The 288,358-nt window shown below is 49.5% G+C and overlaps 1 protein-coding gene and 1 pseudogene across 1 annotated transcript; one reads left to right on the forward strand and one right to left on the reverse strand.

Annotated features, from left to right (window-relative positions):
- Positions 1-8,415: 8,415 nt before the first annotated feature.
- On the reverse strand, positions 8,416-144,322 carry SHB (SH2 domain containing adaptor protein B). The gene is made up of 6 exons (XM_043890832.1): positions 142,958-144,322; positions 94,996-95,116; positions 57,661-57,876; positions 39,153-39,324; positions 32,305-32,424; positions 8,416-12,296 (listed from the first exon to the last, which is right to left on the reverse strand). The coding sequence occupies exons 1-6, from the start codon at positions 143,666-143,668 to the stop codon at positions 12,113-12,115; spliced, it is 1,524 nt and encodes a 507-aa protein (XP_043746767.1). The 5' UTR covers positions 143,669-144,322; the 3' UTR covers positions 8,416-12,112.
- A 42,497-nt stretch (positions 144,323-186,819) lies between these two features.
- Positions 186,820-188,589, forward strand: LOC122686170 (annotated as a pseudogene).
- Positions 188,590-288,358: the final 99,769 nt, after the last annotated feature.

Genomic DNA, 288,358 nt, shown 5'->3' on the forward strand with positions numbered 1-288,358 from the left:
GCTCTGTCCCTAGCAAGGGGTCAGTGACTTTTCTTTCCCTTTCTGGCCACTCCCCGACACATCCCCAGGCTCCAGCCACGGGCCAGCCACTTCTGGGTCCCTTCCCTGAAGTCTCACTTCCCTGCATTCTTTGACGCGTCCTAGAACCATGTCCAATTTGTCCTCTCCTCTTTGAAGGCTCTGCCTGCTTCATGACAAAGTTGTATTCACCCTTCACTGCTCAGCTTATGCAGAGGCTTCTTGATGCTCTTCCTGACCTCACGGCCTGACACAGAGCTCCCTCACAGGGCTGTCCTCTGTGCCTCGTATGCATGTTACAGATCAAAAAGTTGGATCCTGGCAGATGCGCTGTGAAGCCAGAATTTCCAGGGGAGAGTCATGTTGGCCTCTCTAGCTCAAACACAAGCCTCACGTGGTTCCTTGTAGACACGTTAGGGGAACAACAGCTCTAAACTGATATCCTGACCCATAACAGTAACCTAAAGTTTGAATTCTTCAATGGCAGGGCTCAGGAATGCAGCCCAGAGAGGAAACTGGGGTTTAGTCTTAACCAGAAATGAGCAGGGCTTGAAACAGACATATACCATGCACTGTGAATGCCAATAGAAGAATGAAAATGCCCTAGCTGCAATCAGGGAAGGCTACCTGGAAGAGTTGATCCACAAAACATAACTAGGACTTAAAACAGGGCCCAGTTCAGTTCAGTTCAGTCGCTCAGTCGTGTCCGACTCTTTGCGACCCCATGAACGGCAGCACACCAGGCCTCCCTGTCCATCACCAACTCCCAGAGTCCACCCAAATCCACGTCCATCGAGTTGATGATGCCATCCAACCATCTCATCCTCTGTCGTCCCCTTCTCCTCCTGCCATCAGTCTTTCCCAGCATCAGGGTCTTTTCAAATGAGTCAGCTCTCAGCATCAGGTGACCAAAGTATTGGAACTTCAGCTTCAGCATGAGTCCTTCCAATGAACACCCAGGACTGATCTCATTTAGGATGGACTGGTTGGATCTCCTTACAGTCCAAAGGACTCTCAAGACTCTTCTCCAACACCACAGTTCAAAAGTATCAGTTCTTCGGCGCTCAGCTTTCTTTATAGTCCAACTCTCACATCCATACATGACCACTGGAAAAACCATACCCTTGACTAGACAGACCTTTGTTGGCAAAGTAATGTCTCTTCTTTTTAATATGCTGTCTAGGTTGGTCATAACTTTCCTTCCGAGGAGCAAGCGTCTTTTAATTTCATGGCTGCAATCACCATCCGCAGTGATTTTGGAGCCCAGAAAAATTAAGTCAGCCACTGTATCCACTGTTTCCCCATCTATTTGCCATGAAGTGATGGGACCGGAGGCCATGATCTTAGTTTTCTGAATGTTGAGTTTTTAGCCAACTTTCTCACTCTCCTCTTTCACTTTCATCAAGAGGTTCTTTAGTTCTTCTTCACTTTCTGCCATAAGGGTGGTGTCATCTGCATATCTGAGGTTATTGATATTTCTCCTGGCAATCTTGATTCCAGCTTGTGCTTCCTCCAGCCCAGCGTTTCTCATGATGTACTCTGCATGTAAGTTAAATAAGCAGGGTGACAATATACAGCCTTGACGTACTCCTTTTCCTATTTGGATCCAGTCTGTTGTTCCATGTTCAGTTCTAACTGTTGCTTCCTGACCTGTATACAGGTTTCTCAAGAGGCAGGTCAGGTGGTCTGGTGTTCCCAGCTCTTTCAGAATTTTCCACAGTTTATTGTGATCCACACAGTCAAAGGCTTTGCAACAGTCAATAAAGCAGAAATAGATGTTTTTCTGGAACTCTCTTGCTTTTTCAATCATCCAGCAGGTGTTGGCAATTTGATCTGTGGTTCCTCTGCCTTTTCTAAAACCAGCTAGGACATCTGGAAGTTCACGGTTCACATATTGCTGAAGCCTGGCTTGGAGAATTTTGAGCATTACTTTACTAGCGTGTGAGATGAGTGCAATTGTGCGGTAGTTTGAGCATTCTTTGGCATTGCCTTTCTTTGCAATTGGAATGAAAACTGACCTTTTCCAGTCCAGTGGCCACTGCTGAGTTTTCCAAATTTGCTAATATATTGAGTGCAGCACTTTCACAGCATCATCTTTCAGGATTTGAAATAGCTCAACTGGAATTCCATCACCTCCACTAGCTTTGTTCGTTGTGATGCTTTCTAAGGCCCACCTGACTTCACATTCCAGGATGTTTGGCTCTAGGTGAGTGTGAGTGATCACACCTTTGTGATTATCTGGGTCATGAAGATCTTTTTTGTACACTTTTTCTGTGTATTCTTGCCATCTCTTCTTAATATCTTCTGCTTCTGTTAGGTCCATACCATTTCTGTCCTTTATTGAGCCCATCTTTGCATGAAATGTTCCCTTGGTGTCTCTTATTTTCTTGAAGAGATCTCTAGTCTTTCCCATTCTATTGTTTTCCTCTATTTCTTTGCATTGATCGTTGAGGAAGTGTTTCTTCTCTCTTCTTGCTATTCTTTGGGACTCTGCATTCAAATGGGAATATCTTTCCTTTTCTCCTTTGCCTTTTGTTTCTCTTCTTTTCACAGCTATTTGTAAGGCCTCCTCAGACAGCCATTTTGCTTTTTTGCATTTCTTTTTCTTGGGGATGGTCTTGATCCCTGTCTCCTGGACAATGTCACGAACCTCCATCCATAGTTCATCAAGCACTCTATCAGATCTAGTCCCTTAAATCTATTTCTCACTTCCACTGTACAGTCATAAGGGATTTGATTTAGGTTATACCTGAATGGTCTAGTGGTTTTCCCCACTTTCTTCAATTTAAGTCTAAATTTGGCAATAAGGATTTCATGATCTGAGCCACAGTCCGTGCTGACTGTATAGAGCTTCTCCATCTTCGGCTGCCAAGAATATAATCAATCTGATTTCGGTGTTGACCATCTGGTGATGTCCATGTGTAGAGTCTTCTCTTATGTTGTTGGAACAGGGTGTTTGCTATGACCACTGCGTTCTCTTGAGAACTCTGTTAGCCTTTGCCCTGCTTCACTCCGTACTCCAAGGCCAAATTTGCCTGTTACTCCAGGTGTTTCTTGACTTCCTACTTTTGCATTCCAGTCCCCTATAATGAAAGGGACATCTTTTTTGGGTTTTAGTTTTAGAAGGTCTTGTAGGTCTTCATAGAACTATTCAACTTCAGCTTCAGCGTTACTGGCCAGGGCATAGACTTGGATTACCATGATATTGAGTGGTTTGCCTTGGAAACGAACAGAGATCATTCTGTCATTTTTGAGATTGCATCCAAGTACTGCATTTTGGACTCTTTTGTTGACTGTGATGGCTACTTCATTTCTTCTAAGGGATTCCTGCCCACAGTAGTAGATATGATGGTCATCTGAGTTAAATTCACCCATTCCAGTCCATTTTAGTTCGCTGATTCCTAGAATGCCAATGTTCACTCTTGCCATCTCCTTTTGAACACTTCCAATTTGCCTTCATTCATGGACCTAACATTCCAGGTTCCTATGCAATATTGCTCTTTGCAGCATCGAATCTTGCTTCTAAAACAAGGTGGGCTCCAGAAAAAGCACGGGACAGGAAGGAGTGTGTAGGGAAGGAGACAGCAGGCTTCTCATTCTCCTTGATCTCATCCCTGTCCCCCAGCTTTGCTTTTCTCCCAGTCACATCTCTGAGCAGAGCCTATGCCCCCTGGTAGCCTTCAGGGCTCAGAACATTGTTGACCTTGGGGTGGGATCCTGGGACACCTTGCTTTGTATCTAAGTGACACATACTTGTGAAATACAAACACATTTCTATCTGGCAAGGGCCAAGTCAATAGAACAACATCAAACATTTGCACAACAGTCTTTGAATTTTCCAAGCAGTGACGCAATAGCTATCCCCTCTGGTTTTTGTGTAATTTGTGTGCGCAGGGAAGTCCTGTGACCTGCTTAAGTTTAGCAGGCATCCAGAGGTGGGGCTGGGCAGCCCCGCCTCCCACCGTCTCTGAGAACAGAAGCACTGTTGAGTAGCTGGTGCCTGGCACTTGGGGAAGACTCTATGGGTGGTGAGCTGCAGAGCAGCGAGGAGACTGGCCCTTCACCCAGGACGCGCTAATCATAAGGCACCCGAGTAGCTTGTTGCCAACACAGGCTCCTGGTGCCCGTCAAGACCTACTGGCTCAAACTCTCCCAGAAGAAGGGCTTAGGAATTTGTAATTTACAAGAGGCCTGAGTGAACCATATGATGAGGCTAAGGTGGGACCGTAGATGTGGCACGTTGCGAGATCAGCAGACCCGGGTCTGAGTCCTAGACCTACCACTTCCCGGCCGCGTATCTGGGGCAGAGCTTGCTCTGTCTCAGCGCCTCGACATCCCCGCTTTAGAAGGGGGCTCCTTCCTGAGCCCACCTTCTCCTTCCCCGAAGGGGACTTCCCCAACGGCAGACCCAGCAAGACGGAGGCTCACTCTCCTTCACGTGAGGTATGGAGCAGGCAGAGGAGGCCCAGGGACTGTGTCACCTGATGCTGCAAATGTCACCCTCTCTCCTGATCCTGGGAAGAAGGGACAGTGCTTCCGTCTGCGTGTGTGCAAAGTTGCTTTAGTCGTGTCTGACTCCTTGCAACACTGTGGGTTGTAGCCCGCCAGGCTCCTTTGTCCATGGGGATTCTCCAAGCAAGACCACTGGAGTGGATTGCCATGCCCTCCTCCAGGGGATCTTCCCAACCCAGGGATTGAACCGTATCTCTTAAGTCTCCCGTGTCAGCAGGCTGGTTCTTTACCACTAGCCCCACCTGGGAAGCCCCGTACTTCCCTCTAGACCCTGCTAACCTCTGGGCTATGACTCTGCTCTGGGGTGTGAAGTACAGAGGAACATAGGGCCCTCACCACTAAATCTGACTTCTGCTTTTCCTCGCAGCCACTTCACCTCCTAAACCTCCTGCTCTCACACACACAGACCGGTGTGTGCACAGCGTGTGGGGCACACACAGCAAGCCCCCCGTATGTGGGAACTTCTATCATCATTATGTCATTTAACAAATACTTATTAAGCACCTACGATGTGTCAGGAGCTCTCCCAGACCTCTGCTTGTGTGGCATGCACATGCTGGTGGGTGGAGACAGACAAATAATGAACATGATATGTGTTTAATAAACAGTCAAGACACTGCATGGATTTGATGCTTAAACAGTAAAGACAATAAATAGGTTTAATATTGAAATAAACAGCTGTGATAATTATTTAAATGGTAAACACAACAGCTGCTTATTATTTAAGTAATATAGTATGTGAGCATTAATTTAAATGCATAAAGATGAGACAGCGGGAGAGGCAGAGGTAGGGGGATGAAGAGAGCAATTCTGGACTTCAATCTGGACAGAAAAATGATCTTGAGGCCTGATCCTTCATGATGTTCAGTAGTGCTGGGGCACTTCTGATTTGTAAAGTGGACTCCTCTGTCACCTCCTACAGGAAGCCTTCCTGGAAACCCAGATCCTCGCCTTTGAAATTGTGTGGCTGTAATGACCCCTGCCTTTGCAGAAAGCACACCTTGTTCTCATCCTAGCTGATGCTGTCTGTAGGTTGAAAAAAGCTAAGACGTGTGAGCGGTGTTTATCCAACACTGCGTGTAATCTTTGCAATAACCCCGTGAGCTCTCTTCTGACGCCACTTTACAGCGGGGAAAATGGAAGCTTTTTACACCTTGCTCAGGCCACTCAGCTGGAAAGCAGGAGCCTGGGCTTCAGTTTCTGTCTAACAGGCCCATGGACTTGCAGCTGCCTTCCCTTCCCGCTGAGACCGGCTGCGATGCTGAAGAGAACCACACGAGGGCGCCAAAACCACACTGGTGACGTCCTGCCGCCCAGTCGGCTCCCGGTCCCTTCACATTCGTCCCCCAAAGCCAGAGATGATCCTAGTCACTGCGAGCTGGAACGCTCCCACTCAGGACGGAGCGAGAGGGGAGGAGCTGGCTCACAAACTCTCCTAGAAAAACCCCCACTCCTACCCCAGCCTTGCCAGAGCGGCGGCCCCACACCCACGGCATGTGGAGACGGACTCGCGGCGTGGCGCTGAGCGGCCCCCTGCCCTCTGAACCTCAGCCTCGGGCCCTCGATGCTGGGCCCGGTGCAGAGATGCAGGGCGGCGGGCGGCAGGTCGCCCACCACTTCCTGTCGGCTAGTTAGGGAACGTGTTACCTGGTCTCACCTTCCTGCTCCTCGTCACCAGCTCTTCCCAGGCCCTGTTTAAGCCTCACTGTTTGTTAAACCGAACCAAAATAGAAATTGGAAAACTCCCCCAAACATGAAATAGGCAGGTAGAAGTGACCACCAGAGACATTTGCTCCTCTCTTCAGGAAATATCCCTGGTTTCAGAGCACTGGTGTTTGCCAGTGTTGGGCCCAGGAACATGCCAGGGCTTTGCCCTCCCTTGAACGTGGGCCTCCCACAGCAAGCCGTGTGTGTGCGTGTAAGCCGTGTGTGTGTGTAAGCTGTGTGTGTGTAAGCCGTGCGTGTGTGTAAGCTGTGTGTGTGTGAGCCGTGTGTGTGTGTAAGCTGTGTGTGTGTAAGCCGTGTGTGTGTGTAAGCCGTGTGTGTGTGTAAGCCGTGTGTGTAAGCCGTGCGTGTGTGTGTAAGCTGTGTGTGTAAGCCATGTGTGTGTGTAAGCCGTGTGTGTAAGCTGTGCGTGTGTGTAAGCTGTGTGTGTGAGCCGTGTGTGTGTGTAAGCCATGTGTGTGCGTAAACCGTGTGTGTGTACGCCGTGCATGTGTGTGTGTAAGCCGTGTGTGTGTAAGCCGTGTGTGTGTGTGTAAGCTGTGTGTGTAAGCCATGTGTGTGTGTGTAAGCCGTGTGTGTAAGCTGTGCGTGTGTGTAAGCTGTGTGTGTGAGCCGTGTGTGTGTAAGCCATGTGTGTGCGTGTGTGTGCATAAACCGTGTGTGTGTACGCCGTGCATGTGTGTGTGTAAGCCGTGTGTGTGTAAGCCGTGTGTGTGCGTGCGTGTAAGCTGTGTGTGTGTAAGCCGTGTGTGTGTGTAACCCGTGTGTGTGCGTGTGTGTGTAAGCCGTGTGTAAGCCGCGTGTGTGAGCCGTGTGTGTGCGTGTGTGTGTGTAAGCCGTGTGTGTGTGAGCCGTGTGTGTGTGTAAGCCATGCGTGTGCGTGTGTGTGTGTACGCCGTGTGTGTGTGTGTAAGCCGTGTGTGTGCGTGCGTGTGTGTGTGTGTGGTGGGGAGGGGTGTGCTCTGACGGGCTCAGGAGTTGGCCCTGTGGATGGAATGTGGAATCAAGGCCTGAGACCTGGGGGCGGTGGTGCAGGAAGCGGCCTGCTGGGGGCAGAGGGCCGCACCCGCGGGAGGGCGGGAGAGACGGGAGTCCCCGCGGCCCGGCGGGCTGGGCTCCACAGCAGCGCAGGCTTCCAGGCGAGCTGGGGTGGGCGGTGTGCGGCGGGGAGGGCCTGCGCCTCCTCAGGTGCTGACGTGTGAGGGGGGAGGAGCTGGGGCTGCAGACCCCCGGCCTCCCTGTCTCAGGCTGCATAAGGACATCATCGTGATCGTGACTCGGGAACAGACAAGGGAGACTGTATGCCTGTCTGTCCGACCTGCCTCTCCCCAGAAAGCAAAAAGTGAAAGTGTGAGTCGCCCAGTTGTGTCTGACTCTGTGACCCCATGGACTGTAGCCCGCCAGGCTCCTCTATCCATGAAATCCTCTAAGCGAGCATACTGGAGTGGGCTGCTATTCCCTTCTCCAGGGGATCTTCCTGACCCGTAGATCAAACCCAGGTCTCCCGCATTGCGGGCAGATTCTTTACTGGCCGAGCCACCGGGGAAGCCCTCAGCGGGCCAGCATCTCTCCGCCTTCAGGAAGACCAAGAATGGCTTCCTGCCACAAGCGATGAATGCCCCTCTCCCTGTCTCCAAGGGATGAAGCCCTCAGAGGCCCAGAGACCTCGCCACCTCCTACTCTGCAGGCTCTGCTACACCGTGACCCCCCACCTGCTACCTCTGCTGGGAATATCAGGCTTTCAGGCTCCTGACTCATCCTCCAAGGCCCAACTTTTCCTGACTGCTGCAAAAAAAATTCAATCCCCCCTCATCTGCCCCCGACCCCTGGCCTGCCTCTATTGCATCACATGTAGTTGCCCGTTTCCCCTCCACACTGGAAACTTCCTGAGGGCAAGGGCTGGGTTCTGTTCTCTGTATCCACCAGGCCTGAGGACTCAACAAATGTTTGCTGAACAAATTAATTTGTTTTCACTTAACAAGCTCATTAGGGCTCTAGCTTCCTCCTAATCATGAAGCAGGAAGTTTCCTTTTTTTCCTTAACGATCCATCTTTGGGGAATGACAGCAGAACTTCAACTTCCGCAAGAAGAAGGCAATCAAACTAGACCCCGGGCACACGTTTGCATTTGAAAGAAAGAAGACATGCAGGCTCAGTGAGGTACAGTTTAAACAAAACACGTGTATATTAAGAGCTTCACATTAAAAATGCATTATCATACAGCTCATCACACAGAGTTAGATCTTTACAGGACACTTTGAGCAGGAGGCGGTGGTCACAGGCTCCTGGCAGTAACACAACAGCCCGAGAAGGGGAGAGGCTGGGGGCTGCCGCGCCCAGGGGGGCCTGAGGGGGTCTCTGTGGGGTTCTGAAAGGTGCTCCTGCATCTGGGCTCTGGGTTGTGCTGGTTCCACTGGACAACTTGCCCCATTTGTCTCTGCCGGCAATCGCTGGGGGCAGGTAAAAGGACAGACGTGGCAGCTTGCTGGATGACCATCTGAGCCCGCCAGGACGCTTCACGGGCAGCGATGGGCCAACTCCAGACGCCAGCCTGCCCTATCTGCCCGTTTCTGCAGGCACTGTCCTTGGGGTCTGTGCGAACACAGGGTAGGCCTGGCTGGCTGTCCCTGCTGGGCCCTTAATCAGTGACATCAACCGCTTCCCTGAGCGTGTACTGGAGAGCTGGTCGGAGCTCAGTGCTCTGAATCTTTAGAAAGGCAAGCTCCGGGGCCTGTGACCGCAGAAGCGTACCACCTGCCAGGGGCCCCACCTGTTGGTTCCCAGGCCCCCGCCGGAAGCTACATCAAGATGGCCCTCTGCCTGCCCGCCAGAGCCGCTCTGGGAGGGGAGGCGCAGCTCAGCTGGGATTGGCCCGGCCTTCTGAAGAGGGGCCTTTTCACCTCCTTCTTTAGAAGGGCTGCTCTGTGAGCCTGTCTCCTGACGGCAGGTGGGCCCTCTCTCCCCACAAAGCCTCCTTTCTTTCTGGGCCGCCATCTTGTTCTGGAGGGGCTGCCCAAAAGGCCTTGACTCCTCGGTGCTCAAGGACATCACTGCTGAAGTGGCTGGGGCATTATGGTCAATAATGAAGCCAGCAATGGAGGGAAAGAAAAGGGGAAAAAAAAACACAACAGTCCTGTGGCTCTGAGCAACACAGCCTGTTAGGGGTTGGAGGCTGTGCTCTGAGACAAGATGCTGAGGCGGGATATTGTGTGGCAGGGAGCTTTTTTTTTCCCCCCTCTAAGAAATCCAGCTCATTTTCCCCCTCATTAATTGGCAGCAGATGAAGGAAAAAAAAAAAAAGCCAAAACAAAACCCAAACCAACGCCAATAACCTGAATGTGAGTGTTTCTGAAAGGGAAAAGCTGTTTCAATTGTTAGATGTCCAAGAAAACATGAATACACGCCGCCAGAGGAAACGGTCACAATTAGAGGAAGAAGAGGGAGAGGTTCATAAAATTAAGGAAAAAAATTCCTTTTAGCGGCTCCCATCCTGTAAGCTGGCTCCTCTGCCGACCTCAGTCCCCAAGGGGAGCTGGAGGTTGGGCCTCCCAGGGAGACTTCAGGAAGATGGAGGCAGGGCCCAGGAATCCCTTAAAAGAGTAAAGGCAAGAACAGAGGGTGAAGCATTCTTGTTTTCCCTCAGACCACGGGGCGGAGCCTTTTCTGAGGAGAAGTCTGTTCTGAAGTCTGTTCATTGAGGATGGTCCTGGGCTCCTGCACTGCCTGACCTGCGGTTCTTAGGAAGGGCCCTGGGGAAATCTGGATTTGCTGGTGAAGGAGGGGCAACCGGAAGGTTCATGCCAACGCCCTGCTCCGCGGGCTACCTCCCCCGTCTCCAATCTCTAACTGGGTCCTAGGGATCCACTCTCCTTTGGCACCTCTGTTTGGACAAGTGCCAACACTTCACTCATTTTCTCACTCACTAGGGAAAAAAGAAGAGGAAAACATGAGGTACTGTAGCCTCAAAGGATGTTTTGGAAACAGCAAAGGAAAGGTCAGGATTGAGGTGTTGGAGACTAGGCCCAGGTCACAGGCAATGAGGCAACCATGAGGTGGGTGGGCCTGCGGGATTCACGGATGGGAGGGGCTGGGGCTGCCGGGACTGAGACAAGGACTCGGGAGACTGACCTGATTGGTTGAACTGGGCAGGAAGCAGATGCTGAGGGAACAGCTTTGGCCATAGCCTGCTAAAATCCACCAGACACCTAAAGAGACACGGCTTCTAGTCCTGCTTTGCACTGGCTTAATGGGCGGCCAGGGCAAGTCCTCTCCTCTCATGAGGCCTCCATCTCCCACCTGGACAGTGAGTCGGGAGCATCTCGAAGGCCTGGCAGTGCTGGTGATGGTCAGACTGGACTCAGCCCCCTCCTACTGGGGACGATGGTGACCAGACTTCCATTCCTCTTGGCCCGCTGGCAGGCAGGATGACATGTGCTTGGTGAAGGTGCTGAAACTCGCGACGCATCTGGACCCCTCACACCTCCTTCAGTAGGTGAAAGCCGTGCCTTTCATGCTATTCCATGAGATTCTTTTGTTTCTTCCATCGCATTTAACTGTGGTATGGTGGTGGGTGGGTCGGAGGAGAAGGAAAGGCAGCAACCTCGCTGAATGTCTGCTCTGTATGAGAAGGATCTGCCCCCTGTGAAGGGCAGGGGCAAGACGGGGGTGGAGTGTGCAGATGTTCCCATCTGTGTGGAGGCAGCGCAGATGACCAAGAGGACTCCATGTCCCCCGAGAGGTCAGGATTTGCCTTCCTCCAGGGGCAGGGTGACAGCCAGAGACAAAGAACTGGCTCAAGAGTCTCCTCTGCTTGTGGACCGGGTGAACTTGGACAAATCACCCTCCTTCTCTGAGCCTCCCTCTCCCCACACGTGAAGTGCCTCCTGGGGTGGCACTGACCCCAGTTAATGGGGAGAGCGCGTTATGGACTGCTGGGTGCCGTGCGCCTGTGGGGTTAACACAGACTCGCCATCACGGGGTGGTGGTATGCAGAAGAGGGAGCGTGGATGCTGGATCAACACTGGAGCCTGAATGCCCCTTCCTGTAGGTTGACTCTCGAGGGGGCAAAGAAAAGCCCTCTGCCCTGAGCTGGGGGCTCTGCCTCCTTTCCACGTGCCCAGGAGTTGCACCTTGCTCTGGGAACGAAACTCACAGGTAATCACTTGACCCCGTCAGAGACCCACTGCAGTATATTAAAAAAAAAAAAAAAAGGGATAAGAATATATATTAAACGACTATTTTATTTACACACCCTATTCATAAATAATTGAATCCTTTTTTGACTGCACAACGACCCCTCTGAGATCTCCTAGTGATTACACTGAGTGACTGGAAGTGGATTAGTGGGCTTACATCTGTGTGTGGTCGTGTTCTCCCACCAATGTGCTCACGCGCGCACACACACACACACACACCAGAAGGGAGGTGGGACTCCGGGGCCTTCTGGGCTCTCAAAACACCAGCACTCGGCTCCCAGCGCCAGGGGGGCCCCCGGTGGGAAACACTGCGCCCGGGACACAGGTGTGAATTCCTGACGGCTGGAGAACAAAGCGCCGCGACCCGGGAGCTGCCGCCCCCGCCCCTCGGAGCTGCTCTCCTTTGTTCATCCTGGAAGGCATCTCTTTGGATTTGCAAATATTTTAATTCACAGAAACTCGAGGAGGGGGTGGGGGTGGGGGCTGGGGCGGCGCGCTGGCTGTCCTTCAGTCTCTCTCCAGGCCTTCTCCAGCCCCCCGCGAGGGGCGACAGCATTCTAAGACATGCAGTGGTGTGCTAGTACCATACACACGACACGAACTGGACACGCCGGCGGCGGCGGCGGCTCCTCCCCGCCCAGGCCCGGCGGGGCGGCGCGGGGCTCACAGGGTCCGCACCGCCACCGGATAGAGCAGGGACAGGTGCTCGGCGCCTTTGATGGGCAGCTTCCTGGTGGTGTAGTAGTGGATGACCTCCGGGACACTGTCGAACGGGGGGCTGTTCTGGCCCAGGACGTATTTCTCTTTGGTTTTGGCCAGTTTCATGTGCATGAAGCCCTGGTTGCTCCTGTGAACAAAGCGCAGAGGTCGGTTAGGATCCGCAGAACGAGGACGGCAGAGGCCGCCACGCGCTCGGGAGGAGGGAGGCGGTGGGAGGGCCGAGGGTCCCTCAGGGAAGCAGTTCCCAGGGAGCCTCTGGCTTCTGCTCTGAACCAGCTTGTCACGAACTCACACTCGTTACCGAGAGAGCTCTCCCTCTGGCCGCCCTCCTGTGGAGGCGCGGAAGACTCCTTGCTGCCTGGGACAGACGAGAAACAGCCCTGAGCTGCCCCTCTCCCAGCCAGGAGTGGGGCCCAGGCCCAGCTGAATCGGGGCCTCACCCGAAAGCCCCTCAATCCTAGCAGCAGACACGGCTGCAGGAGAGTCGTCAAAACTCAGGGGACTTGAGGGACTTCCTCAGGAAATCAAGCGACCCCCCAAACGTGGCTCCCCTCCCTATTACTGATGCAGAGGAGAATTGAAGCCTGGCCTGGCAGGCACCATGCTTACATCCCCAGCGCCCTGACAAGTGGGCGGGCAGGGGTTACACCTCCAGTTTACCGACGAGGAAACAAAGTGTGGCAGGATGACGGGTGAACTGTTTCCAAAAAGCTGATGCTCTCCCTTCAGTAACATGGAACTGTCAGCAGGAAGGGGCTGCCCAGCCTGAAACTACATTTCCCAGCCTCCCTTGCACCCACTGTTGTCACGTGACTAGCTGTAGCCAATGGAACGTGGGGAGACCGTGTGCTCCCCAGCTTTGCCCCAACGCTGGCAGCCTTCTCTAAGTGCGCTTCCTCTCTCTGCTCAGTAAACCCTGCCTGCCTCCTCCAAGGCCCAGCCTGGATGTCTCCTCTGCCAGGAAGTCTTCCAGGTTCCCACGGGCAGAGCTCCTTCCTTCCTCCAACGGCACCAGGGATGTGATGCCTCCATCGGCACTTGCCCTCCTGAACTGTGATTACTTATCCATCTTCTCGATTCCCCTGGGAGCTCCAGAGCAGGGTGCAGGCTCTGCGCCCACCATGCTTGGCATCTGCTGAGACGGGCAGTGGGTGGTTCCTCGGAGATCAAAGCAGAGCCCTGAGCTCGTGACATGTGTGCTGGGTGGGGCGCCGCGTCCGCCTGGCCCACGTGGACCTTCCCACGTCCCACCGAGGACTCTGACCACATCCGTCACTAACCCCCAGCCAACCCCTCTTTGCTCAGGCTGCCCGTCCCCTGCTCACTCAGCTCCAAGCCTGGCCTGGCCGCCACACCTGTGGATGCCTGGTTTCCAAAACACCGTCCAGATTTACTGTGTCAGTGAGAAACCTGGGGCTCTGACCTGCGCCTTCTCCAGAGCCCATCTCTTGTGAGCAGCCCTAGGGGCCGGCTTCCAGACCAAGCCCATCCCAGGCGAGGCCGAGAGCGCTGCGTGGACGCGGGCGTGCAGCCTACAGCCCTCCTGAGCTTTGCTTCTTGTTTCAGCTGCTCCCACATCTCTTCCATCCAGGACTGGGTTCTCCTCCCTTACCGGTGCCCGCTCTATTAATGCATCAGTTTGGACTCCAGGACCATTTTCAAATGGGCAGAGTAAATGCTTAATGAAGTGCAGGCACTGAGTAATACATCTGCTCATAATAATGTATTTAGAGATGTCACCCTCAGCTTAAAGGAAATCGTTCAGAGAGCAATTATGTTTCAAGAGAGAATAATTCCTGTAAAGAACTGAAATTTAAATCAAGATTTTTTAAGGCTGACAATGTTCTAATTACAGAGCCTGTGGCAAGCTCTGCTCCTCAGTGAAGGGTCATTTCACTGGAGAATTGCCTCATCTGAGAAGCAGGAGGCGCACTTGCTTAAGCCGGTGTGTGCATTAAAATACGAGCAACTCCCTCTGAGCCCGACTCAGCTACCTGCTACCCACCTCCGTGGAGAGATGGCAAATCTGTGCTGGCCTAGAAGAGTCTGTAACTGCTTGAATGCAGGGCTGAAATTGTATGGCTAATAAAACCGGGGACAGTTAAGAAGCCTTGCAGCCTTGGAGGCCATGTGCTCAGTTTTACCTGGAGAAGGGGTGGGTGGGTATGGGGGCAACAGAGCTGGAGCAGAGGTGAGTGACCTGGGTGGGTGGGTGTGGCCTCGGACATGTCATGCCCTCTGCCTGGGTGATATTTTGGGCTCTACGGCTGGTGATGCAAAGCACAGGATGTGTTAGGTCTCAACAACTAGCTGTGAGCTGGCCTGAACGCCAAAGCTTTCATGGCATTGCAGGTATGAAGTCGCTAGGGGAACCGATTTAGTATCTAAGGAGGTTAAAGAAAATAACTCATGTGGGTTAATGGGATATTTTCACACCAGTTGTTCTGAAAACATTCAGTGAGGGAAGTGGGCAGGGGTGCTGACAACAGGACAGAGCCAGAGAAGGAAGCTGAAGCTCCTCTGTGCCCAGATCGAAGGCTCTCGAGGTCACCACATACTCGGAACTCCACACCAATGTCTCCATCTCAACACACGTGGGCAGGCACTGGGACCTCCCTGCAGTCCTTCCTGACTCTCCAGGCCCACTGGATTTTCCTCTGATGCAGGTATTTCAGTACATACTAGTTTATAACCCTGAGCTGGGCTATGCTGAGGGGGCAGGCGGTCATCAAGTTCAGAGCTCAAGGCAGAGAACTCAGGCCTGTGACTGTCCCCGGCAGAGGGAGAAGGCCCACGAGCTAGCCCTCAGGCTGCAGTCCCTGCAGGACGGCCCTTCCCCTTGGGCTCATGCACTGCACTCTGGTTCTCTGGACTCAGGCGCTCCTTGGGCCCTACTGGGCTCCGCTCTACCCACACTGGACCTGGGAAGGCTAACTGCATGGCTTCTGAGGGCGCTTCTAGGCCTAAGGTCCTAGATTCCACGTCTATGAGCATAATCTGCTGCCCATGAGGTGAGGGCTTCCTGCAGGAAGGGATCAAGTCAGCCTCATGCCCCCTCCTCTGCTGCACTTGGCCTCCAGTCCCGCTCTCTCAGGGCGTTGGCCTGGATGGCTCTCAGGGCTGATGTGTCCTGGGCACCTCCTGTGAGCCAGGCCACGTGCCCAGCACTGAAGCTCAGGATGGGAGGTAGCTGACTGGGGGTCACGCAGCCATCAGCTGCTGCTGCTTCCCCCGCTGGGGGCCTTTCCCAGAACCCATGCTCCTGACCTCAGCACCGTGAGCTCCAGGAGAGGGCCCAACCTAGCCCCCAACACTCCCCGTGAGGCCAGCCGGGGGCAGGAGGGCGGGTGAGAGGCATCAGACCCTGAGCAGGTGACTTCTTGACTGTCAGCTTCAGTTCCCATGGCACCCACCCTGCCGGTAACAGTGGCTCAGAGCAGCACAGGGGCTGGCAGTGAATGGCCGTCCCGGGGACCAGGGATGGTGTGTCCCGACTGGTGGAGTCCTCAGCCACGGAGGGACCGTCATACAGAGTTGGTGGGCCTCGAGAGGTGAGCGGGGCTTTCTTTCTGAGACAATCTGTCAAACCCCGACTTAATGCAAACGTTGGGCAGAGCCTTGTCAACACACACCCAGGGGGTGTGCTGCAGTGATATATCCTGATCGGTCACAAGGTCCCCACGAGTGAGATGCCACCTAACGACAGCTGAAGATTTAAAAACAGCTGCCAGGGATGATTTTAATAACTGCCAACTCAGAGGAGGAAATCCAGCACAAGATTAAAATTCTCAGGGAGAAGGGAGGGTACATCGGATACTCAGCAAGCACAGGGGTGTGTGGGGCTTTAGGAGCAAGAAGTAGCCTGGGGACCATGCATCCAGGGCCGGGTTCCTGGCCTGGCCACCTCCCCATCATGGCTTCTGAGAAGGCATGGGTCCCTGGGGAGCTCAGACAGGCTGCCACCTCCTGCCAAGCTCCTGCACCAGCCCTGTCTCCTTTGATAGGGCATCCTGAGAGAGCTAAGTCACAATTAGGGGTGTCTCCAGCGGGTGACCTGTCTAATGAGTCTTGTAAGGCTGGTGGAGGCTGGGGATGCTGGGGCTGTCAGGGCCTTCAGATCGCTCATTACCATCACAAAAAGCACCTCCTTGTATAACCGGGATTATCAAACGTGCCTGGCGCGTCAGGCCTAATAACAGGCCCCACCTCGTCTCATAATCACGGGCTTTAATAAAACATCACTCAGCCCGCAGCTGCCGGCCCGAGCAGGGTGCGAGGCCTCACCTCACGCTTTTAGACCTAATTGCTTGATGCATATTTCATGAAGAATCTTGGGTAATAGTTATGTTAAATCGCTTCTTTTCATGATGAAATGACTTAAAAAAATACTTGATATAATATTTATGTGGGAGAAGTCGAGGAAATTGTCCTTTGGGATTCGTGTGTAGTACCTGGTTATAGGAGTCCAGGCTCAGAGGTATTGACTCAGGTTTACCTCTTTTGAAAGGTGGTTGGGGAGCTGCTCTCTTCACGGAGATGCCCCAGCACATTGTCCCTCAGCTCAAGACCACCCAGGGGTGTCCTTGGGGCCCTGCAGAATAAAGGCTCAGCCCCACCATGCACCAAGCTGCTGCCACATGCTATCTCATTTAGGCCTGTGGCAAGGCTGACACGTTGCTTGGTGTAACTACCGTTGTTGACAGATGGGGAAACCGAGGCTGAAGCAGGCTGTGTGCCTCCATGGGCACCTCGGGGCCCACACGACAGGTACGTCCTGCGGCAACGCTGCCTCTGCAAGCAGATGGCTCTGATTCAGCACATCTGCTCTTTGACCTCCAGGGAGATGTCTACAGAGAAGACACTTTTCCTCCTCATCACACCTGTGAGCAAGCCTCTCCAGAAACATTCATGTCTGCAGAGAAGCATGCTCCAAGGAGAGCCCTGGGGCTGCTGTGGAAGAAACCGCCCAGACCTCCAGTGATGGGGGCCTTCAGGGGAAAGGCACTGGGGTGACATCTCCTGAGGACGCTCCGCGTGCAGGCTGGCCCTGCACCAGCTATGAACTTCCCGCTTGGGGCCTGGGAACCTGGCAGAACAAATGTGCGCCATGTGATCACCACTGCTGCCCTTGGTCGGTGACTGGACCAACCTGTGGCTTCACAAAGAAGCTGGCAGGGCTGACATTATCTGCAAGAGCACCAAGGGGCAGAGGGAGAAGCAGCCTGCCTGGATCGCAGTGAGAGGACAGCAGGGCTTTCTGAGTCCTGACAGCCGTGTGGTGGGGTTCCCCAACTGTGCCATGCACGGGGCGGGGGGCACGAAGGCCCCTTCCAGCTGAGACGTTCTAGGGGCCGAGGGAGCTGGGGGAAGGGGTTTATGTGGTCACACGCCTTTTGAAACCGCCTTCAGGGGGACAAGCCAAAGACACACGCAGCAGGTTATAGAGCACAAACATCTAGATGTGAACACTGCTGAGCCAAATGACTTGATTTAGAACCAAATAATCAGACTTTCAATAAGTGCATTGGCAGCGACTAGCCTCCCCAAGAAGCCCAGGCATTTCTCAAGCTCTAAGTTGGCGGCTCAGGGTGAGCTCTTCAGTAAATCATGGGGAAAAGCCATCTCCGGGGGGAAGGAGGGCGGCCGATGCCTTCTGCAGCAAGGTTGGTTTGTGCTGCACAATGCAGCGGGTGGGTCAGAACGAACCCATCGGGGGCAATTTTCTCAGGAGTAGACTAACAAAGTGTCAGACAGGAGGACTGCAATGATCCAGACAGCTGAGGACGTGAGCCTCCAGTCGCTGGAGGTGTGTGACTAGGAGGGTAATGATGCTTGGAAGACTTTTGTAATTCCTCTGGTCGGTGTCCCTACATAGGCTTCAGCAAGAGCACATGAAAACTACAAGGCGAGATGTGGATGCAGAACAAAGGGTGACATGTGAAATGGTTCAGAGCTTTAGGAAGAGGAAAGAGGACTTTTCTAGGAACATGAAGACCCTTCTGTGTTTGAAGCACGTGGGGCTGATGGTGATGGCTGGACTGAAGTCAGATGCCTGGGTTCAAACTCTGATCCCACTACGTCCAGTGGCTGGGCAGGTCCCCTCTCCCTGGGCCTCAGCATTCTTGTCTGGAAAAGATAGAGGGGGTTCCTCCAGCGCTGAAGTTCTCAAGCCGGTGAGAGGCATCACGGGGCGTGGGAGCAGCACCAGTAGTGCCAGCAGGACTCACACAGGCATGGAGCATCTCCGGGCTTGGGGACGGCACAGTGCCAAAAGCAGGCTTAACATCTGTGCCAATGGGATGGACAGAAAGCATTCAGGCCTGGGGGGTGGGGTGGGGGTGTCTCCTTCTACAGGACAAGCCCCTCTCTACCCATACTCTCCTTGGGGCACGGGTTTACCTCCTTCCTGGGGGCACTTGGCAACGTCTGGAGACGGGAGCCGCTGGCATTTCTAGGTGGAGGTCAAGGATGCTGCAGAGAAGACAGATCCACAGCACAGAATAACCCGGCCCAAACTCACAGGTCACCAGTGCCTCAAATCCTTCATCTGTGAAGTGTGGCTAACATGAATAGATGTGAGGGAGAAGCGAGAATGTGCATGTGAAGGAAGGAAGGACACCTATAAAGGTTAGTTGTCCGGCTTCTCATTCAAGGGCTGAAGACACGGCACAGAATTTGCCAAAGGGATGCAGAGGTTCCAGGCTGTTTCCAAGGACCAGCGCCCCACCGTGACTCGAGCCAGCAGGTGCAGGGGGAACCTGAAGGCAGGTCCAGGACAGGGGTCGGGCAGATGCTGCACAAAGGCAGCTGCCGAGGCAAGCACCAGCTGCCACGGAGAGGACTTGGAGGGGCACAGCGGTTTCCATAGGCAAAAGGGGAGCCGGAAACCTGAGGCTGAGCCAGGTGATGCTGAGAGGGAGATGAGGGGAGCACTCCGGGGTGAGGAAGGTCAGACAAGGGCAAAGGGATCACTGCCTGCAGATCCAGAGGGACCCAGACCTGGGCTGAGTCTCCCAGGTCTGAGAGTCTCCCAGACTGCCACTTCTGAGCAGCGCCTCTCTCGGAGCCTCAGTTTCCTCACTGGCGCTTCCACTGCCCACCCGTGAGGACGGTCCCGAGTCCCAGCTGGGTGGGGCATGAGCACATTTGGCAGGTGCTCAGGCCTGGGCTTCTTGGCTTCGTTCCCACCCGCGCGCTGCAGGTGCCCTCATAGAAGGTGCTGCCCGGGCTGGGCACTGAGGTGCCTCCCCCCGCCTGGTCTGCCGTTCGTGGCCATGCTGGCGGCAGGCCCACCTCCTCCAGGCAGCCTGCCTGGCTGAAGTGGGAGGGCCGGGTTCTGGCCCCAGCTCTGTTACCAGATGACAATGGGCATGGTGTGTGCATCCCCAAGATCAATTTTCCTAAACATTGAGTGGTATTTCTCAACACTCTCAAAAGCACACTGTTATACACCGGGGTCCACGTGAGAACAGAATGGGGATGATGAGGAAAGAGCCTTCTCTGCTTAAAAAATCCTGGTCTAAGGCGGTCCTGCGGGTACTGCTTTGCAGTCAACATTTCTGTGGGACACGAGACGCCAAGCAGAGGCTTTTGAGGCCATGTGTTTCCCTGACCTTATTTTACCTATGACGTGAGGCCCAGAAAGGGGTGGAGGCTTGCTCCCCTTCTCCAGCGAACCCGGTACGACCCCCACCTTGTGCCATCAGCCACAGGGCACTACCCATAGCCTCCGTATGCTCTGAGAAGGCAGGGATGCCGCACCGGGTGGAGAGTGGAGGTGGGCGTGCAGGGAGGGGCAGGGAGACAGCAACCCACCTGCACCCCAGTTCTCATCTCCTAGGACCCAACTCCTTTCCTGGTGGGGCTGTCCTCCATACCTGAACAATGGATTCATTAGCACAGCAAAGAAGGGGACTCGCCCACAAAGCATCTGACCCAACTCACAGTTTTACTTAAAAAAACAAAAACAAGTAAAGAAGGAAAATCCAGAAAGGTCTTTAAAAACTGCAAACTAAAACAGATCTGTTCGCTCAGCGGCCCTGCCTCTAACCTGAGGATCCATTCTTCCTTCCTGGAATTTCAAAGGCACACACTTGACTCTAAGCCAAAGTGGCCCTGGCCAAAGGCCTTTTGCAAATCATGTGAAAGACAGTGACCGGTGGTTTTCAGTGGAAAAGCTCCCAATAAGCCTTGGGGATCTGGGCCACAGTCTCCTCATCTGTGAAATGGGGAGATCTTTATGATGTTCCCTAAACTCACTGAAAGCAAGGGAAAAGAGCCCTGAGCAGGAAGTCGAGACCTGGCCCACCCCTGGCTCTTGCCCTCTTGGGCCTTGGTTCTCCCATCTACACAACAAAGGGAGGGGACGAGGTGACCACTGAGGCCCCACAAACTTCTAAACCTTTGAAACTCAGCACATAGAAGATGCTCACACCATGCGATGAGGAAAGAATGACTTCAGATATTAAACAGAACGATTGACCTTCACTGCAGATGCCCCAGAGTTCCAGGGCTGGAAGAGAAGTGCAGGTTTCTCAAACACAGAGTTTCTTCAAATGTGCCCTGGAACGCCTACATCAAGGTCCCCGGGGATTTGCTAAGCCTGTGGCTTCCTGGGCTTCTCTGGAACTAGAATCAGCCTTTGACACGCTCTTCAAGAGATTCTGATGCACATTCAAGTTTGAGAACCACCATTCTAGCTCTTATCTGGTGATGCAAAGTCCACATTCACATCTCACATCCAGCGTTTGCTTTTTGCTCACCCACAGCACTGGGCAGCTCACTCCTTACAGGGATGACCTTTTCCAACCTTTGATGGCTCTCCCCATGAGAAAGTCCTTCTATGTTCTGAGCTGAATTGTGACTTCGCACGGTCCTGCAGGCCACAGCTGCTCCGCCTGCCCTGAGAAGGCCTGCCTGAAGAGCGGGGCCCAGAGCAGGTACAGACCCGAGGCTGCTCCTCTCTCCAGCTGTCCTCAGAGGGCAGAAGCTCCTAGCCCTTCCCATCCTGGCCCCCCTGCTGCTCACGATCTCTCATATGCCAGGGGCTGCAATTGGACATTGCTCCCGTGGGTCTACCCCACTTGGCCATTAGTCCAGCTGTCTGGACATGACTGCACCATGTTACACCCCAAGCCTCCACTGAACTCCTCTCTGGTGTCTGCTGACCTCCAGAGTCCACTGTCTTCCTCCTCCTCCTGATCCCAAAGGACAGGATCTCACTGGCTTGAGAGTGTCAGTGGGTCAGGCAACATGCACCTCTTGACCCAAACCCCAAAGGGCACCAGCCCAAGAACATGAAGAAGCAAATGCCCATGGGCTGTGGCCACACTTGGAAGGTTTGCAAATGTAATTTTGAAAGGTCACTGTCAGCCCTTCGTAATCTGGGCTCTGGAGGGTGAATCCTCTCACGTTGGGCATCCATTCTGGCAGCTTCTTGACAACCTCCGTCCACAGGGTAGAGCGTTCTCTCAAAATTAAATCGCTGGCTCTTTGCTCCCTAATGAAATTGATTTCTGCCTTGATACACAACAAAGCTTCCATTTTATTATTTGGCTAGGGTTTGACCACATTAATTACAGTTTTTTTTCAGCATGGCTGCAAGTAATTGAGTTCCAAAAAGTTACTGACTATTGGAACTGATGGCTTTTTAAAAGCATAACTACCACAGAAGTGAAATGGTCAACTTTCATTTTGTCACAGAAGATTTCTGGGGGGTAAGACTGGAACAATTCAGGACAAGAAGAAGCATTTCTCTAGTTTGAAAATCTGAACTCAAAATGGGATTATGCTCACATTTGGAGACTGTTTTTGAAATGCGGGTGCGCCCGGCACATACGACCTCACGCATTTGCTGCCTCAGTGGTCTGATCATCACTTGTGTCAGAACTCATAAACTGCCCCAAGTTTTTAATCGTTGTTATTGGCACAAGTCTACCTGCCTTAGAGGATACGCTGTGGAAGCCTCTTCAAATCAGTTTCTGACACCAGGTACCAGGGACTGCAAAGCGCCTACCTGGCACCGTGTAAATGCATTTTCCCCCAGGAGGCTGTGTTCAGCCAGGGTGGGCTGTACACCTTAGTGTCAGCTGGAAACGATGGGCACACAACTGCTCTGAGCAAGCTGGGGGGTGGGAAAGGATTGTGGGTGAGAGAAAGGGCCAGAAATGCAGAAAGCTGTGGGGAGAGAGAGAGAGCTGACCAGGACTTCAGAGTTTATGAGGCACATCTTTGTCCACCCGGGCCAAATGTCTAGTCGCCTTGGCCAAGGGGGGCTGACATGGAGGGGACAGCTGGAAACTCAAGTTGGCACCACAGGCAGAGGGGACACTGCAGAGACCTCTCCCCTAATGCCAAACCCAACTGCCCTTCGGCCTTGCTGTTACTTCCCAATACATTATTATCCTCCTAGGCCTGCTCACACACCACCTCCTCCAGGAAGCCTTCCAAGATGCCGCCAGTCGGACTCACTTTCTTCTTATTTATTCCCGGCCACGCTTCCCTCCACACAGCCCTCACCTACTCTTGTCCTTCTGTCTCCCTGTCCGGCTGGAGGCCTGGTGCCCGGCGGGAATGCAGCAGGGACACCTCGGCTGCTGACCTGTCACCTGCCCTCAAAGTCTGCACTGAGAATGGGACAGGCTGATCCCCAAGCCGCCTGGAGCCGTGAGCAGCGTGTGGATTTTCAAAAGGAAAATAGCAAAAAAAAAAAAAAAAAGTTCTAATTAAAGCATTTCTAATAAGCCAGCTTTGCCAAAGCCAATTGTTTCTTATATTCCTCCTGGGTGAAGCAATTTTTTTTTTTTTTTTTAAAAGGCATTAAAAGTGGCAGAAAGCACCCTCGGCTGGAAGGAGGTTGGCGGCTGCTCACTGTGGGGGGGTGGGGCGCGCCCAGCAAAGGACGGGTTTGAGGCACAAAATGTGTGCGTGTGTGTGACACACACTCAAACACAGCAAAACATCATTTTTATAGCTTAGAATTTGAACTGTGGGAGCAAAGACGAGAGCTATAAAATCTGACATCCGATTTTATAAACCTGCCGCAAATACCAAGAACGTTTATGGAGAAAATGAGAGAAGAAAACATAGTGCTACGGGGCTTCAGAAGGGTAATAACCCTGGGTTGGGAGTCGAGCCATCAGGGCTCCGCCAGCAACTCGCTGCGGGACCTTGGGAAGGTCTTCTTCCCTTCCTGTGCCTGTTTCTCTCATCCGAAAGCCAGGGTCTTGACCTGGATGATCCAAGACTCTTCTGGTTGCTAGGGCCTGAGGGTGTGGGGAACAGGAAACCTTGAGATTTTACTGAATGAAGCTGGGTGCTTCAAGCCCCACCAAATGCCTCAAGGAGGGGGCTGGTTATATTTCCTCTGGGGAACATCTAGTTATTTACCTAGCTACTAGCAAAATAAGACCCCCAATACTTCCCTGGGGAAGGCACAAGTCTCTGTAAATAACACCACCTGCATTTATACAGCCACTCGGGGTTTACAAAGAGATCTCCCTTCCGCTGTGTCCCTGGACCTCGGGGGTGAGGCTCAGAGACGTGAACTAATTCACTGGGTGACCCCCACAGCCGGCAGAAGCAGAGGGATTCAGGCCCTGGTCCTCCGGCCCCTGACTGCGTCCTTCACGTTTCTGCCCTGTCCCTGATGGCAGCGATGAGGTCTGTGTCCGTCACCACGGCCTGGACCTGCGGTGCCCTCCCAAGTTCCCAAACAAGCCTTTCCCAGATGGCTTTTGCAAAAACATTGTTAAATAAATCCTATTAACAAGATGTTAGAAATGTGACTGGAAAGAAATGTTTTTCACATTTGGAGAGACCAGTGCCTCAGAAAGGAAGCTGTCCCCGGGCACGGGAGGCTTCCTGGCCATGGATGGGCAGTTGGAACCGCCCCCCAATTGCCACCCGGCAGGCGAGCCTCGCAGGCAGATTTATGTGGGCTGATATAAGACAATTAAAAACCAGCTGGAATTGTAATCGGGGTGGTTCAGACGCTGTCGAGGACTAGGGAGCTCTCGGGGGAGTACAGGGCGGTGCGGTGTGCCTGGCTGGGAGGGGCACGCGGCAGGTCAGGAGGGGAAACCCCAGCCCGTCAGCGGGCACCCGGGGCGCTGCCAGGCCGGCTGGTGCTCTGGACAACGGGCGGGCAGTGAATGCAGGCGCCTCTTGCCTCTGGGTTTGGGGCAGCGACTGGGGCAGGGATGAAAACGCGTCCCTGAGTTAGGATGAGTCTCCTAGGTTTTTCAAAACTGACAGGTCCAGGTCCATGTTGCAGCTGGCGGAGTCACCACTCACCCGGCCGTTCAGAAATCTGAACGAGGCCCCAGGCTCCCTGCTCTTTCTCACCCTCTTCAGTTCGACCAAGACACGACCTCTGTTTACTCCCACTGCCCGAGTCCTTCGCTGAACTGTTGCAGCCTCCTCGGCAGCCAGCCATCCACCCCGACCTGCCTTCCAGATTCAGCCACCGTCAGATGCGGCTTCTGAAAACCTCTGTCTCTAGAGTTCACTGTTTTCATTTCGTCTCCTGCACAGAACGTTTGAGGAGCCTCTTGTTTTGCCTATAGCAGTAGCTCCTAATTGCACCATTTCCTTTAAACCTTTTAGAGAAGGCGAAAACATGCTGTCCACTAATTGAGCAGAAAGTTCATTTTCCCTCCATCAGCCCTGAAAGGATGTGAAACCCTCTGTGTAGCAAGAGCAAAGACACAGACACCCCCCTCCCCTGCTTGCCCTTTGTCTCAGGCTGACGCAAATGCTGCCAAAACACGGGGCCTGGCTGAGAAGCTAGGAGGCAGACAAGCTTCTTCCTCTCTCTGGCCTTAGTTCTGCCTGCCTGTTGAAGTGGTCATCATCTTCAGGAGCTGATGAGGAACCGGCAGATCAGAGAGGTTAAGTGACTTACTCAAGGTCACACGGTCATCAAGAGGGCAGGCAGCCTGGATTTAACATGAGCCCTGTGATTTGTCTCAGTCATAGCATGCAGGATTTTCTCCAGAGGCAGTCTGCATGGACTCTGAGATCCTATCACCATAAAGGGCAGTGGATGTGGGCACAGACACTCAGGTAGTTCTCAAGGTACTGAGCCACACCGAGCTATTTTCTCAATGACCCATGGCAGTAACCAAGTCTGTAACAAAGACAGTGAGCTACCACTAACTTACTGCCTGCTGGGCACAGGCCAAGCACTTCGCAGACATCATCTCTTCATGAATACCTCTGTAAAACCCATTTTATAGATGAGGAAACCGAGGCTCAGAGATGTTAAGTCCCTTTGTCCAAGACCGTCCTGCTAGTAAGTGGCAGAGCTGGGGTTCAAAAGCCCACGCCAGACCGATCCAGAGCTCATTTCTTCTGCTACCCCGAGCTGCCTCCATTCTGGGGAGATGGGGGAGGATGCTAGTGACTGGATCTACTGAAAACTGGGCTGGGAAATAGGCAGCTTCTCTCCTCCTGCTCTGCTGTTTCCCCAGCATGGGCAGCTCCTTACCCTGCCCATTCCCAACTGTCTCAACCCTCCTCATTCCTCAAGGCCCAGGTCAAAACCCTTCCTTATCGCATCCTCTCCTGCCATCACTGTCTGCCTGGAGTCAGCCAGCTACCTCTGGGCCAGTCTGCCTGACCCCCGCCTCTCTTTCTTTGGCACCCCCCCACCCCCAGCCCTCACACCCACCTGGAAGCGCAGAGAGTCAGGGGGTCATGGGGGCAAACAGCCAGGAAACTAGGGCCCCGGTCATCAGAGCCGGGCAGTGCCCCGGGCGGTACATCCCCGCCTTCCTTGAAGCCCTCAGGGGCAGCCTGGGGAGGAGGGCAAGTGGGGACAGAGCCCCACATTCTGGGGCAGGAGGTCATGCTGGGCAGGGAAGCCCACAATGGCTGGAAAGCCTCCACTGTGGTCTGGGAGACCACCCAGGGGGCTCGCCCATGGGAGCAGCCACTGTGGAGCTAAGAGGACGAAGCCTCAGATGTCCACTCAACAAGGGAAAGCTCAGACGGCGGAAGGAGGTGAAGTCCGTGCTCCCTCTGATGATCGAAGGGCGAACAGTCTTCGCATTCCCTCACCTCTCCCCACCCCACAAACTGTTATTATTTCTTGCTCCTGGCTGTCAGCAGCAACAAACTAAGATTAATCACTCGCCCGCCTGCCTAGACCCAGACATGCCTACTGTTTGAAAACTCTCTCCTTTACCATATAAATCAATGAGGGGAGAGAAGAAAGAAAAACAACCCTAACAGAAACGCGCCCCCAGCGCCCCTGGAACACAGCCCATCATCTCCTCTGGCCCTGCCACACACACCACCCTCCCAGGAAGCATATGCTGGGTGAAGACTGGCTGCCCAACGGTCAGCACACCCTCCCAGCTCCAGGCGGGAACCTGAAGGGCCTCGTTTGGCAGTCAGACCAGGAGGCATTTTCTCGATAAATTGTCCCGCCCCCTCCTCCCCGCCTGAAGAAGGAGGTGGGGCCTTCCCACTGTCCTTAGGACGGAGCAGAGAGAAAAGCTGGTCCTGACCGTGGAGACCGTGACCGGGAAGCAGATCTATGAATCAAACGCTGGACCCTCTTTCTACGGCACTGGGGGTGGGGACAGACACCGGCGCAAGTCACCCGGAGGCAGCCAGAGCCCAGACACACGCCCAGCGAGTGTGACCCGGGGCAGCCTTGCCCCACGCTGGCTCCGCGGCAATGTCTACAGGCTCTGGGGAAGCTGGGAGGAGCGGGGACGGGCACACACCGAGGACTTGCTGTGGCCGGACCTGCCGGGCTGCGTTAATTGTTATAAGAACTTCATGGGGGTGGCCTACACAGCTTTCCCAGTGATGGTCAGGGAGGTGAACCCATGTGGCCAGAACCGCACAGCAGCTGAGCGGGCAGCAAGGATTCGAACCCCTGTATCGCTGGCTGCAGAGCCCATGCTTTTCTACATCTTCACTTTTTTTTAAAAACAAATTTTGGCCACACCACGCAGCATGTGGGATCTTAAGTTTCCCGACCAGGGGTTGAACCTGAGCCCAGACTCTTGACCACTGGACTGCTAGGGAAGTCCCTCCCTCTGTATCTTTAAAAGTGGTCTCCTCCGGGACTCCCGCCCGCTTCCTGGACTGTGCCAGCTTCAGTGGCATGTCTGTGACATGCGAGGGCACGGGCAGGCAGAGTGAGGCTCCACTTGACACCTGGTTCACGAATGGTTCTGGAGCACAGCTCTGGGGTCCTGACTGCAGCCCTGCTCAAACCCCCAGGAATGCTCCCTGACGTACAGGATAGAGCCCCAACCCCTCGGCTGGATGACCAGCCGCCCGTCTCCTTGGCTCCGGCCAGTGCTACTTGTTATTCTTACACAAGCTCTGCATTTTCCTGTCTCTGTGCCACCTTCTCTGCCTGGCTGTCCTCTCTGCCCTGTCCACGGTCTAAGACCTGCCCAGCCTTCCAACACCCGCTCTTCTGGTTCCTTCCCTCTTTCACGGACCTGAGCGCTTTCTGCCTTGAAAAGTGAAAAAGTGAAAGTGTTAGTCGCTCAGTCGTGTCTGACTCTTTGCAACCTTATGGACTGCAGCCCGCCAGGCTCCTCTGCCCATGGGATTCTCCAGGCGAGAAAACTGGAGTGGGTAGCCATTCCCTTCTCCAGGGGGTCTTCCCAACCCAGGGACTGAACCCAGGTCTCCTACAACGTAGGCAGATTCTTTACCGTCTGAGCCACCAGTGAAGCCCATTTTCTGCCTTAGGTAGCCCTAAACATGTTCTGTGCGTATCTGAGTCACCGGTGTAAATACCGCTTCTTCCCCACTTGGGCTATGAGCTCCTGGAGACTGGAGCCCAGTAACTGACAAGAAATGAAGGGACAGAGCTTATGAGCCGAGGAAGACTCTTGAGAGACCTGGGCTGAGCTGCAATCTGATGGAAAGGTCAGAAATGTCTCTTGAGGTCGGAATCTGGGCCACATTTGCAAGGTTGTTGCGCAGTTTGCCTGTGGGGATTTGAAAGCTGAAGGCACCTTTCGAGGCCTCCCTGGGGCTGTGTACCCTCAGGGCCTAAAGAGAGCTGGGCTGGGCCCAGGTCAAAGCAGCAGGGGCACCTCTGCTGCGGCCAGGAGGGTCGCTCTGTCTGTCCCCTTCCCAAGCATACGAGGAGGCCCTGGTTCTCCCTGCCTCCCAGCTGTAAACCCTCCAGCCTTTGAAGTCCTGTTTCCCTCATCTTGTCCTGATTCCTTTGCAAAAACTCATGAAACTAGAACTTGCAAAGAGTCATTCATACTCTGAAGTGCCTAAAGAACTCTTTTAATGAGGGTTTTTTTTTTAAATCCCTTTCTCCCACTGCTTGCCTTTCCAGACAGGAAACTGTGTAAGAGGGTGATGTTTTCTTGCCAGCTTCTAAAAGCTCGACCTTTTGCTTTCCCGAGGCTAGAGTGAGTGTGGCAGGGGTCACTGGTGTGTGCTGGCGGCCGATGGCCCAGTGCCCTGCTGGGTCAGGCTGGAGATGGGAAGACGGAGTGTTCTGCAGGAGGGGTTGAGGACAGTGTTGAAAAATGACGAGGCAGGACCTCTGTGCGACTGCTTCATGGTGGGGGCGGCTGCCATGGAGGGACGTGGGAAACTGAGGCAGGCAGGCACCGTGTGGATTACCGCGGGCGCAGGGAAACGTTTCTGGGGAAGGGGCACATGGGGGGCTGCTCGGCCTGGTCCAGGGATCCGACTGGTCCCCACAGTGGGACGCAGACACCATCTCTGTTGTCTGTGAGGTCACTTGCCGCTAGGTGGCTGGGTTGGTCATGAGTCTCCTCTGGGTCTTGGCCTCCCTGGCCACAAAGCCAAGGAACTGGACCAGCTGGGCGTCTAAGGTCACTAGAGGTTCGACACTGATGATGAGGGTGGTGATGCCTGCCCCGACCACCCCGTGGGGCTGTCCCGACACCAAGGTGCAGGATTTCTAAATTGTGAAGCACTGTGAGTACTCAGGGTGAGGTGGGCTTTAGGCATACTGATGGAAGCCTGAGGGTGGCCCCGTCACTAAGAACTGAGTCTCAGCTCCTCTGTGGGGCCTGAGCCCTGCCTAGGCTCTTCTGCATCTCCAGGGCTTTGCCTGGCGTGTCCCCTCCACCTGAGATGCCTACCAACTGTCCCATTCTAGGGAATACCTACCCTCTCCGTAAGGTTCAATGTACCTCTGCCCTGCGGCTTCTCCAGACCTTCTCATCCTTATGCCAGCTCCGGCCCCCAAACCCTCTGCAAGTAACAAGGCCCAGACTGGGAGCTCTGCTGCCTGGGCGAGACTGTCTTCACCTCTGCTCCCAACTCTGCCAAGGGATGGATGGATGAACTCTGTCCTCTGGGCTGGAGGGGTGGAGAGCCCTGTCCCCTGGGGCCACGCTCCCCCAAACTCTCTCTCTTCCCCAGAACACCCTCGCAGCAGGGCCCAAGGCTCACATGATAACATAGCTAGAATTCCAATGTCACTATGCCCTGCAATCCTGATAATGCCACTCCCCACCCCACCCCTGCCAGGAAGCCTTCAGCATCAGAGAGACCCCAAACCTCCATGGTGGCTGGCAAAGCTGGCACCTGCCCCAAGCAGCTGGGACGTTCAGTAACAAGGCAGTTCCACTTGGGGTTGAGATGATGAATGCCAGGTGTCTCTCCCTGGTTGGCAGCCTGGCTGGCTACTGGGGCTGCTCTGGAAAACAAGCCCAACTCCCCTTAGTAGATTGCCCTGGCCAGCCATGGACCGTCCAACCCTCCTCCCCACTTCTGGCCTCCTCTGAGGGAAAGCTGATCCGGTAAGACCACCCCTCTGGCGTTTGGGATCTAATGGCTCTAGACAGGCATGCAAAACTAAACCCTCTACTCGGCATCCGCGGGCAGAGAGCAGCCACCCAGACTGCACTTCCCGATAATGAGAGCAGACAGGACGGTGCAGGAAGACAAACCCGGGCTTGATGGCAGAGTGCTCTGACCCAGGTTCCAGCACAGGCCCCCCGAGCTGTGCCCGCGGTCTCCCCCACCTTCTCCTCTTGCCCGGGAGGTGCAGGGGATCTGGCCGCAGCAAGCCAGGGGAAATCCGGAGAGCCAGGGACACTGATGGGCCTCTCTGTCTACGCGGAGAACAGCACTGCCTCTCGTGTACAGGTGAGGACACTGAGGCTCAGAGAGGTGATGTGGCTGCCGAGGCCACGAGGTCGGGGAGTGGGAAAACCCGGCTCCCGGGCTGTATGCCTGTGACAGAGCAGGAGGGTCCGGGGAAGGGAGCAGTCCAGGGACGCAAAGGGAACTACGCCCTTAGAACCGCGACACACACTCTTCTGAAGACCACCTGTGAGCCAGCATTTGCGTCTGTCTGCAGGACGGATGGCGCTGGCTCAGGGTGCTGGGGAGCGGACCTTGCTGGTGTGAGCAGTTCCCACCCCCGGTTCCAGACTCCTCGTGTGCTCCCAGTGAATAAACAGAGGCGCCGGGTCCCTGCCACTCACAGCAGTGACTGGGCTGGAGTGGGGCGCCCCACCCCCTCCTCTGTGCCTTCAATCAGCCCTCCCGGGAAGACGCTTCCGGCCTGGTCCCAGATGACGGGATTCCAGGAAGAATGAAATACACTGAGGAGCTCAGAGACGGCCAGTGTGACGAGTGTGAGGAAGACCAGGGAGTGGGCAGTCTGTCCGGGTCAACAAGGAAGGATGGATGGTGACACGGAAGCCCATCTCTGATGTCACTCACCTCTCTCACCTCTTGCAGCCCAGAAAGGCACAGTTCACCTTGAGGTAGGAAGGTGAAGATCTGGAAGCATCACTCATGGACCTGGGTTGCTAGGTTACCTCGAACAGTGGGGGCGGGAAGAGGCAGCATGGAGCAGCGGGGAGTTCAACGCCCCCGGCCCTAGCAGCGGGGTGCACCCCTCCCCGGTTGCCCTCTCCCCGGGGCAGGGACAGCCCTTTGACTGTGGCTGCCACCAGCCCAGCTACAGGTTAGTGCACTGAATTCTCCTCGGCTGCAATAAAACCGGCCTGATTCTAAGCTGTCAGGCCTGATGGTGGAGAATGAAGTACCCATGTGCCGCTTGCCCTGAGTGCCCTCCCAGAGACTCAGAAATCCCCTTGACGTCCTCCCGGACAAGGCAGTTGTCCAGCTCCTGGTTGCACACCCCCAGTGATGAGACACTCACTACCTTCTGAGGCGGCTCTGATTCCTGATAGGCTTGAAGGGTTAGAGAACTGCGCCTCTCACTGACCTGGAATTCACCTGCCCATAACACCCCATCTACCACTTCTGCCCTGATGTCCTTGAGCGATGTGTGGCAGTCTGTGCTGGCTGAAGGACCTAGGTTTATATCTCAGTTCTGTCACTTAACTCTAAATCCTGCCTCTCTCCCAGCCTCACTTTTCCTATCTGTAAAATGGGTTTTAGTCAATCGGTCGAGTTCCATCCAGCAACAGCACTGAAGGATGAAACCCTCAATCAAAAAACCCTTTTCTTATTTCAGGGCCACCTACCCTGAAAGCAGCATCTTGTGGATCACAAAGACCCAACAGCTGACAAAGCAGCTGCAGGTGATCATGTCAGCAAGATTCTTCCTGGCTCTCCGTGGGGTTCCTTACAACCTTCGTGTGACACATAAAAGGGAGACTTTCCCAGACAGTAGCCAAGGACATAAGGAAAGGGTGGTTCTCACGGGGGCAGCAGGAGCAGAGGGGTGTCAAACACCCGGCCTTGAGTACTGACCCAGCCCCTGCGGGGCAGCCCTGGCCCGCCTCTGAGCCTCAGTTTCCTCATCTGCTCAAGAGGACAAGATGTTTCCCCTCAAAGGGCTGTTGTGAGGCTTGAAGGAGGGACGGGACACGCTAAGTGCTTCTACAGTCCCTGGCTCATGGCAGATGTGGAAGCTATTCTTGGATATTTAATGTAAATCCTAGGAAAATGCCCCTCCTCTTCAAGGGAGACAGAATTGGAGAATAAAAAAAAAAAAAAAAACAAAAAAAAAACCTCCTTTGTGTCCCAGGAGAATTAAATCAAATTGGAAAAGCAAGGCTTGAAATCACTCATGCTGGCAAGTTTCCCCGGGGGGACACCGGCGGGTCTTTCTGCCCGACAGCCGGGCCGGGTCGCACGTCGCGGGAGGCGGCCCTCGGCCGGGGGCGGCCGAGGTTACTCACTTCAGGGAGAGGGAGTAGTCGTGCCTGCTGGTCTGGCTGTTCCGGACAAGGTAGCTGCATTCCTTGCAGAGGCGCAGCAGGTTCTCAGCGTCGCCCCTGCTGATGGCCCCGTGATACCATCTGCGGAGGAGAGATGGGGTCAGAGCTCAGAAGGGATAGACCCCCCGGAACCCCTCTGCCCCGAGCAGGCTCAGCCCCGCTGGAGGGCAGCTGTGGGCGTCCTGGCCTCCTCGTCACTAGGCGGCGTCCCCGTCCTTGCCGACGTCCCGTGTGCGCTCGCTCACTAGACATCGGCAGAGTGCCGGCCGCGTGCAGGCCTCGGGGACAGGACGGTGAGCACACCCGGCCTCCACGCCGTGCATCACAGTCTAGTGTGGCTGCCACGAAGGACACGGAGCAGGGTGGCCTGGCTTGGAGCTGGCGGGAGGGACTGCTGTCTCAAGCAGCAGCGAGGGAAACCTTCTGCAGGGGTGACATTTCAGTATGGACCCGAAGGAGCTGAGGGAAGATGCCACAGAGGAGGAAGCTGGAATACAGCCTAGGTGGCAGAAGAAGGGCAGCGAGAGCAGGATGCCCGGCATGTTTTGGAAACAACAAGAAGGCCAGTGACAGCTAGAGTGAGGCAAGGGGGCGGTGTGGGTGCTGGGGCCCAAGAGGCCCCGTGGCAGGGCCGGGTTGGGGGCCTGGTGCATGAGGTGATGCGAGGACTCTGGTTTCTCTGAGAGACACGGGAGCCGTCAGAGGGCGCCGACAGGAGGGATGCGTGCCGGCTCTGCGACATCTGCGGGACCGAGGGCGGTGCTCGTCACTCAGGAGAGCAGGCGGTGGGGTGGGGTGGCCAAGCCAGTGCTCCCGCCAAGTGCATCTGGCATCGGCCGGGCACGTGGGGATCCCAGCGGTTCTGCTTCCAGGCAGCACGTGGTGAGCGGCAGAATCACATGGGAGGGGTGCCGTGGCAGACGCCTGGCTAAGGCCCCGAGTGCAGGACAAAAGGGGGACGTGGGTTTTCAAGATTGGAAGAGTTGAAGGTAAAATTTCAGCGGCAGAGTGAAGATCCTAGGACGCTGGTCAGCAGGTGTACTCAGAACAGGTCTCCGCTTACTTACATGACGGTCTCTGAGGGATCGGATCAGTGGGAAGGCCAGATGTGGTTAGGGAGGGAACCAGAGGTACCAGTGGTCAAGGACAGATCATGCTTTAGCCGTGGAGGCGCAGACCTGGCTCTGCCACTGAATGGCCGGGAGTCTGGGGCAAGAGGCTAAATCTGGGTGCACCTCAGTTTCCTAAGTTAAGTCACTCTATTGCTGTTTTGGGGTTGGGAAGATTAAACAGAATGATGCATTGAAGGGCTGATGGAAAGCCTGCAGTGGGGTGGGTTTCAGCAACTGGCAGCTACCAGCATCAGCCAAAAGAGAAGTGAACTTGTAGACAGCCAAAGGTCACTTCCCCAACTACCAGTATTTCAGGCTGCCGCTGTGTAGACTGCATTTTAATTTCGTACCTCCCCCAGGGGTACGGAGGAGCCTGCCTCCGGGACCTGGCCCAGGACTGCCCTGGGAACAGTACCCGTGAGAGTTCTGGGACAGACATCCTGCGTGGAGAAAAGCATCACACTGCCTTTCTCTGCACGTTCTGCCATTTATAAGGCAGTGTTCTAAACAGTTAGCAGCAGTGAAGATGACATAATTATAACCTAAAAAAAAAAAACCCCAACTCAACCAGCTCTAGGAAAGCAAGGACTGCAGAGTGAGACGTGAGTATCCCCGTCCAGGGAGCTTGTGACAGAGTCACTGATGGCCCCAGAGGTGACAGCTCACAGGTCAGACCCGAGGCTGGACATCTGGAGGGGGATTTGCCGAGGGAAAAGGCAAGGGGAAGTGTACACTGCAGACCCGCCTTCCTGTCTACACTTACACACAAATTAACAGGATGTGACGCTGGGAATTGCACGGGTTGCCATAATTAAAACATTCCCAGAGATGTGAAGGGCCAGTGTGTGTTTAAGAAAAGATACGTGAGTGTAACTGGGAGACGTGGTTAGACAAGGATGGAGCTGACTTTAGAGATGAGAGTCAACAGTTTTGCCAAGGTTGTTTTCCAGGAAGTTTCACCTGTGTAACACAGCCCCAGTGAGCTGACAAAATGCTGTTTTATTAGCCACGCAAGTTTCAGCTATTTGCAGCAGAGCCGTCCTCAGGGAAGGCCAAGAAGCGGTCTCCAGGGAGGCGCTGCCTGAGCCTGGCTCCCGGAGCACAGGCCACGTGGCGGTAAGGGAGGCAGTGGCAGATGGGCCTTGGGGGGCTCTGGATCCTCGTTAAGGGTGATCCCTGGTGGGTAAACAGAGTAAGTTGCTGGTTCCTTCCCCAGCTGCTCCAGCCATTCCACACGTAGAGAAAGGCAGGGAACTCGGGGTCGAGGATCAAAAGAGAAACAGGAGGAGTTGGGGAGAGAAGAGGCAAAGGACACTCAACTGGGGGATGGGGAGAGGGCAGCCTGTCAGGATGAGGATAATTACCAGGAGACAGGATGGGCCTGGCTGGTCCTCGGGGCTGGGGGGCAACCCCTGGGCCCAAGGAGGACCTGCCTGAACTGAAAAGAGAATCCAGGCAGGAGGCCATCTTGGGGACGCCTTGGACTTTGTAGAGCTGGCCACTCAGGCCTGAACCATGGGAATTAAGAAGACTCAACGATCGCCACCCAGTCCATCCAACACCCATGAGATCATCCAATTATTTACTCACCACTTACTATACCCTTGTTCTCAAAGGGCTGATGCAGGCAGATAGAGAGTCAACCAACAGATTCAGGAAACAATTTCAGATAGTGACAACTGCTATGTAGGAATACTGGGTTTGTGATAAGGCAGTGACTGGGGTCCGGGAGGTGCCGACTATGGAATGAATGGACGGGGGGCAACCCCGAGGAGGTGACATTTGACCTGAGAATCTGCACTGAGAAGAAGCCAATCATGTGAAGAGCCAAAGAAAACACATTCACTGCAGAGGCAGCAGCAAGTGCAGAGGTCCAGAAGTAGGAATGAGCTTGGGGTGTTCACGGAGCAAAAAGGCAGCCAGAATGGTCCAGTGCTGGACTGTGGGAAGTGGGACAGGATGAGGGTGAATGGGGGTGGGGGTGGAGGGGTGGGGGGGTGGTGGGGGCAGGGCCCAGTTCCCCGAGGCCGTGTGAGCCGCTGGAAGAAGTCTGATTTCATTGTAAGCAAAAGAAAATGCAATGAGAGTTTTAAATAGAGATGTTAAGAGATACTTGCTCTGGATGATTTTACAAAAGGTTAGCCAGGCTACCCTGAAGAATGGCCAGAGAGGAAGTGCAGCAGGAGACAGGCGAGGAGGCTCCTGCAGTGGTCCAGATGGGAGGACCCGAGATGACGGGAACGGATGGATTCGGGGTGTGTCTTGGATGGAAAACGGGCAGAGCTTCGTAACGCACTAGATGCTGGTGTGACGCCAACAAAGGCATCAAGATGACGTCAGGACTGTGGCTTGAGCAACATGGTAGATGTGATGCTGCTGGGGCGGGATGGGGAAGGTGGACAAGCTGGGGAGGAGCAGGTGTCCAGGAGATCAGGAGTCTGGTTTTGAACGTGTTAAATTTAAGACGCCCGTGCGTCAGCCAAGTGGAGATGCCAAGGAGGCAGCTGGCCGTAGGAGTTAGGAGTTCTGGGAGAGGTGTGGGCTGGGGATGACTCACCACCAGCATCCTGAGAGACTACCCAGGGAGAGCACGGAGCCCTGGACAGTCTAACCTCCAGGTCAGCTTGAGGTGAGGAGCCGGCGGGGAGGGCAGAGGAAAACTGGGAGCAGAGCGCGTCTTAGCAGGAGTGAGCCATTTACGGTGCTGGCTGCCACAGGGGCCAGAAGAGGTCAGCTGGTTACCCAGGCAGAAAAGGGAAGCAGATTGGGGTGGATGAGAGAACGGGAGGTGATGGAAGGCAGAGAGAACACGCTGACGGCTCTTTGGGGACTTCGTTCACCGAGGGGACAGCTGCCTATTCACTGAGCACCTATTACATGCCGGGCACCCATCTAGGCTCTGGGCACACAATGGTGACCTAGACAAGTTCCCGCCCTCATGGAGGTTACGTTCCCAACAGGGGCTGGAGCCAGATGGGGGTGTCTAGTCGAGATTTATTTATTTATTTGTTTTAAGAAGTTCATAAAGAAGGTGAGCGCCCAAGAATTGATGTTTTAGAACTGTGGTGCTGGAGAAGACTCTTGAAAGTCCCTTGGAGAGCAAGGAGATCAAACCAGTCCATCCTAAAGGAAATCAAGACTGAATATTTACGGAAGGACTGATGCTGAAACCGAAGCTCCAATACTTTAGCCACTTGATGCAAAGAGCTGACTCGTTGGAAAAAACCCTGCTGCTGGGAAAGATTGAGGGCAGGAGAAGGGGGTGACAGAGGATGAGATGGTTGGATGGCATCACTGATACAATGGACATGAGTTTGAGCAAGCTCCGGGAAATGGTGAAGAGAACAGCGAAGCCTGGTGTGCTGCAGGCCATGGGGTCGCAAAGAGTCGGACATGATGGAGCGACTGAACAATACTAAGAAGTTCATGACTAGGACACGTTTATGGTAATAATAATGCAGAACGGAGTGGGTGGTGGGCTGCCTCCAGGAGGCCGGGGAGGAGTCGCCTCTGAGTACCTGAGCAGCCTTTCCACTGTCCCAGGAGGGCCAGCGAGTAGTTTGGGTGCCTGGGCAGAAGCGTGACTACCCACCCCTGACAACCCTCTAAGACGGGGTGCATGCTCAGCATGCCCACCTTCCCTCTGCCCTGCACTAGGGTGGGGAGAAGTCGGGATTTGGAAGTGCCTACTAAATTCCGAGGTAGTATCAGCCCGGGTGGGATACAGTGAACTTCTCGGCCTGGGTCCTGGGTCCTCAGGCTCTGCTGGAAGTGGGATCTTACCTAAGCCCACCACCCTACTTCTTGGGTGATGAGGCAGGCCTCTAGCAGGCTGGAATAATCCCAGGGAGATGAGACGATGGGGAGGAAAAGCCAGCCACAGCTCTGGATTTGGCCGAGGGCCTTTTGGGTGGGAACGGGAAAGGAAAGGCAGACCTGCCCTCACGGGGCTCACGAAGTTCCGTCCGGGTGTGGGCAGAGAGGGGGCTGGGCCGCTGACCCCAGGCAGACCTGGGTCAGGATGCCTGCTGAATAGCTCCCAGGCGTCTCTGGATTATATTTTGTTTGTTGATTAAAAAGCACACAGTCTGATCAGAAATAAGCAAAACCTGCCACCCAATCTGTGTGGCTGGGAGACATAAGAGATTAACACAACACCTGCTGGGCGCCTCCCCCTCCCCCTCCACCCATGTGCGCGGTACAGTAGGCGCAGGGCTGCCACAAAGGAGGCTGCAGCGCATGCTTAAAAAGGGCACACAGGCTCATGACATCATTCGGGCATCCTGCTCAGCGAGGGAGCATTTCCTGTGAGGGATGCACTGCCGGCTACGGGAGCCCAGAATCCCCTGGGTGGAGACGAATATAGTACGTGATGCACTCGACGCGGTCTCACAAGGAACCCGCTGAGTGTCCGCTAATCTCCTGGCCTTCCTGAGTGCCTACTCTGTGCTGGCCATGTGCTCAGGGCGAGGGAAAATTGCATACAGGAGGGAAGTGAGAGGAAGGTGTGGGGTCGAGTCACAGAATTTGAATCCTGCCTCGGCACTCTGAGCCAGGAGATCCTGGCCGAGGCCCCACATCTCTTGGGGTCCCGGTTTTCTCACTTTGCAGGAAGATGACAACCCCACTTATCCCACTTTCACTTGTGAAGGGGGCGATACACCTGATGGCAGGAGCATGGGATCCAGGACGCACTCTGTTAAGTTTCTGGAGAAACTTACTTTAGGGCAGGTATGTGGAATGACGAGAAACTGAGAAAGCAGTCTGGGGGGCAATTCACAGAGCGAATTTGGCAGTTTGGGGAGGTGGGATTTTATCCTGGAGGCAATGGGGAGCCATGGAAGGTTTCAGAGCAGAGCAGGGACCCGAGACCAGAGCAGAGCAGGGACCCGAGACCCCAGCAGAGAAAGGAGACGACCACCTCGGTCAAGGGGATGGAGACAACACTGACCAGAGTATCACGGAGAAGCAGGGGGCAAGGGGCAGCAGGGGTGGGACTCGGACGCTGATTAAAGCTGGGAACTCTCTGGGGGAAACCCAAATCAAGAGTGCCAAGGTCTTGTCCAACTAAGATCAAGCAGATGTGGGGCAAAAAGATCACTCTTGCTATAAAATATAGCTAATAGGAAGCAGGATTTAGCATGTGTTATGTATGTGTTGGTCGTGTCCGACTCTTTCCAACCCCACGGACTGTAGCCTGCCAGGCTCCTCTGTCCATGGGATTCTCCAGTCCAGAGTACTGGAGTGGGTAGCTATTCTCTTCTCCAGGGGACCTTCCCAATCTAGGGATCGAACCCGGGTCCTATATGGCAGGCAGATTCTTTACCATCTGAGCTTCCAGGCATGTAGGGCAAAAACATCACTCCTGCTATATAATAAAGTTAATATGCAATCAGGCAGGAGGGTTTAATATACATTTAGCTTTTTAAAAGCTCACTTGCTGCATGATGAAACTAGAAAGGAGGATACGAAAGTAAGGAGAACACCATGTGGATGATCTCACTGTCCTTCCTACTAGCCATCCAAAGGCAGGCAGGTGATACAGAGGAGAAAGAGGAAGCACAGGGCCAGGAATCAGGAGAGGTGCGCTTTAACCCTGACCAGACAGACTTGACAGTGGCCTCGGCCTTCTATGAGCGTCGACAGGGACTCCGTGAACTGGCCCCCGAGACTGAGCTTCGCTCCCTGCGGACTTACATTTGCTTCTCCAGTGGCACGGCGGGATCCACTCTCTCTCCCAGGATCCCACAGAACTCAGGGCTCCCATGTTTGATGGGCTTGAAGCCGCCTCCGGGAGCCCGAAGCTGGCGCCGCCGGTCCCGGGAAGGCGAGGGGGATGACTGCCGCTTCTCACTGCCATTAAACTGGGCTGTGGGGGAGAGAGAAAGAGCATGGTTACCCAGTTACCCAGAGCTCAGCCCCACAAGTTACGGGCGGCACACAGTGGGGCCAGGAAATCAGCACAGCTGGTTGATGATTTACAGTTTGCAGGCAGAAGAGTTCTCGGCAACGAACAAACACGGCTCAAAGGCTGTGGGCTTCCTAGACCAGGATGTGAGGTGCCGTCCCAGTCAGATGGTGCAATCGAGGGGCTGGCTCAATCGACAGAGGCCACTGAGCTCAGGCTTATCCCCAAAGGAACCCTCCCGCAGCCCCTGTCCAAGGGGACACCGTACCCCCAGAGGGGCTCTGCTCCCTAGACAGTTGTCAGGGGCAAAGTTTTTCTTTATTTTGTGCCAAAAACCTGCCTCCAAGTGGCTCCTCTCCTCCTCCATTCTCCCATCCTCCCCCCAACCCAGGGCTGCACTGGCCACATCTGCCCCCTTTCTCCTGGGACAACCAGAGAGTTCCAATCGAGGGGTGTGTTGCATCACAGCCGTCTGCTCCTCTACACTCACCCCACTGCATGGGCCCTCCGCACAGCCAGCCCCTGGCGCAGAAGGTAAGGGGAGAGGCATGGAGCAAGGAACACGATCCAGGTGAGGCTGGAGCAGTGCCCAGCACGGTGGGATGGGCCCTCCAATGTGCCTTCCTTCCAGCCCTGGACCTGCAGGAGCATCCTTCACCCCATGGGCTGGGGAGGTACCTTTGGAGGGAAGGACCCTGGAGACACCCCACAAAGAGTGGAAAATACTGAGCTAAAACTGGAATTCCCAGGACACCCCTGGTGGTCCAGTGGCTAAGAATTCACCTTCCAATGCAGGGGATGCAGGTTTGATCCCTGGTCAGGGAACTAAGTTTCCCACATTCCTAGGGGCAACTAAGCCCGCATTCTGCAACTACTGAGCCCACGTGCTCGGGAGCCCCCGTGCCACAGTGAAAGAGCCTGCATACCGCAACTACATAAATAAGTATTTTAAAAACAAACAAACAAAATTGGAGTTGCCAGAAGTGTTGGTAGAGACCAGTAGTCCACCTTGCAAGTCATGACTCTGGGCTTCGGTTGCCTCTTCTGAAAACGAGGGATGACAACCGTACCCAACGCGTGGGGCAGTTGTGCGGAGTCTGCCAGGGGATGAATAGCCATCTCAGCAGAGCGCCTGGCGTGTGGTTAGTCTGTGTTCGGTCAATGCTATCACAAAGGCTTGCTTTCATTACTCTTATCATGCCTACTCAATGTGGACATGTACTACGTACTTCACAGAAGCTTCCGAACTGCCCTGAGTCCCCCTCTGAAGTTGGCCATGACCAGCTGTGTGCCTTGGCTAAGCCACTCCACTTCTCCGAAGCCCTATTTCCTACCGTACCGACTGCGTGGGAATCAGGTGAGGGACCACCTTTGATTGGCGCAGCATATACTAAGCGCCTAGTAAACCGGGCCAGGGCCTGCGGAACCGCGTACCCAGGGCCACGTCCAGCTACAGGCCCACAGACGCACAACGGTGGAAATCTCCCCAGCCCCAGCCAGCAAGCAAGGACGTGGCGAGCCGGCCTCCGACCCCAGCCACACAGCGATCAACCTCATGTTCACGGAAGGTGGTGGGAAGCTCCTGCCCTGACAGTGGTGATGTGCGGTCTACGGACCACCGAGGATGGTGAATGAACTTGTGGCGCGTCTCTGCCACGGAGCCAGATTACCCATCAGGGCGGCGAAGCATTTCCATCCCTCTGAGACAGGCTTCTCTATTAATCAGTACAGAAAACAGTGGGGAGGGAGGGCGGTTCCCGCCAACGGAAGGCTCAGGACAGGCTGGACCCACGTGCTTGGTCACTGTCATGACTGCCGCGGGGTCTGGCAGGCTGTCCCTTCCAGACTCATGTTCGCGTGGGCCAGGCGTGGTCCACAGTTGGGGAACAGCACTGAGCAGAACAGAAAGCCCCACTTCTGGAGTTCAGGGTCTGAGAGACAAGTAAAGTCAATCAGACCCACAGCACACCAGCTGGAGCTAAGTGCTCTGGAGGAGAGGCCAGCAGGACAAGGCAGGCCTCTCAGAGGACAGCATCTGAATAAACGCCTGCAGGAAGGGGGCCGAGCAGCGTGGACGGCTGGGGGAAGGACACTCTGGAGAGAAGGAAGAACAGATTCCAGGCCCTTGACTTCAGGCATGGGCTGAGAGTGACAGAGAAACAACACAGCCCAGGGGAACGGGAGCGGATTGCACTGGGTGGGATTTGAGGCCCAGGGGAGTGGGAGGGAGCAGGGCTGTGTGGTTGGGGGTTTTGTGGACCCTGGGAAGGACTTCGGTTTTATTTTGAGAGAAATGAAGAGCCATTCTGACTTTTGATTCTGAAGTCAGAAAGCTGAAAGCTTCTGGGAAAGCGTTTGACCTGGTACTCTTTAACAGGACTGCTGGGCTGAAAAGGGACGGAGGGTGTGGGTCTAGGGGAACTCTCCATAATTTCATCTCAATTTTGCTGTGAACCTAAGACGACTCTTAAAAAAACAAAAGTGTTAATTAAAAAGAGAGAGAGTGAGATGGACAAGGAGCAAGGCCGAGCAGTGAGGAAGCTCCTGGAGCACATGCTGGCATTGGAGAGGTGGGTGGAAGTGACTGAGAATCGGACTTGTGTATGTCTTCAGATGGAGGGAGAGAGAGACAGAGGGTCAATCACTACCGGCTTTCGGCCTGAGCGCTGGAGGATGAGGCTGGCCAGTCCAGGTGAAGAAGGCCAAGCCCCAACCTCCAGACGCCCACAGCCTATGATGCCAGGGCTGGGGGCAGAGTGGGGGCCCGCCTGGGGGCTCCCTGCCCTCGTCTCTGGCTACAGTTCTGTCCTGTGTCCAACCACGGGGACAGGCAGCCAGGTGGCAATGATCTCAAGGCCCTTCTAGGGGACAGGTCCTGGGGTTGGATGTCTGAGAAACAAACATCCTCCTCCATCCGGCTGATGAGCTGAGCTTTCAGTGGTGATAAAGGGGTGATGTTCAGAGCTGGGGCCCCCACACCCATGTCATCACGGGCCTTCCCCCAGCTTCGCAGCAGCCCAGCTCCCCAGTCAGAACTCGCAGGGAACCCACCAGCCCTCGGGGCAGCCGGTAAAATGGGGTGCATGTCCTGGGAGGGGGTGTGAGGGAGAGGTGAAGCAGGTTCTGACCTGAGGCACCTAACTTGCAGAGCCCTGGATGGGTGACCTTGGGTAGGGGCAAGCGCTGGGATCAGGTAGACAGGTGAGGGCCTGGTCACCTTTCTAAGGAGCTGGGACTTGACCCTATGCGTGGGTTGAATCAAGGAATGCCATCCTTCAGACTGGGCTTTAAAGACCTCTCTGACTGCTGACGGAGAGAGGGTTTAGGGGTGACTCTGGAGGCAGAGAGGTAGGGAAGGTGATGGAGGCTGAATCCCTCAGTGATGACAGGGATGAGGGAGGGAGGTGACCCCAACAGGACTTGACTACTCGCGGGGCAAGTCCGGGAAGACCCCTGTGCAGCACCGCACTGCGATGGAGACGGGGGCGCAGCGGGAGGCGGGGTCGGGGAGAACGGCGCCAGTGTGCACTTCCCCATGAAGCCTCCCGTCGGCTACCTTTCTGGTTTTGGGGAATGGAGAGAATGGAGACAGGACAGCGCAGCAGGCCTCTGGCCCCAGGCGGTGAACGGTGCCCCCGGGGGCAGCACGGTGGGGGTGTGGGAAGGGGTAGGTGGGAGACGAGGTTCTGGGCTCAGTTCTGCCCCAGGCAGATAAGAGGGAGAGACCAGATGAACTGTAAGGCACTTTCGCCTCGGTCAATCTGGGTGCTCGAAATCTGGGAATTTCTGCCAGCATAAAATCCTACTACACACCCCCTGGCGCAGAAGGTAAGGGGAGAGGCATGGAGCAAGGAACACGATCACGGAAGGAACGCAGGTTCTCAAGACCAACGACCCGGCAACCTGTCTAGTCTCAGGTCTCGCCACGCCGCCTCCCAGGCTCTGTTCTTTGTGTGAATCATCAGGACTTTTGCCTTTCTCCTCGTCCACCTGCCTGACTCCACGTGTTCTTTAGGAGTCATCTCTTCCAGGAAGCCGTCCCTGGCTCCACCCCTTTCTCAGACTCACCCTGATCTCAGCCTCAGTTCAGTTCAGTTCAGTCGCTCAGTCACGTCTGACTCTGCGATTCCACGAACCGCAGCACGCCAGGCCTCCCTGTCCATCACCAACTCCCAGAGTTTACTCAAACTCATGTCCATTGAGTCGGTGATGCCATCCAGCCATCTCATCCTCTGCCGTCCCCTTCTCCTCCTGCCCTCCTGCCCTCAATCCCTCCAAGCATCAGGGTCTTTTCAAATAAGTCAGTTCTTCGCATCAGGTGGCCAAAGTATTGGAGTTTCAGCTTTAACATCAGTCCTTCCAATGAACACCCAGGACTGATCTCCTTTAGGATGGACTGCTTGGATCTCCTTGCAGTACAAGAGACTCTCAAGACTCTTCTCCAACACCACAATTCAAAAGCATCAATTCTTTGGTGCTCAGCTTTCTTTGTAATCCAACTCTCACATCCATACATGACTACTGGAAAAACCATAGCTTTGACTAGATGGACCTTTGTTGGCAAAGTAACGTCTCTGCTTTTTAATATGCTGTCTAGGTTGGTCATAGCTTTTCTTCCAAGGAGTAAGTGTCTTTTAATTTCATGGCTGCAGTCACTATCTGCAGTGATTTTGGAGCCCAAGAAAATAAAGTCTGTCACTGTTTCCATTGTTTCCCCATCTATTTGCCATAAAGTGATGGGACTGAATGCCATGATCTTAGTTTTCTGATCTCAGCCTATGGTACCCTAATGGCCAGTTTCTTTGTTTGGCTCCCCATGAGCCCCTCAAGAGCAGGGGCTACACCATATTTGCCCCCATCCCCCCATCCTTAATGCATGACCACAACATAATAGGTGCTCAAAGAATGACTGAATGAAGAAACCTAATGAGCTGCTGTTTCATTTTTCTGGGGAAAAATATCGGTTTTCATACCAGATAAATTGGATAAAACCTAATAACGTCCCAGTCAACACTGCAATTCCCCACTGAATTAATTTATACATTCGCTTGCAAGCTTAATAATATAGCCATATATTTTAGAGGGAACAGGTGGTGATGAATGACAGGCTTAATTAGGCAAATCATTTCACCTAAAATAAAAATATACAAACTCCAAGTGCAGTGATTCAGCAGCACAAGGGAAAAAAAAAAGTTAAGAACAAAAGCTCCAAACACAACTGCTTTCATTCCTTCTAATTAAGTTTCTCTTTAATCTGCAATTTTAAAAGGCAATTCTTTTAATTTAGTGATTTTCTGTAAAAGATAAAGGAAGACACAGCCCTCAAAAGAATATCTGCATTTAGAGAAAAAATATACCACCCCTGTGAGTTGTTAGAATGACAGTATCTAATTAATTCCACCTATAGGCAATTACAAACAGAAGTCAGGGTTCTGCTGGAGGGAGGGGAGACTCAGGAGGGCAGGGCCAGGCCTCTGGAGCTCTTTGGCCTGATGACGGGACCAGAGCCCTGGTGGCAGCGATCCAGTTAATGGCTCCACCAGCCTCTGTCTCCAAGGCAGGTGAGGTGGCCCTTCGCGATGCCCTAAATGTCCTTCCAAAGCTCTCATCTGATGAGATCTTTAAGACCCAGCTCAGGTCTCCTGGGAGGCCTTTCCTCCATCCAGGTTAGCCTTTGCTGTTGGTGGTCCCCTTCCTACTTGTGTTATACATTTCACATCAATCAGTCTTGACGCTGGGTCAGTGTCAACAAGCACCCATGCTAGCCCTAACCCTCACGACAACCCTGCCACCCTGTGAGTGAAGAGAGGGGGTTACCATCTGGGCCTCAGAGCTAAGTGACAGGGCCGGCCAGGCAGGCATTGCATCTCCCTCATTTAGTCTTTGAAATGACCACCAACTGTATGACGTCTGGAAGCTTCCAAGGTCTGGCACAAAAGCCTGCCTTCCACAAAACCTCCCCATCCCGCCTTCTGAGAGCTCCCCTCCTCCAGGACAGCTCTCAGCTCTCCACCCTTCTCTTGTAGCTCAGCGAGCCCCCAGCCACCCCGCCCCGGGCAGCCCATGGGGTTCTCTGGGGGACAGTACCTAGGACTTAATTTCCTCTCCAATATCTTGTCGGTCTCTAAACCGCCTGCAGTGCTTGGCATAGAGCTGGTGCTTAGTAAATGTTTGCTTAGATGAAACAAATGTGTTCCTTCTAGATCTGCTCCTTCCTGTTTATCATTCAGGGCTAGCCAAAGAGATCAGGTTCCCAAATTCCCATAAGCCTCTAAAGCACAGCTCTCTGGGTCCAGAAACCCTTGCTAGCTCCTCGGTCCCCAGGACTGGAAAGGACAGAGAACTCACTCTGGTGCTTGAGGCCCTCAGTGCCTTGGTGATAACCCTTCTGGGTTCCACACCCACCCCTCGGGTCCAGTCACAAAGAATAGCTGGTCCCCCATTCCACATCATCCTGCTTCCAGGCCTCTGCTCTGCTCTGTCTGCCCTGGAGAATCCCTTTCTTCACTATCTCTGGGTGCAAAAATCCTAGCCATTTTTCCAAGTTCAGCTTTAATGCTGACTCCTGGGGGCAACTTTTGTCAAGACCACCCAAGGTGGAAGGCTTCCCAGGTGGCGCTAGTGGTAAAGAACCTGCCTGCCAACGAAGGAGAAAAAAGTGACATGGGTTCGATCCCTGGGTGGGGAAGATAGCCTGGAGGAGGGCATGGCAACCCACTCCAGCATTCTTGCCTGGAGAGAGGAGCCTGGAGGGCTACAGTCCATGGGGTTGCAAAGAGTCAGACACGACTGAAGCAACTTACATATCCGCAGGCCCCAGGAGAAAGGGATTCCTTTCTCCTTTCCGGAACCCAGCCTCCGCTGTCTAAGGCACTGTCTGACCCCACCCCAGTCCACGTCACACTGCAGGGCACAAAGGTGTCTTCTCAGAACCAGACGGAGATGAGGCCTCACGCCTTAGCCTCTTCTGAAGTTCTCTGTGCCTGACACACAGTCCCCGGGATGCAACAAGGCCGGAGAACAGAGGAACTGCAGCTCAGCTTCATGGAGAGGGTGTGGACTCTGGAGTTAGGAAGAACCAGGTTTGAATCTTGCCTCTGCTACTACTGTGTGGCTTTGGGTAAGTTTCTAAGCCTCTCTGAGCCTTAGCTGCCACTTCTATAAAACAGGGCTGACAATGCCTATACCATAAAGGATTATGGAGGTGATTAATAAGAGAGGACATACCAAAGCCCAGGACCACTGTACACAGTGGTCCCTTCTCCCCATGGTCACATCCATGCTCAGAGCAGCTCCTTTTCATGTACTCAGGAGGAGTAAGTGCCTTGTAGCAGAATCCACCTTCTTCTTCAGCCTGTGCTGAAATTCCTAAGGTGGAGGCTCCAAGAAGACAAGACAGATTCTGTTTTTTTCAAAGCTGAATTCCCAGTGCCTAGGATGGTGCCTGATGTTGATGTTTAGACTCTATTGAGTGAATGAATCTCCACCCAGATTTATAGTCAGCAGGTCCAAAAAACACCTCATTCATCAATCAAGAAAGGAAACTTAGGAGCTGGACTCCCCCCTCAAATCATTTTAAAATAGTTTTGAAAATGACTTGAGCTTTACTGAGTGCTTTCTGTTCACAAGCAGGCATGTGAGGACCCGATGTGACATTCTCTGACCCTCACAACAAACTGAGGAGGTTGGTGGGACTTTATGTTTTTATGAACGGGGCCTGGACCAGGCAAGTAGACTGCCCATCAGAGAGGAGCAGGCCATCAGGCCAGGCAGGGGCCCCAGCCCCCAGCCCCTGACCCTCTGCTTTGGGATGAGAGCCTGGGCAGCCTCCCCTCACCTAGGGGTGCTCTAGGAGCGCCTTTCTCTGGGCCAGGCCGGGAGAGAAGACTTCACAGTCTGCCAAACATCCCTGAGTCCTCCGGGCTGATCATGAATGTGGATGTTGGCCCCTGAGAATGGTTCACAGGGAATTGGAAGGAAGGGAAGGGGACCCAGGGCCTTGGGTCCCCAGGTGGGGCCTGTGGATGGGTGGCTGCATCTTTCTGGCTGGCCTCCGGCCTCCCCAGCCCTCCAGCATAGGACAGAGTCCCTTACGCGGGGGCAACAAGGATTAGAGAACTGAGAACAGAACCATTGTACAGAGCTCTCAGGTGCTGAGAGGCCTTTTAAGGCCCCATGTGGGTGAGGCGGGAGCAAATATGGGGCTGACGAGGGGGCCTGCACAGTGTTCCAGGTCTGGTGTTTGTTTACCGATATCCTATTACTTTGAAAACACAAGGGCAGAGAGACCAGAACGAAGGTGCCCACAGAGCCCTTTCCACACGGTCCAGGGTGCTGATTCCTGCACACTGCTGGCCTTGGCTCTGGCTGGTTTTTGGTAGAGGGGGCGGTGTGGAGTGGGGAGGGCAGGGGTGGACAGGCATATAAGGGGCTGCAGCCCAGGCAGTCATGAGCCCCCGAGAGGGGGCAAGGAGGGAGACTGTGCATTGATCTGGGGAGGTGGGGGCCCCCATGACCCAGAGTCTATGGACCTTTCACGACGATGCGCAAACACTCCTACTTGACGAAAACTCTGTTCCCGACAATGGTCCTTTGCTGCTTCAACTTTCTAAACACACGTTCTGCATCATCTCGCTTGTTTCTCAGAGACAAGCATTAGAATTTCCATTTTACAGGCGGAGAAACTAAGGCCTGGGGAGATGAAGCCCCCTTCTCCCCTGCAGTTCAAGAGCAGGCCTCACTCTCCTCTCCCCAGGGAGTGAAGGCTGTACCCGCAGACAGGCTGTCAGACAATGTCTGGCTGGCTCCTTTAGGATCACCAAACAGGCCTCTGTGTTCCCCTCACAGGCACACGCAGGCCCCAGGACACCATGCTGCCACACCTCAAGGGCAGTGCCTGAGAAGAGAAGCTCCTGATTATACGAGGGGGTAGGGGTGACTCCCCCAAAGCAGGGCATGGGGAAGCCCGTGAGGCAGGCGCCTGGAAGCCGCCTGGGCTCCAGGAATGCCATCTGGGTTCCAGGAATGCTGTCCATGCATGTACACCCAAGCCTGGACTGGGGAAGGAGGGCCTGGCTCCAGTGAGCATGCCTTTATCCTCCTAGTCTGCACCCCAAGAGGGAAACATGGATGTGGCTGCCTGGTGCAAAGACCCCACCCTGAGGGCTGCTGCTTGGCTGCAGGAAAAGTAGGGATAAATCCTGATGAAAATGATAAAATGACCTAAACAAAGGCCTTTACAGCTGCTGAAGCAAGCCATCTCCACCAGCATAACTCATTTTAGAAATGAAAAATGACCAGCTGTGAAAGGGACTGACTTGTCCCATGTCAACAGCTAGACTTGAACTTGTACTTGAACCCATATCTTCTGAATCCCAGGGGCCTCTAACAAGTTCAGCAGAAATCCTGTCTACGGTGCAACAGGTTCTCAAAAACAGTAGTGATGATAAAGATACCAAAAGCCAGAACACTCACTGTGCCCCGGACTCCTGGCACCGATTCCAATTACCACCTGGTTTTACAGATGAGGAAACAAGCCGTTTGCCCCAGGTCACCCTGCTAGCAAGTGGCAGCCCAGGGGTTTAGATCTAGACCCGGCAGCTCTGCTCGCTCTGGGCTGGGCTCCCTGTCAGATGGAGAATGCCCGCTCAGAGCTAATGCAGTGTGTCTCCTAACGCTTTCACCTGCAGACACCCACAGACACTTAGAATCAGCCCTAGGGCCTGGGAAAGGGACTTCCCCCATCCACAAGCCTCAGAGGATGTGCAGGAAGCAGGCTGGGCGTTTGTAGAAATGAGTCTTCCCTCCGAGGAGCCCCCAAACCTCAACCAGCTGCTCATGTGTTTCTGCTGCTGCCCATCCATAGATGGAATTACAGGAGAGGGGTGGCAGGAGGGGACAGGTGCCCGGCTCTCAGGGCCCTGCTTGCCACCTACAGGCACACCAGCCTCCCCACCCACAACATGGCAGGTGGATTCACGGGCCAGTCCTCAAACATCCAGGGACACACTCTCGGCTTCGAGATCAGACCGACGGCAGCAACCAGAGCCGTCACCAGCCGCTCACGAACGCCCCTCTTCCTCATTTGAAGAGAGACAGGCGTACAGCTTGAAAGAGTGATGTGAAAACATAACCATCTCTGTGTGAGCAGGCTGTGTGATACCCCTCAAGAGAACTTGGGGTTGGTTTTCCTGAGACCTAATTTACTCAATAATTTAATAAATGTGTGTTCGTTACGTGCCAGGCACTGATCTAAATTGGGAACCTAGGTGTCAACAAGGCCGGCCGAGTCTCTGACCTCACAGAATTTAAAAACCTCTATCTACAGGAAGACCTCTGTCTTGCCAAGCAGAAGAGCAAAGACATTCTACTAAACCTTTGGGTTTTCTTCCACACAGGAGACAAAGGCACTTGAAGAAGAAACATTTCTATCAACATAATTAGCAGGCAAGCCAAAGCTATGAAACACCAGTGTTTTCTTTTCTTTTCTTTTTTTTTAGGTTACTAAATGAATTCATTCATATGTCAAACAGAAAAACCAACTGGAAAAACCTGTCCCTCAGTAACATATCAGCCAAAGGAAGCGAGTGATCCCAGTTCTCTCGTTTAAACCCTCCCCCTCCTCTCTGCAGAGACCTGCTGTTCACACGTGTTAAACATTAATTACAACTGTTACTCATTACATAGCAAAAAGCTTGGTGTACCAACACAATTGTTAATTTCCTCCCCGGCCCAAGGCATTCTGGGAGGCGGAGCAGGGGCGGGGGGGAAGCACTGCTGGAGCCCCTCTGGGGCCAACGGGGAGGAGGCGGCACGCGCAGGGGGTGCCAGGCGATGGTGGCAGAGGCCCCGCGGACTCCTCTGCCGAGGCCGAGGCTGTTTACTCTCAGCACTCGGGCATGAGTCACGGGCTTGGTGGGAGCAGCGGGCCTGGAGCGCGCTGACACACTCAGCGGCAGGGCCGCCGCCTTCGGGGCTCTCGCGTTTCCAGTGACGACAGGTCACCAGCGCGGTGTGGAGTGGGCGCAGCGGCTTCTGCCCCAAGAAAAGCCAGCTCGCCCCCGCGCAGGTGACGGGAAGGGTCAGACCTCCCGTGACACGCTCAGTGTCCAGGCGGCAGTGCGGACAGCGCCTGACTCCACTGGCTGTGTGGCTGTGGCCAGGCCGCTCACCGTCTCTGGGCCCGAGTGGGCCATCTGTGCGAGGACCGTGAGGCCACACCCTCCCTGGCAGGACCTCACAGGGCTAACCCACGCCAGCCTCCTTAACCGGGGCTCACTGTCTGTTAACTTCCTGCCCCTCCGCCAGCACCCCCTTACCTTCATGGGCTTATCTTAAATTAGCCAACTGAGCCGGCTCAGGGATGACTCACAGATGTTTAGGAAATAGACATACCTGGAACCTTACTTTCCCCTTCCCCTGCCCTTTGAGCCTCACTTGATGAGGCTGGGAAAATGTCAAAACTCAAGAGGGCGCCTGCCAAAGGGGTGTCCAACACAGCAATAGCACCCCGTCAGCTGACAGTGACAAGGGAATATCTGGCTGTCCCAGAATAAACCAACGCACACCCATAGGGGGTGAGGAGGGAGCGCAGAGGGGCCCCAGCCCAAACTGGGACGTGGGTGGGGAAGGGAGTCAAGTCAGGGGGGGCTTCCTGGAGGCGGCGGCACTGACACCCCCCAGCCGGGCTGCGATACCCCCTCCCTGACCCCAGCACCTAACATACAGTACACACCAAGTGTGCTGTAGGTTCTCAAAGCGGGGTCCCCAGATCAGCAGCCTCAGCAAGATATACCTGGGATCCTGTCTGAGATGCAGGTTCTCCAGCCTCATCCCTGGAACCTCCTGAATCAGGAGCTCTGGGGGTCGGACTCTGTCATCTGTTTGACGCTTCTGGCAGATGACTCTGCCACATGCTCTGAGCAAACCAACCAACCAACGAACATGTCACAGCTAGAATCGAGAGGGGTTTGGGGGAGACTGGCAGTGGGGACCCTCTCACACCTGGGGACCAGTGGCCTAGTCCTCGGGAGGGGCTGAATGAAGGATGGAAGAACTGGGTGGTTTGTGGTGAGAACTGCTGCTGGAATCCAGATGGGAGTATCTCCTACAGAGTGCTGTTTTCCACAGTATCCATACCTCTCATTGCCGGAGTAACTGGGAATGAATTTCACACATGGGCCCTCTGTGCCCCCAAAGTAGCTTTTTATGCAGTACTGTTTTAATATATAAAATTAAATTTTATTGACTACAGCAAGCCTTCCCTGAGCACCAGTAACTATTCTCTCAGGCATGACCCTGTACAGTTTATGAAGTCTTTTCAGCCAATCTTCTCCCTTGATCACCACAGAGATCCAGGGTGATATGGTTTGTGACAATCCCCGTTTTACAGACAGGAAAACTGAAGCTCAGGAGGCTGAGAGCCTGTCTGAGACCCCACACCTGGTGAGTGGTGGAGCTGGGATGTGAACTCGGGATTGTCTGACTCCTGCTACGGTCCCAGTGGCTCCTGACACCAAGACACTGTGTTGAGCTTTCAAGGGCAGAGAATTTGGCCAAGGAGCTTAGTAAGGAAGACAGATAGGTACTCAAAATAAGTATATTCAGCATTGAGTCATGTCTGTCTGCTCTTTTCGCTAGAAGGCAGGCCCGTTGCTGGCTGAACCCAGGACATTGCTTTAAAAGTAACTTCAATGGGGACAAATCTGCAGACAGTGAGTCAAAAATAAAATCACCATGGTAGTCCCTCTCTGAGACATCTTAAGGGTGCCCTTCACCCACTCTCTGGCTGCCCGGCACCTTTAGCAAGCACTCTGATCGCTTGCTTCTTCTCAGAGGCAACTGCAATCATTAAAAACGTAGCTTTTAACTCGACCCACTGAATGAAAAAGAAACGCTGATCCATCCTCTGTGTATGGCCCAGCTGGCTCTGCCATGAGGTCTCCAGCAGTTCCCGTCCCCTCCCTGGGCCTCAGTTTCCTTGGCTGGACAAGAAGGAGTGGGATGCCGTGGTGTGGGGACCCCTCCCCGTGCAGAGCGGGGGCAGAGCATGACCAACCCGTGGGACGTCTCTGCTCATCCCCGTGCAGTCACGAACCTTCCAGAACTTGGGCTGCCACAGGCTCCTCAGCTGGAACCATTCCAAGTGGGAACCTACACCCCAGGCACATGTCCTGCTCGCTGTGGACACAAGGAGAAATTGGAGACATTGCCAACAAGGTCTATATAGTCAAGGCTATGGTTTTTCCAGTAGTCATAAATAGATGTGAGAGATGGACCATTAAAGAAAGCTGAGCGACAAAGAATTGATGCTTTTGAACTGTGGTGTTGGAGAAGACTCTTGAGAGTCCCTTGAACTGCAAGAAGATCAAACCACTCAATCCTAAAGGAAATCAGTCCTGAATATCCATTGGGAGGACTGATGCTGAAGCTGAAACTCCAAAACTTTGGCGACCTGATGCCAAGAGCTGACTCATTTGAAAAGACCCTGATGCTGGGAAAGATTGAAGATGGGAGGAGAAGGAAACGACAGAGGATGAGATGGTTGGATGGCATCACCAACTTGATGGACATGAGTTTGAGCAAACTCCAGGAGATGGTGAAGGACAGGGAAGCCTGATGTCCTGCAGTCCATGTGGCTGGAACGAGTGGGACACAACTGAGCGACGGAACAACAACCCATGGGCCCTGGGAGGGTGAGGGCTCCAGCACATCACATGCAGTATCTCGGATGGTGTCAGAGACTCGAGACATCTACAGGGTAAGGGCTTGGGTTCTAAGTGGGACTTTATAGGTTCAAATTCTGACGCTGCAGCTGACTAGCTATAGGATCCTGGGCAACTGTTTCTTCTCTTTGGACTTCAATTTCTGTATCTGTAAAAGGACAAAACTAAGATCCCAGGGGGTGGTTGGGAGGATGAAATGAAATAATGCACGCAGAAGTGTTCTGTAAATACCAGAACTTCCCAGTACAATGCCCTGGAAGCCTCACCAGGACCCTCTGCAGCAGACACATTTCCCCAAAGAGAGCACAGAGGCCCCAGGAGAGGTTCTATCCCTGTCCTTCCCCTGGCCCCCAGAGATGTGGAGACTCCACATCCATGCCCCTCCCGCCCCCCCGAGCCCAAGTCTGCTTCTCTAGGTTACCCACCCAGTCCTCAGCCCCCTCCCCATGTGGCCCCCTACTGGGTAGGCTCTGTCCATCTTACAAAGCCCAGGGGCCGGTCAGACCCTCTGCGCCACCTGAGACAGCATGGAATCACTCAGGGTGCTTCTCCTGCCCCGCACTGGTCAGGGAGCTGCATCGGTGAGGGGGTGGACCTGCTGCCTATAAAGGCTCTGGGGGGTGAGTCAAAACAGCGAGGGGGACCGAGTCCAGCCAGCTCTGAAGGCATGTAAGTCTGCCAGGTGGGCAGGGGGCTGACAGCCTGACTATAAAACTGATAAGGCATCCGTTTTGGGGGTTGGGACCAACTCAGGCCAGGCATGTGTGCTGAGACTCCGGTGCTGGGTGCGTGGGGGCGGGGATCCTGGCTGAGGCCATCAGCAGCTTCCCATACGGAGGGTGGGCAGGAAACCTCCTTCACCTGCCACAGAACTCTGAAAGAAGAGAAGAATATCATTCCCAGGAAGTGAGGACCACCTCACACCCTGCAATAGCTGTTTTCACGACAACCAGGAAGTGATGATCGAGCCTTCCTGAAAGGCGGCACTGGCCGAGAAGGCTACCTCCTGTGGGGAATGCCGAAGCACCCCTTATGAGAGCCTTCTTCCACGACTCCCATGCAGGACAGCACCGTGAAGGGCGGAAAGCAGTCTTGCTTCATAGACTGAACCACAGAGAGAGTTCAACGGCTCCCCTTCCCCCAGCCTCCGGCCAGCATGCTGGGGTGCTGACGAAATGAAGCATGGAAGGAGCCTTGGAAGTGGGGGGTTGCAGGCCAACCTCCCACCACAGGGCAAAGCCCTCCTGATTCCAATCCTGCCTCACTCAAGCTTCTGCTGGCCAAGCTCAGTGACAGGAACCTCATGACACACTTTCAGACGTACCTGAAATTCTTACCACTCACCAGGGCCGTACATCCCTATAGCTCCTCCTTGGTAGGCCCACCTCTGCCCTTTGGGGGTCCCCACGCTGTACACCTTTGGAAATCTGAAAACACTGCCCAGCTGCCCTGCCCAGGTTCCTTCATGCGAGCTAAACAGGCAGAATCAGAATATAAGGGATGGAAAGAGATGACAACAGTTTTGCCCAGTGGATTTTTAGCCCGGCTGCAGATCCTGTCCCCAGGCTCCCGGGGCCCATCACAGCACCTAAGGGCCCAGAGAACTGGGCGGGGCCCTTCAAACAGATGTCCTGAAAAGGAGGACGCCGCCCAGCTCAGCACCGCGTTGCTCCCCGACACCACCAATGACGTGCTAAGGCACGCGCTGCGCTCCGCTCACTCAGGCAGGAGGTGGGAACGTTCCCCTTTGTTCCTGAGCAGAGACCCTTCCTGGCTTACAAATGGGACTCTGGCAGCACTTCAGCAACCCAATCGAGCTGTTTCCATTCGTTCTGGTTACTTGAGAGGTGCTTCATCCACCTCACTCCACCTGCACTTTGGGCTAGGAAACGGGAGGGTGCTCCTCACCTGACCATTTCTGTCCAGATGTGGGGAGGGGATCTGGTCAGACTCAAGACTGGTGCTCACGGCATCCCTCCAGCCAAGGGAAACAACTTGCTTCTATGCCCCAGAAATCAGAACGGAGCCAAAAGCTTCTTGGGGAAAGCACAATCAGTATCCAGGGCTTCCCCGGGGGGCTCGGCAGTAAAGAATCCATCTGCAATGCAGGAGACCCGGGTTCAATCCCTGGGTCGGGAAGATCCCCTGGAGCAGGGCATGGCAACCCACTCCAGTATTCTTGCCTGGAGAATCCCATGGACAGAGGAGGCTGGTGGGCTACGGTCCATAGGATCGCAAAGAGTCGGACATGACTGAGTGCCTTAGCACACACCCACAATGCGTATCCACTCCAGAGCAGGACACACAGTTGATGAGGTAAGTGACTTGATGAGACACAGGTGGGGACAGGATTCTGCGTCTGCCTCCTATCAGCAGCCTAAGAAGTTGACCTACAATGACACATGTGATAGCAACTCAGCAACAGAAAACCAAATCCAGAATGGAGACCCGTGGCTCAGAAACTTATGCGGGGACCAGTTCTATCTGAGACCTTGTGATCCTTTGTGAAATGTATAGTAGTTCTAAAACCAGCTTTGGGCAGAATTGGGCAAGTTCTGGCCTGAGAGCCTTCTGAAGAGAAGATGTCGTGTGGGATAAGTGCTTTTCATTTAACAAGCCTGAGAACCCCCTGGGGGTCTTTTAAAACTTGTTGACTCTGCAGGTCTGGGGGCTTCCCTGATGGCTCAGATGGTAAAGAATGTGCCTCCAATGCAGGAGACCCAGGTTTCATCCCTGAGGTGGGAAGGCCCCCTGGAGAAGTGAATGGCTACCCACTGCAGTATTCTTTCCCGGAGAAGCCCATGAACAGAGGAGCCTGGCAGGCTACAGCCCAAGAGGCTGCAGGGTCAGACATGACTGAGCGACCAGCACTTTCACTTTCTGCAGGTCTGGTCTGGGGCCCGAGACTCTGCATTTCTCACCAGTTCCCAGGTGATGTGATGCTGCTGGTCCAGGGACCACATTCTGAGCAGTAAAGCACCAGACTAGACCAGAACATCAAAGGTAACGTGACCTGCAAGGTGGTCAGCCCAGGCGAGGGCGAGACGCCACAGGGGCCTGCAGCGTCATCTCTTGCCACGGCCTCTTGGTGTCTAGGACAGTTGTCACATGAAACGTTCGGCCCTTTAATCAAACTGGCGTTTGCAAAGAGCCACCTCTGGAACAGCGTCAGTCCCACACCCAGGATTAACCATGCCAGGGGACAGTCCTTGGCTTTCACTGTGCCGAGGGTGGAGCAGGCTGTGAAATGCGCTGGAGAGACCTGAGGTGACCAAGGACCTTTCCGTTACCCAATTACTCTTAGCCCCGGCTTTGGCCGGCACTCACCGCCTGCCAGACGCGCCCAGCACCTATAGCACTGACTCTATGTGGTGAAAGAACCGCCCCACCAGGGTCACGAGCAGGAAGCTCTGAGGCCTAGAGAGGCCACAGGGAAGCCCGCGGGACGTGTGGATGTGCCAGGAGGGCTCACAGTGATGGCAGCGGAAGCGCAGGACTTCTCCAGATAGGACACAGCTGGGAAGGGCACTGAGCAGAAGGCAGAGACCGCAGAGCGCGGCATCCAGGGAACTGAGCCACACATGCTAGAGTAGTCAGAACCTCAACTGAGGGAATCGAGACAAGCGGAGGGCACAGGCCTCACTTCTGAGCCCCAGAAAGGGAGGAAGGGTCTAGCTGTGCTTGAAAATGGGAGATTCTAAACAAAATCAATGTTAAAAATAAAAACTCTTCCTTTATGACCTTCATTGTGATAAGAGTCAGTCACTCCATGTTTCTCTGTTCATATGCCAAAACTCTTAGAAGCATAGACATTTTTTTGCATCTGACTTTCCCCGCTTAACATTAAACACAAGCATTTCCCGAGGCTGCTATAAACTCTTCATCAACGTCACTTTGTAGTGGCTGCTCAATATTCCATTTAATCAATACCCGATGCCGGATATCTAGATCGTTCCCCATCTCTCATGATCATCATGCCTTTTTCTGCGCTTTTGATCATAAGTTTGGATCCTAAGGACTGAGATTAGGATGAAAGGGTGTGAACACATCTTAAGACAGGAGACACATATGGCATAGTGCTTTTCAGAAGGCTGTGGGAGCAGAGAGGCACCTGAGTCGTTCAAGGGGCTCCGGGCCAGGGGCGAGGTCAGCCCCTGCCCACAGCCTGTGCTCTGTGAACGGGCTTGTGCTGAATGAAGCTGGGACAGGAAATGCAGTGGCCCTGGATGCAGGCAGGCCATTGTCGCTGAACGACAGGATGGAGTCAGTGGGATCCACGAGGCCCAGTAGGAGTCACTCTGCAGACTGGTTTTCTCCTAGTTTCTAAAATTTCCTTCCAAACTCTTGGCTTCAGTGAACTAGAGCATTACCAACAGGACCAAGACAGAGTCAGACAATGAGATCCCCTGGGCTGTCTAGGCCTGGCCTCCCTTCCCTCCAGGATCTTCTTCATCTGTGAAGGGCCCAGCCGCACTAGAAGCCCTGTGGCTTACCTGAGCAGACAGGGACCCTCTGCACAGGTGAGGGCCACGCAGTGAGCAGCCACCTCTGAGTGGGGCCGCTGGCGCCTTACCTGCCAGAGCTGGGATAGTGACCCGGTTCCACTCCCACGGCTGGTCGTACTCGTCGGCGGGCCTGTCGTCGTCCTGGGGCAGCTTGCTCTCCCGGAGCCGGGGGCTGACCGTGCTCTCCGGGTCCGAGTCCACGCTCTGGCCCTCCGGCTCATAAGGGGTGTCGTACAACTGGACGCCTTTGTGCTGCGACCGGACGCTTTCCTGCCTCTGGAACTCTGCAGTCGGAAAGGAAGGAAGCAGAGATGTAAAGCGTGCCCAGCACACGCCTCCTCACCTGGGACCTGCCGGGTGACACCCCAGCCAGGGAGACGCGGACTGCACAGAACAGACCCCTCGCTGCATTTAACTGCTGCCCTCCCCTCGAGGGCGGTGTTTCTGCTCTCATGGCTCAAGGCTTCCTCACAAAGATCTCAGGTTCTGGACCAAACAACAAAACCAGAACACTCCCTGTCACCATCCGCAGGGGCAGAGTCCAGACATGAGCGTGATGTCCTGGGTGTGTTCCAACACCAGCCCAGGACACGCAGAGCTCTCAGCAACCCCCAGCTTCCAGCTTCCAGATGCGGGGGAGGTGGTCTTCCCACTAGGGCAGCTCCCTGGTCTCTGGACTTGTCCGTCCCCATCTATAAGATGAGGAAAATGAAAGTGAAAGTCACTCTGTCACGTCTGACTCTTTGCAACACCATGGACTATACAGTCCCTGGGATTTTCCAGGCCAGAATCCTGGAGTGGGTAGCAGTTTCCTTCTCTAGGGGATCTTCCCAACCTAGGAATCGAACCAGGGTCTCCTACATTGCAGCCTGATTCTTTACCAGCTGAACTACCGGGGATAAGATGAGGCGACTGGGTCAAACACCCCTCAAGTTTCCACGCAGCTCACGTATTCATTTTACAGCCCGAAGAAGCCAGAACCACCTCCAGAGAACCCGGGCCATCGACTTCTCCCCTGTAAAGCCCCATGAATGACCCTTTCCCTGAATTTCTACCTCCCTCAGGGCCTGTCTCCTAACACGCTGAACACAGCCAAGCCACTGGACAGCAGAGGTCCAGTTTCACTTCTGAATAAGGAAGGAACACTTTTAATCTTCTGGAGAGGATGCCAGGGCCCGGCTCCAGAGTGGGCTGAGCAGCGGCCGCCCATCGAGACAAGGCCCCACACAGGGCATGATCCTTTCAGTGACTGCTCATTCCTGGGAGGACGGCGGTGGCTGAAGGACAGACACGAGGATGCTACAATCAGGCTCTTCCTCATCAAAAAAGGGGGCATTTTTCTGGCTTTGATCATAGACACCCCCTGTGTGCAGGGGGACAGGAGGGGTTGCCTCCAGAAGGGGGACAGTGGGCACCCTAATCAGCAGAATACTCTTTTCAGGAAGGGGGGCTCCTGCAGGGCCCGTGAGGGATGAGGCAGGAGGAGAGATGACATTTGAACTGTCAGCTGTGACAAGTGGAGGGACAGGACAAGGGACAGGATTCCCTGTGGTAGGACCAGGGTAAGCCAAGGCGGTCCAGCTGGAGAAAAGGTGCTCACTGCCTACTTTCTTGTTCTACTCGTAAGATATATGTATAGACAAATAAATAAAACACTTGCAATTTAACCATTCCTAAGCGTGCAAGTCAGTGACATGAAGTATGTTCACACAGGCATGCAGCTCTCACCACCATCCATCTCCAGAACCTTCTCATCATCCTAAACTGAAACTGTCCCCCACGACCCCCTCCATTTCCCCTCCTCCAGCCCTGGCAACCACCATTCCCCTTTCTGTCTCTGTGAATCTGATGATCTAGGTACCTCATCCAGTGGAGCCATATAAGGTACTTGGCTGGGGATACTGGCTGGGTCTTCTTTGCCAGTCTTATTTCACTTAGCACAATGACACATTGTAGCATGTGTCAGTAGTCCATTTCTTCTTAAGGCTGAATAATAGTCCATTATATGTCTGTCTGGGGCTTCCCAGGTGGCGCTAGTGGTAAAGAACCCGTCTGCCAATGCAGGAGACTATGAGAGATGGCGGTTCAATCCTTGGGTCAGGGAGATCCCCCGGAGCAGGGCATGGCAACTCACTCCAGTATTTCTGCCTGAAGAATCCCATGACAGAGGAGCCTGATGGGCTACAGTCTGTGGGGTCGCAGAGAGTCAGACATGACTAAAGTGACTTAGCAGGCATGCAAATGTCTATTTACTGCCTACTTCTGCTGGAGCACCAGGTCCAAGGGGGCGGGAAGAGGGGAGGTGGGGCTTGACCCAGAAGTGGTGAGGGTCTTGAGAGTGAGCTGTCCAAATGGAGTTACGAGGCATTCTCCAAATCAGAATTCCAGCACCACAGAGATACAATAGGAACCCATGGGAGTCACACGTCTTGAAGAGCAGTTGACAAAACACATAGATGATGTCAGCCCTTCCAAGGAAGACCATTCTTTAGACTAGGCTTCATGATCCAATACCAGCTCACAGGGCCAACAAAAACTCCACCCTATGCATAGCACCTGATACAACAGAAACTAACTGATGCTGGGCAGTGACCTTTAGCGTTTTAAATTAAACAGCACTATGGTGATATCTTTCAGTGACACATCCTTTGGCCTTTTCATACTCATAAAGAAAGCTGAGCACTGAAAAACTGATGCTCTTGAACTGCAGTGTTGGAGAAGACTCTTGAGAGTCCCTTGGAGAGCAAGGAGATCAAACCACTCAAGCCTAAAGGAAATCAATCCTGAATATCCACTGGAAGGACTGATTTGAGGCTGAAACTCCAATATTTTGGCCACCTGATGTGAAGAGCTGACTCATTGGAAAAGACGCTGATGATGGGAAAGATTGAAGGCAGGAGGAGAAGGGGGCGATAGAAGATGAGATGGTTGGATGGCATCACTGACTCAATGGACCTAAGTTTGAGCAGACTTTGGGAGATGGTGAAGGACAGAGAAGCCTGGTGTGCCGCAGTCCATGGGGTGGCAAAGAGTTGGACATGACTGAGCAACTGAACAATATCAATAATGGTGGTATCTCCCAAACTTCACTGAGTTGCATCCCAACTTCATGATTTTGCCATTTTCTAGTACCACCTGGGTTATTATTTACCATTTTTATTGATGTTGCCTCATTTTTTAGAGTAAATAAATCCACTTGAAAAGGAAACTTTTAATCACCACCCCATAAACCATTACCTTTTACCAAAAAACAGATGATAAACATAAAAAGAACGAACAAGAACAAAACCAGCTAGGTAGGTACTTCTCCCAAAGCCCCAGGCTTGCTTTCTCTCTGCTGAAAAGGTGGACAGCAAGCACTGGAGAGCTGATGGGGGGTGCAAGCAGCAAACCAGGATACCTTCTTTGGCAAATAAGAGTAACTTTCTCTGTTTAGAAAGAAAAAATTGAAAAGTGAAAACCTCACTATGTGGCCACCTAAAATCGTGTCTCCTCTGACATGTCCCATACTTTGGCAACATGTGGCTTTATTGGGTCCTCTGAGTAAAGTGGGATGATTTATTAGTTTTGAGGATGATGCTTTCATTTTTATGGGGGAGTAAGGGAGGAAGAGGTTTCCCAGGTGGCGCTAAAGGTAAAGAACTTGCCTGCCAATACTGGAAACATATGAGACCCGGGTTTGTCCCTGGGCCGGGAAGATGTCCTGGAGAAGGGAATGGCAACCTACTCCAGTACTCTTGCTGGGAGAATCCCATGGACAGAGGAGCCTGGAGGGCTACGGTCTATGGGGTCACAAAGAGTAGGACATGACTGAGTGACTTAGTACACAAGAGGAGAAGAGTTATAAGAGGCAGGACTTGGCCACTTTCAGACAAAAACCAACTGGAAAGTACTGGAGACAACTCTGTAAATTAGGAAATCTATCAAGCTATTTGAGCAGTGTTTTGTGGGGTTGTCATCATCCGCATCACTGCCATCCTGATTCTAAAGACTGAAGTTTCGCCTCCTGTCTTTGGAGAATTCCAAGGGCTTGGGACATTGGGAACGCAGCTGACAGGCACTGACCTAGGAAAAGCACCTTTCGCTTCATCCTCTTCCACAAGGAGGATCAACAACCAGGAATATGTGCTCTACAGTGTCCAAAGCACTTCGCATGAAAGTTCACCATTTAATCCTGGGCCCCAGAGCAACTCACGGATGCTCTGTGGGCCGCCAGTAACATGGATCATGAACATCCTTGCTCATTTTCTGTCTTAGAGTGCACCTGCAAACAGATACTCATGAACTTGAACATGGGTGGGATAAATGAACAACAACTGACAGGCAGAAACTCCTCTTTACCCCAAATTCCAATTAATTTATGAAAGTCTCTGGCCGCAGGGTTAAGGTACCTGGAACAACATGAAAAATGAATATAGTCTAGTGTTACACAATATTCAGAAGAGATGGATATTCTACATAAACTCCAGCCTAAAAGGAAAACATGTGCAGGGAACAGATTAGCTATTAAATCAGAGAGACTCATGCATACACCTCTCAGACAGGATTTATTGTTCTGAAAGCATCTGTGCCTTACCAAAGCTGGTTTAGTAATGGCATGCAGTCAGGGCAGAGGATGTTAGAACGGTAATCATTAAAACGAGCTTCCCCCAGTATTACATGGTGAATTCAAATTTTCATTAAGGCTCCAACAATAGGGAGCAGTTAAGTAAATTATGGCACGCTAACTGGATGGAATATTAAGCAGCCATTAAAATGATAAATCTGAAGATTATGTAGCTACATGGAAAAGCGTGCATGAAATTATGCTAAGTTAAAAAGTGAAATACAAGACTGTTTATGTGTTGAGCAGACCCAATCTCATGGGCTTTCTAAACAAGTCCTGGGCAATGTGAACAAAGCCCCAAATGAATTCGACTCCTTGTTTAGGAATTGCTGGATGCTGTCATCACACATTTTGCCCATAATATCTAAACTCTGATGACAGCTATGTTGTAAGAACCGATACACATGAATAAAGGGTGGAAAATCTGATACGGGAAGGTAAACAGTTACTGTGTATAGAGGGAGGAATTATTGCATAATAATTTTTGAAAGTTTTAAATAATGAATAAGGATGCTGGTAAAGAAAAAATGTAATTAAGAGAATCTCACATGAAAGTAAATGTGACTTTAATCAGGTTGGGTTTATAGGAGCTGTGTGTTTCGGAAGCAGCTGCTTTTGCCTAAGAAAACACCCATTTAGGGAGCATCTCTGCTCCTATTTAGGAAACATCTCCTCTCCTCTTTCCAAGAGTCCCAGGAAGTCAAGTGCTGTTGCACCATGCCAGCCCATCACTGTCCCCTGCCTAATGACCAGGTCCATCCTCCTTATTACTCTGACTGATCTGTGACGATCCAGAGACTGATCTAATAGGGAGCTGTAACCATGTTTTAAGTCACGAGTTATCTGGACATCACCATCTATAAACTCATGAAAAATGACCTTTAATATTGGGTGGCAGGCTGTGATTTTATGCCTCTTAGGCAGGGAGCAGAAACATTAAATTGACAGGGCAGGGATTTCTGTTGACCTCTGGAGTAGAAAGGTTTTCAAGTGGCGCTACATAAGGAGGAAGTGCAAAAAAAAAGCACTTTCTTTTAGAATCAGAGACTGTTGAGGAAGGCACTCTGAGCACACTCACCAAGGGCATAGAGTCCAGAGGGTGAGGCTGGTGTGCCTCTCAGGACTGTAGCCCTGAGAGGGAAGGAGGGCCGGGGGTTCATCTGAGTGAGGAGCCCAGGACAGAGATCGGTGCAAACCAGGGGCCTCCTAACTGGCTCTGAGAGCTTTGAGTTCCCCAAGTCCACAGGCAACAAGTTACACTTAGCTCCGGTGCTCACCAATTCCGGGCCTTCCCCCCCACGGCTTTTTGTTTGTGTGTTTTTATTTTATTTCCTTTGTCTGTTGGGAAGCTCAGAGTTAATTCTGATGCTTAACCGCAATGGCTCGATTAGCTTAGATATGGGGTAGATAGATTCGGGTTCACCTGCCCTTCCTTCTAGTATGTGTATCTTGATATCTACTATAGCAGCCTCATTATATGCATTTCTTTGTATTACGCACAGCCTCAAATCTGTATTTTGAAAGCAGGCAGACACACATCTAATGAAAAAGACTAGAAGGAAAAAAAAATTCACCTCTTGACCTTCCTTTCGGGAATAGAAACAAAAGGGCAGGACTTGACTTCACCTTTCGGAAACAGTCTAAAAAAATCAGCGCACATCGCTGGTGTACCCAGCCTTCTCCAGGAGCACAGGTATCCTTCTATCCTCACATCCAGGCAGGCACCTACTGAATGCCCAGCTCGTGAGCAGATCGAGATGAAGCAGACACAGTCCTGGTCTTCAGGGACAGAGGGTCACAGCCCCCAGCACAGACAGAGGCGGCTTAGGGTGCTCAACAGGGGGCAGATGTGATCCTACAACTTAGTTGGGGGAAATCTGGGACGGCCTTAACGAATTCAGACACGAGGGCATGCATCGTGGTGTGGCAGGGAAAATGGGCGTTTGATGAACGAAGGACAGAAGCAGGGGCACAGCGGCTGGAACCACGAGATGAGCGTGGGGAAGGCGGGCCGTCCGGGGGCTCAGGCGGAGGGGAAGCTGAGGCAGGTGGAGGTGGTTCTGGGTGGCCTTGAATGCTGCAGGATGGCACCCCCAGGACTGTCTGAGGACAGGTGCCCTAGAACCTCTGGGCAGGGTGGAGATGGGCGGGGAGAGGCCAGCACAGACGTGCAGAAGCTGAGCTGGAAATGACAGATGCTGGCCTGCAGGCCCCTCACCTCTAATTTTGCCAGCTGGTTTGTCTGAGAATTCACACCAGATCCCAAATCATAGGGTAGCAGAGCTCAACAGAAATATGTGGCCAAGGAGGCCTCCATTCCCAGGCCCCACCATCATGTCTCAGCCCAAGAAACCTCTACTCAGCCAGTGGCGGGCATGCCGGCGCTCAGGCCCCCACGGCCTGGGGCTGTGTAATTAGGCCTGCGGCTGCCACTGCCCGGGGCTGCCCCACGCCAGCCAGCAGGGAGACAAGTCCAGGCTCCAGGTAACGGACAGCACCGTGTGCTGGCTGAAACCACGACCCCCCCAGACTGCCGGGGCTCAAGGTCTGACCCCAGTGGGGGACCCAGAGCAAGCTGCCCAGTTTCCTCATCTCTGAGGGGGCAATGGTATCCAGGATGTTATAAGGATTAAACGAATCCATGCACCATCAGTGTCTAGGACAGTGCCTGGCCCACAGAAGGCACTCTGGGAATGTGGGTTTCACTTCAGTTACCCCTACCGGGGCATCTCTGGAATACCATGCCAAGGGCTCTCCTTCTCTGAGATCACCCTTCATCCCCCAGAGCCACAGAAGTCCTGCATACAAACCCTAACAGGCAACCCTGCGTTGGAAGTGGAAGGGTTTCATCGCCCATCTATGAACCTGCCCTTTCTGGATCCACAGCTTCTGATTTCAGCTGCTGCTCTGGCAACCTCCTGTTTCCACGTGGGAGCTTTGCTCTCAGATCCACTCTTGCACAGAAGACAAAACACACAGCCCAGAAGTCTAGTGACTACATTTAAAATCTTTTTATTTTACATTGGAGGACAGCCAACTGACAATGCTCTGACAGTTTCAGGTGGCCAGCTAAGGGACCTGGCCATACACATGCATGTATTCTTTCACACCCAAACTCCTCACCGACTCAGGCTGCCACCTGACATTGGGCAGAGTTCCCTGCGCTGCACAGGAGGTCCTTGTTGGTTATCCATTTTAAATATAGCAGTGTGCAAACGTCCATTCCACACTCCCTAACTATCCCTTCCTCCCATCCTTCCCTTACCAGCAACACAAGTTCATTCGCCAAGCCTGTGAGTCTGTTTCTGTTTCGTAAATAAGCTTTTTTTGTATCATTTCTTTTTAGATTCCCCATAGAAGGGATGTCATACGCTATTTCTCCTTCTCCGATGACAACCGTTCATAGATGGGGAACCTGAGGCCTGGGGAAGGCATGAAGCTCCAGGTCCTCTAATTCCTAGACCAGGCTCTGCTTCCCGGCTTTCCCAGATGCTTCCTCACACCTCCTTTATCAGACTGTCTTGGTTGTAATCTTCTGGAGGAAGGGGCAGCTACTTCGGTCAGGTCTGAGGTGTTAAAAGTCACACCCAGCACCACAGCCTGAGTGAGGCGTTCCTCAGGAGGGGCGGGCGGCTGTTCCCAATTAGACACACAGCCCAAACCCAGCCAAGACCCGGGCACCACATCAAAGGGAAGGCAGAGGATGCTCTCCTCATCGAAACTGTTAAAACATCTGCTAGACAAAGACCCTCCTCCTAACTGGGGGGCTTCAGGGCTGGGCCTGAGTTCAGGGGTCCCCTGGCGGCTGAAGTGACAGTATGGGGCAGCAGGGGTCCTCGGGGTGGACGCCCCCCGGCAGCAAGGGCTGGGCAGCTGGGAGCCGGGTCCCGGACGCAAACCCAGCTCAGCCCAGGCAGAGGCCCGCCCCCTCCCCACCGGTCTGGTTTCCGGAGCTGTCGAAAAGCCAGGCGACTGACTGATCGGTGTTCCCTGACCACCTCCTTTGCAGGCATGCACAGAAAACCCCAGAACAAGGGCGAGCTCTGTGGGGCAGAGGTGTGGGAAAAGGACAGTGGTCACGGCGGCGGGAGCAGGTGGGCCTGTCACTGCTGGGTGGGACCAGCGCCGCCCGCTCCTAGACGCTCAGCCCAGGCTCGAGGGGCAAGCCCTGGTCTGAGTCGGGAGCGGGGTCTGCTCCCTTCCCCTGTCCTCTGTGCAAGGATAGGGTCTCCCCCGAAGGGCCCCGTTCTGGGGTCCCCGCAGGGAGACAGGCTCGCACACCTGCTGACACCGACTGCACTTTGCTCACAATTTAAAAGGCCACGCGGGCCTCTCTGCAGGGCTCTCGGGAGCTGCCCGCAATTACGGCAGGCCCCTCAGCCCTGCCCGTCACTCTGCGCTCTTCCGGTGACTGCCTTCGCGTGCAGAGACCTCTTTGAGCTGTATCGCCATCCCCTGTGGAGACTCACTGAGGTGAACTGGCCACTCCGGGGTCCGGCTGCTCCGGGCTCAATGCAGTACATGAAGGAGGGCCCATATGGAGCAGCAGCCTCCTCCGGAGACAGCTCTCTTGCCTCCATGTTGGCGGAAGATCCACATTCATAGGCAAGCAGGGGGCCTGTCTGCTTTTCCTCCTCAGACCCATCACCGAGTCCTCACTGGGTGCCAAGGTGGACCCCAGGCCAATGCTGAGCACTCACGTGGCATGAGACAAGGCCCCTCGGCCCCGAAGAACCCGAGGTTCAGCAGGAGAAGCGGGACGCCAGCACCCATAAGCACTGGGTGAAAAACCATGAGAAGTTACAGAAGGCCCGCTCGTGCCAGACTCAGTCCTGGGTGCTGGCTGCGTGTCCTCCCTCATCGCCATGAGACAAGAGACATGGGCGGCTGGCAGCCTCGGAGCCTCCACAGGGGCCAGCCCAGTTCCAAAGCGGTGCAGACGCTGGCAGTCCACGGAGGCAGAAAGCAAAGGCGGTCCCAGGGATTTCAAGAATCCTTAGGGACGAGGTGGCACTTAGGAGGAGCTCAAGTCCTAGTGCAAAGAGGCCCCTCAAGGGCCACAGAAGCCAAGAGACCTCCCTGGCATCACAGACAGAGAATGGGGAACCCAGGTAGAATGCGTGCCTGAGCCCTCAGTCTGACTCTTTGTGACCCCATGGACTACAGTCCACCAGGCTCCTCTGTCCACAGGATTCCCTAGGCAAGAATACTGGAGTGAGTTGCCATGCCCTCCTCCTCGGGGATCTTCCCAGCCCAGGGATCGAACTGCATCTCCTATGGCTCCTGCGTTGCCGGTGGATTCTTTACCGCTGAACCACTGGGGAAGCCCCTCAGGGAAGAATGTGCTCAAGGAAAGGAGGAAGAATCGGACGGGCGAAGACAGGGCCTCAGGATAAAGGGCAAGGGGTGCAGGTTGAACACAGGCCAAGTCATGGATGGAGCAGAGATGGAGAGATTGTGAGGCAGAATCAGAGACTGTGAACTGTCTGAGCCCAGGGCTCCGAGGAAAGGATGTGGGGCGTGGCTAGAAAAGGAAACTGGGGCTGGGCTATGGAGGGCCCCGAATGCCAGGAGGAGGGGTAGGAAACTGGAAAATGTGGCCAGCAGTCTTCATCAGGTTTGCACTTTCAGGGGGAAAAAAAAAGCCTTTATAGAAGCTGGCAGGAAACACCAGGGCGTGGTGATCAGCTGCTGATGACCTGAAGGTCTGACCCTCCGAACAATTAGGGCTCTACCCGTTCAAAAAGTGGAGGATGCCCAGGGCTCCAGAAGGAAAAACACACTCCAGTGAACAGTTCCCAAAAGGGGAAAAGGCAGCATTTCCACTGGGCTAACAGGCAGAGGTCGGCGTGGCACAAGCCCCTTCAGGCCAACCTTGAGGGGGCGGGCGTCCGCTGACCCCTGTGCTGTGGACAGAGGCTGGGCCCCCCGGGGACTGCCAGGGGCCTCGGACGTTTGCCAGACGTGATCCAGCCGCGTGTCTTCTGAGTACTGATGGACTGTACTTACAGAGAGGGCTTGCCAGCCCCTCTGGTGTGATCTTCCAGTCTGCTGGGCATGGAGTGGTCTCAGCTTCCAGAGAGGCCTCGGGCCACACTCTAATGAGATAAAGCCACGGGGGACAGGCTTTCATGCCAGACCAGCTGGGCTACACCCCTCACCGAGCACCATCATTTACCCTTTCTCAGGGAGCCTCCCAGAGTGAGTCTTGGAGGAGCCATGACCACACCCAAGCCCCTCCCCTACCTCACTGATGTGAAATCTGCAACTCAGATAGGCTGTGTGGTTCAGCCAAGGTCTGGGAGACTCAACTCTCGGTAATATACTTTAACAGCACTGAGTATGTGTGATGTACCAGGGTCTGTGCTAAGGGCAGTGCCTCCAGGTTCTCATTTAATTCTCACACCAATTCTGTCCAGGGGTGATGTTGGTATTACCGCTTTAAACTCGGTCACACAGCAAGCCAGTGATGGAGGCAGCCTGGCTCCAAAGCTTTTCACTATGCAGCTGTCTATGCCACCTTTCCAACACTAGTTGGTACTCCCTCCCCTCCACCAGATACAAAATAACACAAACATGTTTGGGTCTGCAGGGGAAGAAAGAAAGCGCTGGAAGAAGCGAGTCCTAGCTCCAGCTAACTTGCTCCTGGCTTCACCATGCTAAGTGATGCCAGGCAAGTTACTTCCTCCCTCTGGTTACCAGTTTGCTCTTTAGTCAGAGTAACTCAAGTCATCCTGGATTTTATCTGACTGGTCAACGTACAGGTCCCTATAGGAATTGTTAGGAAAGCAAAGGGTGATATCAGGAGGAAGAGAGCTGGTCATTGAGGAGGTATTTAAGCACATTCTAGATCTTTAGAGGGTTGGCCAATGCATGCGACTGGTCCCAGGCTGGCTGGATCTAAGCAAGCGGTTACAAACTGGATGCAGGGTGCCAGCCTCCCAGGGCAGAGCCAGAGCCCCCTACCAGGCATGACCCTTCACTCCATCTGTATCTAACAGCCCCCCTTGCCACATGTCAGGTTTGCAGCCAAATTGGTCAAACCCCACCCGTACCCATCTGGTGGAGGCGGCAGTCCTGGGGCTGGTCATGGCTCATGCTACGGGGTGTTGCTGGCGTTGTGCCCCATGCCCAGCACAGCTGTCTGGCCGGAAGCAACTTGCTGAGATCTGGCATGCTCTCTGCTCCAGCCTTCCTTGCTTTTGGAACTGCTTCAAGAGAGGAACTAATGTCCCTGGGGACTTGTAGACAACCTCAGCCTTCTGGATGGTGATGATGAGGCTGCCGGCCTGGGACCAGCCCGGCCCTCCGCTCACTGGCTGTGTGACCCTGGCGTGCTGCCTCATCCTCTGGGGTCTAAGATTTCTTGCAGGCGAGGCAGAAGCCAGTAAAGGAGATGCTCTCGGAGACCTTTTTGGCTCCAGGGTCCTCAGTCTGATTCTATGAAGACTGCATGTTCACACAGGCTTCTTGCTACACTGCTGTGGGCTCCAGCACGTGAAGGAGGAGGGGACATACACAAGAGCACCCATTCTACTGTGGGCAGGTTCCCTGGCCTCGGCATCCTGACCACCTTCCAGCAAGCCCCTCCCAAATTCAAGCCCAATATGCAGTTAGCATCCTCTGCAGTGAGAAGCTCTACTCCAACACAGAGCTGTGTTTTCCTGCCTGTGATTAATTTTATGTGTCACCTTGAGTGGGCCACAGGGTACCCAGATACCTGGTCAAACACTATTCTGGGTATTTCGGGGAAGGTCTTTTTGAATGAGATTAGCATTTAAATCTCTAAGTAAACCAGATTGCTCTCCCTAACATGGTGGGCCTTGTCCAATCAGTTAATGATCCAAACAGGGGAAAAAACAAAAAAACAAAAACCCTCCAATGATAAAGAGAATTCTTACTGCCTGACAGCATTTGTACTGAGACATCAACTTTTTTCCTGCATTCAGACTCATACTGAAATACTGGTTCTGCTTGGGTCTCGAGCCTGTTGGCTTTTGAGACCCAGGAACTATACCATCAGCTCTCCTGCTTCTCAGGCCTTCCAACTTGGACTGGAACTAAACCATTGGTGCTATGGGGTCTTCAGCTTGCTCACTCACTTTGGGACTTGCCAGCCTCGATAATCACATGAACCAGTTCCTTGTAATAAATCTCTTTTGCTGGTCTGCTTCTCTGGAGAACCCTAACTTACACCTCTATGAAGAGTCCTTCCTCAAATGTCTATTTGTGGTCCTAGCACGGGCTTCTTGTCTGCTCCTTTTCTCAAACAGATCCTGCAAAGACTGTGTGTCAAAACAGAGAGCCAGGTCCTCATCACAATGCAGAGGGACCTGCACTTTTCCTGACCCTGAAGAACGAGGGCTGCAGCCAAGCAGCAGCTTCCTAGAAGGAACATGAAGTGCCACGAGATTCCACCCTCAGGGGACCTCACAGCAGCAAAGCCATCACGAGACTGGGGATCTCAGCAGAGATCCCCACTTGGCCCAGGAGTGACCCGAACTTAACAAAAAAGACCAACAGCAAGATTCCCTCATTCCATATAGAACTTTCTGATTCACAAAGCCCTTTGTGCGATTTGGCTCTTATGACTTTCTGACTATAGACAGATTCTAATGCTCAGAGCCAGCACCCGCATTTAACAGGGCAAACAGGAAACCCAGAATCAAAGTGATTTGCCAAAGTCAGAGTGAGAAATCTACATGATTCCTACTCTACTCGTCTTTCCGACTTTACAATTTCATCTTGTACTTCATGGCACAAAAAACGCCCCGATGAAGTGTTTTTGTTTTGTATGAAAGGGGGGTGGGGAAGGGGAAGGTGTGTGTGAGGTGCTACACACCAGAATTAGGAACCCGAAAGCTACCACTGTTGAGAACTGCCTTCAAGCGGCTCTTTCCTGTCGAGAGCTATCACAGATGACGCCATCCATACGACCATCTCAAGAATTTTTGGAAGGAAACATCTGGATAATGAATGCTTTCATACCGGGAAACGCAAGAATAGCCCCTCTTGGGGCCCTAAAAGGGTGTCCTGGAGAGACACCATACTGTGTGAAAGTTGCCACCAGCACCTGGAATGCAAGAACAGAGGCCGCGTGATGCGGAGCTGGATAGCCTTCTCACTGCTGGCGGCCTTTCCCAACCAGCTGCCCTCTGGGAGTCCCCAAGCCCCAAGTCCTACCTTCTGTTTGCGTTGGGACCCCACCTATCGAACCCTCACTGCGTGTCAGAGACCCCTTACTGTCACTAGCTCTTCCCTTCAAGGAGCTAGGAGGGTGCTCATCACTCCCACACGCCCGCAATGTTAGTGGGGAGGCTCCGTCAGCCCAGGGATCCTGAGACCCTACCACACTTCTAGTCATCTGCACACTCGGCCCTCACTCCCGTTCCAGCTTCTGAGGGCCGAGTTCAAGTCCAACCCATCCTGACACATCCTCCGCGGGTCCTAACACAGAACGAGGTTCTACAGACCCTCTGTAAATACTGGTGGAAAGAACAACGTGCAGTCTTTTGCAAATTCAGAATTTAGCACAGTGAAAAACATTTTTAAAACATCTGTTTACCTGAGGAAGAGAACTAGACTCATAGACTGTTGGAGGGAGTATAAACTGGAGATGACCTTTCCAGAGGTAAAATTAGTGAATCTAACAAAAGTTAAATACCCTTAGGCCTCAAGTTCCACTTCTGAAAATCAATTCTACAGAAATACCCAAACCCACAAGCAGAAATAAATGCACATGGCTGTATGCTGCAGAATGTAAGAACAAAAAGCTTGACAGGAGTTAAAAGGGTATAAACAGGGGAACAACTGAATACGCCGTGTTACAGTCACACTATAGAACCAGTCAAAAGGTTCTAACCAGCCTGAAAGGTTCAGACTAACGACCTTGGACAAGATCTGTGATGCAAAACGATGTCTAGTAGGATAGCATTTGTGTAGGAAAAGAATTGCTGGTGCTATATAGAGATGTGCATTTTTGGAAGCTAGTGGGAAAAGGGCTAAAGGAATACGAAACAAATTATTAATGACAATTCTTGTCTCTGAAGAGATAGTTCATTTTTTATTTTCTATATGTCTATATGTTTTTCCTACCAGAGCACATGGTTTTTTAATGGAATAGTTAAAAAAATCCTTTTAAAGGAAATTTCACGTTTTGCAAACCTGGCACTTTATTATTATTGTTCATGACCACACTTGCTGTGGGTCTACTTTAAACCAGGCCTGGTGCCAGCAGCTTTACATTAACTGCAGGACGGATGGGGAAACTGAGACTGCAGCAGGAAGAACAGGTAAGTGAGGTCGGGGCGGGACTGGGACTTGCCACCTGTGCCTTCATCAGAGTCCATGCACGCTGTCCTCCTCGCTCCCTGCTGTTTCTGGGAAGCACCACGTCTGTAGAATTCCTTCATCTCCTACTTAACATTCCTGTGGAACAGGCTTCCAATCAACAGCTTCTGCTTCTGTAACTGTTTTTAAACAATTACCATTTCGTGTCATGTTTACACATTTGAAGTTTAGGAAATAAGAGTGTGGAGGAGATCATGTTTTGGTTTCTAACATGAAGATGTACATTTTAATTATAACACGGCTCCCAGCTATGCCCCGGTCATCTGGGGAGGCACTCCATGTTTAAAGACACATTAAAGGACTGTAGTTACAGTCTCGGCAACCACAAACAATGACAGCTTTCCTAAAACACAGCTACAGGGGCAGGCCTGATCACTATTTGGGTCACGTGGTTTCACTGCAAAGGGCCTCCACCCTCTTAGGTGCTTGTTATCCTTTCCTCCAAGTGATGAGTCAAGGTGATAATTCCCTTCAACCAACACTGCTCGGCAAGCAGTGGACCAAAATCAACTTGGGATGTGTGATAGCAAGCAGGCTGCCCTTTTTTGGGGAACAGATACGCAGGAAAGCAGGTCTAGACCTTGACGCCCAGCTGCAAAAAGAGGGTGCCTTCTGAAAGATGGCTCCTTGCCAAAGGCATCAGAAGAGATTAAAAGCAGCCTGACAAGTCCTTACCCAGAGAAGTGACACAGGATTCCGGCTCCTCCAAAACAGGAAAGATGCTTCGGGAAGTGGAGTGAGATCCTGACACCAGAAACCCACATGGCAAGTGGGTGAGGGTGAAGGTCTGGACACAATAACCTGTTTCACTGGTTCATTCTTTCCCTTGCTCGCTCTCCCTTACAGAGCCCCTGTGTCACTGATTTCTGGAGAAATGCTGATCAGTCAAGCCTGGTCCTTGTCCAAAAGAAGCTCACAACCTAAAATACAGTCTTCTCTGGGTAGTTATATGTCGCCTGCTTAGGTAGCACCAGGCTAAGAGGACCACACTTCAGTGGAGAGGCAATGGGGTGCCATCGAAGCCTTCTGAGGAGGCTGAGAGGTGAGCCGAGCCTCAGGTCTGCCCCGCCTCACCTAATCCTGTGCCAGGAGGCTGGGCTAGTCAGCCCAGGGGGGCTGTCTCCTCAAGCGTGAGATGCATTCTCACTGCTGCCTTGCCACTGCACGCAGGGGCGCATGAACTAATGACGACAGCCTATCATATCAACCATGGGTCCTACTCCAGGTGTTATCTGCGGGGTGCCCGTGGGCCAGAACCAAATGCTACAGGTGCCAGAGATGGAAACAGGGTCTGGGAGCACCGTGTGTGTGTACTTACATGTACAAACACCCATGCGCACGCATACATGTGCACACACACGCACAGTCGCGTGCTCACATGCCAGGCCCTCTAGCAGTCTGCCAGGCCCCCAGGCCACTCTGGTCAGGACCTCTTCCCTGCAGGGGTGGGGTGGGGGTGGAGTGCAGAGGTCAAAAGTATTTCCTATCAAGGGCACACGGGGTGAGTGATCGGTGAAGAGACTCTCAATAAAATGACAAGCAGCAGCCCATGTGACAAGAGATATTCTAGGCTTGCTGAAGACTCTTCTTCCTTTTTCCTGGAACAAAATAAGGCTTATCACTTGCCTTTGGATTAAGTCTTAGGACCCAGTGAATGAGAACTGGAGTTGGGGGGTGGAGCCAGAAAGAAAGCCTATTTGAGTGTGTAATAAATTCGAAGAAAAAAGAAATTACAGGAAGAAAAATGAACCGAGCTAAAAATAAGGTAGCTCCAACGTTATTGCTAGACAGAAAATATAACTCCTGTTAGGCAGGGAAGCCAAAGTGGTATGAAAGAGAAAATATAAAGTTCCCACCTAAAAATAACTGGTGGACTAACAGACTCACCGTTGAGAAATACGGAATTTCTGAAATGAGCCCGAGATTGCAGTCTCACTTGGTAGGGAGGGGTTGCCACAGTCTGGAATTTAAAGTTCTCTTCCAACTATGAAGCTGGCAATAGAGGACGGAGATCAGCTCAAGAGCATTCCTGTCTGTTGGCTCAAAGACTTGCAGAAAACTCAGATAAGCTGGTGGGCAAGAGGCGAACTTGGGCTGAAGGTCAAAAGCCTGGCAGGGCGCACGGCCAGCTGGACCCTGGGCTCCCTGCAGCTTCCACATCCGTAAAGTGACTCAGCGCTGGGTGCTGGTTGACCTCGCTGGTTCATTTATTTACTAAAGCACCACTTTCCGTGCTGTTCCTTCCTTTTCACATTTTATATTTACATGTGGTTGTGTGACAGCAACCCCGTAGCACAGAGAGGAGAAAGCGTCTATGGGATCTGGATTGGACTCTCACATTCAGGCCACTTTCAGGCTGTGTGCCCTGGTGAGCCTTCCAACCTCTCTGGGCCTCCAGCTCCTCAAAAGCCAGATGACGTCACTCAACCCAATGAGTCACGAGGGAGCAGTGCTGGGCATGGAAACAGAACTGTCTTCTGCCTTCCCTGGCTTCTAGGGCGCTTCAAACCTTACACTCCTGGGGTAAACGCACATGACCAGCCTCCCACTCCCCCAGTAACGCAGGTGCCTGGCGCATGCATGCTGTCGTGGCTGACTCTTTCTGATCCCACACACTGGAGCTCGCCAGCCTCCTCTGTCCATGGGATTTTCCCAGAAAAAATACTGCAGTGGGTTGTCATTCTCTTCTCCAGGGGATCTTCCTGACCCAGGGATCGAACCTTCATCTCCTACATTTCAGGCAGATTCTTCACTGCCTGAGCCACCGAGGAAGCCCAATAATGCAGGTACTAAACTCTAGGAGACCGACCTGTGTATCCATTTTGGAACCAGACTCAGCAGTCTTAGGTTCAAGACCTGGTTCTGCCATTTATCAGCTCACAGCCTTTGGGGCTCGACTTGCCCCAGTAGAGCCTCGGCCTCCTCTGTTGTGGAGCAGGGAAAATATTAATATCAACTCCACAGGGCTGTTACAAAATAAAACCAGACAAAGGCTATAAAGACAGCCTTATAAACCATAAAACTGTACGCAGACGTTCCAGACGAGAGCGGCACATACAGAAGTGCGCACACACACACAGCCTTGTTTCTGGCTGACATCTGGCACAAATGACTCGTCATTCCATCAGCTTACATCCCCAAGAAGACGTCCCATTTCATTTTTCTTTTGTCATTTCAGTCATGTGCCAGGCCTCTCACTGGTGCTGAGCAAACAGAATCAACTTCTACCTCACTATTCAATACTTTCCATTTTTTATGCCCCAAAGGAAGACCCTTACCACGTGTGGCAAGATTCTGAAATGACATGATCTGATTCCAGGGTTCTGATTCCATGACACATTTTTCTGGCCTGGCACCTATCACTGAACTGTTCAGAAATGCTCTGGGGGAAGGAGAGCCTTGATGTTATGGAGAAAGGCCCCAGTAACTGGAACCAACGCTTTCTTCCTGAGTGTTTCATCAAGTACATCATCTGCTCACGTTTGGCGCTTTTCCACTAGCGAGGAACCTACGAAAACTGATGTGGGATGACAGCTGAGTTGCTGCTGCCAGACAAGCTTCCTCACCGGCTCGGAAGTGGGGATGGGGGCGGCGAGAGGGGAAGGCGTTGGGAGGGGCGGGAGTGGCAGCTGTCACATCACACGCTTGCACTTCAGATTTCTCTCACTTCCCCCCGACAGACGCAGCCGCCACATGACCGCTAGGGCTCCACACTCATCCATCCCGGTGAGACAAAGAGGCCGTGCCTCGCCGCGGACGTCCATCCTCCTGAGGCATTCCTCAACCCGCCTCCAGCACAAGCTCTCCTCTGGGCCCGGTCCCGCCGCCATCTGCCCACCGCCGGCTCTGAAAAGGCCCTGCCCTTCAGCCTTCCTGCCAGCCCAGCAGGCGGACCACTGCGTCCTTCGGCCGTTCGTGAAAACGTCCCCCTGAAGGCAGTGGTCACGTGTGTCCCGAGCCCGAAGGAGGGACAGGGTCTTGGGGGTCCTGCTGAGGTGCCTTTGGTTACCTGTTCTGTCACCCAAGTTCATGAAAACCTCATTCATCCTCACTCAGAGGAAGACTCCCTCCTCCTGGCCTGCCTTCCTCACTGACAAGGTTGGGGACATTAATAGTGGGAGTGACACCGTGGGGGGCAGGGAAGGGGGAACAGAGAGAACTGTGCTCGAAGTTTTCTCATCCGCTCTGTAAGGAAGGTCGCTGCCATAGGACCCTCCACGGCACTCCCTTACATCTGCCAGAAGGAACGCTCAAGACCAATTACTCTAAGAGCCAAATCATCGTCCCAGGCAGACGTCTTTCAACATCCAACTGGCTCGCGTCCAACAAGTCTATACAATAGGTCAAATCATTCCGTTTCCTGGGGGTTTAATTTGCCACTAATTCCTCTTGCAGGGTTCACCAGAAAGCTCCCACTGTTTGAAACGAGATGTGCTGGGTACTTTATGGAGATTGTTCTACGTGGTGGGCAACCTGACATCACTGTTTTGAAAAATGCCCGAGCTGGAATGACCGCAGCCAGCCACGGTCCACAGGTGGGAGCGGACGCAGGGCGGGCCACCTGTTCACAGGCTTGACTGGCTGTCTCAATTTTCAGGAGGATCTGAAGCCCACCTCTGCCCTCACACCCTAGAAGAGCTTCCCAGCTTCTCGTCTGCATGACAGCCTTTGAGCTCAGCTAGGGATCCCAGGGAAGGTCTGCTCCGGAGGGAGAAGGAGCATGTTGGAAGGACAGCCTTGCAGGCTAACTAACTCTGGATGGAGGGTGCCTAACCCAGGCCCCGTGGGCTGGCGGTGTGATTACATGCATAGGTGCCCAGACGGCAGAAGCCTGCTTTAAGGACTTCAATAGCGCAGCAGTTCTTTAAAAAACATTCGATAGGTCAGCTAACACTTAGGTGAGAGTCTGAAACGTTCATGTCTACAAACAGCAGCTGGCTCCCCACCCTCTGAATGCTGGGCATGTCCAGAATCACAAAGTTAGCATGTGTCAGGCCAGGGGCCAAGGTCAGCGCCTGCTCCCCACCCCATGTCCCCCACCAGTAATCACCTCTCCTTTCGGCTCCCCGAGGCCTTGCAGACCAGGCTGAGCTCATCTTCTTCAAGTGCTGCCCCTGGACACCCCGGGGAGGCATTCTGTCCGTCTGCTGCCCACTCCAGCACTGATGACCCAGCCTATTCACGCGTCAGTTAATCAACGCAAGGCCTCAAGACATTTCCTTCAGTGCTGGTTTTAACTGCCACTGGACTCTGTGTCCCCAACTTCTTATTCTAGACTTAGTTTTCCAACTTGACCTCAGTTTTAGAGCAGAGGCTCAGTGGGATCAATCTGGGTGCCCCAAGGCGCCCACTGACCATCTGGTCCCAGTAGGCGCTCAACTGATACAGGGGAAAGATAAGCTGATGGGTGGGAAGTGCATAAAGGGTGAGTTACAGTTCAATAACTCCCAACAGTCACTGAGGAAAAGCCCAGACTCCTTTCAGGGGCTCAGAAAGCCTTCTGGGACCTGGCCAGCAAGCACCCACCGGCTGCGCTTCTTCCCACGTGCTCGCCACAGGCCTTGAAGCTGCAGCCACACCAGCCACTCGGGGCTGCTCTCTCCACTCCCGGGGTGGCACAGGCCGTCTCTGCCCCTCCCTCACACAGCACCCACCTCTGGGCTTCCTCAGGGCCCAGCTAAGCACCCATGAAACCGCTGGTGGGTCCTCTCCTCCCAGCTGGCTCATCTGTCAAGACGTGGGTCAAGCTTTACCTCTTGGGAAGCCTTTCCTGCCTCTTTCCCTCGGGACCCGAGAGACTGTGTCATCTTGGCGAGGACCGCTCCCCAACGAAGTGAAGTCCAAGACACGTCGGCGCCTCCCAGGGTCTCATTACGTCAGGGCGGCAAAGTGACTGGGGCAAGGACGAAGTGCTCCTGAAGTCCTGCCAGCCCGCCCCCACCCCCGCCACAGCCATCTTTCTGTGGCTGAGCCTATGACCCTACAGGCCCAGAGGGCAGTGTCTGATGCCACCCTCCTTTGGCCCCTCTAAAGCCCACCAGCCCTCAGGATGGTTTCCGCCTGGTATCCACGAAGCATAACAAAACCAGCAGGGTCAGGAGGCAGAGAAGCCATCTCGCCGCATTTTGCTGGGGCAGAGCTTTTCTCCCTTGTCAAGTGATGCCCCCTCACCTGCCTTCTTGTAAAGGGGAACGTGTAAAGGGGATTTAGTGTTCCTGTTGCTCTGAGATCTCACCGCTGCGGTCTCAAGGCACTAGTGAGCAGCAGCCGGCTGCTCAGCGGGACGGGCAGGCACTAGGGCCAAGGTCAGACTGGACTGTTACCCCACCAGCCTGGACCTCCAGACCACAAACGGCTCCAAAAACTGTAAACTTCCCTGAGCTGCAGACACTCCGGGGACCCGTGATATCTCCCCCAGAGTGAGGCCAACTGTTTTCTGCATCGCCTGTTTTCCTATTCAGGAGAGTGTGTGCTCTGACAGCCTCAGAATCATTATTTATGTTCGAGTGCTCATTTTTCAGGGACAGACAGGAGCTCTAAGAGCCCAACTGATGATTACGTTTGCAGCCATCACACCAACTTCAAAGGCAAGCCTCAGACGCGTGCAGAGGAAGGCCTGTTTTCATCCCGTTTCGACAAGCTCTTCCCGAGTGCAGGGTCCCATGCTAGACTCTGTGGGAAGACTCAGGCCTGGTCCAGGCTGCTGGAGGAAAGAGGGGCTCAGTCGGGACCCAGAGCAAGAACAGGAAAAAGGGAGTAGAAGCACTGTCTGAGTCCTGTGGGGGCAAGGAGCCGGGAGACGGCTCCTGGGGGAAGGAGGTCACGCTGAGAACTGATGCGGGAGGGCAGAGGTGTGCTTGGAGTCTGGGGTCCCTGGGAGGGGCTGGGTGCAGACGGAGGCATGGCTTGAGGAAGACCTGGAAAGCCTGGGTCTGTGGGGCTCGGTCAAGGTGTTTGAACAGGGGAGTAACATCATCGGGCCATGTCCAGCGAAATCATCCGGGGACAGCAAGAAGGAGGGATCTGGGAAGGGTGAGCGGGCAGGCTGGGCTGGGGCCCCTCACTTGACCCTCGACAGGTCCCTCCTCCCCCTGAGAGCTCCCCTGACGTGTGCCCTGGGGACACATGCCCCTCCTCTTTACGGGATGATGTACGTGCAAAATGACAACCTTTTAAAATGTATATTTTAAAAGATTTTTTTAAAAAAGTAGGCATGGTGAAATCTGCTCCATTTGGAAGCAGGCTTCTCTGGAAAGACAGCCCCCAGGATCCCTGGTGTGGCTTGAGCTCTGGTCTGCAGGGTGAGACAGGCCGTGCGGAGGTCGGGTGGTGACTGGTGACAGAGAAAAAGGCTGCAGTCCTGCCGGCAGTGCCCGGGAGGGCACCTGTGTGGGGGGTCGAGTGCCGGGGCCGGGGGGCTCCGTGGGATTCCACTGTGCCTCACTGTTGCTACCGCCGCCACCGGTGGAGATGAGCACTTGGATCTCCTCGTGGCCAGGTCCGAGCTCTGACCTTAGAGATGGGGAAACTGAGGCCCCCAGGGGCAGTGCTTTGCCCCTTAAACCAGGAGGCTGTGGAGCTGGGATGAGTTCCGGAGTCCTTCAGTTCACGATCCCCCACCAAACCACAAAACACCCTCTACCCTGGCCCTGTCTCATCCGGTCACTCACAGATTTCTAAGATTCTAGCCATAAGGTCACAGCTCTGTGAAACTAACAGGATGAGTCTGCAAGGCTGCCCCCTGCCACTGACAACTCCCAGAGGAGGGGTTTCTGCTCCTCTGTGCAGCCCCCAGTGCTCAGGACTTGCAAGGGGGGAGGGATGTCAATGAGATACCAGAATGGATGTCCATGTCCCTGCAGCAGAGGCAGAAAGAGGAGGCAAGAAGTCAAGGAGTGCAATGCTGCTGGCAGACCAGACCAGAGGGCCAGGAATTGAAAGAGACCTCAGGTTAAAGTGAAGCCTCTCAAATCAGGAGACCATCTGTCCCAGAGTCATGGAGCCAGCTATTAAAAGGCAGATTCCTGGGCCCCAGCGAGAGCATATATGGTGCAAGGCCTCGGAATCTGCACTTGCAACACCTACCTCCCCTGGCTTCCCCATGATGACTATGACACAAACTGACATTGGAAGGCCCTGAACTCACATCTTCAGGGCGGCCTGCCCCTCATCTTGACCCAGGGTGACGGGCAGGGTGTTGGACTGACACTCCTCATGTTTCACAGACCAGCAGAGGTGAGGGGCCTCTTGGCCACCAGAGAGCAGAGCTGGGGGCAGAGAGCGTGGGAGGGTGTTCCATGGAGCCTTCATGTCTCCTGCACGCTCCCGCCCCGGTGGATCTGCTCTGAGGCGAGCAGGATGCTGCCTGCAACATGGGGCTAACCTGTCATCTGGGGACTCTAGCATGGCTTGTCCTCCAGAGTCACTGCAGGCCGCCCACATCACACCCCTCTCGTGTGCAAGGTACTCTGGGCCAGAACAGCTTCTCTTGCCCCGTGAGTGCCCCAGAGCTCCAGGGGTGAAGAAGCTCCCGCAATGAATCACGGAAACTGCACTGTGTGTGCAGAAGCCAGGCTCACGCTCAGGTCCTGGGCTTCAGTCCTGGTTTCCTGTGTGTTTTCAGGAAAGTGCCTTAACCTCTCTGAGTCTTCATAGCCCTGCCTACAGAACAGGGATAAACACCACATGTCCCGTCCTGTCTACCTCCCCAGGGTGATGTGAGAATCAAAGGAGCATGGATATGTTCAGGTTGTGAACACAAGGGCTATTGTTGTGTGGTTTTTTGCTATTCATTTTTAAAGCATTAGGAAAAAGGTGTGTTCTTTTCTTCTAACGCTAGAGATCAAGTCAATGCGAGGTAAGTTGGCAGATTTTTTTTTTTTCCAGCAGCAGGCAAGAAAGCACTTGTGTGGCTTCCACCTGGCTGGCCACTTTCTCCAGGAAAAGAAGCCAGGGGTCCTTGCAGACAACTCTGAATGGGCCTTTCATAATTCTGAAATCCCCAGTGCGTGCGTGCTGTTTATGTCAGTGCTTGTAAAGGGAAATGGAACCTCCCTTGTCAGGAGAGGAGATAATCGTCCAGTTTGTCTCCCTGGCAGAGGTACTGTCGTGTAATTAAAGATGGTAATTATAGCTCCGCGTCTAGTGTCAAATCCGGGGCTCTTTCCAGACGCAACTGCGCCTCTCCTCGCGCTGTGTGAGCAAAACCACACCGGCTGTGGACGGGGGGGCCCAGGCAGCCCCGTCCCGGAGTCGGGCGGCTCCTCTGCGACCAGCGCTTTGGACGGTGTGACCTGGAAGCTTTGTCCAGGACAGCGGGGTCCTCTGTATTCCCGCCTCACTGCAGGATGAGACCAGGTGTCTGGGGACATGGTCCCCAGACCTAAGAGCAGGAAGGAGGGCCGGCTTGGTCCCCTTGGAGGGCGCACACTCGCCGGCACAGAGCTCTCCCCTGGTGCCCACCCACAGAGCCCTCCGAACACCGACTTGAGCTCTCGGTCTCCTCCTCTGTCCACGGGGGCCTCCAGGCAAGAACACTGCTGTGGGTGCCATGCCCTGCTCCAGGGATCGAACCTGGGTCTCCTGCATTGCAGGCAGATTATCTGGGCTTCCCAGGTGTGGTAAGGAACCTGCCCACCAACGCAGGGGACGCAGAGACTCAGGTCTGGTTGGTTTGGTCGCATGAAACCCTTGGGTTTCACAGCCTCCCCAGACCTGGTGCCCACAGCCTGGAGTCCACTGGACATAGAGCTTCAGCTGAAGCCTGCCATCCGTTTCTAGCTGACTTGGACCTGAACTCTGGGTGGTGTTATTGGAGACCGAGGTAGTCCTTGGTCTCAGCCTCAGAGAGGGGGTCTGCCCTTCTCCTGGGAATGTTCAGGACTGAGGCAGGGTAAGGGGCTGGGGCCCAGAGGGCAGCCTGGAACTCTCCATTAGCACTGGGAGCTTCGGGATTTACAGCAAATCTTTGTCCAGATGAAAATTAGTTTCATGTCTAGGAGGCACATAGGCTGTGTGTATTAATAACAAACAAACCCTTCCTCCTAATTTCTGGGTGCAAATTATGAAAATCATAAAAACATTGCCTAGTTTCCTTTGAGGCTCAATTCAATAAGATTCCTTTGCACGAAAGCCTAGGCAAAGCTTTGGTAGAGGTGGGCTGCTGCACTGGGGTGGAGGTGGGTTGAAGGTGGGGTAGAGGTGGGGGAGCCAAGAGCCAAGGCGACCGCCTTGGGTGGGTGTTTTTCACAGTTCAGAGGCCTCCCTGCTGTCTGTGGCCAGTCCTGCAGCTCCGCCTTCCAGGCCCCCTTGGCGCATGGGCTCAGCCACGACCCCACGGCCTCTGCTCCCACGGCGCTTCCCAGCCCAGCCACCAGGTAGGGAATCTGTCAACCCACGCCAGCCCCAGCCCAAGCAGGCCAGCCCATGCCCTCCTCTGCAGTCGCCAGGGGTGCACTTCTACGCCCACATCTGACATCCTCAGCCACTGACACAGTTCCATGGCACGGGCCACCTCCCACTGGAACGGCCTTCCAGGGGCCAGGCCCAGGTGCGGCCAAACTCCCAGCACTACAGGAGCGTCACAGGTGCTGGGCAAACCCTCTCCTCAGCTCCACCCTGAAGGGGGGAGCTGCCCCTCCTCTGTACCACCCACCCACCCTCCCCTCCAGCCAACCCTCCCCGTCCCCCCAAGAGCAGCTGGGCCAGCACTAACCCTCTTCCTAGCAGACTGTCCGCAGAAGCAGCTCTGAGCTAGGGAGTGGGAATAAAGCCCCAGAGGAGGCCAGGGAAGGCGGGGGCAGGGCCAGGGGGTGGGGGGTTGGTGTAGTCCACCGGCTGTTTTTCAGGTCTGCTGGCTTGCGAAGCTGTGTCTGGAGCACTGCAGCCCCCACTTTCAGGTTTCTGCTTCTTGTCACCGAGGAGGGTGGGAACTGACCCCCTCAGATCCATCCAGTTTGACCTGACAACTGCCCATCCCTCTCCACCAGCCTCAGCCCAGGGTCCTCCCCCTGCCTCCCACCCCTGCCTGGCCTCTGGAACACAGCTCCCAGGATGCCAGAAATCTCCCTCATGGCCCCTGGTGGTACTCAAGGTTTCGCTTCTGGGCTTCCTAGCCAGTAAAATGGAAACAGCCCCAGGTACTGCCTCCCTGGGCCCTGGGGAGGGTGAGGAGGGTTCCTGATGGAAGGCTGACCGGTCAGTTCTGAATTAGAAAGAAGCTGGTGGGTGGGATGGGAGGGATTTGGGGGAGGGCGGCCCTGAGCTGGCAGGCTGGGCTGGGGTCAGAAGTGGGGGCAGAGCCTGAGCAAAGCGCAGAGTTAGAGTTGGAGCCCAGTGAAGAAGAGATGGACGGGGGCAGACGCTCCCCCACCTGGCACAGTGCCAGGCCCGCTGGCTGGCAGGGTCGGGTGGGTGAGGCCAAAGACGTCCCTGCTTCGGCAGGCAGGATGCTGGTGCTGAAGAAAGGTGTGAGGGAGAGCAGGGTTCAGACACTCGGGCGCCCAGCTAGACGGGGCGGCGGAGGGGCAGCTGGTGACACCCTGAGCCGAGGCAGGGTGACGAGGGCAGTGCAGGCTTGAAAGGACTCCCGATCTGGAGGACGCTGCGGCTGGGGCCCGGGACACGAGTGTCTGTGCGTGGAGACCCGAGGCCAGGGAGTGAGCCCACAGAGGCACAGGCAGTGGGCTGCGCCCAGGATCAGAGAGAGGGACAGGAGCGGGCCCAGTGACCAGGGCCGAGGGGCGAGCTGGCCAGGGCGTGAGACCCAGCTCTGGACCTGGAAGCCTATAACCTTGGAGGGAGAGTTTACCGATTGTTTCACAACATTCCACCCAAACCAGCACATTCTGACCCGGGGACATTCTTCAACAGAAAGTTCCGGGCCAATATCTCAAGCACTGGATGCCAATAGTCTGACAACAAGAGTTCCAAGCCCTGTGGTCCCTGTGGTCTCTGCCCTCCAGGGGCCCCCAACCCAGCAGATAAATTACAAAGCAACGTGTTAAGCTCTGTATCAGCAAGACTTCACCAAGAGTGACTGTGGAGCCCACGGAGCCCCAGAAGGTGACCCCTTCTCCAGTGCATCACTTCTCAGGTGGCCAGGTACAATTAGAAGCGTGCATTCTGGAAGGGAGGGAAAACAGACGTTTTATTTATTTGTGCTCACACTGCCAGTTTCAGAAAAGGACCAAAAAGGAGGCAGAGTGCCATGAAAACACACAGACCAAGCTAGGTGAGAATGGAGAGGCAGGATTCCCCAGGAGGAGGAGAAGGGTGAGGAGGTGGAGGAGGAATAGATCTCAGGCACCTGCCAAGCTGTCCCACAGACAGAAAGGTTGCATCAAAAAAATGCAAACCCACTGTTACTCAGCATCCTTCCCTCGAGCGGCCAGGCACCAACCCCGCAGGGAGAGGGGGTCTGGAACTGGGCACAGTTCCAGGGAGCCTCCATGACTCAGCTTTCCCATCTGCAAGATGGAAATAATGGCACTGCTTCCTCCCAGGTGCCTTAAGGAGATTCTCGGCATCATCTATAAAAGAGCCCTTTAAATACAGCACTCTGTCATCGTTACAAACTTGCAGAAAGCCAAGCTGAGCCCTAGTTAGAGGAGGGTACTAATTAATTAGTCAAATAATAGGGTGTGAGGGCAAATCACGAATCTCCCTCTTCAGGCTTCTGGAGGGGCAGAAACTCTGGTGGGCGGTCTCCTTGGGTAGGCCCTGCCAAGCAGCTCCTCTCCCCGGGGGCCCTCCTCCAAACACATGGAACACAAAGGCGCCACATCTGAACCCACTGAATCCCACCCCTGCCGCCTCGAGAACCTTCCTCCCCTTCTCGGATATGACAGGCCCCACTGGGTAACTGACCCGCTCATCCTCCCACTCCCCAGGATCCCAGCTCCTCCCTCCCTCTCACCCACTGCACCGGATGGGCAAGCTCTTCCATCCCGTCCACCCGCTCCCACCCACAGCACCACACAGCCCCAGCCCTGGCTCCGGCCTCAGTCCCCTGGCCCGGATGACTGTTGCAGACACAGAACCAAAGAACCAGTTGCCCTGCCTCTTGCTTCTCTTTGCTCTAATCCGTCCTAAGCACCCAGGTGGCGCAACTTCCTAAGCCAGCTTCCTAACCTGCCCAGGACGGGCGGTGTTTCCCCGCAGCCTCCGTGCCCTGCCCACACCCAAGGTGCGCTGCTGGGTGGGTAGGGGATGCAGGAGCCTTGCTGCCAGCTGCCCGGCGTCTACTTCTGGACAGCGTTCCCATCAGTCCCCGTGCCTTCAGATCTCTTAATGTCTCTGGAATTCGAAAGGGCAAGAGGCAGGGCTGGGGAGGTGAGCACCTTAATTTCACATTCCCATTCCCTCATTTCCACCTTTGGGAGGATGCCCGTTTCTCTCACAGCTGCCAGGAGACAGAGAGGAATTAGGCGCTGCGTTCCTGGGGTCTGGAACCTCACACCTATGAGGCTGATGCCAGCACACAGGATGGGGCTTGCTGCTCTGGGAAAATTCACGACAACCCCTAGAGTTCGTGCTCCCGCCCTGAGGCCAGGCAGAGAGAGGAACACGGCAGCCAGCCCTGAGCCAGAGCTGTGCCCCTCTAACCCCAAAGACAGCACTGAGACCACCCTGCCTCCTGAAGGCGTTCAGGGCTCTGGGGACACGTCTCCATCCTGCCCTCGACTCTGAGAAAGTCCTTGAGCTGCAGTGCCCAGAGGCCGCAGAGTGTCTGAGAAACAGACCTCCCAGGACCAGAGTTCCCAGAAATGAGTTTACGGGAATCACGGTTACATAACACCCCCCTTTGATCCTGCACCCAGAGCGAAGGCTTCACAAGAACAGGGACTCGGCTTGTTCACTGCTCAACCCCGAGAGCATAGAACGGGGCCAACGCACAGCGGATGCCTGCAAACGTCCATCCATTGAACACATGCATCGCACGTGGCTCCCTGACTAAGCCCTGGTGACTTCAGACAACTGTGTCTTGGCAAAATAGAAAAAGCTGTTTACAGCAAGGAGCTGTTTACTGTTTGCTTTCTTTTCATTCATTGATTCTCCACCTAGACTTGTGTTCCTGGGCTCATTCATTCACCTGGTAAATAGGTACTGGGCCCAGAGGAGATGTGAGGATGGGTAACACCCAGTCCTCGCCTTCAAAGAGCTCTCCGGCAGGGAGGGAGCCGAGGGAGGAGGCACCACCGGAGACAGAACTGACCTCCAGGATAGAACAAGGCACCAAGCGTCTCCTGCCCGACTCCCACCCAAGGTCAAGTCAGCTCCTTCTCTGCCTTCCCACCGACTCAGTAACTGGTTAACCTGGGACTTCCAGATCTGTCGCCCTTCGCGGAGGATGGGATATCTCTGGGCTCCTGAGGCGCCCCAGCATGTCTGTCACCCAGCCCCTGGTCCCTGGAATTAATTAACAGCCTTACACATTCAAGGACTATTTACTGAGTCCCGACTTTGTGCCACACACAGCTTTAGCTACTGAGGTCACAGCGGGAACAAAGCGGACACTTCTGCCCTCGTGAAACCCGTCTCAGTGGTAGACAGACTATAAATGGATGAACTGTGTTAAATAGTGAGCAGAGTTCAGGAACGAAGTCAACCAGAGAAGGAGGGGCAAGAAATATTGCAGACGAGTTGAAGTTTAAGGTAAGTGGCCAGGGAAGGCCTCCACGGGAAGACACTTTTGAGTCAAGATGTCAAATGTGGCTCTGCGTGCTGCTGCCTCCCTATGCAGCCCACCCTGGTCTGCAGGAGCCCTTCCCACCCCTTCCTCTGTTCTCTTTTCAGGGTCATTCTGCTTGGCCTGTTTTATACCACAGACACCAGTGTTTGAGGCCTGGTCAAGCTCCCCACGCGACAAGGGGCCCCTGGAGGGCAGGGGCTGGGGGCTGGCACACTCAGGAATGCCATCGATGACTGTCAGCTGTCCATGGCCTGTCCCAGTCCTGTCGCAACTTTCCTGAAAAGCTGAACGAGCTCCATGTCGAGGGTCAAAAGGGCAAGGGGCACGTGGGGTGAGAGAAGAGGAAGGGACTGCCAGTGTGGGCCCGCCGGTCACCATGGGAACCTGGACTTCCTGCGGTCCTCCGCAGCAGCGCCTCTCCCCACCCGGCCTCCCCAGTCCTGGAGCTCAGCAGGTAAGCACACTGGGCGTGTGTGTGAGCTGTGCTGTTTCTCAAGAACAGGAAAGTCATCGGGTGACTAATCCAAAATCTATTTACACTTGATTATCTCCTTCCTGTCTGGTAGGTAAGTCATTCTGGTAAATGATAGACCGGCCAGGGAACTCTGCACAGTCCATGACCAAGCCTTCTATCTGTCAGGCAGGAGAGGGCCTGGGCAGGTTTCCAAACATTTCAAAACCCGGGCAGGAGCCCCATGTCAGAAGTCAGGAGACCTGCTCTGTGGCTTGCGGCTGTGTGCCTCTGGCCAGCTCGGGCCCCTCTCTGGGCCTCAAGTGGAAAGGGGATGCTCGGCAGAAAGATTGCTCTTTAAGGGCAGCTCCCTCTGACATCCCCCAGCCGGTGGAGACCTGTGACCTGCCCCCTGCCCAGGACAGGCTGGGGCCTGAGGCAACTAGGAGAGCAGGCCGGAAAGGGGTGCGCGGCTTGTACAGGGTGAGGGGAATGAAGGGCGTGCAGACTGCTCGGAGAGCAGGGCTGAGGCGGCGGCCAGGTGAGGAGAGACGATGCACAGATATCCCGGGAGCAGGGCCCACGGGTGCTGCAGAGCTAGGAAGGGTCTGGGCCCCTGCGCCCTTTACTTGCCCGCTACTAAAAGGACAGGACACTAGCGCTGCCTCAGGCTATTTATTACACAGAGAAGAGATCAACCACAAGGTCCCCCCTGCGTAGCGCACGGACCTGTATTCACTACTCTGTGATAAACCATAACGGAAAAGAATATTTAAAAGGAACGTAAGGCATGCACAACCGAATCACTCTGCTGCAGAGCAGAAGTGAACACATTGTAAATCAACCATACTTCAATTTAAAAGAAGGAAAAAGGACGGCCTCAAGTGAGAGCGCAGAGATGACAGTGAACATAGAAGGCGAGCAGAAATCTCAGGCAGGAGGCGGCCCCTCTCTCTGATGGCCAGTCAAGATTCAGAGGGCGCCTTCTCTGAGAAGCGCTTGCTAGTGTTTGGGGATTTTATTCTGGGATTCAAGAATAGCAGCTGCAGGAAGGGCACCTGGAGGTGGCCGTCCAGAGGGTGCAGACTTGAAGCTCCCTCCCCACAACCTGGCAAGACCTGGGCTGCTGCTATGAGGAGGGCAGCGGCGGCGGGGCAGGGGCGGGGGTGTCAGTTCTGCCCAGGACAGCCAGAGAAGCCTGATGCGACCACAAACGCAGAATCTGGTTTTTCAGATGAGGCAACGGAGGCCCAGAGAGGGGAAGCAAACGGCCTCAGGTCACACAGTGGACCAGAGCAGAGCCGGGGCGAGAATCCACATCCCTGCCTCCTTCCTCCAGAAACAGGCCACCAGTGGAATACAGACTTGAAAGTGGTACACAAGCGTCATTCTCTCAGACAGCACACCGTCACTAGAAGAGGCCACGCCAGAGGATAAGATGATATGAAAGAATGCCCCCGCCTGCATCTCCACCTTTAAAATCAGTGACCTCCCTGGCAGTCCAGGGGCCAGACTCCCACACTTCCATTGCAGGGGGCACGGGTTCCATCCCTGGTCCCGAATGCCATGGCCAAAAATAACAGTAATCAAATCAAACCAGTAACTGGCTTTACCTGGAGAGTGCCCATGAGCACATGGAGTTTTAAAGGGCATAAGACAAGTCGTGAGCACCAGGGCTCTGTGTGAAATGGTTTTCTTTTCATCTCCTCTTATTATGCTATAAAGTTGATTTTGTAATAAAAACATGCTAAGGACTTTTTAATGTATAATTGCTTACATATTAAAAATTACATGAAATGCTTTCAACTAATGCTTATATGATTCATCCTGTGAGATGACACTCTGAACAATTTTATATAGGATGGGGGGTAGGTGGGAGGAGTCACCCCTCAAAATGAGGCCCAAGTAACTGTAAAATCCCCAGTTATTTTTGCAGACCCTCTGGGAGTCCAGGACAGAGGTGAGTGCATTTTAGCTAAAGGCAGGGGCTCCAGAGGGTGCTGCTTTTCCTGGTTCTGCTGCTTACTTAAACTTTCTGAGACTCAGTGTTCTCATCTGTAAAATGGGGATGATGGGAGTACTTATACCTCATAGGTTCCTTGGGAGGACTGAATGAGCGCATCAGGGGAAGGGTTTGGAGCAGTACCTGACACAGAGGAAAGCCCTGTAAAAAAACAAACTCCCAGCTTCCTTGTCACCAGCATCACCGTGGGCACCTCTGAGAATTCCTGGGGTTGAAGGCCTGGGGAGGAAGGATCCCTGGTGAGAAATATTCTGCGCCTTTAGGCTAACAAGGGCCTGACGATCTGATCCGTCTTTACAGGCTCTTGCCCCGTGCTTTTCCTATCAGAAGCCTCATCTCCTGCCCCTCCTCTCAGGCAGAGAGTTCCCACACCTCCATGCCTTTGTTCAAGCTCTTCCCTCTGCCCGGCTGCCAGGCCCAGCTCTCACCCCCCCACTCTCACCTCCCACCCAACTGGGATGGCCCAACCAGAAGCTGCTGTCTCTGCTCTGAACTCCTGGAGGTTTACTGCTCACCTCCACGCACCAACCAGCCCCCGGGTCCATGCCTGTCTCCAGGCTTCACAGATGTTCCCAGAGGCAGTATGTGCCTAAGCTACATGGTCCAGATGCCAACACAGCAGGGCTTGGCAAAGGCTCCGGGTACCAAGGGTACTGCAGTGGACCTGGGAACCAACTGCTCCAGCGGCCTGCTTGTTTGGCCACCCACCTCCAAATGGGTTGGAGTTAGAAATGCAACCTGCTCCAGCATTCTTGCCTGGGAAATCTCATAACAGAGAAGCTTGGCGGGCTGTGGCCCATAGCATCGCAGAATTGGACATGACTGAGCAACTGAATATGCATGCATGCACTCCAAATGGGCAGGGCCCCGACGGGGACTGATCAGAGAATTCAGCAGCACAGAAAACCACGTGATGGACCAAACAGGCCCCAATATCAACAACCTCAAGTACATGTATGAAGTTTGTTCCTCCACCCAAGACTCACATCAGTGTTACATGCCTTGTTTTACAAAGCGGCCCCCAACACGCTAAGCACCCTGGCCCACACAATCACCCCAGTGGGCCTGACTCAGCCGACACCCTTCCCTCTGCATCAGGAGGTGTCTGTGCATCTGGAGCCCTCGAGTCCCAGGATCAGGCCTCAGGGAAGAAGGAGTGAATGGGCTGCAAAACAGGGTTTTGGAGAGGGGTGGCCTGATTGTACCAGCTCAGTGCGAGGTTTGGCCTGGAGACACTAGAGGTAGACACAGGGGCAGGATGGACACCAAGAAGTGGTATGATCCGTCCTCTTCAGGGCACACATGAAAAGGTCAAGACCAGAACCTGACCTCAAGGGATGGGCCGAGGAAGAAGAAAAGGGGAACCAGGGCCGAACAGGAGCTGTGAGTCAGGCTGGCACCGAGAAGGGAAGTTGCCAGCCCTAACCAGATCCTCGCCTATTCAGAGCTGGTCTCGGGTGCTCCGTCTGTGGGACGCGTCCTAGGTGTCTAATGACAGGGCAGGGCACGGTGAATCAGGACATCCTGGAGCTCAGGGCTGGCACAGACCTAAGAAAGAGGTAGCCTGAACCAACCACACACCTGAGACTTCACTACTTTCATGTCGTCTCCCAGTGCTGGTTGTCTTGCCTCTGCTTGGATGCTTCCACGGATGGGCAACTCAGCACTTCACAAAGTAGCTTCATATTTGACCAGAATGTTTAAAAAAATCTTAAAAGGATCTGACCCTTTTGAGCTTCAATTTCCCTACCTATAAAAATGAAAGCTGGGACTGGGTCACTAGCTTTCCAGCTGGGTTCCAAAGAGCCCTAGGTGTTAACTCTTTAACACCTAGGTGTTATCTCCGGAGCTGCTGTTGGGTGAGAGAGGTGGTCAGGACAGAAAGTGAGGTCCAGGCATACATGGCTTCTGAGGCTCCATGGAGACCTGAGCCTCCATTTGGGAGCCACAACCTAAATGCTGTGGATGATACCAAGGGGGGCCATTGGGAGGGGGTAAGCTGAAGCAGACGAGAGGGACGTGGGTAAGAGGAACCCCCCGGAAAACGGACCTGCTTCTCCATGCACGCCGTCCTGGCTGCAGCCAGTGGGCTGGGCTGAGTTCTCTGCTCACCAACTCACACCTCCCACAAGCTCTCTACCGCCTGCTGCACACTGCCAAGACTGCGGAGAACAAAACCTTGCTAGTCAATCACAGGTCACACGGGCCATGATGAGGAGTCTGAGAGCCAAGCTGGACGGACCCCGGAAAGAATTCCTATGTCGCTGAAAACAGGGTGTTGGCGGACAGCACCCCCAACTGACTAGCTGGCTATGTTGCCGTGGAGCAATTACTTAATAATATCTCTGTGCCTTAGTTTATCAGGGCAATGGGCACCTACACTTCAAAGAGTAATGGTGAAGATCCAATGAGGATTCACACCAAGTGCTGTAAACAAGTATGAGCGCGCTTGGCCGTGGCCTCCGCTGCTGCTGCGGCTGTTACTGACCTATCCTTCCGTAAACCAGGAAAAACAGAGTCACAGAACGTGCTGCCCAGGGTCAAAACAGCTAGTTCACAGCCAAAAGCAGCTACAAGCATGACTGACTGTCCACTCTAAGGCTACTGCTTCTCAGCGGGAACCTGAGGCCCACTTGGTGGCAAGTGGCCACCCTGGATCTGCTTGACATCAGCCTGGTCTCCTTTCAGAACAGTGCAGAGAGGCCATGCTCATCCCAGGAGCGTTATTCTTACATACCAAAGAGGCCTGCCCCATTCATAGAAGCTACATGCACTCACACACATAAATGTCACAGCATCAAAAAAAAAAGGCCACCCTGAAAGGGTGAATGTAACTTGTTCTGCGCCACCCCTTGCTTGGCTGCCGTCCCCAGCATCCGCCTCTGTCACCTCCCCTCCCCTGCGAGCTTCACGGCAGCTGAGTGAGCTACTTCCTGGAACACTGACACGGTGCTGGCTAACCCTGCCCCCAGCCCCGCCATCAGGCACTGCGGTGATGGTGATGTCACACGCAAAGAATTCCAAGTCAAAGAGAGCTGCTGCAAGGTCATTACACCCAGAAAATGTCCAGTTCCCCTGCATTTCCTTAAAAACATAAAAATGTGGGTAAATTTGAGCATAGTCCCCAAGGTACGAAGCAAGCACAGAGCAGAAAATAGAAGGATGCTCCTTTGGAGAGAGAGTACCTGAGATCTTAACAGGTTTCTGGTAAACTCAAACTGCCCTGCGTTGGGCCTGGCCCCTGTGGGTGTGCCTCATTAAAAAGCCAAAGTCCCTCAGGACAATTCCACCTGGCAAATCAGCTCCTCACCGCTGCGGTCAGCGGCAGCACCCAGGAGGAGCCCGGCTCCACTCCAAAGACGCTGAGCAATTGTAGACTCTCCCCAAAGTCTGGCTCGCGGCAGATGCTCCCACCCACCCCTGTCAGCTCCCCGCCCCATGTTCTGAAGATGCAAGTCTGGATCTGTAATACCTTCTCCCTTTTGTGCTGGTGGGACCCCAAGGAAGTGACTTGTCCAGAGTCTCCATCACCTGTGAAATGAGACAACACCTCCTTTGCAAGGACATGGTGAGGATTAATGAGCATGAATGTCAGAGTGCCCACAGAGGCTGCTCTGCCAAGAGAGACCAGGAAGACGGGAGAGGGAATAAGAGGCGGCCCTCGAGAGTCTGAGCAGTTGCTTCCTGCTCAAGCCCTTCACAAAGCAGCCAGATGTTCTGGAGCCTACACAGGTAGCCAGAGAATTGCTTTCCGTGAGCAGGAAGAACATGAGGCAGAGTCCTGGAAGCAGGGCCTGGACTCATATCCAGATTCTTCAGCAATTATCCTGGAGGGTCTCTGCAGCCAGAGAGCAAACATTCAACACAGGCCCAGCATGTGCTAAGAGCTCAGTGACTGGTGCTTCCTTTCCCTTTCTCCTCCTCCTCTCCCTCCTTCTTCTTCTCCTCAATATGTTCTTTTATTTTTTATTTTACCTTTTGGCCACACCACATGCGGGATCTTAGTTCCCCAATCAGCGGAAGCACAGAGTCTTAACCATTGGACTGCCAGGGAAGTCCCTCCCTTCCTCCTTTAAATTCAGAAGGAATCAGGAGACCATGCTCAAAAACAGGAACACCAAATAAACAATAAGAGGGTCACAGAAGGAGGCACCTGAGTCCCAAATCCTGAGACATACAGGGCATCAACTCAACAGGACCCAGAATTCAGGGCCACCTGCCCACGGTCCGTGGTACATGGTGCCCCTGCTCACACCACTGTCCTGCTCAGGGCCAGAGCAGGCCAACCCACAAGTGTTCTTCCATGCCTGGACCATCCTCCTGAGCCAGCGGGACCCTCATGGGGGGTTTCTCCCCTGCTTGTGATCTCCCTACCACCCGCCCATGCCTGGGGTCTGTCAAGACGGCTGCTATCTGATATCTGTTCATTCTTTAAAGATGCTCTGGAACTTCCCCGGTGGTCCAGGGGCTACGATTCTGTGCTCCCCACGGCAGGTGGCTCAGTTCGATCCCTGGTCTGGGAACTAGATCCCACATGCTGCAACTAAGGATCTCGCATGCCGCAACAAAGACTGAAGATCCCGAATGCCACAGTTAAGACCCAGGGCAGCCAAATAGACACTTTTTTTTTTTTTTTAAAGATGTTCCAAGTATGATTCTGGTGAAAACAGACCCCCCAGGATACCACATACCGGCCACATTCTCCTGGGCCCTACATGGCTGCTCTGACAGGTTTCATCATCAAAGGCCAATAGGAAAACAGTTACAGGAGAAAAGTCTCTGTGTTTCCTATAAACCTGCCACAAAGACCATGGTGCTTTAAGCTGCTTCCTGTCCTAAAACAGATTTTCTTGGTTGGGGGCAGGGATAACTTTGTCCTTAATGACCTAGTCTGCCCCCTTCTACTAAGTAATAAAAGCAAGGTAACCCGGCCTGTTTCTCTTATTGCCCTGGTTGCTAGGAAGCTCCAAGCTTTCCATCTCAAAAGCTGTATCTTTTTTTAACTAGAAATTCCTAAGAGAAACTCCCCCCACCTCCCCACTTACTTCTTTTTCTCCTGATGAACTGTACTTAGTACCCTGCTATCTCTGGGCAGTCGCTGTGCCCTGCCGGATTCTTCCTGAGGTTAGTGAAACCTGAACAGATAACCTGTGGCAAAGATTCAACACAGTGCCAACCGCCCAACCACCACCTCCAAAGCACACACCCTCCCCTGCAGAGGCGGGCGGGTGACCACGTGACCCACCCACCTCCCCGCGGAGTTGCAAGAGTCCGTGCTTACCAGTCATGATCCTCTGGGCCTCATAGGGCTCCATGTAGCCTGCGCTCTCTCCCTTTCCTGCTTTGCTTTTGAGATCATTCTTGGCATCAAAGGGATCCGAGTAGTCATCAGCGATGGTCACCTGCAGGGAAGATGGCAAGGGTGTGAGTCCACCTGTGGCTTCCTACTTCACTTCTGTTCACAGCCAGGCTTTGCTCCAACAAATATAAACCGAGTCTGTGCCAGATGGGCAAGGGAGGGGAGGCGGAGGCAGGAGTCTGAACTGGCGCCCACCAGCAGGCAGCTCTGACTCTTGCAGGGGGACCAGGAAACCCACGTTGCCGTGCTCCATCCTGAGGGAGGGTCCTGGGCCTGCACGGGCAGGACGGCTGCTCCAGGCACAGTGGCTCAGAACAGAAGCACAGAGGCAAGAACCTGGGGGGCGTCTTCGGGGGCTGCGACTTGCTTAGGGTAACGGAATGAATGGAAACGGAGGAAAGTTGGAAAGCAGCTCGCAGAAAGCCCAGAAATGCTGACATGCTCCTGGTGCTGGCTGAGGCATAGAAGAGCTTGTCTCGAGATAATTATGTCCAGCGTTCCACTTTCCCAAATCTGGAACACAACCATGCCTTGGGTAATCAGACAACAATTCGGTGAGATCAACGCTCTGCAAAGATGACTGAGGCCCCAGCCGGGCCTGGTGAAAACACAAGAGCAGCTCGGGGATGGCCAGGCAGACTGCTAAGGGCAGCAAGGGCCTTGGAAGCCACACATCAGAAGACTCTCCTGTGACAGATGGGGAAACTGAGGCCTAGAGCGGGCGGGGGCTGAACCGAGACCCTCTGCTGGCTCCTCTGCCTCCTTCCTGGACTCCTCACTTGTCTGTATCCCAGAAAACAACGAAAGTTCCACAACAAACAGAGCAGTCACCTGGGGCTAGGTGGTGGGGGTACCCAGGGGAGTCCCCTGAGACCATAAAAGAAATCTGAGTTTTGAAAACTTCAAAGCTTTCTCTTTTCCCAGGAGAAGGGTAAAAATTCCCAATTGCAGGCTCAGAGCAAACACAGCAACTTTTCCTCTCATTGGAGGTGCCCCTCACCTTCAGGAGGGGCACCCTCACCAGAGGGGAAAGCACAGGTCCCTTTTCAATGCACCCTCACTCCATCAAAACTCACTGTGACTTGGGCTCCTTTGGTCCCACATCTGGCAAAGGGCAAGTCCTCAGCCTCCCAGCCAGGGCCACCCAGCTGCCTCTCTCGGGAGCAGGGGGGCAGGTTGGCCTGTCTCTCAACCCTTGGGGTTTCATGAATTGTTATTTAAATTGTGAGTTTAATTAGAAACCACAGGAGCCTCCACTCTCACCCAGCTCCTGGAATGTGAGGCATTTGAGGGGCCTGTAAACCCAGGGGAAGGGAAAAATCCCCCTTTGTCTGCCGGGGAAGTGGCAGTTTGTGGCAGCAGCCCCGGCCGGGTGAGCAGAGTGACCTCCAGCTGCCCGGAATGTGATGCCCGCGGAAGGACCGCGGGCAGCTGCCCTGTCACCAGCGTGTGGCCAGGGGGGCGGGCGGGAGGCATCGCACACAGGAGTCACCGCTCGCTGAACAAGGGCAGGCTCATCGGTGAAAGACCCAGGGCTGGAGCACCGTCTGAGCGCGTGCGGGGCCGGCAGCCACCGCCCCGAAGCGGCTGTGGGTCAGGCTAGGGTCCCAGTGGGGGCGCGTCCAGATGCTGACACTGCATTCGCGGCCTTTCTGGGGACTCCCGGAGCTCAGATGACACCGGGCAGGGACAGATGGGGGAGAGGAGGTAGCCTTCCTCTGCTGTCGTGTCTTCCGTATGGTATTTCTACTCTACCATTTGCAGGACACATGAGGGAGAAAATTAGACACGTGAACCACTGTCCTACAGCACAGCTCAGATGCAGATCTGGGGCGCCTAGGGTTTTGGGTCTCAGAGTTCAAGGGGCCAGAAGTCCAATGGAGAAAATGATGAACCTGCCATGGATGACAAGTAATCTCATTTCTCTCGTCCTCGCCTTCCTCGCGGTCTCTTTTCTTCGTGAACACCCTCCCGATTATTCTGCAACGAGGAAGGGAGCAAATATTTCCCCAAGAGACCAAAATCACTTTGTGGGGGCGAATTAGCTGCGGAGGGTGCTGGGCTGCATAATCTAGAAATCAACATTCTGGCTCCTCCCGGAAGTGCTCAGTAATTTGCAAACACAGAGGCAAGCAGGATACAAACCAAATCTTTGTTCGCCCTGGGACGGGAGCTCTGGGAGGCCTTCGGTTCAGCAGGAGCTATCTGTATTTTCTAATTAAAATGAGATCTGAGCTCAGGCTGTCACGGAGGCCCTCAGGCTGCCTGCCCTGCTTGCTTCCGTTTCAATAAGAATTTACAAATCCTGAAACCAGGGAAAGCTCCTGGTCTCTGCTGACATATGGTTCTAGTTATACCTGCTGACAGTTGAAAATCCTTCCGTTTACAAAAAAAAAAAAAGTTTAGAATTCTGTTAGTTTAAGAAGCAAATCGGAAGGTTCCTAAAATGTATAATATTTAATCAATTTCCTTTCAAACTTCAAAGTAAGGTTGGTAGAGGGGAGGGAATTCGAGGTTTAAGCAACGAGAAACTCGGCAAACACTCACTGAGCTGTCTGACCTTTCATAAAATCACGTCCTGGTTTTTGGAGTAAAAATTTAACCAGGAGTTAGGAGAGTTGAGTGGGGAGCTTAGCCATGCAATGTACCACTGGCCTCAAGGGTGGCCACTATCCCAGCTGCCCAGGGACACTGCTTTGCTTTAAAACACCCCCGTTAGTGGACAACTATCTTAAATGTAATTAAACAGTTTCGGCAAAAGTGAGCCAACTGGGACCCCTCTGGAGGTCAGGCCACTCAGGTATACAAGAAGCTTTCCTCGATTTTGATCTTGAATTGGCAAACACCCAGCAGGGAGCTGGACCCTTCAGATGGCCTGCTTGCCTTACACAGGGCAGGTGCAGAGCTGAGAGAGGAAGCCAGGCCACGGGGCCTGCCGCTCCCCCAGGGAGGAGAGCAGCAGAAAGACAGCTGTTGAGTGTGGCTGCCTAACACATCTTCTTTCACTGTTTTGGCCTCTGGGATGGGCGTACTGCCTGCCCCTCTCTGAGAAAAGAAGCCAGGTATGGCTAAAACCCAGGCAAGCCTTTTCTTGCTTTCAAACAAAATTGCAGATGCCCAGGTTAGCCAGTGGCCCTGAAGGACTTTCATAGGCTTATAAAGCGGTGACACTGGAGCGGGGTGCAGGGGGTGCTGCTGTCCTCAAGAGCCCTGTCCCAACCTCCCGTTTTTGTACATGGCCTACAGCAGTCCCTGTGGCTCAGACAGTAAAGAATCTGCCTGGAGTGTGGGAGACCCAGGTTTGATCCCTGGGTGGGGAAGATCCCCTGGAGAAGGAAATGGCAACCCATTCCAGTATTCTTGTCTGGAAAACCCCATGAACGGAGGAGTCTGGCAGGCGACAGTCCGTGGGGTCGCGAAGAGTTGGACACGACTGAGCGACTTCACTTTCCTTTCCTTTCCACCGCAGTCCAGAGGATTCTAGAATCCCAGCACACTTAGTGCCTCTCTGACAAGGCTCTGGAGTGAGCTCCACAGGCCTCCTTTCTGCTTTGCACACACTGCTGGGTGGAACTGGTCCGGCCCTGACAGCAGTCTGAAGCCTGGGTTTTCCTGAGGATTTAGTTCCATGATAGGAGGTAGTCTTTCAATTCACCCCCAAAGGGAAGCACTAGAGGAAGTGGGTGTCTCCGCTTGGCCACAGGCCCACAGGCTTTGACGAGACAGTGGCACCTGTTTGGGGAACTGGGTCCTCTCTCTCCACAGGCTCTGGGTGGAAAGATAAAACGGTAGAGCCACTGTGAAGGTTAACTTTGGGCAGAATCCACTAAACTCCAAAAGTGACCCAACGGTTCCACTTCTCTGTATTTATTCCCAAATGTGCACAGGGAGACTTGTCAAAGATGCTCAGTAAAGCAAGTAATAAAGAGAAATTTCAAGAACCTTCTATGTCCATCAATAGGGGAATTGCTAAATAAACCGTGCCAGTTTCTACTAAGGAATATTATGTTTTAGATTAAAAAAAAAAAAAGCAGTCACTCTAACTCTATGTGCACCAACACTGTGCTCCATGAGATAGCTTTGAATAGAAAGAAAGCAGGTTTTAGAACGATAAATACAAGATGATACCTATGTATGAAAATTAAACAGAAACTTGTATCTCTATTTAATGTAGCAAAAATGTCTGCGGAGACAGACTCTTCAAACTGACACCTCCCCCGGGAGGAGGGAGGGACTGGGATGGGGTGATGAGAGAAAATAAAAGGAGACTTGTCTGTAATATTAATACATTTTTGAAACAAGAAAAACTTATTGCTCAATCATATGGAAAACTAAATTTTCCAAAGCACTCCTCTTCACAGGTTATTTTTGGTAGAGGAGATAAACTACTTAAACTAGTCTGAAGATAGGCATGGCCTGGAATCCTTGTTTTATAAAACCCAGATTCCTAGCCCTAATAACTTGTATATTTAATAAGTAACCCAGGTGATTCTTATGAGTAAAGTTTGGGAAATCTTAAGTGAGAGCCAGCCCCCTCGCCCACCAATCTAAAGTAAGCCTCTCGATATGACTCTGGAATTCCACTTTTCCCAGATGTTTCTCAGCCTTGCTCATTAAAGTGAAGCAAGAAGTCATGGTAAAATGCAGCTCTCTCCTGCTTTCTTCCCTGGGGGTTAAGTGGAGTAAGAGATGATCCAACACACCTTGGTCCACCTCCAGGATCCAAGACGCGGGAGTGACGGCGCCCTCTGTGCAATCCTGAGGGCCGGTCAGACTGAGCAACGCGCCTGAGCTTGGGGGAGGCCAGACCCTGCTCTGCCCCCTGAGGGGAGCCAAGGCCGAGGCGGGGCCTGGCTGTGAAGAGGGGCAATGCTCTCTGTTCAAAGCATAGATCCTTTCAGAAAAAGACTACTGCTCAAACCCTCTAGGAAGGCTCCCTGGCTCCAGGGAGGGCTGGTGGGACTGTGGAGAAGAGCTGAAATGCACAGGTGTCCCTGCTAAAAGCACGCAAGCCTGCTGAAGAGAAGGGACACGAGACGGGCAGCTCCACCCTCCAGGAGCGGGAGGCCTGAGCTGTCCCCACTGCCCCGTGGGCACCTCCTCCAAGCCAGACAGGCACCTCCTATGGTCTGCCGCCTGGGAACTGGCAGCATCGGGCTGCCCCAGCTCAGCTACTTGCGGGATGAGGCAAGACCAGTTTCCACCACCCTCCGCTGCCCTCCTCTTCCTGGAAAGGGAGGGGGCGGCAACCCATGGGGCCCTGTGTCCTTTCCAGGTGCGGGGCTTTCGTCTGCTCTGCTCTAAAGCAAACTGCGTGTGAACACACCTGGGAACGTTCTACATGGTCCCAGTTGGACCATTTGCTTATCAATTTATTCTTAAAACTGTGCTAGCTTTCTTCATGGTTCGGGGGTCATGGATCTCTTTGAGAATCTGATAACTGATAAAGTTGTTGCTCCCTCCACCACATTCATATATGCCTGCAAAGTGTCAGGCACTTCTCAAAAAGGTCAGGAGCCCCAGGTTAAATGACTAAACCTCCCCACCGCATTTGAACCACTTTAAAGAACAACTAAGGGGCTTCCCTGGTAGCTCAGTGGTAAAAAAAAAAAAACAAAAACCCGCCTGCCAATGCAGAAGACATGGGTTCGATCCCTGATCTGGGAAGATCCACATGCAACTAAGTCTGAGGGCCACAGCTACTGAGTCTGTGCTCTGGAAGCCTGGGGACTGCAACTACTGAGCCCATGAGCGGCAACGACCGAAGTCCGAGCGCCCCGGAGCCCGTGCTCCGCCGTAAGAGAGGCCTCCGCAATGAGAAGTCCGCTCGCTGCAACAGAGTAGCCCCAACTCGTGGCAATTAGAGAAAAGCCCGTGCAGCACAGAAGACCCCAAAGTAAATCAATCAATAAATTGTATTTTATTTCTTAATAGAGCCAAAAATAAATAAATAAATAAAAGAGAGAGAGAACAGCTAAGACAATAGGAGCTCTCTCTGCCTTAGGGAGGCGATGGGTGCTGACTCTAGCATAATTCAACACACCTGGCTGAAAACACAAGCCAGTGTGCGACTGGCCTGCCTTTTGACTGTGCAGGGGCAGAGGGGCCATGAAGGACAGCCTGGGGTGCTGTGTCTTGGCTTGCCAGCTGGAAACCCAGGAGCCACACGGGTCCACTCTGGGGGTCAGGAGGGCACCTTGAAGGTGAGTGAACAGCGTGCAGGGCGGCAGCAGCCAGCGGCTCCCTGCCTCTTCCCCCCGTCAGGGGACTGGCAGGCTGGAGTCCTGGTCTTCCTCTGGGGCCCACCGTGACACAGGCCCTGGCAGGCCTGACGTCCTCAAGAGGGAGACTCGGTTGCCACGCTGACCAAGAGATGGCATTAACAGAACAGGGATTTGGGGGTCTGGAGAGGGCTTCCAATGACGAGGGGCTGCCTGGAGAAGAGGAGGTGGACAGATGCTCCACACAGACCCAAACTCCACAGGGGTGAGCTCGATGAGTCAGGAAGGACATCTGACAGCCAGTGAAAGGAGCAGCTGCCCGGGACCTGGAGCGCCTGCCATTCGGGTGCCCAAGCAGAGGCTCTAAGGTGGGTGTGTGGTTTGGGGACAGGTCAGAAGACTGGACACCACCTGTCTGCGCTCTGTTAGTGCGCTTCAGCTGCTCCCCAGCAGGACACCGGCTTCAAGGAACACCTAGTGGGTGGCTGTCCGCAGAACCCCAACCATGACCATGGTGGGTGGAATTGCCAAAGCCTCAGCAGCAGGCCAGAACGGAGCAAAAACGGAGAAAAAAGAGCGGCTCCACAGAAGGACCCCGCCAAGCAGAAAGGTCCCAGACGGAGCGTTCTGGCCCGAGCTGACTCTCCTTCATCCTTGCTGGGGAGCTTTGAGCAACCTTCTTTTTATCTCCCCAAGCTTCAGCAATTCTTCTGTGAAACAGCACAGAACTATTTGCTTTCTCAACTTTACGTGAGCATCGCGAAGAGCAAATAATGTCATGACTTGGGGACGTGTCAGCAGTTTATAAAGAATAGGCTATGGTGGCACCTCCGGGGAGCCTGGGATCAACCTGGGGTCTCTGCCCACGAGAAGCTGAAAACCTAGTCGGGAAGACCAAACAGAGACCCAAGAAGAAGCCCCAGAGAAGGCCCCAGTGATGATTACAGAGAGAAAATTGGCTGCAATTAGGCGTGACAACAGCTGTCACATTTCTCAACCACAAAAAGAAAAATGTTTGTGAGCGACCCTTTTTTTCGCCTTCTGTGCTTTGGGGAGGACGCACCTCGTCCGGGGACTTGGTTAAGAGGTACAGAACCTCCAGGCCACCCTCCATGTGCTGAGACGGCAGCGTGTTCCGGGTCTGTGCCCACGTCCAGGGCTCCGAAGGGTCCAGAACAGGCTGCAACACTCACAGGGCTGCGGGGGACACCTCGCCCCCACGCGGAGACACAGGCAAGCAGTCCCTGCTCGCCACCCCTGTCCCTGGCTTGGACCATCACAGACCACCTCTACGTACAGGCACACCAATAAATCATTTCTGACATGGTAAGAAAATTAATCTGGGGAAGATTAATTAGTTACATTCAGGCGTTCAGCCGAAACTCCTGGAAATCAGATGGTGGGGAGGGTGCTTTTCCGCACCAACCTAGGACACGTTCCCTTTCTCTCCTCTAAGGTCCGACTCAGCCACGGAGAGTCACCCCGAAGTGCGAGGCCCCTCTTTCACTGACGGAGGTCAAGGGTTCTGCCCCTAAGGCTGCAGGGGCGGGAGCTCACAACCCTACGCTTCAGTCACTCAGTACAGTTGTCAGAATCCAAGCAGCCGCCGTCCGTTCCCTTGTGCAGACCTTGGGTGCCTTGTAAACGCTTCTTTACAGACCAGCCACTTAGCTGGCCCGTGTGTCAGGAGGCGGTGGTCTCCACTGGTCTTTCCTGTCCTGCCCCTCCCAAGGCCACAGCTGCTTACCTAGACACCTGCAGGCTCCAGCTTGTCAGGAAAAATGCATTCCAAATTACAGCCTTCGTCAGCGCCTCTCCAGCCCTGCGTGCCCGCCTCCCCCCTCCTCTCACACGCACACCTCACCCTCCTTCAGTTTCACCCCATGGAGCAGGCTGTGGGTCCTGGGTGGGAGGTTGTTGGAGTGGAGCCTGGCCCGGCCCTCCGTTTATCTACCCCAGAACCTTGCTGCTATGTGGTAGGCACCGGCTTCTCAGCATCTCTCAAGCAGTGGGAGGTTCTATTTTGAACTCAGAAATAGCTCAATCCTAGTATTTTTTCCATTGCTTTTAGCCAGAACCTACGGACAGAGAATTCAGTGCCTCCCTCCTGAGGACAGAAGCATCTGGGGGTCTGCAGAGTCACTACATGTGGGGTCAGAGTTCAGAGGGCCTCGGGAGACAGTCTAGTCCAGTGGATTTCAAACTTTCCTGTGTCTAAATTGTACAAAGGAGATCTCACATGGAGCCCCAACACGCTCCACTTTCCACAGCCTGAGAAGCACGAATGCCCTGCAGAGCAGGAGGTCTTGGGGAATGGGGAGTGAAGGTCAGTGCCAGCAACAGACAACCAAATGTTTCTTCACGCCCAGGTCCACACAGCTTCCATGCTACCTGGATGGCCATCTAATTTTCCTCTTAAAGTCTTTTTTAAAATTTTCGGGGCATATTCACCACCATCATGCCCCAGGAAATGCACACTAGCTCCTCTCACAAGAACCTTCATCCATCCCCGCAGACAGTCCTTGCAGAGGCAGCCCCAGGCCAGGCCCGGTCCACCCGGGGTCACCCACTGTGCATCCCTTTGTCCTCCTCTGAGCTCTGGCCCAGCACGGCGCAGCCCGCCTGCAAACCCCAGCCGCCCACACCCACCTTCCCAGACAGTCCTCTCTCCCCAGCTTCCTGCTCAGGAGGGGACAAGTGCCCCTCCTGGGTTTGGGGCCACTGCCTAGAAAGCGCTCTCAGACCAGACCCGGGACAGGAAGGCTAAGAAGGGGATTTTCTTCTTCCCTAGCAGGGCTCTTCAGACTGGAAGTGTAGGAGGCAGCAACATCAGGAGCAGGGACAGGGGACGGTTCTGAAAGTCAGTCACCTCTTGGGGCCTCAGGCCCCTCGTCTATAAAACGACTGCAGGGTGGGGATAAAATGATCCGATCTGAGTGATGTACTTAGAACGGGGCTGGCACATGGTGAGTCCTGAGAAATGTCAGTTCTGATGATCATCATCTCAACCCATCATCCAGCCTGATGGAGTCCCTCCTCTTATTGAGGAAACTGAGGCCTGGGGAGGGTGGGGAAGGGTCTTGTGAGTCACCTGGATGTCATTACCAGGGTGATAGAGTCAGACTCCCGGCAAATCCCAACTGCACGAAAACCTAAGTCATGTGATGACCTACATACATATTTATAGCTGCCTGCTTCCAAAATGGGTTTTAGATGGCTGAATTGGAGTCATTTTTTGGTCCCATCCGCCCTTCCCTTCCCAAGGAAGGATCAGGCATGCCCATGGGGCTTTCTCACGGTAACAGAAGGCTGTGTCCAATAGGAACAACTTCTCCAGTGGACTCAGAGGAAAAGTATGTAAAGCAAACGCAGTGTGCAAAGGAAAAGTATGTAAAGTAAAGAAGCCAAGGCCTTTCCCGAGGTCTCGGGCACTTCTGAAGACCAGGCCTCCATGCTCCACGCAGGGCCCAGGAGACAGCAGGAGTGGACAGCAGGGGGCCTCTCCCAGCAGCCGGTGCTCTGGCCGGATCAAGGGGGGACGGGGCCCAGGCTGGCACAGCGCATTTCAGTAATCAGCAGCGGTGGTGCAGGACCATACCAAGTGAAGGGTCATTCTCTCTGAATGCAGCCCATTAGGATGATTCATGCACTTTTCCAACCTGGGAGCCGCAAGGCAGGCCAGGCCCCAGGGCCTCTAAGATGTGAGCACAAAACAGCCGCCCCCCCACCCCACCCCCAGTCACTGCCTTTTTATGGAGGACACCGGCATGGCCATAATTACCACCACCGCATTTGCAAGTTTCCAATTATATTCAGCTTAATAGTGGGTGCTCAATAAACAGTGATTCACTTTTGAAAACGATGCCATGTTCTCAAATCCTTCAGCAACCAAGCCTCAATTAACTCTTTCTCAAGTGCAGTCCTCTAAGTTAAGCAGCTGTCCCTGAAGCCCAAAGCACGTTTTCTTACATGTACTTGGCACCCTCCTAAGGTACGGGAAAGTTACCGGGGACAGAACGCTGCAGGGTCATCCCTGTCTGTAATGGTGTCAGCGGCTTGTTTAATCAGAGTTACCCAGTGCTCGCGATGTGCTCTTTGCTGGGAGGCAGACTCGGGCGGGTCCTTCCATACGGCGATCGGCCCCTGGGCATAGCAGGGCCCTCAGAAGCTGCGCTGGGCGGGCTGTGCCGGGCGGTCCTGGATTCAGGGACCCGGGCTTCAGCGCTCCCTGGACCCCCCCAGGTGTGGCAGCCTGGGCGTCTCCTTCTCGTCTCTGAACCTGAGCCCTCACCCCTTCACTGTGAAAACATCTTCCCCCAGGGGTGGGAAGAAACTGAACCGATGGACTGAGGGTTAGCACCATATTCGCATGGGCGAGGGCACTGGAGAATCGGGGAAGGATGTTGTTCCCACCTGAGACGCCACAGGCCAGGTATCTTAGTCTGGGTTCTCCCCAGAACCGGAAGCCAGGACTCAGGTGCAAGTGGTGTATCTGGGAGCTGACACTTAGGAGTGATGGGGAAATGGGTCAGGGAGGCGACAGCAGCAGGAATGCTGGGTAATCAAGTCAGCTACCAAGGTGGACCACCCAAACTCTACCCAACTGGGAAACTTCTGAACACTGTCTACATAAACCCACTGCTCAGAATCGCTTTACCAAGGTGAGGAGGACAGGGGAACCAGACACCAACTAACTCTGGGAGGGCCCTTTGGAAGCTGTTCTAGAGCCCTGACTTCTGGGCGGCCTCACGAGTGGGGGAAGGATGACCACCCCATTGCAGGCCCTGCACAAAGCCTCGGGGAGAGATGCAGGTACAAGCCAGCTGGAGGAGGCTGGACTGGGGAGCAGGACAGACACGGTGGAGGCTGACAGCATCCGCTGCTGGGGGCCAAGAAGAGCCTCCCACCTGGTGAGTTTACCCCCAGCTGCAGCAACAGGAGGGCCCATCAGATGGCCCCAGACTCCTGTCCCGCTTGGCCCCTAGCCTGCCCACACTGCTGTTCTCCTGAGAATTTCAGTTCCCTCATCCATGCAATGGGAAGAGGGATCTCCAGGTCCCATCTCCCTCCAAAGGTTCTGAGCAGCTAACAATGGCTTTGAAAAGGTGGTGGAAACTGTACAGACTCATGGAAGCAGGCTGTCCCGTGAAGCCACCCTCCCTAGCACAAGCAGTGTTCTCAGACCGAGGCCCTGGGTCATTTTCTCCTGAGCGAGGGCCACTGTTCCAGAGAACAAGTAAGCCGCACCTGTACAAAACCAAGTGGGGACCGTGACGGGCCACTAGTCCCTTCAGAGGCCTGCAACGTCGCCTGGCAGCTTCAGGGAGAGCTGAAGCTCCCGTCCAGTGGCTGGGCTGGTGGAGCACGTGAACACCTGGAAAGGCCTTGGGGGCCACAGACCCCAGCAGGGTGAGCCTGTGTGCAGAGGGACCACAACCCCCTTGACTGGCTGACAGAGCCCCAGACCACTGTGGGACCCACACTTCACCCTCCCTGTAGCTGAGGACGCTGGCAGCCCGTGCCGGCTCCTGACCCCACAGGCAGGGAAGTGAGTGGCCTGCAGTAACAGTTCTCAGTAGAGTCTAAAAATGCACCTCCTTCATGCAGACACCTATGGTTCAGACCACAACCAAAAGTGCAGAAGGAGGCAATTCTGAACCGGCAGCTGGAGTTCTGACTTGTTCTAGGATGGGGTGAGCTGCCTGCGGACCCCCACTATGCAGCCAACAAAAGAGGGTAACAGAATCTTTTCAAAATTTATTTTTTATTTATTTATTTATTTTGGCTGTGCTGGGAGGTCCCAGTGGCAGCAGGCAGGGTCTTCGATCTTTGTTGCAGCATGCACGATCCAGTTTCCTGACCAAGGAACCAAGGCCCCCTGCACTGGGAGTGTGGAGTCTTAGCCATTGAATCACCATGGAAGTCCCCAGAATCTTTACTGGTTTAAAAAAAAGCCTTATCCTTTTTTGGCACTTCAGCAATTGACAGAAATCCGATTTCAACACAGAAACTAGGAAAATTCAATTTTTCTAAAATATAACACCAAAAAAAAAAAAAGAGAGAGAGAGACAGAGAGTGTGAGAGAAAGAAAGAAGCATATTTAAGTACATTTAAAAAAAAGGACTGCAGGACTTCCCTGGCTAGTGGTCCGGTGGTTAAGACTCCAAGCTTCCAATGTAAGGAGTGAAGGTTCGATCCCTGGTCTGGGAACTAAGATCCTACATTCTGTGTGGATCAGCCCAAAAAAAAGCGGGGGTGGGGGGGGCAGACTGGAAGGAAATACAATAAAATAAGCACAGGTGGGCATGCACACTTGCTGCCTCCATCCCATCACCCATGGCTGTACAAGACTCCTCTCTGATCAGGCCCTCCAGAGCCCAGGAGGTGGACTGTGGACTTAGGATCACGGAGCTTTCCAGGCTCATGGACACATTTTCCCCATTCTCTTTGCCCCTGGATCCCCTACCCAGAGGTGCCAGATCTGTAAACATGTGAGTGATTTCAGACCTGCAGCCTTTGCCCTGAGAACCCCAGGGTGAAGCCACAGTGCCCAAAGCTTTCAACACCGGGTGGTCCTATTGGCTCTGCCCATCTACATCCCAGTGCTCAGTCCCAGCCTGGCATAAAGCGGGCCAAGTAAATGCCTGATGGTTCAATGAGCTAATGAATCCATGGAGGGTTTGTTGGGCCATTCTTCTCCAGGGGAAGCATGGGTTCATGCCTATAAGGGGCCCCTTATGCTTAGGGTACTAGAAACAAGCACATTTTCACTCAAGCTCCTGCACACTCTCTGGCTGGGCCACCAACAGGTTGCATAAGCTTAGGCAAGCTACACAGCTTACACTTTGTCCCGAGTTTCCTCATTTATAAAGTGGGAATAATCCAAAGATTTACCTTAGGAGATTGTTACAAGAATTGTGTCTTAAATATCTGTCAAATGCTTAGAATCATGCACATAGCACAAGGTAGACATCATTTAAGTGTTTAGTAAATAAAATAAGTAAATATATACCCACATGCCTAGCATATGCACCCGCTCTTAGACGTGAATGTACAAGCATGTCCATAAAGGCACAACATGCCCAGCCTCCCACATGCTCCAGGAGGCCAAGGACCTCAGTTTTGGTTTTTTTTTCCCCAGATAAGCTGTAAGGTCAGATGTGTGGCCCCTTCCACAGCCAATGGTCAAAGAGAGAAGGGCTCTGGTCTGCCCTAAACCAAAAAAAAAATCCAATGAGCAAAGTCTAGTCAGGGCGCTGACCAACAGCCGTGGCTGTGAACCTTGACCTTTCACATCGGCTCAGTTATCTGCCTGAGCCAGGGCCCTGTGACAGGTGACCCCAGCCCCCGGGTCCTCAGTGATGTACAGTATCTCTCCCTGGAGATACAGCACCACCAGAACAAACTCTAGCAGGTGAGACGGCAGGAAAAGCCCTGATAACCAGTCCACCTGTCAGCCTTCTTCCTTCAGGTTTATGGGGGGCATTTCAGTTTTCTCAACACTGTTTTAAAAGTCAAGCCCTCCTTTGGATTTCAATGGTCTGGTATACATCCACTACTTAGCAGGGTTCGCTTTTCCCACCGCTTACTCCAAGGGCACACCCCAGACCACAGAGAGCTGGTCTCTATGAAATGCCGACATGGTGCAGGACAGTAACCTCATGAATCAAGCCGGAAGTGGCCTTAATCACTGGTGCACATTGTAAAATCTCCTTCCAAAGAAGGTCATAAATCACGCCACTGGAAATGCTCTATCCTTAAAGAGGAGCAAAGGTATCTTGAACAGAGTCCCAGACTTATCAATTTCAAAAGAGTAAACTTTGATCCACTGCTGCTGAGTTAATCAAGCGATCGCGGAGGCTGAGTGCCTCTCTGAGAAAGCACCATCAGGAGATATCCCCAACATGATATCCCGTCATCAGCCTCCTTGCTTCATACACTTCTCTGCCAGGAAGTGAGACCCCGCTCGACTCCCTGGAGGTGAGGTCCGCTGGTGCCAGGACCTGAGAACCTTAAACCAGACCCTCCAAGAGCCTGAGCGTGCTGGAGGATGAGAGCTGGCAAGAGGCTCAGACGTGATGCTGAGGATGGAGGGAACAGCCACTGTCAGGCAAGACTAAGGTTTTAGCACCGTCTTACTTCATCCTCCCAATGATATTGTTTTCGGATGAGATAAACCAGAGCCCAGAGAGGTTTCCTGGTTTCTCCAAGGCCTCAGAGCACGAGGTGGTGCAGGTTTCGACTCTGGCCCGCTTCCCTTCCAGTCTGTGGCTCTTCTGTGACGCCCACGGCCTGCCGCCTGAGTTTCAAAAACCCTGGGTTCCTTCCCGACAGCAGGACAAAATCTCTGAGGGGAGGTTTGAGAGGAAGGAGAGGGAGCTCTGCCAGTCTGGCTCAGACGCACACCCACTTGGGCGAGGGCCACCCTGACACTCCCTCATCAGCTGGGCGCTGGGAGTCTCCCTTCCTCTTCCTCGGCCTGCCTGTGCCTGGGACACACCTGCACCCTGCCAGGGCCACACCTGGGGAAGCACCCGCTTCCGCCTGGAGCCGTGCACTCTGCCGGGCTTCAAGCAATTACTTCCCTCCATTGCTTCCTGCCTCCTCCATCCTGCCCAGGATCCCACCTCCTCCTGCTCCCCACAACCTGCCACCAAAAATAGTGCAGGCATGTCCTTACACTAGAGGCAACGAGCGCCAGCATTGTTCTGAAGGTGTCCACAGCAGCTGTGAGGCAGGAGAAAGGCCCGGGGACCCCATCCACACCCCCCACTTCTGCACACAGAAGCATCAGTCAGCACAGGAGGGGGCTGAGAGCCAGAAGGTGAACCTGAACACAGGCCCCTGCTTCTTTAACAAGAATCAATACCTGGCTGTATTAACTTTGCCAACAAAGGTCCGTCTAGTCAAAGCTATGGTTCTTTCAGTAGTCATGTATGAATGTGAGAACTATAAAGACTATAAAGAAAGTTGAGCACCGAAGAATTGATGCTTTTGAACTGTGGTGTTGGAGGAAACTCTTTTAGAGTCCTTTGGACTGCAAGGAGATCCAACCAGTCCATCCTAAAGGAAATCAGTACTGAATATTCATTGGAAGGACTGATGCTGAAGCTGAACTCCAATACTTTGGCCACCCGATGGGAAGAGCTGACTCATTTGAAAAGACCCTGATGCTGGGAAAGACTGAAGGCGGGAGGAGAAGGGGACGACAGACGATGAGATGGTCGGATGGCATCACTGACTCGATGGACATGAGTTTGAGCAAGTTCTGGGAGCTGGTGATAGACAGGGAAGCCTGGGATGCTGCAGTCCATGGGGTCACAAAGAGCTGGACATGACTGAGTGACTGAACAATCTGGGGAAAAGGATATGAACCCCAGAAGGATGTACTCCCTGGGGACATTTAAACCATCACCCCAGCCGACCAGCCAATATGAAAGGGCTCCACTTGAGTGGTGGACCTGAGTGGTCCACCTCCACCTGCCCTCTCCAGGGTTCCGTCAGGCCCATCCTCTGATCTGTGAGCAACAGGTCTAAACGGATGGCCCTGAGCGCCCTATCATTCTGGACCCCCTAACTGGAGCTGTCCTGGCCCGGCGGCACTGGCTTAAGGACCAGCTTGGGTAAGCTGCTGCCGCTTTCCCGGAACCCCTGGCCAGCTGCGTCAGCTTGGTGAGTAAGGCAGCGAGGGCCCTCAAAGGCTGCCCAGAGCCCCTTCCACCCAAGAAACAATTTGCTCTAAAATATTGACACCCTCCCCAGAACTGCCTCCCGGATTTAAGAAGGGGAGAGGCTGCTTGGCTTTAAAAAGGAAATTGGATTCCCATTCATGAACTCTCCACACCAGGACACCTAACAGGTAAAACGGGTTCTGCCATTGATTAATGAGCTGGGGTAATAATGGGGCTCACCCTTTGCCATTAAGAACATTAACCTCATTCCTGGCCCAGGGATGTCATAAAACCAGGGCCCACGAAGCTCTCTCAAGACCACACTACACACCTGCCAGGTGAGGGGGCTGGGTGCGTGTCTCTAACCTCCAGGGCAAGTCAGGAAGGGACAGAGCCCTTTGGGAAGCCCATGGACACTCCACCAGGCCCGATGTGGGCAGGAAGGAGAAATAATGCCGTAACTTGCCATAGATATGCAATAACCCAGGGATCTCAGCTGCCTGGGACCTTTATTAGAGTGATGCTGTGTTCGCATGGTCTAATGGCTTCTCAAAAGCCAAGCTGCCTACTGGTGGCATTGGCAGTGGTGTGACCTTATGACTTCCACCACCAGGAAGGACTGTCTCCCTCCATTCTGCACAAATACGAGGGATGCTGGAGAATCACGTCCAGCTCTGGGCCCTGCACTTTAATTAAGAGCTGCCACCAGGATGATAAAGAGCCTGGACTCCATGTCTCATGAGCATAATTAAAGAGACTGAGAAATGTGTATGTTCTAGATAAGATTCAGGGGTATGTGTGTGTGCAGTGCAGGACGTATAGTTAATTCCTGGAACCAGATGTAGACATGTTCTGTGGGGCCAGAGACGACAGAATGAGGACCAACTGGTGGAGGTTATAGAAAAGATTTCAACTCAAGGTTAGGAAGCCTGTTTGATCAAACACAGCTGTGCAAAACAGCACAGGATTATTTTAGGAGGCAGTGAGCTGCCTGCCACAGGGAGCTCTGGGCAGAACCCGGGTGAGCCAGCAGAAGAACCTGGACTAAGATCTTCTGCCACTGGAATCTCTATGCTCCTTCTGCGATTTTTATGGTACCCCAAAGCAGGGGACTGGGGGTGGTGGAGGCAGCGGTTGTTCAACCTTTTAGAAGTATAATCCCTTTTCTCACTTCCTCAAGAAGACCCCAAGCTTGAGGGCCCAAAGGGTGCTGCTCTGCAGTACAACTGGCTCATTCCCTAAAAGTATGTGAGGTGGGAGGGTACACAAGCCTGCCCGCAGAGAGGCAGTGTCGCCATCCAGGAAAGAGATGAGACAGATCTCCAGACTGGGACCAGGTCACTCAGTGGGGGAGGGTCTCGGCCTAAGCTAATCGGGACCTCTTCTCCCAGCTGATGGGCTGGGACTGACCCAGGCCACTTCTGTTTTGGAATTCAGCAACGCCCGTGGTGATCTAGAAGGGGACAGGAGGAAAAACAGCTCAGTGTCTGCCCTCAAAGAGGGAAAGAGTCTAGCGAGAGATGTCAGCAAATTTCTTCTGTAAAGAGCCAAACAGTGGCTAGTATTTTGATTAGCAGAGCATACAGTTTCTGTGGCAACAGCTCCACTCAATTACCACTGTAATGCAAAAGCAGCCACATGCACAACTAAATAAATGTGCACAGCTGGGTGCCAATAAAACTTTATTTCAAAAAATAGGCAGCAGTTGGATTTGGCCCAAGGGCTGCAGTGTGCTCACCTCTGGGCTAGTCTTACCGTTCTCAACAGGCTGTGCATTAGAATCCCTTGGGGAGTTTTCACAAAGCACCAATGCCTAGGTTCTGCCCCAAATAACATCGAAATGGTGTAAGGTGGGGCCTGGGGTGTGTGTTCTCTAAAAGCTCCCCCAGATGATGGTACCATGCAGTCAAGACTGAGAATCACCGATCTCTAGCAGAAGAGAAGTACATGAAATCCCACTATAATCTCACAATAATCCATAGGATTTCACAAACCCAGCCTAGGTGAAGTGACTGGCTCAGGCTCATAAGTGAGTCAAGAGGCAAGGAATCCCGGCCCACAAGCTTTCCCCAGAACATAGCAGGCATCATGGGCTCACACCCCCAACCCAGCGCTCGGGATGCAGGTGCTTTTTAGCACACGACCCACTGTTCCAGGAAGACAGGACCCTGTAGACAGAAATCCACACCAAACACGTTCACGAGACACACTCTAACGCGTGGGACCAGGCCCCCTCCCCAGACCAACCTCGATGACCCTGGACTAACAGGGGGACAGAAATCCCCAAACAACTCGTTTGTCTGTTTTTCAGAAGCAGCATTTAAAGCAAATTTTAAGCAATTTATTAGCATCTGGGAAGAACAAAAGGGGGCTATAAAAACTGTGTTTCCTCAGCCCTAACAAGCGGAGCCACAGGAAACTCTTTACCAATGACACCACTGAGGACCTGCCAAAACGTGCCGCCTGCCTGGAGCTCTACCCACGCAGGACTGGGGCACAAGGAACCCCCAGAGCCCTGGGGAATGTTGCAAGAGCTTGGCTGAGGCTGGACAGCCACTGGCAGCGATGATCTCAGCATCAACAAAGCAAACGCGCTGGGTAGGTGGGGCAAACCCAGGCATCCCTGGCCTTGCAGCAGCTCTGTGGGTGGCCAGAGAGCCTCTGAGCCCCAGACCTTCCCCTTCCACTGAGTCACGGGGTCAGTCAGGGGGCTGAAGACAGCAAGGATGAGACAAGCATGCTCATAAGACAAAAAATACTGAGAGCAGAGACTGCGGGCTGTGTGCAGTTCTTCTCATGTTCCCAACAACTCCTATGGAGTAGATTCACACGTTGTCCCCATTTTGCAGATGGAAAAACTCTGGAACCGAGTAGCTGAGTAATGTGCCCACAGTCACCACGGCAGCAAGTTAGAGTCAGAATTCAAACCCAGCTCTTCTGTCCCGGATTCTGGCTCTCAATGTTCTGCTCCAAGGACTTAAAGAGATGCCACTAAAGCAACTCCTTCCCCGCAGAGGTGATGGAACACAACCAGAGTGAGGAAGGGGCTGGCATGGGGCCACACATGGGGGGCTGGGGCAAAGCCAGTTCCATGTACCACTCTCTCTCTCTGTAGAGAAGGGTTCCTGCCAGTTTCTCCGAGGATGGGCTCACTAGGATGCTGAGGGCCTGCAGAACTGGAGAAAAAGTCAGCTTGAGGGCTGCTGTCTGCCAGCCTGTGTGAAAGAAAGCCCATGAGGAGACCCCACATCACTCAGGATCTTCTGTCCCACCTGCGTGGCGGAGAGGCCTGCTTGCCAGCCCCTCACTGTCCACCACGGTCCACACGCGACTGCAGGAGTCACCAGCCAGCTTCCCCGTCACGGCTCTCTGCCCGCCCAGCGCCCTCCAAGGACGTTCCATTCTCCAGTTACTGCACGTCCAGATGCTACCTAGGCTCCAAGGCACAGTCCTCGAGAGCGTGCGCTCTGGGGTGGCCGCTGAGCTCGCATCCGAGCTGTGTCGCTTTGGGAAGCTTGCTCAACCTCTCTGCGCCTCCGTGTCTTCATCTAGGAAGTGAGGATAATAATGGCGCCCACCTCAGGCTCAGCAGTAAGGGTCCTACTGTATTATCATCATCATGGTTCAACCTGCACGTACCTTCTTCCTCTGAGAAACTCCCCCTCCATGGTTAGACGTGAGCTCTCCCTCCTCTGAGCCCCCTAGTTCTGTCTGTACCCCCACTCAGCCCCCAGGGCTGACTCTGGGGCAGGGCCCGTGTGCTGGGCTCTGGGACAGCCGAGTGAGACACGACTCCAGTCCTGCAGGAGCTCCCAGACCAGCCTGGGGGACAGACAAGGCTCGCAAATAGCTGTGAGCGCTGAGAAGTGACACTTCACGTCCTGTGACACTCTAGCAAGAACTGTTTTCTTTTTTTTTAAATCTGGCTCACTTCCCACTGACTAAAGGCAGTTTCACTAACTCCTGATGAGCTGTATAAGAGTTTTAAAAAATCAGGTCAAATCACAATTGGAGAATTCTAAATGGCTCCCAGAATTTCCCCCTTCCCTTACTTCACGGTCTGGATTTAGCCATTCAGGTCCCTCCTTCTCCACCTCTGCACCCCCCATACCTGGGCACCCAGGCCCAAGTGCTCTACACGCGCTGGGGCTTGGATGCCAGAGAACAGGGTGGGTGCAGAGGCACCAGGCTTGAAGGGCTCTCCAGACTCAGGACTGGCGCTGCTCTGTTACAGAGCGACGGGCCCAGGGGCCCCAGCGGCCAGCGCTATTTCCACCTGCACTGCCCTTTACAGCACACGGCGGAATGTCCTTGCTCTTCCCATGAAGTCATCTTGCCGTGATTACTAAGACCTCCTAAACTGGGGTTCTAGGGCAAGGTTTATGCCTACTTATCTTTCTGGTATCTGTGCTTAACACAGCACCCAGCTCATACTAAGGTGCTCAGTAAGTAAAAAAATATATATATATATATTTTTACAAGTGGGGAAACTGGTTCAGAGAGACTAAGAAACTTGCTCAAGGTCACGCAGCAAAGGAAAACAGCCGGCCTGCCCAAGGGCAAGGGGAAGCTGAGTGTAGCAGAGCAGGGCAGTGGGCAAGGGGCCATCCGCCAGGGGCGGGTGAGTGAAAGGTGGAGTGGAAACAGGCGGACGAAGCTCCGGGAAGGGAGTGTCTGATCAAGACAGAACAAAGGCCCGGGAGCAGGATGAGAGGGGCCAGGGGAAGTGAGGGGATGGGAGTTTCTGCGACAGACTGTCAGCCGCGAAGAACAAGTTTCTGAACTCCTGAAGTTTATCAGGCAGGCCGGGCTGGCAGGAGGGTGTGACAGCCCCCGGACGATACAGCACAGGAAACGGTTCTTTATAGTTGGCTTTATTCTTTTGAAAAATGTGGATAATTTGTTGTTAGAATGATGAAAAGCTGTCTTAAGATAAAGTGCTCTGTCAAATGTCAGGCCAGTTAGACCTCCAATACAGTCCCCAAACCAGGCAACAGGAGCCTTTAAAAATTTCAAACTATTCCTGGTTTGTCACTGCATCTAAATAAGAAAATGAACAAGCTAGGCTTTTTCACCAAAAAAAAAAAAAAAAAAGGGTGCACTTTAAATGATAAGCCTAAGAGAAAGCCAAGTGCAAGACTTTAACACAGCCCTGGAACCACTCTGTCACCAGCCTATTTGTGCTACTGCAGATATGAAGGCTTCGAGATCCAAAGAAAGGGGGTCTGGCCCCTGGGCCAAAGACTCCATCCTATTTTTGCGGCCCAGAGGTGTGTGAATGAATGGATTCCGTGATTCTCGGCGCAAACCTCCTGATTTTACGAACCCCTGTCCCTCCCCCGTCTACAAAGCAGGGGTCACAAAGCCACGAGGTTCCCTTGTAAGGCGACTTCCTGTAGCTGCCCAGTCTGGCTTTCTGAACAGCCTCTTTAATTTGACCACACAACCCACAGTTGTCCAGAAATGACTCTGATACAAGAAACATCTCAGGGAAGCTCAGGCACCTTGTGAGTCCAAGACGTCTCTGGCCCGGGGCCTGCCGTCAACCACTCGCCCTGGCAGGGGCCATGCCCATCAGCTTGGTTCCAACAGGCCAAGGGCCCCAGCCCTCCCCTGCCCAGCCCCAGGGCAGCGCAGGGCTGACTGCAGCGGGAGCAAGGGAGGAGGAGGAGGAACTCCACCAGTGGCTCCTGGCAGAGGATCTGGCCGCCCTGCCCTGCTCTCCACCATCCCTGGGCCACGTTCTTATTCTGAGCCAGAAAGGCTGACTGGGCTTCTGAGGTCGCGTTCTAACGCTGCACCACAGATGGGAGCCTCGATAGCGGCCTGAGCCGCGCAGAGTGATTGTTCTCAGAGGACAAGACTTATCATCTGTCCTCAGAAATCCCACCCTCTCCTCCCCTCCGAGTTCTCTCCTGGGAGGCTCAGCTCCCTCAGAGAAATGCAAAGAGTGACTGAACTTCCAGGTTCCGAAAGGCAGAGAGAGCCAGGAGAGACTGTGGTTCCCACCTGGGCCGCCGGCTGGCAATGTGTCTGACCTGGGTGAGGCTCAGCTACTTCTCAGGGAAAACAGAAACCATGGTCACCCGAGGGCTGTCTCAGGTGGGAATGAGACCACGTGTGAAGCCACACGATGGTTGGCAAGGCTGTTATCACCGAAGCCGACTGCAGAAGGGTGGCCTCAGACGTGCATGAGCACCTGCGGGGTGGGAGGAGGGTGGAGATGGGGATGCAGAGTGGGGACCGGCCCACAGGCTTCAGCCACTCTGCTTACGGAGATGAGATACGGTCCCCAGAGGGAGCGGGCAGGCAGGCGGTACTGGTGGGGGTCGGGCGGCCTCCTGGAGGAGGCACATCGCCTGTGGGCTCAGACGGGAATGACTGCACTTGAGCAGGTGGATCAGCGGGAAGGCATCTGGAGGGGGCGTGGAAGTGAGGGAAGGAAGAGTAAAGTGCCCAGGCTACACTGCTGAGGAGGTTGTCCGGTGGGCGTATAACAAAGACACGTACAAACGGAGTTTGGGGGGGCGGTGTGGATTGAGGGCTCTGCTTTGGGGCTTTACTGTAAACAGAGACTATGGTAACATTCTGAAGCAGAGGGTAACCAGCAAGGTGAGGGGTGATGGAGTGTGCCGGCTGGGAGGGGAATGCAGCTGTCCCAGGGAAAGGAGACAGGCTGATGTAGAAGATTCCTGCTTAGGGGGCAGTTAACTTCCAGAGGACCTGGCACTTGGGAGGCTGGAATAGAAGAGAGCCTGTGACATTTATCCTCACTCAAAACCTCTCTTAGAACCTCCAGCCAGGGATGAAAGGCTGAAGTACAGTCACCACCAGGCTCACGGTTTTCTACACAATCAGAAATAAGCCCTTCATGCCTGATACCCAGAAAGCCCTTCTCACTAATCAGGAACCCTCATTTGCCTTTGCCCATAAAGTCTCTATTTGTACTGTCTTTCCCCATCACCCATCCAGGAGCTCTGTACAGGGGAGGGGCAGTCACAGCACCACACAATTACCTGTGAGGCAAGTCAGGTCATCACAAGCAAGGCCCAGAAGTATGACCCATGTTGGGGGGGTAGGGGTGGGGAGCAGAATAAAGAGACTGCGTCCATGTTCTGCCAAGAGGCAAGATCTGAGCTGAACCTGTCTTTGCCAGACAGGATGCAGTGGTGGGAGGGAAGATGGGCATGCTAGCCTTGGAGTAGCCAGGGGCAAAGCTCAGAGGGGTAAAAATTCAGTGAGTTTAGGTAAGGATGCTCCTGGCATATCAGGAAAAGGACTGGGGGACCACCTTGTAGGAGGTCTTGAATGCCAGGCTAAAGCAACTCCACATTACACCAAAAGGCAATGGGAAGCCACTGGAGGTTCCGAGAAGCCAATGACCAGATAGGAATCGTGCTTTTACTGCAGCGACATGATGTCAGCTGTCCCCCATAACGGGGTGGTGGGGGGGCTGGTACGGGATGCACCAAGGACCGCAGAGGAGACAGAGTTACAGCGGGAGCCAGCTAACTGCCAAAACGTAGCCGGTTGAAGTCGGCTTGAAAACATACTTGTTAAAAATAGTGCTTTGGGCCTTAGTGGAAACAACCTCATTCTATACCTATTTCCTTTCTTCTTCTTGAATATTCTCCAGAGCGTCTGAATACGCATCTCACGAGGAAGTCATTAGCAGAAGCTCGGCCTGTTCTAATTATAAAGCAGGCAAGGAGTCTGCTGAGGCCAATGAGGGGCTCATGCCCACGTCTGGCCTCACAGAGACACTAGGCCATGGGGTTAGAGCAGGCCCGGGGGTAGCACCATTAGGGCTCAAATGCCACGTCCGTCCTGTGCTGGCTTGTTACGCAAGTCACTCAGATTCCTGTGCCTCAGTTTCTACTCGCTGGGGATAAAAAAAAAAAAGTAGCTACTGGGAACTTCCCTGGTGGCCCACGGTTAAGAATCCACCTGCCAACGCAGTGGACACAGGTTCGATCCCTAGTCAGGGAACTAGATCCCACATGACACCAAACAACTTGGCCAGCGCGCTGCAACTACTGAGCCCGCACACCCTAGAGCCCGTGCTCTGCAACAAGAGAAGACACCGCAGTAAGAAGCTTGTGTAACGAAGAGTAGCCCTAGCTCGCGGCAACTAGAGAAAGCCCGCTTGCAGCAACTTGAAGAACCAGCACAGCCAAAAAAGAAAAGTACCCACTGACAAGGTTTGTCGCAATAATGAAGCAAAAAAAAAAAAAAAAAAAAAAAGCTTAACAGCACCTGGCACACAGTAGGAACTTAACATGTATTAGTGAAGCCAAAAGTCACCCATCAGCTTCAGCTGTCTAACTGCAAACCTCATCTCCTAACCGTGCCAATGCCCTTACATTACTGAGGACTGTGCTGAGTGGTGAGTAATACCCTGGGCTGGGAGTGGGGAGGCCCAGCCCTGTTCGGGGTCCCTGACCTTGGGGGGTGGTGCTTCAAGCAGTTCACTTCCCCATCCCTAAAATGGGAACTGGAAATCCCCATCCCCACCTCCCGTGCTCTCTGCCTCCTGGAGCAGCTGAGACAATACCAGTGCGAGGGCCCGGGGCAAACCAAGGCCCCGTGTGAGGGTCAGCACTCCCCTGTGTGGCTCTTCCATCTTGCCCATCTGCTGGCTTGCCTCAGAAGCCACTGTGACAGGCTTTCTCAAGGCCAGCCCAAGCAAGCAGATGCCACAGCCAGAACAGCAGGGGCTCATTTCCAGCCTGGCCAAGCATGGGCTTTCCTGGGGTGACCAGGCCCAGCCTAGACATCCAATTCCTGCTAATTCTCACCAGGGGCCAGGCCCTGGGCTTTCCCCCATGTCCCTGTGTGACAGAAACGCAGCCGGGGGTCCCTCAGACCCATGACTACAATACAGAATCGCCTGGCTAACTGCCTGGCCGGGCTCTCAGAGCCACTCGGAGGCCCCCATCGGCCAGATAACCCACAGCCCCACCTGTTCCAGCTGTGTGCTCCAGCCCCATGACCTTCCCACCAGACACAGCTCTACTTGCTGACTTCCGTGACTTTGGTCGAGCTGTACCCTCTGCCTGCAGCTCTTCTCAGTCTTCCTGCAGCCACTTTTCAGGGCCAGACTGGAGCCTCGCTCGCACGCCCCCGGTATCAACGCCCCCGAGACGCTGACCGTCCTGCTGTGTGGTGGACGCTCCGTGCCTGTGGCCCTGCCCCCCGTCTCTCGACCTACTCCACAAGGCCCTGTCCCGCATACTTCACCATGCCCACACCAGGGGGCTCACCAGTGCACATGTGGGGACCTGAACCACTAAAACAGCCCCCTGTGAACAAGGTAACGGTTCTGCAGACTTAGGTTCCAGGGATTCTTGTCTTTTTTATTTTTTTAATTGGAGGATAATTGCTTTACAATATTGTGTTGGCCTCTGCCACACATCAACATGAATCAGCCCCAGGTATACATCTGTCCCCTCCCTCCTGAACACCGCCCCCCTCATCTGCCTCCCCACCCTACCCCTCTCGGTTGTCACAGAGCGCTGGGCCGAGCTCCCGGTGTGTGTCACGCGGCAAATTCCCACTTGCTGTCTGTTTTAGACACGGTGATGTATATGTCTCCACGCTCTTCTGTCAAGTCGTCCCACCCTCTCTTTCCCCTACTGTGTCTACAGGTCTGTTCTCTGTGTCTGCGGGACTGATGTCTTAACTGCATTTCCCAAGCTAAAAGCAATGAGTTGCATCTTTCCTGGAAAAGCGGTCTCTGGGGGATGAGGGGGTGAGAGCACTTAGCTGTGGGGCCAGAGGAGAGAAGCCCACGGTGACCCAGGCTGGGAATGCAGAGCTGGGCGGGCGGAAAGAAATCAGAGGCAATGGACTCCCTGCTCCCCTGCCACAGGAACCGTCAACTGAGTCAGCAAGTCCTGGGAAGAGCCGGTCGGCTGCCTTTAATCCTCCCAGAACACGCTAGCAGCAGGGAAAGCTCAGAGGGGCAGACCTTGCGTCAGGGCCGCAGCCCCTGGGCTGCAGCCAGCAAGCCAAGGCGGCGACATGGAGAGGCAGGCAAGTCCTGGCTCCGCCCGGCAGCCCACTCCAACCTGCCGCTACCCATGAATTACAGGGAGGAGGCTGTGGCCAGCTGGCTTCAAGGCCGGCCCTGCCTCTCTCAGGCACAAGGAAGCGCTTTGTGCAGCCCAACACCTCATTATCTGGCATCGCGGCCACACCGGAAAGGGCAAATAATGGGGTAAGCGTGACACATGTTGCACAGATGCCCCTCCCTGCACAAACCTGTCCTGGAGTCCCCGCTGCCTACGGAGCAAGGGCTCAATTAACTCCTTAAGAAGGCATTTGTGGCCCTTCCATCTGGCCACAACAAACCCTTCCAGAAAAACCTCCTTCTAGTCTAATTCACTTATTCATTCCAAAAACATTTGTTGAGCACCTAGGTGCTGGGCACGATGCTGAAAGAGCTGAAGGATCCCTAAGTCCTTCCTTCTGCCCTGGGCCTGAGCAGATCACACGCAGGTCCCTGGCTGAGAGCTGTGCCTATGAACGGTGCTCAAGGCTGGGCACCCGTTATGATCATCACGCCCACCTGTCCCTGAGGAGGGAGGAAGCTGCTCTTCCCACATGCCCACCTACCTGCCCTCCAGTGTCACCACCACACCAGAGGCGGGCACAAAAGTTACTCTGACCGTTGGAGGCCCACCAGGTGCCGTAATCTGGAGTGTGCGGCTGCTCTGGGGGGCACTGGGCTTTGGGGCTTTTCCTGTGCTGGAGTCACAGAAGGCTTGGAGACTCTGGGGGGTTTGGAGTACACTGGGTCCTCAATCAGCCTCACTGAGGCCACTCATCTGACATGCATGTCTGGGCCCCTCCCAGTCGGGCCCTGCGTAAGGTGCTCCCCACTGGGAAGGCTGAAGAAGGTAAAGGTTAAAGGTACACAACAGGTAAAGACGCAGGGGCACGGAGGTAAAGTCCTGGGGAAGGCAAGTAGCTTCCAACTGGCTGGCCAGGAATCATGGAACAAGAGGGAACCTTTCACAGAAGTAAGGGTCAGCTTGAACATCAAGCTATGAGAAAAGACATGGAAGCTATGGAGACTGTTTAAGCCATGACATGTCTGGAGTCACTTTTGAAAGACAGAAGATGAAGGACTCGTCTGGGGCTTCCCAGGCAGGACTAGTGGTAAAGAACCCTCCTGCCAATGCAGAAGACATAAAGAGATGCAGGTTTGATCCCTGGGTCGGGAAGATCCCTTGGAGAAGGAAATGGCAATCCACTCCAGTATTCTTGGCCTGGAAAATCCCATGGACAGAAGAGCTTGGCGGGCTACAGTCCATAGGGCCGCAAAGAGTCAGATACAACTGAAGCGACTTCAAGCAAAGGCGTGGCCAGAAAAGTCAAGACTCAAGCACTGTGGAATGCCAGGGATGGAATTTTTCTTCTGACAGCATTTGAAAAACCCGTAAGAGTAAGCAACTGGACACTCTATCAGTTTCTTACATCTTTATAAAGAGCCAGACAATACAACAAGAGATGTCACACAGGACTACACAGTTGGAGGGGAAAGTAATACACTTTCAAAGACATACTTTTTGACATGAGAACGTGGGCTACTTCTGTGCAACTAAATATTGATGAAAGCTCTTATAGCGTCTTTAGGTCAGAGACAGCTTGCAAGAAATCCATGAGTATGGGGAGGAGCGGTGGGTGGGGAACTTCCATTCAAGCAGGAGGTCAAATCAAATATGTACAAACCACAGAAGGAACAAGCCAACATGGGCTGTGATTCTGAAGAGATGTGCCTAACATGTGAGGCCAGAGGTACGCAAAGCTTTCTCTTTGTTTGACTACGCTGGGTCTTGGTTGTAGCACACAGAATTTTTGATCTTCATTGCAGCCAGTGGAATCTTTTTTTTTCAGTTGTGGCATGGGAGATCTTTTCGTTGAGGCATATGGGATGGGATCTAGTTCCCTGACCAGGGATGGAACCCAGGCCCCCTGCATTATGTGTGTGTGTTGGCGGGGGTGCCACTGGACCACCAGGGAAGTCCCTGTAAAGTTTTGTTTTTATAAATAAAGTTTTATTGAAACACAGCCATGCCCATTCATTTGTATATTATCTATGGGCACTTTCTAACAAGGAAAAAACTGAAAAGCTGCATGTTGTCCCTCAAGCCTCAAATACTCACCACCTGGCCCTTCACAGAAGGTTTGCGCTGCGTGGGGATGGACACATGCAAAGCAAGAACAAGAGCCACGCACCCCCATCCTGGGAGGAGCAACCTTGTCCCCAAAGCCCCTCTGGGCTCCTCTCTGAGTAGGGCCCCTGGGGAAGGCCACACACTCCTGTGAACATCTCAGGGTGGTAAATCTTCCATCCTTTAGAGTGGATTTGATTTCTGGAAACTGCCCAAGGCTTTTCAAACCAATTCGGGTGAAAAGGTGGGTGATCACGCCAAGGAATGAAACACGAGCGCTTGCCAAGGGCAGGACGCGTGCCTTAAACGCTGGGTGAATTGAAATGGTAGTGAGAAATGCGGTTTCATTATAAAGTTGCGTAACTTTATTTCTCGTCTCTCGTTAATTGGGGACAACAGTCATCTGATGTTCGGGCCTCAGCCCAAGTAAAAGACCTCTTACAAGACCAACCGCATTCCACAAGCATCTGCAGTCTGGGATGGCTGTCCTGAGAAGTCTTTTACTTCTCCTGAAAAGACCGAGCCTGGGAACAGAGAACACCTGGCCGTTACAAACGGAGACACTGCTGTGCAGAGGGGAGATGGGACTGTCCAAGCCGCCGAGCCATGGAGCCTCAAGGTTTAATTCATCCAGAATGGTCAGAGTGCTTCAAGCTCTGAGCCACGAGTTAAAAGTTTAAATCAAAAATGTGTACATGCTGAATCCCTGGTCTCCAACGAGACAGGAATGTCAATAAAAACATGGACATTTGACAGGCCTTGGTGAAGTCCCCTGACCTGAGTCTGTTTTCTTGTACAAAAAATGGACAATAATCTCCTTGTAGAGTTGCTGGAAGGATTACAGCTAAAACACTCAGCAGAGAACAACACACAATGGGTTCTCAACACAAAGTAGCTCGGAATCTCTGATGCAAGGGCAAGCGCAATGGCAGCAACATTCCACCATCCTTACCCACAGTGGGCGTGCACACACCCTCCCCTGCAGCACACTCCAAGACTGCACCGCTTGAGTGGTCACCTGTCCGTGCATAGCCGAGTTTGGCCTGCCTCCAGCTCGGAAGTTTACAGGGGGAAACTGCCATCTGCCTCTGGAGGAGCCATGCTCCCAGCTCGAGGGAACCGTCCCCTCTTTCGGGGACTAACTCCATCAGCAGGACCCAGTTGTAAACACAGCACAGACAAACAGGAACGAAGAAACCACAGCAGATGAAGAGCAGGTTAGCTCTGGCTTTTGGACGAGGCCAGGATCGATGTCTTCTGAAGGGGCAAGGGAAAATCCCCACACCTCCCCTGGTGAAATAAAGCCAGTAAATCCCTCCACGCTGGCCTCTCTCCTCCCATTTAATAGCCAAACGTGCCCGCGGGAGTGAGGCAAGAGAGGGTGTGCATTGCGGCTTCCGGCGCCTGGCCGCAGCTCCGATAACAGGGCTCTGCCCAGACGAGGGCTGTGACCACAGACACAGACAGACGATGTCCTGATCCCGCACCAAGGGCCAGCGCTGGCACCATCCAGCAAGACTGGTGAGCTTATATAACAAAGGGCTTGTCATCACTTCCTGTGAGCCTCATTGCCCACATTCCAACACAATGAGACGCTCTCTCTGCCCTGGCTTTGAAGTTCAACAGCTCATTCACAAGGCCGGGCAGAGCTCTGCTGGGAGGCAGAGAGCCTGCTCTGGCTCACCTTCCCATCCCCCTTGCCCTTGCCAAGTCGTTAGTTTATTTGGGGGAAAAAATGTCCCTTTGTGATTAGTGTTCGCTTTTAAAAACTGAAAAATATCCAACCTTGCAGTGACAACTACTATTCACACTTGGGTCTGTCTACTTCTGGCCCTTTTTTTTACTTTTGTAAGTGGGCATGGAGTAGAAGGAGAATACAAGTATTTGGTTTTTTAATATCCTATTTCGAAAAAGTCTTCTGTGGTGAGCCTCTCCCCTGCTGACCCTTTGCAGCTGAGTTACTCAGCCCTGCTTTGGATGGCCGCATTCCCTTCCACCGTACGCACGTGCCATTTCCCACAGCTGGGTATGTAGGTGATTTCCACTCTTTTGTTTTTTCCAAATGCTGTAGGATACTGGTAGCTAAATCACTGCGACTCTCTTCACTCTCTCCTTAGGATAAACTCCTAGTGAGGCCACAGAGTAGCAACTTCTCAGCTTCTCTACGTTATTCCCTCAGTTTCCCACCACTCCTTCTGACCGGGAACCAAGTCTATAACATTTTTGAGGCAACTATGATTTATAAGGTCCTTGTGTGTGTGTGTGCGCACAGGCTAAGTTGCTTCAGTCATGTCTGACTCTTCTGTGAGCCCGCCAGACTCTTCTATCCATGGGATACTCCAGGCAAGAATACTGGAGTGAGTTGCCATTTCCTCCTCCAGGGGATCTCCCAACCCAGGGATCACACCTGCATCTCTTACGTCTCCGGTATTGGCAGGGGGGTTCTTTACCACTAGTGCCATCCAGGAAGCCCCATGAGGTCCTTTTACATTGGGCTTATTGACTGACCTCATGATAGGGATGAACCCCTCATTTAAAGATGGGAAAAATGGGCTCAGGGAGGTGAAATGACTTGCCCAAGGTCACAGGCCCTCAACTTGAACCCGGACTAAGCCTGAGCAGTCCGGGCTCCTGCCCTGCTCCACACGGCTCCTCTCAGGCCCCCAGGCCAGCGTGACAGCAGGCATGACAGGCGTGGTTTAAAGCTGAGTGCGCAAAGATCTACAATACACACAGCTTGCTACAAATCCCAGGGTCCACCTGTCTATGCTTGTCAGTCTTGACCATCCAACCACAGACCAAAGAAGGGAAACATCCACAGTTCTTCAACCACAGGGTTCAAGCGGTCTTTTGTTCAGCAATGGGGAAGGTTCTTTTTTACCACTAAAGAACTAATGAGTCGAAAATGGCTACTAGTGGCTGCAGGGATAAATTGATAATGGCAATCTAACTCACTCCTTTCTGACTTTTAGTTGTAAATGCAAGATGACCTTAGATTTAACATTCAAACAAACCTTTGGAATTCATAACACAGATCTTCTAAAGAAGCATGGCTTCTTCTTAGGAGGGACGCCCTGATTTCCCTTCTCAAATTTTTTAAAGAAAAGTTTGGGGAGCACAGGATGGCATGAATTTATTTCATTTCAATACCCTTTGCAGATGTAAAATCTCGTTCCTACCTATCAGCAATGTCCCAGACAAAACGACCCTCTGATTGAATGAAGGCATACAACTGATATTTACTTGCAGAATAAGAAACGTTTGAGCACAGACAGAACTACAGCTGCTGAACTTGAAAAAAATCCAGTGCTCCAAAGTACTTGCTATGTTGTATAAAAATAGGTAAAACCAGAAGAAACCATCAAAAGCCAAAGAGGTTACGATATTTTCTGGAATAACCATTCCCCAAAGGATCTGACAAGTATTAAAAAAAAAAAAAAGGCATTTCTAGGAGAGGAATTAAATAGTTGTAATGTTGTTGTTTAGTCACTAAGTCATGTCCTACTCTTTTGTGACACCATGGACTACAGTCCACCAGGCTCCTCTGTCTATAGGATCTCCCAGACAAGAATACTGGAGTGGGTTGTCATTTTCTTCTTCGGGGGATGTTCCCAGTCAAGGGATCAAACCCTTGTCTCCTGCATTGGCAGGTGGATCCTTTACCACTGAACCACCAGGGAAGCCCAGTACTCCCCAACAACAACAACAACAAAAAATCAAGAGTGTGCCCTCACCCCCATCCACTGATTTCTTACTTCCAGACTCCTTATCCAGGGCTCCCCTGTAAGCTGTCACTATGAGCCAATTTCTGCTTTCTCTGGAGGTTTCATGATCATTTAAAGGACTCTCAATACAAAGGGTTTGCCTGGATGGAGAAGAGTTGCTCAGCTTTTTAAAAACCAGGCCCACTTCTGCCTTAGTCTGTGGGTGATAAAGAACCAGAATCAAGGGTGCAGACAAAACCCAGAGTAGGGCAGGATGAGAGAGAAGGCAAGACCCCAGACACACGCCTGGGGTGGGGCTCTGCACTTGGACCACGCCAGGCCCAAGGCCTGCACATCTGATCTGGGCCTTGACAACGCCGTCAGCTGTCCTGCGGGTGATTCGGAAGTGATGACACCGATTCCCACCATCTTGTCACTTCACAGTCACGCCACAGATGGCTTTCAGATGGGCCCTGAGCCCTGCGGAAGCTCAGTGAGCAGGAGCAGAGTGACAGCTGAATTCCCCGAGCGTGTGCCCCAAGCACGTGGCAAGAGCCCCCCGAGCTGGCCCGATGGCACATTATTCCTAGATCTTTACTTACAAAGCATCTCTTCGGGAATTGGGAAGCATGCTCTGGGCCAGAGGGGCCCTCAGATTCAGCAGTGAATGAGGGAGGAATTGGCCAGGGATCCTCAGGGGGCCCTTCAACTGAGACCAGCAACATCTTCATCTTCAACGAGGCTAATGTTTCTTCCCCCCAGGAACTCAAAGGCTCCTGAGCACTGACTGCTTCTCAGATCTCCTCCCATGGGGGACGTCCTCTGAAGGTCAGCATCCCAGCGGCAGCCAGAGCGCTGGCGCTCCCGTGTCCCGTTTGCTTTCCTTTCTTCTGAAGGCTCCAACTGAACCGGCAGCAGCTTTACTGTGGCTCCTCTGACCTGCTATAGTGGTTGCCTGGACACCCTGGGATGCCTCCAGCTCCGCCCCCCACCCTCCCAGGTGCTGCCATCAGATGGGAGAGCTGAATCTTGGCCTCAAGGTCAGGTGACTAGCTCTGTGGTGCTCCAGAACAAACACTGAGCTCTCCCCTACCTCCTTCACCACGCATAGCTTCCCTCAACAAGTAGCGGAGGTGCTGCCAGGTTCAGACAAGACCTCTACCCACCCAACTCTCTGGAAAGGCACGCGTGGAGATGCACCTCTGTCCCTGACCCAGGCGCCTCGGGAAGCGCAATCCGTCTGACTCTGACAGAATGTGGACACACTCTGCTGGCCTGGGTAACTTACAAACTCCTCAGCTACTGATGACAGTGATTCAGAGAATCTATTCCCTAGACTCAGCTGATTTCCTTCCATTGACCATTGTCATCTGAGAGCCCCTTGAAGCATCAGTCACAGTATTTCATGGCTGAAGGATGCAGACTGGGGCCAGGCCCTTGCTGCCTCTGCCTAAAGCATTTGACATCCTCTTAACAGGGCTCCCCACCCTCAGACCCCACCCGCACCCTCTCCGATCTGTCCTCTCTAATTTTAATCTTCGTAAGATGCGGATGTCACCTCCCTGGTTCAGATGGTAAAGAACCTGCCTGCAATGCAGGAGACCCGGGTTGGATCCCTGGGTCTGGGTTGGGAAGATCCCCCAGAGAAGGGAATGGCTACCCACTCCAGTATTCTTGCCTGGAGGATTCCATGGACAGTGGAGCCTGGTGGGCTACAGTCCATGGGGTCACAAAGAGTCGGACACGACTGAGCAGCTGACACTTTTCAAGAGGCAGACAGATAGGTCTCCCTAAAGCAGAGATCTGATCTTATGCTCCACCATCTTTCACTACCCACAGAGGACAGACCCAACTCTGCTGCCCGGCCCTTCAGGCTTTCTGACACCTGGCTTCATCCCTCTCTTATATCTTTTCTGTCTTCTCACAGACTCTCCTTTATTCACTATGGACCACTCACAAGGCCCCTCCCAGGACGGCCTCACACCCACCAGTCTCTAAATATCCAGATCCTCTGTTTCCAAGAAGGCCCGCCTCGTGCACCCTCTCCTCCATGAAGCCTTTCTGATGCTCCTTTGGCAGCATTATCCTGAGAAGACACAGGGAGAGTACCTGGCCCAAACCAGACTCTTTATCATCAGTAGAGAGTTTTTAAGTGGCTCTGGGGTCGTGGTTTTGGGACCACCAAATAATACAAGAACTGACCTCTGTCACTGTTCTCTATAACTGTGTAGCACAGAGGTTACGGGCAGACAGAAGCCAAACTAACTTCCTGGGCTGGACACCTCCATCTGCAGCTCTGCCCATTCCTAGCTATGCCACCTGTGAGAAGGTACTTAATAATAATAATAATAAAAAAAACCCACACATCTGTTTGCCCCAGCTTCTCCATCTATAAAATGGGACTCTTAATAGAACTTACATTCTGGGGTGTGTCACGAAATTCAGTAAGTTAATATTCGTAAGCACTTAGAACAGAGGGGTAATCCAGGTAGATCCAGGTAGTTATTACCTCTACTGTCCCACCTCAGGGAACCATGGGTCAACCACAAACTGACTGTCAAGGACAGGGTCACTTTTTGAGGACAACCTCACCAGGCCAGAAAGGGAAGTCCCACTAGCTTGACTGTGGGTGTAGGAAGCCCAGAGTTTGAGGCTGGGCTCAGGTCCAGAACAGCCTGTGGCCCAAAGAATTCATAAAGTTCTTTCCACACACCAAGCATTGTGCTTAGCCGCTCAAACAAATAACTTTATTATGACCTTATGTATTGCCCCTGAACCTCATCTCCAGAATGTTACCTCATCCGTAAAAAGGGGATTCTAATAGGACCCCCTCAAGGACCGGCCCTGAGGATCTCACACAGAAAGCGTTCCACAGATGCGAGGCACAGAGTGAGCAGTCAGGAAACACCGTCTATTATTATTACACCCACGGCGGGACAGATGGGGCATTCCAGGCCTGAAGAAACTAGTCACTGGTCCCAAAGTACTAAGCTTCTGAGACCAGGAGCCAGGACTGGAGCCCAGACTTCTGACCCCAAAGCCAGTGCCCATTTCACATCGCCACAGTGGGCATCGCTAGGGTCCCGCCGTGTTTGACTCAACAGCTCTGGGCACTTGTGGTGGGTAGTGTCACTGGTTACCTCCACAGAAGGCGAAGAACCCGGACCGAGAATGCTGGGCCCCCAGCACCAGCGCACTCTCAGCTGGGCAGCGGCTGCTCTGCTTGCTGTTTGCTCAGCACTGAGGTCCTGATGGCAAGATCCCCCAGCCCCTGCTCCTCGGGAACATGCTCCTGCCTGCTGCTCTAATGCTCTCTTGGCCTTGGGAACCGAGCCCCCCGCCCCTCACCCCACCGCCCTGCTCCTAATCCACCTGGGAGTCGAATCCAACCATGCCCCACATTCAGTCACACTACGGCGTGATGAACTCCTCAGTGGCAGCCTCAGCCCACCCACTCAGAACCCGCTCTGCGGCCTGCCACTTCCTGCCCAGGAAGCTCCCGGACCGGGGTCCACCAACGCCCCCCACACTTGTGATGCTGAAGGGTGCTGGCCCTCAGCAGTTGGTGTCCTGGCTGGGAATCCGGCTCTGTGGGGAAACAGTACAGCCTGCAGCTTCCGTCTGCCTTTGAAGATACGATCGCACATCTGAGGGTCGTCATGTGGAAGACGTAAGGTTAGACTGGTTCTGCTTGACCTCAAAGAGCCCAACGAAAACAATAACAGAATCCGCAGAGAGAAAGAAGTCAGCCAGCAGAGTGCCCATAAACACCAGGTACTCAACAAACCTGTACTAAATTGGAGGGGATAGCAGAAAAAACTTGAAAGCCCAGCTGTGCAAAGGAGTGTCTGGTTATGTGACAAATCCTCTCAACACTGCACGTTTTCAGGCATGGGTGTAGGAGGGATGGACTGGGTGATCTCCAGGCTTCCTGGGAACCCCAAACCAAGGTCTAGGATAGTAACTTGCAACTTTGGCTCCATGGCAGAATCATCGGGGGCCCTTTCAGAACTACTGATGTCCAGGCTCTGTCCCCAGAAACTGTGGTGTCATTAGTCTGGGCTGGAGCCCAAGCGACCGAAACTTCTGAGAAATGCTCTCCCGGCGATTCTAACAGGCTCAGGGCTGGTGTAGGCAGGGCCTGCTGACGTCGTGATACACAGCATAGGGGATCAGGCAGACACTCCCAGCCCCTGAGAGCCACAGAGATGTCGTTCAGTGTTCAAAAATCTGCATTTTTTCCTCCCTGATTTATTCACCATGAACACTCCTGGGTTTAATCTGTTCTGTCAACACCGATACATTAATGTCACAAACCCCACGGCAGACACCGCAGAATGGATTATCCTGACACTGGCCTGAGCCAGGAAAAGAAGAACATGCCACAGAGATTGGGAAAGGCTCTCTCACTAATTGAAGACATGAGGACCTCTGGGTTGAGGGGACAGAAAAGGCTGGGAGTGGGGAAAGAACTCTGTAAATTCATGTCACTTGCACTGGAGTTGGGTGGGTGTGAAAAAAAATTTTAATGACTAAAATAATATAGTCCCCACACGCCACATCTTTAAGTTCTCCCCATCCTTCCAGACTGAGCTCGGCTACTCAAGGTCTATGCTAAAAAATGCCTGCTGCACGGATGACAGAATGGTGCACGCTTTCCCCACAAATGTCACCACCGTGTAAAAGCTGAGACGGACACACTCAGGTAAGGCTGCACCGGCAGTGCAGAGAGTAAGTGGCTGCCCCGAAATACGTCTAGACAGCCAGCCCCCTGGTCCTGGAGGTGGAGGCTGACTCCATCAGAGGTGAGGAGAAGCTTTCCTGGCCTCATCCCAGAAAAGCTCTGGCATCAGATCTGGCATCCAAAGTGAAGTGCTATTACCCAGTTACCTTCCTAAGGTGTCAGGAGTTGAATGTGTAATAAGTGCATGGGTATCTGCAGATGAAAGGTGTCATTTTGTAAAGACAGGTGAAATCATCATTATCATAATAGTTGATGAGAACATAACACAGTCAGGGTGAGATGGAGTCAAAATATTGAAATCTAAAAAGGCACTTGAAGAAATACAGATAGCTGATGGAGCAAGCACAGAGGAGAGGATGTCCGGACACAGACTGGTCATTCAGAAAAATAAAATTAAAACCCTACCTTGTACTCTGAAATCAAACTCCAGAGTAAAATGTCAATGTTCAAAAAAGAAAGAACCCATCAAAGTGCTAGAAGAAAATACACTGGAGTACAGAAAACTTCTCTAAGTAGCACGCTGGTTACACTGCGTAAAACATCAAGAAGGATCCAGGAGTAGAAAACAAACAGTTCAGTGTAAACAAGCAAAGCAATCACTGGATACAGGGCTGAACGGCAAATTACAAACTTGTAAAAAATGCCCTGCAATCTAAACGGCAGGCAAGGGACTGCCATCTTTAATCCACAAAGCGCTCGTATAAATCAATAAAATGATAAACCCCATGGCAGAAACGATGGACAGATAGAAATACACAGCTTTGGAAAAGAGACACCAGTGGTCAACAGGCATATGCACTAGTAACCCAAGAAGCTGCAAATTAAACTAAACTGCATTACAGTAAAGCAGGCAAAACTCATAAGGCCTTTTTCTAGAATACAACTTGAAAGCCTGTATCAAAATTTTTACCTTCCTACTCAACAATTCTCCTCTGGGAACCAATCCCAGGGAAATAATCACAGACTTATTTATGCAAAGAATTAAGTTACAAAGATGCTCATTACAGCACTGTTAAACTAGTGAAAACTAGGAGAGCCTAAATAGGCAAATAGAATACTATACAGACATTAAATTACTGTTGTTGAATGTTTAAAACAATGTAGATATCTTTCCATGTCATTAAGTGAAAAGTATATAAATAGATACATACAATATTGATTTCTGTGAAGGAAAATACACACACACATACATGCACTGAAAAAGGCTAAGTGGAAAAACAGTGAAACGTTAAAGCTGTTTCTTTGAATTGTAGAACTGAAGTTGGTTTCTATTTTGGTTTTGCTTATCTGCATTTTCTATACCAAACCTTGTCTTAGTTTTGTTGAAGGGGGAAGAAAAGAGTTAACACAGATTTAAAAGAGTTAACATTGGTGGTGGTTTAGTCACTAAGTCATGTCCGACTCTTGCGACCCCAGACTCCTCTATCCACGGGATTTCCCAGGCAAGAATACTGGAGTGGGCTGCCATTTCCTTCTCCAGGGGATCGTCCCAACCTGGTGATTGAACCCATGTTCTCCTGCAATGAGGCGGGTTCTTTACTGCTGAGCCACTGAAATTTATTAAAAAAAAAATCCAAGCTTACCCAGAACACAGGCAACTGGCATCTGCTCCCCACAGGAGGGCAGGTAAGGGCTGCATCACTCTGAGAATGCCACGCAGGCCCCAGAGCACATGCACGGCTTTGGAATGCACCGGGGGGATTACAAGGCTGTCTGGCTTTCTGAGAGTGCACGTCAGAGCAAAAAGCAGAGAAGCCTCACTCTGAAGAACTTCTGGGACATTTTCATTTTTAGAATGTAGCCATGGCCCGGAGAAGCCAGGAAAGTTCCATTCCTCCTACTTCTGTTTGCCTCTCCCCCATAGCCCACGTCTGGTGAGCCCCAGACAAGAAAGAACTTTCCCAACAATCACAAATGCCCCGCATCGAAATGTTCTGCTGAGCAAAACAGGCAAGCTCCAGCCTCATATTCATCCTGCCCTAGCGCCGAGCTCAGGCAGACAACACAGCAGGTGGCCTCCCAGTTTAGAGAATTGGGGCAATTTTCGACCAGTGGCAGGTGGCCCTTCACACCCAAGCCCCTGCCTCCTTCCTTTATTCCACTAGGCAATCTGGAGGCTCTGGCCACACTTGCTTGAATCCAGCAGGGCTCCCTTCCCCATCTCAGTCACTGCAGACGGGACCCCTTCTGTCTGGGATGCCCCACGTGCACCGTCCTCTGCACCCAGCTCGCAGATGACTTCCTCTTCCTCGTGGTTCTTCCCAGCCCCTGACAGAGGCTACCATGCTTCAGAGCATGTATGGCTCTTAATCCCGGACTCACTTGCTGGATCAGCTCTACTGGCTGGACTGTGACTGCACTGCTGGGGTCCTATTCGTCCTGGCTAATGGCAATTCATCCTCCTGAATGCTCAAGTTAAAACCTGGAGTCATGGGCGACTCTCCTCCCCCATCACGACTCACACCTCCTCTGGCAGGAAACCCGTTAGGACGCGTCCCGAATCTGGTCTCCTCTCATCACCTACCACCAGCGCCCCAGTTCCTGTGGCTGAAGGTCGTCTTAGTTGGCCCCCCAGCTGGTCCCCTCCCGTCTGTTCTCCACTCGGCAGCCAGAGTGATCCTTTTGAACTCCAAAAGCCAGATCACGTCATTGCTCTGTTTAGAGCCTCCACTGACTTCCCATCTCACTCAGAGTTAAAGCGAGAAACCCTTTCAGCACCTCCCAAAGGCCCAAAGCTCTCAGCCTCCCCATCCCAACTCATCTCAGACCTCTCGTCTCCCCACTTCCTCCCCACCTGCTCCGCTCAGTCACGCTGATCTCCCTGAAGCAGCCAGGCATGCTCCTGCCTTGGACTTGTGCCCTGACTGTTCACTCTGCCTGGAATGTACTTCTCTCTGTGGGCCGTGTGAATCACACCATCACACCCTTTAGCAAAGCCCTCTGGGCGGCCATCTGAAGCAGTTCTCCACCTCAAACTCAGGCCCACCCCAGTTTTACTCTTCTCTACACTCCACCCAACATACGATATTTGCTTGAATCCTCTCCTGAGAGGGCAAACTCAGGGGAGCATGAACGTTTATGTTTTGTCCACACTGTAGCCCCAGCATCTAAACAGAACAATACCCAGCACGTAGCCTACTCTCAACAATGTCTGTTGAATGAATGAAGAGAAAGGACTTGGTATGGGCTCTCATGGCCCAGCTGAGGACTTGGAGTCCAGCCTGTAAGCAAAGGCCCAGCAGTGCACCAGAAGTACCCATCTCCCCGCCAACCCACCCACCTATCAAATCATTTTTCCACTCACTGGCCTCGGGAAACCCCTTTCTGACCATTACTCTAAAGTTTTGCTTGGAAAACTCGGCCTGAGTCATTCCCTAGGGCTCTGACTGATTCTCTCCCCATCCCTTGAACCCACCTCCAAGATCCTTCCTCTACAGCATAATGGGAAATCCAGAGAGAGTTCCGCTTGGAGAAAATGGAAAGGAACTGAATGATTTAGAGGAAAATTCAATTCTTCCTAGCTCATCAGTTGAGAAAGCGCAAACTCTCAGGAAGCCAGTGCCTCCGAAAGTGAAACATTAATAGAAATATTACTGGAAAATACCAAACAGGAAGAGAAGGAAAATTCCATTGTGGAAGCAAGGTCCTCTGTCGCTGTTCCTTAATGGTCTCAGTAACTTGTTTCAGAATCAAAACACAGAAAGAACCGGAAATCAATCAGGCTGTCACCCTTCCTGTGGACTAGAGCTTTGGCCAAACCATCTCCACATCACCCCGGCACAAAGGGCATTAGACTCAGAACACAAGGTCAGCAGCCTGGCCGCTGTGTTGGCTAGCACCTGCTGTGCGGCAGGGCACGCTCCATTCCTTCTGGGACCCTCAATATTTCCATCTGTAAAATGGGGGTTACAGCACTTTCCTCAGAGTGACTCTGACAGTTAAGTTAATTATGGGTGTGAAAGTTTCTTTTAAGCTTTGGAATACTTACGCAAATGTAGGAATCTGTAGGTCCTACAATGCTAACAGAGGAGATTTTTATAAGAGTTTAAGTCTAGCCACAAATAAGGCAGAGAAAATCAAGGCATGAGATTGTGCAGCCTGAGGTGGTATGGTACAGTGGTTCAAAGACCCTAAATCCAGTTTCAGGTCTCACCTCTGCCTTTAATGGCAAGGTGACCTTAGATAAGTTACTTAACCTCTCTGCCTCAGCTCTCTCATATGTAAAAGGGGAATGACAATAGCATCCGCTCGACTTTGGGGAGCAGTATGACTAATTCTGCTCCTGCGGAAAGCTCCTTCAACCCGAATGACTACTCTTCCTTGGGTCAACTGCCTCGTCCTCCGAGACGCCTTCCCTGCTTCTCTCAGTTGAAATGAACCTCCTCCTGACCCTGCTTCTACTTAGTTCCATGGAGTCAAGGCTCTGCTCAGGACGGCTTCTGTGCCAGGATGGCTCCCAGCTCACCCACACCACTCTGTTTACAGACAAACTCCGCCACACAGAACTGTGTGGTCCCTGTGTCCTCACCAGAAGATAAGCTCCTTATGGGCAGGCATGACCCGTCCCCTGGCTCTTCCCTTTTATCCACACAGCTCCTGACAGTGGCCTGCATGTGGCAATCTCCCAGTCACCACAAGCCAAGCAAGGTATAAGGCAGGCAGGGTGGCAGACAGCACCAGCAGCCTGCCTCCATCCCGCAGGAACAGCACCCTCCCCCTCCGAAAGTGGGCGGAGATGCCACCATCAGCCAGCCGGCAACCCAGCTTTCTGCTTCAAAGCCACAGATCCCAATTTATTTTCTAGGGTGCCGCCTGACCTCTCCCTTCGCCACAGGCCACTGCCACTTGGCTCTCCCATCACAAGAGGAGAAAGTCAACCCCAAGTGAAACTGCTCAAGGGAGCGTCTGACCACAGGCATGTTCAGCTTTGCTTAAATGACCAGAGGAACGCACCACCTTTTCAAGTTTGCCTTTTAACCCCTACTTTATGGGTCAGAAACGCTTTGGGGCTGGGGAGAGGACGAGGTCAAGGCTTGGGGGTCAAGTCTGGGGAAATCAGTTATGTTCCAAGGTGGTCAGATTAGAAGACAGTCATCTGATCTCCCTCAAGAACACTCAGGTTCCTTGTTGACAAGGGCCAGGGTACTGGGGTTTTGGGGGTTTTTTTTCCCATAAAAGAGTGCACATGCAGGGTCGCCAATCCTTCAATGAGAAGACATGACAGTTACAAGACACGTTTTGTGCAGCTGTCCCTTGGGAAGTGCCAACTCTGTGCATGGAATTTCTCTATGAAATAACTCGGGTGCTGCATTAACATCTCATTTAGGGAACTCAGAGTGAGATGAGGGAAGGGGAGAGAAAAGCTGGCTTGGGGGCTTCTTTGGGGACCACCAAAGCCCAGACTGAAAGAGATGGGAATTGGGACGGGGTGGTATAAGAAGAGGAACATTAACGGGAGGAGGAGATGTACAATGCACATTTCAGCAAATATCAGAGCTTTACTATCTCTATCTAAATCACTGAAAGGAGTTAAACAAGTTGATAAAAAGCATACAGGCTTGTAACTCAGACTGAAGGTGTAATCCTGGCCCGTCACTTGGTAGTTTTGTGACATTAAGCAAATTAATACCTCTAAGCCTCAGTTTCTTTATCTGTGAAATGGGGCAATAGTGCCCAGGGTAGAGGAATAGCACTAAACTCCCTGATTAATGGCCTGCCTGTATCCCTACCCTCTGCCACAGGACTTCACAGCTTCCCCTCTCTCTCTCTGAATACTGGCTGGCCTTATAACTTGCTTTGGTCAACAGAATGCAGCAGAAGGAACAGCAGGCCAGTTTCTAACTTCAAGAAACTGTATGGGCTTCTGTAATTTCTTGGAACCCTGCCACCATCATGTGAACAAGGCTAACTTGCTGGAAGATGAGAGACCATGTGGAACAGAGCCGAACTGAGGCAGCCAAGGCCATCCTAAACCAAACACGTAAGGCAGCCCGGTGAGGACTGGCAGGGCTGCAGACCCGCTCCACACTGACCATAGATGCCTGGGTGAGCCAACTGAGGCCAGAAAAACTACTCAGTTGACTTGTGGGTTCATGGATAATAATAAAGACTTACCATTTAAATCAGGGGTTGGAAACTGCAGACCACAGGCCAGCTGCCTATTTTTGTAAATAAAGTTTTACTGGAACACAGCAATACTCTTTAATTTATATACTGTCTGTATGCTTTCAAGCTACAATGGCAGAGTTGAATAGTTGTGATGGGGGCTGTCTGGCCTACAAGCTAAAATTACTCACTAACTGATTGATTCTTTTGCTAACCTCTGGTTTACAACCACCAACTTTGGAGTAACTTGTGATGCAGCGATAGCTAACAGATACAGTACCTAAACCCCTTCTAGAGTGACTGTGAAGATTAAATGATCAATTAAGTGGTCAGTCTGAAGCCTGGAGAATATATTTCTTTTCTGAGGAATCAATGGGAAAAACTGGATCTGATAGGCAGCATTTCTCTCACACTACTTTCAAGGGACAGGACTTCAAAGTGTTCCAAGCCAAACCACAGCTACCAAGCTTGGTCCTTACTTTTTCAATCAATTACTTTCTAAGAACTGGAGAATGTGGCTATTAACCAAATGGAAAATGACTCTCAGCTCATGCTTCACCCTGGCTTCAATCAAGGTACACATCACCGATTTGATGTGAAAAGGACACAAAGACCCCAATTCCCAACTCCTCCAAAAGATACACGAGACATTCTCTTCCTTTTGCGGCCGACCTCTCTCTACAATTCCCCCATCACACCCACCTTTCAGAGCCTCCATCCATTCTCTTGGCACCAGCTTCTACCTGGAGAAGCTCAAATGCCACCACCTCGTGAAAGCCCTCCTTGAATTCAGAGACAAGAGTTGTGAATTCCTCTCAGGCCTCTGCACACACTTCTGTCCTGACATGCCTCGTGTTGTGACACTGTCTCATTACCCGACTGTCTCCCAGACTAGATCTTAAAAAGCTCATTTCAACTGCACATTGAGAAGCTTCCCTCTCGGAAACGCTCTCCACCACTTATTCTCTCTGAGGTTCCCCCTGCCTCGCATGCTGCTCAGAAACTGTTTGCTGAGTTTTTTTTTAAGTTGAACATGATATTATTTATTTATTTGGAAGCATGTTATTTAACTCAACTCTGTGGATGCTGACAAAATACAAAGTATTGGTACACATCAGCCTGTATTTAAACTTGGGAAACTGATGTCATGGTGCATCTCGACTTTCTCAGCTGCAGTGGAAACATTTACTTAATTATGACAAAAGAAACAAGACTTCAGCAGAAAACATAAGTGGATAAGACTTGTCTGGCTGCACATAAGGAGACCTACCAAGTTACTGGCCTGTTTGTCATCATTATTTTTTTTTATAAAGACAACCTGGGGGACTATTTCCACCTACTAAAGTTTCATATTTTCTTCCCAGGAGCTCAGGCCCTCACTGTCTCTCACTGGGACTATATTGTAATTGCCTCCCAACTCCAAACCCATCGACCCCAGATTGCAGCAGCTTATAGCCTGGGATGCTCCTCAACCATGGCTCTGAGTCTATCCTTTTCCTGATTCAACAGTCTTCCAGGCTTTCCCTGTGGGGTCCACCTTTCTCACACTGTCATCTCTCATTGCCCAAGTGAGGCCCACTGCAAGAAAGCTTTGGTTTCCAAAAACACTCTCCACATTAAGGTTTTATATACACACATGCACAGGCCAACACACAGACATACATGCATGCACACAGCACATATACCTAAGGGCTCCCACAGGCTCCAGTCAGCCTTTCCTGGCACTGAAATTACACATCCATCCCTAGATCCAACTCACAGCTGCCTCCTAGGTGAAGATCTCACTAAATTACCCAAGACAAAAACACTGGGAAACAAACGATGAAAAGGTGACGGGTGTCAGCAGCCTTCGGAGGCTTAGGCCAAAAATTACTGCCAAGTCTTTTTGCAGCCTTTATTCTCTTCCTCCTAGCTTGTCCTTGTACTGAGAGATCTCTGAGCACAAAATATGTGCTGGGTAAAAGTTGGTTAAATTGAAAACGTGATTCTAAAAGGGAAACTACCCCAAACTGGAGACTGGCTGGTAGCACGGTATATGTAGCCAGGGGTGTGTGTGCCCTGGGATTCACCGAGCAGAACAGGAGGATGCCTAAGTATGTGTCAGAAGGGGGCTCAGCACTGAGGGGGCAGAAGGGCCCCCAAGATAAAGGTGGGTGGGGGTGGCAATGGAGGCCCTGAAAGGAGGATTTGTGGACCCACAGCTCCTAGCCCCATGCCACAGTAACTCTCAACACAGGCCGACATTAAAACACAGGTCCCGACACAGTTGGGGCATCCAACAGCCCTACGGGTACTTGTTCTATTCCCTAACAGCTGATAAGAGGAAGCTGGGCCAGAGATTAAGTGGGCTAGAAGTAGGTTTTCCTGGATCTGTGGGTGAGGGGCAGAGGGCGGATCTAGCGTGTTCAGGGCTGGACCTGCAGTGTCCCTGGCTTCCCAAAGCTGTCTGGCTGCAAATAATGTGAAAACCAGGCTACTGCCTGGCTGCTTGACCAGGAATGCAGGGTGGGTATGGGCCCCGGGCTAGATGGCAGCCCCACAGAGGGCAGAGATGAAGAGGGCACCGGGAGACTCTGCATCCCAAAGCAGCTCCAACCAGAAGACCCAGAGGGAGGGTTAAGAAGCCACTGTTGCACTGGTGTGGTCCCAGGATCAGCTGCGAAAGATCACCTGAGAATTTGTTAGAAATACACCTTCTCAGGCCCCATGTGTTTTAACCAGTCCTCCAGGTGCTGGTTTGAGAACCACTGCATAGGATGACCCTCCCGGGTTCCTCCTCCTACTAGCTAGAAAGAACATCTGGCAGTTGCAATCCCTCTGACTCTGAAGATGGCAACAACCTCTTAAAAGATCAAAGGGCTCAAAGTCACAGTCTAGTAGGTAAAGTGCACTCCAGAGAGATCTTTTTTAAAGAAACCATATCTGCTCATACCATTCAAGAGCTGAAACCCCTCACTGCTTAAGTTACAAGTTTCTCCCCGACCCGGGACCTCCTGCCCCTCTGGGGTCCTGGCCAACTCTAACCTCTCAATTCCTGCCACAAGGCCTTTACCTACAATCCCCTAGAGCACCAGGTTCTCTTCTGCAACCAACCATAAGAGTGGTCCTCCCTGGCCACCTCCCATTAAGCCCTGCCATCGCAGCACTCATCATGTACACCGCAGCTTGGACCACAGGAGTCACTGGCCCCTGCTCCAGGGCCCAGCGGAGGGGAGCAAGGAAGAACCGTAAGAGACATCTGGTAGAACAAAGCCAAGTTTCCAACACACTTAACACTCCAGCCATTAAACTTCGTATTCCTCGGTATTTGAAGTAGTCTTATTTAGAGTTAGGAAAAAACATTTACTAAAGTTTTGAAAACCATAAAGGAAGATCCTAGTGAGTAGGCAGAACCACAAGCAGCGGGAGAGAAAGGAGATTTGCCCACCGGGGAGGTGGTCATGGAATAACAGGGGAATGGCGGGATCTCTCCAGAGAGCTAGGCTAGGCCATCCTTCCATTTCCAGGGACTCCAGGTTCTCCCCGATGAGCACCTAGCCAAGCCTGGGCCACACATAAGACAGCAGGGAGCCTCTCTGTTGTTTCCCTTACAGATGGACCACAAACCCAGAATCCTGGGGGCTCCCAGAGAAACCTCCTCTGCCCCCAAGGCAGCGCGAAGGTGGCCAACCGGATCCTAGCCCTTGTCATTTAGGTGTGGCACCCCAAGAGCTGAGAAAGCCCAGAGTCCATGCAGACGCGGCCCCAAACTGGCTCCAGAGGGAAGTGGAATCCATAGGTTACCCATGCTGCCTTCAACAGACCCAGTGGGAAGCAGAGGTATGCTAGGGGGACCTGGGACCCTGGGGAGAGGAAGTCAGGCAGAAAAAGTCAGGAGGGGCACCGGCTTACTTCTCCTGCCTGGAAAAGGAAAAGTTCCCTTCCTTCCCTTCCCTTCCCTTCCCTTCCCTTCCCAGCTGGCAGGTAGGGGCCTGTCTCCCTCCTGTCTGGACATCCAGTCCTAAAAGAAATTCAGACTCTATCAGTTTCCCCCAGCCCACATCTGGGTGAAAAGTTTACCTTTGGGAGAAAGCAGGGCGGTGGGAGAACAAGAGGGACAGCAGTCTCATAGCCATCGCAGGGCACTGGGCCTCAGATGGAACGAAAGCACTGCCTTCCACCAGAGGCAGACAGAACAAGTATTATTTTACGGGGGAAAGGAGAGTGTCACAGGAGTGTGAAGGGGGAAGAGAGGGCCCAGTCTGGCTGTAATTAACCAGACTGCTCCAAAGGTCCGGGGGATCAAGATAGTCTGATCTGTTAGGGAGGAGAATGTACAAAATCGTCCCCCTCATCCTTGGGGCTGTAAAGGGTAAGGTCAGGAAGGAAGATGAGGATGGGAGGGGTGGTCTCCTTCCAGCTGGCCCGGTAGGCGGACCCCTCTTCCCCCAGCCGGGCTGGAGGAACTGACAGGTCGAAGTGGAGCGCTCTTGTAGACCAGTGCACTTCAACCGGAAAAGCACGCGTGGGGGTTGGGGGGTAGGGGTCGTGTTTCTCGGTACAGCTCCAGTACAAAAGGCTGCCCCATCTGGAAACCTGGAGCTGGCGGCGGGGGGGGGGGCGGGGAGGGCAGGGCAGGGCATTTAGAGGGATTTACATATATCCGTTCAGAGACAGCCGGTCTGGATCTGCCATCGAAAATGTGTAATATCCGGCGGGTCCCTTCCCAGCTCTAGACCTCAGTTCCCATCTATAAAGTCAGGGGCGGGAGGAACGGGGGCAGACAAGAATAAACACTCTTCTAAATACGTGGAGAAGGAAATGGCAACCCACTCCAGTATTCTTGCCTGGAAAATCCCATGGACGGAGGAGTCTGGCGGGCTACAGTGCATGGGGTCGCAAAGAGTCAGACATGACTGACCCACTAACACTTTAATACGTAAGGGCTCTGACTCTCTGACTTTCCTCCTCGAGGGGCTGGTTGGCTGTCTCTTGGACCAGGCTGGGCAGAGAGCTCTCTGGTCAGGATATTTCCAAAGAGGGCACCTGGCTGTGGGTTCAGATTGAGGACCTTTGGGAAGCAGCAGCGTTAAGAGACTGTGTCAGGCCAATGATCGGGGGCAAAGTGCGTGCAAGGAAGCAGAATTTGGTAGCATCGTGGAAGGCCTGACCTCGAGTCCTAGCCCGAAGAGGATGTAGGAACTCGAAACTAGAGCGGTGCCTCAGTTTCCCCGTGCGCACAGTGGCTCTGGAACCTCGAGTGAGGCCAAGGGCGTCTTACCTTGTCCTTCTTGCCGGCGCCGCTCTCCTCCGCGGCCGAGGCGCCACACTTGTTGAGTAGTTTCTTGCCGCCGCAGGCCGTCGGGCTCCAGGTCCGGCCGCCGGAGCAGGCGGCCCCTGGGGGGTCGCCGGCACAGCCCGCGGCGCTCTCCACCTTAATGAGGCGATGCTTCGGGGAGATGTAGCGCACTTCGGCCGGGGTGGCAGGCCGCCGCTCGCTGCTGCTGCGGTAGAGGTGCGGGGAGCCAGAGGACGAGGACGAGGACGCGGCGGCGCCCGCGCCGGAGGAGGCACAGCAGCAGCCCGCGGCGCCCGACGCGGACGAGGCGGAAAAGGCGCGCTGGCTCCCACCCGGCTCCCCGCCGCCGCAGTAGTCCAGGCGGCACATGGCGCGCAGTTTGCGCAGCGACGAGCCGGGCCCGTTGTAGGGGTCCTCAAAGTCGCGCTCCTTCTGTGCGCGGTAGGCGCGGATGAGGTCGCTCGTGCTGCCGCTGTCGTCGGGCAGCGACCCCGACGAGGCCGAGAAGCAGGAGGCGGCGGCGGTACCGCAGGACGCGGAGGCAGCCGCGGGGGCCTGCGGCACGGCCTGGGGGGGCTGCGAGGGCCGCTCGCCTCGGCGCCGCTGCTCGCGGTAGTCGGGCCGCGGCGGCTGCGGGGGACTCTTGGTCTTGCTGTTGCCCAAGCTGAAGTACTTGTTCAGCCACTTGGCCATGGCGAGAGGCCGCCTAGGGCCGCGGCGCGGGAGCCGGGTCCGCCGCCGCGGCCATTCGGGGGGCAGCGATGCCGCCCAGGTCCCTCGGCGCCCCGGCCCCGGCCCCGGCGAGGGGCGTCCGGGGCGCCCGCTCCCGACGCCAAGTTCAAGTTCTCTCCGCTGCCTCCTGCCGGCCGCTCCCGGCCTCCGGCAGCTGCAGCACCGCCCTCCGCCTCCGCCGCGCGCCGCCCGGGCTTTGGATCTCCTGCCCCTTGCGGGCGCGTCTCATGGGATCCCCGCCGCGGCCCCACGGATAGCGAAAGGCCCGGGCGCCCCCCGCTCCTCAGACGCTCTGGCCGTGCGCTCTGCCACGGAGCGCGCTCCTGTCCCGTCGGAACCGCAGCCTCCGCCTCGGCCGGGATCCGCGGCTGCTGCTGGAACTTGTCGGCGTCCTCGGCCCCCCGCCGCCCCGACTTCTTCCTTCCTGAGAGCGCTGGAGCGAGCTCGGCCCCCGGCCGGCGAGCAGTCGGGCCGGAGAGCGAGCGAGCGATGGAGGGAGGGAGGCAGCCGGCGCCCGCCCGAGCCCGCGCGCCCGTGCCCGTCCCGGCGGCGCCTGCCGCTGCCGCTGTCGCCGCCTCCCGAACCGCCGCGCGTGTGACACTCGGGCCGCCAGAGCCCGCCCCGCCCCGCGGCCCCGCCCTCCCCGGGCCCGCGCGCGCCCCGCCCCCAGCCCGCCCTCTCAGACCCCGCCCCGCCCACCCCCACGCGCCCTGCAGCCAGACCTCGGCCCTGGCCCCGCCCTCTAGCGCCCGGGTTCTGGACAGCAGCAGCTCTCCCCTTCAGCACGCGCCACCTCCTGCGGCCGCCTCGGCGCCAGCCCCCGGATCGCGCCTGAGGGCGCCGGGGTCCCGCGGCGCAGCCGGCCCCGCCTCGCGTGCAGCCCGCCACCGCCTTGGGCGAGAGATTGCCAGCCTAAACCTGCAGCGCGTAGAGGCCAAACCTTCCCCACCCCGGCACCCGCGCGGTGTGTTCTCCGGGGATCCCCACTTTAGGGGACAAGGGGCATTTTTAGTCTACGGCGTGACCCTCTTAGAGGAAATGCCGTGACGAGACCCTTAGGAACAGGGTGTCTAATTCTCTGCTTAAACGGACGAAGACTTCGGTTCAACCCTCGGTGCCAGACCATCCGAGGATTCTTTATGCAAATGAGCGCTTTAGCCATCCGGACGACCTGGATTGTCTGCAGGGGCCTGGCCCCTCACCAATTGGAAAGCCAAGCTAAGGGGAGATCGGATTGTTTGCTTACCTTTTCACCTCTGAGGAAGTCTTGGCTTTTACCCAGATCAGTGCCAACCTGGCAGAGCTAGCTGTGGGAATGTTTAATGCCTAAAATTGTAGGAGCTAGCAACACTCCATTTAATCCAGGGCCCTCATTTTACTGATGGAGAAACTGAGGCTCGGAAGAAGGTCACCCAGGTGGGTCTGGATGTCAGTTCCCGGTCTGGTGGTGCCAAAATTGTGTCATTTCCACTTGTCTCTACTTTGCAGTTTAAGATCGTCCTCTGATTATTAAAATGAGGAAACTGAGGCCGAGGGAGGAGCACAGTTTGCTCAGGAAGGCTTTTCCTGAGAGGAGCAAATGTTCTGCGGAGACCAAAGAGTTAACTGCCTCTAGAGCCGGTGCTCCTTTGAATTTGGCTGATCAAGCCCCAGACTATGAAATACCGTTAAGGTGTAAGACTGAGAAATTCTCAAAAAATGCTGATTTATTAAGATGATAGTCCAAATCATTATCACCACTTGCAACCTGCCTATTACAGATGGGCTTTGGGGAAATCTGTCTCCGGTATCCTGCAGGAAAAGCAGGACCTTTTAGGGCAGGGAGCAAGGTCGGTGGCTTCTCTGGCCAGGACTGGAGGTGGAGGTCAAACAGTTTGAGGCTCTTGGGTAGGTAGGGCCTCTTCCCCTGCCTAAGGCCACAGTGGGGAAATGGCAAAACCAGGAGTCCAACTGGGATCTTACTCTGAAGCCTGAGCTGTGTCAACTCAGCCACCCACAGTAATCCAGTGGAATTGACTGCAAACTCCCTTCAGGATCAGGCTGTTCACTCTTTCCCTCTGGTGAGACAGGTCTGTAGTCATCTATGAGCCAGTTAAAGTTTACAAACCCAATATATGACATGCAGTTGTATATTACCAACTACACAGCCCCTTCATTGCCTGAGATCTACTTATTTGGAATTTCATGGGAAATAATCTAGGATGTGGGGGGTGTGTGGTGTCTGGGGATGGTGGGAGGACCCAGAAGTTGACCTGGACTGAAATGTTCATTTTGAATGTCCCTAGACTTAACTGTCTCAAATTACCCCTTAAATCATTCCTCTACTTTATAAGCACTTAATTATCCCGCAAGTAAGGGAAGCTCCAATAGAAAACCTGGAAGGTGAGGATATCCTCACTGTGAATCCCACCTTTCAACCAACCACAAAGCCTCCCCTACTCCCTCCCTTCCTATCTCTGCTTCCAGGTTTAGGAAGGAGGAATGGTCAGATTCTGGCAACAGGCCAGGCCACCCTGGGCAAGACAGGCTTCTCCAGGATCTAGAAACTTGTTCCCTGCATGTGGGTTGCACATGGAAGAATTCTCTCTGCCTTTTCCAAAAGCTTAGGAAGAGAAGTTATAGTTCACAACTTATTTTTTCCATTTCACTTTCAGCGGGCCATGGGGTCAGACCCACTTTTCCATGTGATGTCTCTGCTGGGGTATAATTTGCAAGCCAAAATTATTGTAATGCTATAGTATTATGCCAAAAACTTCCAGAGCACTTGTGTATCTGCTTAGCCCCTACACATTCTGTATATAATTAACCCTCCTCAGCATCCCTACAATCTGGTGTTATTCCCAGTTTACAGATGGGGTAACTGGCCTAAGGTAGTGTTTATTTCAAGCAGGCAAAAAAACCACATGGGTGTTTTTCTTTGGGAACTAATAGCGACATCTTACAAAACTCAAGAGTCAGAAATAATCACTGTGAAAAGAAACAGAAAATTTCCTGAAAGATGATGTTGGAGAAGCACTGTGTCAAATGGCTAGAGAACAGGGGAACTTGTAAGAAAGGGGTCAGAGCCCTACAGATGATTAAGCTAGATAGACTCTTCTTAGAAAGCCAGTGACCCCATTTCACAGGGAGAAACCTGGGACCAGTGAAGAGAAGAGACTGAATCGGGAGACATGACTGGGACTGACACCCGGTCTCTTTGGTATCACAAATCCAACCCGATGCCTGTCATTCTTGGCATTTTTTACCTTTAAATCCCCCTGCCTGCCTCTTGCCCCCAGTTTTCTTATTGGAGGGGTTGGGTATGCTCCTGTTTCTGTCTCTGCCCTGTTTCAACTTCTCACTTTCCTCTGCACCCTCAATATCTAGAGGTATGCTCTGCCATTGGTAAAGGCCTGGAAAAATGATGCCACCAACCCAACAGATTCATCTACTTTTTCAGTTCATTTCGTCAAATGTTAATGTCACTTCCTTGCTGTGTACCAGCCCAGGAGTCTGAGCTAAAAGCATGGATTCCAGAGTCATTAATCCTCAGTGAACATCTGAAACAAATCCCTCAGTCATTCTTGACACCTTTTTTTTTTTTTTTTTCACTCCTGCTCCATCCAACCGTCAGCAAAGAATATGCAGAATCCTACCACGTTTCACCACCTCTACTGCTTCCATCCTGGTCCAACTCCTTAATCTCTTGACTGAATCATTGCAAGTGTCTCTCATCCATTTCCTTGTTTCTCTCTCAAAACAGAAGCCAGTAATCCCATTAAAAATGAATCTGGGGAGTTCCCTGGTGGTCCAGTGGCTAAGCCTCCATACTCCCAATGCAGGGAGCCTGGGTTTGATCCCTGGTCGGGGATCCCACAGGCAGCAACTAAAAGATCCTGCATGCTGCAGCTAAGACTTGGCACAGTCAAATAAGTAAATAAAAATAAATATTTTTTAAAATGTATAAAAAAATGAATCTGATTGCATCTCTCCCCTCTTCAATGAGTAATGAGTTTATGTGCTCAGTCATGTCCAACTCTTTGCAACTCCATGACTGTAGCCCACCAGGCTCCTCTGTCTGTGGGATTTCGCAGGCAAGAATAGTGGAGTGGGTTGCCATTTCCTTCTCCAGGGGATCTTCCCGACCCAAAGATCAACCCATGTCTCCTGCATGCAGGCATTCTTGACCTGCTGAGCCACTGGGGAAGCCCTCCGCTCAAATCTCCCATTAAATCCCCATTTCCCTAAGAATAAATGTGAAAATCCTTATAGTGGCCCATAAGACCTCAGATGACCTAGTTCTCTTAAATTCCTGACTTCATCTTCTACTGTTCTCTCTCTTGCCCCAAACAGGCAGCCTCTTTGCTGTTTCTTGAACTTCTCTCGGGTTGGGTCTTTGCTATACATCTTTGCCTGGAATGCTTCTTCCAGCTGACCCCTGGTTCAACATTCGCTCCCTTCTGGTCTTTATTTAAATGATAGTTGCTGTGAGACCTCCCCTAGGCACCATATCCAGAGTTGTCCCCACTCAACACTTTCTGTCCTCATCTCTGCTTCATTTTTCTGAGTATCACTCATTCCCTTTTCACATCCAGCATATTTGATGTACCTTCCTTGTTTATTCTTTATCTTGCCCCACAGTGGGGAAGGGATCTTTGCTTTTTGTTCTCTGTATAAATTCCGTGTCCAGAACAGGGTCTGACACATAGTAGACTTGTAATAAATATTTGCGTAATGAATGAATGAACATGAGTGATTGATCGTGGTGGGTAGAAAGGCGGAGGGCTAAAAGTACATCATCTCTCTGCCTCAGTCCTGGTGCTCGTGGCTTGGGCTTTGGTCTGGAGGTGGGAGCATGTCTGACTTGCTGCATTTTTAAAGCAAATGTGCTAGAGTGTTCTGTTCCCAGACGATGTCTCCTCCTTGGAGGAAGCAGAGGAGATTCGTCCCTGTTTTCCCAGCATCTGCAGGGGCTTCCAGGAAGGTTGTGGAGTCCAGGTAGCCCCTTCCACACAAGTCCCAGTCATCCAGACACCAAGCCTGTCCGCGGTGTCGCTGAGCCAGCTCTGTTGTTCCCTCCACCTCAGGTACAACTAATCTTAGGAATCTCATTCCTGGCTGAAAGATAATCCTCTGTATCTAGATTAAAGGCTGTGTTTTGACCATTACTGTGCATTGAACATTGAGCCGACAGTTTAATTGAGCTGTTTATGCCGCTGCCTTGATCTCTTCCCAGAGAATTTACAACTAATTCCAAGTGTCTCTGTGAATTAAATGGGCCTCTCCCAACATTTTCTGCCTGTCGTTTGCCTGTGCCAAATCCCACTTGTCCTTGTGTTACCCAATTATGCGCTCTCGCTCATAGCTCTATCTGGCCGGGACCACTTCCAGCCTGCTTCCTCCCTGAGATGGCCATTAGTGACATGCCCTGAGAATGACTATACCCCAGGACAGCCTCGGTGGTACCTGCAGCAGTAAAAAGCGGGGTGTAGGTGAGGACTGGGACAGTAGCAGAGAGGACACAAATCAGACTCAACCCTTTGAAGTCACCTCCAGGCGACTGATAATAACCCCCTAACAAGAGAAGTCTGCAAGTGTCTTTAGCACTGTTCGGTGTGATGGAAGGAAAAGAATTCCAGATGGAGGTCAAGACTCCCGATTTCTTATCCTGGCTCTCTTCTGACTTCCTATATGACCCCTGGGAACTTGGTGTTACTATTTATACAATGGAAGCTGGCAGATCCTTGTTTCTCATTCTATGTCATGGAGCATCTGTGGGCAGAGTTGCCAGAATTAGAAAAAAACAAAATAACAATCACAAAAATGGACATCTATGCAATATTTGGAATATTCCTATAGTAAAATATTATTTGTTGTTCATTCAGAATTAAAATTTAACTGTGAAACGAAAGTCACTCAGTTGTGTCTGAAGACTCTTTGTGTCCCCATGGACTGTAACCCACCAGGCTTCTCTGTCCCATGGAATTCTCCAGGCAAGAATATTGAAGTGGGTTGCCATTCCCTTCTCCAGGGGAGCTTCCTGACCCAGGAATTGAACCTGGGTCTCCGGCATTGCAGGCAGATTCTTTTCCATCTGAGCCACAGGGGAAGCCCCAGATTTTATTGAGTGTTCTATATTTTATCTGGTGATCTCAGGTAAGTGGGCCCACAGAAGATGAAGGGGGCTCCCCATGCCTCGTGCAGCCTCTACTGATGAAATGGACCAGAGCAGACTTCTCGAGTCCCGCTGAGTGTTAGAATCACCTGCAAAGCTTGTACAGTGCCTCATCTCCAGTCTGCTGTGGTTGTTTAGTCCCTATGCCGTGTCTGAGTCTTTTGTGACCCCATAGACTGTAGCCTGCCAGGCTCCTCTGTCTGTGGGATTTTCCAAGCAAAGAATACTGCCATTTCCTTCTCCAGGGAATCTACCCAATTCCTGAATCTACGCTTCTCTTGCTTTACAGGCAAATTCTTTACCACTGAGACACCAGGGAAGCTCCAGTGACCCATCTGTATTTCAGACCAGTTAAATCAGAACTCTGAGCGTGGACTCAGGCATTAGTCTACCTTTTTTTTTAACTCCCCAGATGAGTCCAATGTACAACTGAGTTTGAAAACCACTGAACTGGAGCAAGGATTTTTTTTTTTTCATTTATTTTATTAGTTGGAGGCTAATTACTTCACAACATTGCAGTGGGTTTTGTCATACATTGACATGAATCAGCCATGGAGTTACATGTATTCCCCATCCCGATCCCCCCTCCCACCTCCCTCTCCACCCGATTCCTCTGGGTCTTCCCAGTGCACCAGGCCCGAGCACTTGTCTCATGTATCCAGCCTGGGCTGATAATCTGTTTCACTATAGATAATATACATGTTTCGATGCTGTTCTCTCGAAGCATCCCACCCTCGCCTTCTCCCACAGAGTACAAAAGTCTGTTCTGTACATCTGTGTCTCTTTTTCTGTTTGGAGCAAGGATTCTTAAAGTGAGGCCCCTGGAGCTTTCCTCGTGGTCCAGTGGTTAAGAGTCCACCTTCCAATGCAGCAGACGTGTTTTAGATCCCTGGTTAGGGAACTGAGATCCCACATGCCACAGGGCAACTAACCCCACGCACTTCGACCAGAGAAAGCCCAGGTGCTGCAATAAAGACCCAGTGCAGCCAGGAAAAAAAAAAAAAAAAAAAAGCTGAGGTCCTTGGACCAACATCAGCCTCACCTGAGAACCTATTAGAAATACACATTCTGATTTGCAGACCTTCAGAATCAGAAACTGGGTGTTCTGGCGCAGCAAGCCCTCCAGGACCTCTGCTGTAAGTGAAGTTTTAGAGCCAGTTCAAAAGTTCCTTTGATGACAGTAGGGCGCCTGATCAGCAAAGGGGTGCTAGGAAACTGAATTAGTTGAATTGCTTTGCCGTGATGCATCTTAATGGAGAAACTGCCTGAGCTCTGGCGATTGCAGCCTAAATTATGGAGTTTGCACCCTACCAAGTCCGGTGACTGTCTCAGTCTCAAACTTCGGTCTGACGGCAGTCTTGGAGGCCCCCACACCTGGCAGGCTCCAAGCCTGTCAGGATGGGCCAGAAAATGCCATCAGTGGGCCGGAGACGTCTGAGGGCATAAAATTCTGGGTCAGGGAGACGGGGCTTGGAGCCTGTGGATGAGGAAGCAAAAAGTGTGACAGAAAAGAACCAGACAGGGTCAGAGGGGCCGGAGGTCAGTCCAGGTCCCAAGGAGGCCTTGAGACACAAGGATAGCTCCAGGGCTGGTTAGACTCAGGCGCTGCTTCTGCAAGGAGCCAGGGCCAGGGCAGGCCAGAGCTGAGCTCACCCGGAGGAGGTGGGGAAGGGCAGCTGTTTTTGCTTTGTGTGAAGAAGCAAGTGATGATTCAGAACAGGGCAGCATTTTTCTGCTGCCGGGGAAGACTGAAGTATAAGCCCATGAGCCCCAGCAGGCCTTTGTCTCTGTAGGCCTCGCAGTCCCTGGCTGATCTGCTTTGGGGGCGCCCGGTGTCCAGGCCATGTGACTTTCGTGTCCTGGAGAGAATCCTGGAGGGCAAGGAACAGGGGCTGTGCGCAATGTATTGCTGCCCACTCCCAGGGTTCGCTCAGCACCGGGCAACGTTAGGCCCTGAGTGACTGTGTGTGGAATTGAATCGATAGAGAGTCAACAAAGCGGGGGGGGGGGCGGGGGGGGGGGGGCGGGGGGCGTGTCCTTAAATATGAATTATCACCTCAGGCCTTAATAAACCACACCGATGAGGAGCCACAGACGTCCCACATGCAAAAGGGCACTTGTCACCCCTGGAGTATCATTGCAGACTCTCCTCCCGGCTGGCTGCCTGCCTTTCGCCCTTCTCTCTGCTCGGCACCGTTCCTATCCGAGGCCCGGCTCCAGCGCACTGCAGGGAACATTTGAAAAACAGGCGCACAGGCGGCAAACACTGAAGCCTCCCAGGTGACACTCACCTGGGTTCTAATGCCAACGACTTTGTGTGCAAAGCTTAAAGCCTGAGGTCTTTAATCTGATTCTCCTTACCTCCGAAATACACTCTGGAGTTCCTGAAAATGTACGTGTGTATGTGCGTGCGAAGTCGTTTCAGTCGTGTCCAGCTCTTTGCAACCCCATGGGCTGTAAACGGGACGATGTTACTTTAAGTCCTATAGTTGGGAAAGGGATTTATTTCTTCAGTGTTAAACTGCACACACACATGTTCTTCTGATGCAATTTCCATCCTTTCCTTTTGATTGTAATATTTAAAGACAATTTTTAAAAGTCACTTTCTTTCCATGCATGATTTTCTCCTGCTACATTTAATTTTTTTGCCAAGCTGTCATGTGAGACTTTCCTGGGGGGTGCATTGTTCTTAGCCAGGAAAGAGTTAAAGCTGTAATGGACAGTCTGTCTTCTGTCTCAGCTTGAGGGTGGGGTGGGGGTGGAGACTACCCAATTGTCTGTCCTTCTTTTCCCCTCCCTGGGGCTGAGTGCAGGATGTTGAATCTCCCAAAATAACTCGGACCCTGTGTGTAAATGCCTGCCCAGAGCCTGCTTGGAATAGAAGATTCTCAGGGTCAGAGAGGAGCTTAAATAATCTGATCTCCTGGCTGGAAGAGAGAAGGGCCCAGCACCTTCTAAACCAGATGTCTGCTACCACGTCGTCAGTGGACCGCAGGAAAACCAGGTGACCGTTGTCAACTTCTTTCCCTCAGGTGGCATCCCATAGTGGACTGTCCCCAAGGAGAGGCCTGCAAGGCCAGTGGGAGAGGTCCCATCAGATCCTGGGCAGAAGCTAAGTGAGCCTCTCCATCACTGGAATTCCTGGAGATTTGGGGGTTTACATGAAGCTGTAGGATCACCACTTACTGCACATGCCCAGAGGTTGGAACTGTTGGTTTTTGAGGCTTCCCAGAGCCACAGTGAGTGGACGGGCTCCTTCTGCCCGGGCCTTGAGCCCCCTCTGATCCCTCTTGTCCCAGAGTTCAGACAGTGATGGACTTAGGAACAGCATTTCATTCATATACTTTGAGTCTGGAGCCGGCAAAGCCCAGAGAGAAACATTGCTTTCCTTAGTGTCCTGCTTTTATCTTTGCGCACAACTCCATTCATATTTCCGTTTGTTCCCATTTGTGGACATTTTTGTGGAAGACATAAACTTTTTATGTTATTATTAGGCTCTAACCACAAGAATCCACTTCTCCAGTGGACCTATTTAGCTATAAAGTATCACATTCGCCGTGGCCACGACGTGGGTCAGAGGAGTTTAAACTTGTAAGTGTGCCTCAGGGTCACCTAGGAACTGTCTTAGAATTAGAATGTGCAGTGGCAACACACTGGCGAGAAGCTGACTCAGAACCTCAGGGGCCCCAAAATGTGCATTTTTACATGAACCACAGCCGATTCTGCTCAGATGGGCCAACTATCCCACTTTGAGAAGCTCATGGCTCCCACTTTGAGAAGTTCATGGCCAGTCTCCGAGCTCTGATCCCTAGTGTAAACCAGCAAGTCGCGGGTAGAGGCATTTTTGACTTTTGTCCCCAAGATGCGATGTTCAGAGGGCTGGACTGCCTGTCTCTCATGCAATAAGTGTCCCTGCAGGGCTCCATGTCACCTCAACTGTGCATTCTACAGGACACACAGCTGTTCTTATTTATACTGAGCAAGTCTCCCTCCGTGGACGGTATAACGGATTCTAAGAAGTGGGGCTTAGGCAGGAGGTAGGAAGGAGAACAAGTGTGAACCCAGAACACAAGAGGATGCTGAGCCCAGCTCAGGGCCTGAGGACTCAGGGGTCACAGGGCCAGTAAGTGCTGGACTCAGGCATGTTTGACCTAAAGCCCTCCTTTTTTCTGTCCTTGGTTTTTTTGTTTTGTTTTGTTTTTTTACTGAAATGGGTGCATTTTAAAACTTGTTCAACTTTTTTTGGGAAAAATTTCAAACTAGAGAGAAGTTGCAAGAATAGTACAATCAACTCCACAGACCCTTTAATTGTTAAACCTTTTGTTGTATCTGCACTCTATCTACTGTTGCCAGAAACACAAAAACCAAAACCCCTTGCCATGAGAGCTGTAAGTTCAGTTTCATCTGGGGACTCACTGAGGACTACAGCCCTGGAGACAGCCTCTCAGATAGCTCCGAGGAGCTGCTCTGAAGAGGTTGGGGTCAGAGGGGAGATGATAGGATTTTGATGAAGGGGATGCGTGCAATTGAGGACACATCTCTGCAGAAAGTTGCCGCTGGTCACAAGAAGCAAATGTCTCTATCAAGGATTATAGTGCTTTTCTAGCTATGAGAAGATGTAGGAAATCAGGTTCATAAAATTCCCCCCTGAAAACATCTCACTCTCTGAAGGCCTGTTCTGCCAGTTTTCCAAGATCAGAGTGTCTCCTGATCTCCATGCTGAGCTCCTTTCAGGGTGTGTTAAAGGTCAGTGACTGCAGTGGCTAGTGACTTCATTCTGGTAGAGCCAGATGGTGAGCAACATTTTTTAGTTGTATCTATCCATCCATCTATACATCTGTCTATCAGTTATGCTAATCCATTTGAGAATGACTTGGAAGTATTTGATTTACTCTCAAATATTTCAGCTCATCTCCAAAGAGCAAGGCATTCTTCCACAGAACTACAATAAAATGATCCCACTTGGGAAGTTTAACATTAACACATTACTATTTGATATCTGGTTTACTTTAATAATTGTTTATAAAATGTACTTTATAGTATTTCTTTCTTTCTTTTTTTTTTTAATTTAAGCCTCCAATTCAGGATCATTCATTGTATTGAGCTGTTGCATTTCTTTAGTATGTTCTCATCTAGAGCTTGGCTTTCCAGTCATTATTTTTTGTCTTTTATAACACTGACATGTTTTTAGAGACCAGGCCAGTTGTTTTGCAGAAATCCCTCAATTTGGATTTGTCACATTGCTTCCTCATGATTATAATCTTCTTTAGGCTTCATGTCAGAGGGACAAAGGCTTTGCCCTTTTGATTATTCTCCACTGCCTCTCACCAGGTGTGGGTCAAAGTTGGCCTTTTGTGCTGTTGTAAGGACCAACGTTGGAAGAAAAGCAGCATCAGTTCAGTTCAGTCGCTCAGTCGTGTCCGACTCTTTGCGACCCCATGAATTGCAGCACGCCAGGCCTCCCTGTCCATCACCAACTCCCGGAGTTTACTCAAACTCATGTCCATCGAGTCGGTGATGCCATCCAGCCATCTCATCCTCTGTCATCTCCTTCTCCTCCTGCCCCCAATCCCTCCCAGCATCAGGGTCTTTTCCAATGAGTCAACTCTTTGCATGAGGTGGCCAAAGTATTGGAGTTTCAGCTTCAACATCAGTCCTTCCAATGAACACCCAGGACTGATCTCCTTCAGGATGGACTGGTTGGATCTCCTTGCAGTCCAAGGGACTCTCAAGAGTCTTCTCCAACACCATAGTTCAAAAACATCAATTCTTCAGTGCTCAGCTTTCTTTATAGTCCGACTCTCACATCCATACATGACCACTGGAAAAACCATAGCCTTGACTAGACAGACCTTTGTTGGCAAAGTAATGTCTCTGCTTTTTAATATGCTGTCTAGGTTGGTCATAACTTTCCTTCCAAGGAGTAAGTGTCTTTTAATTTCATGGCTGCAATCACATCTGCGATGATCTTGGAGCCCCCCAAAAATAAAATCTGACACTGCTTCCACTGTTTCCCCATCTATTTCCCATAAGTGATGGAACCAGATGCCATGATCTTAGTTTTCTGAATGTTGAACTTTAAGCCAACTTTTTCACTTTCCTCTTTCACTTTCATCAAGAGGCTTTTTAGTGCCTCTTCACTTTCTGCCATAAGGGTGGTGTCATCTGCATATCAGGTTATTGATATTTCTCCCGGCAATCTTCATTCTAGCTTGTGCTTCCTCCAGCCCAGCATTTCTCATGATGTACTCTGCATATAAGTTAAATAAGCAGGGTGACAATATACAGCCTTGACGCACTCCTTTTCCTATTTGGAACCCGTCTGTTAGTCCATGTCTAGTTCTAACTGCTGTTTCCTGACCTGCATACACGTTTCTCAGGAGTCAGCTCAGGTGGTCTGGTGTTCCCAGCTCTCTCAGAATTTTCCACAGTTGTGGTGATCCACACGGTCCAGGCATAGCATGGCAGACATGAGTGCAGGCCTCAGTGAGCAGCAGAGCTGAGCTCAGTTCCTGGCTCTGGCCTCTAGCTGATTTCCCTTGACGTATCAGTCAATATTCCTGGCCCTTGGTCTTCTCAATTATAAATGTAAATGGTTCCTGACTTGCAGGGTTTTATCTAACATAAATGAAAAATTTAGCAGACCATCTGATGTATAACTAGCTATAATTTTATAAATGGCAGCTATCATTAAGTCCTTAAATGTGACGTACCAAAATGCCTTGTTTCTTTTTTCAACACATCTCTCAGCTGCATTTTTCTTGTGCTCTCACCCCTCTCCCATTTTAGGGCGTCTGTCGTCCCTGTGTCCCTCCGGCACCCACACCTTAACTCGCCCCACAGGTGCCCCCACTGCTTGCCCGTAGTGTGGGCCTTGCCATCGCATCCAGCCGACTTCCTGTTTCCTCACTGCCTTAAGTCTGCAGGCCTGACGCTCAGTGCCTCCGTCATCTCACCTCATTCCACCCACCTGAACTTGCCTCCCACTGTTTTTCACAGGGAAACGTGGCTGCTCTTGACTGACTGCTAGCAAATTCTTCCTCTCCTTCTGTCATCAGAGTTCTAAATCCTACCCTATGCTCCACCCTTGGGGTGTATGCTTGTATCAGTTAGGATATGGTCATAAACAGGAACTGCTCAAGGTATTTTAAGAAGGAAAGGACTTAATAACGGACTTTAGGTCCGTAAAAAATCACTGGAAAGTCTGGACAAAGGTCAAGGAAGGCCACCAGCTTTTACAGACAGGAATTTGAAGGAACTCAGGAAACCAGTAGGAATGATCATAGCTGCCTCCCATCCTGAGGCCCGAGATTTTCAGGAAAATACTTAGAGACCACTGCAAAATGTCATGTCTGCCTAAGCCCGAAGTTTGACAGTGCCAGAGGAGGGAAAAATCTGGCTTCTGCCTTATTTTGCCTTTCACATCTTGGTAAGTGCTTCTGCCCGAAGAACTGCTGTCTCTGAAGGCAGGGATTCTGGGACATACCCCTCCCAGGCTTCTGGCCCCTTGATAAAGAGAAGAGCATAGAAGGGTCAGGCTCCCCTGTGGCTCAGCTGGTAAAGAATCCACCTGCAATGTGGGAGACCTGGGTTCGATCCCTGGGTTGGGAAGAGCCCCTGGAGAAGGGAATGGCCACCCACTCCAGTCTTCTTGCCTGGAGACCCCCATGGACTGTATATCCATGGGGTCGCAAAGAGTCGGATGGGACTGAGTGGCTTTCACTTCACTTTATAGAAGGGTTATCAGCTCTAGCACTGGGCCAATGGAAGCCTTCCCCGGGGACTCTTCTGATGGAACTAGTGGGGTCACAACTAGAAGTACATGAAACTGGTTACCTTGGTGGCCATCGTTCCTGACTTTTAGAGGAAACCAAGCTATGATAGAAGAGAATGAGGCCCTCAAAGAGTGGAAACGAAGTGAACAGTGAAAAACAGGTGCAGATGGAGGGAGAGGGAGGAGAACAGGAGGAGAGAGGAGGAGAGAGAGCGATGCCCGCGAAGCTGATGACGGCGCCGGGTGTCAGCACTGGGCTCGGTCATACCCTTTGCCACTGCAGTCAGTGTTCGTCTCAGTTATTTCAATTCATAAATTTCTTTTTTGTCTAAGCTAATTTGTGTTGCTGTTACTTGCAACCAATAGGGTCCTAATGAATAGCAGAAAAGAGATTAGTAAACATCAGAGTCTGAGGGCAATGCATGCTCTGCAAACTGGTAGGAAAGTGCCAACAGCGCCCAAAAAAGATAATAGGAGAGTTTCTCTCTCTTTAGTCTTTTATCTTGGAAATATTGTTTTAACCATAATTTTTTTCTTAGCTGTTACTTTTCAAGGCTGTTACTTCCTTCCAGAATACACTTCTTTTTTTCCTTCTTGTGATGCTATGATTTATAATGAGAAATATATATATACATATATATTTGGTCTTTGTCCTGTTCCTGCCACAGAGCTCCTTAAACCCTTGGAATATCTTAAGTGTTAAGAGCACAAAAGTGAAATGGGTATCTTTTGTTATTCTGAACAAGCTCCTTTCAACCAATCTGAGTTTATGTTAAGGAGGTGACTTTTGGAAAGCTCCTTGAGCTGGGGACTTGTTGCCAGAGGGACTAACCAGGCGATTAGAGTGTTGAAACTTTCAGCGCCCCCTTCCAGAAAGGTGAGAAGGGCTGGAGGTTGAATTAATTATCAATGACAAGAAAATGGCAACCCTCTCCAGTATTCTTGCCTGGATAATCCCACGGGCAGAGGCGCCTGGTGGGCTATAGTACATGGGGTTGCAAAAGAGTGGGACACAATTTATTGGCTAAACAACAACATTTAATCTGTCGTGCCTATGTAGTGAAACCTCCTTAAAAACTTGAAACAATAGGGTTTGGAAAGCTTCTGGGTTAGTGAACACATTTGCAAAGGCCAGTGTCCTGGAGAAGGCACGGAATCTCTGTGCCCCTTCCCACATGCCTTACCCTATGTCTTTTCCATCTGGCTGTTCCTGAGTTATATTCTTTTATAACAAACGAGTAATCTAGTAATTCCTGAGTTCTATTTGCTGTTTCTAGCAAATTAATCAAACCTGAGGAGGGGGAGTGGGAACCTCCAAGTTATAACTGGTCTGTCAGAAGCAGAAGTGACTGGACTTGCAATTGGCCATCTGAAGGGTTGTTCAGTCACTCAGTCGTGTCCGACTCTTTGCCACCCCATGTGGCCAGGCGTCCCTGTCCATCTGAAGGGGGAGGGGTACACTTTTGTGGGACTAAGCACTTAATTTATGGGATCTGATGGTGTCTTCTAGTAGAGCCAGAATTGAGTCAAATTGCTGGATACCCAATTGTTGTCACAGAATTGCTTGATGTTTGGAAAACCCACACATCTGGTGCCAGAGGTAGTGTAGTGGTAAAATGAGATTAAAGGAGACACATAAGAGTATTTTCCTTTATTTTATTTTTGGCTGCACTGTGCAGCTTGCAGGATCTCAGTTCCCCAACCAGGGATTGAACCTGGGCCATGGCAGTGAAAGCCCAGAATCTAAACCATTAGGCCACCGGGGAACTCCCAGGAGTGTTTTTTCTTTACACTTTTGTTTCTGAAATACTTCCTGTCTTCCAAACATTAGTTCAAATCTGCTGTCTCCAGGGAGTTCTCAACCATTTGACCTCATTTCTGAATTCTTGGAGTTCTTGGCACAGAATAGTTGAACATTAAATTATTAAAAATTTTCTGTGTATTTTGACTCTATTTATTGATTCTGAACTCCTCAAGGTCATGGGCTACATCTCACATCCCTTCTGCAATCCTCCATCTCCAGGCTTATCACCACTGACCTGTGCTCAATTAATACCAGGGAGTTGATGGAGTGATTGGACTGATTGCTCAATGAGGATGCTGAAGTCCCCATGGGCAATAGACTGGAAGAGTAGGCGTGGAGGAGATGAATCCTGTCCAGGTACCAGACATCCAGGAATAAAGAAGCATTTCCAGAAAAAGTAATCAAGCTGACTCAAAAGTACTTGGCACACAGGTGTGGACCTTGAGTCCCAAGCAGCGCACCTCTTGTGGTGGCCACAAGGGGGCGGCAGAGGGCACAGTCCAGGTATCAAGCAGTGGATAATGGCGCCTGGTCAGCTAACAGCCCTGCTGGGCAAGAGATCTTGGTCTAGGTGATTTGCACAGGATAAAGTGGGCTTCTTATTAGAAGACCTGAAAGCAAGGTGCCCGGACCAAGGTTGGGAAAGCCAGGGGATGAACAAGTGGTTGGCAGACATCAGTAACTAAGAAAATGAGCTGAATTCTCCAAAATCAAAGCAGTGAGTGATCTTTAAAGGTGTCTAGATATTCTGCTAAGGACACGGGGAGTGCCTCAGTGTTTTGGCAAAGGAAAAAGGACATCCAGGCATCTTATTATGGACAAGGAAAAGTCCAGGGGCGGGGGGACTCATCTCAAAGCCCCTAAGTCCTCAGTACCTGATGACCTATGGGATGATCTGCCCCTCTCTGAGCCTCCAGTAGCTCATCCTATACAAAGAAGATTGGTGTCTGGAGACTCAGAGACTGGCCCTGTTTTTTGCACTGGTCTCCACCATGGCCAGGGATCCTTCTAGCTTAGATAGTCTCTGGATTTACAAGAACAAAGAAGTTCAGTTGGCTACAAAAACCTTTATTACCATGGCCACCTGTTCTTTTTAAACATTTTGATGGGCCCCATGGGACCAAGGCTGTTTCAGTCCCTTTCTGGGAGCCAAGCAGTCTAACCTTCAGAGGCACCTCCCCATCTCATAGTACAAACCAAAATTCCCCCAATATTCCACCACAAACGCAATTATTTTGCTTTAAAATAGTCTTGAGGGCATTTTTTAATAATTCTGTTTTCAAGATTATTTTGCCAATTTAATTTTCAGTGACTGTGATTTCTCAGAAATCATCGGGCAGTTTTAGGGATTCCTTGAAGTGAAAGAATCCACTAATCATTTTCAAATACTGTATAATAACACTTCTACAGATACCAAGTTGAACAATTTAGGGAGTTGGACATAATACTGTATTTCATGGACATGTAGTTAAATTTCAATTTTGGAATTTTTATTTTGTATCTTGGAGTTGGTGAGAACGTTTGTGATGTGCAAGGATTTTTCTAGGGCCTTAAAAAGCTTGCATGTCCTCAATCCTGTGTCTGTGGCACCTGATGAATAAAACCCTCCTGGGCAGCAGCCGAGACAGGGTTGGGGGCGGGGGTGGCTTCCTTCAGTGATTGCGTTTTGTCTTGTGTCTTTTGGCCTGGGAGCCTGAGCAGGCTTTGCGTGCCTCCATGAGAAAAGGACACCTCCTCCCACTTCCCTTTAATCTCAGAAATTTCACTGTCACCGTATCTTTCAGCCGAGTCAGATAGGCAGGCTCCAAGGTGGCAGAGTCTCCCTGCTAGGGGAGTTTTGTAGAGCGGCACCTCCCAGCCCTCCCAGACAGACCACATTCAAGCCAAACACCATCTCCATTGTCAGTGCTTCCACAGAAGTAGTTATCTCACAAAGGGCAATATCTCGCCAGAGAATTTGTTTTCTCTTGCTGATAATTTCTCTCCATAAACATTTTTGAGAGAGATGAATAAGTGTACCTTTCTGGAACAGCGGGCAGATGCTGGGGCGTGAAATGACTTTGCGAGGCATGTTTTATGGATGAGGGAGGGGTGAGTCCTGAGGACCATCTTTTGTTTCCCCAGCTTCCAACTTGGTTGCGGATGGCCAGGTTCCTCTTCTGCAGGTGGTGATTCTCTTCACTGCCGCACTCCTGAAGATTTAGAGGCCCAGCTTGGGAGAGACCCCCAAAGTATCGGCACAAAAGGCCAGTAACACTCTGGGTCCACCATGGAGCCCTCGGTTCTCTTGGGACATTCCAAGCCAGGCCTACAGTCTTTAGACACTCTGTTATGCTGGTATTTAAAATTTTTTTCCTGTCTCTTTATTTCTCTCTGTCTCTGACAGCAATGAAGGGAATGAATTCTTTTCCAACATAGAGTTAATGAATCTCAAAGGAAAAAAAAAAAGACATGATCTCAGAAAAATAAGGAAACTATCATAAAAACAGCAAACCCTGTGACCTTCAAGAAAATGAACAAATGTGGGATTTTTCCATCATCTCTGTCTGGGAGATGGGGAGGGTGATTGTTATTAACAAAGTGGCACCAAGTGATTCACCAGCAGTTCACCAGATTCCCTCTGGAGCCCGGAGTGAACAATGCCAAGTGATTCAGGAGCGTGGCAGACCACACAGGGGTGAGGTGGGGACATAGCGTATGTAGGCCCAGGGCACAGGCTTCCAAAGGGCTTATTTTCTCCCCAGGGGTCAGGATGCCAGATTCAGCCAAAATAATATATGGTGCCCAGTTATATTTGAATTTCAGGTAACAAATAGTTTTTTATTTTTTTAAATTTATTTATTTATTTTTAGCAAATAGTTTTTTAGTATATTTGTGACATCCTTGCTCTAAAAATTTTTATGTTTATCTGAAATTCAAATTTAACTGAGAGTCCTTGGTTTCCCCTGGCAACCCTCCCTCAGGGACACAATACTTCTTTTCATTTCCCAAGTACTTACCTATTTCTAGGCTCAAGCTCCGCTAGGAAGTGTCTCTCTCCAGTCTCAGCGTCTTGAATCGTGTGCTGTCTAACAGTGCTCAGTTCAAAGGCCACACTTCTACGAAGTGTGGGCCAGTCTCTGAATCTCTAGACACCGATCTTCTTTGTATAGGATGAGCCACTAGAGGCTCAGAGAGGGGCAGATCATCCCATAGGTCACATAGCAATAGCATTCATGAATAGCATTCTATGAAGACTTTCCCCCTAAATCAGCTCCTCCTTTCTCTCTGTCCCCTTGCCCCAGAGCATTTTATTTCCTATTTTGGTTTATTTTCAGTTGTCTATAAGTCTGCTTCCCCCACTTGATGGGAAACAACTCAGGGCACTTGGTCTAGATTCTTTTCTCTCATGGCCCCGGTATAACTTTATATAGTAAGTAGTCTGAATATTTGATGAGTGAACGACCATACCTAACATACTGTGAGTGCTGACCATACGTGCCAGGCTTGGGTCTCAGCATTTTATTTTATTTTATTTTGGGGTCTCAGCTTTTACATGGGTGTAAGTCTTTTTCTCTTTGAGTAGCCCTTTGAGGTAGGCATTATTTTTAGTTTCACTTTAGAGATACAGAAATGGAGGCACAGAGAGGTTAAGTAACTTGCCCATGATCACACAGCTAGAAAGGGGCAAAGCTGGGATCTGAACCCAGATAGTATGACTCCAGAGTCTGTGCTTGTAACCTCTAGGATGTAAGGAGTGATTAGATGAACAGAAGAATGTGTGGAAGAGCAAGTGAAGGAAGGCACAAGCAGAGGCAGCAAACAGGTATTAAAATCTGGCAGACAGAACAGGTGGGGTCAGAGTGGATGATGAAGAGCAGTGGCTGCAGGGGCTGGAGACAGATCGAGAAACTGCGAAGGACCTCGATGGATGCGTGACCTGAGCTCGGGAGGCAGGGTGCGATCAGCAGCGGGCAGGGCTGATTCCTTCTGGTTTCTGCCTTGGAAATCAGTTCTTGCCTCCCGTACCTTCCACATCTCTGCAGGGGCCTGACTGTCAGTCTTTTTCTGCTCACAGCCCTCTTCTGTCTTCGGAGGCTCAGCCCGGACGAGTTCTGAGGCCGATCCTTTCTGCTCCCCCGACCCCACCCCTCCGGGGCTCTCAGCTGGAAGTCACCAGCCCTGGCGCCGGCACCCTCTTCATTCTGGGGCTCCAGGCCGTCCGTGTCTGGGGCACCTCTGCCTGGCTCTTGCTGTAAGTGTGGGCTGTGTGTTACACAGAGGAACCGATATGATCCAGAGGGTGATGGTGAACTTGAATGAGCACACTGCCCAGGTTATTATGGTGATGTAATAACCTTTCCCCGTCAAGTCTGTGGAAACAGTAGATAGTAACTTGCTAATGCCTTCAACCTAGTTTTTTATTTATTTGTTTTCACAGTGGCTTTTTAAAAATAAAGGTTTTACAGAAAAAGAGACACAGATGTACAGAACAGACTTTTAGACTCTGTGGGAGAAGGCGAGGGTGGGATATTCTGAGAGAATAGCATTGAATCAAGTATTATCAAGGGTGAAACAGATCACCAGCCCACATTGGATGCATGAGACAAGTGCTCGGGGCTGGTGCGCTGGGAAGACCCAGAGGGATGGGATGGGGAGGGAGGCGGGAGGGGGGATTGGGATGGGGAACACATGTAACTCCATGGCTGATTCATGTCAATGTATGGCAAAAACCACTACAATATTGTAAAGTAATTAGCCTCCAACTAATAAAAATAAATGGGAAAAAAAATAATAATAAAGTAAAGGTTTTATTATTTTATTTATTTATTTTTATATATTTTCTTGGCCATGCCACACAGCACCTGGGATCTTTGTTCCCTGACTGGAGATCCACCCCCATGCTCCCAGTTTTGGGACACAGAGTCTTAATCACTGGATTTCCAGGGAAATCCCTAGTCTTTTTGTTTTTAACTGTGGTTAAAAAAAAAAGACCAAAAAAACCACATAACATAAAATTTACCATCTTAACCATTTTTAAGTGTACAGTTCAGTAGGGTTAAATATATTCACACTGATATGAAACTGATCTTCAGAACTTTTTCATCTTGTGAAATTGAAACCCTATACACATTAAATAACTCTGTTTCTCCCTCTCTCCCCAGACCCTGTTAACTACCATTTTATTTCTATGTCTATGAAATTTGCTTCTCTACAGTTTTTTTTTTTTTTTTAAGATGGCCATTTTTTTAAAAAGATGTATTTGTTTGTTTTTTGGCTGCGGTGGTTCTTCACTGCTGGGAATGCTTTCTCTAGCTGCGGTGATCGGGGCTACTTTTCACGCAGAGCACGGGCGTCTCTTGCGGCGGCCTCTCTTGCAGGGAAGCGCGGGCTCCAGGACACGCCGGCTTCAGCGGTTCCAGCCCACGGGCTAAGGAGTTGCGGGGCCCAGCGTTCGTTTCTCCGAGGCCTCTGGGACCTTCCTGGGCCGGGGATTGAGCTAATATCTCTTGTGTTGCAAGGCGGATTCTTAACCACTGGACCATCAGGGAAGCCCTAGATACCTCTTATAAATGGAATCGTGCAGAATTTGTCTTTTTGTGACTGGCTTACTTCACCTAAGTTTCATCCATGTTGTAGAATTCCCTTTCTTTTTTCTCAAGGCTGAAGAATATTCCATTGTATGCATAAACCACATTTTGTTTATCCATGTATCTGTTGAAAGGCATTTAGGTTGCTTCTCTATCTTGGCTTTTGTGTATAATAATGAATAATAGGTGTACAAATATTTATTCCAGTCCCTGTCCCTGCTTTCAATTCTTTTAGATATATGTATCCAGAATTTGGATTGCTAGAGCATATCATAGTTCCATTTTTAATTTTTTGAGGAAACTCTATACTGTTTTCCATAGCTGTTGTGCCCATCCCATCAACGGGGCTTTAGTTTCTCTAATCTCTGTCAGCACTTGTTATTTTCTGTTTTGCTTTTTGATAGTAGCCATCTTCATGGGTACGAGGTTGGCGGAAACCTAGTCTTTATTAGGAGGCTGTGTTTCTGAGGGGCCTTAGGACGTTCTTCACTGGCACCGAGCAATGGGGCAAACAGCACAGAGCTCTGGGCAGACAACCCGATAACCTGCAGATAGAGCATATCCTAATTTCGCCAAAGACTTTGTGACTCTGGGAAAGTTATGCAAGCTCTTCGTTTCTATCTGCCCACTGGGGACAAGGCTTTCTTGATGACTTAGCCTCCTCCCTCCTTTCCCCAATGTTTCCTCCAGGAGAAGACAGGAAGTGAGGGATGGGAAATGACTCGTAAGATAAGCAGCTTCATCTCCGCTGCCGTCACCCTGAGTGCATTTTTTCCTTTCTTTTTATTATAAAAACAAGTCATAATTATTTTTTAAAAAATTAGAAAGCTCAGAAAAGCCTTAGAATCAAGGAATATTTATTCATCCCTCCATCACTTGGAGGCAACCCCTGATAATATTTCAATCTGCTTCTTGTAGGTTTTTTTTCCTAAATGAGGCAAACTTCTTTAATCTTTGAAAGTCCTTCTTTTTCTAGAGATGAGCACCTCATTTTCACAGCAATCAAAAACGAAGTTAACTGAGCTCTCAATTTCTTAAATATATCTTTCTTTGTGGTATTTCATGTCTTAAATGTGTCACTTTGAGTGAAAGGCAATTAATTACAGGGAAACGCTGCTTGGAGACGTCTTATGAAATTGTGTTTAATATGTGTAGAGAGAGGGAAAGGGAGGGGAGAGGGAGCTGATGGGCAAAACAACTAGTCTAGTTAAATGGACAATTTTCTTCCCTTTCAAGTTTTAGAGTGGAGGGTCTCTTTATGAAAGGATCAGAAAGTTATTATGGTTGTCCCAATTTGTCAAAATCATAAAACTCCATCGGAAAAGCAAAGTTGATCAACCAGTAAAAAGGTAACAAACAACAAAAAATATTTTAAAATGAACACTGTCAGTTCAGGAAAAAATCTGAAGATATAAAAAAGATGTAGTGTGGGACTTCCCTGGCGAGCCAATGGTTGAGACTCTGTATGTTCAATGTAGGGGATGAGATTTCAGTCCCTGGCCAGGGAACTAAGTTCCCACATGCCACGTGGTGCGGCCAAAAAAGAGAAAAAAAAAAAAAAGAAGGAAGGAAAAAGGTGGAATGTGGGAAAGCCTGGAAGGTAAGTCACTTTCTTAGGAATTTTTGACCTCAGGAAATGATGCTTGAGGATCTTCTGGGCTGTTGTTGCCTAAAGTAATTGGATTGTGGGACTGTAGGAGACCTAGAAGTGTTTATCTTGATCGCTTGGCCTGACTGGGACCATTGAGGATGGCAGACCTGACTCCTAGGCTGGAAGAATAAGGCATGAGAGGAGTTGAGCACCAGGCACAGAGGAAGTGCTCCAGAACCGCCCTGTATGATCGCTGTTGTCTGGGGTGGAGGAGGAAGTGGACTTTTGGATCTGCTTGGCAATGTGCCAGGGGTCAGAGAGTGTCATACTTGCAAGGCAGGCAGCGGTGGGGAGTGGCCTGGTCCTTTATCTTCTTCCCGCATGCATGTGTGCTAAGCTGCTTCAGTTGTGTCCGACTCTTTGCGACCCTATGAAATGTAGCCTGCCAGGAGTCCATGGGGATTCTCCAGGCAAGAATACTGGAGTGGGTTGCCATGCCCTCTTCCAGGGGATCTTCCCCACCCAGGAATTGAACCTGCCTCTCTTATGTCTCCTAATTGACGGGCAGGTTCTTTACCACTAGCGCCACCTGGGAAGCTCAACTTCTAATTCCTCTATAATCTAGGCTTCTGGGTCCTGGTTGGGAAAGGCACATGTGCATATATGTGTGTGTGTTGGGCATGTAGGATGAGGAAGGCTCCAGGAAGTGGAAGAGTCAACTAGTATAATTAAACTATACACCAGACACCATTCTAAGTGTTAAAAAGCCAAAAGACAACCAATCTTGCAAGAGAGGTTAGGTAACTTGACTGCACATTTGGATCAGGCTTGTCTGTCAGAACCTAAATCTTGAGCAGAGACATTCTCTCCATTTTCTGTGTACCATTAGAGAGATTTTCTCCATTAAGTTTCAAGAGTTCAAGTCTAACCTTGCCTTGGGTAAGGTTGCAAGAGGCAGAAGTTTCCCCATCTGGGGAAAAGATCAGAGGCTCTCCAGTTTGGGATGTTGAAGTTTTCTGCCAGTGACAAGTAACCACACCCTCACTGGCTCCCGTTAGCACTGAGGGCCTCTCCTCAAAGGGGCTGAGTGGGGTGTCCTGATACAGGCGTGCCAGAAACCTCCTCCTGGCCATGTGGGAAACCAGGCAGCCCATGGCCCCTGCCTGGTCTGATGCAAGCCCTGGGTAGAAGGGAAGCAAGCTGCAGCCTGCAGGCCAACCCTGGCACACAGTGGGGCAGCGGGCAATCAGCCATCCTTGGAGCCACTGGAGTCAAATCTCTTGCCAAATGGGCTTCAGTTTCAGCACGTTGGTGAGCACAGGAGCCTGGGAGTGTAACTTTGCCATCGACCCTGATGCTGAGCCAGAGAAGACCCCAGAGAGTTAGCACAATGGGTGGGAGGCATGGCCCGGACAGCGGGCTCTCGGGGACCCGGCCCTTCCTTGGGGAGTGTGATACCATCCACCCCCAGGGACCTGCTATGACAGCGGGATGTCACACGCCATCCCAGGACGGAGGTGGGCTTTCATCACCCGTTCTACCTGTGAAATCTTAGAACTTAGACTAGGAAGAGTTTTGTAATGATCTCCCATTCTTGTTCAGCCTGAATCAGGAAAGGAGGTGAACTATATTTAATAGATCTTCTAAGAAAGCAAGACATTTTACAGTGTGCTTTAGAAAGATTTACATTCAAAATGATTGTAGTTCTTCATTTATATCCAAACTAATGATAATTTTTAATATTTCGGCCAATGGAAAGCTTCAGTTATCAGCAAATTTCATTTAAGCGGAATGGAGAGTATCAGATTTTGCTGGGTAATGATGACAGTCACACTTAATGAATGTTTACCATATCTCAGGGCCTATTTTAAGCGCTTTACTTGCATTAACTCCTTTGACCCACGTAACAGCCCTATGCAGTGGTATACATAGTCTTACTTTACGAAGGAGGAAACTGAAACACAGAGGAGTTTAGTAACTTATTCAAGGTCACACAGTTCATAAGTGGCATACTTGGATTTGAACCCAAGGAGTCTGGCTTCTGAGCCTATGCTCTTAAAGTACTGTTCTAAAGTGTCCCAAATAATGAAGACTTTTCTTTGGATGTTTTACTAAGTGATCATTTACATAAAGTTTTCATGGGAATTTTCACAGCAACAGTTCACGGGTCAGAACAAATTGGGAAAACCAAAAACTTGACCTCTTAATCCCTTCCTGCCTCCCATGCAATAGTACAAATGAGAAAATGAAAGCCCAGAGAGGTGTTAGTGACCTGTCTAAGATTACACCATATGGAACTGGAAGTTAGAACTTAACATCCACACTGGATGTTTCCCAACATGTCATTCTTTGTGATTATTTTTTTTTTGGACCCCCCGACCAGGCACTGAACTCGTGCCCCTTACAGTAAAAGCATGGAGTCCTAATCACTGAGAGAAGGGAACCGACCAGGGAATTCCTTATCATTCTTTGCTCTGAATGACTTCTATGTCAGTTTCTCAGAGTTCTGAGTTCTGCCCCTGACCCCCTCTCTTTCTCTCCTCTCTTTCACAGCCCAAATTCTTGTCAACCAGAAAGTGTCTATACTTTCCTCTCCTGTACACATAATCCCTGGTTCTGATTCCATCGCAAACACTCCTGGGCTCCCCCGTGTCTGTCCTGCCTGTTTTGCAGAGGCTGTGTCTGAAGGAAGAATACAGGGTCTGTTTTCCTCTTAAAGTCAGGATCGAAACAGAGTGGCCAGGAAAGGAACTTTAAGCGGTAAGGTCCAGACCACATGATTGGGTGATGGAAACCAGGGCCTGGCGACAACCAGAGTTATGCCGGGCCTCGCCCATCACCCCATCGGCTCTTCCCTCGGCTATTTATCAAATCACTAACTATGCTGAGATGCCACTGACTCAAACGTACTATAAGAAACAAAGATTTGCGTGTCATGGCTAGATGCTGGAAATACTAGAAGAGTTCTAGACCAGTAACCAGGAAGCCTGGCTTCCAGGCTTGGCTCTTCCACTAACCAGCTGTGTGGCTTTGGGCAAGTTGACATGCCTCTCTGGGCTTCTTGTTTCTCATATGTTCCATGGGTTAATGAGCTGCTTGTCCAACCTCACAGGATTTCTGTGAAGCTAGACTAAGAGAACAATAGTGCTTTGGAGATGACAATACAGTGTGAAGATGCAAGGAATTATTGTTGTTACACTGAACTAGATCCAAACAGCCCGAGGCTCCGGATTCCCTGCCCTGATGAAAAATAGTGGCATGAAAGACTTTATTCACTCTCATCTACCATACTGGGACTCGTTCCCTGGAAGGGATTTGGGAAGTAGAAAACCAGAGCCCAGTCTGGGGCTGTGTCCAACCCACGGATTCGTTCTTTGGAGCGCTGTGCCAGCAGTCAGGAGCCGGGGCTCTGGACACCACCTGTGTGCCCCGTGAGGCTCTTAGCCTCTCTGTGTCTTGGCTGATTCTGAAACTCTGATGCTGCATTGTCAGCTTGAATGCAGGGAGTTGGATCAACTCTAGGATCTGGGGAAGGTGGAAAATGGAAACGTACGCCTTGCAAGTGCCAGGTCCTTCCCATGTTATCTGTCCCCTTTCGTTCACTCAGCCCCTGATTGTGCCAGACTCTGTGCTAGAAGGCTGGGATCAGCTGTCAGTCATCAAGACAGACCCAGCTTTCTAGGGATTCTGGTGAAGCAAGAGAGACAAGCATAAAACCAAAGCTCACACAGATACAGAAAGAAAATTGTGAGAAAGGATAAGAAGGAAAATAACTACTGGGGAGATCAAACCAGCCCATTGTGGAGCTGAGCTTGACAGATAACAAGAAGTTAGCCAGCTAGAAGGGGACAAAAGACTATGCCAAGGTAACAGGCGTGAAGGTCCCTAGGTTGAAAGGGGCACGGCATGGCCCAGAGACGGAGGGACACGGCAAGTGTGACCAAGGGGCGGTGAGCACGGGGGCGACTGTTGTTGGCGTGGACGCCCAGCAGCTGACTCAGCCCTTTCTTGTAGGCCATGGTCAGAAGCGGAGGTCTTTATCCAATTTTTGAATGCACCTGGGAGAGTTTCCAGGAAAAAGTATAATTTCAACTGAGCCTTGGACAATGGTAGGACTTAATATTTTTTTCCAATTTAAAAGTAATATATGCTTCTTAAAGAAAATTTGAGAAATGCATAGACGAATGAAGAAGATAATTATAACCACATTTAATCTGGAGAAACCATTGTAAACGTTTTAGTGAGTAACCTTCAAGGCTTCTTACCTGCGTTTTAACAATGCTGAAAACATCACATAGCTATAACTTGGCAGCACTCCCCTTTTTTCATTTCATGTGTTGAGTCTTTTCCTATATCATTAAATATTCTTCAAAAACATGATGTGGAATGGCTGTTCGGAATGGCTGTTCACTATTCGATTTTTTTTGGATTTGTGTAACCAATTCATTATCACCAGATATTTTGGTAGTTTCCAAATTTGTTGCTACTATGAATAATGCTGGAGTGAGCGTCCTCATAGATGAAACCGATGACAGCACCTGGGTATTCCCTTAGGGCCCATCCTGAGAAGTAGAATTCCCGAGGGAAAAGGGTGTGAACATTTCTCTGGCTTTGGATTCACACTCCCACCAGTAACATAAGAGCTCTCCTATCTCACTGCACATTTGCCAACACTAGTTTCTGATTTAAGTCCTTACCGTTTTGATGGGGGAGGGAGAAGAGCTGTGTTCTCTTGCTGTTTGAGGTGATCCTGACCTTAGCCAGCAGAGGAGGGGGACTCAGGAGGTGGGGAAGAGCACAGAGCCGTTTGAGGGAAGTCCTGGTCAGGCCCCTCCCCAAGCAGCTCTTCAGAAGAGTCTGGAGTGTTGAGGGACTCACACAAAGGTTGCCTTGCTGTAACTCCTCCTCTGCTGTCTGTGGCCCATGACTCAGGATATTTCACCAGAGGACAGGTGACTGCCTGAGACACTGTTTGTCCCAGAATGCACCCAGAAGGCTGCTCCCCTATAGAACAGACCCCCCACCCGAAAATTTCCCCAGCGAGGGGAGACTCTACTTTCAATCTTCGTAAAAAGTGAAATATGGTGAGGTGGGATGTGGGAGTAAAATTCTTTTGGCAAATGCCTTCAAATTTAGGACTTTATTATAGACTCCTAGAGGAGTATAAATTAGCTCAACCCTTTTGGAGAGCAACTTGGTAATCAAATTGTAAAGTACTAGTACTCTCGAACTCAATAATTTTACTTTAAGAATGTGTCTGAGGGAATAAGGGGTTTCCCTGGTGGCTCAATGGTAAAGAGTCAGCCAGAGAATGCAGGAGACATGGGTTTGATCCCTGAGTGGGGAAGATTCCCTGAAGAAGGAAAACGCTACCCACTCCAGTATTCTTGCCTGGAGAATCCCTGACAGGCTATAGTCCACGGTGTTGCAAAAGAGTCGTATCAGTTCACTTCAGTTCTGTCGCTCAGTTCTGTCCTACTCTTTGCGATTCCATGAACTGCAGCACGCCAGGCCTCCCTGTCCAACACCAACTCCTGGAGTTTACTCAAACTCATGTCCATTGAGTCAGTGATGCCATCCAACCATCTCATCCTCTGTCGTCCCCTTCTCCTCCCACCTTCAATCTTTCCCAGCATCAGGTTCTTTTTCAATGAGTCAGTTCTTTGCATCAGGTGGCCAAAGTATTGGAGTTTCAGCTTCAACATCAGTCCTTCCAATGAACGCCCAGGACTGATCTCCTTTAGGATGGACTGGTTGGATCTCCTTGCAGTCCAAAGGACTCTCAAGACTCTTCTCCAACACCACAGTTCAAAAGCATCAATTCTTTGGTGCTCAGCTTTCTCTATAGTCCAACTCTCACATCCATACATGACTACTGGAAAAGCCATAGCTTTGACTAAATGGATCTTTGTTGGCAAAATAATGTCTCTGCTTTTTAATATGTCATCTAGCTTGGTCATAACTTTTCTCCCAAGGAACAAGTGTATTTTAATTTCGTGGCTGCAGTCACCATCTGCAGTGATTTTGGAGCCCCCCAAAATAAAATCTGTCACTGTTTCCACTGTTTCCCCATCTATTTGCCATGAAGTGATGGGATTGGATGCCATGTTCTTAGTTTTCTGAATATTGAGTTTTAAGCCAACTTTTTCATGCCTCTCTTTCACTTTCATCAAGAGGCTCTTTAGTTCTTTTTTGCTTCCTGCCATAAGGGTGGTGTCATCCTCATATCTGAGGTTATTGATATTTCTCCCGGCAATCTTGATTCCAGCTTGTGCTTCATCCAGCCCAGCATTTCGCATGATCTACTCTGCATATAAGTTAAATAAGCAGGGTGACAAATATACAGCCTTGACGTACTCCTTTCCCTATTTGGAACCAGTCTGTTGTTCCATGTCCAGTTCTAACTGCTGCTTCTTGAGCTGCATACAGGTTTCTCAAGAGGCAGGTCAGGTGGTCCACTATTCCCATCTCTTTAAGGATTTTCCACAGTTTGTTGTGATTCATGCAGTCAAAGGCTTTGGCATAGTCAATAAAGCAAAAGTAGATGTTTTTCTGGAACTCTTTTGCTTTTTTGATGATCCAGTGGATGTTGGCAATTTGATCTCTGATTCCTCTGCCTTTTCTAAATCCAGCTTGAACATCTGGAAGTTCATGGTTCACATACTGTTGAAGCTTGGCTTGGAGAATTTTGAGCATTACTTTACTAGTGTGTGAGATGAGTGCAATTGTGTGGTAGTTTGAGCATTCTTTGGCATTGCCTTTCTTAGGGATTGGAATGAACACTGACCTTTTCCAGTCTTGTGGCCACTGCTGAGCTTTCCAAATTTGCTGGCATATTGAGTGCAGCACTTTCACAGCATCATCTTTCAGGATTTGAAATAGCTCAACTGGAATTCCATCACCTCCACTAGCTTTGTTTGTAGTGATGCTTCCTAAGGCCCACTTGACTTCACATTTCAGGATGTCTGGCTGTGTGATCACACCATTTTGATCATCTGGGTTGTGAAGATCTTTTTTGTATAGTTTTTCTGTGTATTCTTGCCACCTCTTCTTAATATCTTCTGCTTTTGTTAGGTCCATACCATTTCTGTCCTTTATTGTGCCCATCTTTGCATGAAATGTTCCCTTGGTATCTCTAATTTTCTTGAAGAGATCTTTAGTCTTTCTGATTCTGTTGTTTTCCTCTATTTCTTTGCACTGATCACTTAGGAAGGCTTTCTTATCTCTCCTTGCTATTCTTTGGAACTCTGCATTCAGATAGGTATATCTTTCCTTTTCTCCTTTGCCTTTCACTTCTCTTCTTTTCACAGCTATTTGTAAGCCCTCCTCAGACAGCCATTTTGCCTTTTTGCATGTCTTTTTCTCAGGGATGGTCTTGATCATTGCCTCCTGTACAGTGTCACGAACCTCTGTCTGTAGTTCTTCAGGCACTCTATCAGATCTGTTCCCTTGAATCTATTTGTCACTTCCACTGTATAATTGTAAGGGATTTGTTTAGGTTATACCTGAAGGGAATGGCAAACCACTTCAGTATTCTTGCCTTGAGAACCCCATGAACAGTTTGAAAAGAGCTATCTATACACAGCTTAGCAACTAAACAACAACAGCAACAACTGAGAAAATAAACAGATAAGAATGCAAAAACGAGTGCATAGGGTTGGGCATAGAAGGAGGTACTGCCGGTATTCATGAAAACAACCTGAGTGGGTATCTTCTCCATGCCTAAGAAATAGAGACATTTGTGTGAGAAATTTCATGGGAGTCTGAGTTGAGGAAGGGGCTGATGCCAGCTAAGAAAAAAACTATCTGGAGACTATCTGCAGGATCCCCTGCCCAACACCCCAGAGGTGCCCCTCCTCCCAGCATGGCACCTAATATGGCAGTCACACGATTCAGGAAGGGCACCAGGCTGGCTCTCTTCAACCTGCGTCTATAAACAGGGAGAATAAGTCATTCTGCCAGGAAGGTGAGGGTCCTGTCGGGCTCCAGTCCCCACTGGTGCCTCTCAAGCTGCTAACATGGCCAATAGGAGAACAGTTCGTTCATCCTGGACTGAGACATTCCAGTAGAGAATGGAATACCCCCTTATCAGATGTCTTTCATGTGGTTAAAAACAGTCCTTATCAGGGGACCAATTAGACTAAATGTCTTTTCTGGAAAGAGATACATCACAAAGAGTAAAAGAAAAAAAAATATTTAACTTCAAATGATGGCAAGCTTTGAGAGGACATCATTTGTTCATTACAAAAAGCAGGCAGGGACCCCCACCCTGTGCTAGAGTGAACAAGGTGGGCACAGTCCCTGTCTTCATGGAGTTTGCTTCTAGGGGGGGCACCAGGGAACAAAGGAGGAAGCAAGACGTACGTGGTGGCTACGTGGAGAGCATGAGCGGAGGCCTGACAGACCTGACTGAGAGTGAGCAGCCCGGCAGGGAAGGGTGCTCCAGGCAGAGGGCGTGAATCTTGGGACAAAACAGGGGCCAGTGTGGATTCTCAGCAGGGCAGGGAGAGTAGTGTGGGCTGGGGGTGGGGTAGGGTGGGTCATGAAAGGTCTGATTCAATCTGAAAGCAACTGGCAATTACTTGTTCAGCTGTTCAGTCATATCCAGCTCTTTTCAACCCCATGGACTGTGGCACGCCAGGCTTCCTTGTCCTTCACTATCTCTCTGAGTTTGCTCAAACTCATGTCCAATGAATCGGTGATGCGATCCAACCATCTCATCCTCTGTCACCCCCTTCTCCTGCCCTCAATCTTTTCTAGCATCAGGGTCTTTTCCAATCAGTGAGCTCTTTGAATCAGGTGGCCACAGTATTGGAGCTTCAGCTTCAGCATCAGTCCTTCCAATGAATATTCAGGATTGATTTCCTTTCAGATTAACTGGTTTGATCTCCTTGCTCTCCAAGGGACTCTGGAGTCTTCTCCAGCACCACAGTTCGAAAGTATCAATTCTTCAGCGCTCAGCCTTCTTTATGGTCCAACTTTCATATCTGTACATGACAACTGGAAAAACCATAGCTTTGACTAAACAGACTTTTGCTGGCAAAGGAATGTCTCTGCTTTTTAAGACGCTGTGTAGTTTTAAACAGGAGAAGGAACAGATGACTTTTTTTGCTAACCCTTCCAGCTGGGCAACAACAAGGGTCCTTCTCTCTGGTGTCATTCAAGCCCATAGAATGAGAGGAAGTTCAGTTCAGATGCAAAATTTTATTGTTTTCTTTTTCAAATTTATCCTTTAATTGAAGGAAAGTTGCTTTACAAAGTTATGGCAGTTCCTGCCATACAACAACGCAATTCAGCCGCAGCTATACAAATACCACCTCCCTCCCCTCCGCACCCCCTCTAGGCTTCACACAGCTCCAGGCTGAGCTCCATGTTACAGAGCAACTTCTCACCTGCTATTTGTGATGGACAGCTGCGCGCCTATACTCTGGAGTACACGCTTCCCCAACCGGCGGAAAGATGTCAGTCAGTGGGGAGGGGGTGGAGTTCTGGCGAGGCAAGAGCAGCTCTACCGCTTCCGCTCCCGGTCTGAGTGCTGGCCGCAGCGTCTCTGCACGTGGCTCGCGGCCTCCATTTTGAATTGAGTGTCGTGTGCAGCTTCTGCACGTGGTCCTCCGAGCTGAGGTGTCGGCAGAGCCATTTTGCATTGGGAACTTTGTTCTGAGACATCAGGTGCAAGGTCTCCGCTGTCGTCCCGTGAGCAAGTGAAGCTAGACAAAGAACAAAGGAAAAAGAGGTTAGACTTTTTATCCAAATTCTATTTTTTTTTTTTTTTGGAGTGTGTTGCTCTGCATATGGGATCTTTGTTCCCCTGCTGCTGCTGCTGCTAAGTCGCCTCAGTTGTGTCCGACTCTTTGCGACCCCATAGACGGCAGCCCACCAGGCTCCCCCATCCCTGGGATTCTCCAGGCAAGAACACTAGAGTGGGTTGCCATTTCCTTTTCCAGTGCATGAAAGCGAGAAGTGAAAGTGAAGTCGCTTAGTCATGTCTGACTCTTAGCGACCCCATGGACTGCAGCCCACCAGACTCCTCCGTCCGTGGGATTTTCCAGGCAAGAGTACTGGTGTGGGTTGCCATTGCCCTCTCCTATCAGGTATTACTTAAACGTGGGCCCAGTGCAGTGGAAATGTAGCATCCTAACCCCTGGACCACCAAGGAATTTCCTGCAAATTTTATTATTTAATGGACTTTGCCAGAGATAGTTTATGCTTATTGCTAGTGTTGCTTTTTGAGTTTTGTTGTTTGTATTTTTAGTTTACTCAGTATTTTTTTTAAAATTAAGATATAATTGATATGCTATAAAATTTACCCTTTAGAGTATAAGTTGATGCAGCCACTGTGGAAAATAGTATGGAGGTTCCTTGGAAGACTAAAAATAGAATTACCATATGATTTATCAATTCCACCCCTGGGCCATATACCCAGACGAAACTATAATTCAGAAAGGTAAATGCACCTCTATGTTCCATTCACCCCTTTGTTCATAGCAGTACTATTCACAATATTCAAGACATGGAAACAAATGTCTGTTGACAGAGGAATGAATAAAGAAGATGAGGTTCATATATACAGTAGAATAATATTCAGCCATAAGAAAAGAATGAAATAATGCCATGTTCCGCAACATGGATGCAGCTAGAGATGATCATATGAAGTGAAGGAAGTCAGAAAGAGAAAGACAAATACTGTGTGATATCACTTACATGTGGAATCTAAACCATGGCGCAAATGAACCTATCTACAAAATAGGAACAGACTCGCAGACACAGAGAACAGACTAGTGCTTTCCAAGAGGGAAGTGAGGAGAGAGAGGGATGGAGGGGGAGTTAGCGGTTAGTAGATACAAACTATTATATACATTTAGAATGGATAAGCAACAAGGTCCTCCTGTATAGCACAGGGAATGGTATCCTTTCTCCTGGGATAAACCATAATAATAAAAAAATTTTTTTAAAGAATGTATATACATACATACATATATATATATATACATGTATAATAACTGAGTCACTTTGCTCTACACCCAAAATTAGCACAACATTGTAAATCAACTATACATCAATAAAAATTTTTAAAAATTCACACTTTAAAAGTGTGAAAGTCAGATGTTTCTATTGTATCACATATTTGTGCAGCCATCCCTATTGTCTATTTCTAGCACATTTTCATCACCCTAAAAAGAAACTTCATATCCATTCACGTAACTCTCAATTTCCCACTCCTGTCAGCCCTTAGCAAACACTAATCTACATTTTGTCCCTATGAATTTACCTATTCTGAATATTTCGCAGAAACAGGATGATACACTATGTGGCTTTTCTGACTGGCTTCCTCCATTGAACATGATTCCAAGTTCATCCATGTTGTAGCTCATAGCGGCACTTCATTCCTTTTTATGGCCAAATAATACTGCAGTGTATATATATACCATATTTCTCCTTTTCTCAATTGATGAATATTTGGGTTGCTTCCACATTTGGGCAATTTTGAAGAATGCTGCTATGAGCATCATGTACGAATCTTTCAATGAAGAACATACGAACATATGGTTTCCCTGAATAAGTGTTCCTTGGATTGCTGCAAGCCTTTGATTAATTTTCAGAGTTCAGAAAAAGTTGATTTTGACAATTTTCGCCAATTTTGACAATTTTCACTGCGTGTATGGAGAGGATTTTTGGAGATCCTTACTCTGCCATTTTGCCAATGTCACTCTGAATCACTTCATTTTAAACCTTATATTAGTATTTGATGAATCAAAATAAACTGAATTTTAAAGGTAACAGACCCCAAAGATTGTCTTCTAAGACCTGCCTCTGTTTTTAAATTTATTGTTTCTGATGGGTCAACTGTTGAGTGAAATAAGGGGCCAACTAAGCGAGTTAGACCTTCAGTCAGCCTCTGGGTAGGGCTTCAGGGCTGGGAACAGTGCAATTGTATTTCTTGAAGAGATGGCCGGGTTCCCGCAGAGCAAGCTGCTGCCATGGAGGATAAGTGTGCTTGGCCAGTGGGAGGAGGCTGGCTTGTGGCTCTAACTGGCTGTAGGACCTTGTTCCAGGCTTCAAGCCCCCAGCTTTATGATTTACCGTGATCAGGGGTCCCCAGAAGCCACGAGGATGCTCCACTCTGGGAAGGCCAAGTATTTCCAAGTTTTTATGGCAAGTCTTGGGGACTCTTGGTTGTTATGGGGACTCTTGGTTGCACGTGAGGACACTTTTGCACATCGTAACTTCTGTAGAATTTCCTGTTCAGATAGATTGGGGGTGTTGTCTGGCAGCAGCAGGATGTGTAAGTTGACCTCTGTAAGTTGATCTCTGTTGTTCCTTGGGGATGGGGTATGGTCACTTCTCTTGGGTTGGCAGGAAAGCAGATTATTTATGCCCATATGGGAGATGGAGGAGCAGAGGCCAGAGCAGGGCCAGACTATTTCAGCTGCCCTTCACTTGCCTCTAAGTCTTCAAAAGGGCTTGGCTGGAGCTCTTCGTGTTCTAGTTTCCAACTGGTTTGTCCTGTAGATGACCCCATGGCAGGGTGGAGTTTATCCAGGTCAATATCAAATCTTACTCTTGGAGATAAAAATCCAATTGCAGAATTCTGGCTCAGTAGAGAATAAATAAGAGAAGGCTAGGTGATGGAGTTGATGGAGATGAGGGGGAAATATGAGGGGCTACCCTTGGGGGCCAAGAAGATCTCAGGATGTGCTAATGAAATAATGTCTAGAAGGAGGGATGTTAAATTTCTACACACTCAGGGTTGCATCAGACTTTTCTGGGGTTTGTGTCCTGGAGTATGTCTAAGGTAGGGAGGGCAGCCTGGGAACTGTATTGTGTTAGAACAAGTGAAGGATTAGGAGCTGTCTAGCTGGAGAAGGTCGGATTCAAGAGACGTGGTCTACAGATCTCTAATGGGCTATCCTGGGGCAGAGAAAGCCAGTCAGAGAGACCCCTTTGAGGGCCAAGTTGGAGTCAATGGAGGAAGCTGCAGGGAGGTAGCCTTAAGCTCAGCATTGAAAAGACCTCTGTGACAGGTTGAGTGTCCACATAGGTAAGCGTGCGTTCAAGTCTGTAGGCAGTAATCCCCCAGTCAGCCCTCAGGGGCCAGAACAAGAGAGTTCTAGAAAGTGTTCTGTACCACATCTGAAATAATGTTCTCTTAAAAACATGTTGACGCTGGGCAAGGTTATTGTACCTTCAGATCTAGCCTTCCTACATTCCAGATCTACAAAGGGATGTCCCTAACCCCTCCCTGCCACCCCCACCCCCCCGCCAGTTTAGCATCAACCAGAAACCAGGCATTCTCCTAGACTCCTCCCCTTCTCCCACTCACGTCAATAGATCAGTCAATCACCAGATTCTGACGGAGACAACCTCAGGATAGCTTGCATCTGGCCACCTTTCTCCGTCCCACTGCTGCTGTCTTAACTCTTAACTCAGATTTTTATCATTTCTTGTCCTGTCCTTTATTACAGATTCATGTCTGTTCAGGGGCAATCTTAACTGATGATCCTTAAATGCAGTCTGATCATTTTAGCACTTTGAAATATTTACCATCTCTCCACACTCTCAGGATAAAGCATAAACAGTTTAACATGATATTCAACCCACCTTCCTGGGATCACTCTTCTCCAGGTGCTTCGTGCTCCAGCCACATGTCGTGACCACCCGGCCTTTGTTTATGCTGGCTTTTTGTATAAAGTTCTCTCTCCTGGCTTGTTTTTTTGCTTGTTTGTTTTTTAGGTTTTCAGAAAGATTGATCAGAAAGTGCAGAGTTCTCACACACACAACCCCCTCTAGTTTCCCCTGTTATTTACATCTTGTGTTAGTGTAATATATTTTCCCACAACTAATGAACCAGTGTTGATACATTATTATTAAGCCCATAGTTTACATTAGGGTTCACTCTTTGTGCTGTACATTCTGACAAATGCAAGATGATGTGTTTCCACTATTACTATATCATACAGAAAAATTTCACTGCTCTAAAAAGCCCCTGTACTCTTCCCTCTAATCCCTCAAAACCAGGTCAAAATCTATCCATCTTTTAGGATCTTATGTAGATACTACCTCCTCCAGGAAACTTTCACTAATTCTGTCAATTGAAAATATTTACTCTCTTCTCAAAAAAAAAAAAAAAAAAAACAAAAGAAAATATTTACTCTCTTCTCTTAATAATCAATAGCATATATGGCACATCTTTTCAGTCCTGGGTGCTATATCAATCCTCTCTCTCTCCCATATACCAACTCTGCTGGATAGATTCTAACTTCCAGATGAAGAAACAGAGGCTCTTTTATTGAAATGACTTGCTTAAGGCCTTACAACTAGCAAGTGTGAAGACTTGAGATGTGAACCCAGGTCTGTTTGCCTCCAAGCCTGCCAAGAGGCCTTTTCAGTCCTTGACCTCATTCACTGTTTGGTTTCCACCCCGGACTGAGAACTTGAGTTCAGGTGCCATTTACAATTCATCTCTGGGTCCTTAGAATCCAGCACAGAGCCTAAAACAGATCAAGATTTTCAGGTAAATGTGAACAGATTGAGAAGTATTTTGTCCATGGGAATTCTGATAAACTACTAGCTGGAAGTGCTGAAGGAAAAAATTCGGAGTCTTTGGTCTGTATGAAGGAAAAATTTGCCCCATTCACTCCAGCAAATGCTCTGGGCTGAGCCTCTTGAGCGAACCTGTTAATTCCAGTGACAATGACCTGAAGTTGTGTGTGAGTCTGTTAGTGTGGGAGGTCCCTCCCCCCCACTCCTAGGACACTCTTAGGAGGGAAATGGACTCCTTTCATCTCAGCCTGGAGAGGGCTGGAGAGGCCCAGCCTTCCCGCTGGGCTCTGCTGGAGATGGGCCAGGCCCCGAGTGTGCTCACGTGTGTGCACTTGAACTCCAGCGTCTTCCTCTTCTTCGAGATCACACCACCAGATGCGTAGTTCTCTCTGCTAATGCAATTTATATGTCTGAACATGAACGGAGGATTTGTGAGCCTTCAAAGCTGGGGCTTTGGAAATTACCTCCGCAGGCCAGGGCTGCTGGGTAGAGATCTAGGGTTTTAGGAGACTTTGGGGAAATTATTTTCAAAGGTGCTGAGGCTCCTCCTGGCGGGAGGAAGGGCCATCCTCATTCCACATCCTCCCCCAGGCCCTTCCTAGGGTCCATGTCGAAACAAACCCAGTAAGACTTTCTGGTTTAACAGTGATCACGAGGGAGCTACACAACGTGGTAGAACAAAGGCTCATTTGACAGGTCAGCTGGGCAGGGAGTGAGGGGAAACGGGAGTGGGTTAGCTTGGGCTCCCGTCCAGCATTGGGCACTCACCAGCTGGAAGCGTCAGTAAAGTTTTAAATCTCTGCCTCAGCTCCTACCCGAGGAAGTTGAGAGGGATAAATCACGTACACCAGGAGGCTGTCTCATTTTGAAAAAGACGCCGACTTTTGTATCCGAAAGATTTGTGTGGTCTCAGGCAAGCTATTTCACCTCTCTGAGTCTCCTTTCTGTTATTTGTAAATTTGGAAATAGCAACGGTTACCCTGCAGGATGGTTTTTTATTATTACGGTATTTAATTTTTCGGCTGCAGCACATGGGATCCTAGTTCCCTGACCAGGAATCACGCCTGCACCCTCCCTTGTAAGTGCAGTCTTAATAACCACTGGACACCAAGGAGGTCCAGTGCAGCATTGCTCCGAGGGACTAAATGAGGTGGTATGTCGGAGGTGCCCAGAGTAGCGCTGGTACCTAACAAGGGCTCAGCATCAGCTGCTTTCTCTCTTTGGCACATCAGTCACGCTCTCCCACCCACTGCAGGGCCTCAGCCACCACCTCTGTCTGAAGTGCTCCTCACTCACTTCACACAGTGCTCCAATACCCATCATCTCTCTTGACGGACAGTCCTGAGTCTGTCGATTTTCTCCCCACTTGCGGGGACCTTATTGCCTTCTGTTCTGCCTACAAAAGGCTCTTTCTGAACTGTTTTGACCACGTCTTTTTCCTGCTTATAAAACCCCTTACGACGTCCATTTGCCTACACGATAAAACCTAACCTCCTTTCCACCTTTCATCTTCCCAGTCTTACTTTATCTTCCTTTAAGCAGATGTCATACTGCTGTATCAGGTCCAGGGACTGTGGCTCCCTGTTTTAAGCATCTGTTATCCCTGTTTCTTGGGTGTCATTGATCTTTCTCCCTCCCAAGATGAGGATGGTTTCTGTACTGAATTTTGAAGATGATGATTGCTTGATCTAGTTTAAGAAAGTATTCTATGGAAAAACAAAATAGCAATTTTTTTCTTTATACCTCAGAAGCCACCTGAGTTTTGCCATGGATTTATTCACTGTTTTCCTATGAGCCAGCTGTAGAAAGATCAGAACATCCCATTTCTTTGTAATTTCCCTGTGCTGAGTTGCAGGCCTGGAAAATGATAGATGCCTAAAATTGATCAGGGTAATCGATGCTACGTGAAGTATTTACACATGATGGATGTATCATCTGCCAGATGTGAGTCTTGGCAACGGCTTGCTTGTTTATAAAACCCCTGAGATCTCATTTGTATTAGTGACTAATGTTTGCACATGGAGCTGTTTGCAGTGTTTTAGAAATGACTATTTATTCGACATGCCCACCTTTCTCCTTTACTTTCCCATTTATCACAAGCCTTGCTGCTCTTTCCTACATAACGAAATTAGGGTTTTCTTCAACCTTCTTTCTCCTTGACCTTGCTGATACATGGGGGTGTTTTTACTTTGCATTCCCAACTGGGCTTCCATTTCCCCTCTCCCTCTAATTAAAAACTTATGTGTTGTTGGTATTATCTCCTGAGGCTCTGACTACTCATTACCCATTACTGTACCTACAAATAAACTCCAACACCCCTCATATGGCATTTAGACTCCTCCCCAACCTGGCCTCTGCTGATCTTTCCAGCTGTATGTCTTACTGAGGATCCCAGCATTGGACAGGGTATTCTTGTAAGTGACAGAAATGCAGCTTGCCTGACCAGCTTATACCCACGGAAGTATTTATTGAAAGATCCCAGTCTATGAAGAAAGATCTGCCCGAATGAGCCCAGTTCTGGGAATCTCAAAGTCAGGAACCAGGGTCCCCAAGACTGTCAGTAACTGCCATGACACCGTTTCTGCTTCCTCTCATTTTTGCTTGTCTGGTGCGTCATTCTCTCCTGCAGAAAGGTTTTCCTGCGCCTGGCAGGCAATAAGGCCACTTTCAGCCAAACTCCTCAATCGGGAATGTGTACCTTTTCCCAGTTGCCTGGGGGAGGAACTCTGAATGGCCTGGCTTGGGCCCCCTGTATTCCTGGGCGGGTCTCACTATCGGGGCAGGAGGAGTGAGAACTGGCCTCGCCCGCGTTGCTGGCCTGACTCTGTGGCCAGGAGGACAGGGTTGGCTCCCAGACAGAGGGGGTGGGACACAGAACTACCCGGCTACCGTTCCTATTTCCCGGACTGGCTACAGCGTGGGTTCCATTCAGTGACGACCACCAGCGCTCTGTGCCGGGTTCCGAGCGCTTCAGTCCCCATAGCTCACGGTCCGGTGGAGGCAACACAGACTCAACAGGTCACGACAATGCAGAGCGCAGTGCGCGGCAGCAGAGGCAGACTCCGAGCGCTCAGAGCGCAGGCGGAGGCCTTGAACCCAACCTGTCCCCGTCAAGGAGGATTCTTCTGGAAGAGTGACAGCAACCAGAGAACACCAGCTTCTCATAGTACAGCAGGAGGGAATGAGGCAACGAGGGAGGAGGGCAGGGCATTCCAGGTGAACACCTGCGTGAAGGCCTGAAATGGCAGCCTGGTGCCCGGAAGTATCAGGGATTCAGGAAGGCCAGGGCCTCGAGGAGGACCTGTGGTGATGGTGATGGGGGTGGGGGTGGGAAAAGTGGGTAAGGCTCTTAAGTGCTCACTCCTGGCTTTGGCTCCCCTTTGCCCCCGGATCTGAACTCCAACTTTCGCCTTCAAGACGAAACTCTAAAGCTGTCCTGTCTTTGAATCTGGAGGTAGTGAATTATAGCTTATCACAGCTTCCTCAGGGACTCTGCAGAGTCTCAGGTGCCTCTCTGCTAGACTTCTGTTCTGCCTCCTTTCAGATATTTATTTACATATCTGAGGTCTTTACCACATCAAAAGACCCTTGAATGCAGTAACCATGCCCTAAACGTCCTTCTCTCTTACACAGCATGGCTTAGCACAGGTCCTTGTTCATTATCCAAAAAATAATTCTTGAATTGTGATCACTTGGCTAATTGGGCATTTTCCCCCCCTTGGGATCAACTAGCAAAATGCTATTGGCTTCATGTGAGTAGAAAGAATCTTTAAAATTATCTATCAACATTTTCTCAGCATAGCCAGTTTTTGTTCTTCTGCCAAAATAAAAAGAGCTTTATAGATTTTAGTGATTATAAAGTTGATACATATGCATACATATATAATATAAGTAATACATAAAAGCATTAGAATAAATTTAAAACTACACAAGATACCATCTCCCAAAGGCAACCACTGTTGATATTTCAGATAACAACTTTCCAGACATTTCTCTATAAATCCAGCTGTAATTAATATATTACTTTGTAAGAAGGTGGTGAAAAATACAACATAAGCTTAGTTTCAGAGTTATAAGTTTAAAATAATTTAATAGTTGAATAAAATGTTTTTTTCTAGATCTAAATGAATTCTTGATGTTCTCTGAGGGATTAAACAACCACTCAATATTTGCTTTGGAAAGTTCTACCTGCTCTTTTTCATTGAAGTATAATTTACATGCCATAACATTCACCCTTTTAAAGTGTTTAATTCAGTGGATTTTAGTAGGCTCACAGACTGTACAACTCTGACCAGAACATTTCATCATCCCCTATACCCTTTAGGCAATCACTCTCCATTCATCTCTCCCTTTAGCCCCCGGCAACCACTAGTCTCTCTGTCTCTATGGATTTGCCTATTTTGGACATGTCATAGAAATGGAATCCTATAATGTGCTGCATTTGGTATCTAGTTTCTTTCATGTAGCGTAAATGTTCAAGGTTCATTGCATTCTAACAAGAGTCAGTAATTCAGTCCTGTTTAAGGCCGAACAATATCATATTGTGTGGATATACCATATTTTGCTTATCCATTCATCAGTTGATGGACATTTGAGTTGTTTCTACTTTTTGGCTATTAGGAACAACATTGTAGTGAACATTCATGTAAAAGTTTTTATCTGAACATATGTTTTCACTTCTCTTGGTACTATACCTAGGAGTAGAGTATATGGTCATATGGTAACTCTCTGCATAATGTTTTAAGAAACTGCCAAACTATTTTCTAAGGCAGTTGTATCCTTTTACATTCCCACTATCTATGCATAAGTTTATGATTTCTCTACACCCTCAACAGTTGTTATTGCCTGTCTTTTCTGCTATGACCACTAGAATGGTCATAACAGAAAAGACAGTGGGTATGAGGGGGCTTCTCCAGTGGCTCAGCTGGTAAAGAACCTGCCTGCCAGTGCAGGAGACACAAGAGATGTGGGTTTGATTCCTGTGTCAGGAAGATCCCTTGGAGGAGGAAATAGCAACCCACTCCAGTATTCTTGCCTGGAGAATTTCCTGGACAGAGGAGCCTGGTGGGCTACAGTCCATGGGGTCCCAAAGAGTCGGGCACGCCTGAGTAGCTAACACACTCAGTATTCTTGCCTGGAAAATTCCATGGACCAGAGGAGCCTGGCAGGCTACATTCCACGAGGCCACAGAGAGTAGGACACAACTGAGTGCACGTGTGCACGCACGTGCGTGCACACACACACACACGGACACACACATACACACGTGTGCGTGCACACACATGCACACACACGCGCACATGCACACACACATGCACACACACAGAGTATCACTGCAGTTTTGATTTGCATTTCCCTAATAATTAATAATATTCACATGTTTATTGGCAGTTTATATATCTTCTTTAGAGAAAAGTTTATTTCTTCAAGTCCTTTATCCACTTTTTGTCTGGGATATTTAATCTTTTTATTGCTGAGTTTTAAAAGTTCTTTAAATATTCTGGATACTAGACCTTTATCAGATACAGGATTTGCGAATATTTTCTCCCATTCTGTGGCTTATCTCTTTAGTTTCTTGATATTATCCTTTGAGAAGCAAACATTTTTAAGTTTGATGAATTCTAATTTGTTATCTTTCTTCTGTGGCTTGTGTTTTAGGTGCCATTCTAAGAAATCACTATCTAATACAAGGTCATGCAGATTTATACCCATATTTTATTATAATTGTTTTATAGTTTTAGCTTTTACATGTAGATATTTAGTCCATTATGAGTTAATTTTTGTATGTGGTATGAGAGAGGGGTCCAACTTCATTCTTTTACATATGGAGATCTTGTTTGAGAGCCAATTGTTGAGAAAACTATTTTTTCCCCATTGAACTGTCTTGAGGAAAATCAATTGATTATAAATATATGGGTTTATATGTCTCAATTCTATTCTGTTGATCTATAGGTATACCCTTATACTAGATCCAAGTAATCTTGATTAGTATAGCTTTGTAATAAATTTTAAAATTAGGAAGTATAAGTCCTCTAACATTTTTCTCCCTTTGCAAGATTGTTTGTCTGTTCTGGATCTCTTATATTTCTCTATGAATTTAAGGATTAGATAGTTTCTTAAATACAAACAAACAGTCCAGCTAGATTTTGGTAGGGATTGAGTTGAATCTATGGATTAATTTGATTGAGTTGAATCTATAGATTAATTTGAAGAATATTGCTATTTTAAGTTCATGAACATGAGATTCTTTGTATATATTTAGCTCTTAATTTCTTTCAGTGATGTTTTAGAATTTCAGTGTATGGATCTTAAATTTCTGTCTTGAATTTATTCCTAAATGGTTTATTCTTTCAATACTACTGCACATAGAGTTGTTTTCTGAATTTCATTTTTGGATTCTTCATTGCTAGTATACAGTATATTTTGTATTTTGTATATTGTATATTTGTATTTTGTATATTGATCTTGTATCCCACAATCTTGCTGAATTTATTAGTCTAAAAGTGTGTGTCTGTGAATTTCTTAAGATTTTCTTTATATAAGACAAGCCATCTGATAGTTTTACTTCTTTCTTTCCAGTCTGGATGTCTTTTATTTCTTTTTCTTGCCTAATTGCCCTGGCTAAAAACTCCATTACAATGCTGTGAAGTATTAAGAGAAAATCCTGATCTTGGGAGAAGGCTTTCAGGCTCTCACCATGAAGACTTTTTCTCATTTTAATGTTTGGCAATTTCCTCAGATAAAAATCCTATTCCCTAAAAGTTTTCAGATTATCTGCATTTAAAATGTCTGGAGAGGCTGCTAGCGCGAGGCTGTGGAGCGCTGAGCCGCCGGTCGTGCCCTTCGCTGCCCAGACTAGCAAACAATACAGTCAGGATGGCTAAAGGTGATCCCAAGAAACCAAAGGGCAAGATGCCTGCTTATGCCTTCTTTGTGCAGACATGCAGAGAGGAAAGAAAAACCCAGAGGTTCCTGTCAATTTTGCTGAATTTTCCAAGAAATGCTCTGAGAGGTGGAAGACCGTGTCCGGAAAAGAGAAGTCAAAATTCGATGAAATGGCAAAGGCGGATAAAGTGCGCTATGATCAGGAAATGAAGGATTACGGACCAGCTAAGGGAGGCAAGAAGAAGAAGGACCCTAATGCCCCCAAGTGACCACCGTCTGGATTTTTCCTATTCTGCTCTGAATTCCGCCCCAAGATCAAGTCTACAAACCCTGGCATCTCTATTGGAGATGTGGCAAAGAAGCTGGGCGAGACGCAGAATAACTTAAGTGACAGTGAGAAGCAGCCATACATCGAGAAGGCAGCGAAGCTGACGGGGAAGTTTGAGAAGGATGTCGCAGACTATAAGTCTAGAGGGAAGTTTGATGGCGCCAAGGGTCCCGCTAAACTTGCCCGGAAAAAGGTCGAAGAGGAGGATGAAGAGGAGGAGGAGGAGGAGGAGGAGGAGGGAGGAGGGAGAGTGTGAATTAAAAAAACAAACGGTTGGTCTGTCTCCTTGGGAATACCTTGGAGTGGGAGCGCCTTGACTGACGTGTCGGTTGCCCTCATTATGTTTAATTACCCAATTGGATCATGATCATATCCTAGTCTCTCCAGGAGCTCTAGCAATTGTCAGCGGTTTACATTAAGTGGCCTCGGGTGTCCGGAGCATCTAGAAACTGTATCAAAGTTGTACATATTTCCAAACATTCTTAAAATGAAAAGGCTCTCCTGTTCTCCTCACTCTGTGCACTTTGCTGTTGGTGTGACAAGGCATTTAAAGATGTTTCTGGCATTTTCTTTTTCAACTTGTAAGATGGCTTGTTAATTCTGTGGTCATTGGCTAGAAATCCCGAGTTCTCAACTGTACATATCTATAGTTTGTAAAAAGAGCAAAGCCACAGAGACACACTCTGGATGCTCCTTGCTTGGTGTGGAGGCTGTGGGGGGAATGCCTTCCGGAGCGGCCACAGCTCAGGGCGTCACGGGCTGGACCCGGGGACACTGCAGCGGGCATCCATTTAGCTTCAGGTTGTCTGGTTTTGTATACAGCATCCCGCTGCCATTCTTAGCTGTGGAAAGGGGCGGGGGCGGTCAGCAGGCATGAGAAGTGTTTTGGATCCTTCTTAGTTGAAGTGCGGTAGTTAAAAAAAATTTTTTTTTTAAAAACAAATAGTAGAACTGTTCATTGTCAGCAAAACCAAGAGCCACTGCACCAGTGAAAGTTCAAGAACCTTCTGTACTAAACACGATCTGCAGTGTTCTGTTATTTTTTTTTTGTATGTTTAGAATGTTGAAGTGTTTTTGAAGTTAAATAAACAGTATTGCATTAAAAAATAAATAAATGAAATGTCTGGAATCTGGAGGCTATAGCCTTGGTACTGCTGTAACTCAATCTGCTGCAGCTCGCTACTGAATCAATTCAAAAACCTTTCAGTTAATTCACAAGCATCTCTTTGAATATCCCACACTTTTGAGGTTCAAGATGATTTTGAAACCACTGCAGTTTTTCACCGATAAGGTTGAGATGCAACACCTTTTCATTCTTCAGTTTTCCCTTTTTTTCTTGTTTGTGGGCCTCTTAATTTGAGCTGCTTTTTTACTGTATGTATGGATGACTTTTTTCTTGTCCTACACTTTTTCCCTTTGGTGCTTTAGGCTAAAAGAAATGTTAGTTAAAACTTCTGGACTTATTTGGTGGTTCAGTGATTGGAATCCGCCTACCAATTCAGGGACACCGTGAAAATACCTGCTCCAGGAAGATTCCACAGGCCCCGGGGCAACTATTTAAGCCCCTGGACCTGGAGCCTGTGCTCGTGATAAAGCCCTCGTGGCGAGGGACCTCGAGATCTCCGACTCACACGCCTGCACTCACCTTCGGTGGCAGCGGCAGTTCACCAGGTGACTCGCTCTTTTTTAATTCACTTTTTAAGAATTTCTCTTCTTCAGTTGAATCATCTCAGTTGAGCTAACTGCACGTTTGCTGATTCTTACTTCTGCCTGCTCAATTCTGCTGTTGAGTTCCTTTAGTAAATGTTTTTATTTTGGTTATAGTGTTAATACTTGTCAACCTCAAATTTCTATTTGGTTTGTCTTTATAATTTCTGTCTCTTTATTGTTATTCTCTATTTGCTGAGATATTATTCTCATTCGTTTATTTAATTCTTTAGATATGGTTTCTTTGCCTTCTTTGATCGTAATTGTGTGTGTGTCTTAGTTGCTTAGTCGTGTCAGACTCTTTGCAACCCCATAGACTGTAGCCCACCAGGCTCCTCTGTCCATGGGTTTCTCCAGGCAAGAACACTGCAGTGGGTTGCCGTTTCCTTCTCTGAAAGGAACTATAGAAAGAAAGAAAGTGAAGTCACTCAGTCGTGTATGACTCTTTGCGACCCCATGGACTGTAGCCTACCGGGCTCCTTCATCCATGGAATTTTCCAGGCAAGAGTACTAGAGTGGGTTGCCATTTCCTTCTCCATGAACATAGTTAAAAGAGCTAGTTTAAGATACCTGGGTTTCCTCAGGTAGAGTTTCTATTGATTGCTTTTCAACTGAAGCACATTGTGTCATATGCTTCACTATATGACACAGTCTCTCTTTTTCTTTGCATATCTTCTATTTTTTGTTGTTATTGAAAACTGGACGTACCTAATAATACAAAAAGCAACTCTGGAAATCAGATTTTCTGCCCGTCCTCAGAATTTGTTTCTGCTATTCCCTGGAGTGTGGCAGGGCACGTTTCCTGACAGGCCTTTGTAGATCTGATTGTTTCCGCCTTGCCCTAACTAGAGCTCTCACCTGCATTCTGACTCCCCCTTCTGAGTCTTGCAGGCAACCCAGACACCTACAAACGTTGGGATTTCTCGTCACCCACGGATCCTCTGTGTTCACAGTGATCAGCACATTTTCACCCAAGACACTTTGGACTGACTTCAAGATTTGTCTTGACATTTGGCTGAAAACTTCCTCCAGCTGTGGCTTCTGTGACAAAGACTGTATTTATTCTCCCTCGCCCTCTCTCCGCTCCTCCTTGACTCTTGGGCTCATTGCCTTGGTTGGGGTTGCCATACTCTCATTTTTCTCTCTCTCCTCTCTCCTTCCAAGTGTATCTAGTCTTCTCCAATTACCTCCTCTCCGTAGCTCTTCCATGATGGAGTTCGGATGCGGTAATAATGACAGTAAGCTTTGGAGTCAGCCAGATCTGGGTTTGATATCTGGCTTGGACATTTACAAGCTGGGGAATCTTGGACGAATTTATTGACAGCTCCATTTCTCAGTTTCTCATCTATCCAATAAGGATAATAATTATACTGCCTCAAGGAGTTTCATGAGGCTTAAAACTATCATGTGCTCATGATAGAGTAAGTGCTCAAAAAATTAGCTTTGGGGTTCTACCGTCACTTAGACTCGGTCTATTCAAACCAAGCTCATAATTTCACTCCAAATAAACCCTTCTGTCGTCCATGCTCTCCAGCCTTCTAGTCTCCTCACTTTGTGGGTCACCTGTAATCTGGACTTTGTTCACTAAGGATGATGACTTCCCATGTGGATCTAATATCATTAGAGCTTTTGAATGCCCATTTTTTTGTTTTCTTTATTCTTGGAGCATCATTCACTTAATCCTGCTAACTTTTCCTTCAAAATATCCCTCTCCCCACCTTTTCTTTCTGCCTTCACTGACTTTGCCCTAGCTCCACCCTCATTGAACTCTGAGTTTCCAGAGTTCTCTGGGACTCTGACACTCCCTGATACCACAGCTTCCTATCTGCCTCACAGGAGCTAGGTTCCAGGCAGCTTCCTGTGGTCCCTGTGGCTCTTGTCCTTTTTTTTCTGGCAAGGTGGAGCCACACACTAGCCAGAGAAACTATGGGAGGGGGTTAACTGTGGGATTTGAAGGCAGGAGTTCTTGATTGTAGACGAAGCTCCGCCATGGATTTACTAGAGAACCCAGGCAAGCCCTTCATGTTCTTTGGATCTCGGTTCCCCCATCCATGCAGTGGGGATGCAGAATTGAACTGTTTCGAGGGCTCCTGCCAGCTCTGATGTATGCTGATTCATCGCATGTGATTTCTTTCACATGCCAGGCTCGTTCATGGGGATTCTGAGAGGTTGTTCTTCCTTCATTCTCTCTCTACTTTGATAGACTTGTCTTCTAAGGCAAATTCTCCTTTGCCAAGTTTTATTCAGACCTCATTTCCTGCCCCTGACTCACTCTTGGCTTCTTCCCCTACCCTGTAGGCCAGGGTGTTTGCTGATACATAAATTTACTCTGATTGTTGGCACAGCTTCTACTTCTGTGTCCTCTTGGTCTTTCCAGAGAATCTCTGCATTATGCCTCTCCTATTCCATCCAGCTGCTACACTGATACATACAGGACTTCCCTGGTGGCTCAGACGGTAAAGTGTCTGCCTACAATGTGGGCGACCTGGGTTCGATCCCTGGGTCGGGAAGATCCCCTGAAGTAGGAAATGGCTACCCACTCCAGTATTTTTGCCTGGAAAATCCCATGGACAGAGGAACCTGGTAGGCTACAGTCGAAGGGGTCGCAAAGAGTCAGACACGACTGAACGGTTTCGTTTTCACTCTCACTGCACTGATGGCCTGTGGGGTCTTTCTAAGGCATAAACTGGAACTTGTCAGCATCTTGCTGAAAACCTTCAGTGGCTCCCACATCCCCAGGACAAAGTTCATCTCCTTAGCCTCCTTTCGTAGGTTCCCACACCCCTCTACAGTCTGAACTCAGCTATTTCTCTGTTCAGTTGTTTCTGAAGGAATGGTCCTTCTAACCTTTGGCTCTCCGTTCCCTCTGCCTGGATTGCACCTTTTCCCAATCCAAAGAAGGACTGCATACTTCTTCTTTGTCTATTGAAATCCTGCTTACCCACCAGGTCTCAGATCAGCTATCGCTTTCTTGTGAAGCCTTTCTTGATGTCTTTATTCAAAACAAAGTCCTATTGCTTTCGGATCCCCGCAGAATGTTACTCATCCAGAAGAGAAGAATCACTTTATTTCTTCTTCATATTATAATAAAGGCAAAGACAGTGTCTGTTTTAGGACAGGTGCTTGGCAGATATGGCCTTCCCTGGTGACTCAGACAGTGAAGAATTTGCCTGCAATGCAGGAGACCAGGTTCGATCCCTAGTTTGGGAGGATCCCCTAGAGAAGGGAATGGCAACCCACCCCAGTATTCTTGCCTGGAGAATCCCATGGACAGTGAAGCCTGGAGGGCTACAGTCCATGAGGTCACAAAGAGTCAGACACGACTGAATAACTAAACGCACGCACTTGGCAGATAGGTGGTGCTCAGTACACATTTGTTGAAAAAGTGAATAATTTTTCTCAGATTATCTGGCTTTAGACTCACTCTGCAACCAGGCTACTTGAGAGGCCACCTCCAATTCATCTATCATAGAAAGATCTTCCCAAAGGGCAACTTGGTTTACCTGCTGCCAAACCCAACTCCTGTTCATCCACATTTAAACAAAGGAACAGGAAGAAGCAAGGATTAGTGCAAGATCCTAATCCCTGAGTGCAGAGACACCTGCTAGCATGGGGCACTCTGGTGGAATTCCCTGCCACTGTGCACAAAAGCAAGTGGTTGATGATGTCACAGCCAGGGTTTGCATTGGTTGAGCTGGGGAATCTGAACATTTGGATCCTTCCAAATACTAGGTTGTCAGAGCTAGAGCTGGCCTTTGAGATCACTGTGTCCAAATAGATGCAGAAGCTAAAGCCCCAAGAAGGCTTCCCTCGGTTGGGAAGGGCTTGGTTGGAGCAGGTTGGAGCAGGGCTGAGAAAGAAACCCAGGGCTCTCACTCCTAGGTCTGAGCTCCTCCCTCTCCACCAGGCTGTGAAGTTTTGTAAGAATTCTTGTAATTCCTGAATGTCTTATTTCATGAACAGGGATCTTCCTAGAGCTGGATTAATATGACCTTGAAATTGGCACCAATGCTTTAAATTCCAAGAGCAGAAACAAAGAGAGAGGGAGTGGGGAGGGAGAGAGAGAGAGAGGGAGGAAGGGCGGGAGAGAAGAGAGAAGAGGCAGAGAGAAATACAGAGGGAATGAGATGTGGACAAAGAGACGGAGACAGAAAGATAGAGAGATGAAAATGATCAATGATCGACAGGCAAAGAGACCAAAAGAGAGTCAGAAAGAGACAGTGTGTGTGAGACAGAGGAAGCAGAGATGGAGGAAGGCTATGCTAACAGAGTCCTCCCTCTATTCTTCCTATTTCCCCTTCTACCCAGCCCTGGGAAATGCTTCAAAGATTTTTTCACTTTGGGTTCTCTGAGGCTCATACGATGACACGACCCCAGATGTCCTGAGACTTCTTTATTGGGAGCTGCGGCTTCAGCTGTTTGGGTGGCATGTGCCTATGAGGTGAGGATTCAAGAAATGTGTTGGGGTTTATCCAGTAGCTTCTTCCAGGTTTCCTGGGGCTGAGAAAGAGCTCAGTGGGGCAGGGACGTCAACAACTCAGGCTCTGGTTTGAGTTTGGCACTGCCTGGCTGGGTGTCTTGAGGTGTTCAACTCAGGCTTTGGACCAGCTGATCCCTGAGGCCTTCTAGTTATAAAATTCATGACTGAGCCTTTGGATTTAAAGATAAATGGTTCTAGCTCTTCTTGGATGCTCAGCCATTACTTTGGAATTATGTTTGCCATCAAGGATGTGAAAAGAGAGGGATTATGCATCCAAGGAGACAGACTCCACATGTTGATACCTCCAACAACAACAACAGCAAAATCTTCTTGGTAGAAATGTTAAGTTACAGACCATCAGAGCTGGAGGAGCCTGAGACACATCTTTGCTAATTTACTCATTGCTCAGATGGGAGAGAGACACAGAAAGCCATTGTCAAAGTAGAAGCTAGAACTTAGATCTGCTGGCTCCCAGCCATGTCCCAGGTGTCAGACTAAATGTGGAGTGGCAGGGGCTGGGGGAGTGGGGAGGACACAGCTGGGGTTTCATTGGTAATGAGAATAGCCAAGGTGCCAGAAACACCCCCAGATTTTGGGTTGGGCAGCACTTCTTCACCCTTCCCACCCCACACTTTAAATTAGGTGGTTATTCAGAGCTCGTTGCGGAGCCCCACATCACTGCTCTAGGAGCTGAGAGGCAGCTGGCTGCACACTGACCCTTCATTCACAAAGAACTCCGACTCGCAGCTCCCCTGTCTCAAAGCCTTGCCGACTGTTTCAGCACGATCTTGGAGGAGGTGGCTTCAAGCTTTGGAGAGGGCTTGACAGTGGCCGAAGAAGGTAGCAGATGGGATAGTTGGGAAAGTGAGAGGGATGTTAAAAAGATGAAGGTCGGTAAAAACTTATTTACATTGCACACCACAAATCATCAAGTGATGGAACTGACTTCCAAAGGCATGCTGGGGCTATCCTTCTCTTCATTCCCTTACTTATTCATATACTTACTCATTCATTCGTGTAACAAACCAACCAGTCATTCATGATGTACACGCCCAGGAGTGTTGACGGTGGTGGAGGTGGGTGGCATTGGTGGTGGTTGGTAGGGTAGGGGGTGCTTTTACCGGTGGGTGGTATTGTTGAATGTTAGTAATTGTGAAGGTACTGATGCTGTGGTGGTAGTGGGTGGTAGTGATAGGTTGGAAGTGTAGGTAATGATAGGTTGGAAGTGTAGGTAATGATGGGTACTGGTGATGAGAGATGGGTGTTATTTGCGGGGGTACATTGATGGGCAGTGGTGATTGCAGTGTTGTTGATGGGATAACAGTGGTGGTGCTGAGTGGGTTGTGGTGGTGAGGGGGTAGTCGTGACAGGTGTTCAGGGTAAAGGTGTTTTTAATGGGGGTAATGGTAATAGTGATTTGTTGTTTAGGATGCTCATGGTTTTGGAGATGGTGATTGTGATGGTGGTTTTTAAAAATAACTTAACAAGTTTATCTGTTTTGGCCGTGCTGGGTCTTCATGGCTGCGCAGGCTCTTCTCTGGTTGTGGTGAGCAGGGGCTTCTCTCTAGTTGCTGTGTTCGGGCTCCTCATCGAGGTGGCCCCTCTTGTTGCTGACCATGCTCTAGGGCGTGCAGGCTTCAGCTGTTGTGATTCCCAGGCTCTAGAGCACAGGCTCAGTAGTTGGGGCGCATGGACTTAATTGCTTCTCAGCATGTGGGGTCTTCCTGCACCAAGGATTGAACCTGTGTCTCCTGAATTGGCAGGTGGATTCTTTACCACTGAGCTACCAGAGAAGCCTTGTGATGGGGTTTTTAATGACGATAATGGGGTGCTGTTTGAGGGGTAGTGATGGTGGGTGAGTGGTTGTGACTGTGGCAGGATTGTTGATGGAGGTTGTGTTTTCTCCTGCTCTCACAAGTGACCACAAATTTAGTGGCTTAAAGCAGCACAGAATTATTGCCATATGGTTCTGTAGGTCAGAAGTCCAATGCAGGGCTCCATAGGTTGAAATGAAGGTATCAGCCAAATGAGTTCCTCTCTGGGAGCTCTAAGGGAGAATCTATTTCTGGCCTTTTTCAGCTCTTAGAGAACACCTGCATTCCTTGGCTTATGGCCCCCTTCTTCGCTCTTCAAGGCCAGCAATATCACAGCTCTCTGACCCTCCTTTTCTTGTCAGTCTCTCTAACCACAGCCAGGAAAGAGTCTCTGTTTTTATGTACAAATGTTTAGATTGAACCCACACAGATAACCCAGGACAATTTCCCCATTTCAAGGTCCTTATCCTTAATTATATCTACAAAGTTCTTTTGCCATGTAGGGTAATATATTTACAGGTCCCAGGGATTAGGCTGCGGACCTCTTTGGAGAGTAACTGTTCTGACCATCATAGGGGTTATAGTTGTGGGGGTGGAGATGGTGGTAGTGATGATGATGTTGGTGGTGGTAACTCTGGTGGTTTTTGTTGACTGAGGTGTCAGTGATAGTGTAGTAATGGTGGTGGGTGACCGTGGTTGTAGTGATGGGGAAGAGGTGATGGTGGTGATGTTCATGGGCAGTGGGTGTGATAGTGTGGGCGGGTGGTTTTTGAAAAGGGGAATTGTGGTGGTAACAATGGAGGTTTTGGAGGTGGCAAGCTGGGCAGTGCAGACAAATCACCCAGTTTGGTTCTCAGTGCACTGGTAGTCTGTTTGGGAAGAAGGTATGACCTGGATGCTGCTGCTACAACACCATAACTGCAGATGTACAATGCTCAGGGATGTGGAGAGGGAAATGAAGACCTTTGGGGGCTTGGAAGAGGTAGAAGCTTTTGCTGGTTAGGGCTTAGGAAGTTATTCCTGGCTCCTGAAGTGTAAGTAGCCATAATTAAAGAGGAAATCTACATAAAAATAATAGTTTTATTGCTTTTATATTTGCAATACCTGCTAATTCAACAGAACCATGAAGTATAGAAAAGTACAAATAAGAAAAATTTTTGATTAACCAAAGTCTCACTTCCTAGACATAATGATGGGGGAGACAGGTCATTTTTACATTTGGAAATGGAAGTTTAGAGGTTCTGGACTCAGGACATTTCCTTCCAGATGGAAGAAGCAGTATGAGTGATGGCCTGAAAGTGCCAGACGACAGGGGTTATTCCAGAGCAGCGACGCCCATCAGCAGGCGTGAGGACCCTGCCTTCCCTTGGGGAAGAGAGATGGCATATGGGGCGATAAAAGTGGACATACTGCTGACAGAGGTGGGCAGGGGTGGTTGGGCTAAGGGTGCAGCAGAATGGGCTCTCCCTCTGCCTGCCCTTTGTCCTGTGACCCGCCTGGGTGAGCAGATAAGCTTCATGGGCCATTGCTTTCTGCGTGTCCCAGGAGCGTATTGAAGTGTATCGAAGCAGGTTGCTGCAGCATCTCAATGAGCAAGGGAGATCTGGAAAGGAATAAGATCATAGGCCTTTTCTCTGCTCCCTTTGCACCAACCCCTCCCCTTTTGTGCCCATAAACAGAGCCTCCCAGAATCCCTGACGTTTCTGTTTATTTATGGATCTGTATGATGTCAAAGGAGCATGCTTAGCAATGACCTTGAGGAAAAAGAACTCTTCGGGTCCTACTGAGACTAAGGGTTATTTGGAAGTTTTCAGTGCAGTTTGAGAGCAAAAATGTGTCAGAATTTTAAGAGCCTTTAAAAAAATTATACATTTCTTTTAAATTTTTTATGAGAGGACAGCATCATGTGGCATGTGGGACCTTAGTTCTCTGGCCAGGGATCAAACCCACATCCCCTGCACAGAGTCTTAACCACTGGACCCCAGGGAAGTCCCTTAAGAACCTTTTAAGGGTGATCAAGACCAGATCTTTCCAGCCCTTCCATCATTGTTATTTTATAAGTTGTGACAACCTTTTGTCAAGCAATGTCTTCAGTGAAAATCCAACATGAAGTAGCCTCCAACAAAAAGGAGGCTTCTCTGGTTGAAGCAAAGGAAGAATTTCTTGCCTAGCTGAGTCCTTGATCAACTCAACCCCAGCCAAGGATTGACGTGTGAGATGGGGATGATCACATTTGTCTTTCAGGGCTGTAGGAGGATAGCACGTGATAGTGCATGTAAAGTTCCCAGGATGGTGTATGTAGAGCTCCTTGGCACTGTTCTAAGGCCTCCACGTGATATCTCATTTGGTGCTCCAAAAACAAACTCTTCCAAGGCAATATTATTATCCTACCATTTTATACATGAGGAAAATATACCACAGAGAGGGTATGATTTGCCCGAGGTCACACAGGTCCCAAGTAGCAGAGCTGACATTTGATGCAGGTACCGTTGTGCCAAGACCCACAACCAACAGGGCCTTCTCCATTCCTGAAATCTCAGTTGCTGCATCTCACTCCCGGGCTGCAGCTCCCCTCTGCCCTTGCTCTTCCACCTCAGAGACACTTCTAGGTGCTTTTGTATCCTTTCCCATTTCACCCCCTTCTATTAGCCCTTCTTATCTTCACTTTATCATCCCAAATCCTTAGATTTATACTGGCAACCTCATCGGCTCTCTGAGCCCCAGACTTACTACCACAACTGGTGAAAATTCAACTTCGCCTATCTGGAATGAGACAAAAATCTCTTGTTTGAGAGCTGGCTGCTTTGGAACCTTCTAGAAGGGCTGTCAAAGTCTTCTTCCAGATAAAATTGCTTCTCTGCTCAGAGAAGCTCTTTTAAGAGCCTTTAGGTGAGACCGAGGGGGTGGGTGGAGCAGGGGCTGTTAGGGGAGGTTACTCTCAGGTCATGCCTTGGATGCCTCTGGGGGCGCACTCACAGTGCTTCTACATGAGCGGGGCTCAGCACGTTGTGGAGAGTGTCTCCCGCCTCCTGCCTTAGCGGGAGAGAGCACGAAGGACGCTTTTCAACACTACCTCTGGAATATGAGAGGAAGTTATACTCTTATCTTAAAATCCTCAACCGTCTGTAAAATGGATTCCAGTGTCCTTCCTTTGGACTCAAGGCCCTACAGAATCAGGCCCCTGCCTATCCCATAGGATCACACAGCTCCATCCACACCAACTTCCCATCTCCCCTCAAACACCAAGCATAAGACAGCCTCAGCCTCTGCCTTGACATCTGTGTCCCCTCTGCTGGGCCACAGACCCTAGATACCCAAACAGCCTGCTCCTTGACTTCATTGTCTTTGCTCAAATGTCACCTCCTCAGGAAGGCCTCCCCTGACCTGCCTAGCTAAAATTGCACACGGTCACTGACTCCTCACTCTGCTTATATGTCCCTCAAGCCCTGATCATTATCTGATGTCAAAGTATAATTTCCAAAGAGTCAAAAACATGACTTTCACACAAGCATCCAGTGGGATGTGCCAGTGATTTATTTAACTCACAGTGAGGGTATCGACAGGATGACAAAATTGGTTCAAAGAAAGTATGAGAAACTGATATATGTGATCAATTGGGAAAGGGACCTGGAATAAGATTGCAAAGTTAAGATACTAAGTTGGTTAATGTCCCGTTGCACAATGAAACTGCAACCTTTGGGGTCATCCTTTCCTCTAGACAGAAACCATTTGCATCTCTGCTGGACAAAAATCACTTGCTGCTTATCAATCTTCTTTAAGTTAGCATTTTATTTCTTAGAGTCTGGGTCCTAATCAATAGTAAATAGTAAGTCAAACAAAAGTTACTTTCCTAGAGCAGTGCTGTCCAAAAGGACTTTCTGTTATGAAGGAAACATTCTGTTCAATATAGCTAGGCCATCCAATATGATAGCCCCTCATGGGACTAGTCAGCTCTGGAAATGTGGTTGGTGTGACTGAGAAATAGAATTTTAATATTTAATTAAGTTAAATGAAATCTCAATAAATTTAACTGATACATTAAATATACCTTATGTCTGTCTATACCAGTGTAATATATAATATGTAATATATAATAATGCAATATAAATATAACTAATTTAATATGATATAAATGTAAATTACATGTACATATATAATTTATTATATTAAATATATTTCATTATTAATATAAAATTGATAAGTTTAAATTTAGATGTCCACCATAAATTTTAGTGGCTACCCTATTGCCCAGTTGGACAGCACGTCCCTGGAAAGTCAGATGACAGCTTGTTAGGCAATGCTGTAGCTGAAGGGGAATTATTTTCATATTTTGAATAATTTTTCTTAACTTTGACATCATATATTTGCTTTTGTCTTCTGTCCCTACTAGAAAGTAAGCTTCAAAATAGTGGGCACTTAGTCCTGTTTTCTACACGTCCCCAGTACATAGGACGGGTGCCCAGAGCATGAAAGTCAAGTGAATAAGTAAATGTAAGGAGGCTGGAGTCTTACCAGAAGCTGAAGCAGTAAGGGACACCCCACGGTATGTTTGGCTGATAAACTTTAGCAAAAGTGATGCCTGATGTTTAATTTTAAATGGTTTTCTTATTCCGTAGAGTAATTTCCTTCCATGATCCTCAGACCTTCAGTGAACTTACACGGCTCTAATGGCTAATGGTTTTGGGTGGAGGTGGGGATAAGGGCTGTGGGGAGAGGGCCAGGCCTGGAGGCAGGTGGTGACATGCTGGGGATAAGGAGGTGGTTGATTTGGGTGCAGACAGGTAGCACTAGAGTGGACAGAGGACTCCCTAGAGAAATGGGAGTGCCTCCTGAGGATCCTAAAAACACCAAGGAGAGCCTCAGGCACCATGAAGTTAAAGAAAGATGAATCTAGTTACTTACTTTGCATGATGTATTAATATTAGAGTAAGTGACCTGTGGTAACAAACGTCTTACCATCACAGTGATTGAACATCAGCAAGGTCTCAGGACGGGGTCCAGATCTTAGAGGACAAGGTCTCAGGACGGGGTCCAGATCTTAGAGGACAAGGTCTCAGGACGGGGTCCAGATCTGAGAGGACAAGGTCTAGGGGAGCAGAACTAGATCTTGTGGTAGAACATCTGTTTATGTAGAGTGAAGGTGTGCTTGATGAAATTCACAGATCACTTCTTCCATCTTTGGGCTGCCTTGGGGCCTGTGTCTAAATGGGGGCGTGTTTACTCAGGGAGTTTACATGGGGTCTGCCAGGAAGCTCTGATGCTCCGGGTGCAGAGAAGCTGGGAGACCACAGCTCCCCTTTCTTATGCCTCCCCTTTCTCGATCCCCCGCCTTCCTCCACTTTTGGCCGAGCTGAGACCACACAGCTGACTCTCAGATCGGCTGAGCTGCCTGCTCTCCTGGCTTCCCTTCTCTGCCCAAACCCCTCTCGCCGCACTTTTCTGAGCCGCCTAAAAGATGTGGCCTGTCTCCTGAGGATGGGAGTGGTGGCCCAGGTCTTACCTGTAAGGCACCCTGGCTGCCCAGGGTGAAGATTATAAATGGAGTGAAAAGGACTGTTTCTCTGTCCTGTTCAGAATGGTCATCAAATGCACTGGAAAATGTGATTATGAAGTTATCAAGCTGCACCATCCCTTCAAGAATGAGGCCTGGAATCATTCCTGGAGCTCCTCCCAGAAAAACAGAATGTCAGATATGGAGGGTTCTCACCTCTCATTGTACAGAGACCTGGGCCTGGAGAGGGGAAGGGACTGTGTGGGGGCCCACAGCAAACAGTGGCAGAATTGGGCCATGAACCAGGGTCTCCTGTCTCCCAGCCAAGCACTTGTACCCTCTCCCCTAATCTCAAAGCCTCCCTCAAAGGTGCCTGTTTTATGGACTTGTCCCCTGGTCCTGCCTGCCCTTCTCCCTACCATCAGAAGGGCTGAGATGAAGTGGGATAGGAGACACAGTGGAATGCAGAGAGATTCCTTTTTAGGCTGCAGGGGCTTCCATTCTGGGACTGAAGCTGAGAACTTGTTTATGAGGGCCTTATCTCCGGGTATGGGCCCCCCATGTCACTCTTCTGTCTGGACTGAGGGACTTGGGTGGGGCGGCAAGTACTGGTTGCAGGCTGTGCCTGGGACTGGGCCCTCAGTGGCCATGTGGCTCCATACGCCTGATATCTGTGCTCTGTATTCTCCTCCCTGCCTGGGATTCCTTGTTACCTCTCCCTTCCCATGTGACAGGGAAATCCACCATCATCAGGGTTAGGAAGGCCCTTAGAAATCTTCCAGCCCCCCTCATTTTGCAGCTGGAGAAAGAGAGGGGAAGGGGCTTCTGCTTGGCTACATGGCCAGTCAGGGCAAAGCTGGGACTAGAGCCTGAGGTTTCTGAACCGGCCAAGAGTTTTCTGGTGCTTTATGTTGCCTCCTGCTGATTTTCTTGTCTTGTCTCATCTTGTCTCATCTCATTAAGGGTGAGGGGCTAGAGAGGCAGCACCGAGACGGGATCCTTAAAGTGACTTTTGAGAGCTCTTGGCTTGTATCGCGAGTGTATCATCTGAGACAAACCCTTCCCCGTTCCCATGCCCCTTCCCCGAACTCCCTCCTGGTGGCTGTTCTGTGGGCCAGGCTGTCTGTGTGGGGTTTCAGGACCAAGTCTGGACGGGGGGAAATGAGGGATAGTGAGTATGCTACTCCTCTGGGCTTGTGCTCTTGGAACAAAGGAGGATGGGCAGGCAGCCCCCGGTTAGGATAGGTCCTTTGGGAGTTCATGGCATTCTGTAGACGGGAAGGTAGAGGGAAATTAGAGCAGGTGAAGAAGGAGCAGGGCCATGGCTTAGGCCTCCTGTCGCTGCAGCCAGTTGAGGGGTTTAATGGCGCCTCTTCCTGTAGGAATTTCTCCAAGCTTGACTTCTGGATTCCTTAGGAGAGAGGCAATACTCAGAATGTGCTTGGCTCACTCAGTCAGGATGCTTCTGGTTATCACAGAAGCCCGGTTCCCGTAGGTGTAGGACAAGGGGGAGAGGAGGTTATGGGGAAGAAGCTGGACTTTCCCATGCCACTGAACCATGAAAGTCCTTCCTCACGTCTACAGGCTCACTCCAGGGGCACGGGAACCTGGATGCAGCCAAGCCCCTCCTCCCGTCTTTCACCCCCACTTATCTGTACATCAGCCCTGCTCTCTTAACGGCTTCTTGCATTTTAGGGGACACAGCACTGACTATTCCCCAGGGTCCCATGACTCAGAGCTTTGCTTTAGGGATGGACGACTCCTCTTTCCGCAGGTCCCGTTGGGGGAATCCCCAGGAGGACTTACACCATCCTGGGGTTGGGTGAGAATCCATCCATGGCCTGAACCATATGGTGCTGGGATCTGTCTTCAGAGAACAGAACCCATGGTGAGCTAAGGGAACCTCTTTCCAGGAGCTTATACCAGCTGATTTCTTCTGAGTGCTTATGGATGTTGCCTATAAGCCATACTCAGGTGGGGCTGAGCTGTGAGCAGCCCCAGATTCAGGGCCATTGCAGTTGAACCCAGGAACAACACAGAAGGCAGGAAGTGCTCCAGGGCTACAAGAGGCAGAGGTGGTGCTCTGGGTTGAGAGCAGTTTTAGAATCAGAGAGAGCAGAATACATAAAAACTTGGAGGAACCAGGAACCTCTAGTGTTTGGGGCAGGTAGCATGAAATGAGGCTACAGTTTCAGATTTGACCTGGAGGCCAGTGGAGACTCAGCGGACAGGAAAGTCACAGGGTCAGGCTTGTGTGACCGTCTGACGTGGGTCAGTGATTTGTCTGGCACAGGGTTGCTGAGTGGCCTGTTTTGGGAACTTGCTCTCAGTGATGTGTAGAAAGAAGGGACTGAGGTTGAAATCAGAAGAGGGGGTGGGTTGCAGCCATGGGCTTCTCCTAGGATGGCCTCAGCACTCCTGCACAATTATGGAAAAACTGTGTTAGGCTAATTGAGTACCTTTGTTCTGTGTGACTATTTCTCCAAGGAAAGGGAAAAGGAATTGCTCTGTGAAACTTAATTAATCAACCAAAGAAACTGCTTTTGGTCAGATTCCAACATCTCACTTAACTTTGCTCCCCTGGCCTCGGCTCTGCCATCAGCTAGTTGAGGCAGGCAGAGTTGGGCTCTGTCCTTTAGGGGCTGGAGTAATCTGCAGTTTCGGCCAGTCACTGTGGTGAGGGGGGAAATCTTGGGGGCTTGGTTGGGTGACAGGAGAGCACCTGAGGCTCTGGGGATGGGGAAGGCAGGGAAGGGTCAGACACACGGCCTCCCCTCATAGGGATTCAGGTGTCTGGGATTCCCTCCTGGGTCAGAATACACAGAGCATCTTCTTAGAGCATCAGTTGTCATCAGAAATTTTAGAAGAGAAAAATCATGTATCTTTTTTATATTAAAGTCAAATGGATATATTATGGAGTAAAATGACATTTTAAATACTTTAAAAATTTTTGGTAAAATACATGTAACATAAAATTGACTACCTTAACCGTTTTTAGAGGTACAGTTCAGTAGTGTTAAGCATATTCACATTGTTGTGCAACCAATCTCTAGAACTCTTTTCATCTTGCAAAAATGAAACTCTGTACCCATTAAATTAAAACTTCTCATCCTTACCTCCCTGCAGCTCCTGGAAATCACTTCTACTTGCTGCCTCTATGAGTCTGACTATTCTAGATACTCCATATAAGTGGAATCATACAATAATTGCCTTTTTGTAAATGGCTTACTTCATTTAGCATAATGTCCTCAAGTTTCCTCCGTGTTACAGCATGTGACAAGATTTCCTTCCTTTTAAGGCTGAATAACATCCCATTGTGGGTTTCCCTGGTGGCTCAGTGGTAAAGAGTCTGCCTGCCAATGCAGGAGATTTGATTCCAGGGTGGGGAAGATCCCCTGGAGAAGGAAATGGCAAACCACTCCAGTATTCTTCCCTGGGAAATCCCATGGACAGAGGAGTCTGGTGGGCTGCAGTCCATGGGGTATCAAAGGAGTCCAACATGACTTAGTGGCTAAACAACAAGAACAACAACAACCTCCCGTGGTATGTATAGGCCTCATTTTGTTTATCCATATTCTTCATCTATGGAATACTTGGGTTGCTTCTACCTTTTGTGAATATGCTACTATGAACATGGCTGTGCAAATATTTGAGGTCTTTCTTTCAATTCTTTTGAGTATATACCCCAAAGTGGAATTGCTAAATCATATAGTAGTTCTATTTTTAATTTTTTGAGGAACTACCATACTGGTTTGCACATTGGCCGTATCATTTTACATTCTCATCACAGTGCATGAGGTTAGTTTCTCCACATCCCAGTCAACCCTCCTTATTTCTGTTTTCTTTTACATAGTAGCCATCTTAATGGGTGTGAGGTGGTCCCTCATTATGGTTTTGTGCAGACATCTTTAAAAGGAAAAGACACCTCTCACTTCTGATGGCTACTTTGAGCCTCACCCTCAGGGCCTGGGACTAGTGCATTCCTGCTCCTCAGCCCTCAGGAGCTTTCAGCTCAGAGGCAGAGAGAGCAGCCAGGCCTGGACTCAGCATGCCGTGTGGGTCTGCAGGAGTCGCGGCCCTTCCTCCTTCCCGCCTGCTGTCCATCTTGCTCTCGTAGCTTAGAGGGCAGGATAGACCACACGTAACTGTGATGCACAGCAGGATGAATCCCTTTTGGCAAGAGTCAAAGCATTAGGCTCAGAGGATAGGACAATCCCTCCCCTCTGGGCACATCCAGGGAACAGCTTTATGGAGAGGTGATATCAAGCTGGACAGTGAAGATAGAGAGCATTTTGCAGGTGGAAGGAAGTGGCATTAGAGAGTTTCTCCTTTTATGAGTTACAGGAGCAGGTTTGAAGGATTTCAGCGTCTCCACACTGTCTTGCCCTCCCCATCCCTGCTGGCCAAACTGCCCTTCCTCTAGGTCAGGGGGGCCAGAGTCTTCAGGCTCCTTCTCCAGCCCTCTCCTCCACTGTGGCATTTAGCCCTGCAGATCACTCTCTTTTTCTTGAAACTCTCTCCTTGGCTCCTCAACACCTGGCTCTTTCAATTTTTCTCCTCTTCTCAGACTGCTCCTCCCTGTCTTCTCTGATATTTCTTGTAGCTCCTGAAGTGTTTCTAAGGGCAAAGTCTTGGCAGCTTTCAGTTTGATGGGCTTGTGCAAACTTGCCATCAGGATCCCAGAGCAGGGGCTGTCAGTGGTTGAAGGGGTGACCAGCCCATGCATTTAGCCTTGATTGCTGGTGTCCCTGGAGGAGTCCCACTGTGTCCTGTTGCCTCTCCTGCCCTAGATAAAGTAGCAGCAGCAGCTCCTTTCTGGTTGAGTTCAATTGATTTAAGCTCCCACAGGCACCTGGGCATCTGGTTAGGAGGACATCAGGCAAAAGCTTCAGGGGTCATTCTTGCATCTAGTCTTGTCATGAAGACATAGATGAATCTTCCTGGCCCTGCCCTCCAAGAGGAGAGCCGGATTTGGTAAAAGGCAATGCCAGTCACTGTGATAGGCAGTGTGAGAGAGAGGTGCCCCATTTTAGTGGGAGCTGGAGGAGGAAGACATCCATCCAGCCTCAGGCAAGGCTTCAAGTAGAGTTGACAGCCTCCCTGGAGAGATAAGCTGCGTGAACACGCAGTAAAAAGGCAGTATGTTCTCAGAGGCATTAGAGAAACAAATGAATACTTTGGGTTTTGGAATAAGAAGACATTTTTCCCTATTTGGGCGTGAAGTTGTCACAAAGACATCCTGGATGAGACAGATTGAGCCACACCCTGGAGAAAGGAAGCAGAGAAGCGGTGGAAGTAGAAGGATGAGGTACAAGAGTCAGAAAGGCCCCAGGGGCAGGAACCTGTGCATTATGTTCAGGAAATGGCATGAATCTTGCATGATGGGAGCATTTTGGTGACAGAGACGCACAGAAGATTCTAGAGGAGAGGTGGGATGGAGTGGCAAGTGTGCAGTGATTAGCAAGTCACTTCTAATGACAGAGTTGAGACTGCCATTAGCGAAAAGTATCAGGTTTGAGAAAAGTGAAATCCAATCTGTGTGGACTCATTAGCAATGATTTCTGGGCCAGTGAAGTGGAAGCAGGTCTAACCTTTTGGAAAGCAGTTGCTTGAGGCATCAATGCACAGCTCCTGTTCAGCGGACCCTCAATCTTTCTAAGGATGCCATTTTAACCTAGTTTTCCTGGAGCTTGTACAACTGAATATTTGATGTTTTAACAATTGAATCAGAAAACTTCAAACAGGGTAGAAAGAGCTGTCATTTTAAGCTTCCTGTTGGCTCAGTTTTTGCCTGGGTGTCTAGCGGCTGGAGAGGCTGAGAAAAGAGACACAGATGGAGGAGTGGGTCTGCTGGGGGAGCGGAAGCATGTTTAGTTCTGGCCTGAGGCGCACGGTGACTCCCAAGTGGGGATTTCCGCAGACTGTTGTGTTTACGAATGTGACGTCTCGGGTATAGATCTGGAAGCGTATTAAACAGGGTATTTCTGCTTGTGAGAGACATAATCCTAACTTTAACTACAGGAAGCCAAAAAGGCATTTTTTTTTTTTTTTTTGCTCATGTAAACGGAAAGTACAAAGGATGGCTGGCCCTGTTAGATGCGGCTGCATTTAGGGATTCAACGATGTTGTTAGAACTTTGTCCACATTCCCAGTTCTGCTGGCTCGGCCCCATTCTGCAGGGAGCATCTCTCTATCAGACAGGTTTTAGTATCACCAGTGGAAAGAGGCTAATTTCTTCTAGCAGCAAACTTTCTGTCTAGCAGGAGAACTTTGATTGGGCAGGACTAGATATGAATAAGGGTACTGAGCACTGGGACAGAGGGAGGAGTGATATTATGATTGGTATTTCCACTCTGATCACGTGGGATGGGGAGAGAGGGATTCTCCAAAGCAGGCGTGGGGTGTTGTTGCTGGGGATGCATGTGGGCCAACGAATGCTACGGCATCCATGGGCTATGTCTGGGCAGCTTCATTGCACAGGTGGTGATTCTGAAGCTAGAGGAGTGGATGAGATCATCTTGGAACACTGTGAAGAGACGAGAGAGGAGAACTAAGGCTCAACCTGACCAAGCTCAGGGCAACATTAGGCACAGAAGACTGGCCCTTAAGAGTCTTCAGGAGCCAGGACAGGCCGTAAGGGTCTAGCTCAATGCAAACCCCAAGAGGATACATTTCAAGGAGGAAACAATGATGGGATTCACTGCAGATAGCTCCCGCAAATCAGCAGTGGAAAAGTGTCCATGATTTAGCAATTAAGCCTCTAATCAGCTTGGAAAAAAGCTAGGGAGGGGTAGGCGTAGAGCTTGGGGCTATGAAAGGAACAAGAGGGTGAGGGAACAAGAGAGGTTGGTGCATTTTTGCTTTTGTTTTTGTCTTAATGAGGAGACACTTGATCTTGTGTCAGTGCTTAAGGGAGGGGTTAAAGTTTGGGGACAGGGAGGAGATGCTGGAGGAGATGTGCAGGGCTGGAACTAAGGACAGAGGCAGCAGGATTACCTTTGTCTCCAAAAGACCCCCTGCACACAGCCATGCTACATTCAGAGTGCACTGTTCATCTTACTTTTTAAAATTGTTTTGGTGACAATATTATATCATACGAATTTCCCATTTGCCTTACAGTATTTATACTTATCTTTTAAAATTAGTTTTTTAATTACAAAAATAACATTTGTGCATGATAAAACAGAATTTCAATAATGAAGAAAGGAATAAAGACGTAGAATAAAAGTCTTCATCATTTTCCTTCAGGCTGTCTTCCTCAAGGTAACTGCTTTTAAAAGTTTTCTCAGGAATTCTTCCAAAAACTTTTCATGCATATGTAAGTGTATATGTGCATATATTTTAAAATAGACACATGGGATCCTACAGTGCATTCTGCTCTGCACCTTGCTTTTTTTACCCAATGATGTGTCTTTGGGTAAGTGAGATCACTCATTTTGTTCCAGAAGCAGGATGGTGTTCTATTGTGGAGTGGAGCAGGGTCTGTTCAATCAGTTTTCCACCACATGAATTTACTGTTGTGTTCAATCTATCACCATTAGAAATAATATTTCAGTGTATGTTTTTACTACAGGTGTCTGTACACTGAAAGAACTATATTTGTCCATTAAATTCCTAGGAAATGAATTACTGGAGTATATGCACTAGTGGTAAAGACCCCGCCTGCCCCAGGAGACGCAGGTTCAACCCCTGGGTGGGGAAGATCCCCTGGAGGAGGGCATGGCAACCCACTCCAGTATTCTTGCCTGGAGAATCTCATGGACAGAGGAGCCTGGTGGGCTGCAGTCCATGGGGTCACAAAGAGTCGGGCATGACTGAAGCGATTTAGCAGGCACGTAGCACGCATGCATAAAAACATATACATTTAAAGAGAATATGTATTATTAAATGGAATTTTTGGAGTACACACGAGAATATACTTTTAAAAGAGTGACAAGGCTTCCCTGGTGGCTCAGGGGTAAAGAGTCCGCCGCCAATACAGGAGACACGGTTCGACCCCTAGTCCGGGAGGATCCCACGTGCCTCAAACAATTGCGCCCCTGCATCACAACTACTGAGCCTGTGCCCTAGAGCCCAGGAGCTGCAACTATTCAGCCACGTGCTGCAACTACTGCGCCCTCTGTGCCCTGGAGCCCACGCTCCGCAGTAAGACAGGTCACCACAGTGAGAAGCCTGAGCGCCGCAACTTGGGAGTGGCCCCTGCTCGCTGGAGCTTGAGAAAAGCCCATGCAGCCATGAGGACCCAACACAGCCAAAAATAAATGAGCACATTTAAAAAATTAAAAAGAATGATAAGGACAAGTTGCACTTCAAAGAAATTCTGTAGATTTTTAAAAAAATTAATTGATTGATTTTTGGCTCTGCTGGGTCTCTGTTGCTCCGGGGGCTCCTCCCCAGTTGGGGTGCCTGGGCTCTTCATTGTGGTGGCTTCTCTTGTCGCTGAGCACGGGCCCTCGGGCGTGTGGGCCTCCGTAGCTGTGTCATATACGCTCAGGAGTCGCGGCTTCCTGGCTCTAAGGCACAGGCTCAGTATTGTGACGCAGGGGCTTAGCTGCTCCGCAGCATGTGGGATCTTCCCAGATTAGGGATTGAACCCTTCTCTCCTGCATTGGCAGGTGGACGCTCCACCACTGAGCCACACAGGGAAGCCCTATAGATGTTAATATTTCAAAAGCTGAGTCAAAGATATACAGATGTTTATTATATTCCTGTCCGTACATTTCTATGTGTTTGGATAGTGTACACACACACACACACACACACACACACACATTTATACTCCCATGAACAGTAAATGAGCATGCTTCCATTTTCTCAAGAGGACGTTAACAAAATTTTTAATCTTTACCAGTCTGAAAAATGAAAAATGGTGTATCTCTATTGCTTTAATTGCATTTATTTAATGACAAGGGTGGCTGATCATTTTTCAATGAATTGCTTTTTCCATTTCTAATGAGTCACACTCCTTTAAGGCTTACAGAATATTCCATTGTATGTGTCCTAATTTACTTAACTATATTCTTATGAGTTATTTATGTTGTTTCCAAATGACTGTGAACATCTTTGTATATAAAGCTTTTTTCTCTTTTATTTTCTAGACTTTTTTCTTTAGTGTACCATTTCAGAAGATGAATTGCTGGGTCAATAATGTGGACATTTTTATGCTTCAATACATATTGTCAAATTGCTTTCTCAAGGGACAAAGCAATACATAGTACCCCCAATTTCATTATACTCTTATCGGATTGGGTTTGTTAATAAAAATTAATTTTTGCTAATTTTATAGGTAAAAATAGGGTCTTAATTTCATTTGTATTTTATACTACCAATGAAGTTTAATGTTTTCTTTATGTTTGTTAATTGAATGAATTTCACTTCTTCAGTCTGTCCTTCTCTCTTCATTTGACGGATAGCACATCCTTGTACAAAGAAAATAAAATTTTGTGTTATCAGGGAAATCATTATTTCCTCAGATTATCAAGTTAACCTCTTGCATGAGAACATGGGGGAGGCAGTGGTTGAAAAGACTTGGACTAGTGTGGGCTGAGAACTGAATGGATGGCTAGGACTCTAGGTAGTCAGAGTGGGTTGCAGAGAGAGAGGTGAGAAGGAATTTTTCAGTTAGGATAAAAATTCATGGTCAGCATAGAGAACATGCTGGACCCTGTTCATCACCTCTGAGCTCCCTGGTGGAACTCTGGGGACCGGGTAGCCATGCCTGTGTTTCAGAATCCCAGCCAGGCCATCGTTGCTGCTTGTTGAGGCTGTCTCCCAAGGCCAGTGCTGCAGAGCAGAGAGAAGACTGGAGTAAGGGAGCGTTACTTTACTGTTATCAGTTATTGCATGCCCTCCCCCAGCCTTATCCAGATATTTACTAATTTATACATATATATTTTTAAAAAATTTATTTTATATTGAACTATAGTTGATATATAATGTTGTGTTAGTTTCAGGTCAGACAGCTGTTTATTGATAGTTTCACCATTATTGAACAATCTTTGTCAATTAATTTAATATCAAGAGTTATTTTAATTCTTATTTCTTTTATCACTACTTTTTATATAGAGAGATATTTTTATCAACTTTCATATTTAGGTATATATATATATATATAAATTATATTTATGTATCCATACCATTTTATTACTTCTTTTCATATCTGTATGTGTATGGTATGTGTGTGTGTGTAGTCTCTCCAAAAGAGAGACTGTTCATATTCACTTTATTTTCCTTTTAGGATGTTAATTTTTATTCATTTCCAAATAATATTTATATATTAAAGTTATGAGATTGTCATTTTTAACTAACATTACTTCTAATTTTTTATCTTCCGATTTTTTTTTTCACTTTTTACTACTGAGATGCACAGAGTATGTTATGTTTGATGAGTTTTGACAAACGCATATACCCGTGTAACCCACATTTCTATCAAAGTACAGAATGTTTCTATTACTCCAGAGGTTTCCCCGTGACCCTTCCCAGTCAATGCTCAGCCCCCGCCTGCTCTGCCAAGGGCAACCACTGCTCTGATTTCTATCACCGTATATCAGTCTTGCGTGTGCTGGCATTTCATGCAAAGGGAGTAAGAAGTGTGTACTTTTCTGCCTGGCTTTTTTCACTCAACTTGAAATGTAGCCATGTTGCTACTGTTGATAACACTTTGCTCTCTTTTATTGCTTAGTGGTATTCCTTTGCAGGAGCAGAGCAGAGTTTATTCATTCTCCTGTCCACTGACATTTGGGTTGTTTCTAATATTTAGCTATTATGAACAATGCTCCAATGAACGTTCTTGTACCAGTCTGTTTGCAGACATATGTTTTTATTTTTCCTGGATAAATATCTAAGAATGGAGTTGCTGGATTATATAATGTGTATATTTAACTTTTTTAGAAACGTCCAAACTATTTTTCCAAAATGATTATACCATTTTACATTCCCACCAGCATACTTGAGGTTCTAATTTCTCCACATCCTTGCCAGTATTTGCTGTTGTAAGTCTTTAGTGGGTTAGTGGGGTCTTATAGTAATAATAAGTTTCACTTCCCTGATGACTTAGGTTATTGAACACTTTTTCATGAGCTTATTAGCCATTCATATAATAATAAATTTGACTTAGAGACTTAAAATTTAATGTAGTCAGGTTCATTAATTATTTTATGAATTTTAAAGCTTTTACATTTAGAAATTCTTTTAAAAAACTAGCAAATATTTTTACTTATATATCTTTCTACTACTTTATTGATGAAATACCTAAATGTTAAACTGTTTTTAGTATACCTATAGCTTTTTTAAGTTGAAAGTATTTGTCCTCATATAATTAACCAAATGAACTATATATTAAATAATCACTTCCTTCTTTATCCCCTTATTTGATTTACTATATTTCTCTTAAACCAATCTTTAAATATACTCGGATTCATTTCTGTGCTACTGTGTTACAGGTGCTTTTTCTACTCATAGTATACTTTTGATAATTGGAGTTTTAGAGTTTAATTATAAAGTGAGCAAGTTTACTTTCATTCCCCTTTATTTCATCAGAAGTTTCTTAGCAATTCCAATTCACTTATTTGTCTAATCTAACTGTGTTATTGTTGTTTAGTCCCTAAGTCATGTCCTGCTCTTTTTTTTTTTAATGTCCTGCTCTTTTTTGACCTCATGGACTATAGCCCACCAGGCTCCTCTGTCCATGGGATTTCCCAGGCAAGAATACTGGAGTGGGTTGCTGTTTTCCTTCTCCAGGGGATCTTCCCAACCCAGGGATCAAATCTGTAGTTCCTGCCTTGTAGGTGGCTTCTTTACCACTGAGCCACCACTGAATCTAACTATAGCAGACTGAATAATAGCCTCTCAAAGATGTCTGTGTCCTAATCTTTGCAACCTGTGAATGTTACCCTACATAGCAAAAGGGATTTTGCAGATGTGATGAATTTAATGATCTTGCTATGGGAAGATTATCTTGGATTATCCAAATGGACCCAGTGTAATCACAAGGCTTCTTATAAGAGGGAGACAGGAGTAGTGGAGAGAGAAGATGATGGGGACATAAGCCGAGAAATGTAGGCAGCCTCTAGAAACTGGAAGAGCTAAGGAGCAGATTATCTCTTGGAGCCCTCAGAAGAAACAAGCCCTGCCAACATCTTGATTTTATTCCTTAAGCTTCACCTCAGTCTTCTGAACCTCCAGAACTGTAGGAAAATAAATTTGTATTATTTTAAGTCCCTACATTTGTGGCAATTTGTTATAGCTGCAACAGGAAACTGATGCACTAACTTAACATGCCTTTCAAAAACTAAGTTCTAACTGTTCTTCTTAGATTTGACTGGATTGTGTTTTTGTTTGGATTATATTAAGCAGAGACGTTAGTTTGGGTAGGACTGGCATTTTTATGCTATTCAGTCCTGCTATGCAGACTGCTTCAGAAAGGTGCCTCCACCATTTCTACCCACTGACTGCTATCTTTGTTTGGGTTCCCCAGAGGCAGACATGAATGCAGGCAGTAGGGAGAAGGGAATGCAGCCAATAGAGATTCACCATCAAGCATGCAGCTCTGGGTTCCCTGAATCTTTTTTATTTAACTAAATTAATTAATTTATTTTTTGACTGCGCTGAGTCTTCACTTCTGTGTGAGGGCTTTTTCTAGTTGTGGCAAGCAGAGGCTGTCCTCAAGGTGTGGTGTGCGGGCTTCTCACTGTGGTGGCTCCTCTTGTAGCCGAGCACGGGCTCCACGATGCGCAGACTTCATTGACCTGCAGCACGTGGAATCTTCCAGGAGCAGGGACTGAACCCAGGCCCCCTGCATTGGCACGTGGTTCTTAACCACTGAGCCACCAGGGAAGTCACCCCGAATCTTCTTGAGACGGCAGGTGTATCACCCAGCCTTGGGAATGGAGGGGTATCAGGACGAAGAAAGGCCATCAGACCTGGTGATGGCGGCAGATGGATACTGTCTTCTTTGCTGTTCTGTCATGCAGTCGCGTCCAGCTCCTTGCGACCCCATGAACCGCAGCTCGCCAGGCTTCCCTGTCCTTCACTATCTCCCGGAGTCTGCTCAAACTCATGTCCACAGTGACTGGCTATTAAGGCACTCACTTTTTTCCCTGGGGCCCAGCGTCCACACATTCTCTGCTCCTTCACATGGAGGCAAGGTTACAAAAAGGATCAAGCTGGCCTAACTCTGCGCAGGACATGGTAGCCAGACAGCTTCCCAGGGGAGGTGAGCTGCTTGCCAAGTGCCTAAGGAGCTCTAGCACATGATCCCTTCACCCTTCCCATTGCGATGAATATCTGGTTTCCAGTGTCAGCGTCTGCATCTCTTTTCCCAGGGGCTCATCCTGCTGGCCAGAGCCCATGGGAGGTCAGAAGTGCCAGAGAACTAGATTTCCTCGCCAGCAGCTTCCAACCAATGACAAGGGGGTAGAGAACTCTGATCCCCAGAGTGCCCCTCCGAGTTGACTCTGGACTATGCGCACTTATTGGCTGCCTTTCCTTCCCTGCCTTCAAAAGGTGCTTCCTGGGTTCATTTCCCAAATATGTATTTACGCCCAAATTCTTTTTTTTTTTTCCAAATTCTTGTCTCGTGGTCAACATCTGGGAAAACTCAAGTAGCACAGTAGGCAATGGACCTAAGTGGCCAGAGGGGTGAGATGGAGGCATTCCAGGTGTGGGAGACAAAGGCAAGCCCCTTGGAGCTGAGACATAGAGATTCTGAGCCTAGGGTGTCAGCTGAGAGGATTTTGACCTTCTTTACACTTGATGTTTTTATGGCTTCCCTGACATGATATTTTTATGGCTCCATCATTATGATGCTTGGCTGGCTAGTCACTGTGGCTGTTCTTTGGGGGTCTGGCCTGAGACTAGGGTCCTAACAGTGGTTCTGGCTACTGGACTAGCCCCTTTGAGGGGCAAGAATGTATGGAAAGTCATTCAGTTTCATTGCGGCAGCAGGATCCACAGGCCACCTAGACTTCATTTTGGCAGGAGAGCTGAGAACAAAGGCTTCTGGTAGAAAGAACTCTCCATTCTGGAGGATTTAATGCATTCCCAGGAGGGGAAAAACATCAGTGGAGAGTAAGCTAGTGCTCCAAGGAAGACGTTCCACTAGGCCCTCCCTGGTAACCATGGGGATGGAGGAGAGTGGGAGCCAGGCAGGATCCATACCCCATAAAAACGTTGGCGGCTGGATTGCAAGATGAAGGGCCTGCAGATACCCTCTGACACCATATAATTTATGGGGTAATCAGAAGTCCTCCTGAAGGGCTCTGAGGGAGGAGGCGCTGTGATTCAGAGCCTTCGGGCCCTGGACGTTTAATGAGGCCCTGGGAGCCCGTAAAGAGTAAGATCAGAATGATTTTCCCATTCAGGGTGCTGATTTTATCTTCGCATTGCCCCTGAAGGACGCCACTTCTTCTTTGAAAGGTCTGGAGGACCGAATGTGAAAATCAACAGCCCAGAATTTGCAGGGTATCTTGTAAGGATATGGTCGGGGGATGCTGAACTCCTGGAATTTCTGGATGCTGAAACTTCATTTTGACACTGGAAGCTGCCTACTGCCAAGAAATTGAGAGAACCTAAGAATCTCAAGCTGGAAAAGCCCTTACAGAAAAGGATGCTGAGGTCCAGAGAGGTCAGGTGACCGGTTTAAAATCACACAGTACACCAGGGACTGTTGGTACCAGTTATAAGATCAGGTGGGAGAAAAAAGGACCTTCAGTCTGTGTAGGGGAAGGGGCTGGCATGATTCCTTTTTAGAAGGCAAAGAGCAGTCTGCAGTGTGCAAAGGGCACACGTAGTATCATTTGGGGCTTTAAAGCCTGAACATTTAAATTGGTTTCCTAAGTGCAAAATTCGTATTACAACATTTTCAGAATCTCTAACGGTTGGTTGAGCAATTAAGAGACAGCTTATTAATATACGGTGACTGACTCATGAAACTGATTTAAAATGAAATCTGTGTGCCTTTAAGCTGAGACATTTTCAACATCTGGAGACATAAGGGCCTGAAACAAAATGCTGCAGGAATATTCACAAAATCAAAGGATGAATGAGACTTGGCCCTCTGAAGGGGACCTGGCCTTGGTCAGGGAATCTTAATTTTTTCCCTTTCTAATTCTAAAGTTTATTGTAGAAAATTTGAAAAATACGGAGAAATATGTAGAAGAAAAACAAAAAATCACCTATTAACCAGCCCCTTCAAATCTTCCCAGAAATAACCATTCTTAACATTATGATATATTTCCAACAAGCATTTTTTGGGTATACATGTATTTTTAAAAATTGTATTTAAAAATCTCAGCTTTAAGAGATTTGCATTTTGCCTTGATTCTAACTTACTGTTTAACAGTCTCCAAAGAGATTAATTTAGGTAGCTGCATTATATTCCATTGAAAGGTTGTGGTATAATTTATTAACCTGTTTCTAGGTCATTTCCAATTTTTCAATATTATAAATAACACAATGATAAACATCCTGGCGCATAAATCTCGGATGCCACCTCTGACGCACTCAGAGTCCGTTTCCAGGGGTGGAAACCATCAGACAATCCTCACCCTCCCCGCATGTCTGGCCCCAGGGGCTTCAGCCCCAGTAGGGGAGAGACAGGGTCCCATGGGGGGACACAGCTGACTGTACTGTACTAAGCTTAACACCATTAAGCACCTGCTTTTTATTATATTCATTATTTACATGCTTGACAAGGTAGCTTCTGCATTAGTTGCGTTGCCCCAGGCTCTGCTCCCTTCTAGGAACAGCCCTGCCTTCTAGGAACAGCCCTGCCTGGTTGCACCCTGCCTAGTGACCCCTGAGATCTGGGGTAGCTCCTCAGAGCCCCGAGGTCCTGCAGACCCAGTCTGAAACCGGTGGCTTCTGTCCATTCCAGGGACACCATGACTGACGCCACTCACGCTGCTGTTATTTCTGCCAGCCGCGCTTGTCCCCCGAGTTCTCCCTGCTCACCGGGTACCATAGTCAGCACTTTATGTGCATTAACTCACTCAGTCCTCACGGCCTTCTGGAGGTGGTGCCTGTCAGCATCCCCATCTTACAGATGGGAAAACTGAGGTTCAAGGGTGTTAAGCCCCTTAGCCGAGGTTACAGTCCATTTGCCTCCAGAGCCCATGCTCCTGTCAACCACACATAGTGCCTCTGAGATCTCCTTTTGATGCCTCAACACACGGCAAGACCCTCCCACTATTGGCTCGTGCCCAGCCCTCTGCAACCCATCATCACATCCACTTGCACTACAAAGAAGACCGAGAATGGGGCCTGTTAGGTGGTGATGCTCGTTCCATCTGGGACAGCTGTGGGTCTGAATGACTGGGTCTGAACAACAGCGTGAGTCAATAGCTGAGAGACGCAGATCGCGTGTGTCTACCTAGAAGCCCTGACCCACCCTGAGCCCTGCCTGATGCTCACACTGCCTCCCCTCTGTGGCAGAAAGCTATTGGCAGCTTTCTCCTTTCCTGCCATCTCAACCCAGGGTCACAAGGAACCCCAGGTTAATTCCTGGCAAAGACTAACCAGGAATTGAATCTAGGGTTCTCAGAGAACTCCGGCCAGAGAGATCTGGGTCTTGCTCAACCACCTACTGCTTCTTGAGCCCCAGCTTCCTTGTCTGTGAAACGTGAGGCTGACTACCCTCCTCTTTATCAGGACTTTGGGGCTCAGAGAGGTGCCCGATGAGAACATGTTTCGTGAACCTGGAGTCTTGCACTTGTAGAAGGAAGCCCAGCTGTGGCTGATGGAATGAAGTGACAGGAAATGGTGTTCACAAATAGACGGAATCCCGCAGATCTTTAGGGTAATGCCAAGTCGCCCCCTTCTGGCTTGCAGAGCTTGGTGATTGGCCAGCGTTGACCCCTGTAGCCCCTCTTTGAGTTTAAGTCTCCTTATCTGAAAAGTGGAGTCATCCTACCCACCCAAGACGAAAGTCGTGAGGATGAATGGAGACAACAGGCCGGAAGGTCTTAGCACTAGCCCAGAACCTAGTAGGTACGAAGCAAGTGGGAGTCCCAATCTCTTCCTCCCCTTCCCCAAGATTCGTTCCCGGATGGAAATGCCCGAGCAGGTGACAAGCCCCTGGGGCTGTGGGAACAGGCGTGAAGGTCAGTGGCCAGGTCCCCAGGCAGGCCCTGGTTTAGGCTGGGTGTAAAAGCAGCGGCTACACCAGGGCTGTGGCTACTGTCCAGTGGGCCTGGGGGTGGGGTCAGGAACGGGAGCCTGGAGCTCTTTTGTCTGTTGCTCCCCAAATCTCAGGAACCCGAGGGATCAGGTATTAAATCTTCAAGATTTCTGCCTTCGAAACTGGGGAGAGGGGTGGGATGTGAAGAGGGAGAGAGCCCTTGGCTTCCTGTCCTGGTTCTGCCGCCGACTCTGTGTGACCAGGGGCAAGCCCCTCCCTCCTCTGGCACACAATTTCTGTACCTGTGAGATTGAGGTTTGGTTCAATGTGTGTTTAGCAGTTGTGACTCACAAGTCTGTCTCCCCCAGCTGACGCCTGGAGACGCTTTGCCAGTGTCTGAGTCTTGGGTGTTAGTGGGGAAGGGATGGGCCTGCAGCTCACGGGTGCCCACTGGCCTGTGAGATCCCCAGGGATAGAGACTGTGTCTGATCCATCTCGTCCATGCCCTCCAGGGCCCTGGGGCTGCTCAGTCGTGTCTAGCTGACGAGGGAAGGAAGGTCCCCTGTGGCGGAGTTGAGGCGGGCTGGCCACCCAGTGTTGCCGTCTGCCTGCCCTCCCCCGTGACCCGTCAGGCTCCCAGTCTGGGGGTGGGGTGGTAACTGTCGAGGGGACAGGCAGGTTTTACATGATTTCATTTTATTTCCCCATGGAGGGGGGTTTGTCTGGGTGACACTGGACAAAGCGCCCAGGGTTTCTGTTATCGGCTTCCAGATCTGTCTGCTTGGCCAGGCTGGGCTTCCAGAGGTCAGGGGCCTGTTAGATTCCTCTCTGCGTCCACAGTGTCTGTACAGGGTCTGGTACAGAGGCGGTGCCCGGTGAGTAGTCAGAGAACCTACTTCTGTCTGACTCCATTTAAACCTTCATTTGATAGCCCCTTACTGTCAACAAGAGCCAAGTCCATGGTCAGGCTGTCCTGTAGGGGGACCGAGATAAACCTGACTCCTGACCCTCGAGGCACTCCCCGTGTACCTACGAAGACCTAAGTGAACAATGGGCGGGGGGGTGATGGGGGGCAAGCCAGGACTCTGAGCACGCGGCCTGGTGCATGAAGCAAGCCTCTGAAACCATAAGCCCTGGAACCAGCCTGTGTGTGTTCACATCCCGCCTCTGTCCTCTCTCAGCTCTCAGCCTCAAACGAGGCATTTCATCTCTCTGGTCTCAGTGTCCTCCTCTGCCAAACAGGTACCAGAAGTAGTGCCTTAGAACCGTGCTTGGCAGATAGCGAGTAGTCAGTAAATACCAGCCAAAGGAAGACCACGAGCGGCCAGCACTTCTTCGGGCAGGAGAGGGACTCCACCTTCTCCCTACAGCTACCAGGACTGTGTGCTCCTGGTGTCTCTTCACGATTCTGCCGCCCGGCTTTAACCCTGCTGATGCAGGGGGAGACAGGCCCAGAGAGGGGCAAGAACAGGCCCTGGTGGCTCAGCAGTAAAGAATCTGCGGGCAGTGCAGGAGACACAGGTTTGATCCCTGGGTTGGGAAGCTCCCCTGGAGGAGGGCATGGCAGCCCACTCCAGTGCTCTTGCCTGGAGAAGCCCACGGACGGAGGAGCCTGGCGGGCTGCAGTCCAGGGGTCACACAGGGGTGAACACAGCTGGGTGACCAAGAGCGGCAGCAGCAGCAACGCATAGCCAGTGGCAGAGCCGTGACTGGACTCATGAGCTCCTACCTCCCAGCCTGAAGGATCGTCTCTTTTGCAGGTCACTTCCCTTGTAAAAACCCCATGTCTACACGCTTGGATTGATCCCTTAAGGCCCATGTGAAATGCAGCTGGATGCTCTTCAAAATTTGGCTCCAAAGGGAGTGTGCAAGATGGCTTTCACTGATCATTGGACCAGCCAGAATCTTGCTGGTCTTCTAGGAATTTAAAAGAGTTTCTCTTTTTAAGTGAAGTATTTTGGTTGGCTTTTGCCATTTAAAAACATATCCAGGGAGGAGTGATCAAATGGCTTCTTTTTCCTATATATGTCATATGAATAAGACGGAACCTGGACTGTCCTTTTTGAAAATTACCTGCTCTCCTTCTGTGTCCCTTCTCTTCCTGTTCTCTGCCAGATTTAAGGCCTTTGTGAGCATCTTGCCACCTGACTGCTCTTCCAGGATCCATTCATCCTCATCTCTTTCGGGTGTTACTGTATAACCACCTCTTCCCTGTATCCTGGCATATGGTTTTGTACTTCCCATTTCCTTCTCTACTGAACTGAGGTATATTTTTAAAAATCTACTTATATCATTTCCCTATTCTAAACCTATGGCTTCCCAGAATCTTCAGGGAAAGGACCATAGTCCTTAGATTGTCATTTAAGGTCTTTGATGATCTGGCCTCAGTTTACCTATTCAATTCCACTTCCCTTCTTCCTAGACACAAATTCTTTATCCTCTATAGATAAGTCATGCATGCTAAGTTGTTCCCATTGTATCCAACTCTATACGACCCTATAGACTGGACTGTAGCCTGCTAGGCTCCTCTTTCCATGGAATTCTCCAGGCAAGAATACTGGAGTGGGTTGCCATGCCCTCCTCCAGGGGATCTTCCCAGCCCAGGGATTGAACTTGCATCTCTTATATTGGCAGGTGGGTTCTTTACCACTTGCGCCACTTGGGAAGCCCTATAGAGAAGTCAGGGCAAAACTAATTACCCAAACCTCTGAGGCTAAGAAGATTGCTGTTGCTGAGGTCAGGTTTCTGGCAATCAGGGCTTGTCTTAGTCTCCTATGGCTGTCCTGACAAATTGCCTCAAATTTAGTAGCTTAAGAAACAGAAATTTATGCTCTTTAGAGCCCTAGAGTTAGGAATCTAACTTGCATCTTATCAGACTAACTCCCATCTTCTCGGGATGCTCTAGGGGATGCTCCGTGTCCCTGCCTCTTCCAGCTGCTGGTTGCTGTGAGCATTCCTTGGCTTGTGGCTGCATCACTCCAAACTCTGCCTCCAAGGTCACGTTGCCTTTTCCTGGTCAAACATCAATCTTCCTCTGCTTCCCTCTCAGGAGCTTCCTTATGATCACATTTAGGGCCCACCTGGATAATCTTCTCAACTCAACATCCTTAACTTAATCACATCTGTGAAGCCCCTGTGCCATATCAGGTGACATCCCCAGATTCTAGGATGAGGGTCTGGATATCTCTGGGCTCATTCCTCAGCCGACCACAGAGCTCAGAGGGTACCAGGCTGCGTCTCAACAATTTTCTCATGGACGAGACAGACTTTTTTTCTGCCACTCTGAAGATCGTTACTTACCTGCTGTGTGCAGCTTTCTCTCCTTTTAGCTTGGATTTTATGGGATAGGGGAGATAAGAATTATTTCTTTAAAGTGGGCTGGATTGGATTTTGTCTACCACTGGATGTGCAACGATGGAATTACTGAGAAACTAATTGGTATCTTGTTTTGTTGACTCCTGTGGGCTTTGCAGAAGGAATGAAAGTATTTTTCTCCCCAGGCTCTACCATAACTCTGCGTTTCTCTACCCAGGGAGGAAATGGTCTGTTTTTCCAAAGGTCTGGGTCTTTTCTTTCTTTAGCCATTCGTTGGGGAAGGAAGCAGGTTTCCTGGTGTTCTCTGGCCAGAGTGGAGAATTGGCCTCCTGGAGGTTAACTGCTGCTGCTGCTGCCGCTAAGTCGCCTCAGGCGTGTCCGACTCTGTGTGACCCCATAGACGGCAGCCCACCGGGCTCCCCCATCCCTGGGATTCTCCAGGCAAGAACACTGGAGCGCGTTGCCATTTCCTTCTACAATGCATGAAAGTGAAAAGTGAAAGTGAAGTCGCTCAGTCATGTCCGACTCTTAGCGACCCCATGGACTGCAGCCTACCAGGCTCCTCCGTCCGTGGGATTTTCCAGGCAAGACTACTGGAGTGGGGTGCCATTGCCTTCTCTGGAGGTTAACTGAGGAACTCCTTGAATGGGGATGGTTACCCTGGGGCATCTGAGGACAAGGTGTGAGGTTTTGTGGGCTGGAAGTTAGGTTATACTGTCTGCCTGTTTCCCTTCCTCCATTCTCTACCCTAGGAAGGGTGGTGGCGTGGTGGGTTCCTAATAGCATGAAGAAGCCTGAATCTCACCATAACATGGCTCCTAGGGGTATGGCCTGGGGTGGAGATGTCCGCATGGAAGCCAGGAACCCCAGGAGCCTTAGCATAGACTGTCTTTCCACCCTGATGGGTTTTCTTGGGGCAGAGGGGAGTAGGATGACCAGCAGAGTGACCTGACTTTGGATGGACCCACAGGCCTGAGCAAAAACACAGGCAGCCATGACCATGAGGGGCAGCAGCCCCAAGACCAGGACTAGTAAACCTGGGCTTCCTGTACCATCCAAGGGAGGTGGAGGGGCTTCTTGTTGACCATGGACATGTGTAGGCAAATGGGCTTCGTTATAGGAAGCAGGACACAGTCCCTGACCCCATGAGCCATGGAGCAAACCTCAGGCCTGTTATCCATGTGGCAGGTGAGTGGGGCTAGCACCCTCCTTTTGGAGCGGCGTGGAGATCCATGCCGGTGCAGCAAACTAGAGTCAGACGCTGTCAGGCGCAGCTGTGCCCCCAGGGCCTCTCCGTTGGCTGGGGCAGATGCAAACAGCTGTGAAGCCCTGGGGCACAGTCTGTGATCCTGCAGCTAGGACCAAGAGCTGGAGTGGGGGTGAGGGGGGGAGAGGCAGGGGGGAGGGCACGGTTACATCCCTAGCTGCTAGAATCAGAGAAGGCTTCCTGGAGGAGGGCCCATTCTGCTGAACGTCAATGGAAGAGAATTTTGGCTCAGAAGAGACAGAATTGGGAAAATGATGTCCCAGATAGGGGACAGGAGTAGTGGGGTGGGAACCAGAGGGAGTATCCAGAGCATGAGCCACGTTACAGGGTGACATGAGGGAGAAGTCAGGGCAGGAGGTTGGGAGTTGGCTTTGAAGGGAATTGGATGCCAAGCCAAGGAGGTAGCAAAGAGAAGGGAAGAGTGTTGTGACCACTTCCAGCGATGACTAATGCTAAAGCTGGAAATAGCCTGGCCAGGTGTCACTTTCTGGAGTGTGGCCCTTGGGAAGTCACTCCCTAAGGCATAGCCGTGGTTACCTGACTGTGTGGCCTTCCTCACGCTGGCTGTCATCTGTGAGGGACTCTCTCTTTCTAGATTCTGTGCTGTATACAAGTATCATTTCCTTCAATCCTCCCCAGAATCCTATGAGACAAATACTACTTCCATCTTCATTTAACATTTGTGGAAACTAAGCAGAGAGAAGTCAAGTAACTTGCCCAAAGTCCCCCAGATCCTTCTGGCAGGACTCTCAGTGGAGCTTGGCATCAAGGTGCCAGGTCAGTCACCAGCACGAAGAACAAAGGCTCTGAGCAAGTAACTGCTCTCACCACGTTTGAACAAATGGAGAAACTGAGGCTGGGGGGTGACCAAAGTCACCCAGTAATTAGAGGCAGAGCTGGAAACCCAGGGGCCCTGGCTTCTGGGCCAGAGGTCTCCCTCAGGAGTGGCCATGCCTGAGGATGCAGCAAACAGATAGGATGCCTGGACGTGGTGTTGGCCAGGGTCCAGCCCACCACCTTCTATCCACTCCTGGCCCTCAGTCGCAGATATGTTTGTGATCAGAGCCCGCAGAGACTGCCTGAGGACACTGTTTGTTGGTCATAAGCTAGTTTGTGATTAAAATTTCAAGATGTTTTTCATGTAATTATATATATATACACATACATATATATATATATATATATGTATATATATATATGTGTCCATACACACAGACAGAAACCAATATTTGTGATGTATATGTTCACGGCAAAGCTTGATAGTAAGATTAGCACCTGTGACCCACTACCTGCATTTGAAATCAGAATCTTCTTGGCATTCTTGCATGTGTCTGGATGCATCTTCCCTATCTTACCCTTTGTTACCCCCAGGGGGGACCATGACCCAGATTTTGCTGTTCATCATTTCCTTCCTATTTTGTAGTAGTTTTAGCACACATGTATAGATTCCAAAGCCATGTTATTTACTTTTGCTGGCATTTGAACTTCATAAAAGTAGTATAATCTATATTGTTGTTTAGTTGCTAAGTCATGTCTGACTCTTTTGCGACCCCGTGGACTATAGTCTGCCAGGTTCCTCTGTCCATGGAATTTCCCAGGCAAGAATACTGGAGTGGGTTGCCATTTCCTTCTCCAGGAGACCTTCTCGACCCAGGGATTGAACCTAGCTCTCCTGCATTGGCAAGTAGACCCTTTACTACTAAGCCACCAGGGAACCTCTATAATCTATATTACCTTCTATGAATTCTTTTCTAAACTCAATGTTTTGTCTAAAATCCATCTATATTGATGCATGTAGCCATAGTTAACTCATTTTCCCCACTGTATAATATTCTGTTTTATGGAATGCTGCATAGTATTGCTCTATTCTTTTACTGTTGGGTATTTAGTTTGGGTCTAGTAGTTTGCTATCATAAATAATGCTGCTATGACCATTCTTGGACATGTCTCCCAGGGCACCTGGAAGAGTTTCTCAAAGACATACCCTGGAGTGGGACTTCCGGATATGTATAGCACCTATTAGCTAAAGCGAAATCAGCAAGTGCTCCTACCTGCCCCCTGCGCTTCCCGTTCTCTTTTACCTTGTGGTCTCCCTCTAGCGCCCCCTACTGGCAGAAGCTAAGAAGGTTCCAACTGGCCAAGCCCGGCAAAAACAGAGTCCCAGGTCCGACATTACAATGCAGGATTTAGAGGAGTAGGGTGAGAGATGAAAGGCCTAGCAACGAACTTAGAGATGTGTGATCACTTGTTCACCGGATAAAAAACAAGGCCAATGTGGCCCAAAGGTCGTCAGTTTAAAACTTCTGCAATGTAACCTGATTTCCTACTGATCTTTGCTCAGTCTTTCCTCCCTTGCCAAAAGGAATGGCTCATCTTTCCCCATACATGATGCCCTTCCACCTCCAAGCTTTTATTTCTATTTCTTTTCATCTCAGTTTCCCCCTTTGCCTGGATACCTTGCTTCTTGTTCTTCTTGGTGCTGAAAGCCCATTTCAAATGCTGTGTCCTTCATGGCTTTTTCTCTGATCGCTCCAGTGGAGGTAATAAAAATATCCTTCCCTTGGGTTCCATGGCCTGGTATGAGCCCTCTGGGCAACAAGCCCTGTTTCACTCATTGTCACAGTTGTTTGGTTTGTGAGTCATCTCCTCACTCAGAATTGTTCTTAACATTAAGAAAAGCAAGGCAGCATTACGATAATAGAGAAAATAATCACTTAATATTCTACCGCTGGGGCAGTTTTTACTTCTGTGTATTCCTTTCTTCTTTTCCTGTCTGTGTGTTTTGAATAGGTAGCACACTTGTAACATCGTAGCTGATTTCTTTTTTATCCTTATTAGGTCAAAAAGCTTTTCTCCCCTTTGTTTCTATAGTCTTCATCACAGTTTCTAATAGTTGTGCATCATTCCATTGTGTGTTAATAACCTTTTGGCTCTAAGTGACAGAAACTCAGTCTAAACGAGCTTCAGCAGAAAGGGGATCTTCATGCAGAGGATACTGGGATCTCACTATAGCCAAGGGTAGGCTTCTGGCTGGACCTTGGGGACCCCCAGAAGAGGGTTGCAAATACCATGAGGTATTGTCCTACGTCTGTGTCAACTTCATTCTTTCTTCCTTCCCCAGCTGATCTGCTCTCTCTGATTTTCCTCCACGTGGCAGAAAACATCCACACACCAGGCCCAAGCTTTACCTGTGATAATCCAGCCAGCTCTTTGACACCGGTCCTTCTTTCTCCGCGGCAGACTCCGCTTGTATAGCTAGGGACACATTTTACCAAGGTCGGTCATACTTGAACAACCAGGTGGCTGGTGTAGAAAAGGGATCCTGGTAAGAGAATCCCATGGTGAGATTTTTATATTTTCTCCAGATAACTGCTACAGTAGTCATTGCATGTATTAGCATATACACTTTTCCTTATTTTGAATTATTTTCTTTGGTCCAATTCTTAGAAGTGAGATGACCGGATCATAAAGTTCATACATTTTTATATATGATATTATTACCAATGGGATTTCAAAGAGTAATTCAATTTCACTCCCATTGTGTGAGAGAGCCATTTCTTTGAACCACTGAGAACATTGGGCATTATGACTAGAAATAGATTTTTTACTATTTTAATAATCATAAAAAGATATCTGTAATTTTTATTAGCATTTTTCTGGCTACTAGTGAGGCTGAAGATTTTCCCATATATTTGTTTTATTAGAGTATATTCCCTTTTGTAAATTATCTTTTCCTAGTTTTGCCCATTTATCTAGTGGCATGTTAATCCTGTTCAGATTTAATTGCTCTTTTCTTTTGTGTGTGCATTTCACTTCTTCTACCTTTTTCTACCTTTAAGCATGGTCCAGCTTGTATTATAGTTACTTGTCTGATCTTTCTTATTGGACTATGAGCTCCTGGTGGACAGAGCCAGCCCTGAGCACTAGCCTAGCATGGAATCCTAGTAAAGCCCTCAATGATGGCTAATTGGACAAAATAAGCCTACAGTTATGGTCTCCATTATGCAGAAGTAATTGTTCAGCCTGAGTGGTGTGCACATAGGTTACAAGGATGCAAGAGACACACACTTCATTCACTTAGACTGAAGATCTGCTACATGCTAGGGTCTAGGATGCCTTGGAGCCACAAGGCAGTGGAGGAGAGAGAATTAAGCATCAATTACACAGCTGTGAGAAATCTTGCTTATCCTACAGAATTCCAGAGAGTTCTATGAGCTCTAAAGGGGGAGGAACATAGATCCAACATTAAAGCAGAAATCAGCAAACTTTCTGTAAAGAGCTAGATAGTTTTTAAATTAATTTGATTTGTTTGGCTGTGCCTGGTCTTAGTTGGGACGTGTGGGATCTTTTAATAATAGTTGTGGCATGCACACCTTTAGTGGCAGCACCTGGGATCTATTTCCCTTCCAGGGAATGAACCCAGGCCCCCTGCACTGGAAGCGCAGAGTTTTAGCCAGTGGACCACCAGAGAAGTCCCTAGATAGTTTATTTAAGGTCTTTCAGGCCATATACAGGCTTCCCAGGTGATAAAGAATCTGCCTGCCAATGCAGGAGCCACAGGAGATGCGGGTTGGATCCCTGGGTCTGGAAGATCCCCTGGAGGAGGAAATGACAACCCACTCCAGTACTCTTGCCTGGGAAATCCCATGGACAGAGGAGTCTGGCGGGCTACAGTCCATGGGGTCACGAGGAGTCAGACACGACTGAATACACATGCACCTACACCGCCACATACAGTTTCTGTCACATAGCCTTCCTGTGATTTTCTTTCTTTCTTCATAGCTCCTTAAAAATGTCAAAACAATTCTTAATTCAAGGCCACGCAGACACAGCTATCGGTTTGATTTGGTCTGCAGGCAATTGCCAACCAGGTCCAGACTCCAGAGTTAAAGAGCACAATAGCTGGGAGAACCAGCGCCCTCATTACTATACAGATGGGGAAACTGAGTCACACAGGGCCCAGCGCCCGCCTGTGGTAACATGGGCAGCTAAAGGCTTTGCTTGGACTTTGGCAAGGTCCTTTCTGCCTGTCTTCTGGGTAACCTGCTCCCTTCCCTGCTTTTGTGCTGGGGCTGGTACTGTCCCCGGAGGTTCTTGGGCAGTCTGTTAACAGAGTACCCCTCCCTGTCCCTCCTGCCATGGGATTCTTCGACCCTATGTTTTCCCATTGAATTGGGGTTGAGGGTGACAGAAAAGATGAAATGGCAGCATGATTAATTAATGCATGTGTATCCTGAGGCTGAGAATTTTGTTGAGTATAGAAGTATGTCCCTTATTACAATTGATTTTTTCAGGGAAGGTGACATTCTTTTCTCAACTGAATCATGTATGGGGCAGAAAATGCTAAATATAATTGCTTCTTCTCTCCCGAGGTAACTCTCCTGATCAAGTACGCATAGCGACAGATGGGACCTGAAGATGCAGGCTCAGTCAGTCTCCAGAGGTTTCGGCAGGCTGAGGGCCTCACTGGCCTCAGAGTTGGAGGGGCCCTCCCCACCCTCCCCTCACTATGCAAAGGGGGACAGACCAGAGGGGCATCCTCCTGGAATTGCCCCGGGTGTTGTGTTCCTCTAGGGCCACAGGCCTGGGCATTTGAGATGTGCGCTCCTCGTGGGAACCAGCACCTGTTCAGCCACACATCTCTGCCGGGCTCCCGTCTCTGCTATCGATGGGCTGTTTGCTGCAAGCAACAGCTCCCACCCTCCCCGAACCTGGGCTCTTACCATTCTACACAGGAACATCTTGATAGCCCAGTTTGGGATGGGTAGAACTTGCAAGCAGCGAGGAATGATTTGATAATCAGATCATGAGTTAGGCGGCTAAGGTTCTGGTGTTCACACTGCTTCTGCCAGCAACATGACCTTGGGTGAATCTCAGCCTCTCTCTGGGTCTCAGTTTCCCCTTTGGTGCTAAGAGAGGACTGGCTTTGTTTTCTTTTTTACACTATTCCTGGCAGCTTTGTGATGAGGCTGACTTAGGATCAAGTTCAGCCCTGAGGACCACCAGAGTGCTCTTGGGACCGAGGCTGCCCTTCCCCCATGTTGCCCTTCTCCTGCCTCCATGGTGTCTTTGGGCTTTTCTTCTGACTCCTCTCCTCCTACATTTCTGCCCCACTCACGATCCAGCAGGACACTCTCCCCTCCTGGCTTTTGCCCTCTTCCTAAAGTGCCCTTCCTCCCCACTTCATAGGATAGCTCCTGCCAGCCTTGCTGGGGTATGCCCTCCTCTGGAAAGGAGTCCTCCACCGAGTTCTTGCTGCTCCTCCCATGCTGGGTCACAGTGGTGGGTATTGAGGGGAGGTTACCACCTCCCCAGGTTACCAGGCCCCAGCTCTGACTCCTCTTGGTACCCTTGTCATGGATCTGGACACCAGGCAGGGAGAACGGGCAGACCTGATGGGGGCAGAGCAGGCACCCGGAGCAAAAATAGACAGTTTCTGGAGGGACTGAACTGTATTTTAGTTTCTAGAGAAAGGAGGTGCTGGAGCCCTGTCTGCCTCCCTGCTTGCCTCTCTGCCTGCTCCTTCTCCTGGGTCCATCACCCTGAGCTCCAGGGATCTAGGACTAGTGGCTTATTTGAGGAACCTGGATGTGGATGTGAAAGCAATGGGAGGAGGCACCTCACAGGCTGGACAGCAGTACCTCTGGCCCCTCTTGACTGTGGTCAGCAGGTCACTGGGCACTCCTGACCACTCATAGCTGTTATCTTGTGCTGTTTCCCCCAACTTTTCCAGGAGGGCCCAGCAGTAGGATCAGGATTGCAGTGGGAGAGAAGGGATTCTCTTGGGGGCCATGAGATTGAATGAGCCCTGGCCCTAGAGTTAGGGTTCAAGTTCAGCTCTGCCTTTGCTGGGTGACTTTGAGCAAATCCTACCCTTCTCTGGGCCTCAGTCTCCTCTCTACACATTGAGGAGGTCAGAAGGGATGATCTCTAAGACACCTTTCAACTAAAAAAGGACACAACTCACATCCTGCGAGGGAGGGTAGAGGTGGAAGGTACTCAGTGGCAAGATGACAAGCTCTCTGGTGATTCACTTATCCTGAGGCTGTTCTGGGAATGAGTTGCCACAGATGGGCAGGAAGGCGCAGCATAATTCCAGCAATATGAATGAAAAGATGTGGAGATAGACACATACTGGCCATGAGAGCAACACGTGGCATTATCATGTCTGGAAATGAACCTCTGACTGCTGCTGACACGGCACATCCATTACCGTCACTCGGGAGGTGGGGCAGATGTGGTGTTCAAGGCCTGGGTGTACGTGTGAGTGCTTGTGAATATGTGTGTGTTGGTGAGTGAGTTGGTGTGCCTGTGATGGTGGCCCTCTGTGTGGACATAGGCCACTGCTTTTGCATGAGAACCTGTGTGCATGAATGAATGAGTGTGAACTGAGTGTGTATGTGTGTATTGAGGACAAAGCGTTTCAATTAGCTTGGCTCTATCCAGACACATCAAGATCTAGTGTTTCTTCATTTATTTTCATATACCTGTGTGCGTGCACATATACACATACCACACCACACCACACCACACACACACACACACACACACACACACACACACACAAACACCCACAGAGCTTCAAGGAATCAGCTTCAAGCTGGTACAGACAAATCCCCAAATGCCTGTCTCAGAGTGGTAAGTCACTTTTGACATGAACCCATTTACAGTCTAGGTTTTGAAATGCACTGGGAATAGATTCTCCTGAGATGGCCAATTTAATCAAATGATTGATGTGGAACAAACCACATGTTAACAGATTATTTGCCAGCTTGACCACTTATTCAAGACAGTAGCCAATAAACAGAGCTGATGTTAGAATTCTCCAGCTCATCTTTATCTTCTTTTCCTGAATTTTTTGGTTCTATTCTCTTCTTCCCTCCTTAAATATCTATCAAACTCCATATCATAAAGGGAATTGAAAGGGATTATTAAAAGTTTCTACTTAATTCTGTGATTCACAAGAAACCCCTGGAGTTTTCTAAATGAGTGAGCAAAGGGGTCAGGGCTTTGGGCACTTGCTCCTTAGTGGTTTGGATCTTGGCCTTGAGGAGATGGTAACTGGCCTCCGTGAGACCTTTTTTAGGTGATGGCCATGGTGATGGTGAGAATCGCTGACACGTGGCTCCTGTGAGCTGGGCGTCATTTCAGTTGTTTCGAGTCCATGAACTCCTTTACCCTCCACAGCCCTCAGCGATAACTGCTGTTATTATCCCCTCTTCCTGGATGTGAAAACTGAGGTCCAGAGCAGTTAGAAGACTTGCCCTTGGCCACACAGCTACTAAATCAGGCCAAGATTTGCATCAGGCCGTTGAGCTTCATAATGCACACCCTTTGCCATCTACTCTCCTGTCTCTTAGGGTGCAGGGGGAACAGAGGGAAGAATGTGGGGGCATAAATAGGTCTTATGACTGCTGGGGTATGTAGGTAAGGGAGAAGGCAATTCTGACACACTCCTAGCTTTCTGGTTTGGGCCACAGAGGACGATGGAATGATTTGATTCAGTCTCTAAGGTTTCAGGGCTTGCCTTGGCCTTGGTCTAGAGCAGTGAACCTCAACTCCATTCAAGGTAGAATGTCCGGACATCATTATACCCTTTGCAGTTCCCTGGAAAAACTCAACACATTTAAGTTTATCATGCAAATGAGAACCGTAAACAGCTTACCTGAGGAAACATGGCTGTGTTCTATGTGTGCAAAAGCTGTAATAAAAACCATACGCTCGTGGAAAAGTTGTTGAATTTGCAATTTTATTCTGTTTCCCATTAATATTCATTACTCTGTTTGCCATTTGTTCACTTGTTTTTGTTGAAAAGAATCTTTGCTCACAAGTAGACAAGCAGTTGCAAGTGCTAGTTTTAAGAAAAATGTGTCAAATGAAAACTTTTAATTCAGAAAATTCTCCCCATGAGCTTAATGTTATTATCGTTATTTAGAAACCATTGAGGAGATGACCCTTTCCAACGTCCAAAGCATTGAAGTTAGAAAACTGTGTCTGTCTCATTTTCTATAGAGAATGAACCCCTGGAAACAATCTCCTTAATTCCCTGGTCCTAACTCACTGTCCAAATAGGAAAAGGAGTATGTCAAGGCTGTATATTGTCACCTGCTTATTTAAGTTATATGCAGAGTACATCATGAGAAACCCTGGGCTGGAAGAAGCACAAGCTGGAATCAAGATTGCCAGGAGAAATATCAATAACCTCAGATATGCAGATGACACCACCCTTATGGCAGAAAGTGAAGAAGAACTAAAGAGCCTCTTGATGAAAGTGAAAGAGAAGAGTGAAAAAGTTGGCTTGAAGCTCAACATTCAGAAAACTAAGATCATGGCATCCAGTCCCATCACTTCTTGGCAAATAAATGGGGAAACAGTGGAAACAGTGTCAGACTTTATTTTTGGGCTCCAAAATCACTGCAGATGGTGATTGCAGCCATGAAATTAAAAGACGCTTACTGCTTGGAAGGAAAGTTGTGACCAACATAGACAGCATATTAAAAAGTAGAGACATTACTTTGCCAACAAAGGTCTGTCTAGTCAAGGCTATGGTTTTTCTAGTGGTCATGTATGGATGTGAGAGCTGGACTATAAAGAAAGCTGAGTGCTGAAGAATTGATGCTTTTGAACTGTGGTGTTGGAGAAGAGTCTTGAGAGTCCCTTAGACTGTAAGGAGATCCAACCACTCCATCCTAAAGGAGATCAGTCCTGGGTGTTCATTGGAAGGACTGATGCTGAAGCTGAAGCTCCAATACTTTGGCCACCTGATGCGAAGAGCTGACTCATTGGAAAAGACCCTGATGCTGGGAAAGATCGAGGGCAGGAGGAGAAGGGGACGACAGAGGATGAGATGGTTGGATGGCATCACCGACTCAATGGACATGGGTTTGGGTGGACTCCGGGAGTTGGTGATGGACAGGGAGGCCTGGCGTGCTGCGGTTCATGTCGCAAAGAGTCGGACACGACTGAGCGACTGAACTGAACTCACTGTAGGTGCGAAGAAAGTTACATTAACAGTAACAATTTAAATTCTCCTGGTTCGTCAGTATACCTCTTAAATTCTCTCCAGGTTGTTCCCCGAGTGTGTCTCACATGTGTTCCCACAATGGGATATAAAGATGGTGTGTAAACCTTAAAAAAGTGCCTTTAAAGTAGGAAGATTGCTCTCCTTTATTACTTCTTGCTTGCTGGAATGTAGGTGTCATGGCTGAAGGTCAGGCAGTCACATAGGATCATGAGTCAACTTTGGAAATACACTGCAGAGTTAGAAGATGGAAGGGACATGGGTTCTTGATCCTGTGCCGTGCCATACTAGCTCAGTATTTCTTATTGCTGGACTTCTCAAAAGCAAGAGAAGAATAAACATTTATCTTGTTTAAGACCCTAATTTTAGGGTTTTTGTTTTCTGCAAAGTTGGACTTTAACTCAACCAATACTGATGCCAAATGGAGCTTGTTATTCTCAGTCCTCCTGACCAGAGCCTGTCTGAGTCCATGTTGGAGGGAGGCCGTGTGTCTCTCCCCAGATCTGCTGCTCACTGTCTTACCTGGGCACCGCAGCGAAAGGTCTTCAGCTCCCCAGAGTAGCCCTTCTCCTTACCTTCTTTTTCTGCCCTTGCAATGTGTTATTCCAGGCTTCTCATGCTTCAGTGTACATGGATCACCTGGGGACCTGTTAAAATGCAGATTCTGATTCAGTAGGTCTCGAGGTGGGGCCAGACAGTCTGCATTTCTAACTCATTTTCAGTCGGCATTGCTGCTATTGGTCCAGACCAGGCTTTGAGAACTGGAGCTGTTGGACGGCTTGGCTGTGAGCTGCTTGCAGGCATGGACGCCATGTGGAATCTCACCTGTTTCCACATGCTTGGTGCAAAGTAGACGCTCAGTGTGTGTAGAATGACTGACAATAATAGGCCATTAGTATGCAAGATGCCAAGAAATCCTGTGGAAAGGAAACTGACTCTCTGTTTACTATGCATATCTCAAATTTATTTTCACTGCAACCCTATTTTCAAAAATACCTATTGACATCCCATGGAAATAGTGCTCTGAGAAACCCACTTTGACTGATCCTGTAGCTAGAGTGAGGCAGTTTCCATATGGGACCCTTGTATCCAGGATTCTATTTGGGTGTCTGCTTCAGCAATTAGGAGAAACTGTTTCTGTTCAGACTCCCTGTATCCCTGAGGGCCTGCAAACTCCTAGCGGGGACATATTTGAATACATTAAAGCATAGGTGCCTGGTGCTATTGCCAAGGTGTTCATTTTTTCTCTTCCCCTGGCAGTACCCAAAAGACCTATAATCCCCTCAGGGCAATGGAGAGCTTGAGTTGTTTGCCAATTAGCATGTTCCTGTGGATTTGTACAAATGTCTTTGTTCCCAGGCTGAGGCAGGGAGGAAGTGCTGGGGAGAAAACTGAAGGAGTTTGAAGGTGGGAAACGGCTGAGTCTCCCTCCAGGGATGATGTTGACTAGGTGAAGCCCTAGAGCTTTTTCCTGTAAAAGAACCGTCCTGGGCTCTGGCAGGTCTGTGTTGCCAGCTTCAAGGGAGAGAAAGAAGCTAGGAGGTGGGGCTTCGTCATCCCTCTCTGGGCGCTTTCTCAGAGATGTGGGAGCTATTCCCCCAGGAATAGCCCTGCAGCCCCCAAGGAGAGATCCACACGAGCCAGTTGTGAGGTCTACAGAGCTGCACCCTCTGAACTCGGGCACCCAGGCTTTCACCCTCATTTTGGATCTTAACATCAACTCTGGATCAATAAGGAAAAACCTATTCTACGCTCTGTTACCTATGTCAAAAGATACGTCCCCTATGAGATAAAGGTGGAAAGTCATAGGAATAGAGAGACAGACGTTTTTAAAAACTGCAGAATGAGAATTTTTTTTTAAAAAATTAAATGAAAAAGGAATTAATGAGAAACGGAAACTCTGTGATAGAAACTAAAAATGTAATCACAGAATTAAAACTCACCATTAATCCCTTGGTGAGATTAAAGAACAGAGCTGGTGCCGTGAAATATTAAATCAGTGCTGTAGAGGTCAAGGTTGAAAACTCTCATCAAAAATTCAGGGGTAAAGATAAAGAAATTAAAATGACTTGAAGAAAGTTTATAGGTATGGAAACCAGAGAATAAAGCTGTGCCAAGCAGACATTCCTTGCTTGTGTGGGTGAGATTGGAGAGAAGCAATCATCCAACAGACGAGAGAATGCCACACGAATCCTGAGTGTGCAGCTCAGACGAGATCAGCGTGTGCCAGGCAAGCATCGCTGGAGATGGAACAATACCTAGACATCTCACAAAATGTTTGAAGGAGCAGGATTTTAAAAATCCTACAAGTATATGCACAGAATAAAGAAGGACCTATGAAGGAAGAAAAGTCAGACAGGCTTCAGACTATTGTTGCCGTCAATTTCAGTGGAGTACCTCTATACAGTTTTTAGGATAATAAAGAAAAAGATTGCAATACAATTATTTGATACCGCACCATGGTTAGGTAATGTTTGAAGTCTCAACAAAGATACTCTCAAATAGAGAACTTGAAAAAGTATTAAAAATTGTCAAGAGATGAAGCAAATTTAAGAACTGAGAGTGGTGAAGCGACTCCCTTGTGCAAGCTACTCTCTTGTACGCCCTGTACAGAAGGACAGGGAACAGGTGCCTGTTTAACAAAGAAGAAGTACAAGTTGTGAAAGTGGCACAAAGCAATGAAAGTTAAAAGTATTCTCAAAAAGAGGCAAAGGGGACTCGGGAGGTACAGATTTACTCTTGTCTGATATTTAGGAAAAATGTGGATTAAAGGATAGTTTTTAAAAAATTAAAAAGTTGAAATGTAGACAGAATATATATCTCATATATATTCATATACATAATAGAAAATATATTAAAATGTATAATAATGAGGTGTAATGTAATATGTACATATGTTTACACACATGCACACACACACATATACACACTCCCCCCGCTCTCTCTGGAAGACAAAAAACAAAGAATACATGATCCCACATCAAAGAGCAAGGAAGTAGTACAATAATATTTAGGTCTTTCAAGATCTACTCTCAGTAACTTTCAAACATGCAATCCCGTGTTATTAGTTATAGTAACTGTTCTGCACATTGCACGCAGGGACTTACTTATTTTATACCTGGAAGGTTGTGACTTTTGACAAGGAGAGTAGATCTTGAAAGTTCTTATCAGAAAAAAAGAGCTTTTAATCATCTTTAGGTGATGAATATAATGTACCAAATAAATGTTACAACAATTAATGTAAAGGTATTACATTTCTTTAGGACAAAACTTCTTAGATGCTATGCTATCTATAAGAGAAACTTTCAAAATAAAGTGAAACAGGAATTAAAAAGCAAGTGGAATCTAGCAAATACTTGGTGTGTACCGAAAAGCTGAAAGCATGAACTAAGACTTGTGTGAACAAGTGAACAGTGAACAGTGTTCACAATGGTGAACACTGGGTGGGAACAACCCAAGTGTCCATCAACAGATGAATGAATAGACAACAGGTGGTGTATAAATATAAAAGAATATTATCCCTACTATAAAAAGGAGTGAAGTTCTGATATATGCTACAACATGGATGAGGCTTGAATTCATTATGTTAATTGGAAGAAGCCAGACATAGAAGAACAAATATTGTATGAGTCCATTTACATGCGTTTCCTAGGATAAGCAAATTCACAGAGACAGAAGGTAGATTAGAGGCTGGCCAGTAGATTTGGGGTTGGGTAGTGCCTTTAAGCTGGTTCCTGTGCCTCCATCATCCTTTGAATACTTCCTTACTTTCAAACATGACAAGATGTTCCAGGCTCATTTGTACGTTCCCTTTCTAAACCCCGGACATTTCTCCAAGGAGTCCTTGTTCCTTTCAGAGGAGGCTAGTATTACGAAGCCAAGATGTGAGCTCTAGGTATGCTTATTGCTATTGGAGTGCTGCAGCTCCCACTGCCTTCACTGGAATTAGGGAATTAGCCTGGCTAATTCTCCACAGTGGGGTCCCAATGGCTCTCGCTTGGTTGAATGTGCTAGAAAAGGGGGGACATACACCAAAGGAGCTTTTTTCTCAACTTCTCTCTATAAATGGAATAATTCTGACAAAAGCTTCCATTTGAGCCACCCCCCACCCAGGAGAAGAGTAAAACCTCCTAGATCACTGTTGGCTATTGACACCACCACTTACCTATCCTACACCCTTAAGCTCTATCGCGGGCCTTACACTTGCCTTGCCTCAACTCTTTTCTAGTTGGTGTTCACAGAGCTGAGGCCAGCAGGACCCAGGCCTCTTTCCAGAGGGAGTGGGAGGTGGGGCAAGGGAGAGGGTCGTCAGGGAGCTATGTCCCTCGGCCAGTCTTCATTCCAACCAGAGGCAAAGAGAGGAGGGACAGTCCAAGTCTGGGGTTTCCGCTGCCTACTTCCAGTGCAGGAAGGCTGCTGGCGTTTGGGTGCCCGCAGCACACCCAGGGCTGGGAAGAGGCTCAGATGGTGCAAATCCAGATGGAAGCATGACTCCAGAGTTCTTTTCTAAGAAGCAGCCCTTCTGCTACCACAGAGAGCTACCTGCAGACAAAAATTATTCTCTCTCATAGAAATAGTCCTTCTCAGTCTCCCTTTCTTATCCCCAGAAAGAACCGAGTGATTCCCAGAGAGGGGAGGGCAGGAAGAGGAGTCCTGTGAACTGGAGGACAGGGGATGCCCTTAAGCCCGAGTACCCGAGTAGTCATGATCCCGTTCCTCCCGTACTTCTGCGGTCTGGGATGTGCTCCATGCCATATCATCATGGATTTGAACCTTCCCAGCTGTGCCATTGCATGGGTCAGATGGTCACTGAGGATTTAGAGCTCTCACGCCTAGACAGGGACCTACTGTGCCTTAACGCACTGCTTTTCCTATGTGCTGTAGCTGGGACAGCCCCCCCTTCTCAGTAACTTTATTAAAAGATAATTTGCATACCATCCGATTCACCTCTTAAAAGTGATTTGAGAGAATAGCACTGAAACATGTACATTCCCATATGTGAAACAGATCACCCGTCCAAGTTCGATGCATGAAATGGGGCACTCAAAGCCGGTGCTCTGGGACCACCCTGAGGGATGGGATGGGGAGGGAGGTGGGAGGGGGGTTCGGGATGGGGAACACATGGACACCCATGGCTGCTTCATGTCAATGTATGGCAAAAACCACCACAATATTGTAAAGTAATTAGCCTCCAATTAAAATAAATAAATTTTTTTAATGTGTGCAATTCAATGATTTTTTAGTAAGTTCATAGATATGTGTAACTAGTGCCATAGTCAATATTAGAATATTTTCATCATGTTAAAATAGAGAAATCCTGTACCCATTAGCTATCACCCCTCTATCCTCCCACCCCCTGCCCCAGCCCTAAGAAACCGCTAATCTGTTCTGTTGCTGTAGATTTCCCTAGCATGGACTTTTAGATAAATGGAATCTTATAGTACACACAGTCTTTTGTGACTGGTTTCTTTCGCTTAGTATTAGGTTTTCAAGGATTGTCCATGTGGAAGCCTGCATCAGCACTTCATTTCTTCCACATTCCTCTTGAGAGTAATGAGCAGGCCAAGTGTGGATCCATGGAGTAGGGGACTATCTCCAGAGACCCCCACATTCAGACTTGCAGTGAATGTGGCTCATTTCAGAGCATTTCATTTGCTTCCTTCTTAGGCGGTTGGAGGATGAAAGACCCTTAACTTCTCCCAGAAGCATCCTGCTGGCCTGGTGCAGGTTGTCTTTGGACTCTGCCCACAGGTTTCTGCTCACGGCTACCACGGTTACCACCTTGATCTTGCCAAAGGACATCGGCTAGGTCCAGGTGTTTTGAATGTCCTCAGCCTGCTGTAACTCACACTGGCAATGAAGAGAATCAAATAGTATTTGTAGGTGCCTGCACACTTCTGAAGCTCTTCTGTGGGGTTCCAAGTTTTAAACTTTTCTTGGCAATCTTAGGTAAGGAAACATTCTTGACAGGCTTGGACTTGAACATAGGCTGCCCACACTGTAACAGAGGTTTTAAACTTGTAATAGGTTGGCCTGGACTTTTTAAAACTAGAAGTAACCAGAAAGCCATATGATCTGTTCAAATGTCAATATGGGGCAGGAAGAAGAGATTAGGCAGAATTTGTTTGAAAGTTATCGAACGGACAGAAATGCTTATGCCCTGCTAACTTCAAGTTGTTTGATAAACTGGTTCCAAACTTAAGATCCTAGAGGCAGAAGTCCCAAATGAAATAGTGGTCAACCCAGGGGTATGTTAGAAGAATAGTTTCTTATAGTTAATCAGTTTTAAGAATGTAAAGATGACTCAGATTGGGAAGTGCATTGATTCAACTGATCACCACAACAGGTCAGAAGTCTTGGCAGGATTTTGGAAACCTGTTCACACAGGGCATTTTTATTCCTCTAGCACAAGTGCAAACAGAAGCTGATGGACAAAGGTGATGTTGGTTTGCCGCTTTGATAGCCTCAAAGATGCCATTTGATTTTGGGGGTGATGACAAAGGTGCTTCATGTGACTAAAAAGCCACTTTGCTGTGTTCTGTAGCAGCAGAGGAAGCTCAGTTACGGGTGAATGATTTCCTGAGTGTGAAAGTCCCAGAGTTAAGGTGACAAGAAATGCACTGGGAAAGTTCTTCAGGCTCCATCTGTAATTCTCAATGGAGTTTTACAGGGTGCTTCCAAGACCAGGAAAGGGAAATTGCTGAATACTGTAAACAGCAATATAGATATATGTATGTGTATATATAGATATAGGTATAGATAGATAGATAGATATTCACACACACACATATATTTACTGCATATATATATATATTATATATATATATATATATATATATAATCCAGTGAATGAGGCCAGAGGTTATCACGGCAAACACGGACATGGCTTCTAGACATCTCAAGGACACAAGTGATTTTGCTGCTTGATTTATAGACAGTTCTATTGTGATATAATTTATATACAATATCACCAGTTTTAAGTGTAGAATTCAGTGGGTTTTTGACAAATATTTTCAGTTGTGTAATCATGACCATGATCAAGGTATAAAACTTTTCTGTCACCCCCTAAAATTTCCTGGCATTTCTTCACAGTCAATTGCCTTTGCACAACTTCAGTCATGAGCAGCCACTGGTGTACTTTCTAGTTCTGTCAGCTGTGGGTCTCCGGATCTCCCTGGGAACATCTCTGCCCTCTTCAGCATTCTATACGGCAGATTCTAGGTGCCTTCACCTCCTTGAACTCTGATCTGTTCTTCAACTCAATAGGTTTGCTGCTCTCAGTTTGGATCCCCCTCCCTGGGCTGTGGCTTGGAAAGTCCCTCTGGGCAGACAGCTAGGACAGCTGTAGCCTCATAGGTGGTTTTTCCTGAGGCCAGAATTGCAGTCCTGCAGCCTGTGTGATATGTGTATGAGATATTTTTGCCTGGTTTTTAATTGTTTAGGCTAGGATGGCAATTTCTGAAACTATTAATTCTTCATGAGCAGAAGCAGAGCTGCTCTGACTCAGAGTTTACTGTTCGCGCAATGATCTCATGTTACCTGGAGTCACCAGAAGGTACATTCAGGCTGATGGCAACTCCCTTGTGGCAGGTGTATAGTTTCAGCTAAAATGGAAAAACTGTGTTTCCAGTTTGGAATCCATTGTCTCCTCAAGGCATGAAGAAGTATACAGATACATTTTAACTTTGCCCTAAAGGATAACAACAATAGAATAATAGCTATTTATTATGTGAGCATTTATTATGTGCCACGCACCATGCTAAGCACATTTCGTATCTTAATTTAATCCTCAAAGACTGTGAATTAGATACCACTTTTATTCTCTTTCACAGATGAGGAAACTGAGTGTGTGGGCAATGACTTGGGGCACACTAGTTGCCAGCTGGGGCTTTGCGGGTGGCTCAGTGGTGAAGAAGCTGCCTGGCAATGCAGGAGACTCAGCAGGCGTGAGTTCAATCCCTGGATCAGGCAGAGCCCCTGGAGAAGGGAATGGCAACCCCCTCCAGTATTCTTGCCTGGAGAATCCCACGGACAGAGGAGCCTGGCGGGCTACAGTCCACGGGGTCGCAAAGAGTCAGACACGACTGAAGCGACTTAGCGCATGTGCAAATGCCACCTATTCGGCCTTCTTGACTAAAAGAAATTTTCCAGTTATTGACCCCCAAAACTGTTAAAGACATTATATAAAGAAGAATTAAGAGAACGAAACAGAAGTGGTTGGAATTTTCCCCTTGTATCTCAAATAAATCTGTTTTTGGCAACTAATGACCCAGAGGTCCCATTTGATGCTTTAGTAGATAATATTCCTTCAAATCTGCAGCCAGTTAAAAATTGGGTCAAAGACACTTATTCAAAGCCACCAAAGTTGTCAAAAATAAACCCCACTAAACCTTATTACTTGTACTAATGTTAGGTCAGGTCATAAAAGGAAAATGAAAGGTAAAGACTAAAAATGTCACCCTAGCCAATGCCTTCTGGAAATTTGCCAATGCAGGGACCAACCCCAAAGAGACCTAGGCTACTATCTCTATGTACAAAGAAAAACCCTATCACAGGCATTATTAAAATATGAGAATTGATGGAGCAATTTTGATGTTGGTAAAAAATTATGACACTAAAAATATTTTCAAATATCCTTGTGAAAAGGACCATAATTTTCTCATGTATTAATTATAAATTAAGCACTGTCTATCAGTCTCTGTCTCAATTCTTAATGAGTATTTTTATCTGAGTTCATTGTCATTGGATCTCCCATGGGAGAAGAATGCTGTATTTACAGACATTTTACTAGGGCCCATTTATCATGGGCCATTTGCTGTGGCCATAAATTTTGTGGTTGAATGACAATGAGTGAAGAAGGAGTACAACAAGAAGTGGATTGAGGTTGAGAAATAGGATGGGATTAAAAGTGGGTTTACACAGAAAACAGTTTTTATATTTTGATACAGCTCAAAATGACCTGGTAAAAGTGCCACATCGAAATGTACATTGAATGAAAATAGCAACATTAAAATGGACTGCTTCACTTCTATGCCCATCAAAACCCTCACCTCAGCTCAGAAGATTCACAAGCATAACACACATTATTTTGGCTTTTTCTGAAAACCCTAAAACCTGTGATTGGAATCCTGGGTTGTGAGACCAATGCGCTGAACCAAAGATCCTGAGCTAGTGAGTGAACCTGCCTGACTCCTGGGCATTTAATTCCCGCTGAGGTTTTGATGTCCTCAATTTATCACTTAGGGAATGACTCTACCTAAGTGATACACACTTTGTTGTGTTTTGGGTTTGTTTTATGTGCATGTGTGCCCATGTATGTAATAAATGGAGATAAACAAAACTTTAATGAAATCTGCAAAAGGCAACTAATTAGTAATGGTGATAGGAACAAATGAGAACAGTAAATACTAGTGTCATGTTGGAAATGTGATTCCAGGAATCATGAGCCTACATATCTGAGTTCATTATTTTGGTGATTCAGACTATTTTGGAAACTGTGGCATAATGACTGATTTTTCTTTCTTGTATATGATAGATTGTTGTTTAGTTGCTAAGTGGTTTCTGACTCTTTTGCAACCCCATGCACTGTAGCCCGCCAGGCTCCTCTGTCCCTGGGATTTCCCGGGCAAGAATGCTAGAGTGGGTTGCCATTTCCTCCTTCAGGGGATCTTCCTGACCCAGGGATCAAACCTGTGTCTCCTGAATTGGCAGGTGGGTTCTTTACCACTGAGCCGCCTGGGAAGCCCATACAGTAGATAGCTGCATTTTTGCTATGGCTTCCCAGAAGAAAGACTACATTTCCCAGACTTCTCCACAGATAGTTAATAGAGTTAAGCAGGCTTTCTAATAAAGTTCTCCCCATGGGATGTAAGTCATATGTGCAACTTGGAGGTCATGCCCTTGAAGGGAAGAGGCATGTTCTCCCCTGGCCCTTCTCGCTGGCTGGAATATGGACACATGGGGAGTAATTTTGAAGCGGGTGAATGAGGAAACCCCAGGACGACAGAGCAACAGGAGAGAGGAAGCCTGGCTCCTGACAACTTCATAGCCAGGGCTGCCGTCCTGCCCAGACTTACGGTTTCTGACCTATTTCTTAACTAACACCGTAGTAAGTCCAGGATCGATTGTAATGGTTTCCATGCTTGTCTCCGTTACCAGGCCATGAACTCCTTATGAAGATCTCTCCCCATATTCCCAGTTCCGCACTGTAGCCCCAGAGCTCCTCTGGGTCCTGGCACAGAAAAGGCCCTTGTGAATGTTTATGGAATGAATGCATGAATGAATGAAGGTCCTGTGACATATACCAGCTTGTGATGGAAGTCGTGACAGATGCATCAGAAGAACTGTGGAGTCTACGGCCATCCCACCCTGAACGCGCCCGATCTCGTCTGATCTCGGGAGCTAAGCAGGGTTGGGCCTGGTTAGTACTTGGATGGGAGAAGAACTGTGGAGGAAGAGGCACCTCCCATTTGAAATGTATGTCTAGGAATTTATGTTCAGCTGCTTGTAACAGAAAATGCAAATAACAGTGCCCTACAGCATAGTCATTCATTTTCTTCACATGGTGAGGGTTTGGGAGTGGGTGATTTCTAAACTGGGCCTGGTGCTATCGGGCCTAAGTTTCTGCCAGTCACTTTGCCTCTTCCTCATGGTGCCAATATAGTAGCCAAACTCCAACCATCATGCCTCTGTTTCAGAAAAGCAGGAATATCAAAATGGTGAAAGGGAAAGCCAGCCAAGCCTTTCCCCTCCTAAAGGGCTCATGCTGCTCCAGATATTTACAGGGGCCAGGACAAGATATGAAGGGAGACCCAGCTACTATATGTTTGTCTAATTAAAAGTTGTTAATTCAAGTCAGCAGACTATTAAATAACATATTGTCATCTTATTGCTTTGACAAAAATACCTTCAAAATGACAAGTCTAGAATATATGTCAAGCTATAATTTTTATATGACTGAAAATCAACAAACCACCAAAGATGAATTTAATTATGACTGAATATATCTGTGTATTCTTTTGATGAGCTGGCAAAGTCTGATGAATAACAAAATTAAGGTACACATAATTCATAAGTTATATATTCCATAATTTTTAATTTCATCTTAACAAAATAATTATGTTATCAAGGTTTTCACAAATTTGTATTCTACTAACAGTAATGATCTGATGATCTAAAGCAGAGGTTGGCAAAATATGATCTGCAGGTCTGTTGCCTGTTTTTGTAAATAAACTTTTATCGGCATTCAGCCAAACTCATTGTTTTACATGTTGTCCATGGCTGTTTTCATGTTACAATGTCAGAGTTGAATAGTTGTGATAGAGACCGTATAGCCTATAAGCCTGAAGTAGTTACTCTCTGGTCCTTTAAGAAAAAGTTTGCCAACCCTTGATCTAAATGCTTAAAACATAAAATGTACTTGCAGTGAAAATATACAGAATTTGCACATATTTTTATCAAAAAGTGTCAAAAATAAGTGAACATAGGGAATTCCCTGGCAGTCCAGTAGTTAGGATCCTGTGCTTTCACTGCCAAGGACCCAGATTCAATCCCTGGTAGAGGAACTAAGATCCTGCAAGTTGCAGGGTGTGGCAAAAGAAAAAAGAAAAAGACAACAGCAATTAAAAACAAGTGAACATAAAAGCCAAAGAATTAAGATCATTTTTCATATACATATTCTAGAGAAGTTTTTTCTAAAGAAGTGATGATTATTGAAAACTAAAAGGTAAAATATAAACTATAATTCATGTATAAGAGCAGTACTATTTAAATGCATTTATTTTATTTTTAAAAATTTAGCTAAATAAATCTTATTAAACATTTCTATGTTTCTATAAAAATAAAACTTGGCACTCTGTTATTCAATATCCACAGATTGCTGAGGTTAACACCTCATGTCATGTTTTGTGTCTAAACCTACACATATACAAATTTGAGAGTAATATGAATTGTGGAGTTTGGCAAAATGTTCTTAAGCTGCCATATACAGCTGCTGTGAATAGTGAGCAGTAATAGTAAGAGTGAACTGCTAATAGTGAGGACCCCCAGGAAGCGGACTGAAACTGGGAAAGGAGCGAGAACATGGATGCTTGGCCCAACAGGGAAATATGATGGTCTGTTAGGATGTGATATTCATGCTATGTACTGGGAAGGAATTAACGATTTTTCCTGTTACCTAAGCTCTTCTAACAGTTGACCCTTCCTGATTTCAGAAGCAGTGTTCATCTCCAGTGTCATCAGGCTCAGGCACAAAATTTCCAGGCTCAGTATCGCTTCAGGGGAACAGGGCAAGGGACATGGAAGTGTGTTTCTCTGGGGCCTGAATGGTGTGTAATAGGAACAGATGTCTAGGCCATGGATTGCTTGTGTCAGTGTTAAGCATGTGATCTCCAATGATAGAGAACATCTTTGTGTTCATTAAGAAAAGTGTGTGTTTATACACACCTGTGCATGTGTGCATAATATGCAAGGCCCACTGAGCCATGGGGCCCAGAGTGGGGTCTGAGGACAGACAATACTAAAGAAGCTTTCTTGGAAATCCACCCAAATGACTTCTGCCTACATTTTATTGGCCATAACTATATGCTTTGTCCATTGATGGCTGCAGTGGAGCTTGGGCACATTGTAAGTTGGAAAACCAGGGAGAAGGGGAAAAACTATAATGTTGCCTGTGAGCAGTCTCCGCTACACTGCCCTCTCTACTCCTTCTATCTGGCCTTGACCTTCTCCTCCAACATCTTTTCCCTGCCCCCACACACAGGTCCTCCCTGGAGTACCTCTGTCTCTGTGTCACTCAGCTCAAGCTCCCTGCTTGAGGGAGCGTCACTCCCAGCCAGGACTGAAATGCTCTGGACAAAGAAACTGAGGGTGGGGAACCCCAGGGGGCCCCTCAGTTCTCCCCCAGGCAGGGCCTCCAAGAAGCCTGTCACTGTCCGTGAGTTGTCACAGAGCTAACTGGCGGGAGCAGTGCAGGGGCCAGGTGCCACCTGCCTCCCTCCCTGCTTCCTCTTCACCCAGGTGTGGAAGGACCTTATCACCAACTGGTTATGGGCTATTGTCAGAGGGTTTTGCTGCATTCCTGTAGATCAGCGAGCTGTGTCTCTGCAGGAAGATGAGGGCCCCACCCAGGCCAACCACAGGGATCCAGCTCCAGCTGGGGGGTGGGAGTGGGGGCCTCAGGCAGTTCTCCTCCCCTCTGGGACCCTGCCCTTTCCAATGTTAATGTAATAAAGAGAAGGAGATTTGGGGGAGCATGACTCAAGTCTGGGAAGGAAAGAGATATCTTTTTACATAATTTGTTACTGGAAGTATGCCAACAAGAATCACCTTTTGTGGGTGCAGAAGTATGCCAGACTTTAGGTATTTTACCTGAGGCTAGATCACAGTGATCTCACCTTGCTCCCCTTTACCCCTGAGACTTAGAGCATCCGCTACTGAACTCAAGCAAAGTAAGTGGTGACTGACAGCTGAATCTGGAGGCTTGGATTTAGAATGAGGTAGGAACTCTGGTGGAAGAAGTGGAGCTCAGAGGAACCAGGAACTGTCGGGGAGAGAGTGGGCATGTGTGGGAGGTTGGCTGCGGACAGCCCGTATGTATTGGCCTGCCGAGGCAGTGGCCAGGCCACTTCTTCCCTTGTAACTTCCTCTTTCTTGGGGGACCTGCAATCCTTGAGATGCACATGTGGGCAGGGCAGTGAATTTCCTGGGTGTCTTGATAGGCAGCCTTTTCAGAAATATTAATAGATCTGTGTGTGTGTGTGTGTGTAAATGTGTGTAAGCCCGTGTTGATGGGCATGTCCAACAGTGAGTGTGCAAGTACCTGTGGGTGCCTGGGTGCAGTCAGACCCTCTAGCCTTCCTCGTGACTAGCTTCTATCAATTTCATCTTTCGCTCTGAATGCACAGGTGGAAGAGCTGAGGTCCGTAAACTGCCGCCGCTCAAAAAAATGAATGTACAGAGCAGCAACTCAAGCCAAAGCCTCAGGGAAGCCGCATTGCAAGCTGAACACCCTGCAGAAAAATAAGCCAAAGAGCTCGTGCCAGTCAGTGGCCGGTTCTCACTTTGCACTGGGGAGACCTGCCAGGTGTCACTGATGAATATTAGTGAAGCACGGAGTGGCCGCAGACCTTGAGGGGCTGCGGTGGAGGTAAAATGAGCTGGTTTGACAGGTAAAACAGGGAGGCTCTTCTCGTGACTTCCTGGCTACATCTTGTGCAGAGGCGCCAACAAAGGTCTTGGTATTTCTGTAGGAAAATTGTGTTGTGTGTACAGGTTTAAGTACGTGTGGTATCAGTGTAAGTATGCATGTGTGCAAGTATAGGCACATGCATGCATGTGCACACGTGAGTGCATGAGTATGTTTATGTGCATGAGTATATGTGTACACACATGTGCATGTGGATGCACTCTAAAATACTTAGGACAATTGTCGCAAAGGGTGGGGGACCCATATTATGCTTTTAGCTCGAGAGTTCATACCAGCGTCCATGCTTGTGAATCCCCTGGGGTTACATGCAAAAATGTTTTTTTGTGTGTGTTTTTCTTCAAACAAAGCCCTGGTTTCCCTTAGGTTCTCCAGCTTCCCAGATGATGTAGGACTGTGATAGGCAGAATAATGACCTCCAACATCCTAATCCCCAGAACCTGTGAATATGCTATTGTGAGGCGAGCAGAAGTAACGCAGCTTAGATTAGGAGCAGGCCTTCCTACTTGGTAAGATTATCAGGTCACCTGGATACAACCAATTAGCCAATTAGGACCAATTAGCTTTCACTTAATACTGACCGCTGTTTGCCAATTAGGAAATTAGGAACGGGGCAGAAACCCCCAGGAAAGTCCCGCGCGCGAAAGTATTGACCAATGAAATTGCTTTGCAAACGTGTAACCAATCCGCTTCTCACCCTATAAATTTGTGTAACAGCTTGGGCTCGGGGCTCTCTGACCCGCACCACTGCGTTGTTTGCAGCAGAGAGTCCTGGCTCGAGTCAGTAATAAACTTCCCTTTCTGCGAGTTGCATTGTCTTGGAGGCCTTCTCTATTCCCGCTCGGGGATTCGGACATCGGGCATAACACTATGTTATGTGGCAAAGGAGAATTAAGGTTGCAGATGGAATTAAAGGTGCTAATCAGTTGACTTTGAGATGGAGAGAGCATCCGGACATCCAGGTGGGCCAAATGTAGTCACAAGAGTCCTTCTAAATGAAAGACGGAAGCAGGAGAGGCATGCGAGAGTAGCAACATATGAAAAAGACCCAACCAACCACCATTGGCTTTGAAGAAGGAAGGGGACCATGATCTGAGGAATGTAAATAGCCCCTAGAAACTAAAAAGGCCAGAAATCAGATTCTCCCCTAGAGCCTCCAGAAAGGAAGGCAGCCTGCCCACACCTTGATTTTAGTCCAGTGAGACTCATTTCAGGGTTCTGACCTCCAGAGCTACAAGAAATTAGTGTTGTTTTAAGCCACTCAGTTCCGTTCAGTCCAGTTGCTCAGCTGTGTCCGACTCTTTGTGACCCCATGGAATGCAGCACACCAGGCTTCCCTGTCCTTCACCAACTCTCAGAGCTTGCTCAAACTCATATCCATTGAGTTGGTGATGCCATCCAACCATCTCATCTTCTGTAGTCACCTTCTTCTCCTGCCTTCAATCTTTCCCAGCATCAAGGTCTTTTCAAATGAGTCAGTTCTTTGCATCAGGTGGCCAAAGTACTGGAGTTTCAGTTTCAGCATCAATCCTTCCAATGATTTTTCAGAACTGATTTCTTTTAGGATAGACTGGTTTGATCTCCTTGCAGTCCAAGGGACTCTTAAGAGTCTTCTCCAACACCACAATTCAAAAGCATCAATTTTTTGGCACTCAGCTTTCTTTATAGTCCATCTCTCACATCCATACATGACTACTGGAAAAACCATACCTTTGACTAGATGGACCTTTGTTGGCAAAGAAATGTCTCTGCTTTTTAATATACTGTCTAGGTTGGTCATAGCTTTTCTTCCAAGAAGCAAGCGTCTTTTAATTTCATGGCTTCAGTTACCATCTGCAATGATTTTGGAGCCCCCAAAATAAAGTCTGTCACTGTTTCCATTGTTTCCCCATCAATTTGCCATGAAGTATGGGACCAGATGCCATGATCTTAGTTTTCTGAATGTTGAGTTTTAAGCCAACTTTTTCACTCTTCTCTTTCACTTTCATTAAGAGGTTCTTTAGTTCTTTGCTTTCTGCCATAAGGTTGGTGTCACCTGCGTTTCTGAGGTTACTGATATTTCTCCCGGCAATCTTGATTCTAGCTTATGGTTCCTCCAGCCCAGCATTTCGCATGATGTGCTCTGCATATAAGTTAAACAAGCCGGGTGACAATACACAGCCTTGACGTACTCCTTTCCCGATTTGGAACCAGTCTGTTGTTCCATGTCCAGTTCTAACTGTTGCTTCTTGAACTGCATATAGATTTCTCAGGAGGCCACTCGGTTTGTGGTAATTTGTCACAGCAGCTGCAAGGAGCTAATACAAAGACTGTTTCTTTACTTAATCATGTTACTTCATGCTTCCAGGCTCTGTGCTGGCCTCCCCAGTGCTCCCCACGACTCTGGGGGTGGGCCTTTGCTCCTCCCTTGGAGCAGTAAGGAAATGGCTCAGTTGGGTGAAACTCATTCAGATGTTAAGTGGGGAAGATCCCTTATATGTCCATGGTTGGCGAGGGGTGGATTTAGCCAAGAGGCAGTGTGGAGCGGTGGGCAGAGCAGCCCTGGCCACGGGGAGACCTATGTCTTAGCCTAGGCTCCATCCTAACTTGTTGTAGGACTTAAGGCAAGCCACCCACCCCTCCCTGCGCCTCAGTTTCCCCATCTTTAAAGGGAGAGAATTGTAACAGAGAACTCTCAGTCCTGAGGCTCAGCGACTCCAGGCAAGAAGATAGATGTGTATGTATATACATATATGTAGGTATACATACACTAAAGTGGCTTCTGAAGACTCTGGGAACAACTGGAAGGAAGGAGGCGCTGCCCTTCCCCACCTCTCACGTCTTATTTTATTGCCTGGGACCAGAGCGGCTGGCAGGGGCCCAGCAGTGGTGGGAGTGACACTGCAGAGGACAGCAGAGTGGAGTAACTGGCCGTGTGTGCCCGTGGCTCAGCCAAGTCCAGCTCTTCTGCGACCCCGCGGACTGTAGCCCGCCAGGCTCCTCTGTCCATGGGATTTTCCAGGCAAGAGTACTGGAGTGGGCTCCCATTGCCTTCCAGGGGATCTTCCGATCCTGTGTCTCCTGCTTGGCAGGCTAATTCCTTCCCGCTGAGCCACCAGGGGAACCTGGGGTAACTAGTCAGGGTATGAAATTAGAGCGTGAGAGAGAGCAGGTAAAGGGGAGAACCCCAGGGGGAGCACAGTGTCTCCCCACCTCCAAAGTTCCTGAGATGCCACCTGGGATTATTCTAGTTCTGCAGTTTTGATGGTGAGGTTGTTTTCACGAGCAGTCATACGTAGTTAGGAAATGACTTGATTTCCCAGAGATTCCCTGTGGCTCAGAGAGTAAAGAATCTCCTACAATGCGGAAGATCCAGATTCAGTCCTTGGGTTGGGGAGGTCCCTGGAAAAGGGAATGGCAACCACTCCAGTATTCTTGCCTGGAGAATGCCATGGACAGAGAAGCCTGGAGGGCTGCAGGCCATGGGGTCATAAAGAGCTGGACATGACGGACACTTTCGCTTTCACCTGCTCCCAGGGTTTGGTGGTCTCCTCCCAGGATCAGACAAACTGGGAGCCTGGACTTAGACTCAGGAGACCTGAATCTACCAACCTGCCTGGTCATCACCTCTGTGGGCTGTAGGGAGGACCTGTGAGCTACGGAGGTGACCTATTATTCCTGAGCTCTTTCCCTCATTCTGGAGAACCATAGCTCCCCATGTATTTTACTCATCAAGTGGTAAAGAAGACAGCATACAGCTTATAGAGTGTCCATCCGCCCTTGGACCTGGGCCTAGCACTCCAGCCCCTTGCTACTCCCAGGGTGGTTTGTGGCCAACAGCATCTGCATCCCCTGGGAGTGTTTTTGTTTTGTTTCGTTTTTTTAATAAACGCAGGGTCCCGTCATCCACGTGCACACACGTGTGAGAAGCCCTACTGCAGAGACTATAGCTCTGCCGCCCTCCCCTGGGCCTCCCCACAGGTGACGAGGACCGCCCAGAACCCAGGCCCTTTCTGGGCCTCATTCTGGCACTCTCCACCCTGGGCTGTCCTGCCCGAGGGGACCAAGCCTGCATGCAGGACTTGTGCTGCGCTCTCCTGCAAGGCTGTTGTAGCTCCAGCCCCAAGGGGCGGTCAAAGGGTGACTCTGGGAGTAGAGAAGGGGTTATGGGGTGTGGGGTGGATCTCCGGCAGGAGGGCTTAAACAAGAACCGACATGTGCACAAGATCCTAACTGCTCAGGGTGGAGTAGGGCAGGAGGGTAGAAAGAGGGGAGCAGGTACCGTGGCTGCAAGATTCCTCTTTTACTGGTCCTGGGTTCTTAAACGGTCGAGAGTGGGCCCGTGCAACTTTATAAAATAATTGTCCCAGCAACGGATTGGGTACATATCTGTCTACGACAGTCTATGAGTTGACTTTTAAGGTGGGGGTAATTAAAAGATTTCTCCGAAGAAGGGGCATTGGAGCTGGGCTTTGACAGATGAGTAGGAGTTCAGCTGGTTGAGACTGAGGGAGATAGAACTATGTGAGCAAAGATGTGGAGGTAGGGAAGGATGAGGCATTTGTGGGAAAAGAGGAACTTTATGCTGGAGTATTTTTGCTTTGGGACCAAATCATGTAGGAGAGGAGTCTGCTGACTCCTTGAGGATTATGAGCTGGGAAACTGCAAGGTGAGCTCAGCATTTTAGGGGACGTTTTGGGTGGAAGCATGGGGAGTTTGGGGGAGGGATACTAGCAGCAAGGGGCTTTCCTGGTAGCTCAGCTGGTAAAGAATCTGCCTGCAATGCTGGAGACCTGGTTCAATCCCTGTTTGGAAAGGTCCTCTAAAGAAGGGAATAGCTACCCACTCCACTATTCTTGCCTGGAGAATTCCATGGACAGAGGAGCCTGCAGGGTACAGTCCACAGGGTCACAAAGAGTCAGACACGACTGAGTGACTTTCCCTTCACCAGCAGCAAAATGCTGAAATGTTCTCCTGTGGCTCCTCCTTCTAAATTTCTTGCTGCTAAGTGGACAGCATAACCTGGATCACAGATCAGAGTGTGAAGATCTGCAGACCCCACACCTACTTTCTGATCCTTTATCCAGATCCAGGAAATAGGCTGAGAGAATCAGGGGAATGGCTGGGTCATCAGCAGACCCTCAACGCATCTTTGAGGACTGTTGCAGATTGCTCTGTCTGTATTGGAATATTAATGCAAGGGGAAAGGTCACATTTGTAATTAATCAAGCAAGTGCAGGGAACTTGCATTGATTCCGAACGCATCAAACAAAATGGCGCCCAGCAGCCAGCGATAGCAGCCTTGGAGAGGCTGGTCAAATTGGATTAGCAGACCAAATGTCTGTTCTAATGCCTGAGAGATGGACGAGGCACTTATTAAACGGTCCACAGGCGGGCATGTTTCGAGTACTTAATCAACCCTTCATTTCCCTCCTCCAGGGATGGGGGAAGCCTCAGTGCCACCCACAGTGAAAAATTACCCATCCCTGCAGGATCTCTCCCTGCCATTTCCACTGTACAATGTACATGAATTATAGAGAGTTCAGGGAAGACACTGTGAGGCCAGCTGGCAGTGGAAAATGCACAGGTCTGGGGTCGGGAGACTCGGGTGTGGTCCCGTCTCTCCCACCTGCTCAGTATGTGGCTGTGGGTCCGCCATTCCCCTTTCCAGGCCTCCGTGCACCCTTCGAGGCCTCCTTGCTTTTATTAGCTTGAAACAGTTCTCTGAGGATGCTTACAGGAGGCAGCAGGCAAAGTGGCTTGTGTAGCCAAGTGGTTTTTCTGGGGTGAAGATTTGCTCTGTCGGGGGAGAGAGGCAGGGTGCCCTTGGGTTTTCTCTTTGTGACTTGAATTCAGCCTCAGCCTACAGGGTAGAAAGCCGCCTCCATCCTCTCATCACCTCCCCTTCCTCTTTTCTCAATTAAGAGACTTAAATTTTAGAGCCAGAGAGCACCAAAGAAGCCTTCAGGGCCCCTCTGTCAGAGTCCTGGGGTCATCCCTGTCTAGTCTCTGTTCAGATCTCCCCCAGGGTGGCTTTTGAGGGGGGATCCCCCTTCCTTGGCCCCACTGCTCTTGCCTAATGATGAAACCCTTGATTAAGCTCATTTTCCTTCTCAAAGGAAACACAAAAGGTGGGGGGGAGATGGTCCCACGTTAGACTTTGCACCAAGGCTCATTACTGCCAGCCACATGGTGACCTTGATGTCAGTTGCCCCAGGCCCATCCTTTTATGGTTTGGGACATGGAAATGGCTTTACCCAAGATCCCAGGGTGAGTTTGAGTTTGCTGTGGAGCCAGGGCTGGTCCTCTCCAGTGCATTCCTTCCTTCCCCTCCCCATAGAACTGCCCGCCTAAGCCAGGGGTGGGGCCACCGCTGGGCCTGGTTGGCAGAGGACATAGTCACCGTGGAGCCCACCATGCTTACCTAGAATGTCTTTCTCTCAGTCCGGAGGCCTGAGATCCTTTCTTGGTCACATGGATGTTCTCTTTGCAGGCTTCGTGTGCACCAGGAGAGGGCAGTTTATTCCTCTCCTCCCAGAAGCATTTCCTACAATTAGAGTAAGCACTGCCACCCCCACCCCACCCCACAGGGACCCACCAGGCTCTAGGTGGGTCTACTTTACTTCAAGGAAGCTTAGTAAGCCTTCTTATAACTATCCTTATTAAGAGCCAAATATAAACTTTAAAGAAAGCAAGATAAAATCTTGGGGAAAAGTCCAACAAATAAATCCCAGAAACTTCTAGTGAAAATTTGGGCTCCATCACTCTAATTCTACTACCCAGCAGTGGGCTTCCCTGGTAGCTCAGATGCTAAAGAATCCGCCTGCAATGCAGGAGACCCTGGTTCAAGTTTCAATACTTTGGCCGCCTGATGCGAAGAGCCAGCTCATTAGAAAAGACCCTGATGCTGGGAAGGATTGAAGGCAGGAGGAGAAGGGGACGACAGAAGACGAGATGGTTGGATGGCATCACCGACTCAAAGGACACGAGTCTGAGTAAGTCTGGGAGATGGCGAAGGACAGGGAAGCCTGGTATGCTGCCTGCAGTCCGTGGGGTCGCAGAGAGTCGGACGCAACTGAGCGATTGAACAAGAACAGCAGTTCCATCGCTGCTGAACCTCACCCCCTCTCATCACCGCAGTTCAGTAGAACGCTTCTTTCAAGCTGGCCAGAACATTTTTCTTCAGGCAGAGTCAGACATTTTTACCTTGATGATCCTGGTAGCAGTAAGGATGGGCCCCATCCTTAATCTCTGCTGATGGGGTACCAGGCATGACCTCCACCATCAAGCCTCTCTGACTCCACAAGAATGATGGACAAAACAGCCAGAGAGGGGAGTGAGACAGCATCCCCCTTGGTCTCTGGCCACCCCTCCTTCTGCCTTTAACGGATCAAAGCAAGGGATGAGTTATTGCCTCAGCAGGTTGGGGTGGTCCTGCTCCCTGTCCTTTCCGATAGGAGCCGATTTCTTAACTGATTTATTTACCTCCCTGGCCCTTTCTTCATCTGTCTGATTAATAGTTTAGTTGGGGGTTCTGGGAAATTTACATTCAATTGTTACCATAGCAACCAGCTCTCTTGCACAGGATCCCATAGAAAATGCATTTTGGGCCTTCTGAAGGAGCTGGGTTTCTAAGGATCTCAGCATATACCAAAGCAGAGTGGGCACAATGATGTTCTACAGATATGAGCAAAAATTATGAGCAAGGATATGGAATGGTCTTGCCACACCATAAATCGGGTACCTTCCCTCTCCCCTTTTCGTGTCTCTCTTTCACTGACAACCCTCCTCCTCAGTGTTCTCTTCTAGGTCCCCAGAAGGTTAGCTCCCCACAGGACAAGGCAGGGCCAGGAGGTCATGGGGAGGCCCATCTTTAATGGAAGAATTTGTAGCAGGCTGAACCATCTGAAGATACATTTGGCCGCCTTGGGAGGGAGTGGCCTCCCCATCACTGGAGGTGTGTGAACAAGGACCTGGACACGGGGCTCTAGGGAGGTTTGCACGGGGTGGGGGTGGCGTGTGTGGAATCTCTGTGTCCCTGCTGCCCTGGGATGGCAGAGTTGACTTGAGCCTGCTTGTGAGTCCAGCTCTCACCTTCCCCCAAGCTAAGCAGAATGTCAGGCTTGAGCATTTTAGCTCCTTGGGCACCTGGGGTGTCTTCTGGGTCCTCATATACTCAATGCCTAGCACCCTGCCTGGCCCATGAGTGAATGAGTGAATTCCTTAGGGTATTATTAAGTGTATGGGCAGAATCTGCTGACTGTTTATGTGTTCTTTAATTATGATAATAAAAATCTACACTTTAAAGCATGGCCAAATAACAACTTGAACTGGAAACAAAAGAAAAATGACATTGCTTGTAAAACTCCATCTCTTGTGCTGGAGTCATTCTCTGAATTACAGGTGAGGCATGAAAGTCTTTGTCCTCTGCAACCATGTGGAGGTGAGGAAGCTATGTGGTGTAGGGGAAAGCTCTGCCCAAAGGGACAGGAAAACCCTCTTTGGACAAGTCCCTTACCCTCCCCGGGCCTCCATTTTCTCCTCTTTGAATTGGGAGGAATGGAGACCATCAGGACTGACCAGCCGCCTTTCACTTATGGCTGACTCTGACTACTGGGTAGAGGCTGCCCGCGGTGCTGTGTACAGGAGGATTCAGTTGTTTCTCAGCTTAGCCAAAGAGTGTGTGGTAATAGATTAGCAATGTCTGCCCTGGGCACCAGATGGGGCGGGGGCAGACTGTGTGTAATATATTTTCCACCCCTGAACTAGGTGATCCCAGAAAACCCTGATGGCTTCAGATGCCAAGACTTAATGGTTCTAAGTCACTCCCATCATTTCTCTGCCTTCCAGCCAAACTTCTTGGCCCTTCTCTACTCTTGAGTTTGTAAAATTATGAGAAAGTTGAGTGTCTACTGCTGCAAAACTGTTACATTTTTTGCTCTAAATAGACTAGTCTGTGTGGAAGACCTCAGAATTTGTAAATGATGCAGATTTGTGGAGAAACGCAGGATTTAGATTCCCAAGGAACACTCAGTTTACAGCAGCTTGCAGGAGAGCCATCTGCAGCGGGGGGACAGTTGAAGTCTTTGGGAAAGAGGACAGTGGACGGGCTACTGCAAGGAGTGGATGGAATCAGGTCTGTAGGCATTTATTGTGGGTGCACATCTGTGTTCCCAGACTGAGGTTTCTCCTTGGTAACAAGTGGCCATAACCTGCAAGAGATTGAGACCTGCCTGCCTTCTTGGGTAAAATACCCTCCACTGTTTTCCCCCAATATCCTCTCTGGCGTCATCTACCCCCTGTCTCTCCAACCCCCCCAACCCTGGGCTCCAGTTACACTGTCCTCTGCACCATTCCCACTTTTGATGTCTTTTCTTAACTCCATACTTCCGCCAGCACTGTTTCTGGCACCTGGCACGTTTTCCTCCACCCAGCAGACTCCTATTCATGCTTTGAGATTCAGCCTTAACATTCTCTCTGAGATGCCTCTCAGCCTTCTGGGCCATGTAGAGCCCTGCATCCCCATCCCCATCGCTGTGTTTAGACTGGCAGTGTTGTCTGGTTTCTTGGTAAATCCCTACTTTGTTTGGTAAGCCTGGACATAATGGCATGAAACATCTAATGAAATCATTTTGTGATAGAAAATAAAGATGGCTTAATTCTCTGATGACAGCAGGAAATTCAGTTTCTGTAAGAGCTCTCCCTGGAAGTTCACCCCTCAGCCGAGGGCTGCTTGAGGGTGTAGGATGGATTCCTTTGGCCCTTGCACAGACCTCTCCTGAGGGCTAGGCTATGCTGGGGGATGGCAGGGGGGCCCTATGGCTGGGCTGACCTCATGAAAGGTTTCATATTTCGTCTTTTTGATGCTATCTCCAAGGCAGGTTATGTGGGTTATATATCCCATCACAGAGGTAACCTGACCTGATCAAAGCAGAAAATGCTCAGCCAACAAAGTAATATTTGCATCTCATTATCAAACCACACCACTTGTGGTTTACTATAAATTAATAAGCTTTTCAAATAAGTGTGTGATTATCTTGTGATCAGCAATTATACGGCATTGCCTTTTTCTTTGATGTTGAAAGTGATAAATTAATAAATGTAAAAATTTAAAATATGTCACCATTTTTGTAATTGTTTCTTGATATATTCATTTACTAGTATATGCTGCTGCTGCTGCTAAGTCACTTCAGTCGTGTCCGACTCTGTGTGATCCCATAGACGGCAGCCCACCAGGCTCCCCCATCCCTGGGATTCTCCAGGCAAAAACACTGGAGTGGGGTGCCATTTCCTTCTCCAATGTGTGAAAGTGAAAAGTGAAAGTGAAGTCGCTCAGTCGTGTCCAGCTCTTAGCGACATATCACTAGTATATAAATCACCTCAAAAACAGAAAGTGACCCAGGACTCTTTTAGCCTCTGAGAAACCCCACTTGCCTTAGGTTAAGAAAACAAAAGCTGCGGAGAGACCTTCATCCTGGGACACGGGGCGCAGCTGAAAAGTTGGCTGCCCCTCATGGTCACACACCGCACTTTCATGCGGAACCTGGTGCTAAACTGTTCGTAGACGACCTGCTTCTGGGTTGGGGTTTACTGTGATCTACTGAAAGTCAGTCCTTGACACAAGGGTTTGAAAACAAACAAAAACTAAAAATGTAAAAAAAAATAAGAAATTAATAATAATAAAAAAGATGAGAAAACAATAGCTGTGTGACTTTGGGCAAGTTGCATAAACTGTCTTCATAGCCTCAGATTCCTCATCTGCTCCACTTGCAAAATGATGAAAATAACTCTGCCTTGCAGAGTTTCAATGGTAAGATCACACTGCACGGAATCCATCAAGTAGCCAGCAAAGTTTCAGATACACACAGTTCCCAATAGACAATAGGTACCCAGTGATTGGTAGTGGTGATTATCATGTTTTTATGGAAGCTTATTTCCAGCTGCTCTGATGCAGAATACTCCTATATCTGTTATCTATTACTGTGTAACCAATCACTTTACAAATCTGTGGTTTAAATGAACAGCTATTTGTTAACCTCAGGATTCTGTAGGTTGGCGGCTTAGGTTGGGCTCAGCCAGCAGGTTTCCTGGACTCAGCTGGCATTTCTCCTGCTTCTGGGGTCAGCTGTGCTGGCTTTGCTGGCTTTGACTGAGCTCTTCACATGTTTGGGGACTTCTGCTGGGACGACTGAGCTGACTCATTAATCTATAGAAGCCTCGCATGGACTTGTTCACAGGGCAGGGACAAGAGTCTCAAGAGAGTGGCAAGGATAAAGGCCTCTTGAGGCTAAGGCTTCAAATTAGTACAATGTCATCTCTGCCACAGTCCATTGGTCAGAGCTAGTCAGTCTCATTTGGTGGGGAAACAGGCTCCATGATTTCTTGATGGGAAGAGCCACAAAGTCACATCTGTGAAGCAGCACAGACACAAAAAGGAAAACAATATGGGGGTCACTTTTGCAAACAATCTACCGTAACTCCCCCCTTTTTAAACAAAAACCAGAGCCTTGCGTTTATTCCCCATGTGCTCAAGTGAGCAAGTGGGGATGATTTCTGTTCTTTTCCACTGTCTGATTCAAGCCTATTTTTAGACCTAGCCTAATGAAATGAATTTCACACCTGGGTTACTCACCCACCAACAAACACTTTGTTGTTATCAATGCCTGGGACAAACACCTAGGCAGCCGGGATTTGTAGTTCCATTAGCTCCAAGCACAATAATTGTTAATTACTTGCTTTGTTTGGTTCTGTCGCGTTTGCCAATAGTCAATTACTTATGTTAGGGTTTCTTGTGATCAGTGGGGCTTATCCAATACTGCAGCTCAGTTCTGTTTTTGTCTCAAAGATGTCTTTTCCAAGAGGGTTAAAGAAAACTCTTGTTCACTAGTTTATTGAATATTAGCCTTTACCTGCTTATTTCAAAGGCTCCGTATTCACTGCTGAAAGTACCAAAGTGCTCAGGCTGAGCTCTTAGAATTGAACAAAAGAGTAAAGATAAGCCTCCCCTTTGCCTGCTCTGGCTAAATCCTGGCACACGGAATAGAGGAAAGAGCGAACCGTGGGGTCCTGGGGCATTCGTTTAGCCCAGGCCTGAGTCTGAAACTGCTGTATCCCCAAAGCGAAAAGGGAGATATGAGGGCAGGAGAAGTAAGTGGACCCCGATGTTGGAAGGTTTCACCTGGGCTCTCTGCTTCAAGCTACAGGAGGTGCGCACCTGCAACTCTGCATGAGGCAAGCCATGAGCATAGGGAGCGCTGAGAACAGCGGCCATCAATGCGCTCTCGCGCAAGCCGTGCGGTCAGATCTCCTGGCCACAGCGTGAAGGGTGTTGCGGGTGCAAAGCTTTGAATCCAAACTAGGCCGTGTGACGTCCTCTGGGCAACAGAGTGAGGCGGAAGTGACAAGTGCCAGTTCTGAGCCCAGGCCTCAAGATGCCTTGCGTATCCCCTTTTGCATTCTTCCGCCCCTGCCATTGCCATGAGCAAGACATGCCAACGCTGGCCTGATGGTCCCAGGAGGAGAAGAGGCTCACGAAGAACTGAACCAGTTCATCAAGGCCCAGCCAGAACCAGCCACCTCCAGTTGACTCCAGATGGGTAAGTCATGAATACTAATTGTTAAGTCGCTGCAATTTGGGGTGGTTTATTATGTGGCAAAAGCTGATTCATTATTCTCGTAGTTAAACCCCAACACTGGTCTCCTGTAGCTTGAAGCATAAAGTCCAGGTGAAACCTTCCAACATCGGGGTCCAGTTACTTCTGCCTGCATATCTCCCTCTTCACTTTACACTTTAGCAGTGACCCCCAAATGGCTTGCGGTTCTTCAAATGCATCATGCTGGCTTCCAAGCCTTTGCACCTCATTTGCCCATGCCTGGAATGCTCTTCTCCTCTCCTTTGTCTGCTGGGAAAACTCCTATTCAGCTGTCAAAACCCAGCTCAGGAATTGTCTTTTCTAACAAATCTCACTGCACTCTCCTCTGTGGTAAATCACCTTCACTTCTGTGAGAGGTTTGGACGCAAGTTTGCAACCATGTGACATAGTATTATGATACGGTCTTTTTATTTTGTCTTTGCCCGTTTTTGCCGTCTACTAGACTGAGTCACTTGAGGGCTAGGGTGACCCTCGTTCATCATTGTATCTCAGTGCTTAAAGCAGTGTCTGGTTCCAACAATGCTTGATGACTAAAGGAGGTGTTAGGATCCCTCCTAGCTGGGGGAATTGCCCACCACAGGAAGATGGTTATTCCTTGCTTCCTTCCCACTCAGCCCCAGTCTCACATGGTGGAATTTACCTATGTTGTGTCTCTGCACTGAGTTTCGGACCCCACTGTAGGGGGCGCTCAAGTGCTGGGTGAACAAATAAGTCCTTGGTCCTCTGTGATCCCTCCCCACTAAGCTATGAGCTCCTCCAAGGATGAATCTGGGTTTGTCTACCTCCGCGTCCATTATGTAGGCACGGAGCCTATACACGAGAAGTTTCAGAAAATCCATTTATTCAAAATATTTATATTCCTGGAATGTCCATCAAGTGCCAGACACTGTTCTGTGTGCCGCTGTTAGCTGATGGCCAAGATAGGCACAGGTTTCCCACCTCCATGCATTCCAACTGGGGAGACAGGAAAGAGAGTAAATGATTTCGTTAAATATGTTCCCGTGGCTGTAGGAATTTTCTTTGCATTTGGAGGTTGTTAGTGAGTAGTGTCCAACTTAAAAAATTAGCCATTTGTGAACAGTGCTTGGGATGCTGAAGGGCATCTCAAAGAGAGAGCAGTTAGCTGCTCTCCAGAAAAGTGAGCTCTGAGATACAGCTAGAGGTCAGCGACGGCTGATGGTACTTCCATGGCCAGGGTGCGCTATGAACAGAGAAGGGGTGATGGTGTCAGGGGGAAGCCGCGTGGTTTGGAAAACGAGCCCCTGTTCTGAATGGCTCTAGGGCACATTCCAAATCGCAAGTGCTGATCTGCAATCGAGCTGTTTTTCACTTGGACGAGTTTATATATTGTGCTCCAGGGTGAGCTGTAACGGCGATGTATTTACTTAATGATGTGGGGGAGGCCAACCAGTAAATAAAATAATTACAAAGTGTGACAAGCACTTTATAAAGGAGCCTGAGATGAAGTTTCAGGGGAGGCAAGGGGCCAGATTATGTGCAGCCTTGAGACTGTGGTGAGGGCTTTGGATTTTAATACAAGTGCATCGGAGACAAGGGGAGAGATAGGATCTGACGCATGTTTAAAGAATATCACTTCTGCTGCCATGTGGAGTAAATTTTTATTTAATTTAATCAATTGTTTCTGGAGAGCATCCCAACAAATTGGCTTCTAGTTCTTGAAGCCATCACCTCCCTTTGCTGAATTTCACTACCTCATAGAACTTGGGACCCTAATTTTTGAAGGAGACAAACATTCAATTTCTGCTTTGGATTTGCATTAGAAAGAGACCTTAATTACTCTGATCTCTAACACCTCTGAGAAGCTGATTTGAGCTTTTCAGATGCAAAGAGTGTTAATTGGCTGAGGGGCCCAGCTGAGCGGAAACCCTCTGCCACCAAGTGGATAGGGAGGATGAGGCTGGGAGATGGGGAGGGGGGTTAGAGAGACAGAAGGGGATGCCTCACATTTCTCAAGTTGCTGGAAGTCTGCAGAGGGGAATAGGGGAATCAACACACAGCAGTTTTCTCCTTGTCCTTCAAGATCCAACTCACTCACACTTACTCCAACAAGTTCCCCCGCGCCGTCACTGTTTCCCCAACCCCAGGACTCCCCACCTTGCCCCCAGCTGCTTCCTGGGTGGCCAGTGCCTCCCTGGGATCCTGGTTTCTAATCACAGCACTCCCCCTTGTATTGGGTGGTGGGTTAATAGGGCAGCTCTTCCACTTAGAGGACAAAGACCCATCTCATGCAGCTCTGCATCCGTGCATAGCTCATAGTGGGTGCTCAGGAAATGTGAAATGAATGAATAGGACAAATAATAATAATAATAATGTTAATAACAACATAATAATCAAAACAATTGTTTATACAAGGCTTCCAGTTTCTATGGTGCTTCCCTGATGGCTCAGACAGTAAAGAATCCACCTGCAATACAGGAAACCTGGATTCGATCCCTGGGTCAGGAAGAGCCCCTGGACAGGGGAATGGCTACCCACTCCAGTCTTCTTGCCTGGTGAATCCCACGGACAGAGGAGCCTGGCGGGCTACAGTCCATGGGGTCTCCAAGAGTTGGACACGATTGAGCAACTATCACTTTCACATTTTCCAGTTTTTATGCCATTAGTCTCAGAGTTAGAAGACATTTAATCCTGTTCTCCAGTTTTTGCCAGAGTACATGTCCTGTATGAATCACTATTGATAATTGTAGATTTGTGGGATCATTTAATATTTGCCACCTCATGAGAACAAGACGCCAGTCTTCTTTATTCACCACTTGATCCGCAGTACCTAGCCCAGCATCTGCCATATAAAAGCTCAATAAATACTGTTGAATACCCCAAGTGTCAGGGAGCTCACTATCTCTTGATAGTCTTGTCCATCTTTGGCACCTTTTCCTCTTAGTTCTTCCTTTTACTGAGGCTCCATTTGTTCCCTGGAGCATCTATCTATCTAGTCCTGGCTCCTGGACTCTCCCAAAGCCAGCTTCCCCTTCTTCCCTGAGACTGGAAGGCTATGACCTATAAATGTCTCCTCTTAACCCCCTCTGTTCTTCCCTGGGTATAGCACAGACAGTTCCTCCCTCATATTACTCAGCATCCAGTCACAGCCTTGTCCTGGTCATCCACTCTGGACATAGTCCAGATTGTCCTGCTCCCTGTCACAGTAATGAGATGGATGTAAAGATGGGAGTCTCATTTCCCAAATTCTGAGAATTACATTTTTATTAGTGCAACCCTTTCAATGTGTTTACCTCTACCCTATTTAAATCAAGAGACAAGGCATCTGATATGGAAGGTGGGTTGACCAAATGAAGTCTTTTTATTCCTTTCTATAGGAACAGAAACTGTTGATGGTATTCCCTAAAAAACATACGGTGTTCCCTAAAAACCTTTTTTGACTTTTTGGTATGTTTGACATTTTTCATAATAAAATGTTGGAAAGAGGAAAAAATTCAACAGAGTAATTAAAATAGAATACTAAAGATATTTTAACTCCAAAGAAGATAAAAGAAAAAAACACAGAAAAAGAAAATAGTACAAATAGAAAGTAAACAATAAAGTGGTTATTCTAAAGGCAGCCATTATAAAAAATAATACTATATGTAGAAGTAAATATTCCACTTAAAGGCACAAGTTTTCAAACTGGTTAAAAGAAAAAGAGTTAATTAACTGATGTTTACAAGCATCTGCTTTCTGTGGACACTGCTGTCTACAAGTGAGAGAAAGATGGAAAGTAAAAGGATAAAAAAAGATGTACTATACAAAAGCACTAATTACAAGAAGGCTGGAGTAGCTATATTAAAATCAGACAATACAGATGTCGAAACAAGAGGTTTTATCAGAGATAAAGAAGTAAACTTCCTAAAGAAAAGTTGGTCAGTTCATCAGGAAGACAAAAAATTTTTAATTATGAATATGGGCAAAAACAGGCCTTCAAAATACATGAAGCAAAAATTGATGGAGAAAAAGATAAATCTATGAATAGTTTTTACTCTCCTGGTAATTGGTATAATTACTAGAACAATAATAGGATAGAAAAGATCTCAACAACATTACCAAGCACTTTGACATTCAACAATGTAGAATACTTATTTTTGCCAGTGCGCATGGAACATTCATCACAATAGACCATATGCTGGGTCAGAAAATATCAACAAGTGTTGATAAATTTAAAAAAATCAAAAATACAAAGAGTATGTTGTTAGATTACAAATAGTGATGAATATAAAGGTGTAGATTAAGCAGCTCAATGAGCTCCAAGAATAAGAAAAATGAAGAAAATGACATCAAAGCATAGCATGATATAATTGCTCAAAAGCATTGATAAGGAGAAACTTTAAAGAGCAACAAGAGAAAAAAGACTTATACAGAGAACTAAGATGAGGACAATAGCAGATTTCTTATCAGAAACAGTATAAGCAACAGTGCCTTTGCATTCTGTATGATTTAAAAAAAATCTGTCAACCCAGAATTTCATGTTCAGCAAAAATATTATTTAAAGCCATTGGCAAAATAAAGACTTTTTAAGACATATGAATGCGAGGGAATTCATCGTTAGTACACCTGCACTAAAAAAAATTCCTAAAAGAAGTTGATTAGATGGAAGAAAAATGACACCAGATGGAATTTTGAATCCACAGAGTAATGAATAGTGTTCAAAATGGTAACTATATGGTAAGTATATGCAATATATATTTGTATTATTTAAAATTCTCTTAATGATATTTTACCATTAATAATGAAAATAACTACAATGTGAGACTTATAATATATGTAAATGTAAAATGTATAAAACAGTAGCTCAAATGTTGACAGTAGAGAAATGGGTATGTACTATTGTAAAAATCTTATAAATTAAATTATATATTACATGAAGGGAACTGTGATAAATTAAAGATGTATTCTATAAACCCTAAAGCAACTACTAAAAGACAAAAAAAGTTATAGCTAATAAATCAACAAAGGTGACAAATGGAATCATAAAATATTTAATTAATGAAGAAGAGACAGGAAGGGAAGAAAAAGGGAATAAGAATAGCTGAGTAAAATAGAAAAATATCTAGATGATAGATTTAAACCTGACCACATCAATAAGCACATTAATATAATAGGTCTAAATGCCTAAACTAAAGGGAAGAGATTACTAAATTGCATAAAAAAACAAGCCCCAACTATATGTTGCCTTTGAGGAAAACCTTTTAGGGAATTCCATGGCAACACACTCCAATATACTTGCCTGGAGAATCCCGTGGACAGAGGAGCCTGGTGGGCTATAGTCCAAGAGGTAGCAAAGAGTTGGACATGACTGCGCGACTAATGATATGCAGATGATACCACCCTATGGCAGAAAGTGAAGAAGAACTAAAGAGCCTCTTGATGAAAGTGAAAGAGAAGAGTGAAAAAGTTGGCTTGAAGCTCAACATTCAGAAAACTAAGATCATGGCATCCAGTCCCATCACTTCATGGCAAATAGATGGGGAAACAGTGGAAACAGTGGCTGACTTTATTTTTTTGGGCTCCCAAATCACTGCAGATGGTGATTGCAGCCATGAAATTAAAGGACACTTACTCCTTGGAAGGAAAGCTATGACCAACCTAGACAGAATATTAAAAAACAGAGACATTACTTTGCCAACAAAGGTCCATCAAGTTAAGGCTATGGTTTTTTCTAGTAGTCATGTATGGATATGAGAGTTGGACTATAAAGAAAGCTGAGCGCCAAAGAATTGATGGTTTTGAACTGTAGTGTTGGGGAAGAGTCTTGAGAGTCCCTTGAACTGCAAGGAGATCCAACCAGTCCATCCTAAAGGAGATCAGTCCTGGGTGTTCATTGGAAGGACTGATGCTGAAGCTGAAACTCCAATACTTTGGCCACCTGATATGAAAGTGAAAGAGAAGAGTGAAAAAGTTGGAGTGAAAGGAGATCCAAACATCAACAGTGCTGAGGTTGAGACACCATAACTTAAACATGAGCACGACAATTTAGAATGCCTGTTTAGGGCCTTTCCTGGTGGTCCAGTGGCTAAGACTCTGTGTTCCCAATGCAGGGATCCCAAGTTCGATCCCTGGTCAGGCAACTAGATCTCACATGATTCAATGCAGGAGACCCAGGTTTGATCCCTCGGTTGGGAAGATCCCATGGAGAAGGAAATAGCAGCCCACTCCAGCTTTCTTGCCTGGAGAATCCCATGGACGGAGGAGACTGGTGGGCTACAGCCCCTGGGATTGCCAAGAGCTGGACACGACTGAGCAACTAACACCAGTGGCTACGACTCTGCACTCTCACTGTGAGGGCCCAGGTCTGATCCCTGGTCAGGGAACTAGAGGCTCCCACAAGCCACACGGTGTGGTCAAAAGAATATATTTTTTAAAATATAAAGACACAAATAGGTTAAAAGTAGATTGATGGGGGGAAAGTCTATGCTGATGCTAGTCAAAAGAAAGCTAGAGAGACTATGTAATATCAAAGTATATTTCAGAGCAAAAAATATTGCCAGAGATAAAGAAGGTCATTTTATGATTATAAGAGAGAATCAACTAATCAAGATAATATAATCCTGAATGTTAGGTATGTAGTAATAAAGCCTGAAAATACATAAAGCAAAAGTAATAGAACTAAAAGGAGAAATAGAAAAATAAAAAATTATTGGAGATTTAAATAATCAATCTCAAAAACTGATAGAACGGGTAGATTGAAAGTCAGTGGGAATATAGACAAACTTGAGCAACAGTATTAAGCAACTTAATCCAAATGGCATTTATTGAATACTCCTCCTAATAATAACAATAGAAAGGAGAGAGCAAATGAAACCCAAATAAACTAAAGAAAGTGAAAAGTGAAAGTGAAAGTCGCTCAGTCATGTCCGACTGTTTGCAACCCCATGGACTACACAGTCCGTGGAATTCTCCAGGCCAGAAAACAGATTGTAGAAAAGCAGTACAGAGAATCAACGAAACTAAAAGCTGTTTCTTTGAGAAGATCAGTAAGAATGATAAGCCTCTAGTTAGACTGGCCAGGGAAAATAAAGCAAAGACACATATTTCTAACATCACGAATAATAGGTGGTATCACTATAGATTCTCCAGATAATAAAAGGATAAGAGAACATTTTGAACAACTTTATGCTGATACATCCAACAGCTTAGATGAACTGGACAAATTCCCTGTAGGACACAAATTGCCAAAGCTTACTTAAGGAGAAACAGGTAACCTGAAAAACCATTTGTCTATCGAAGAAACTGAACTTACAAGTTATAAAATCTTTCTCACGCTGGTGATTTCTACAAAACATTCATAAAAGACAAAATAACAATTTAACACAAATTCTTCCAAAAAGTTTTAAGAGTAGAGGAAAAGGGGGACGAAAATTTTTCCAATTCATTCCATGAAACCAGCTTTACTCTGATGCCAAAACTGACAAAGGCATTATAAAAAAAGAGAACAACAGTTCAATAATTCCCTATGAACACAGATTGAATCCAACAATAGATAAAAAGGATAATCTGATAGAACCAAGTAAGGTTTCCCCCAGAAATGCATGGTTGGTTTAATTTTTAAAAGTTAATCAGTGTGATTCACCATATGAACAAACTGAAAAGGAAAAACATGATTATCTCATAAATACTGAAAATGCGTTTGACTAAGTCTAACACCCATTCTTGATTAAAAACTGTCAGCAAACAATGAAATAATGAAAGGGACTTGCTTACCCTGATTAAGGACATTTATAAAATCTCAATAGATTTTTAACATTGTACTTAATCGTGAAAGACGATGCTTTCTCACTAAGATCAGGAATAAGACAAAGGTATCCTTTCTTGCCGCTTCTGTTAAACATTGTACTGGAGTTTTAGCCAGTGCAATCAGGCAAAGAAAAGAAATGAAACATTCAGACTGGGAATGTAAAACTGTTCACACACAATATAATCATCTATACAGAGAATCTACTGGAATCTACAAAAATGTTACTAGTAGTAATAAATAAGTTTAGCAAAGTTGCAGGATACTGGATCAATTTATAAAATTAAAAGATGCTTGCTCCTTGGAAGAAAAACTATGTCAAACTTAGTGTATTAAAAGCAGAAACATCACTTTACCGACAAAGGTCTATATAGTCAAAGTTATATAGTAGCATTTTCCAGTAGTCATGTTCAGATGTGAGAGTTGTACCATAAAGAAGGCTGAGCACCAAAAAATGTAGGCTTTCAAACTGTGGTGCTAGAGAAGTCTCTGGAGAGTCCCTTGGACAGCAAGGAAATCACACCAGTCAATCCTAAAGAAAATCAATCCTGAATGTTCACTGGAAGGATGGATGCTGAAGCTGAAGTTCCAATACTTTGGCCACCTGAAGAGTTGACTTATTGGAAAAGATTCTGATGCTGGGAAAATTTCAGGGTAGGAGGAGAAGGAGGCGACAGAGGATGAGATGGTTGGATGGCATCACCGACTCGATGGACATGAGTCTGAGCCAACTGAGGGAGATAGTGAAGAGCAAGGAAGCTTGGATTGCTGCAGTCCACGGGGTTGCAGAGAGTTGGACACAGCTTAGCGACTGAACAACAGCAATGTATTTTATAATACACATGAGTAACAGACAGTTGGAAAAAGAAATTTTAAAGCTTACCACTTAATCATAGTATCAAAAGATATAAAATAAGTCTGAGGAAAGTTGTGAAAGACCTGCACCCTGAAACTATAAAATATCGCTGAGAGAAATGAAAGAAAACCTAAAAAAGAAAAGAAGTTGGAAGAACCAATTTTGTTCAGAAATCAGTTCTCTCCAAATTGTGGTCTATAAATGCAACATTCAGTTCAGTTCAGTTCAGTTCAGTCACTCGGTTGTGTCCGATTCTTTGCGACCCCATGAATTGCAGCACGCCAGGCCTCCCTGTCCATCACCAACGCCCGGAGTTTATTCAAACCCATGTCCATCGAGTCGGTGATGCCATCCAGCCATCTCATCATCTGTCATCCCCTTCTCCTCCTGCCCCCAATCCCTCCTAGCATTAGGGTCTTTTCCAATGAGAATGCAACATACTCCCAATCAAATTCTCAACATGACTTTTTGGCAGAAATTGATATGTTGATTCTAATATTCATCCTAAAATGCACAGAGTCCATAATAGCTAAAATAATTTTTGAAAAAGGACAAAACTGGAGGGCTCACTTAACCTGAAAGCAAGACTTATAAACATATAGTAATAAAAATCATGATTTTGACATCAAAGTAAATAGATAAATGAGACAGAATAAAGAATCAGAATAAATTCCAGAAATATAAGTATACTGACAGCTGATTTTTGACAAAAGTACAAAGGAAATCCTGTGGAGAAGTGGTAAATTTAACAAAGGCTAGAAGAACTGGATATCCATTTTTTTTTAAAAACAAGGCCAAAACCCCAAAGATGGATTTGTATTTTATACTATATGCAAAAATTAATTTGGTAGATCTTAGAACTAAGTGTAAAATCTAAAACTATAATTTTTTTAGAAGGAGGCATAAGACAAAATCTTTATGACCTTGGGTTAGGCAAATATTTCTTAAATATGTCACCAAAAGCAGAATTCACAGAAGCAACTTTGATAAATAGGACTTGATCAAGTTATTGTTATGAGAATAAAATGGTAAACAATAGACTAGAAAAAATATTTGTAATTCATATCTGACAAAGGACCTATGTCCAGAATGTAGAACCCTCAAAACTCAGTAATATGAAAATTAGGCATCCAACTTAAAAATGGACAAAAGAGTTGAACAAATGCTCAATCAAAGACGATATAGGGGTGGCAAATAAGAACGTAAAAAGACGGTCATCACCGGTGCTTGTCAAGGAGATACGAATTAAAAACTACAATGAGATGTTACTCATCGGTGTTGAATATAATCCCCTCTGGCTTGAATACAAAATGGTACTACTATTTTGGAAAATAATTTGGCATTTCTTCTCGTTTTGTAAAAACTATTTATTTAGTTTTGGCTGTACTGGGTCTTCACTGCTGCTCAGTGAATATGCCATTTTGTCTCGTTGTGGCGAGGGGGTGCTGCCCTCTGACTGCAGGGCACCGGCTCCTCACTGCAGTGACTTCTCTTGTTGTGGTCACGGCCTCCAGGGCACGCGGGCTTCAGGAGCTGTGGCTCCCCGGCTCGAGAGCACAGGCTCAATAGCTGTGTTTATTGACTGAGCTGCTCTGAAGCTCGTGGGGTCTTCCCAGGTCAGGAATCCAACCCATGTCTCTGCACTGGCAGGTAGACTCTTTACCCCACAGTCATCGGGGAAGCCCAGTTTGGCATTTCTCAAGAAGTTAAACTTACACCTACTATGTGATCCAGCCATCCTGCTCCTAGGTAGTTACCCAATACAAAGGAAAGCATACGCCTATTAAGACTTGAGCACAAATATTCACAGCAATTTTATTTATCCATCAACTGGTAAATGACTAAATAACATATGGTACCTTCCCACAATGGAACACTATTCTGAAATAAAAAGGAATGAATTACTTCTACAAACACAGGTATCTATCTCAAAATGAATCTTAGAATAATTACCCTGAGTGAAAGAAGCCAAACAAAAAAGTATATTTATTATATGCCATTTATAAAATCTTAAAAAAATGCAAGCTAGTCTACAATGACAGAGAGCAAATCAGTGAGGTTGGGGTTGGGAGGGAGGGATTTTGAAGAATATGAGGAAACCTTTGTGAACAATGAATGTACTCTCTCTCTTGACTGTGGCAGTTTTATGTGTGTTGTGTATCTTAGACCTTATCAAATTTATACTTAAAATATGTACAGTTGATTGTATGCCAATTATATTTAATAAAACTGTTTAAGTACATTTGAGCCTTAGTAAGATATGCACACACTCGCACACACAAAATTCCCGAGTCCTGCCTTAGGTCTACTGATCCTGTGGGCAGGAGGCCTACGATCACTGTTTTGCAGTTCTGTGTATACTACTGAGGCCCCATCAGGCTGAAAGTAATTCCTGTGACCTGCGAGGTTCCCCTCTTCTTCTCACTGCTTCCTGTGAAAGCCTCACCTCTCCTACTCCCCGTCTCATTCTCTGACCTCCAGCCAACCCAGCTATCTGAGGTTCCCTAATGGGTGCATGCAGTTATGACCTTGAGCTCTTGCAGACACTTCCCCACCTGGAATACCCTGTGGTCTTCTTCAGTAGACTAAGTCCTACGTGTGTTTCAAAACCCTACTCCGGAGGCACCTCCTCTGGGAAGCCTTCCTAGCCACTGCACTGTCTGTCTGAGGGTCCCCCACAAAGGCTTTTTCCCCTGGGGACCTCTCTGAACTCTCTTTTCTTGATCTGTGAAATGAGCTTAAGAATAATACTTATCTTGAAGAGTTGTTTCGAACTCGATGAGCTAACAGAAAAACTGTTTAGTATACCTCTTGGTGTGTATTAGACTTTGACAAATAGTGGGCGGTGTCGCCATGACCGTTGCTGTTATTTCTCATCACTGGTGTCCGCGTCCTTGGAGCTTATTTCTCATCACTGGTGTCCGCATCCTTGGAGCTTGTGCTGCTTACTTTCCAACACCTTAGTGACTGCGGGTTGATCTTCCACCTCTGGATGCTGACTTCCCTGACTGTGTCACAGATGTTCGCTTAGTTCAGCCCGCAAGGATTTGTTGAGCACCCTCCGCGTGTCAGATCCTATCCCAGGTGCTGGGGACAAAGATGAGGAGGAAGAGAATGGACGGAAGAAGTGAAGGCCACAGGCAAGTGCCAGAGGAGAGTGTGAGGGGCACAGACTTCTGAATCATCTGCTCTGTCACACGTGGCTGTGTGATCTCGGACAAGTTTGTCAGCCTCTCTGTCCTTATGTCTTCAGCTGTAAAATGGGGATGAAAGACTACCTATCTTACTAGGCTGATGTATCATTTTACTTTAATAACACATACATAGTTTTGCTCAAATGAGTTGTTATCTATAAAATATTCAAAACAAAGGCACTGGAATTGGCCATTAGCAGGGCATCGGAGGGGTGGAGAGAGTTATTTTAGAGAAGGCAGAAGCCCAAGTGCAGAAGTGGAAGAGTGAGTGGCCTGAAAGGGTGACGCAGCAAAGTGGAGAGAGCTCCCGAGAGCTACCTGATAGGAACGGAAGGAGGAGAGGGGGTGGTGGAGGGTGTGCAACGGGACCTGGAGAAGGAGTGTTTCCAAGTCGAGGAGAAGGTTCCCGCAGGAGGGAAGTGACTGCAGATACAGGAGAGAGCGAGGAGGACAGAAGGACAGAGCGAGGGGGAGGGACAGCACGCACGTGCCGGGAGGTAAGGAGTGGCCCTGTGCGCGCCTGCCCTGCGTGGTCTCATCTCGGTGAGAAAACTCGGCTGTGGAGGGCACACGGGTGGTGTGTGGAGGGCGCTGGGGAGGGCGGGCGAAGTGTGAACAGCTCTCCAGGGTGTGGGGGAGGGCTCCACAAGACGGACAGGCAGCGCCAAGCAGAGACCGGAATTTGGATGACTGCCAGTCTACGGGGACCAGGGAAGGGAGACTGATTCACCTGCAGCTGCAGCCGCTGGGTGGAGGACGGAGAAGGTGGAGGGAAGCATTGCTTGAGGATTGGGCTCAAACACTGGTCAGAGGGCCAGCTGGTCTCTGCTTGCTTGGGACTGTCCCGGTTTTAAAACTGAAAGCCCTACCTTCCAGAAACTCCCCCAGGGTGGTTGGTCACCCAGCCGGGCAGAGTGGTGACCGCACAGGGATCCAAGGGCTGTGAAGCTGCTGGTCTCCGGGATTGGTGCCTGGATGGAGGGCTGTGCAAGGGACCGAAGCATAACCTGGACACTCAGCACACGGCAGTGGGGGCTGGGAGGGAGGTTAAGGGCCTAAAGGGGTCACTCACCTGTCTTCCCAGTGCCTGAATAGTGCCTGCTTCACTGCTGAGACTCTAGATACTTCTCCAGAGACCACGAAAGCAGACATTCACATGCTACTTTTAATTTCTGCCATAGCCACACAACTTCTGCATTAACTTAAAGTCTTCAAAATCAGCTCCCTAGTAAATATGTCTGAAAAGGAAACAACGTCTACTCTACATGGATTAAAAACAAGGAAACCACACACACCGCCACCAAACAAGTGTTGGATTCTAACCGGATCTGAGGCCTGACAGAGGATCTGGGTCGGAGAGTGTGCCTTCTCAGATAACCTGGGAGGGGTGCTAGCACTAGGGAGGCATTTAAGATGAGTTGTGCCAGACGGATAGTTCTGCTCAGGGGGATGGAAGACTCCAGAGGGACTCAGCACTCCTGGGACGCTCAAGTCTGTGTCCCTTTTCTACCTAGAATCATCTCGCCCACCTCATTTTGAAGAATGCTGTGGTGGAGCAGTGAGGCTGTTGGTCCTCTTGATAGTCTCGAGAGTCAACAACAGCTGCGCATTTAAATACCGAGATGCCACTTTGGTGACATTTCCCATGTATAGATTCAGAGAACGTTGCAGCTGGAAAGGTCCCAGAGGACTGAGCTGATCTGACGCCCCTGTCTCATCCCCACCTGCATTTTTCCCCCCAGAGGTAGAAACTGAAGCCTCAAGAGAACAAAGACTTAACCAGGGTCATGCAATTGGAACGGGGACTCACCCCTGCCCTCCCAACTCAGCCATCCCCGCAAGTTGGCTGCTTTTCCCAATCCTTCCCCATTTTGCCTTCAGAGACAATTTTGTTTCTTAATTTCTGACTTCTTGTCAGCTGTGATTAATGAGGAAGCCTCCCACATACACGATTTTCAGCTGTCCCCAGCTTACGACAAAGATTAGACCATTTAAGTCAGAATAATGCTATTTAGCAAAACTGGATTTACAGCTGGCAGAAATTAAGAAGATTAATTTAAAGGTAAAAGAAGGGGGGGGTGGCAATCATAGATCAACACCTGAAAAATCTCACTGCCTGTACACATCCCTAATTGAGAAGTATGTGGAAGATTCCATCCGTGAAATTCAATTATCATGCAAACCAGAGGAAGCAGCTTCCCTGGGGAAGAAATGGGGCAGCCCAAATCAAAACGACTCCACCTGTCTGTTTTCATGTCAAAAAAAGTGAGAAAACCTGCCTTGGTGAAGGTGAAATATGGACGATATGCATCAACATTAATGAAAATTTCCAGGGTCCCTTTCTATAATGGGATTACCTCCCCAGCTCCTCCTTCAGAGGTCATCCCAGAAAAACCTCCGAGGCTCCACAAAGTCTCTGGATACCATGCCAAGGACAGAAAGGGTGCTATAGGCACCCCTTTCCCGACATCATCCCCCTTTCCCCCCAGCTTCCAGGCAAGACTGGATGGGGGCCGCAGACAAAAGGCGCTCTCAAGCCCCCACACCTCTTCCACTGATTACGGGCTTCTTAACCCAAGCAATCAGCAGAGAAAACTTGAGACAACTATAATGATTACAAATAAGCCGACGGTAATTGACCCGCCTTTTAACTGCAGGGAGAGGGGGTGGGGTGGCAGATTTGACAGCACTTGCTTTGTCTCTCCAGTGGCTAAGATACAGCCGGGAGCACACTGCAACCCTGATCTGCAAAAGGGCTGGACGGAATTCCTTTTCTGTTAACTGTTTTGAGTGGTCGGGCTACTGTGCTTAGAGTTTTGCAGTGTGAAAAGTGCTTTCACATTCATCAACTCAGGAAACCCCGAGGTACTGTCTCCCATTATACAGATGAGACCAGGGTGAAGCGACTGACTTCAGCTGCTTGAAAGACAGTGGTTGGATTCCAATCTCACATATGTTTGGTGTATTAATGCTGGTTAATACGGAGGAAGGCACAGTCTCTTTAGAAGCTCATGATTTGGAGGGAAGGACTAGACACAGACTGGGGAGATCGTCATTGAAGGTCAAATGTGATATGATCATCAGAGGCAGTGCTCAGGGAGAGGTCAAGGATGGCAGAGACTGCATAATGAAGAAAACATCCCCAGGGTCAGGGGTCACGTCTGTCTCTATTACCGCTGTAGCTCCAGTGTCTGGTCGTAAATATACTCACAAAGTAGGTTTCAAAATTATGTTTTGAATAAATGAATGAGTGATGGTGATGCCTCTTGAGAGGGATGTTAAGAATTTGAGGGATTTGGAGGTGAGCAAATGTGATGCGAAGTTACTGACCGGGGGAATGGAACATGCAAATTGTAGGATATAAAAATGACAATAATATTGGGTTTGATGAGTCTGTGCTGAGTACAGACAAACTGGCTGATAGCAATGTGGTTTTGCTAATCTATTGAAATCAACAAATCTTTGCAGCATTATCTCATGGAGGGTGACAGGCAGGCCTCTGGTTTGTGTGTATCCTCTTCTTTCAAAGTCACTGAGAGCATTGCTTCAAGAATCACCTGTGCCTCTTCCAGTGACTTAGAGCTCCCAAGTTAGTTCTTCTGTCTAGGGATGATTTTGAATTTCAGTGGCTGGTCCCAGACTAGCGCAGGACTAAGAGGAGAGGAGAAAATTCAACGGGAAGGGAAAAGGCCTGTGTTTAATTGGAGACTTGTGTTATTTTCAGTGTAATGAAAATCCATGAAGACAGCTCTTTCTGCTGACTCTCTTTCAAGTCCTCAGAACACTTACGAAGGGAATGTCTAGCGTCAGGGCAGACCCTGGTGCTACTCAGGATAAGCTCGTTGAGCTGCAGGGCTGGAGGACATAGTCTCCAACCTGAATAATTATCTTCACATTTGTCTGAGATAAGGGGGCCCACGGGGCTCCAGGTCAGTGTGAGAGTCAACAACTTTCTAGACGCATGAGGCAGTGAAGAAAGTGTGCCTGCTCCTGACTTTAAGATTCTCATTTCCGCCCCTAAGCTACAAATAAGAATGGGTTTGTCAAGCTCTGATCAGGAGGGTTTTGTGGGAGAAATCTGATATTTCTTCTCCATTGCAATTCCCCTTCATTTCCAGTCTCTGACCTCCATGGAAAGTACTGTCTCCTTTGCCCTCAGCATCTGGTTAGATTGAGTCTAGGGAGGCAGCACAGGAGATTGAGGGTGGAAGACAAGAGAGGTTAGGTATTTCCTGCCCACTCCTGTCCGCTCTGGCATCATCTCCGTGGCAGGGCCTGGCTCCCTCCATGCCTGCTTCGAGCAGGTAGCTTCAGCTCTCACGAGGCTCTGAGAACACCCTTTCTCCCCTCTACCCCTCCAGGCCTTGGGGTGGAGTGACTCCTACTGTCCTGAGTCTCTGGGTCCGTCACCATCCTGCTCACATCCATGCACACGGTCTCTTTGCCAAAGTCTCTTCAGTGAAGGGATTTAGGGATCTTGCTGCCAAGATCCTGGCTGAGAGATTTCAGGCTGCAGATCAGGGTTCCTGCCTTGTTCACCTCTGGACTCCTCTGGTCTGATTGCAGAGGCTGGTTTTAGCACCCTCAGGAAATAGATACAGAAGTCTTTATTCTTCAGGAACCTATATGGTTTGAGAGAATCCCTGTCCCCCACCTTCTCCCTCATCTCTCAGACTGTGAGGATGGCCCTTCTTCTGGGCTTCTTTGTAACTGGGAGCCTGGGCACGTCAGGATGGGAAATGCTCACACCTCCAGGGCCCTGGCTTAAGGTCCTGGCTGCCGGTCCAAGTGTGCAGCGCCTCTGTGTTTCACCCCCTGAAGCCCTGCCGTAGGGTCTCCAGGAATGACAAGTACATCACGTGGCTCATGTGGGGCAGGTGAGAAAAACTACAGGGTCAGTGAGGACAAATCCCTCATCCTACCTTTAAAGATCATGTCCAGGGGGAACCTGGTTTCCAGGAGAAGAATCGGCTGACTTCTAGGGTTGGATAGACCTGAGTTTGAATCCTGGATCCTCCTCTTACACACTGGGTGGCTGTGGGCAAGTCACTTCATTGCTGAGTCCCTTTCCTCCTGTGTTAAACGAGAGTGAGGATAACCGCCAGGCTCCAGGGTTCCCATGAGGCTTGCACCTGGTAGAGATGGGAGGGGCTGGGATGCGGGCTGGTCCTGTGACCCACACGTGCTCATCCTCAGATCCTCCCCACTCAACTCCAGCACTCCTGGAGAAAGCAGTTTCCCCATCTCCACCTTTCTCTCTCCCCTACAAAGTGAAATTTGTAAGTCTGTGCCTCCAATACAGCCTTTTACATTATGATCAATTCAAACCCCCAGCCCCTAACTCTGAGGAGGAGCCAACGGTCCCCGAGATTTCTCTAAGTTCTGAGGGGACTCCTTTAACCGTGGTCACCTTTGGCTCTGAGTTAATCTGATTTCTGGGTCGTCCTTTTCTCTCCCCTGATGTTTCAGTCCTGTACTGTTAATGAGATGCAGCCCTTTCTGCAAGTGTTGCAGAATCAGACTTCCCCAGAAGAGGAAAAAAAAGCTTGCACTTTGCCAGTGCAGACTCTGGGCTTCAGCTCCTCAGTCCGTGTCCTCTCCTCTCCCCTTCCGCCCGATTGTCCTGGGAGCTCCAAATCCTCACTGTTGTGCTGATTCCACAATCTGGGGCAGCCCCTGCTCCCCAGTTCTGCCGCAGCCACCTGTCCTGCCTGAATCTCTCCGGTTTACCCAGGAGGACAGAAGGGTATTTTAGCATACGCTCCCCTCCCCTTTGAACAGCCGCCCATGTACACAGTACTGTTTTCCATCCGTGACATAACCAGGGTGGGGTGCTGCAAGATCTGAAACCTCTGCCCCCAGGAAGACCCCCCTGTTGTCTCTTCTACCTGTGCCCCTCCTCGGGGTGCAGGGACAGACAGAGACAGAAGGGGCGCAGCCCTCCCCAAACCCCCAGTCCTGGACTGCAGCCCTAGCCTGTCATTCATGTGCTGGGGACCTTGGGATGTTCCAGGCATGAAACACTCTTTTGAAAGCCTGCTTGGAGAATCATTAGCAAGCCAGGGCTGAAGGCAGACTTCTGTGAGAACGTAGGGTGAGATTGGGGCGGGTCGGGGGGAAACCCAGGGAGCCAGTCCACAGGCATCCCCCATTCACTGCGTGGTCAGGTGCCCTTTGAGCACACGATCCGCTGGCCGTCTCTGGGCCTCAGTGTCCTCACTGTCGGGGGACAGTGTGGGGCTAGGCCCATTGGAGCCCCAGCCCAGCTCCCCGAGCCCGGCGGGCTGGCCGGAGCACCGCCGTCTGGCACAGGAGCCCGTGCACACACGCTTGCACGCAGAGCCCGTGTTTTCTCTTGATCACGCTTCCTCTCACCTTGTCGTGGAGTCACTGGATAGGATCCCATCTGTCACGCTGAGCCATCTGCTTCCTCTCCTGCCGGCCCTCCTGCCCAACTCTCAGTAAATTAAAAAACAAAGCGGCAGGAAGCCGCTGACAGCCGCATTTATCCTCATTTCTGCGCCTGGCAATGGGAGCTGAAGGGCCGGCTTTATGGGTCGGAATCAAAGACAAGTTCAGGCTGGTGAGAAGGGAACAGTCCCATGGCTGGGACATCCTGACCTGGGACGACACCACAGGTGGTGTGAACGTGGGCTGGGGCAGAGGAGGAAGGGATTGAGGTCAGATGAGCGCAGTGGCAGGACACGAGCTTTGCTGCTCAACACCGGGGTTTGGAGAGCTCCCATTCCAGCTCTGCCTTATGAGTTACTGACCTCACAGAGAGACTAAGCGAGCATCACATGGGTTGATAGCAGGCGTGCACCAGTGTTCCACAGAGAGCAGGTATTTCTGGAGACTCCGGGTGGGCAAGAGTGAGGATGGGGTAGGCAGAGAGCCCCTTGTCTAGGAAAAGGCATTAGGGAGGAGTTGGTGATCTGAGGCTCCTTTGTGGGCCTCAGTCTCCACATCTATAAAATGGGACTAGGACTGCTGGGCCAAACCCTAGGGAAAGTTTATAAGGAGCGAGAGAAATGGGACAAACAGGAGACCCAGCCTGGGGACTGCTGCTGTGGCTTCTGATGGAATGACTCTGTGGCAAATTGTGTAACTGTTTTCCTTGTTTACTGCCCTCCTTGTGAGATCATGATGGCCCCACCTCACTGACATCTGATTTGGCCATGTGGCTTGCTTTGGCCCCTGAAACTGGGGGGAAATGCCATATGCCCGTTCTAAGTAGCAGCCTTAAGAGCTGTCAGATACTCCTGTTATTGCTCTTTCCCTTCTTCCACGGGACTAAAGTAAGGTGTTCTCATCTAGTCTGGGTCTTAAAATGAAGATGGAATGGAAAAGAGCCAGAGCTGACCCACAGTGGATACATATGTGAGCCGGAAATAAATATTTGTTGTGAGTCAATGACATTTCAGAGCTGTTGGCAAAAGTTGACTGATTTAGTCCCTTTCAAACGCAAGCTGGCCCCAAACCCCTTTTTGGAAAAGGGATGTCGCCTGCTCCGGCCTGGGTTCCTGCAGTCCCTGGTTTTCGCTGTCTATGACTCTCTCTGGGTCTCAGTAATTTTGCCTCAAAATGATTGGTCGTGGACAGTTGGGAGTCAACCAGAGTGGGGGAGAATGGCGGGCAACAGAACTGTGTCATCCCAGCCAGAGACTGTTTCTTCTGCTTGCCGGTAGGAGCCCTGTTACTTCTATCACCTCCGGAGAAGGCAGAGTGGCATATAGTCCCAGACCCAGCAAGTCATCAGGGGAATGCTTTCCAGGCATGCACGGTTCTATCTTGAGGAAGAGTGTGGAGAATAAGTTTACTTATATTTCCAGGAATATTTTAGTGCCCCTTATAAATTACCACCCAGAGAGCTGGTTTATTCCTTATTCTGGTTCAGAGCGTGGCTGGCCCTATTCTCAGGAGGAAGGCGTGTTGGGGCGGAACGTAGATGTGGTTTGAAGTGGATCCAGTCACATAGAAAAACCAGTTCCCATCCTGGGCATTGGATGGGGGGGGCATCTGTCACAGCTTTACAGGGGTCAGTCCCAGAGGTCCCCTTGAGATGATATCCTCACTTTTGAAGATTAGTCAGGTAATCTTCAATATGGTGCTGGTAAACCAACTGAATCAGGATCACTTGAGAAGCTTGCTGAAAATGCATGTTCTAGCATCCCATCTACTGAACCAGTGAGGGCTGAGGATCTTCATTCTGATGTTCTAGTCCAACACCTCAGTGCCATCACAGACGGGGAAAGAAGAAGCCAAGTCTTGTGACCCTCAGGTCCTCACGAGCCCCTCTGCAGCCCTTGAAGGAGACCCCCTCCCCCTCCACTCCTAGGCAGGAAAGCATGATCCAGGTGGACTGTCAGCAAGTCCAACCTGATGGGAAGGGGATGCTGCTTCTGAAATAACACCGTGATGAGTATGGAATTTATAATCTGGCTATTTCAGCAAATATTTGTGTACTTTGCTGAAAGTTGCACTTTCAGATCAATTCTGCATGCGTCTCTTTCAAAATATTATTGTAAGCTTGCAAAACTGAGTTTACTACTGATGTAAAAATAATAAGCTCAGGAATCATTCATTACTTTACTTTCCACTCCCGGGAGTCAGCTCAGTTTTTGAAAAGTCCAGAAGGTCCAGAATAATCCCAGGTTTCCTAAGTAAGGGACCTGGGGATGAAGTAGGAACTCAGTAGAGGGACAGATATGGGGGACATGGGACATATTGATTTTGTGGTGCATGTGGAATCACCATAGGCATATTGGTAGGCAGAAGTCAAGCAGATCTAGAGCTTAGGAGAGAGGACTTGTTTGAAAGCAAAAAGCTAAAAATTTTAGCACAGGTGAGCTGGTTCAGAGACATTGTTTTCTGTGATAAATGAGATCAGGCATCCTCAACCCCTTTGTCTGTTAACAGAAAATAGGGGTGGGGTAAGGAAGGAACGGGCTTCCCAGGTGGCTCAGGGGTTAAAGAATTCACCTGCCAATGCAGGAGACTCAGTATGTATCCCTAGGTCGGAAGGATCCCCTGGAGAAGGAAACGGCAACCCTCTCCAGTATTCTTGGCTGGGAAATCCCGTGGACAGAGGAGCCTGGCGGGCTGTATACAGTCTATGGGGTCGCAGAGAGTCAGACATGACTTAGCAACTAAACAACAGGAATAGGGAAGGAAGGGTGAGTGGTGAGAGGCTGGGACAGATGGTTTATAAATTTCATCAGCACCAACATTCTGCTGCTCTGTGCTGTAAACATTTGTGAGTCTAATTCAACAGACCCAGTCACACAACTTGATCCACCACTGTTTACTGAACACCTACTATGCTCTAAGCCCTGGGGCTCATCAGTGAACCTGGGAAGCGCCTCGTCCTGAGTGGGCTTCCACGTGGCATATCTGGCAGTGGGTCACGGTGTGATGTTTAGTTAAACATGTCAGGACTAAAGTCCAGCGAGAGGAGACCACATTTCCAAGGTCACAGAGCAAAGGGGTTACAGAGGCCCAACCCAGAACTGCTGACCCCAGCCCAGGATGGGGGATTTCTCTGAAGCATGGCGCAGCCCAGGAAAAAGAGGTATGATATGAGTGGTCAATGATTAGTATTGGATTATTTGCCCAGAGGATTAACAGCTGGTTGGCTCTTGGAGTACCACTGAGGACAGCAAACTGGGTTTTGGAGCTCACTGTGATAATGAGGGTCTCAAGCTGAAGGAGTTGATGAGAGAATCTCAGGACTCAGAGGTCATCCCATTCAGTCTTCTACTCTTTAAAGCAGTCCTGGGACTTCCCTGGTAGTCCAGTGGCTAAGACTCCGTGTTCCCAGTGGAGGGGGCCCAGGTTCCATCCCTGGTATGAGAACTAGATCCCGTATGCTGCAAGTAAAGATCCCGCATGCTGCAAGTAAAGATCCCACATGCTGCAACTAAGACATGGTGCAGCCAAATAAATAAGTAAATAAATATTAAAAACAAACAAAACAACAAAAAAAACAGTCCTGTATATCACCAGTGACGAGGAGCTGACTGCTACCCAAGGTATCTCATCTCTTATTTGGAGAGCTCTGACTATTGGAATTTGTTTTTTACAGTGAAATGGGATCTCTCCTGCTGGGTTCCAATCCATTGGCTTAGCTTAGCTACTGAGTCCCACAGATCATGTCTGCTCCCTTTGTCCTGTGACAGCCTCTTGGAGACTTGGAGGTGACCGTGCTCCATTGAGCCTCTCTTCTCCAGGTTAGAAATATCCTGTGGTGAATGTGTTCTTTTAATGTTTATTGCAGGACCAGGAGCTGCCTGTGTATCAGCCTGAGTCAAATGACCTTGTGACCCAGTGTCCATCTACCAAAGTCCCCTCAATTCTACTTAAGGACATAGACACCTCCTGATTCCTTTGTGTATGTGGAGTTAGGGCCCAGTGAAAGTGGTTTCAACCCTGTGCAAGAGAAAAACCTGAGAATACACAAATCGTCTATAAATTCACAGCACTGTGTATGGCCTCAGCCAGCAAATAGGTTTCAGTCCCTTGTTACTCAAAGTGTGGTCCATGGACCAGCAATGTCAGCATCACCTGGGAGCTTTCTGGGAAATGCAGAATAGTAGGCCCCACACTAGACCTACTGGATCAGAAGATCTCTAGGCATCCCAAGGGCCCTTTGCTTGCCTTTTATGAATCCTCAGAGTCATGTTGCTTGGCTTAGCCTCTAGGGCATGTGAATCATACCAGGATGACCTTCCTAAAACTCCAACCTGGCCATGTCACTCTGCTTGCCTACATTCTTTCAAACGGTGTCCATTGCTTTCAGGATAAAGTTTAATCTCTCAGGAACCATGATCTGAGTTATACCAGTCTCTAAAGGGTATTTCTCTACCCTTATCTGGCTGCCCAGTCACACCAAATGACCCCCAGGTTCCAGAAAAACTAGACCATTTCACATGGCTATGCCTTTGGACATGCTGTTCACTCTTCGTGGAGTTTCACCCTAGGCTTTCTCCCCTGAGAAATTTCTCCCTAACCTTCATTTTAGCTTTAATGTCACTTCTTCCAGGTGCTGCCTGATTTGTGCCTGCGTCAAATCTAGCCCTTCCATCTAATAAACACTTAACAGGGACACACTGTGCTGTCATCACTGACCCACAAGTGTCTTCCTCGATAGGTTATGAATTCCTTGGAGCAGAGTCTGTGTCCGGTTTATCTGAGGACCTAGGATACAATACGTGCTCAACAAGTGCTAAATTGCTGAAGCAGTTAGCAAAGGCCCCAGTGTCCACAGGAGAGCTCAGCTGGAGGGGTTATTATTTCAGAAAGGTTATTCCTCATGGTCCCTGCCTCCCTGCTCCCAGGTGAGGCCCCTCTCTCCCATGGAGAGTCCTCAGAGAATCAGCGCATCGTCACTTCAACACTGCTGAGTATACAACAGCCAGTGCCGCCACCGAGAAATGCCTCTGTCCTCAGGGAGTTTCCTGGATCCTAGGCCTTTCTCAATTTATCTCATTTTCTCAAGCCTGCTGTGTGTTGGGCTTGACTCCTAGAAAGCTGAGATGGAGCAGATCTATTTCTTGCCCTGGAGAGTTCACATTCTGGTCAGGAGTTAGGCTCAGATGACTTGTAAACAGTGCTCTGGAAGTCTGATGGAGGGAGGCCCCCACAGGGGAGGATGTCATTAGGCAGGGTCAGGGCAAGGAAGGCATCCAAAGCAGGGGGAGCGGCGTGAGCGAAGTCCTGGTATAGGGAATGGTTATTTGGCTGGAGGGGAACCATGTGAAGCAAGAGGCTGCAAAGGTAGACTGGGGCCAGGTTAGGAGGAAGTGCCATCAATGCTAAGAAAATATATTGCCCACGGGGCACCCACATGTGGTTATCCAGATGTGTACTGTACAAAGCGGTCATGTCTTAGGGTGCCACTTGTCTTGCAAGCAGCTTCATTGTTCTGAAATTAGAAAATATTAATATTATTTTTTTCACCCTAAATATGAGTAGCATAAACATTTTCATGACAATTTTCTGGCAGATGGAAGTAAAATATCTTGTTCTAACCAGGTTGATACCTATTGTTCCAACTCTACTTTTGAAGAAGAAATGTGTTTTATAATAAAAAAACCTAGTTTGTAACAATTGGACCGCGGAATGCAAACTGAGACATACTCTAAAAATACCCACTTTTAATTTTCTTAGTACCAATTTGACATGATGTTTTCTGTAAAATTACTGGTACAAGTAAAAGGATGCAGGAACCAAAATCAGTGTGCAAAATGCTTTAAAGCATCAAAGGAATTAAAACATTCCTTGAAGAAAAATTAAATGATGATGTTTAAGAAGAATATGTTCTTGATGCTAAACAAATTAGAGATCAATGATGCCAACTTCTCTAAAGAGGGGAACATGAAGAAAAACAGTCAGAAAAAGACTCATTTTAACTATGAATCCATTATTAACCCATTTGCGACCCATATAACATTTCAAAGTCATTTTCTTTTTAAAAAGAAGAAAGTTTTGTAATGCTGAAAAATATCATGGCCTTTCATTCTTCCAAGTGACATATGTAATTTGAAGAGTTGTGATGAGTTTGAACAACTGTAACTGTGTGAAAATTTACAACAAATTGATCGCTATGCTATTGATGAAGCATCGATCTGTGAGGAACTAAAACCTTAAACTGCTTTTAAAGTCTCCTTTTGCCACTTAGCAATACACTTGAATCAATAATTTACTGGATGCTTTCCTGAATATTTTTTTGAAGCTCTCAGAATATATTTAACTTTGACAACATTGGTTGCCAGTGGAGAACATAGCTTCTTGAGATTAAAATGTATTCTATCCAGAACCAGAACGAGTATGCCCATTGGGTTTGTCAAAAAGATATTAAAACACAAAGACAAAAAAATAACAGGAAAGACGCCACATAAGAAAAGAGAGATGGGTGCTTGCCTGATCCCTAGGTAAATTTTATAAAAAGCAATCGGTCAAATAAATATGGATTTTAAATTACTCAAGATTTACAGTGGGTCAGATCTAATGATCATTTCTAGAGAAAACAAGATATGTGGGCAGGTAAGCATTAAAATGATCATAAATATTTTGTTTCTGTGAAAGAAAGATGCCTGTCTTAGCTTGTGCTGTGCTGTGATTAGTTGCTTAGTTGTGTCAGACTCTTTGAGACCCCATGGACTGTAGCTCACCAGGCTCCTCTGTCCATGGGATTCTCCAGGCAAGAACACTGGAGCGGGTAGCCTATCCCTTCTCCAGAGGAACTTCCCAACCCAGGAATTGAACTGGGGTCTCCTGCACTGCAGGTGATTCTTTACCAGCTCAGCTACCAGGGAAGCCCCTGTCTTAGTCTCCATTTCCATCAACAGCAGAGGTTGGTTCATTTGGGGAAACTGGTGCCAGGGAACTGGGAAAAGCGAAACAGGAAGGGAGGTCCCTGTTATGTAGTGGCATCTGCCGTGAGTGCCGGCCTCCATCTGGCTGGGACCCTGAGGAACCATGAGGAACACAACCCATGGGGCAGAAGAAGGGAGTGTTTCTCCACTGGCGTCCACGCCCCTTGGGGCAAGGGCTGTTACTCTTGAATTAACCCTCTTGTACTTCAGAGTTTGCACCTTTGTCTTAATGATCTCTGTGGCCACATCAGAAAAGTCCTAGAGCAGCAAACAGGAGACACAGTGGTGGCTGAGCTGACATGTTCTCGGGTGACCTTTCAACACAGCTTGTTGCCTCGGAAACAGCTGGGGTAAACAACTGGCTAAGAAGAGGTGAAGTGGGATTGGAGATATATCTGATACAATGCATAACAACTTCGGAACAAATAATTTTAGTGTAGCTCTAATTATTGTGAATAAAAGCTCAAATTTTCTATCTACTTAGACCTTTTAATTTTGGTTTAATAAACACATGGTACACAAATCTTAGGTGTACAGCTTAAGTATTCTTTTATATTCTAAAACTTATTTGTTTACTTAAACATGACTTTGTTGTAATTATTATTTTTAATAAGTAAATGAGTGATAGTTGCTCAGTTGTGTTCAACTCTTTGCATCCCCATGGACTGAGCTTGCCAGGCTCCTTTGTCCATGAAATTCTCCAGCAAGAATGCTGAAGAGGGTTGCCATTTCCTTCTCCAGGGGATCTTCCCGACCCAGAGATCAAACACGGGTCTCATTGCAGGCAGATTCTTTATCATCTGAGCCACCAGGGAAGCCTAGTGTCAAGAGACTTTTCTAAGTATAAAGACAGGTCAACTTAAAAAGTATCAGCAGATACAAGCTTGACTTTGTCTTATGATCTACAGACACTACATTAGAATATGTAATGAATCCATATACCTTTTTCAAAGGAAAGTAACAATAAGGTTATAAATATAAAATATAAAAGTAGCAGAAGTAGCAATAAAGTTATAAATGGCAATCATCAATCAGATGAAATAATTTAGATGAAGTTTACCTCTCTCAACAAGATGGGAGCTGGGAAAGTGGTCAGGAAGGAAATACAACGTGCGTTTAACTTTCTATGAAAAATGATGTTCAGTTCCATGTTGCTGAACATAGTTGTGTTTTGGCTAAATCAATCCTCTACTTCATATTTCTGTCCGAATTAGTGTACCTATTTAAAACTGTACTTGGGAGAAGGGCAGCTTGTTCTAATTTGCATTAATGTGCCTTATGGACTTCGGTGGGGCCTCTGAGTGACAGTGCTGTGTGTCTTAGGTCGGGAGGAACACTGCTTCACCCAGTGGGTGAGATTTGGATAATTGGAGCCAAATTGACTTTTTGTAATTGAATGCTTTTGAAGACTCAACTTGGAGAATTTGACATTTTAAGGGTCCTTACAACAATAAGGGGAACTTTTAAAATCAGGGAGTCTGTATGCTTAGCTTTTGGAACGTTGAAATTCCTTCCCTCCCTCCCTCCTGGACCTTCTTGAAGGTGTTCCTACTAGAGAACACGTGGAATCATGGGGTCAAGAGTCAAACCAAAGCAGGGACCGGAGCAGGGCTTCTCAACGGAGGGATGATTGATGTTTGGGGCCAGAAATCCTTTGTTGGGGTGGGGAGGGGAGGGCTGTCCTGTACAATCCAAGATATTCAGCGGCATTCCTGGCCTCCACCCACCAGATACTAGGAGCAATCCACCTGCCCCTTCAGCCTGTGTGGCAACCAAGTCTGCCTCCTGACATTGCCAAATATCCCTGCGGGGCAAGGTAGCCCCCAGGGATGAAACGAAAACTTCACCAAATGAAAACTGGTAAAGGATCTGTTTGTGCAGCTACTTATTTCTAGTACGTCTTCCCATAAGCTCCCATTTTCTATACTTCCCTTAAAAAAAATACATATATAGTATACCATTTCCTCTGTTGAAGAATTTAGTGAAAATCACAACTCAAGGGCCTTCAAGATCATGTCGCCAGGCCAGTGTCTGAGAATGCCCTATTTCTGAATGTTGGAGCTGGGCAGTGAAGATCTGGAGGGGAGTCAGGAGAGTCAGTGACTCAGCAGACTACACTGAAGAAAGGGCAGGTGAGCGTGGAGGGGTAGAGAGAGGCCTGAGGAGCCCAGCATATGTCCACATAAGAGGGTGTGAGAGCCCGAAGCTGCCACATCAGACCGTGACTTTGGTGGCGGCCTGAGAGAAATGGCTTCTGCTTCACTTCTGCCTTCCCAGAGTTCCTCTCTTAGGCAAACTCTAATCCCACAAACCCTGCAGGGAAGGAGATTCTGGGAAATGTAGTTCCCAGTCTAATGATAATGGGAGCGGCGGTTGCTGGAAGATCCAGGAGAGCACACTGTCAGCTTGGCATCCATACACACTGCTTTCACGAAGGCTGATTTCTGAGTAGAAACGCTAAGGACAGCCCACTCCCACCTGAAATGATGCGTCTCTCCTCGGTACAACTGAGGACAAGTTCCTGCTTGCTCCTCCTGCCAAAAGAGGAAACACAGAGTCCCAGAGGAAATTTTATCCATCTCTGGATGATGTTTGCTCATCTAGCTGGGTCACCTGCTGTAACTTAACATGGAGATACAGGATTAAACACTTTAAATGCACTGCATATTAGCTAAACAAAAAAGGGAGAGGGGAGAACAGAAAAATCAAAGAAAGAAGAAAGCAAGTAGTTCCCATTTTAGGATTAACACACATAAATACACTCATATCAAAGCAAAGAAACAAAGCA

Source organism: Cervus elaphus, chromosome 29 (genome assembly GCF_910594005.1).
Source record: "Cervus elaphus chromosome 29, mCerEla1.1, whole genome shotgun sequence".
Lineage (NCBI taxonomy): Eukaryota > Metazoa > Chordata > Mammalia > Artiodactyla > Cervidae > Cervus > Cervus elaphus.

Bases quoted from the DNA above. Each gene is read 5' to 3' on its own strand.
- SHB (XM_043890832.1), bottom strand. From the start codon at position 143,668: ATGGCCAAGTGGCTGAACAAGTACTTCAGCTTGGGCAACAGCAAGACC. The intron at 57,877-94,995 runs GTAAGCACGGAC...TTCCGACTGCAG, and splicing joins GGCCCAGAGGATCATGACTG to AGTTCCAGAGGCAGGAAAGC. The intron at 12,297-32,304 runs GTGAGTAACCTC...CTTTGTTCACAG, and splicing joins GACTACTCCCTCTCCCTGAA to GAGCAACCAGGGCTTCATGC.